The sequence below is a fragment of the Nyctereutes procyonoides genome, unplaced genomic scaffold (assembly GCF_905146905.1).
Source record: "Nyctereutes procyonoides isolate TBG_1078 unplaced genomic scaffold, NYPRO_anot_genome, whole genome shotgun sequence".
In the NCBI taxonomy this organism is placed as follows: domain Eukaryota; kingdom Metazoa; phylum Chordata; class Mammalia; order Carnivora; family Canidae; genus Nyctereutes; species Nyctereutes procyonoides.
The window spans coordinates 111,611,079-111,899,436 of record NW_026575125.1 but is presented as its reverse complement, the minus strand read 5'-3'; the positions used below and the strand labels follow the sequence as shown (position 1 = coordinate 111,899,436).

Here is a 288,358-nt window from a genome sequence, read left to right as displayed (position 1 = left end):
TAACATCTTTTTATATTTTGTTGTTTTAATTTTTTTAATACTTTTATTATTTTATTCATGAGAGATACAGAGAGGCAGAGACACAGGCAGAGGGAGAAGCAGGCTCCCCATGGGGAGCCCGATGCGGAACTCGATCCCGGAACCCGGGATCACGCCCTGAGCCAAAGGCAGACACTTCACCGCTGAGCCACCCAGGTGCCCCTATCTTGTGGATTTTAATCATTGCAAACTGTGTACCCTGTTGGCATAACAGTCGGCCTCTACATGGTTGGCCATTTCCCCACAGGCTCCTCTGGAAACAACAGTTACCGGGCTCCAGGCCTCTGCACACACAGTGCATGACTTGGATCAGCAGAATTCCGGGTCCCTTCATTCTGCTTCCGCTGAAGTTGTGGTCTCTTAATTTAATTCGCTCTCTTCATCAGCTGCTGGTAACAAATACTGCTGGTCTTGTTTCTCTTGTGTGCTTTCCTGAACAGTTGATAGAGTTTTCAAAGGATCTTCTGGCTGCACATGCTTGCAGGGACGTTTCTACGTGCTTGGCTATCTTTTGCACCTGGAAGGGCAACAGGGTAAACACAGAGGGCATTAGTTTGGGGGAAGAGGATGGAGACTGGCTGGGAAGGGGGCTTCCTAGGAGGGGGTCCAGGTTCGGGGGGGGTTTGTGGCATGCAAGGTCAGGGTAGAGGTCTTGGGTGGGACACTGATGAAGAAGAGGAGGAGGAGCATGGGTAGCGTTACCTGACCTTGGCACTATCTCTGCACTTGTGTTGACAGAGGGTCACCCTCTTTCTTTCTTGAGCACCTGTCAATGGCTGTTCCACATTTGTGTTTGGTTGTTTCCCCACTTGTGGTTGGCTGCTCCCTACTTATGGTGGGCTGTTCCATGCTTGAGGATGGTTGATCCCCACTTATGGTTGTTTGTTCTATGCTAACGGCTGGTTGTTCTCTGCTTGTGGTTGATCGTTCCAAATCTTTGCTGGACGCCTACGGTATGCTGGTAATCGCAGCCATGCCAAACTCTCCTGGTGGTCAGCCGCAGAGCTCCTGAGCTCTCTCTATATACCCACCCTCACCTTCTGTTTGATCATCAAGGCACTGTCCCAGCCAGTGGTCTCCAGGGTGGCTTAGACAACACAAAGCATCACTCTTGACATCTTGAGAAAGTGGAAGAGGAAGACGCACAAGGGAATTTCTGTGGGTGGTGGATATAATGACTATCTTGATTGTGCTGATGTATATATAGGTTCAAAACTAGCCAAATGTATACCTTAAATATATACAAATTATTGTAATCCAATTACTGCTCAAGAGAGCTGCTTAAAAATTCTCTTCTCTAGAGGAAAACAAACAACTTTGGAAAGGAAAAAAAACAATTTAGAAGGGGGAGAGTTAATTGATCACTGACTGACATTACTGAGAAATGCTGGGGTAAGAGTGATAATAAAAAAAAAAACCCTGGCTTTACTTGGTTTATTGTCTTAAAAATACTTGCTGTCGGGAGGCCTGGGTGGCTCAGTGGTTGAGCGTCTGCCTTTGGCCCAGGGTGTGATTCCCGGATCCGGGATCAAGTCCCACATCCGGCTCCCTGCATGGAGCTGCTTCTCCCTCAGCCTGTGTCTCTGTCTGTGTCTCTCATGAATAAATAAATAAAATCTTATTTAAAAAAAACCTTTAAAAAATAAAATTATTTACTTTCCTTTATTTCCCACAGGGAATGAAGTACTTCCACTGTCCAGCTCTAGAGAGGCCACAGCACCATCCCAAGCAAGGAAGTGTCCTTGTCAAGGATGGGTTTATGGCCACCAAACACTATTACTCAGACTGGTATAGGTGATTTTCCCCAGGGTGAGTTTTTCTGACCTTTCTGAAGTTCTTTAGTTGCTTACAACATGTACTGCTGAGAGATGAAAGACTGGAAGCAATTACTTTGTGTCCCTTTTTTGGGGTGCTCTGCTACCCCATACACGTCATGCCTCTCATCTGACCCCCCACTCCCCAACACAAGCATTTATCTCAAGCCCTTTCTTCCTCCTTGTCTGTAGGATTAAGTCTTAGGGAGGGAAATTTATCTTCAGGGCTCACTGCTCACCCAGCCCTTATTCCCAATGTCTGGCTAACTGTGGACCTGCCCCTGGCCCTCAACCATGAAAAACCCCACCTCCATTGCTTCTCTCACACCTGCCTCTTCCCCTCCTCCCTCCCCATCATCAGAGAACTTGCAGAGACTCACATTCATTCCCTGGATGGAGCTTTGCACAAACTGTTGATTTTAACTATCCAGTTTATGTAAGATTTGGCCTTTACCTACCTCACTAGGTGGGCTACTGGAGACATGGCAAATGTTTCTGAGGCCTCCAGCTTTGCTCTACAGTTAATGCCTGTCCCAGTCATTACGTGGAATGGTAGATTTCTCCAGGGTCTCTTGGACCTGCTCGAGCTGATTCCAATTGTCTTCTTCAGCTTATAGTAAAAGATTAATATTGTTGGTGTTTTGCTCTTTGGTTTCCTCAGGTCCCCTTGAAGGGGGTCTTTTTATCTTCATGGTTTTCTTCTGCACTTGGATGAGCAACAGGGTGAGCCCAGAATGCCATTGCTTTGGGAAAGAGGATGATGAATGAGTGGGAATGGAGGCTTTCTAAGAAGGGGTGTGGGTTGAGAAGGGGATTTGTGCCAGGTATGGACCAGGTAGGAATATTTTCAGGGAGAATTTAGGGAAAAAATAAGGAGCATGAGTCGGACCAGTTGATACGGTCTTATCTTGGGTTGGCAGGGCATCTTCTTTTCCTTCGTTCCTTGAAGCTTGGCATTGCCTGTTCTGTAGGAGTGAGTCTCTTCTGCTGTGAGGTCTCCTTAGTCATAGCAAAGCCTCACATTGGTCTACCATGGGGAGTCTGCTCTTATACATGCCGCTCTCCTGGAGAATAAGGATCTACTTCTCTTTGCTAGGTCAGCAAGGACTACCCCCACCAATAGAAGCCAAGTGTAAGCCTTAGCCTTCAGAAGTACCACTCCAGACACTTCCATGGTGGCCGCATACTGGGGAGGCCAAGATACTGTGGTGAGAGAAAGGGAGTATTTCTTCATCACCTTCTAAAGATGCATCCACAACTGACCTACCACCCCCATCTCCCCATGGTCAATTATTGTGGTGCACATTGTGGGGAAGTGATTCCCCCAGGCCATTTCCTATGGCCACCCCTCTTCAGTGCTTCATTCTCTTGTCTGACAGTCCTCACCATCACCCAGTATTTTGCATAGCTCACCTAAAACACCTCCAAGCTAATGTGGCCTTAGTTCAGTTCTGATTGAGATTTCAATTATTCTATTTCCCTCCTACGAATCCCTCTTAGGAACACTGCAGACCATTTACTTCTTAGATTCTATGAGACAACACTTTCGTCCCATCTCCTTTTCCTTAATACCCATGTAGATGTCTCTTCAGTTTGCTGTTTGCAAGTCTGAATTCACTGACTTCAGGCCGTCAAGGCTTCAGTGAATAAATTTGTTTCCCGCCTTCACCTCTCCTTGGGGCTCCCCAATAATCAGACCCAGTGGACTCCTGAGAGTCCAGAATGTTATAATCCATAGGAAAGAGCTTCCCTGGACAGGGAGCAGGGTCAAGAAGAGTGGAGAGTGGATCCGGAAGGGCAGAGGGGACATGTCCAACAGAGAGCCAAGATGCACAGCAATGCCACGAGGTGGGTACCAATTATCACTCAGAAGGCAGGTTAGGGGATTGAGATCCTGAAAATAATTTGTACGACCTTGTGAAACAGGATTTCTAACTCCCGTTCTTCAGGCCCCAAATCACACGTTCTTCCTGGGACACTCAGTAAATTGTATATCCTCCCTCAATTCTAATTCCCCATCAATAAAATGAGGAAGTTGGAATAACTGATACTAATTCTTAAAAATATGCTATCGATCCATAATTCTCACTTTTAATAATATTATAATTCCTTTAAGCTTTTAATCACATTATGATTCCAGCCGACCAACTTACGACCCCCACGTATAAAACTCTGTGTGGGGCTACCCTGGCTTGAACTACCCTCCTGCTCTTTCTGAGCCAGGCATCACTGGGAGGGCACCAGACCTAGTTGGCACCTGAGAACAAGATCCCATCTTCCTGCCCCACAACGTGAGCAGCTATTCCTACAATTTGTCTTCTTCACGTAATGATACAACTTCCAACTGTATAGTGATGATAGTGAGAGTTATCGATTCCTGGAATGCCACCTGGGAACCAAGGATGGACATGGAAGGTGGGGCTGGATGACCCTCCCCTCCCACTCACCCCTAGGAAAGGAAAGTCTCTGCCATTTGGCGGGGGGTGGCGTCTGTGTCATTGCTTGTGGGCACCAGTTCTGAGCTTTAGTTTGAGGACTCATTCCTGAGTGTGATTTTTTCCTCCCTCTTCCCTGCCCACGTCACCTCGAGTTTAATGAATATGGTTGTACTTTTCTTATGAAATAAATATCTGTAACTGCCAAAAAAAAGTTCAATCTTGAGGATTAGTTCAACGACAAGGTGGTTTAGACAGAAGTAAACCATAAAACAAAGACCATTAACTCACTCGATTAGCCTTGAAGAAGCACATGTTCTACGTTGAGCGCTGCGCTCAAGCACAGGGATACAGAGACTAAGACGTGGTCCTTGTCACGCTCTTTTTGAAAACCTCTCTGCCCCATGCCTTCCCAGGGGAGACTTCCATATCTGGCATAGTGAAAAGTAATTTCCATCCTATTAGAAAGTAAACCTGAACCCTTAAAATCAAAGCATTCTGAATTTTCAGACATTTTCTACAAGGCTCAACATTTTAAGGTTTTTTCCTCTTAGATGCCCAAGGCTAAGGAGTGTGATCCTTTATTACTCTGCCAAATGTGAAAAATGCTTTAATGGAAATATTAGTTTGCAATAAGAAATACCTTCAATTGTACGTACCAAGGAAAGAGAAAAAAAGCATTTTTATTTATTTATTTATTTTTTTTACCCCACGGCATGACAAGTTGAAAGAATATCTTTTTCTTCTACAAAGGCTATTTGGGGAGCCTCTTCCGGGAAACAATGCTAGGCGTTGAGGTATTTTGAGTGAGAAAAGAAAAGTATGCTAATAAAGGTCTGTTGTATGTCAATTATCTTTCAATAAAGATCACTCTAAGCACAAAAGTTTTTTGTCTATATATAGTTAGCACGTTTTATGTCTATTTTAATCTTGTCATGTTACCAGTGACAATGTAGAACCTAACATAGCACAATTATAAATAATAATTATAATCATAAATAATTATAATATAATTATATATAACATATAATAATATTATAATTATAATTATAAATAATTAGAATTGTAATTTTGCCTCTACATTTTTCTTTGTTATTATTTGTTAATTTTTTAGACATTTTTCTTTACCCCCACACCTATCCCGATGAGGAGAGTTCCCTGTTCTATCCACGTTTTAGATTCGATTATTCTTCCCAGGTCTTCTGAATTCTTAATGGTAAAGCGCTACGTGAAGGTCAGTTCAGATAGAGAACCTGAGACACGTTGTCCATAGTTTCTATCCAGGGTGAACTCCTGAGCTGCTCTGTTCCTTGAACTGATGTGTGTCCAACCAAATAGCTTTTTCTCCTTTTTTTCTTTTTAGCAATAAAGATTAAACTGGCCTTTAAAAAGTCGTTCTATCAATTTCTGTAGCCCTAATTAACTTGTAAATTTCAGGGAATTATAATACCAAGCAAAACTGTCATAAAGCCAATGATGGCCCGGCTGGCTCAGAAGAGGATCCCCACCGCCCCGCGCATAAGCCCCGTCACTCCTGCACTGTCCACATTCAGCCTGAGAGAAAGCGCTTCACAGTGACCAGGGTTCGCTTTCCTCTTTCCCGCTAATGGCCATCGTGGGTGTGTGCCCTCGGCAGGTATCAGCGTGGCGTCAGACCCGCTTTGGGTGAAGATTGTGGAGTTCCCGACCTCAGGAACGTTCGCATTTTAAGATGCATCGAAAATGTTGCTTTAGAACCGCCTTTCCCATCGTCACACAATATGCAACCATTTCCGGCTATTTGTGGGACCCACCGACAAGGACAGAGGAGAACAGGGTTTTCACTAATAAGGGCCCGTCAGAGCCAAAGCCTGCAGTGAGCGTGTTTTGTCCTTCCGCGAGCAGACGCTTGTCCTCCGCCAGCGCCCACACGCTCATCCGAAGGCTGCGGGGGAGGGGCACCCGGGAGGCTCAGCCGGTCCAACCGAGGCCGGGCCCGGGTTTCAGCTCGGCTCGCGATCACAGGGTCGGGAGATCGCGCCCCACATCGGGCTCCGCACTCAGTGTGGGGTCTGCTTGAGAGTCTCTCTCCCTCTCCCTGCCCCCCCCGCTTATATTCACTCTCTCTCTCTCTCTCTCTAAAATAAATAAATATCTATTTTTTAAAAAGTATTTAGAGGGATCCCTGGGTGGTGCAGCGGGTTGGCGCCTGCCTTTGGCCCAGGGCGCGATCCTGGAGTCCCGGGATCGAATCCCACGTCGGGCTCCGGTGCATGGAGCCTGCTTCTCCCTCTGCCTCTCTCTCTCTCTCTCTCTCTGTGATTATCATAAATGAATAAAAAAGAATAAAAAAAACATGTTAAAAAGTATTTAGAAAAATTGTGGGTGCATTTCCAAACACTAAGTAGGATTACGAGTGGCAACAGCCTGCCGTGAGGTCAGCACTAGACACACGTAGCTGGAGCCACGAAGACCTCTGCCTCCCGTTCCTGGGCTCGCAGCCGCACTGACAGCAGGAATCCAGCGAAGCCGCAGCCACCCTGCGCGGAGCGCGCTCGCCAGAGCAGCTCACGGGGACCCCAGGGCCCACCTCACATCACTGTCCCAGCTGACGTTCCGCATCGTCTGCCGAGCCCCCATCCCGGGCCAGGCCTGAGCCGAGGGACACGCCACGCCGATGCAGCGGACACGGAGCCTCCACGGAAAATACGCTGCACGGCGGCCTGTGGATGGCCTAGCACACGAGCGGGGACAGCAGCCAGGGACAGGGCCGGGGGCCCTGGAGGTCACAGGGGCGCCCGGGGGCTCAGTCGCTTAGGCCTCTGCCTCTTGGTCTCATCTCAGGGTCCTGAGTTCAAGCCCGTGCTGGGCTCCACGCTAGGCATGGAAGCTACTTAGGGAGAGAGAGAAGCCAGCACAGAAGACAGAAACGGTCTACGAAGGAGGTGGAAATTGGAAAGGCCTCAGTTTTTTAAGAAAAACGTATTTTACTCATTTACTTGAGAGAGCATGGTGGGGGGGGGAGGGAGGGACAAGCAGACTCTGAGCCCAGCACAGAGCCCAACGGGCTCCACCTCCCGACCCTGAGATCACGGCTTGAGCAGAAACAAGAGACGCGGCTCCGCGGCCCGAGCCCCCCGCCCCTCCCCGCCCCGAGCCCCCACACACCCCCGCCCTGAGCCCCCCGGGCCCCCCCCAGGGGACTCTAGCGGAGGGAGGGGATGTGCTTTAGCGGGGAAGGAGGAAGCCACTCAGGAAGGGGCCGCTTGGGGGAAGGAGCACGTGGACCTGACTCTCCCACAGCCTCGCGGCACTGCGTGCTTCGTGCACTTTCCACGCCGCTGTCGCCTCCCCCGGTGGCCGTGTCCCTCCCAGCGCCGGGCACGCAGGGGCGCAGGGACGGCCGCGGGCTCCTGTCCCCGTCCCCACCAGCAGCAGGAAGCGGCCTGGGCACCTGGCGGACAGCGGGCCTCGATGTCTGCTCCAGCAACGGGCGGCACACAGAGGGGACCCCGAGAGGGCACGCGGGCCGCGAGACGCAGGTGGCACCCGCCCAGGAGGCCGCCGCTGCGAGTGCCCGCGCTCCCGGGGCGCCAGAGCCCGGGGTGAGGGACACGCGTCGAGCTAGACCCCGACGGCGGCGCAGGCGGAGGGAGGGACGCAGGCCGCCTTCCCCTCACGGGTCACGGAGGTCGCACGTGGGTCCCTGGGTCGCCGTCCACCACCTCCTCAGCGGGGGGCGGGGACCGGCAACCGTCCTGGCCGTGAGGGCCCCGGGGCGTCGCGACGCAGCCAAGGGCTTGGGGTCCCGCCTGTGGCCCGGGACTGACCCTGTGGGCCCGGGATCGAGTCCCGCGTGGGCTCCCTGCGTGGAGCCTGCCTCTCCCGCTGCCTGTGTGTGTGTGTGTGTGTGTGTCTCATGAATAAATGAAATAAAGTCTTTAAAAAATAAAAAACCTTTGGGACGCCCGGGTGGCTCATGCATGGGCGCCTGCCTTCGGCCCGGGCATGACCCTGGGGACCCGGGATCGAGTCCTGCGTGGGCTCCCGCGTGGAGCCTGCCTCTCCTGCTGCCTGGGTGTGTGTGTGTGTGCATGTGTGTGTCATGAATAAATAAAATAAAATCTTAAAATAAAGTTGGAACCCCCCCAAAGCCCACCGGCCTGCGGGTCGCCCGGTGCCGCATGGGGGGGGGCGCCGACGCCGGGGCCCTGCACCCAGCCCAGGGGGCAGCCCTGCGGCCCCATCAGGCGTCCATCTGGCCAAGCCGCCGCCTCTGGACCCCGGGCGCTCCCCGGTCCCCGGCGCCCCCCCCGCCCCCCCTCCCGGCCTGGGGTCCCGGCATAGGGGGCCGCCCCCCAAGCCCCGGGCCCCGCGGCCCCATCAGGCGCCCATCCAGCCAAGCCGCCGCCTCTGGACCCCGAGCGCCCCCCCCCCCGTCCTCGGGCCCCGCCCCCCGCCGCCCCCGGCCCCGACAGCCCCTGCCCCTGCGGCACCCACTCACCCCGGCAGATGACAGCCGCTGCCCCGCCTCCCCGCCGGCGACCCGGCCCGACCCCGCAGCCCGCGCTCCGCACCCCGGGGCGCCCTGGGGCTTCCCCACCCCCACACCGACGACGTGGCGGCGGGGGCGCTGCTGCCCGGGAGCCGCGGGAGCCGCAGGAGCCCGACTCGGGCTGTGGCCGCCCCACGACGGGCCGGGGCGACGCGCAGACGCTGCCAGGACGTCCCTCGTGCCCCGGCCCGGCCTGCCTGCCTGCCCGCCCTCGCCACACACGCACAACACGCCGCATCGGGTTCCCTGTTCAGTGGGAGATGAGGGGGTGTCTGCTTCTCCCTCTTCCTCCGCCTCTCTACCCTGCCTGTGTCCTCTCTTTCTCTCTCCATCTCAAATAAATAAATAAAACTTTTTTTTATTTTTTTATTTTTATTTTTTGGTGTTCAATTTACCAACATACAGAATACCACCCAGTGCTCATCCCGTCAAGTGCCCCCCTCAGTGCCCGTCACCCAGTCACCCCCACCCCCCACTCTCCTCCCCTTCCACCACCCCTAGTTCGTTTCCCAGAGTTAGGAGTCTCTCATGTTCTGTCTCCTTTTCTGATATTTCCCACTCATTTCTTCTCCCTTCCCTTATATTCCCTTTCACTATTATTCATATTCCCCAAATGAATGAGAACATACACTGTTTGTCCTTCTCCGATTGATTTACTTCACTCAGCATAATACCCTCCAGTTCCATCCACGTCGAAGCAAATGGTGGGTATTTGTCGTTTCTAATGGCTGAGGAATATTCCATTGTATACATAGACCACAGCTTCTTTATCCATTCATCTTTCGATGGGCACCGAGGCTCCTTCCACAGTTTGGCTATTGTGGACATTGCTGCTAGAAACATCGGGGTGCAGGTGTCCCGGCGTTTCATTGCATCTGAATCTTTGGGGTAAATCCCCAGCAGTGCGATTGCTGGGTCGTAGGGCAGGTCTATTTTTAACTCTCTGAGGAGCCTCCACACTGTTTTCCAGAGTGGCTGCACCAGTTCATTAAAATTAGTATATTCTTAATGAAAGCTTCTCAATTGAACTGATTAATTCCATCAAACATCTGTGCCCTGATGGCAGGATGAAGCAAAGGTACAGCAATGACAGAAATGTGATCAGCTCTCACTGCCACGCCCGCGCTCACCAACTTTATCACTGTCATCACTGCCATCATCTTCTTACTGCACTGTCCTTCCTATGCAACCTTGATTCCCAAGGTGTGAAAGCACCTAAGTACCTTTGCAATTGCAACTGGCATAACTATATTGACATGAGATCAAATAAAATTTATAGCAGTATGAATTACTAGAGATAGAGACTTTAACTTCATGATGATAAAAGGCTTAGACAGGAATCTGTCATTTTGTTTGTGCTAAGAATATGGCCACGATATATAAAAGGTTAATTATAATTAGTAGAGTTATAATGAGAAATTTCAGAATCTGCAAACATAGCATGCTGTTCTTGGTAATGGGTTATTGAAGCAGATAAAAATATTGTAAAGATACTGAAAATTGGAATTAAACCATTAACAATTTAAATATCACAATTGCTGCATAATTATTGAAGAATACAATTTCTAATAACCACACACTGAACATTTGTAAACACAGACTGTATCTTTGGCTACGAAACTAGCCTCAGTAAAAATCAAATGATTTCAATTATGGAATATTCCCTGTTATCACAAAGTAATGTTAGAAATCAATTTCAAAAAAGTCAAATAAGAATTCTCATGTCTTTGCAAAATAAAAAATACACTTTAAAAATCTTTGGGTAACAAAAAAATGAAAAAAATAAAAATCTTTGGGTAAACAAGTCTTAATAGAAATTAGAACTCTTCTGAAGCATAAATTAATACAAATATTATATCTAGATATGTGGCTTGAAGATACAGTCATGCTTAGCTGGAAACTTATTCTTTAAATGCATATATTAGAAAAGAATAAAGGATGAAAATTAATGCACTAATCATCTATTTCAATAAGTTTACGAAAGAAATAGAAAAATAAACCCCAAAGATATAAATGGAAGACAATATTAAAGATGAAAGCCAAATTAATAAATAGGAAACAGGAGTGTCTGGCTGGCTCAGACACTGGTGGAGTGTCTGATCCATTGGTGGAGTATGTGATCTCGGCATTGTAGGTTCGAACCCCACTCTGGGTGCAGAGATTACTTAAAAATAAAATCTTTCTAAAAAACAGCTAACAAATACACAATAACAAGGGCCAAAAAAAAAAAAAAAAAACCACAAAAGCTGATCCTTTGAGATAAACAATTAAATCGATAGATTTTAAAAGTTGCCATTTCCATTTTTTTAAGATTTTATTTTTAAGTAATCTCTACCCCCATTGTGGGGTATCTGGACAAGCCTCCATCCCCAAATCTGTGAAGACTGGCAAATACAGTTAATCATAACAAAGATCCACTAACCTGTAACAGAAGCCACTGGAGCCATAAACTGGTGAGGCTACCTGAATGGTATTTCTAAGTGGTTAATTAGGAGTATTCAATGCAGACATGTTGCTTATCTCTGTAAACAACTCATGCCGTGAACTACCAGGGCTCTCTTTACTACTGGAAATAGAATTATTACTGTCTTTATATCAAGCAAAATTAGAGAATCAATCCAGAAATAATGGAACCAATTCAGAAAGATCATCCTTATAATTCTGTTCCTCTAAGAATCACCTTAGTAAATCTAGAACCAACAGAGCAGGATAGATAGAAGAAATTCATTATATGAATCTGTTCATATGATTATGGAGGCCCCGCAGCCCCTTCATCTGCCATCTGCAAGCTGGACAACCAGGAAAGCTAGTAGTATAATTCAATCCAAGTCCAAATGCCTGAGAACCAGAGTAGCCAATGGTATAAGCTCGTGTCCAAAATCCTGAGAACTGAAAGCACCAATGTTCAGAGCAGGAAGAGATGGATATCTCGGATTAAACAAAGAGAACAAATTTGCCATTTCTCTGCCTTTTTGTTCTATTCAAGCCCTCAACAGATTGGATGATGTCCATTTGCAGTAGGGAGGGAGATCTTCTTAGCTCAATCTACCAATTTAAATGGTTAAGCTTTTCCAGAAACACCCTCACAGACACACCGAGAAATGTTTTACCAGCTATCTGGGTATAGCTCAGCCCAGTCAAGTTGACATGCAAAATTAACCATCACAGGAGTCCTCGCTTATTTTTGCCTAAGGTCTTCAACTGGTTGAGTAGGGCACACCCACGTTATGGAAGATAATATGCTTTACTCAAAATCTGCTGTTTTGTTTTTATTTTTTAAAGACTTTTTATTTATTTATTCATGAGAGACACACAGAGAGAGGTAGAGATGTAGGCAGAGGGAGAAGTAGGCTCCCGGCAGGAAGCCCAATGTGAGACTCAATCCCAGGACCCCAGGATCACAACCTGAGCCAAAGGCAGACGCTCAACCTCTGAGCCACCCCGGTGCCCCAAGTCTACAGTTTTAAATGCTGATCTTACTTACCTTTAAAACACCTTCACTGGGACATTTAGACTGGTGTTTGGCCAAATACCTGGGTACTATGGCTTAGCCAAGTTAACACCTAAGATTAATCATCACAAGGGACATTACATAGTGGTTAAAGAGTTAAATTCTCTAAAAAAGATGTAATGATCCTAAAGGTGTATATTGCTAACAAGATCGTCAAAGCACATGGACAAAACTGGTAAAAATATAAGAAGAAATAGACAAATCATGTACTGGAGTTGGATACTCCTGCCAAATAAAAGCAAGGAGAGATAAGGAGAGACTTCATTCAGAAGAAAGACTATTGCAATAGGGAGATGTACTCCTATTTCAAAATGAAACAAAAATGTAAGTGGAACTGGAGGGTATTATGCTGAATGAAGTAAGTCAATCGGAGAAGGACAAACATTATATGGTCTCATTCATTTGGGGAATATAAAAATAGTGAAAGGGAATAAAGGGGAAAGGAGAAAAAATGAGTGGGAAATGTCAGAAAGGGAGACAGAACATGAGAGACTCCTAACTCTGGGAAACGAACTAGGGGTGGTGGAAGGGGATGTAGGTGGAGGGTGGGGTGACTGGGTGAAGGGCACTGAGGGGGGCAGTTGATGGGATGAGCACTGGGTGTTATTCTATATGTTGGCAAATTGAACACCAATAAAAAATAAATTTATAAAAAGAAAGTAAGTGGCATCTAAAGGGAAGTTGGGCAAACGAGAAGGGATGTCTAGCAAGGCTGACAAGAAAAGTGTCTCCTGTGGTCAGCCAATCCTCAAAATAAACTGATTCTAAGAGGAGACGTGCTGCATCTTCATGCCTACTCAAGCTTGGAGCCAAAGTTCAGAGGCCTGAGGGAGGAGAGAAGCCCGACTAAATTTTGGTCAGGACAAAGCAATGAGTAAGAAATAAGCAACTCTGAATCCCTGGCTACTTCCAAACCCCTATGTTAGCAACTGATAGATCAACCAGAAGGAAAATCTGCAGGGTGTAAACCACCGGAACAGCACCATCAGCCACCTTGATCTAACTGAGATTTGTAAAATAATCCATTCAGCAATGACAGAACCCACCTTCTTCTCAAGTTACCTGGACAATTCACCAAGACAAACCACATTCTGGGCCAAAAAACCCACCCTATCCCCTTTCTAACAGATCATATGGTGTGACCTCACCAAGATGTGAAAGGAGGAAGCCCACAAACACTCATTCAGCAGTAATTCACGGTTGAATTCCCTTTGCGAGAAACCTAGAAATTAACTGAAAGTCTCCTGTACCCGGAACAAAGCAGAATGAGAGGGGGCACTTGGGTGGCTCAGTGGTTGAGCGGCTGCCTTTGGCCCAGGTCGTGACCCCAGGGTCCTGGGATGGAGTCCTGCATCAGGATCCCTGCAGGGAGCCTGCTTCTCCCTCTGCCTATGTCTCTCTCTCTCTCTCTCTCTCTCTCATTAAAAAAAATGTGTTAAAAGGCAGAATGAGGTTCACTGAACCCAGTGAGAAGATTTGGAACACTCATTGGAGTCCCTGGCTCAGTCCCAGCCCCGTACAGCACAAAGAGCTCCCCTAGCTCCCAGCTTCACCCAGAGGAGGAAGGAAGGAATCAGTTCACACATCCAGCAGTCCAGCAGCCCACTCTTTTCAAAGGGGCTCCCTGGAGAGGACTGGTTTGTCTTGCCAGTCCTGCGGTTCTAACACATCCTGCCATTCCTTTTTTTTTTTAATTTTATTTATTTATTTTAGGTAGAGAACATGCGTGTGGTGGGGGAAAAGGGAAGAGCAGGAGGGAAAGAGACAAGCAGACTCTATGCTGAACACAGGAGCCAGAGGTGGGACTTGATCCCAGGACCTCGAGATCATGACCTGAGCCCTGAAACCAACTGGGCCACCCAGGCGCCCCACATCCTGCAGTTCTAAAACAACCAACATAGTCTAGCTACCAGGTGGAGAACTGAGGCAATGGGTTAGGCTGGTAGAAACCATAGATCCTTCCCTCCACTCAGCAGAGTGAAGGGATAAAAAAAAAAAAATCCCAGCTTTCAGCTTCCCTCTGGGGATGGAGAGTTGATCCGGGCATCCAGCTTCCTACCTCCTCCAGGGATGCCCTAAAAACTAGCATCTCTCTTACCAGTCCTGGTGTTCAAACAGGTCCCGCATTTTCTACCCTTCCAGGGGAAAGAGGCTGTGACTTGGGCTGGTCAATGCCATTGAGCCTTTGCCTGCTCAGCAGAGTGAGCAGCTGAAAAATCCCAACTTTTGGCTACCCCTTGGGGGAAGGAAAGAGTTATTAGAGGGCCCCTGGAACCTGTGACAGGTTGACTGATGGGAATCTTGTGCCTAACGTGGCCAGTCTGAAGACTGGGAGAAGTGCCTACTTTGTCTAATGCACAGAACCAACACAGACAGTCAAGGAAATTGAACAATCAAAGATATTCTAAACAAAGGACAAGGTGAATCTCCAGAAATCAATTCTAATAAAAGAAATGCTATAACACACGTTTTCATACCAAAAGGCAATCAAATTAGAAATCAATAATAGGAAGATAGTTCTAAAGTTTCCAAATATTTCCAAATTAAAAAAAAAACACCCATTTTGAAATAATACAATGAAGGAAGAAAAAGTCTCAAGAGATTTTTTTTAATATTTTGAACCTAATGAATATAAAAATACAACTTATCAAGTTTGGTGAGATGCATAGAAAGTAAAGTGTAGAAGGAAACATAAAATACATATATCAGAAATGAACAAAGATCTATTATCTATAATTTAAATTTCCATCTTAAGAAACTAAAGGAAAAAAGAACATTTAAGTCTAAAACTAGCATTAAAATAGAAATAGCACGTATTAGAGCAGAAATCAATGAAATTGAAAATAGAGAAAATAAAGATAAAAAGAAATCTAAAGCAGTTTCTTTAAAATGATAAAAATAGGGGTGCCGGGCTGGGTCAGTCGATAGAGCATGCACCTATTGACCTGAGACCTGAGTTCAAGCCCCACCTCAGGCATAAAGCTTAGTTTTTGTTTTTTAAAAAAAGGAAAGAAAAAAATAAAAATAAAAAAAGGAAAGAAAGTACCCATCACCAAAGCTCATTGACACATACTCACACTTGCACACATGATGATGAGGAATGTCAAGGGACAGAGGAGTCTACTGAAAAAGCTTCCAATGGTCAAAGCTGGGAAGATCTGAGCAATAACATAAAGTAGTACTGGATTATAACCCAAATTATAAAATAAATATCTGTGAGTCCTCCTATAAACAAAAACGACTGAATAAATGCCTAAATGTAGAAGAGACATACATATCTCTACAGGAGAATTCCAAATAACTTATGTAGATTTACCCCCTCAAGGAAGGGGAGCATAGTCTTCCTATTCCCAAGTGTGGTCTGCAAATGGTGACTTCCTTCCAAAGAGTACAATGACAGAAAGATGTAGAGTAACTTTGCATGGAGAAACCTGACGAACCCTACCTTGGCCATGGAATCAAGGTCATCGAAAGTCATAAGTCATATTGATAGTACGTTCACCAACCCAGTCTAGTTACTATAAGGAAAACTCAGACAAATCCCAATTTAAGGATATTCTATAAAATATTTGACCAAAAAAATCCTGACCAATACTCCTAAAGATGTTAATACCAAAACTGCAAAGAAAAGTCTGAAAAATTATCACTGCCTAGAAGATTCTCAGGAGACATGGCAACTAAGTGTAATACAGGATTCTGGATAAGATCCTGGAACAGAAAAAGGACATTATGAGAAAAGTAAGAAAAACTAAGTAACATATGGACTTTAGTTAATAACAGCATATCAATGGGGCACTGGGCTGGCTTAGTCTGTAGAGCATGTGACTCTTAATTTCAGGGTCATGAGTTAAGAGCCCCACATTAGGCATGGAGCCTACTTTAAAAAAAGATAAAAAAATAATAGTACATCAAATATTGGTGTCTTACTTTTACCAAATGTATGACACTTAGATAATATGTAAATAATAAGGGAAACCGCATGCAGGGTCCGCAAGAACTCTGTACAATCTTTGCAATTTTTCTGTAACTACAACTACTCTAAAATTCAGGTTTATTCTAAAAAGTTCAATAAATCTCCATGACAGAACAGTGAGAATATTGTCACAAATCCTTCAGACATTAATAAAATAAGAAAATATTATGAACAAGTTTACACCAATACATTAAATATTTAGATACACTTCTACATTCCTAGAAAAATATGATTTATCAAAAATGACTCAGAAGCAACTTAAAACTGAATAGTTCCATAATTATTAAATAACTTACATTGGTAATAATAACAATCTTCCTACAATGAAAGCAGCAGGTGCAAAGAACTTCACTGGTAGTCCTACCAAATATTCAAGAAAACAATAATTCCAGCATTACACAAACTATTATTCCCAATAATGGAATAAGAAGGTACAATTTGCCTCTCATTCCTTGAGTCTAACACCTTGTTAAGACTCTTTTTTGTTATTGTTAACATACTCTTAACAAGAATCAGATAAGAAAGGAAAATTGCATGTGCATCTCATTCCAAAGTATATAGGTAAAAATCCTAACAAAGTATCAGTGACACAAAAAAAGATGATGCGTCATTAGACTGTGGAGGTATTTCACATATGCTGGTTCTGTTTCATTTAAAAATTTTAGTTAAGGGATCCCTGGGTGGCGCAGCGGTTTGGCGCCTGCCTTTGGCCCAGGGCGTGATCCTGGAGACCCGGATCGAATCCCGCGTCGGGCTCCCTGCATGGAGCCTGCTTCTCCCTCTGCCTGTGTCTCTGACTCTCTCTCTCTCTCTCTCTCTCTATCATAAATAAATAAAAATTAAAAAAAAAGAAAAGATAATGTTTAAAAAAATTTTAGTTAATATAAGGTACCTCATAACCACATTAAAAAAGGAAAATAAAAAAATAAATAAATAAAAATAAATAAAAAATGAAAATCATGACTATTAAAATAGGTCGAATAAAACCACTTGATAAAATTAACGCATTCATGATAAAAACATTTAGCTAAATACCTATAAGAGAACTTCCTTTACTTGAAAACTGACAGTCACAAAAAATACTTTACAGTGACACACGGAACAATTTTCATCGAAATCTGGAAGAAAACGAAGATGTCCAGTACCACCACTTCAATTTACCATTTGTACTGAGGTCTTAGCCAGGATGCCAAAGTTTTATTCATTAGAAAGAAGGGAAAAGATGACATTAGGCATATATTATATGATTATGCCCACAAAATACAAAATAACATATGAATAAATTATTAGAATAAGTTTAGCAAGTTCTCCATAATAAAAGTATAAAAGAGAATGGACTTTATATGTACCATCAGCAAATAAAATATGATATTTAAAAAGACAACATCTACAGGACCATAAGTATATCAATTATCAGGGTGCCTGGCTGGCTTAGTTGGTGGAGCTCACAACTCTTGTTCTCAGGGTCATGAGTTTAAGCCCCAAGATGGGCATAGAGCTTACAAGAAAAAAAAATACATATGTGTGTATATATATGTATTTATATATATATATACAAAAAATACAAAAAATACATATAAATGTATATATATAAAACAAAAACTATATATATAAATATATATATATACCAAAAATTAAATATCTAAAATTAAACATAACAAACACGTGAAGACCTCTGTGCAGAATGCATCATTGAGAGAAATTAAAGACCTAAATCCACATTCAATATATGATATTCATGGTTTAGAAAACTTAATATTCGTAAAATGTCAATTACCCCTAAATTGATCTGTGAATTAGTGAAAACCTAATCAATAGATCTACACAGATTTTTGTGGCAATTGACAAAATGATTTTGAAATGTATACAGAAACACAAAGTAGCAAAAATGATCGAGGCAATTTCGAAAAAGAGGACTAAAGTGCAAGGACTTGAAGTACCAGATACCAAAAGTAATTATAAAAATATAGTAATTAAGACAGTGTGATATTGGTGTAGGGATAGTAAAATGGACAGGACAGAAAAGAGAAAGTAGGAATAGAGTATGAGGGTCAGGTCACCAATTTCCAATGTGTGTGGAGGGGGAGTTCCCACACTAGCAAGCAATTCTGGGGACTCCAGCTGGGAGTCCTACAGACCAACCCAGTTCTGACACTATCCCCCAAGAGAGAACATCAGACCCTCCCGGGTTAAGGGCTCAGGCCTCCAAGACGGCCCCATCCTCACCCTCAGGCCCACCCTCACTCTCACTCTCACTCTCACCCCCACCCTCACCCCCACCCCCACCCTTACCCTCACCCCCATCCTCACTCTCACTCTCACCCCCACCCCCACCCCTACTTCAGGGGCCAGCTGCAAGCCCAGGTGCTGGGGCCTGAGAGGCCATAAATCAGAGGTTCCCACAAGCCCCTCCTCAGGGTCAATGACTTCGCTGGGGCAGTCACAGCACTTAGAGCAACATCCCCCTTACCAGGTCGGTGGCTGATCAAGGACGTGACCCACGAACGTGACCCACGAACGGCCCGGCAGTTAGGTAGGGCGAGGCCTGGAGACGGGCCCCCAGCCTCCCTGCCCTCAGCAGGCCACCGCTCTCCCCAAATCTCCTTGTTACAAGGTTATTTTTAAATGAAAACCCGGAAGCTCTCCCAAACCCTTCCTTGGGAGTTTCTAGGGAGGCTTCCAAACAGGCCTAATTGATTGGACCATTGGCCACTGGCTCATTCAACCTCCAGCTCCTCTCCCCTCCCCTGAGGTGGGGGGGGGGGGCAGAGAGTTTCTCCCCTCTAATCTCAGTTGGTTCCCCTGGCAACCAGGCCCCGTCTTTAGGTTACCCCTGGGCTGTCCAAAAGTGACCTCATTAACATAACAAGACACCTTTATGATACTCACCACTTAGGAAATTCCCAGGGTTTTAGGAGCTGCTAGCCAGAGATGGGAGGGAGATCAAATATATTTCTTATAAATCACAAGATCACATAGAGCCTTGCAAAAATTGATATTTGATTTATGACAAAAGTAGCATTGCAGAGTGGGAGAAAGGTCAATTTTTTTTTCTAGTGGTGCTGAAATAATCGAGATCCACGAAAGAAAAATGTGAAAAAATAAATTTAACCCTAACTTCATACACACACATCCAGTCATACCTTGGAGATGCTGTGGACTCGGTTCCAGACTACCACAATAAAGCAAATATCACCATCAAGTGGGTCAAACAAATTTTTGGTTTCCCAGTGCTTGTAAAAGTTATGTTTGGGGGCGCCGGGCTGGCTCAGTCTGAAGAGCATTCCACCCTTGATCTCAAGTTCCCGAGTTCGAGCCCCACATTGTATGTAGAGATTATGTAAATATACATAAATTAACTTTTAAAAAAGTTATGTTTACACTAGACTGTAGTCTATTCAGCGTGCAATAGCATTGTGTCAAAAAAAAGTACATACCTTAATTTAGAAATGCTTTATTACTAAAAAATGCTGGGGCACTTGGTCTGTTGGGCTCAAGGCTCAGGGGGGAGTCTGCTCCATGAGTCTCCCTCTCCCTTTGCCCCTCCCCCATCCCTCTCTTTCTCTGTCTCTCTAAAATAGATGAATAAATCTTTTAAGTAAAGACATAAAATCGTTTTTAAAAAATAAAAATAATTAAATATGCTAATCATCATCTGAGCTTTCAGAGAGTCATAATCATTGATCACAGATCACCATAGCAAATATAATAATAATGAAAAAGTTTGAAATACTGTGAGAATTACCAAAATGTGGCACACAGACACAACGTGAGCAAATGCTGTTGGAAAAATAGCCCCCACAGACTTGCTCGATGCGGGGTTGCCACAAACCTTCAATTCATGAAAAAAATGCAATTACCTTTGAAGCGCAACGAAGCGAAGCACAATAAAACAAGGTATACTTGTACACCAACGCACAACCCCCTCCTCATCGTTCACAGATTCTGTATTTGCGAATTCATCTGCTCACTAAAATGTATTTATAATCCCAAAATCAATACTTGCAGTACTTTGTGGACATTCATGATCATGAGAAGAGCAGTGGATTTGAGTCACTCAGTACGTACATTGTCAGGTGAGGTTGAACAAGGACATGCTGGCTCTGCCTTATTGTCTCAGCTCTCCTACCATAAACCAGTGTTCTTCTCAAGGTCTATTAAGGGCCTCATTTTTAAATTTGTTGCTTGTTGATGGTGACACTCTGATCTACTTTTCGGTCTTCAGAAAGTCCATAAGCAGACTTGAGAAACAATTGCTGCCTCTGGCCCAGCCAAGAGTCCTTTTGCCCACTTCAAAGGTTCATGAGCCATTTGTTTTAGAAAGGAAAATGGAGCTTTTCTCAAAATGGAATCCCTCATGTCCAGAAGTTTTTTTATAGTTCCATAGGTATATTCAGAAAGAGGGAGAGGAAATCCATCAATCTTTCCATGAGGCAGCTCTAGAAAGTGCTAAAGTAATAGCTACAGTGTGAAGAAGCTATGGTAGAGATGGAAAAGTGGCTGCATTTGTAGATTTATGGATGATAACAAGTTAATGAAAGCATAGAGGACAGTTGTGAGACTGAACACCAAAGAAGTTTACACACCCATTGCCCAGGGTCAGTAAAATATTAAACTCTTCTTGACTAATGCTGGCTGGCTTGCTAGCATGTTTCAGAAGGCAACACGGTCTAAAAAACACTAAACTTGTAGGTGAGACAGATGGGGAGGTTACTGAAGAATTTTAAAAATATCTGTTAAAGAGTTATACAGGAAAAGGGTAATGGGGAGAGCAGATTTCCAACGCTGATGGGTCTTGCTGCTTTATAAGGACATTGCGAATGAACCTATACAACACAAATGGTGTTTCAGTTGATGAACATGTGACCAGCCACTCACAAGAACTTAACCCTGCATTTTTCCTAAGAGCATAGTTCAACATTGGCTAATTCAGTGTTCATGAAGGTACTTATAGGACAAAAATACCATGAATAATGAGAATCAAAATAATGAAAAACACATCAGTAAAAGACAACACCTCTACATAAAAATGGAAAGATTGCACGCAGTTCCTTCAAAACAGGTTTTCCACATATCTGACCATCATAGGCAATGGAGTTCAACCTTATTAGTAATCAGGAAAATATAAATCAAAACCATAACATGAGATCGTTATCCACGTTGCAGATTGGCAAATTTTTACAATCTGATAATACCCAGCAGTGAAGAGGATATGATTCTAATACTCTGTTGGTGGGAGTGCACAATTAATATAGCCACTTCGGAAAACAGTTGAGAATTGTGCGGTAAAACTGAAGACATACATAATCTATAGCCCAGCAATTTCATTCTTAAGTAAATGCCATAGAAAAGTGTATGTACATATGCACCAGAAGACATCGGAAAGAATTTCTAATGGCCTAGAAACCATAATCCTTAGGCACATTATTGGTGAAGCTAAGAATATATGGAGTAGTTTTTCTCCCGGTGAGTATAAGAACTGTTAAATATGGGGGACTGTACCCATGTTATCTGAAACAATTACCATCCTTAAGGCTTATATATATATGTACATATATATAATATTTAATTGTATATATTTAAAATATATTTTATATTTATATTTTTATATATGCATGTAAAATATTTAATTTTATATATGTTTATATATAAAATATTGGAGCCCAGAGAAGGTTCTATGAGAATGGTACTGTGATCTAGTCTAGGAGTAACTCAGATCTTTTCCCAGATTTGCTCTACTTTTTTTAAGATTTACTTTATTTTTTAAGTAATCTCTATACTCAATGTGGGGCTGGAACCTACAACCCTGAAATCAAAAGTCACCTGCTCCTCTGACTGAGCCAGTCATATGCCCCTGCTCTATATTTTATTATTCTTTTTAATTTTAGTTTTTATTTTTTTAAAGATTTTATTTACTTATTCATGAGAGACACAGAGAGAGGCAGAGACATAAGCAGAGGGAGGAAAAGCAGGCTCCATGAAGGAGCCCGATGCTGGACTCGATCCCAGAACTCCAGGATCACGTCCTGAGCCACCCAGGCATCCCTTATTATTCTTTTATAAGTAGGCTCCACCTACAACGCTGAGATCAAGGCCTAAGCTGAAAACAAGAGTTCGATGCTCCACTGACTGAGCCACCCAGGCATCCCGCCCATGCTCTCTTTTTTAAAAGATTTTATTTTATTTATTCATGAGACACACACACACACACACACACAGAGAGAGAGAGAGAGAGAGAGAGAGAGAGAGAGAGAGGCAGAGACACAGGCAGAGGGAGAAGCAGGCTCCACACAAGGAGCCTGATGTGGGACTTGACCCCGGGACTCCAGGATCACGCCCTTAGCTGAAGGCAGGAGCCAAACCGCTGAGCCACCCAGGAATCCCCTCTATTTTTTAAAGAGAAAGAGCCAGAGGGGGCAGGGGGTTGGGAGGTGCAGAGGGAGAGGGAGAGAGAGAATCCCAAGCAGGCTCCATGCCAAGCATGGAGCCTAATGCAGGGCCTGATCCTATGACCCTGAGATCATAACCTGAGCTGAAGTCAAGAGTCAGAGGCTCAACCAACTGAGCCACCCAAGGTTCCCACCCCTGCTACGTTTTTAAAAGCATAAAAATTTTCATTTTCTTAGCTTAAGATTCCATTTAAAATATTTTAAGTGTATCAGCATATTAAAATCCCCACAAAACTAAAGCAACATTCCCCTACTGTCATTATGTTAATGAGCATGCCATTTAGGTATCATTTCTGTCACCTATACAGTGGTGATGAATTCACTCCATTAACTAGGCATTCATTAGCACGTAGAAGAATCCCTGACCAAACAGAAGTTATCCTCTCTCACGACAACAAAATCCAAAAATGAGCAGTTGCCCACATTGTGTCAGTTGCTCAACAATGAATAAAGAGATTCAGGCTCTTTCTAACTTTCCACGTTACCAGCATCCTTGCGGTTGTAAGATGGCTTCTGTACTTCCAGGCATCGCACCTGCGTATTACAGACGGAAGAGGATAAGGAGGGGCACCCTGGTGGCAGTAGGTTAAGTGCTCAACTTGTGATTCCAGCTCCCAGCTCAGGCCACAACCTTATGGATCATGAGATCCAGTCCTGCATTGGGCTCCCCACTCAGGGCCAAGTCGGCTTGAGGTTCTCTCCCTCTGCCCCTCCCCTCACTCACACCCACCTGTGCCTTCTCTCTCCCTAAAAATAAATAATCCTTAAAAAAAAAAGACGAGGATAAAGAAAGAGGTTGTATTTTTCTTTTTTTTTAAACCAAAGGATCTTTTTAAAATTATTTTTAAGGATTTTATTTATTGATTCATTAGAGACACACAGAGAGGCAGGCTCCATGCAGGGAGCCCAATGCAGGACTCGATCACGGGTCTCCAGGATCACCCCCTGGCTCAACAGCTGAGCCACCCAGGCGTCCCTGTATTTTTCATCAGCAATCAATTTTTTTTTTTCTCAGAACACTACTTACCTTTCCCCTTTCATCTTTCTGGCTCGAAGTATGTTACAAGGTCAGCCTCACTTGGAGGGAAGACTAGAAAAACCAAGAATTTATCATTCCAACCTCTGGAGCAGAAGGATGCAACAGCGAAAGGGTTAAGTCATGACCATTGTATAAGCCAATCTAAAGCCGCAGGGTACACTCACCTTACCTACCCCACAGGGTTGTTGTGAGTGTCAACCTTAAAAATTAAGCGGCCTGTTATTTTACCAGCAACGTGAGTTTATTCAGGAGTAGCAGAGGAAATGCAATTCAAAACATGCAAATTATGACAAAATATAGGGAAGTCCAAAAGACATAGGGAAGGTCGGTTTTTATTATAATTTAGGTGGAAATTGGGGAAATTTATTTTGAACAAAAGTTCATTGGAGAACAAGAGTTTGAAGTTGTGGCAACTTCTCATTGGCTGCAAGCCATGGTTAGTGCATCATTGCCGGGGCAGGGAGTAATCTTCCTTCTTCTTAAAAGCAGAAGATAAAATTCCCATGTGAAAAATGTCCTTCCTTGTCAAGATAATTCTTATCTCCCTTCCTCCTGTGGGTTATGCAGGTTGCAGGGAGTGGTACATGCCTGAGAGCTCCCCTTTCAGGGCTTCCAGACTCCATTTTAAATGAGGTTTCCTTTATTTTCATATAAGGATCAAACATGACGCTAGATTTGAAAATCTATAAAACTTACAAAATGCTAAACAAATATCAGAGATTATTATGCTCTTCTCTTGGAACTAACTGAACTCAAATTATGATTCAATCACTGAGAAACGGGTCTTCTATGCAAATATTATACTAGATGATGTAAATCTATCTATTTTTATCTATTTTGAACATCAGCTAGCAACTGCTAGCTTGGGAGTTTTCTCAGGATAGAATATCTCAACTTAATGAACCAATGTGAAAAATCCCTTTCTTTTCTAGGAGATGAATCTGGAAAGCTTGTCATATTATTTATCTCTGACTAAAGTTTCTACTGTGGATAGATGGAAGGCAAAAAGAAAATATTCCCTATAGAAATAGGCAAGGGAAAACTGGTATTGATTTTTGCAAAATAAATTCAGAGTAACTCTCACAGGCTTTGGGTGTATCTAGGTCACCAGGAAAAAAAAAAGACTGTAACATTTTGCTGACAGATAGGAGAAATATAGTTATTTCTTACACATGGTTATTAAATGGATTTAGACCTTTTTATTTTATACCAAGATTATTTCAACCAAGTAGAAATGCATACATATATGAACAGAATGCAGAAAAATAAATTTGACAACACTATGCATTTAGATCAGTTTTCTACAAGAAACTCATAGATAAATTAACTTTAAAATTCCAAATAAAATTGCTTATCAAAAATTCAAATCAGTTAAAAGTGGAAGCTACTTCAAAAATGATTATGTGGCCCCAACAGGGCTTAGTGATTTATTCAGTGGTTATTTCTCTCTTTGAACTCTAAGATCATTCACTGTACCAGAGGGGCATTCTAGGAGCTATCTATCAAAGTTGCTAGCCTTAGTTTTTTACCAAAGACATAATTTAGCAATCTCAACATATGAATCCAATAGACTAGAAAGGAAAATATCTTAATTAGCTAAGATTAAACAATAAAGGTAGCAATAACATCTTTGACTACTTGATCAGTCAATAAAGCTATACTAAGCACTTATTATGTGCCAGGCTCTACGCTAGGACTGGGGATACAATGGTGAACAAAAAGATATGATATTGGGGCTCCTGGGTGGCTCAGTGGTTGAGCATCTGCCTTTGATTCAGGGCGTGATCCCAGGGTCCTGGGATGAAGTCCCACATCAGGCTCCCTGCATGGAGACTGCTTCTCCCTCTGCCTATGCCTCTGCCCCTCTCTCTGTGTCTCTCATGAATAAATAAATAAAATCCTTAAAAAAAGATATTTGCCAAGTCTTTTTATGGTACATACAGTCAAAAGTAAAAGACAACTTTTATGTATTTATTTTAAAGATTTATTTATTTTTAAAGAGAGAGAGATTGTGAGGAGGGGGAGAGGCAGAGGTAGAGAGAGAATCCTCAAGCAGACTCTCCACTGAGCACAGAGCCTGATGTGGCAATTGATCCCAGGACCCTGAGATCATGACTTTAGCCAAAATCAATAGTTGGCTACTCAACAAGCTGAGCCTCACAGGCACTCTGCAAAAGACAATTTTTAAAGATTTTATTTATTTATTTATTTATTTATTTATTTATTTATTTGAGAGAGAGACAGAGCATGAGCAGAGAGGAGGGCAGAGGGAGAGCAAGAAGCAGACTCTGTGATCTATCCCAGGACCCTGAGATCTTGACCTAAGCCAAGGCAGATGCTTAACCAACTAAACTACCCAGGCACCCCTAAAAGACCAGTTTTAAATGTATACTTAAATAAGATCATTCTTAAGTGCTTAACATATACCTGGAATGTAGTAATCATTCAACAAATGTCAGCTACTACTACTGTTAATGATACAAAAATAAATAAATGCATTGATACAAAAATAAATAAACGCATAGATAAACTAAAAAAATAAATACAAAGTTCTATGCAAGCATAAAGCTGGAGGACTAAATCTATTTCAGAGAGGTCAGAAAATGCTTGCTAAAAGATCTGATATTTTAACCAAGTTCTAAAGGGTAAGTTGGTATCAACTCAGCAAAAAGGAGACATATGCCTTATTAGTTTCTAAAATCAACACCATATACAGATTGCTCTATTCACTGTTTGCTAAAAATACCTTACAATTATAAGCTGATACCTTTCCTCAAGTCAGTATCCCCTATTGAAGAGTCTTCTCCCTCCAGTTTTCCACCAGTTATCATATCATTTTTCCAGCTTGAATCTGTCAAATTACTCTGCAAATTTCTGCCCTCTTACAACAGTCACATTTGGTCTTAATCATTCATTATTTAGAGGCTAAGATATCTAGAGAGTATCAATACATGTGGTGCAATATTTAAAAAGTCTTACATATGTACAATTGGACTCCACTGGAGTCCACTGGAAAGTCAGAAAAGGACAGAAAAAAAAATATTTGAAGAAACAATGGTCGAGAATGTTCCAAAATTAGTTATAGCAAACAAGAGATGCAAGAAACTCAGAGAACAAACACACACAAAAACCCCAAACATCGGCATATAATATTTAAAGTGCTGAAAAACAAAGCAACTCCCTATTTCAGCTCCAGCATGTAAAGAGCTTGGAAATCATCACTCCTCTACATTCAAGGGAAAAAAAAGCTGAGGAAACTAAAAGTCAATGACTTTTCTTGGAACCATTAGAGGATAGAAATTGAGTGTTAAACTGTACCCCAAAATCTGGACAGAAAGGTGAATACTGAGAACAAAAAAAGATGATTTTACAAGGATTAGAAGCCAGTAGAGACATAACCTGGTAAGAACACTTAAATAGTAACTTTGAGAAATTATTGGAGGCAGTGTGCAAATGAATGTGAGAGCAAGAAGCTCTTGCATGGCTGCAGTCTTAGGGGGGCCTCCACCCTTTTGTGAATTTTACCTCCAGGAATCCCATCAGGTTCTCATGTTAAAGAGTCAAAAAAATTCCTTCATGTCTCTGGCAAGGGGTGGGGGAAGTAACCAAGATCCTACTCTATGTTGTCTTTAAGGTATCTACTCTAAAGACACAGGTTAAAAGCAAAAATACGGAGTTCTTCCTGTAAGTGGCCTGAAGTGATCTCTGAAAATGATTTGCTATTCACTTGACCCAGAAAACCCTACAAAATCATACAAATCAAGAGGTTCAAATCTTTGTGTTTACTTTGAGGACACATGTGAAACTGTTCAGGCCATCAAGGGTATACATATCTGAAAGGCCACCAAGTATCTAAGGATGTCACTTTGTAGAAGCAGTGAAGGATGTCACTACAATGGTGGAGCTGATAGATGTGTTCAGGCCAAACAGTGGGGCTGGACATAGGGTTGGCGGCCCCAAAAGAGAGCTGAATTTTACTGCACATGCTTAAAAAGGCAGAGAGTAATGCTGAACTTAAAGGTTTAGATGTAAATTCTCTGATTATTGAGCATATCCAGGTGGACAAAGCACCCAAGATGCTGCTCAGAATTTACAGGGTTCATAGTTGAATTAACCCATACATGAGCTCCCCCTGCCACATTGAGATGATCTTTACTGAAAAAGAGCAGGTTGTTCCTAAACCAGAAGAGGAAGTTGTTGCACAGAAGGAAAAGATACTGTGGAAGAAAATGAAGAAACAAAAACTTATGACCCAGGAATAAATTCTGCATAAAATAAATGCAAATAAAAAAGCAAGTATATGGAGAAAGATATAGCATGTTAGCACTAAGCAAAATTAAGCTAGAGTAGATTTGGCAATGCTGACTTCAAAACATGAAAAATTATCAGGGACAAAGAGAGTCAATACATAATCATAAAAAGGTCAATTTCCCAGAGAGACATAAAAATACTTCATGTGTATGTATCTTAACAACAGAGCATCGAAATATAGGAATCAAACTGAAATGAAAAATAGACAAATTAGCTATTATACTTCAGCACTCATCTTTCAGTGAGAATATAGTTGACTTGAACAGCACTATCAATCAAACTGACCTAATTGACATTTATACAATGCTCTACCCAGCAACTGCAAAATACACATTCTTTCCAAGCTCACACAGAACATTCACCAAGACAGAGCACATCCTGGACCATAAAACATACTTTAACAAATTTAATAGAAATTATACAAATTACATTCTCAGATAATAGAATTAAACTAGAAATCAGTAACAGAACGGCACTTGGAAAAGTTCCAAATATTTTGAAGTTGAATAACACAACTACTAATTAAAATATAGGCCAAAGAAAAAGCCTCAAGAGAAATTTTAAAATATTTTGCATCAAATGAATATGAAAGTGCAACCTATCACAATTTGTGAGATACACTGAAAGCAGTGCTCAGAAGGATGTTTACAGCATTGAATGCACATATTAGAAAAGATGAAAGATCTATATTCTTTAAAAAAATATTTTATCTATTTATTTGAAAGAGAGAGAGGGCTTGTATGTACCATTGGGGGTGGGGGGAAGGGCAGATGGAGCTAGATATCATGGACCCTGATATCATGACCTGAGCCAAAGTCAGATGCTTAATAGACTCAGCCACCCAGGTGCCCCAGAAAGATCTAAAATTCATAACTAGGCTTGCATTGTAGGAAGCTAGAGAAAGAAGAGCAAGTAAGACCTAAAACAAGCATAAGAAAGGAAATAATGAAAAATAGAATAAAAATCAATAAATCAAAGACAGCCAGATAATAGAGAAAAATCAAAGCAATCAAGAGCTGGTTCTTTGAAAAACTCAATAAAATTGATAAATATCTTCCATGTTAACCAAGAAGAAAGAGACAGGATGCAAAATACCAAAACCAGAAATTAAAGAGGGTCATCACTATTGATCCCAATTAACATACATAGAACTTTTAACTATGATGGTGGGGAAATCTGCCTTGAGTTTTAACTTTTCAATGCTTTGAACACATAAAAAGATGGGAGAGAACAAAGAAAGATGATGGTAACACTTACCTTTTATATTGGTACTAACCAACTGGGAAATGGGTAAAAGAATCCATTGGAAATAGAAACAAGCAACAAAGAATATTTATAAGGAAAAGTTCAGGTAAAGTATTAAGTAAAATGCAAAAATTTACACTGAAATTAGTTAACTCATTTAACAAACGTGTGTTTAGTACTTACTATATATCTAACAACATCAGAATCGCTTGAGTTATTGCAGAGAATAAAACATTCAAACATCTCTATCCCCACGGACTTCATATTATATTGAAGAAGAGAGGTAATAAACTACAAACATAAAGAGTAAGAAAATTGCATAATACATGAGAATTTCATGACTGTTGTGAAACATGAAAATACTGAGGGAGCTAATAGAGATATGACTACAGGTTGTCATATTATATAAGGTGGTTCTGGTTGACCTCATTGATTGTGAGGTTGAGATTTCAGCAAAAACTAAGTCTTAGGGATAATGTAATACAGATATCTGGGGGATGATCTTTCGCAGCAGAGGAAATATGGCATAGGCCCGTACTATAAGAGCCTTCTGGAACAATCAAGATCAATGCAACTCAAAAACAACAAATACCCACCATTTGCTTTGACATGGATGGAGCTGGAGGGTGTTATGCTGAGTGAAATAAGTCAATCGGAGAAGGACAAACATTATATGGTCTTATTCATTTGGGAAATATAAAAAATAGTGAAAGGGAATAAAGGGGAAAGGAGAGAAAATGAGTGAAAATATCAGTGAGGGTGACAAAACATGAGAGACACCTAACTGTGGGAAAAGAACAAGGGGTAGTGGAAAGGGAGGTTGGGGAGTTGGGGTGACTGGGTGACGGGCACTGAGGGGAACACTTGGTATGAGCACTGGGCGTTATGCTATATGTTGGCAAATTGAACTCCAATTAAAAAAAAGAAAAAAAAGAGTAAATTAAAATAGAGAGTAGGTCAAACTAGTAACAGAGGATCAGATCAAATATGTCTTGTTGGACCTTGTGGGCTTTGACTTTACTTTGAAGGAAAAGTCATCAAAGAATCTTGGGGAAGAACATTAATGCAATATAGTTTTAAAGGGATTATCCTGGCTTTTGTGTTGATTAGAGGCTATATAGGGCCAAGGGTAAGATATAGGGGGAGTCCCATTAGGAGGCAATTTCCAAGCTTTTGGCCTGAGCAACTAAAAGGATATAGTTGCTGGAGTGCCTGGCTGGCTCAGTTAATAGAGCATGCAACTCTTGATCTCAAGGCTGTGAGTTCGAGCCCCACATTGGGGGTAGAGATTGCTTTAAAAAAATCTTAAAAAAATAAAATAAGAAGATGGAGTTGTTAACAGTTGAGATGGAGTAAACTTTAGACGGAGCAGACTCATAAGGGATATATCAAGAGTTCAAGATTTCAATTTAACATGCTGAATTTAAGAAGCCTTTTAGACATCCAAGTAGAGATATAAAGTAAGAAGTTGTATACTAATTTAGAGATGGAGAAAGTGGTCCAGCCAGGATATATACATTGGGGAGTTGTCAGCCTATAAAAGGTATTTTAAAGCCTTTCATCTGGATAAGATAATCAAAGAAGAAAGAGAAGACCAAGGCCTTAGTATATTCAAAATTTAGAAGTCAGAGAGAAGAGGGAAAACTGACAAGAGAGACTTCAAGGGAAAAACCAATACAGTAGGAGGAAAACCAAAGGAGTAGAATGGATTGCCCAAGGATTGAATCCATGAGCACATCTAACACTCTTTGGGAAGACCCAGGGTTGCAAAAATGTTCATTTTTTTCCCAAGAACATCACAGATTTAAGGCAAGAAACTGGGGAGAGATTACAAATTCCAATGTATTTTTCCCCAAACTTTTTATTTTGAAAAATTTCAAAACATACTGCACTGAATACCTGTATTACTTCACTTAGACTCACCAATTGTTAATGACATGCCTCATTTTGTTTCTTTTTCTGATGTGTTTGAAAATAAATTACACATGTCTTGATACTTCACCCTTAAATACTTCAGCCTGTACTTCCTAATGATAAAGACATTTCCCTATTACTGCTCCCTATTAAAGTTACCATAAATTCAATATCATCTAATATGCAATTTATATTAATATATTCTCAATTATCTCTAGAATTTTCATTCACAGCAATTTAATTTTTCAACCCAGGATTGAATCAAGGGGTCATATTTTGCATTTGATTCTTATATCTCTTTAGTATCTTAATCTAGACTAGGACCCCTGACTTTATTTTTCCTATGATTCTGATAATTTTGAAGAACCCATGTCTATTGTCCTTTGAAAGTTCCATATTCTGGATTTGTCTGTTTCCACATTGTTAGATTCAGTTTAAACAAGGCTTGCTTCGGCAGCACATATACTAAGATTCAGTTTAAACATTCTGACAAAGACTTTATATGAGTGATTTTCTGTATTTCCTATATCACATCAGAGGGTCAAATGTCCCATATTAGTGATAATAATTTTGAATCTTGGATTAAAATGGTGACTGCCAATACTCTTCATTTTATTTTATTTTATTTATTTATTTATTTATTTTTTAATACTCTTCATTTTAGTGGTACTTTTGTTTCTTTGTAATTAATAAGTAATCTTTGGGGTGATATTCAAGACCACGTGAATATTTTGTTGCTCAGTAACCTTTCACCCATTTGTAATCTTTCAAATATACTTGACTGAATTATTACATTGGAAATTATACAATGGATATTTTTAAATTCTACTGTAATTTCTTATACATTTATTAGTTGGCATACGTACAAAGAAGATTTCCTTCTTGTCACATTTCTCTCACATTTTTTAAGGTATCATGATGGACTCATGTTTTCTTTTAATCCATATGTTATAATCTATTACCATAATTATTCTTTTTGAAGTCAGTAGAATATAATGAGCATATGAAAATGCATTGCTAGAGTCACACAAAAAAATGAAGTGTCACCACTTTAAACTGAGATAAATTCCAAAAAAAAGAATAATGAAGGCATTTTCAAGAACAATCACTAAAAGATCAAACTTTTATTTAGCATAAGATAAAACACTTACCAGGTATATCAAAAGAAAACACATGTGGTTTGGAGTCTTCGGAGAGAATTAGACATTTGAGGGAAAATTAATATAGAAATGCAACTTACACCACAAACACATAAAAAATTCATGTAGGGAAATATACGTAAGATTTTTAAGATTAAAATAATTTTCAGAATATGGGGGCCTGGCTGGCTCAGTCAGTGGAACATGCGACTCCCGATCTCTGGGTTATAGATTTGAGCCCGAAGTTAGGTGTAGAGATTACTTTGAAAAAGTAATTTGCAGAATAATATATACACATAATGATCCTGTTATAAGCAGAGAATCAACAATAACATTTCTATGTATTTACATGAAAATCAATTATATTCCTGTGTGTATGTTTGCTTAACTGTGCATTAATTTATTTGTGCGAACATGGAGAAGGATGTTCAATGATATGTACCTGGCCATTAACTTTGGGTACACTGGGGTGAGTATAGTGAGTTGTAATAATGGGGAAGTTTTGACCAGAAGCAGAATAGGGAAGCATCATTACTTATCTGCATTTATTTATTTACTTGCTTGAGCTTTTTTAAAGTTTTTTTTTTTTTTTTTTTTTTTTTTTTTTAGAGAGAGAGCCAGAGCAGAGCGGGGGGAGGGACTGAGGGAGAGGGAGAAAAGCAGCCTCCCTGCTTGAACAGGGAACCTGACTTGAGGCTCCATCCCAGGACCCTGAGATCATGATCTGAGCTTAAATCAAAGAGTCGGTCAGTTAACTGAGCCGCCTAGGCGCCCCTGCATTTATTTTTGCAGTTTCTCTAGCAACAATGGTCATGTCTTCCTGTTGAAAGAATGATACTAGATGAAAAAAATACATTTTAAAGTGAGTAAAATATTAGAGTATCACTTTTTGTGATTTTACAAAGGGAAATCTCTTCCACTTCAAGTGTCCTTTTATACAACCAAAAAAAAAAAAAATCCACTAATAATGACAAGAACAGCAGCCTCCATTTATTCATCACTTCCAAGGGCTCAAGTACTATTTTGTGTAGTTACATGGATTGTCAAATTTTATTTACCCCCACAATATTATGTAATAGAAACTACTATTACTATATCATAAAGTTGTTGAAAAGATATATCCTCACATACATGACTTAATTATGTAAATTGATAATCGGTATATAAATTAAGGGAGAATAGTGTCATGAAAATGTTTTACTGTATGACAATACATGATAATATGCAGTATGCTTATGGGGGGGCCTACATATTTACCACTTTAAGATAAGAAATCATCCTACTAACTTTTTGCCTTTAACTCTTGCTTCCTTTTATTCTTCCACAATGAAGGATCATTAGTAAGTTTAGGTTTTATGAATAGGCGTTATAATGTACACTAAGCAGGTTACCTGAGAACCTATTCATAGTTGAGATATATAACCCAGTTATATAAGAAAGGGATTGGCTAGGTGAAGAAGAGGGCATCAGTGCTAAAAGTATGTCTGCTGTGTAATTTGTTTTGTGTGACAAAGTATAGGATTCACTGAATATGGTTTATTGAAATATGAATTATTTCCAATAATACAAAGCTTCAGACACTAGGAGATATTATAACCATCTACCTAGAAAAAGCTAGAGAATCATCTGAAAAAATTGATAAATTACAAGGTAATTCAAAAAAGTATATAGAAAGATAAGAGGTATAAAATATTTGATAGTAATAATTTTCTGTAAAAGATAATAAAAATGCCACTTAACAGAAAGAAAAGGCAAAATACTCAGAAATAGGTGAATCATGAATTGTTCAAATCTATGTAAATTTAGATGGAAATCATCATTTTCCTGGAAAGGATGAATCTTGGTGAAACTGGGTTGATTTCTAAATAACTAATTGATCTTTTGATACTGAAATTAAAATTCTAATTTGCCTGTATTGTTTATTTGAGAAAAGTTATTTGATGAAAGATTACCTATATGAATATGGTTAGGGTTAATCAAGATAAACCACTAAAAAGACAAAAATAAAAATCTCTGATATATTAGGTAGGAAATCACGTGGCAAAATTGTAAGGAGTACAAAGGGGGTGGATCTGGTCCAAAATTCAGAAAAAAAGAAAAAGAGAGAGAGAGAGAGAGAGAGAGAGCTCACTGGGAGAAGACCAACATGTAAAATATTACTGAATGATAGTCACAGGAAGGTTAGCACTGATTAAGGAAGAAGTATATAGCATGAAATGTATGTGTTCCTGAGGGCTGAGGATTATTCTTTTTATTACAAAAGTTTGCATTTTCCATTAAGTAATGTGAGAAAAGATTGCCCTTGCTTTTTATAATACCGAGTTGAAAAACACACACATATAAGTATATGCAATGTATTTGTGCATGAGTGCCTGTTTGTGTGTGTTAACCTTAGAGTAGACTCTGAATGTAGAACTTTAGAACAATCGCTTGTGCATTCTGTAAAAATACAATAATTGCTCTTGAAATTAAACAGTGAAAAAGGGAAAATTATCATTAAGTTTTACTAAATCAAATCATAGCAAGCAAGGTGCTTAGCAACTAGATATAGGTATTATATACATCACTCAAAAAAATCCAAGCAAATCACTAAAAATTGAGGTCTACGAGTAAAACACTTCAGTAAGAAAGGCGGAGAGCAGAAAACATTAATGGCACCCCAAAGGCACCAGTATGCATTTCTGAGAAGAAGAGGGGGAGCTAAGGAGAGACAGAAAATGATGATGTTTTTAGTAAAAATTCACCCCAAATGTTCAGGCTTACCTCTGGGTTTCTGTTGGTTCACAAACTGGGCCATACACACGAAGGGTAAGAAAAGATGAAGAAAGAGCAAGGCCACTCCAGATTGGTAGGTGGCAGGTTTAATCAGTAAGGGAACTTATCTGTAAGGTTTGTCTTGGAAGCAGCAAGACAGATCTCTGGGATCTCTGGAGCACTGGCCAGAATCCTAAAAGTTTATATAAAAGCCTTAACTGCGCTCAGTCATGTCCACCATCCAAGTGATCTCAACAACGCATTGCTCTCTCAATGCTAAATCCACTATGGGAACTGTAGGCAGAGTGTGCATTTCAGGACAAAGGAGGGGGGGAGCCTCCCATTGGCCTGGGCCAGCTCCTAGGTCAATCAGAGGTCATATCTTCCTGCTGACCTACTCCAAGTTTAATTTTGGTTTTGTTTGGCAACATTAGTTTGTTTTCATTAAAAAAGTTGGCCTAAATTACCTAGTCTGTGATTACCCCAATGGAAAGTCTTTATTTAGTGTTTCAGATGGATTATGTTCACTTCATTTTCACAACAAATGTATAATCTAGATATTTTTCTCTATAATTCTCTATTAAATATTTTATTATGACTAAGTACAGCACAAAATGAACAAAGTATTTTGATGCTTTCATTGTGGATCCAATCAGCAAATAAAAAAGTTCTTCTGACTGCACAGATAAGTATAATGTGTATATATAAATAAACATAAGTGGGTTTTTTAAAGCTTGGGGTAGGGGGATCCCTGGGTGGCTCAGTAGTTTAGTACCCGCCTTTGGCCCAGTGTGTGATCCTGGAGACCCAGGATCCAGTCCCGCATTGGGCTCCCTGTGGGGAGCCTGCCTCTCCCTCTGCCTGTGTCTCTGCCTCTCTCTCTGTGTGTCTCTCATAAATAAATAAATAAATAAATAAATAAATAAATAAATAAATAAAATATTTTTTAAAATTTTAAAAATAAAGCATGGAGTAGTGTGTAGAAGGGTATATATCAGGATACTTTCCATAAGTACTTCGGGGTGCTAATTGCAATCAGAAACGCAATGAGGGACATTATTAATTTCTCTGAACCTAATTTTGTCTAATGTCTCTAGCAACAATAACCAGATATTTTTAAGTCAGTAAGTGTAGGGGAAAAAAGCATGTTCAATAAATATCTTAGGACCATTACCTTTTTTCCAAATTGAAAAATAAAAATTGTATATATTTAAGGTATACAATGTAATGTTTTGCATTGTGAAATGATTAGCATCATCAAGCTAATTAACATATCCATTACCTCATAGTTACCGTTTTTCATCTGTGAGAACAATAGTTTTATTCTCAGCAAAATTCAAACTTATAATATAGTATTATTAATCTATAGTCACTGTGCTGTACATTAGAGCTCCAGAATTTAATCATCTTATGACTGAAACTTTCTGCTTTTCGATGAATCCCTCCTCATTTCCTCAACTCCTTAGTTCCTGGCAACCATCATTCTATTCCTGCTTTTATGAGTTCGACTTATTCTAGAGATTGATTCATGTTGTCACAAATGGCAGGATTTTAAAAAGCAACCAAAAAGAAAACAAATGGCAGGATTTTCTTGCTTCTTCTGAATAATATATATCATATATATACACATACATATGATACATGTATACATATATACACATATATACATATATGATATATAATCATAAATATCATATATATCACAATCAAGATTTCAAAATACTGGAGCTAGCAGACATGGATTATAAAACAATTTTTATTACTATGCCCAATTATTACAAGAAAAACAATTCAAGAAAATTAAAATATAAAAAGTGTAAAATGGAAATTTTAGAACTAAAAACACAAACTTAATAGATGGTTTTAACAACAGATCAGAAATGGAAGAAAAGGAAATTAATAAGCTGAAGGAAAATATCCAGACAGAAGCATGCAGACACTTCATTAAAGAGAATTAATGTATGGCAAATAAACAGATGAAAAAGATGTTCAACATCACTAGCCATGAGGAAAATGCAAATTAAGACTACACTGAGATATCATTATGCATTATTAGAACAGCTAACTTAAACAATGATGAAGGGCACCTGGCTGGCTCATTCAGAAGAGCTTGTGACTCTTGATCTCAAGGTCATAAGTTTAAGCCCCACGTTGGGTGCAGAGATTACATAAAGATAAGTAAATAAGTAAATGAATGAAACTAAAAAAAAACAGTGATGATATCAAATGCTGATGAGGATACAGAGAACCTGAATCTCTCATATATTGCTAGAGTGGATGTAAAATGGTACAACTGCTCTGGAAATTAGTTTGGTAGATAATTTAGAAACTAAATATATACTTACCACATGACTCTTCAATTGTACTCCTCAGTGTTTATCCCAGAGTAATAAAAATTTGTCTGCAAAAGGGTGATACATGAATGTTCATAACAGCTGTATTTGTAATAATTAAAAGGTAGAAATGACACAGATGTCCATAGTGAGTGAATGGTTAAGCAAACTGGTACATCCATACTACGGAGTGCTACTCAGCATTAAAAATGAATGAACTGGGTGCTTTGGTGGCTCAGTTGGTTAAGTGTCTGACTTAGGCTTGGGTCATGATCTCAGGGTCCTGGGATCAAGCCCCAGGTCAGGCTCTGCGCTCAGTGGGGAGTCCGCTTCTCACTCTCTCCTTCTGCCCCTCCTCCTACTTGTACTTGTGCTCTTTCTCTCTCTCTCTCTTGCTCTCTCACAAATAAATAAAATCATTAAAAAAATTTTAGGGGGATCCCTGGATGGCTCAGCAGTTTAGTGCCTGCCTTCCGCCCAGGGTGTGATCCTGGAGTCCCGGGATCAGGTCCCATGTCCAGCTTCCTGCATGGGGCCTGCTTCTCCCTCTGCCTGTGTCTCTGTCTCTCTGTCTCTCTGTGTCTCTCATGAATAAATAAAATCTTTAAAATTTTTTTCAATTGAACTACTGATACACACATGTTAGAGCTTAAGGTCATTACACAAGTGAAAAAATAGAGCCTCAAAAGACTATATATTTATGACTCCATTTGTATAACATTATCTACAGGAGAAAACAGTTGAGATAGAAAACAGATTCCCAAGTTTGGGGGACGGACTGAGTAAAAAGAGTGTGTCTATAAAGAGGTGTAGGATGGAGTTCCTTTGTGGAGAAGGAATGGTTATGTATCTTTATTGTGGCAGTGAATAAACAAATCCATACATATGATACTACTTCATGGAACTTACAGAGAGAGAGAGAGAGAGAGAGAGAGAGAGAGAGAGAGAGAGAGAGAGAGGCAGAGACAAGGCAGAGGGAGAAGAGGGTCCACGCAGGGAGCCCGATGTGGGACTCGACCCTGAGTCTCCAGGACCACGCTCTGGGCTGAAGGCGGCGCTAAACGGCCAGGCCACCTGGCCTACCCCAAAACAATTTTTATTTAGTTTTTACATCCTTGACAGGTAGATTGCTTCAAAACTTCATGTAGATTATCTCATGGAACCTTTAAAAAATTTGTCATTGAAATTATTATTCATCTTTTTTTTTAGAGTGGGCTCTAAGCTGGACATGGAGCCCAATGTGAAGCTCTAACTCACAACCCTGAGATCAAGACCTGAGCAGGAATCAAGAGTCAGACTTAACTGACTGAGTCACTGAAGCATCCAGGCATTGAAATTATTGTTAATTCTACCCCACAAATGTGTTGTGAACATTGAATGAGATAATATGAGAAAGTATTTTTGTAAACTACCAAGCAATATCAAAATTGAAGCAATTATATTATTCCAACATTTGATTCCCTAACAAAAAAGTTTTCCTAATACATATTTATTTTCTATTCAGAACTGAATTATCTACCTGGAGGATATATTTTGATAATTAATTTAAGTATTTCAATTAATTAGCTATCATTAAAACCCATCATTATATTATTATTTTAGTATAAATGACTGTGACTTGTTTTCAAGGTGATTTCCAGAGCAAACTTGGATGTGTTGGCAATCAAATCACTCCAAATTTGATACCCAAATAGAGGCTGATATCCAGTATCTAAAAAGCACACATCAGGAATGATGCAAACTGCTAAACTGGTGAATGTAATTGTATTAAAATGAGTGTCTCCATTTCTGAACAGACAGAACACCTCGGAAAAGGCAATAAATAAAAAATAGAGTCACAAAAAATGCCAAAAATTCCTAGGATTAAACTTAGATATTGCTAAAATATTTAAGAGGAAGAGTATTTCGCTGAAGAGTAGAAAAGAAGTAAATTTCATAAAAATGTCCAATTGTACGTATCAAAAAAGGAGACAACTCTGTGTTGGAAAGATCTTACATTTTCTTTAATTAATTTAGTCATCTGAGAATAAAACACTGTAATGAATTTATCAACTTAACACTCGTTAAATGGAGCACATGGTGCCAGATCTCAAGAAAACTTGAAATAGAGAAGTTTATTATTCACAAGTCCTAGAGGAAGTACCCAGCACACCTCAAGGGACCACACAGGGAGGTCAAGGTAGAGTGTAGCCAGAGGGAGAGACAGGACTTAGGGCATATGTCTTTATTAGGGTCCATGGGCAGGATTTCTGTGCTAAGACTGGATTGGTCAATTCAAACTTAAAAAATGGAATTTTAATAATCCCATGGTTGTCTTATCTAAGGTGCACACAAGGGGAAAGCTCTAGGAGACAGGGGAGACTGTTGATCACAAGACTGTTAGGGAGTCACATTAGGAGCTGACATTTACTTATGACTCTGCCTCCGTATGTAGGGCATGTGCGTCTGTGAGTGGCTAGCAAGTATGTGCTATTTATGTCTTAGACGTATGTTAGTGTAAGATCACTGCAAGCCAGTTGGCCAAACAAAATGGGTGCCAAGGCCATGGTGCCAAGCTCAATTAAGCAAAAGCCAAAAGTGACGATTTCATAAGTATGGGAAGCAGATTCCATGTTTATGTTAACATTTAAAAGTAAATGAATAGAATATTTAATGAAATCCTTAAGGAAAGAGGGTATATAGGAGACATATCAAACACCAGATCCTCAATGGTATTTATAATGCTATAGTAATGAAACCTTGGGGCACCTAGCTGGCTCAGTTGGTAGATCATGTGACTCTTGATCTTTGGGAATGTGAGTTCAATGCTCATGCTGGGCGTGGAGATTACTTAAAAAAATAAATAAGTAAAGTAAAATGCTACAGTAATGAAACCTTGTGCTATTGGCCTAATTATTGAGAAAATTCAATAGACTGATTGGAGAGTTCAATTGCTATCACATAAGGTAGGTAGTTAACAGAAATAAACATCCACAGATATATTGTCAATTTATAACATACTCAAACTCCGTCAGCCTATGTTAAAATTTGAATTAAAAAAAAGACATCAATTACTCTCACTTAGATGGAGTTCATGGTGAGTTATTTAATGAAAAAGATGTATTATGTGAGATTAATTCCACTTAATAAAATGCTATTTTGTTCCAAGTTTTCCCATGAGTCACAGAATCAGGATGTAGACATAGTCAAACTCCATAAACTCCCTTGGAAAATCACTCCGAATTGATTACCTGAAAGCTCAGTGCTGAACAGCCCAGCTAAAGGACAAGTGTTGAAGTCAGTGAAAAAAACACACAGCAGAATGTATACAGTATGATCCCTTGTTTCCAGGAGCTGCCAAGGCCAAATCCATGAACTGACTTTAAAGAGAAAGAGAAACATAAATGTCATCACCACAATATTCGATCCTATACAAAGACATGCCTAAATACATGCAATTTTGGAGTATTATATGTTGTTCTAACTGTAGCAAATTTTGAATAAAATGAACTAAAAAATATTGATTAAAGAAGAAATATGAAATGAAGGGTAAATGGCGAAGGTATTACTTTTCTCTTTAATATATCACGTTGCCTGGTATCACTAGTAATGGTGTAAAAGAATTTACAATATTATTAAGAAAAGTATTATAGGGCAGCCCGGGTGGCTCAGCGGTTTAGCACCGCCTTTGGCCCAGGGCATGATCCCAGAGACCTGGGATCGAGTCCTACATCAGGCTCCCTGCATGGAGCCTGCTTCTCCCTCTGCCTCTCTCTCTCTGTGTGTGTGTGCCTCTCATGAATAAATAAATAAAATCTTTTAAAAAAAAGGAAAAGTATTATAGGAAATGATGAAAAAATTGGTACCACAGGCCAGTTACTTGATATAATATTACAAACACGAAAAAATAATGATGAAAATGATAATCATTTACACTGAATGCTTATGTATCTGGCAGAGAGCTTAGTGTTCTTACGTAGATTATCAGGCTTGATCCTCACAACAATCTTATGCTATAAAGATATTATGAATTGTGTAACAATGAATTGTCAAGAAAATTCAATGACACGACGTATGTAAGCAGCCTTTTGGGAACTGAGAAGTAACAACAGAAACATAGATGGTTTTATTATCACAAAATTTAATTTCATAATAAATGCTCATTTGGAGACACCTAGGATGGCTAATTCAGTTAAGCATCTGCCTTCGACTCAGGTCGTGGTCCTGGGGTCCTGGGATCGAGCCCGCATTTGGCTCCCTGCATAGCGGCAAGTCTGCTTCTCCTTCTCCCTCCGTGATCTCTCTCAACTCAAATAAATAAATAAAAATCTTTAAAAAATACACATTTAATAATCATATTAGATTTCTTGTTTAGAATTCATTTTCCCACTTTCCCAGTTGGACGAAGTTGCCAGTTATTGTCCCTACAATAAAAGCACTGTTTAACTTGTTTATATGATTATTCATGAAATATTCTGATTATGATGATGTAACGTTTTTAAATATGTTTTAATGGTTTTAATATCCCAATGCCCCCCAAAACATTATTATTAATCACTAAAAGTCCCAAGAACTTCTGCTGGAAAAAAGTCAGGAATATAATTTGTTAAGAGAAGTAGTATTTAAGGAAGTAAATACAATTAATGGCTTCCCTAAGTACTGGTAAAAACCTTTTGAAAACAATAATCCATAAAAGAAACTATCCACAACAGGAAGAAAAAAGTGAAAAATGCCAATGAGTAAGTTTAAATGTACAGATGTCCTGATTGTATACAATACTATCCTCTGTGTGTGTGTTTACACATGCAATAGATTTGGGATGGAAAGAGAATAAACTGCAAAGTAATTAATCAAATTATAATTTGAAAGTGATTTTGTTTTCTAGGGATAGGACATAATGTTGTTATAGTCCATATGCAAGAAAAACAAGTGGAAATACATATAAGAAACCTAATAAAGAATGCCAATGGACAATATTTGATACATTAAACTATACTATAAAGTTATAATAATTAAAACAAACAATAAAGACAATCAATAGTTAAAGTGGATATAGGAAAATTAGGGGCACCCGGCTGGCTCAGTCAGTGGAGCATGTGACTCTTGATCTGGGGGTTGTGAGTTCAAGCCCCACATTGGTATAGAGGTCACAAAAATAATAAATAAATAAATAAATAAGTAAATATATAAATAAATAAAATGGATATGAGAAAATTCAACAATTGCAACTTACTTTTCACCATTAAATGGATGCATTATACACATTTTTGAAGGTTACATTTGAAAATATCCAAAACCTGAAAATCTACTAACCAACAAATACATTCATAATAATTTTCTTCATTCAAGAAAACAAGGAGCAGATGAGTTTATAAAATATGACTCCCCTTTTAGGAAATAAGCAAAAAGTAAATGCAAAAGAGTGTCCCTATGTTTATGTATTATGGGTGAGTATATATAATTTTATGGGAGAAAAATTATGAGGAGAAATTCTTACATGCTGTCATTGTTAAAGCTAGGCTTCCAATGAGTAAGTTTCATAATTAGGTGAAAAAATCACTATATATTCACCAGTGCAACTCAACCTTTTCATCATGTGTCAGTTGTGTAATGTGAAAACAATAAATAATTTAATGACTTAGAGAAGTTAACTCCAACTCTTTGGCTCTTTATTTTTAAAAATATACATTATTTCTAAATTCCAGAGTTATTTTTAAAAGTTATATGAAATGTCAATTATCTATGTCACATGTAATATTTTTAAAAATTTTCTATTAAAAAAAGCTATTATCAACCAAGTTAATTGTTAATTGGTTACTTGATCCACTAAGTGGGACATTGAAGTAGAACAATTATGGATATTAAGATTTAAAAATGGTGGAAATGTGTAAGAGTAATCCTGTACATTTTTTAAAGACTTTATCTGAGAGAGAGAGAGAGGAGAGAGAGAGCATGAGTGTGAGTAGGGACTGGGGGAAAGGGACAGGCAGACTCTCCACTGAGCACAGAGCCTGATGCGGGGCTCGATTCCAGGACCCAAAGATCATGCCCTGAGCCAAAGTCAGGTGCTTAACTGACTGAGTCACCCAGGTGCCTCAGTAATCTTGTACTTTTAACATCAAAACAGCAATAACATGACAGCAATACATTTGAACATTTGTTAATATATAGTTTTGTTGCTAAAATGCAGTTAAAATTGCAAAATGGATTTCTGGAAAGAGATTATTAATTAAATTTTTATTATATAAATTTGCCTGATTTCACTAATGAGAGTAAGAAAGCATCACTTTAGTTACTCAAAATAAATACAGATAACACATTTAAAAAGAAGAATAAATGGGATGCCTGGACAGTTCAGTGGTTGAGGGTCTGGTCTGCCTTTGGCTTAGGGCATGGTCCAGGAGTCCTGGGATCAAGACCCACATTGGGTTCCTCTCAAGCAGCTGGCTTATCCCTCTGCCTATGTCTCTGCCTCTCTCTCTCTGTCTCTCGTGAATAAATAAATAAAATCTTAAAAAAAAAACTCCAAGAAGAATAAATGTAGACTACCTAATCTCCAACAATCCCAAGTCCTTCTAATGTTGAAAGAATATAATAACACCAATTCCTATCATTAATAACTACATATACATTTTTCATTAAATGTTACTTAGTAAAAAAAATAAAAAAATAAATGTTACTTAGTGTTTACTTACCTGTTAGAGTTCCTGGTGCTTTCAAATAAATTATTTTATTAACCTCTCACAATCAATCAGAGACATGGACACTAATTTTATGCTACAAGTTTGTCATGAGGATGAGTAAGGAAACATACAAAAATAGTTTTGTGAGCTTTTAAACAACACACACACGTAAGCAACTGTATTGTCTTATTCAATTCACTAACAAAGTACTTTTAAGAAATGCTGAGTTTATACCTAAAACTTACTAGCATGTACATAACTTGATTAAGTCTATTCGATAGCTAATATTAAGTTCCAATATTAAATTCATTTATTGCAATTGTTTGGCGTTCAGGTGACTGCCAGGCAACCCTAGATGAGTTGGCATCAAAGTCATTACAAACATGTTTTGTGAGAGCCTGGATGCCAAAATACAGAAGCCTATCAACAGTCTAAGAGGCATATTTCAAGCATAATCCCTAAATAAATACTACCTGAATTGGTTGAAAAAACAGAAGGCACATATTTTTTGCGATAATGTGTATGAAAGATTTTTTAAAATTGTAATCCATGAAAGAGAGCTATTATTATCACCTTGGGGAATCTAGCAATCCATGCTGAAAGGATTGAGAACTTACAATTTGTTCAGGAAAGAAACATGACGACAGAAATTATATAATAACCAATAGCTTTCCCAATTACCAAAATTCATATGTCAGAAATGAAAGTGGGAAAAAACCCACAAAAAACAAAATGAAGAGATACAATCTAAAATTGTAGGAGTTGAATTTATCACATATTTTCAAGGGCGTTTATGGTGAAACAAAAAAAAAAAGAAATCTGGGAAAAAGTAATAAACACATACGGAGAGAAAAGGCTTACTATTGTAAAGTTGTTAATATTTCATTAATTAACTTATAGTCATTTTAGAGTTAAAAGTTCTAATATAAGCTAATGTAATTTTGGTGAGTTTGATAAAATGAGATAATGGTAATGTCACAAAATAAATTGGTGACATATGACATAAAAACAATGGAAAAGTAGAATAGGAAAAGCAATTGAATAGCAGGATCCTTATTACTATAATGCTATAATAATTTAGACAAACTGCTGGTGGCTCAATCATTGGTAAATGCAACTTATTTGAGAAGTAGCCATAGCACAAAGTTGATATTTGGGAGAAAACACACATAAATTCTCAATTTAAAGCATATACCTCAATTCAGCCCACATGAGTTAAAACTAATATTTAAACATTTCAAACATTAATCCATAAAGCAACTTGACTTAGACGCGTGTGATGTACTTCATTTTTGTAGTGTGATGAAAAATGAAAAAAAAAACATTTATACAATAATCCCCATTACAAAAAAAAAAAAAGATTCTCCAAAACAGTACCTAACAGTGTGTGTATGTGTGTGTATGTATGCATATATTGGGATTCTTCTGAGCATAAAAGTGTGGAGGAGATACACTAAACAATTTACATTGTTTGTAAAAGGACTGGAGAAATATATAGGACTGATGGGAGATCATCAGAGTCTCATTTGTGTCTTTATACTGTTGACTAAAATTAGCAAATATTCCTCTTTCAATAAGACACAATTTAAAAAGAAAATACATGCTGTTAAAAATGAGAGGAAACTTTGCTTAATTGTTCTGTAACTAACAAGCAATATATTAGGGTTTTTATGTGGATTACCTTGTTTAATCTTCCCACACAAAAAACATAGTGTAGTTGTTAAGTATACATCACAGATTTGTCAGGGTGACTTAAAGAAATTAATATATGAGAAAATTATGACTGAAAGGGTTTATAATGCTCAGGTCCATCCTTAAAAATAAAATGACTATCAAATAAAAATAAAAACATTTTACATGGGGCACCCAGGTGGCACAGTCGAACTCTTGGTTTCAGCTCAGGCATGGTCTCAGGGTCGTGAGACTGAGCCCCGCATTGAGTTCCCCACTGAGCACAGAGTCTGCTTGAGAGTTTTCTTCTCCCTCTGCCCCCTCCCTCTCAGAATAAACAAATAAATGTTAAAAAAAAACATTTTTTGGGATGCCTTGATGGCTCAGTGGTTGAGCACCTGCCTTCTGCTCAGGGTGTGATCCTGGGGTCCTAGGATCGAGTCCTGTATCAGGCTCCCCGCAGGGAGCCTGCTTCTCCTTCTGCCTATGTCTCTGCCTCTCTCTCTGTGTCTCTCATGAATAAATAAATAAAATCTTTTAAAAAACCATTTTCACTGCTGGCTTTTGATTTATGAATTGTTTCTATGAATCACATTATGAACCTCCAATTTTGCAAAGTCATGTATATACTATCATCCTCAGTTTACAAAAAAAAAGACAATAAAAATCTATCACAATTGTCGATATTTCTTATTTAAAAAGGTGTGGGGAAAAAAAGGTGTGAGATACCAAAGGGTGGTGTAGGTAAGAGGGCAATTACTAGTTTTTAATTACATATCCTTAGCTGGTTCCATTTGAAATGGTGAAAAGGGGCTATTTTGTTATTTAAAATAATCAATAGAGATATAAAGAGATAAAAAAGGGGGCATCTGGCTGGCTCAATTGGAGGAGCATGCCACTCTTGATATTGGGGTTGTGGGTTGAGCCCCACATTGTGTGTAGAGATTACTTAAAAACAAAATCTTTAAAAAATTTAAAGAGATAAAAAGGAAAGAATCTATAGGCAAACCCTTTAATGTAGAAATTTTAAGTCATTTCACTTCTAGAAACCATAATTTTCCTATAAACCAAAGATATTAACTATACTTAATATTAAAATTGGACAAAAGTAACAGCAGTAGTTACAATTATTAAGATTGAAAGACTACTTACATGGTAGGCTGACTGGTATTTGTGGATAATCTCACTTGAACCGTATAAAAGTTATATAATACAGATGGTATTAATTCTGAGGATTAATTTTAATTAATGAGGTACCTGAGTGGCTCGATTGGTTAAGACTCCCACTCTTGATTTCTGCTCAAGTCATCATTTCATTAGGCTCTGTGCTGGGCATCGAGCCTGCTTAAAATTCTCTCTGTCCCCTCCCCACTCCACCCCCCGCCCCGTTCTCTCTCTAAAAATTTTTTTTTAAAAAAGAAAATTTTAATTAAGTACTTCTATGTACCAGGCACTATTTTGGTTGCTTGGATGACAGACCAAATTCCTGTCCTTATAAAGCCTACACTAGAGAAACACACTAGAAAATTAATGATTAAAGAAGTAAGTACACCCCATGTATTTTAGGTGGTGATACATGCTATGGCGAAAAATACAACAGGTAAGAAGAGGGTGTGCAAGAAGAATTGTGTTAGTGTAGTTTTATAATGGAACTAGGAATATGTGGAGAGTCTCTAAACAGTTAAAACAAAGATTGGAATTGGGTCTCACAGTTGGTAGTCTTAAAGGAATGGATTTATAACGGGGGTTATAAAGCATGAGAAAGAATGGTATGGAAGTGGCAATGAGGAGTGAGATCCAGGAGTGAGGAAGAGGGAACAGTCACCCCTTGAGAAGGATTCGAAAGAAACCGTATCCTCAGAGGAGAGTCAGGTTTTAATTAGAGCAAGAAGATAAACCCCAGGGAATAACATAAGGATGTTCACTGTGATTGTTCTGGGACATCTTATTATTTTAAAATGCAGTGATTTTCATAGGTTTGTTGAATTTCTAAAGTTTGGTCATGTTTTTAAAATCAGTTACCGTAAAAAAAAATAAAAAAATAAAAAATAAAATCAGTTATCCTCGGTCGATGTAGAGAAATGGATCATATGAGCTTTTGAGTTTCCTTTTGTCACATTGTGTGTAGATGGCAAATACCATTGTGCACATTTGAAACTATTAAAATTTGAAATAAGGAGAAATTAGTGGGCAGAAATCCTTTCATCATCATGATAGAAATATAATTATATGTGAATTAAGCAGTAGCCAATATGTGCTTTTAATATAATAATAATAATAATAATAATAATAATAATAACCATGGAATATAATAGGAAAACCTGGGGATCCCTGGGTGGCGCAGTGGTTTGGCGCCTGCCTTTGGCCCAGGGCGCGATCCTGGAGACCCGGGATCGAATCCCACGTCGGGCTCCCGGTGCATGGAGCCTGCTTCTCCCTCTGCCTGTGTCTCTGCCTCTCTCTCTCTCTCTGTGTGTGACTATCATAAAAAATTTAAAAAAAAATGAAAAATAAAATTAGAATAAAAGTGTGCCACTATATATGAAAAATTTAGGTAAGTTGTTTAAGGCAGATATTGGTGTTTAAAATTATATATGCCTATAAATATGTTTATTTGCTTAACTTGAGGTCATTTTAAGACTTTAAAATATAACAAAAATGCTTCAGTTATTACATAAATTATTCCTTTTTTACCGCAAACAAGGTTTCAATTGGATTAGTAAAGTTGTAATTAAGTTCCATATTCCCAATGTTTTCATATATATTAAAAGCCTGCACTGAATTAGTAAAGACATTGCATCTATTTAGTTAAGCAAAGCATGCTTACTTTTGAAAAAAATATATGTGGAAATGGCAAGAAAAATTGCCATTGAATAGCACAGTCACATATTTCATAGGATAGTTATGCCAAAATAGTTTCTGTTGTTTATCAAAATTTCCAATGTAACTGGGTATCTGTTATTATTTTTTGCTGTCTATGGCAAAACTACCATGGAATAATACAGATTTAGGAAAACATACATTTATTGTGAAATGTCAGCTACACAAATATTACAATGAACCTGATATTCCCAAATCTCCCTTGCAGTTAGATGGGAGAAACTGTTTCCTACTTGTGTCTCTTTGCTCAGAACATACTAGTTAACATTTAGAGCTATTAACTACTAGGTATTTAGAATGGAAAAAATAGAAATAACATAAATATCTAGTCAACTTAGGTAGAATGTAGACCAGCACAAGTTTTGGGGGCATTGTATGAAGCAGAAAAAATATAGTTTGATTCCTCAGGAAATATTTTTAAATTAGTCAAATCTCTCAAGAACCACATTGAGATAAGAGAACAAATAAAAGACCATAACTAGTGCAAATAGAAAGAGTCATTTCTCATAGGGACTTATGTGCAGAAAAACAATTTGTCTTAGGGAATTAGAGAAGAAGTAGGCAATCCGTACTTTCCCCTTGTGTCTTGCTCAGAGTTAAGAGGATTATAAATTTGCTTTCATCATTTTGGGACTTGAAATGAAATTCTGTAATAGAGGATTTCGAGTACGAGCACATTAGTTTAAAGTCACTTATCTTCCTTCTTCTCTTGGAATTCACAAGGAGAATAAAGCAATGGAAATGCACACCTCATATGAAGCCAGGAGCAGCCAAAACCCCAAATAATGAGAAGATGTTAGGGCTGCCAAATGCAGTGCAGATAGGACACTAGTATGACCTGTAGTAAATAGAGAATACACTGCAAAACTGATCCCAGAGGTAATTGACAATGAACAATTCTTGAATTTAAAGACAGGAGCCTGAACTGAAACGAGTAAATCCCTATGTGCAATAATGGGAATTGTATGCAAATACTGGAGATGTGGTTTTGTTCTGAGAACCATAAAGCAATCACATGGCTAAGAAATTATGGCTGGAGGAAAATCTTTTAGAAGGAGAAAGAAGAAATGGAAGAAGAAAGCAGAAGCAAAGATATATGCATTGATATGTTACTCTGGACAAGAAGAGCCCCAGGAAGATAGAGAAATGACAACACAGAGAAGGTAGTATTTGTAAAGCCAATAGAGGGATGCCTGGGTGGCTCAGTGTTTGAGTGTCTGCCTTTGGCTCAGGATGTGATCCTGGGGTCGTGGGATTGAGTCCTGCATCAGGCTTCTTGTGGGAGGCCTGCTTCTTCCTCTGTCTATGTCTCTGCCTTTATCTCTGTGTCTCTCATGAATAAATAAATAAAATCGTTTTTAAAAAAGCCAATGAAGATAAATTTCTCAAACTTAATGAAAAATAACTGTAAATAAAATATAAGAGATTCAAAGTATATTGAAAAAGGAGAAATAAATTAATACCCCCCCACACACACACACATTGGGCTATATTTTTTTAAATGTCCAAGAAAAGGAGGAAATTCTAGAAATTTACAGAGAGACATAAAGCAAAACCAAGTCATTCCAATATCATATCTTTGAATAGCAGCACATGAGGCAAGAAGTTGAAGAAAAAAAATATAAAATTAAGCATACATTTATCCAAACTGTCATTGAAATACAAGTACAAAATGAAATTATTCTCAGGCAAGCCCTAAAAGTTTTGTTACAAGATATTTATAGCCAAAAAAAGTTAATCGATGAACACTTAAATAAGGGAAGAAAACTTCCCACAAGCACCTGGGCATCTCAGTTGGTTAAGCTCCCACTCTTGATTTTGGCTCAGGTCATGATCTCAGGTTCCTGAGATTGAGCCATGTCGGGTCTGCGCTGGTCATGGAATCTGCTTAAGATTCTCTCTCCCTCGCTCTCTGATGCTCCCTTGTGCATGTTCTCTCTCTCTAAATAAAACAATACTCCAGCAACTGCTTAAGGAAAGATGATACATTCTCAGGGTAAAGTTTGTTGTGGTAAAATAGATGAGAGAGAGCAAGGGAGAGAATGAGAGAGAGAGTAAAAATAACCACAATTACACTAAAATAAAAGTCTATGAAACATCAATATGATGGAATGGGGGAAAAGAGGGGAATATGAATGATATGATAGTGCAACAGGTTGAAATACCTGCATATCCTAGAATTGAGATATATGCAGTTTACAAGAAACAGATCTTAAACACAAGAACACATAATAGTTGAAAGTAAAAGCATGGAAAAAGACATATTAGGCAAAAGTCAGCCAAAAGAAAGCTTATATAGCTATGTAAACAAGACATAAAATAGTTAATTAAAAAAGAGGACAAGGATAGATTGAATCTTGGAAAATAAAAAAAAAAGACTAGTGGAATAAATGTTGAAATCCAAATAAAACTGGAGCTTTATTAATAGTAATGCACTAATGTTAGTTTCTTAGTTTGGAAATATGTACTATGGCAATGTAAGATGTTCACATTAGTAGAAACTAGGTGAAAATATACCACATTGGAAACTTTTCTGTAAATCTAAAATCATTCCCAAATAAAAACTGTGTTAAAAAAACACAAAATATATTCAAAATGGATCCTAGATTTAGAACAAAATGTTTTGTTTCTAAAGGTATAATACAAAAAAAAATAACATAGGCAGGGGCGCCTGGTTGACTCAGTCAGTAGAGTTTGCATCTTTTGAGCTCAGGGTTATGAGTCAAGCCACACATTGGGTATAGAGACTACTTTAAAAAATAACATAGAAGAAAAACTTCAGGACCTAGGCCTTGGTGAAGAATTCTTAAACATGACACCAAAAGTACAATACATAAAAGAAAAAAAAAGACAAATTAGACTTTGTCTAAATTACAAACTTTTGTTGTACGACTTTTTTAAGAGGATAAAATAACAGCCTACAGACTTAGAGATTTGAAAACCATGTATGTGAAATAGGATTCATCTCTAGAATATATAAAGAATTCTCAAAACTCAATAGTAAAAAGAAAATCCATTGATAAAATAAGAAAAGACATGAGACATGTCACTGAAGAGGAGATACAGGCAGCAAAGAAGCTCATGAAAATACAGCCAACATGGATAGACATTAGGGAAATATAAATTAAGGCCACAATTAGATATTACCATATACCTATTAGGAAAGCTAAAGTATAAAATAGTGGGGCACCTGAGTGGCTCAGTGGTTGAGTGTCTGCCTTTGACTCAGGTCATGATCCTGGGATCCTGGGATTGAGTCCTTCACTGGGCTCCCCGCAGGGATCCTGCTTCTCCCTCTGCCTATGTCTCTGCCTCTCTCTCTGGTTGGAGTATTGTTCTCTTCTTTGCTGCCTGTATCTCCTCTTCAGTGACATGTCTCATGTCTTTTCTTATTTTCTCTGTGACTCATGATTAAACAAATAAAATCTTTAAAAAATAAAATAAAATCTAAAATAGTGACAACATCAAATGCTGACAAGGATGCAGAGAAATGATCTTTTATACATTGCTGGTGGAAGCATAAAATGGTGCAGCTGCTCTGGACAAGTTTGGTGATTTCTTAAAAATTAAACATACTTCACTTTGTACTTGCACTCCTGGGTACTTATCCCAGAGAGATGAAAACATGGTTACACAAAATTCTGTACATGATTTCCTATAGCAGTTCTAATTGTAATAGCCCAAACTGGGAAACAAGCAATACATCCTTCAATAGGTAAAAAGCTAGATAAGCTGTGAATTATACTCAGCAATTACATACAAACTTGGTTGGCTCTCAAGAACACTACGGGGAGTGAAACAAAGTCAATCTCAAAAGGTAATATTGCATAATTCCATTTGTATGGCATTTTTAAAAATGTAAGTATAATTCATGTACAATATCCTATTTGTTTCAGGTATACATCACAGTGATTCAATATTTTTTTAAGATTTATTTATTTGGGGGAGAGAAAGTAGAGAGAGAGAATGTGTAGGAAAAGAGGCCAAGAGAGAAAGAGATCTCTCTCTTAATCCTTAAGGAATCCTTAAGCAGATTCCTCCCTGAGCTTGGGGCTGGATCCCAGGACCCTGAGACCATGACCTGAGCCGAAATCAAGAGTTGGCTGCTCAACCCACTGAGCCACCCAGGAGCCCTTCAATATTTTTATATATTACAAAATGATCCCCACAATAAGTCAACTTACCACCTGTCAACATACAAAGTTATTATAATATTATTTGTTATACTCCCTATGCTGCACATTATTATATACCATTCCTGAAAAGATAAAACTATAGGGATTGGAAACATATTAGTGATTTCTATGGGTTAAGTATGATGGGGAATATGAGATGGTTATGACTATAAAGCAATAATCTGAGGGAGATTTTTGGGGGTTATGAAACTGTTATTGTATTGATTGTGATAGTAGGTATGCAAATTAACACATGATAAAATGCCATAAAACAATATACACACATTATGCCAATGTTGGATCCTTTTCTTTCCCCTGGGGAAGGAAGGGAGGAAAAAGTGGCCAATGTTGAATCCTTAATTTTGATATTGTCCTATAACTATGTAAGATATAGCCATTGAGGGAAATTGGGTGATGAGTACATGACACCTTTCTATACTATATTTTCTACTCCCTGTGAATCCATAATTACTTCAAATAAAAAGTTAAAAAACTGTTAGGAAAAAACTTATATATTAAGTTCAAAATTATTGAACTTCTTGTACTAGTCATGATAGAAATTTGTCCATTATTTTTTTTTACTGCAAGGAACCAGAAAGTTAAAGTGATTGATAAATTGGTTTAGAACAAATAACATTTCCATATATTTGTCCAAGCATCCTAATTATGTTGACATAATGGTACACTTATTGTTAAAAATAGAACTACCATATGATTTAAAGATTCTACTTCTGGGTATTTATCTGAAGAAAACAAAAAACACTAATTAAAAAAGATATATGCACCTCCGTGTTTATTGTAGCATAGTTTACAATAGCCAAGATATGAAATCAACCTTGTGTCCATCAATGAATGAATAAAGAAAAAGTGGTAAATATACAATGGAATTTCAAGCCATAAAAAAAGAATACAATCTTGCCATTTGCAACAACTTGGATGGACCCTGAGGGCATTATGGGAAGTGAAATAAGTCAAGCAGAGAAAAACAAATATTGTAAGATCTCACTTACATATAGAATCTAAAAATAAAAGCTGATGGATACCAAAAACAGATTGATGGTTGCCAGAGACAGGGGCCGAGGGATAGGCAAGTAAGTAAAGGTGGTCAAAAGATACAAACTTCCAGTTATAAAATAAGTAAGTCATAAGGATGTAAACGTACAGCATGGTGAATCTAGGTAATAATACTGCATTGCATATTTGAAAGTTGCTTAGAGAGTAAATCTTTCTAAATTAATAATTTTTAAATTGATATAATTGACACATAGCATTATTTTACCTTCAAGTATACAACATAGTTTGATATTTCTATACATAGCAACCTGATCACCACAATAAGTCTGCTTCACATGTCACCATACATAGTTACAGAAATTGTTTTACTTGTTTTTTTATTTTTTTAAAGATTTATTTATTAATGAGAGACACAGAGATAGAGAGAGAGAGAGAGAGAGAGAGAGAGAGAGAGAGGCAGAGACACAGGCAGAAGGAGAACCAGGCTCCTTGCAGGGAGCCCGATGTGGGACTCGATCCCGGATCCCGAGATCATGCCCTACGCCGAGGGCAGCTGCTCAACCGCTGAGCCACCCAGGCATCCCTGTTTGTTTTTTTTTTTTTTTTAAAGCAGGCTCCACAGCCTAACTTGGGACTTGAATTCACAATCCTGAGATCAAGACCTGAGTGGAGGTCAAGATTCAGCCGCTTAGCCCACTGAGCCAAGCAGAAGCCCCAAGAACTTCTCTTTTAATTAAGTATAATTAATATAAAGTGTTATATTAATTTCAAGTGTACAATATAATGATTCAGCAATTATATTTTTAAGATTAATTTATTTGTTAGAGAGAGAGAGAGAGTGAGCATGCAAGGGGAGGGGCAGAGGGCAAGGGAGACTCCCAAAGCAAACTCCCTGCTGAGTGTGGAGCCTACACCTGCCCAATCCCAGGACCCTGAGATCATGACCTGAGCCAAAATCAAGAGTCAGTTGCTCAACTGCATGAACCACCCAGGCACCCCTGATTAAACAATTCTATACATTACTCAGTGCTCATCACAGTAAGTGTACTCTTAATCCCCTTCACCTATTTCACCCATTCCTCCACCCACCTCCCCTCTGGCAACTACCAATTTGTTTTCTGTATTTAATGATCTGTTTAGAAAATAATAATATTTTTGGGTTTGTCTCTTTTTCTTTTGTTTGGTTTCTTAAATTCTACATATAAGTGAACTCGTATGTTATTTGTCTTTCTCTGACTTATTTCACATAGCATTATACTTTATGCTTCATGTTACTGTAAATGGCAAGATTTCATTCTTTTTAATGGCTGAGTAATATTCTATAGTGTATACATATGCATAAATATGATATGTAACATATATATATATTATATCTTCTTTATCCACTCATCTATGGATAGACACTTGGGCTGCTTCCATTTCTTGGCTAATGTAAATAATGCTGCAGTAAACATTGGGTGCATCTATCTTTTTGTTTTTTTTTTATTTTTTTTTATTTTTTATTTTTTTATTTATGATAGTCACACACAGAGAGAGAGAGAGAGAGGCAGAGACACAGGCAGAGGGATAAGCAGGCTCCATGCACCGGGAGCCCGACGTAGGATTCGATCCCGGGTCTCCAGGATCGCGCCCTGGGCCAAAGGCAGGCGCCAAACCACTGCGCCACCCAGGGATCCCCTGCATCTATCTTTTTGAATTAATGTTTTCATTTTGGGGAGTCAACAGACACATGAAAAGATGATCAACATCACCAATCATCAGTGATGAGGGCTTTTAAGATCTGCAAGAGAATAAATCTTAAAAGTCCTCATCACAAGAAAAAAAATTTTGTAACTATGTATGGTAATGGATGTTAACTAGACTTCTTTTGGTGATCATTTTGAAACCCAAAGGTTTGTTTTAATACAAATATATGACTGACTCTAATATTTATATGGAAATGCAAAGGGCCTGGAATAGCAAAATAACTTTTAAAAACAACAAAGTTGGAGGGGTCATACTACTTGATTTCAATAAGTTTTACAAAATAACAATGACCAAGAGAGTGTGGTATTGTTATAATGATAGAAATATATAAATGAAATGTGACAGAAAGTCCAGAAATGGAACCACACATATATGCATATATAGAAAAATGATCATCAACAAAGATTCAAAGGACAATTAGAAGAGAATGGAGTCTTTTTTTCACATTGCTTTAGTTATGTTTATTTACTTTTTAATTTTTTTTATTGGTGTTCAATTTGCCAACATATAGAATAACACCCAGTGCTCATCCCATCAAGTGCCCCCCTCAGTGCCCGTCACCCTGTCACCCCCACTCCCCGCCCACCTCCCTTTCTACCACCCCTTGTTCGTTTCCCAGAGTTAGGAGTCTCTCATGTTCTGTCTCCCTTTCTGATATTTCCCACTCATTTTCTCTCCTTTCCCCTTTATTCCCTTTCACTATTTTTTATATTCCCCAAATGAATGAGACCATATAATGTTTGTCCTTCTCCGATTGACTTACTTCATTCAGCATAATACCCTCCAGTTCCATCCACGTTGAAGCAAATGGTGGGTATTCGTCGTTTCTAATGGCTGAGGAATATTCCATTGTATACATAGACCACAGCTTCTTGATCCATTCATCTTTCGATGGACACCGAGGCTCCTTCCACAGTTTGGCTATTGTGGACATGGCTGCTAGAAACATCGGGGTGCAGGTGTCCCGGCATTTCATTGCATCTGTATCTTTGGGGTAAACCCCCAGCAGTGCAATTGCTGGGTCGTAGGGCAGGTCTATTTTTAACTCTTTGAGGAACCAACCTCCACAGAGTTTTCTAGAGTGGCTGCACCAGTTCACATTCCCACCAACAGTGCAGGAGGGTTCCCCTTTCTCCGCATCCTCTCCAACATTTGTGGTTTCCTGTCTTGTTAATTTTCCCCATTCTCACTGGTGTGAGGTGGGATCTCATTGTGGTTTTGATTTGTATTTCCCTGATGGCAAGTGATGCGGAGCATTTTCTCATGTGCTTGTTGGCCATGTCTATGTCTTCCTCTGTGAGATTTCTGAGAACGGATAGTCTTTTCAAAATTTGAGTATGCAGCAATTGCATATTCACATGCAAAAACATAATTTGATCTACACATCTCACTGTATAAAAACTAACTGGAAATGGATTATAGACCTAAATTAAAAACCTAAAACAATAATGCTTTGATAAGAAAACATAAGGTGAAATATTTGCTACTTTGAAACCATTTCTAAGATTCAAACCACCCCCCACCAACCTGTTGATGAAAAAGAAAAGACAAATTGGACCTCATGCAAATTCTGATCATTGAAAGACACCGTAAAGAGAATGAAAACCTCAGATTGTGAGAAAATGTTTGCTGACCACATATGTGAGAAAGAACTTCTGTAGAGAATAAACAGAGAATCCTCAAAACTCAATAATAAGGAATTAAACAGCCCAATAAACACGGACAAAAGATTTGAATAGACACTTTATTAAAGAAGATATAGGAATGGAAAATAAGCACATGAAAGATGGTTATTCATTAGTCATTAGGGAAATGCAATATCACAATAAGATCCTACTGTGTACCTATTAGAAGGTACTCTAAAATTGAAAATAGTGATGACTCCAAGTGTTTGTGAGGCTGTGAGCACTGAAAGTCTACTATACTGATAGTCGGAATGTAAATGACACAATCACTTTGATAATTTCTGGCAGATTCATAAAAAGTTAAACATGTACCTACCATATGATCTATCCATTCCAATCCTAGGTATTTATTCAAGAAATGCAAAAAAATGTGATGCAAATAATTACATACAAATGCTCATAATGGCAAAGTAACTATAAACAACCCGAGTGTATACCAGCAAGTGTATGGATAGACAAATTTTGGTATGCTCATATAATGGAATACTATTCGGCCATAGAGATGAATAAACCATGGATACCTGCAGCAACATGGATTAATTGCAAAATAATTATGTTGAGTGAAAGAACACAATAAAGAGTGTATATTCTGTGATTCCATCTATGTAAATTTGCAGAAAATTCAAACTGACCTATTGTCACAGAAAGCATATCAGTATTTGTCTTGGTTTGAGGTTGGAGAAAGGCAGCAGGAATTAACAGGAGAGAGATGTTACAAAGCTGCTTCAAGAAACTTTTGGGGATGATGGACACGTTTCATGTGTGTATATATGCCAGAAATTATCATAGTGTGCTTTTAATATGTGCAGTTTCTTGTATATCCATTATGCTTCTCAAATTCTGTGAATATCTTTAAAAGCTCGTTAGCAAAAGCAAAATGCAAAGGGCAAAGTTAAAAATTGTGCTTTGTTCCATATATAAATGGATGATAGAAAATATGATTTCTACCAAAACTAAAAATGTATACCACAGGGTCAGGCACTAAACCGCTGCACCACCCAGGGATCCCTTTTTCTAATTTTATACCAGTGAAATCAGATGCTGAAAGAATTCAAGAGGACTGAGCATTGCTCAGTGTTATATGAGTATGTTCACATGGAGATATTTCCTAATAATCCCATTAATAGATATAATATATTCTTTTGGTAATATGAGGAAGATCTCTAAGAACATTAGAAAAAACCTGTTAACATTAGTATTCTATTTACTACTGTTACGTCAATGAATCTGTAAACTCAAAAACATTTGTATTAGTTCCTGTGAAATCCTCTATAAATATATAAATTTTCTTGGAGAACACTATTGATAATTTCCATTTTCTAAATGAAACTGAATCTAGTGGGATTCCTGGGTGGCGCAGCAGTTTGGCGCCTGCCTTTGGCCCAGGGTGCGATCCTGGAGACCCCGGATCGAATCCCACGTCGGGCTCCTGGTGCATGGAGCCTGCTTCTCCCTCTGCCTGTGTCTCTGCCTCTCTCTCTCTCTCTGTGACTATCATAAAAAATAAATAAAAATTAAAATTTAAAAAAAGAAAAAGAAACTGAATCTAGTAATTTTGAGCTCATATTTTTCCTTAAACTCATTATTCTCATAAATTACTTCATATTATTGTGACTATGATTCTAACTGAAACTCCTAAAAATTCTTATTTCTTCCTCAATAGATTGATTTAAAAAAATCTTATCTTTTGTATTTATTTTGCACAACTTAATCACCACAAACAAGTAAGCTAGTTAAAGCCAATGGGAGTTATGAATTATATTATTTTATTTGAAATGAGTTAATTTTTATATAAATTTGGGCTCAGGTCTTTTTTTCCTGCCTATGGATATCCAATTTGTCTAGCATGATTCACTGAAAGACTATGCTTTTTCCACTGAATTGACTTTTTGCCTATGTCAAAAATCAGTTGTCCATACTTGTGTGGGGGTCCTTCTAGGTTTTCTATTTTGTTCTATTTATTGTTGTGTCTGTCCCTCCACCAGTACCACATTGTCTTGATTAATATGACTATACAATATGCCTTGAAATTAGATAGAATGTTTCCTCCCATTTTTTTCTTTTCCAGAATTTTTTTTTTAGCTATCCTAGTTCCTTTGTCTTTTCATGCATATTTTAGAATAATCCTCTCTGTATCTACAAAATATCTTGCTGGTATTTTAATAAGAATTACCTAAAACAGGCAGGCTCAGTCAGTTAAGCATCTGACTCTTGATCTGGGCGCTCAGGTCTTGATTTCAAGGTTGTAAGTTCAAGCCCCACTTTGGATTCCATGCTGAGTGTGGAGCCTACTTAAAAAAAAAAAAAGGAATTACCTAACACTCATATAGCAAGTTGGAAGGAATTAGCACTTTTATCGTGGTGACTTCCAATTCAAGGTTATAAAATGTCTCTCCATTTATTTAGATCCTCTTTGAGTTTTTTTAATCAGCATTTTGTAGTTTTCTGCATACAAGTCCCTTACATGTTTTGTTAGATTTTCACCTAAGTATTTAATATTAAGTGATTATGATGGTATTGTATTTCAAATGCTAATTTCTACATGTTCACTGCTAGAATATCAAAATAGAATAGATTATTGTATGTTGATCTTGTATCCTGTGACCTAATTAAATTCCTTTATTACTTTCAGAAGATTATTTTGGGATATTCTCTTTGGATAATCTATGTAGAAAACCATACTTTCTGCAAATAAAGGCAATTATATTGCTTCCTTTCTGATTTGTATGATATTTGTTTTTTTCTTATTTTATTGTGCTGGATAGAATTTCCAGTACTATGTTGATAATCAGGTGAGAAATATTCAGCTAGTTCTGGTTAGTAAGTCTTTAAATGAAATGCAAAGAATGCGTGTAGACTACTTGAGAGTATAGAAACCCTAGGATACAGCTCTTGAACATGTACAACGTGATCTCCACAAAAGGCATGAAAAAGACTGAGGTAAGGGTTGGAGGAGGTGAGCAGCCTTGGCTGCAGAAAGTCATGAAGCTTTGCCCCAAATCTTCTCCACTATGGAACAAATGTCTTAAGCTTTTGGGGGAAGTGCAGGAAATCTTGCTGTACCTAGGACACAGAATAAGACTCATTAAAGCTGAGGGAAAGAAAAAGTAAAATCTTCTCTACTTCTGGGTGACAGACAGAACAATGATCTGGGCTCAGATCATTAGGAGTTTCCTATGGATGGGGGAAATGCAACATTGTTGAGAAAGTCTCACCCATTAGAACCTAATATTGGGCCTATTTAAGACAGGTTGTACCAGGAAAATAGAGAAAACTCCCCCATCATCAGGCTGGAATGCAGTAAGTAACAAGCTACAGAAGTCTACTGATAGAGGATGGGCAAGATCATGTATAGCAAGGATTGACATTCACAAAAAAACCCACAGCAACAATATTGTATAGATAATGGTGAAAGAGTAAATGCCTTCCATCTAAGATTAGGAACAAATCAAGACTATCTACTCTTACCACTTTTATTTAACTTTATGTTAGTGGTTCTAACCAGTGCAGTTAGGTAGTTGAAATCAAAGACACCCAGATTGGAAAGAAGGAAATAAAACTTTTTATTTTCAGAGAACATGATCCTATACGAAGAAAATCCTAAAGAATCCACACACACATAAATACTACAACTAATAAGCAAGTTCAGCAAGGTCTCAGCACCAAGAACAACATGCAAACATTAATAGTATGTATAAATACTAGCAATGAACAATCCAGGAAGGAAATGGAGAAATCAATTCCATTCACAGTATCATCAAAAAGATTAAAATACTGAGAAATATGTTTAACAAAAACATCCATGTCTTGTACACTGAAAACTAAAATTGCTGAAAGAAATTGACAGAGATCTAAATAAGTGGAGGAATATCTCATTAATCAGAAGAATCAATAATGTTAACTAAGATGGCAATACTCCTCAGTTGACCTGAAAATGCAACATAATCCCCATCAAAATGTCAGTTGTCTTTTTTCACAGATATTTACAAGGTCATTCTAAAATTCATATAGTGGGGCACCTGGGTAGCTCAGTAGCTTAAGTGTCTACTTTCAGCTCAGGTCATGATCCTGGGGTTCTGGGATCAAGCTCTGTATTGGGCTCCCTGCTCAGTGGGGAGTCTGCTTCCCGTCTGCCTCTGCCCCTCCCTCTGCTCACTCTCTTGATCTCTGTCTTAAATAAGTAAATAAAATCTATTTTAAAAATCTAAAAAATAAAATAAAATTCATACGACATTGGGGTACATGGCTGGTTCAGTCAGAAGAGCATGTGATTCTTGATCTCAGGGTCGTGAGTGGGAGCCTCAAGCTGGGTGTAGAGATTACTAAAAAAAAAAAAAAGAAAAAAAAAAACAACTTTAAAAAGAAAATAAAGTTAACATGGCAAAATAAATGACCTGTAAGAGCCAGAACAATATTTAAAAAGAAGAACACGGGCACCTAGGTGGTTTGTTAAGCAACCTACTCTTTGTTTTGGCACAGGTCATGATCTCAGGGTCATGAGGTCCAGCCATACATAGGGCTCTGTGCTCAGGATGGAGTCTGCTTGAGACTCTCTCCCTCTCCGCTGCCCCTTCCCCCAGCACATGCTCTCTTTCTTGCTCTCAAATAAATAAATCTTTAGAGAGAGGAAAGAAAGAAAGAAAAAGAAAGAAGAAAGAAAGAAAGAAAGAAAGAAAGAAAGAAAGAAAGAAAGGATACAACAAGGTCCAAAGACTTACAATAGCCAATTTTAAAACTTAACTACAAACCTGCAGTAATCAAGACAGATTAGTACTGGCAGAAAGATTGACATATATGGATCAATGGAATAGGATTTATACATTTGATTACATTATATGAAATGTCCAGAAATGACAAATCTATAAAGGAAAAAAAGTAACTTACTAGTTGCCTTGGGCTGGGAGTAGGGAGTAGGAACAGAAGTTGATTGCAGGAACGCCTGGGTGGCTCAGCGGTTGAGTGTCTCCCTTTGGCTCAGGGCATGATCTTAGGGTCCAGGATCTAGTCCCGCATGGGGTTGGTGCATGGAGCCTGCTGCTTCCTCTGCCTGTGTCTCTGTCTCTGTCTCTCTCTCGCTTTCTCTCTGTGTCTTTCATGAATAAATGAATAAAATCTAAAAAAAAAAAAGAAGTTGATTGCAAACAGACATGAGGCATTTTGGGGGGTGATAGAAATGTTCTAAAATTGGATTGTGCTGATACTTGTCCAACTAGATAAATTTCTTTAAAATATTTAAATTATACACTATTAACATAGATGAATTTTATAGTATGAAAATTGTATCTAAATAAAATTGCTTTTGGGGCACCTGGCTGGCTCAGCAGGTGACTCCTGATCTCAGGGTCATGAGTTTGATCTCCACACTGGATGTAGAGTTTACTTACTAAAAAATTATATCATACATAAATAAAAAAATAAAAATGCTTCAACCAAATTATCTTATCAAAGATCATCATTCTGCGTCGTATTTTCTTTGATTTACTAAATGATTAATATTGTCTACACTATATAGTGCATTATCATAATCAGCAAATTACATGTACAATAGTACAGATCAACTTAGGCAGTGTTCATTGGGGTTCCTAACCACTCCTTACCCCATGTTGGGACAAGACTTGGGATCTTCACTTCTATGCTAAAATTCTGGTCTTCATGTGGTCATTTCAGAGTCACATGGCAACCAGTTCATAGAGTTTGCCTGAGGCAGTCTCTTGAACTTCAGTTCCCTCTGAGACTTTGAGGCATAAAATGACAATTAATGGAATAGTAGTGACTAATCATAGCTAATATGAAGGATTATTTCAAATAATCACATCCTGATATATAGATAATTGGCTTCTAAAGAAAATATCCAGAACACAGAATTAGGGATGACTGGGTGGCTCCGTCAGTTAAGCATCTTACTCTTGATTTTGGCTCAGGTCATGATCTCAAGGTCATGCTCAGCAGGGAGTCTGCTTTCTCTCCCTTTCCCTCTTCCGCCCCCTCTGCCCTTCTGACCCTCTCTGCATGTGCACATTCTGAAATAAATAAAATCTTTAAAAAATAATTGTGTATTTTGGCTTTGAAACAAACATGATAATTTAATAGCTTGTTTTTATTTCTTCTCAGTTTCCAAAACAACCTGAATCTTCAGAATTTTTTTTAATGATTTTGTTTATTTATTCATGAGAGACGCAAAGAGAGAGGCAGAGACATAGGCAAAGGGAGAAGCAGGCTCCCTGTGGGGAGCATGATGCGGGACTCAATCCCAGAACCCTGGGATCACAACCTGAGCCAAAGTCAGATGCTCAACCAGTGAGCCACCCAGGCATCCCTAAAATTTTCTAAATAAATGTCACAGAAATAGGTTATATCTAGGAAGTGAAAATATTTACTTATCCTTAATAAATTTCATTTGCTTTGAAATATGAAAAAGTGATTATATTAATAACATTTCCAGAAATAATTCTTGTATTATATAATTCTAGAAAATCCCCTTTAAATGATTCTCCAACATCTATTAAGGGATGAAAAGGTAAAATATTTGAAAAGGAAAAAAACGAATGGGGAAAAGTAAATTAACAGTTAATAAAAGTAAAATAAACTAAAGTCAATTTAATTAGTAATTGATAAAAGTATAAAAAGACTTGAAAGGAAGCATGAATTTTACATTTTCAACTCTTTATTCTGTGCGTAGCTGTTTTATATCCCTACCTTTTTATACTACTCTTAAAACAGTTATCCCTATTTTATATGTCTATATTAGTTTATGAACTTAGGTGGAGGTCTTTACACTTAAGTTTACATAATTAATTTTGGCCTACCATTAATAGAGAAAATGTCTTTTACTTATTTTTTGAGAGAGAGGGAGAAAGAGAGAAAGAGAGAGAGTGAGAGCAAACACCTGGAGCAGAGGGGGAGAGAGAGAGAGAGAATCTCCATGCTGAGCATGGAGCCTGGCTTGGGGCTCAAACTCACAACCCTGATACCATGACCTAGGCTGAAATCAAGAGTCCAACCCTTAATCAACTGTCTTTTAAAGTTATCTGTTTGGCTGTAGTTACTTATGCAAATAAGATGAAGATGTTATTTTTTTACTTGAGATAAAATTGACATACAACGTTGTAATAGTTTTAAATGTACAATATGATCTTACATATGTATATTTTGCAAAATGAATATTGAAATAAGCTTATTTAACATCCGTTAGCATGTTTACAATTTTTTTCTTGTGCTAAGAACTTATAGGGAAACCCCAGGGTTTAGAGGATGGAGGAAATAGAGAAATGCTGGTAAAAGGGTTTAAATTTCCATCTATTAGATAAGTAAGGACTGAAGATCTAGTATAAAACATAGTGACTGTAGCTGATAACACCACATTGTATATTGGAAATTCACTAAGAGAGAAGAACTTAGATGCTCTCACCAAAGGAAAAAAATTCATGAATAAATCGGAGAAGGACAAACATTATATGGTCTCATTCATTTGGGGAATATGCAAAAATAGTGAAAGGGAATAAAGGGGAAAGGAGAAAAATTGAGTGGGAAATATCAGAAAGGGAGACAGAACATGAGAGACTCCTAACTCTGGGAAAGGAACTAGGGGTGGTGGAAAGGGAGGTGGGCGGGGGGTGGGGGTGACTGGATGACGAGCACTGAGGGGGGCACTTGATGGGATGAGCACTGGGTGTTACGGTATATGTTGGCAAATCGAACTCCAATAAAAAATATAGATAAATATTTTTAAAAATATATAAATATATACAAACATTTTAAAAATATAAACATATATAAATATATAAATATATATAAATGTATATAAATATTTTGAAATATATAAATATTATATGTAAAAATATAGATATAATATATATAAAATATATAAATAGAAATATGTATACTTATATATAAATATATTTTTATTTCATTATATATATTATATATTTATATTATATATATTATTATATATATATTATATATATGTTATATACTACATATAAATATATATTTATTATATATATTGCCTACATATAAATATATATTTGTATTTATATGAATTTAATATTTATATAATTATATAAATTATAAGTTTATAATTATATAATTTATATATAAATACATATATAAATATATATGATTCATATTTATATTTATATTCATATAAATATTCATATATATTTCTATATATAAATTTATATATTCATTTATATTTATATATATTTTATATTTTAGATATATTTATATTTTATATATAATTTATATATACTATATTATACATTTATGTATTTTATACATATTTATATATTTAATATTCATAATGAATTCATATATTTATATAATCATATAAATTATCAATTTATAATTTATATTTATATATTTATATATTCATGAATATATATTCATATATTATATATATAAAGACTATCCCAACAGACTTACTTTTCTTGCATTTGCTTTCAAGAGTGTTTCATATATTTTCCACAAGAGTCTGCTAATATTTTGCTAGATCCATACTTGAGAATTTCCGTTTCTGTTGTTTTCCAGGGTCCTGAAAGTGGCATTGTGCCATTCATATTCCAAGAAGTATTTCTTACTGGGATACAGAAAATCAGCTGAGTGTTGTATATTGACTTTGAACCGCTATCCGTGTTCTGCCTATGGATTTCCATCTGGGCACAGAGCAATGGGCTCCAGCTGTGTTCGAACTTCCCGCGTCGTGGCAGCGATTGATCGGAATATTGAATTTCGGCCATTCAGTGTGCCATTCATAGTCCAAGAAGTATTTCTTACTGGGATACAGAAAATCAGCTGAGTGTTGTATATTGACTTTGAACCGCTATCCGTGTTCTGCCTATGGATTTCCATCTGGGCACAGAGCAATGGGCTCCAGCTGTGTTCGAACTTCCCGCGTCGTGGCAGCGATTGATCGGAATATTGAATTTCGGCCATTCAGCGGGCGCCCCGCCAAGGGGGACGCGGACCCTGAAGCAAGCGGGCTCGAGCCTCCTGCGCTGCGTCCCGACGGCCAGCAGGGGGCGCGCGAACCCACCGCGGCTGGCTCGCGTGATGCGCATGCGTGGTCGTCCCGCGGAGCTCGGCGCCTTTTTCCGGGACCCGACCGAAGTTTCCTCGGGCCTAGTGAGGCGCTCCTGCCGCTTCGGGACAACTTGCGCCGCGTCGTCGGCGGCGGGGGGGGGGGGGAGGGGGGGGGAGGGGGCGCAGTTTCCTGCCCAGGCCCTGGCCGGCTGATGAGCGGCCTTGGCTGCACTTCTCCAGGACATGTTTCTGAAGAGTGAGTAGAGACCCTTTCATTTTCTAGAATGTTCCCACCTGCTTTATTCTTTACGTTCTCCTACGAAATTTTAACGAGAAGTGACTAGCAAAAGCGGCCTATTCGCTGAGTGTTCTTGAGGGTCGAACTCAGAGCCTCCTGCGTCAGTTTTACGGACTCAAGACCGTTTCTGGGGAGAAATCGCGGTACAGCCTCAGACAGAGGGAAACACATACATACGAGTGAAATTAAAGAAAAAAAATCAGGGCCAGACGGTCGTTCGTGGAGTTAGATCACAGCCTGAGGCAAAGCACCCCGCTTTGCATTGCCACTTTTTTTTTTTAATCCGGGACTCGAAGAAGGACACTTCTGTGCCTTATCCTTACTCTGTTCCCGAGCTTTGCCTTGGTAGACATTACTCCGAAAGGGGCAGTTTTTATTTATTTTATTTATTTACTTTTATTTGTTTTTTTTTTATTTTTTAAAAGATTTTATTTATTCACTCATGAGAGACACAGAGACAGTGGCAGGCTCCATGCAGGGAGCCCGACGTGGGACTCGATCCGGGGCTACAGGGTCATTCCCTGGGCCTAATGCAGGCGCTAAACCGCCGAGCCACCCAGAGATCCCCCTTTTAAAAGATTATTTATTTATTTTTTTATTTAAGATTCTATTTATTCATGAGAGACACAGAGAGAGAGGCAGAGACACAGGCAGAGGGAGAAGCAGGCTCCATGCAGGGAGCCCGACGTGGGACTCGATCCAGCGTCTCCAGGATCACACCCTGGGCCGAAGGCGGCGCCAAACCGCTGCGTCACCCAGGGATCCCATTTTAAAGATTTTATTTATTTATTCATGAGAGACACAGAGAGAGAGAGAGAGAGAGAGAGAGAGGCAGACACAGGCAGAGGGAGAAGCAGGCTCCATGCAGGGAGCCCGACGTGGGACTCGATCCCAGGACCCCAGGATCACGCCCTGGACTGAAGGTGGCGCTAAAGCGCTGAACCCCCCTACCCGGGCTGCCACCTGCAGATTTTATTATAACGTAGGCAAAGCCACCTTCCTGAGTAGAACAATGAATATGGCATCCCTATTTTTGCTTCTTTAAAAAAAAATAGAGATGTAATTTACATCCCACAACATACATTGGTTTCATGTTATACAATTCAATGAGTTTTAGGGAATCTACAGGTGTGCACCCATTACTATAATTAAATTTACAGCAGTACCTTCAACTCTAAAAGACATTTATTGCTCATTTGTGTTTGGCTTCCTGTTCCCCTAGCTCCAGGCAACCACTGTTCTATGTTCTTCACTTTGGATTTGAATTTCTGGACATACCATGTAAATGGAGTCATATAATATGAGGTATTTTATGCCTGTTTCATTTTTCCGATTATCATATTGTTTTCAAGGCACATAGATGTTGTAGCATGTCCCAGTACCTCATTCCCTTTTTATGTATGAATACTATTCTGTGGTATAGATAGACCACGTTTTGGGTATCTCTTCATCAGTTGATGGACATTTGGGTTGTTTCCGATTTTCAGCTATTGTGAATAATGCTACTAGGAGCATTCATGAGCACCTTCTGGTCTGGATCTATATTTACCTTGAGTATATAACTAGGTGTGCAAGTGCTAGATTATAGGTGAACTCTGTGTTTTGAGGAATAGCTAAGGTGTTTTCCAAAGTGGATTAATTACTTTCCAATCTTCATAGCACTGTATGATTTTTCTAGTTTCTCCCCATCATCACCAATACTTGTTACAGTCTTTTTTTTTTTTTTACTGTGACCTGGTGACTATAAAGTGGTATCTCACGTATTTTAAATTTATATTTCTCTAATGACTAATCATAGTAATCATATTAGGTGCTTATTGACCATTAGCATATATTCTTTGCTTAAGTATCTATTCAAATCCATTTCCCCTACTATTCATTCATTCATTCATTCATTCATTCATTCATTCATGATAGACACACCAAGAGAGGCGGAGAGATAGACAGAGGGAGAAGGGAAAAACAGGCTCCTAGTAGGGAGCCTGATGCGGGACCCGATTCCTGGACCGGGATAATACACCCTGAGCCAAAGGCAGATGCCCAACCACTGAGCCACACAGGCGTCCACTATTTCCCCTACTTTTTAAAAATATTTTACTTTTAGGGCACCTGGGTAGGTCAAGTGTTACAGCATCTGACTCTTGATCTTAGGGTCATGAGTTCAAGACCCATGCTGAGTTTGGAGCCTTCTATAAAAAAATAATTTTATTTTTAAATAATGTCTAACCCAACGTGGACATGAACTTCCAACCCCAGGGTGAGGAGTTGTATACTCTACCGACTGAGCCAGCCAGGCAGCCCTCTCCTACTTTTTAATTAGCTTGTCTTCCATTTCATCAAAGAAGACACATAGATGGCAACAGACACATGAAAAGATGCTTAATATCACTGATCATCAGAGAAATACAAATCAAAACTACAATGAGATATTATCTCACACAGGTCAGAATGGCTGAAATTAACCACACAGGAAACAACAACAGAATAGCTAAAAGTAACAACACAGGAGGGGATGTGGAGAAACAGGAATCCTCTTACACTGTTGATGGGAATGCAAACTGCTGCAGCCACCGTGGAAAACAGTGTGGATGTTCCTCAAAAAGTTAGACATAGAACTACTCTGTGATCCAGCAATTGCACTACTATGTGTTTTTCCAAAAGATACAAAAATACTGATTTGAAAGAATACAAGCATCCTGATGTTTATTGCAGCAATATCAATAATAGCCAAACTATGGAAAGAGCCCAAATGTCCACTGACTGATGAATGGATAAAGAAGATGTGATATCTACATACACAATGGAATACTACTCAACCATCTCATTCATAAAAAAAGAACAAAATCTTGCCATTTGCAATGACATGGATGGATCTAGAGACTATAAGGCTAAGCAAAATAAGTCAAAGAAAAACAAATACTATATGATTTCACTCATATGTGGAATTTAAGAAACAAAACAGATGAACATGGGGGAGGGGGAAGAGGGAGGTCAACCAGAAAAGGTACTCTTCATTATTGAGAACGAATTGAGGGTTACTAGAAGGGAGGTGGGCAGAGGGATGGGTTGAATGGGTGACAGGAATTAAGGAGGGCGCTTGTGATGAACACTGGGTGTTGTATTAAGTGATGAATCATTGACTTCTACATCTGAAACTAATACTACACTAACTACAGTTACTCTGTTAACTAACTGTAATTTAAACAAAAACTTGAAGGGATGCCTGGGTGGCTCAGCGGTTGAGCATCTGCCATTGGCTCAGGGTGTGATCCCGGAATCCTGGGATCGAGTCCCACGTCAGGCTTCCTGCATGGAGCCTGCTTCTCCCTCTGCCTGTGTCTCTGCCTCTCTCTCTCTGTCTCTCATAAATAAATAAATTAATTAATAAATTCTTAAAACTTGAAGAAAAAAAAGAACAACAAAAATAATTAACTTGTTTTATTATTAGGTTGCAGGGATTATTTATATAATATGCATATGACTCGTATCAGATACAAGAACTACAAATATTTTCTACCATAATAAGTTATTTCAGGAATTCTTGATGCAAGCTGAAATTTTCCTTTCCTCCATTCCAAATTCCTCTAATAATTAATGCTTCAAGAAAACCACATGGCTAGGTTGTGTCAGAGATAAGGTGGGAAGGGCAAAAAATGAAATATACAAAAGTTAGAATGTTACTTGTCACAATTAATAACCAGCGAAGACAATGAATGTAGGAAATGAGAAAACATACATATAAAAACTCCAAATATGCAAAACTGTTAGACATAAATTTATCTTACTCTTTCTAGACATATATAAAGAAGACTGCATATCTTTCCAGAACCAAAGCTGTATTTCTTGCCTACTTTTGTACTTACATCAGGGGTTAAGCTCCATCTCTTCTGAGAACCCCGTCCTATAAATTGTGATTAACTTCCACTGGCCTACTGGTTTTAGAGTCTAAACATATATAGAATGCCTGAGAAACACCTTGAGAATGCCTGACATCCAATGGCTTCCAGGGCCCTCCTGAGTTCAGGGAAAGCAGCTGAGGGGCACCTATAGCTCCACCCCCACCACTGGTCCAAAAGCCACTACAAACTTTATTCTTGTTGAGCATCACTCTACTCAGACAAGCTCTCTGGTTAGGGCACTGCTCACTGCAGGGCTGTAATGGAGGAATGCCCGCTCCCCCCCACACACACACACTCTCAGTGTAGCTTTCATTTCTCTCTGCACCACATCATCATGAGCATACCCAACATTTTCCCATAACCCTAGAGAATGCTGACCCTCTGCCCTCCAACTTGCAAACCTCCCTCAGTTGGGATCTCATCACCTGCTCTACATTTACCTGGATGATTATTGGGACTCAGAAGAGTTCCTGTGTTTTCTTCTATTAGGAAGTATCTTTACCTTCTCTAACCTCTGGTGTTCACGTTGTCAGGAATGGAACTTTGAAAATGGTTTGCTTTTCCAAAAAGACAAGAACAATCTCCCACCATACTTCTCTGTGCCCCACAAGCCCCTACAATTCACATTACAGAAAAGCAATGACCACAGCCCTGGCTGGAACCCTAGTAATGAAAGTGGAGAGATGGGTCAAGGGTGTGAGTATAGAAAGGGTAGAAATCTTATTTCCTCCTCTATCCCCTAACCCAGGCCAGCCAAACCAGTCAAGCAGCCAAGGATGGAAGGACAGTGCCCAGCTTTGCCATTCTCCAAGGACCCTTCCCTTGGGCATCTGGGATTGGCCAAACTCCGTAAGAGGAATTGAACTTTTTCAGTGATTTCCTCAAATATTTTGTATGTGCTAGTGTAGGATTAGTCATGAGAGGACCTGAGGTGCTGCAGTGAGGCGATCAGACACAGACACTGGTCAGGGATGAGCTTGATGGCTGTGAGATGTAAAGACAGTTATTAAATTTTTTTCCTTATTTTTTTGTCATCACTAAAAAAAGATATATATATACCAGCTTGTACCTCATAGGTTCTAGTAAGAACTCAATAAATGCATGTGTGTGAAAAACTTCGAAAAATCCTTGGCACATTGTAAGCATTTTGTGTTGACTTGTTTCCGCCATTTATATTGTTAGTATTAATCTATCCTACATCATCCTATTTCCTTGGGCAAGTCCCTTGTCCATCTGTGATATGAAGATTGTGATGCACTGAATACATATGGCCTCTTCCAACACTGACTTTTTAAAAATTAAGATATAACTACCATAACATCTACCCTTTAAAGTTCACAACTCAGTATATTTTAGTTTATTCAGGGGGTTGTGCAATCATTACCACATCTTATGCCAGGATGTTTTCATCACTTCAAAAGGAACTCTATGTCCATTAGCAGTCACTGGGGAATCCCCCTTCTCCAGCACCTGGCAATCATTATTCTACTTTATATCCTTTATGAATTTGCTTATAATGGACATTGCATATAAATGAAATCATTTGATATATGGCCATTTGTATCCATTTTCTTATACCTGGCGTATTTTCAAGGCTTACTAATATATCATTACTTCATTCTTTATTTTATAACTCAACACTATTCCATTGTATGGATATGGAAACTGTGTCCATTCATCTGTACATGGTCATGTGTGTTATTTACATTTTTTAGCTCTTATGAATAACAGTTAAATGAATATTTGTGTGCACATGTTTTTAAAATTTTTTATTTATTTATGATAGTCACACACAGAGAGAGAGAAAGGCAGAGACATAGGCAGAGGGAGAAGCAGGCTCCATGCACTGGGAGCCCGACGTGGGATTCGATCCTGGGTCTCCACGATCGCGCCCTGGGCCAAAGGCAGGCACTCAACTGTTGCGCCACCCAGGGATCCCTGTGTGCACATTTTTGTGTAGACGTGTGTTGACTTCTTTTGGGTAGAATTGACCTAGGTAAAATTGCTGGGTCATACAGTGACTCTATATTTGAACATTTTGAGGGACTGCCAGACATTGTTCCAAAGTAGCTGCCATATTTACATTCTCACCAGCAATGATTTCTCAACCTCGCAAAGAATTGCTATTGTTGGGGTGCCTGGGTGGCTCGGTTGAGCATCTGACTCTTGTTTTGGCTCAGGTCATGATCTCATGGTTACAAGATTGAGCCCCATGTTGGGCTCTGCACTCAGAGTGGACTCTGCTTTAGTTTCTCTCTCCCTCTCCCTCTGGCTCACTCTCTCTCTCAAATAAATAAAATCTTAAAAAAAAAATCATTGCTATTGTCTTTTTTTCTTAATCTTACAGGATGTGAAGTTGTATCTCATTGTGATTTTGATTTGCATCCCCCTAATAACTAATGACATTGAGCATCTTTTAATGTACTTATTGGCCCATTTATCTTTTTGAAAAAAATCTCTAGATCCTTTTCCCATTTTTAAGAAAGATGTATTTCAGAGAGAGAGAGAGTGCACAAGCATAGGGGGGGAAGGCAGAGGAAGAGGGAGAGGGGAAGCAGACTCCTTGCTGAGCAGGGAGCCCAGCATTGGGCTCATTGGGCTCAATCCCAGGACCCTGAGATCATGACCTGAGCTGAAACCAAGAGTCAGCCAATTAACCGACTGAGCCACACAGGCAACCAGATACTTTTATCATTTTTTAAAATTGGATTGTCTTCTTATTAAGTTGTAAGAGTTAGTGATATAACCTGGATAATAAGTTCTTATCAAATATAAAATTTGCAAGTATTTTTTCCCATTCTGTGGGTTGCCTTTTCACTTTTTTTAAAAAGATTTTATTTGTTGATGAGAGAGAGAGAGAGAGAGAGAGAGGGAGATAAAGAGAGACGCAGAGACATTTGCAGAGGGAGAAGCAGGCTCCCTGCAGGGAACCTGATGGAGGACTTGATCCCAGATTCCAGGATAACAACCTGACCCAAAGGCAGACACTCAACCACTGAGCCACCCAGGCACCCTTTTCACTTTTTAATAGTGCCCTTTGAAGCACAATGTTTTTATGTTTTTTATTGAAGTATAATTGACATACAACATTATATTAGTTTCATTTATACAACACAGTAATTTGACATTTGTATACATTGCAAACTGATCATAGTATGTCTAGTTACCTACTGTCTGTCATCATACAAAGTTAATACTAATATTATTGACTGTATTCACTGTGCTATACATATATCTCCATTATTTATTTTATAACTGGAAGTTTGTATCTCTGGATCCTCCCAAATGTTTTATTTTATTTAATTTATTTTATTTAACAATTTTTTATTTATTTGAGAGAGAGGGAGAGAGTGTGAGTGCACTAGAGGGAAGGGTAGAGGGAGTGGGAAAGAGAACAAAAAGCGGACTCTGCACTGAGCACAGGGCCCAGTGTGGGGCTTGATCACATGATCATGGGATCATAGCCCGAGCTGAAACCTGAAGTTGGATGCTTAACCAACTGTGCCACCCAGGTGCCCCTAAATATTTTGTTTTTGGTGAAGTCTATAAATGTGGCTAAATACTACTAGAATTACTACTCCAACATGGTGATATTGGAGTGGTGATTAAGCTTAGCTAATGGATTGGATTGTTCAGAGTGTTTGTATGCTGAGATCCAAGGATATAAGTTCTCAAGGATAAACAAACTAAATTATCAATAAATTTGTTTCATTAGGTGTATGACTGCATATAAAAATGACGTGATTACTTCCGTTTCTAGATTGTGTCTAGTTTATAGCAGTATTTTTATGTGCATTGGCTCATTTAACCCTCTTGACAGATCATTGAGGCAGAAGTAATAATATTTTCTGTCATGAGTTTGATTATGCAGATTAAATGAGTAGAATCACAAAATAGCTCTTAGCATAGTGCCTAAATGTTAGTGAGAACTGGGTAAATGTTAATAATTGTCATTGTTATAATTGTTGTTACTAGTTGTAAGGCCAGGAATATTCCTTTTTACAGATTGGGAAGCTTGAGACTTTAATTTGTTTAATGTGGTAGGAACTAAATTAATAAAAAAATCTGTGTGTAATTATAATTTAAAGGTACTACTTTCTGATTCTAATATTTTAGACACAACTATAGAAAGAAAAAAATTAGTATTCAACCCACATATCCAGCCTCAACCATTACCAAATACCCCGTACTAATCTGTCTACATTTTTTTCTTTGCTGACACAATCATCTACTAACTCATAAATGTGTACAAATAAAGCTTTTTCTTCCACCTCGTTTTGTTTGTGCAAGTATGACCTCATTCTGTTTTTCTGCATCATCTTTCCTTTTCTGACTTCTTTGCTTAACAAAAGATAGTGTATGTCCCTTTCTGGATTGTGATTTTATGGTTCATATTTTATACTCTACCTCTTTAACCCATGTGGAATTTATTTGGGTAAATACTGGGAAGTTGGTCTTTCAGGTTTCTTTTTTTTTCCTGCCAGTATGAAATTGGGTCTCATAACATTTGAGCTTTCAGTTTGTTACATTGATCCTTCAATCACTTCTTGAACCAGATAGTCAGTTGTTTTAATTATAATAGTTAGACACTGCTGTCTGGTATTTGCTCAACAAATATTTATCAGTGACAGTTACATGCTATTTTTAAATAAAAGAATCAAGAATACTTGTCCTCATGGAACTTGCATTCTAGGTGGGAGGAAAGGGCACAGACTTAAGTTATATACCATTAGAGGGTGGTAAAAATAAAGGTCAGGGGACCCTCTTGCACTGTTGGTGTGAATGCAGACTGGTGCAGTCACTATGGAAAACAGTATGGAGATTCGGCAAAACATTAAAAATAGAATCACCATATGGTTCAGTAATTCCACTACTGGGTATTTACTCAAAGAATACAAAAACACTAATTTGAAAAGATAAATGCACCCCTATGTTTATTGCAGCATTATTTACAATAGCCAAAATATGGAAGCACCCCAAGCGCCCATTGATAGATGAATGGATAAAGAAGATGTACTGTATACATACAATGAAGTGTTACTCAGCCATAAAAAATAATGAAATCTTGTCATTTGTGATGATGTGGATGGATCTAGAGACAATAATGCTAAGCAAAATAAGGCAGAGAAAGACAAATACCATATGATTTCACTCACATGGAGTTTAAGAAACAAAACAAATGAACAAAAAAAGATGTGAGAAATTCCAGACTCTTAACTATAGAGAACAAACTTATGGTTACCAGACCGGGGGGGGGAATGGGTGAAATAGATGAAGAGGATTAAGAGTACACTTATCTTGATAAGCACTGAGCAATGTATAGAATTAAGTTGCTATAACACCTGAACCTATTATCGCTTTGTATGTTGACTATAGTGGATTTGAGTAAAAATAAAATAAAGTTCAATGGTTAAAATATACATCCAGGTTAAAAAGGTTCTAGAGTTCCAGTATGGGGACAGGTTGCATAATTAAATAAAGTGATCAAGGAAAGCTTTGAAGGGTAGCAGAATATGCCACTGTAAAATATGCCATTTTGGTATTTTGATTACTTTGAACAGTAGTCTTTTGAAAAATAACAAACTTGACTTTCTCTGAACTCCCCTTATCTACCTAAAGGCAGATCCTTCAAAAAGAACTCAGGTGTCATAAATCCCTTCCAAGAGTTTCATCATCAAGGGAAGATTGACTTTTGTCATAGGAAAGGAGACTAGAAGTCAACGGTACACTCAGACAAATGTCACAAACCATCATATCTCCTACCTATTCTTCTAAGGACCCATTTGTCTTTCCTAAAAATCAGATGTAATCATTATACTGCATTTCTGGTGGAGTAGTCACACAGGTCAAGAATGAAGCTACTTAAAAATACTTTGCTAAACTGCAAATTAGCCAACACACTAAGGTTTTTTTTTTTTTAAAACCAATATGTGGTTCTAATTCTGTAGCCCATATTTATGAATAACATATTGCTTTGCTATCCAAAATCCAGTCATCTTTTGGTATATGAATACAGAGAACAACCTGTCTCTAATACATGTGATTTAAGGCCCACTGAGGGCAGCATTGGCATTGACTATGACCATATGTCTGCCAGAGCATTTGGGGTTTTGTTTGTGGAGGGAGCACCCAAATCAGGGATGCTGCTTGATTCTCCTGTATGGAGACATGTAGCATTTAGTACAAATGAGAATGTGGTGGCTGTTTAAAAAAAAAAAAAAAAAACCTTTACTAATATTAGAGGTACAATTTTCACTTGATTTTCATGATGCAATGCAAACTCACAGAATATATTATCTAGTTAGAAATCTCAAGATAATAAGGTAAAAACTATGAAAACTATTAAGACTGTCAAATAAGGTAAGTAAAAACTAATTATATATAATATATATTAATGTAACAATATATAATGTAATAATATAATTATTGCAGGGGAAGAACATTTTTTCTCTACTCTTCTGGATTCTTTTGCCTGGTCTATTAATTAAATTGACTTAAGACAGATTAGCCGGAGGAAAAAAATGTTTGTTTTGGAGCCCTACAAAGGCTTGAGGGGCTCAGAGGCATTGAGGCTTGGATGCTATCCTGAGCTAAGCAGACAGGGGTAGCGGATCTGGGGCTTCAAAGGGAAGGAAGACAGTTCACAGGAAGACGTGAAGAGCAAATGTTTGGTAAACAAATGTTTGTCCTGCCATGCAAACAGTGGGACACAGGAAGGAATCTGATCGCTAGGCTCTGCGGCGCTCCTTCCAGCTTACCACATCTAGCTCAGACTCTCTGTACTTCTCTCTGGTGGTAGCTCTTTTCCTGACCAGGCCCTCTATCAAAATTCTTAGAGGCATTTAAGGGAGAGGTAAAAGCTTTTCCTGAATCTTTTAAGTCTTGATTATCTTCAGCTGAAATAATCCATGTACCAAAGTGGCACATTTTGGGGAATCTCCTTCTGAACCTCTCTATTATGTGTGTGTGTGTGTGTGTGCGTGTGTGTGTATGTGTGTGTAAAGTCACACATAAAAGGAAAAATAATGCCTTTATATGAATAAATCTATCAAGAATTGTTCTAAAGCTATAAAGAGAAACCACAGTATCTCCTAAGTCATATGAAAGGAGTCTGGAATGAACAGATGTTCATTTTACTGTAAGGGAACATTTGATATTTGTAATGAGGTTTCTTCCCCCTAAATTCAATGTATGCTTTATGATAATTGTACAAAAAAATCACACAATCTTCCCTGAATTTGACAAAGTGGTGTTAAAGTCATCCAGAAATACACTTGGGTACATACATATTCTGATAAAATCTGAAAACGGCAAGACTAATGAAAGATATTTACCACACCAGGCACTCACTGGCATTTTAAAGTTGGAATAATTGGCCCAATGTTATGTGGGCTCACACATTGACTATCAGGTCAATGGAACCATATTAATGAAACAAATGCTGGGGAAACAGCAGAAGACAGTGATAAAGTGTGAAAAGTGTTACTTTGCAACCAAAAGATTCAGTCTGATTTTTTAAAAAGATGTTATTTTTTTAAAGATTTTATTTACCTATTCATGAGAGACAGAGAGAGGCAGAGACACAGGCAGAGGGAGAAGCAGGTTCTGTGTAGGGAGCCTGACATGGGACTTGATCCTGGGACTCCAGGATCACGTCCTGGGTTGAAGGCAGGCGCTAAACCGCTGAGCCACCCAGGGATCCCCAAGATGTTTTTATTTTAAAGTAATCTCTACACACATGGGGCTTGAACTCACAACCCTGAGATCAAGAGTCGCATGCTCTACAGACTGAGCTAGCCAGGCACCACTCAGTCTGACTTTTTAAGTTTTTATTTTAATCACCTGGTGCTCATCACGATAAATGCACTCCTTAATTCCCATCACCTATTTCACCCATCCCACCATCCACCTCTCCTCTGCTGACCATCAGTTTATTGTCTATAGTTAAGTCTGTGTCTTAGTTTCCCTTTCTCTGTCTCTCTCTCTCACCATGCTTGTTTTGCTTATATTCCACATATGAGTGAAGTCATGGTATTTATCTTTCTCTGATTGACTTATTTCACACAGCTTTATACTCTCTAGCTCCATCCATGTCATTGCAAATGGCAAGATCTCATTCTTTTTTTAAAAAAAAAAAAGATTTTATATATTCATGAGAGACGGGGGGGGGGGCTGAGCCATAGGCAGAGGCAGAAGCAGGCTCCCTGCAGGGAGCCCGATGTGGGACTTGATCCCGGGACCCCAGGATCATGCCCTGAGCCAAAGCCACACGCTCAACCACTGAGCCACCCAGGCGTCCCTCATTCTTTTTTTTTTTTTTAATAAAGATTTTATTTATTTATTCATGAGAGACACAGAGACAGAGGCATAGACATAGGTTGAGGGAGAAGCAGGCTCCCCATGGGAACCTGATGTGGGACTTGATCCCAAGACCCCAGGATCACGACCTGAGCCAAAAGCAGATGCTCAAACACTGAGCCACCCAGGTATCCCTATTCTCTTTTATGGCTCAATAATCATCTGTTATGTAAATATATATGTTTTGTTATGTAAATATATATATGTGTATATATATATATATATATATATATATATATATATATGTATATGTTTAAGGTGGTGGCTTGGGCCATTTGGGAAGATACTCAGTTTTCCTGGGTCTTTCTCATGTATACCGGAAGTATACATGTTATTAAACTTCTGTTTCTCTCCTGTTAATCATATATATATAATATTATATAATAAATATAATCTTGTAATGTCTTCTTTATACATTCATCTACCAATGGACACTTTTGCTACTTCCATAATTTGGCTGTTGTAAATGCTGCAATAAACATAGGAGTGCATTTATTTCTTTGAATTAGTTTTTTTTTTTGTATTTTTTAGGTAAATACCCAGTAGTGGAATTATTGGGCCATATGGTAGTTCTATTTTTGAGGGACCTTGTACTGTTTTCCACAGTGGCTGCACCAGTTTATATTCCCACCAAAAGTGTAAGAGGGTTCCCCTTTCTCCACATCCTCATCAATACCCGTTGTTTCTTGTGTTGTTGATTTCAGCCGTCTGACAGATGTGAGGTGATATTATTTTGATTTGCATTTCTGTGATGATAAGTGATGATGAGCATCTTTTTATGTGTCTGTCAGCCATCTGGATGGCTTCCTTAGAAAAATACTCATGTCTTCTGTCCCTTTTTTAATTGGATTACTTATTTCTTTGGGTGTTGAGTTGTATAAGTTCTTTATATATTTTGGATGCTAACCCTTTATGAGATATGTCATTTACAAATATCTTCTCCCATTTCATAGGTTGCGTTTTAATTTTGTCGATGGTTTCCTTTTCTGTGCAGAAGCTTTTTATTTTAATGTAGTCCGGATAGTTTATTTTTGCTTTTGTTTCCCTTAACTCAGGAGACATATCTAGAAGGAAGTGATTGTGGTTGAAGTTAAAGAAGTTACTGCTTATGTTTCCTTCTAGGATTTTTATGGCTTCAGGTCTCATCTTTTGGCCTTTAATCCATTTTGAATTTATTTTTGTTTATGATATAATGAAGTGGTCCAGTTTCACTCTTTCTCATGTTGCTGTCTAGTTTTTCCAACACTATTTGTTGAAGAGACTGTTTTTCCCGTTGCAGATGCTCTCCTGCTTTGTTGAAGATTAATTGACCAATGAATTGTGGAATTGTAGTCTGGTTCTAGTACCATGAACTTGGTGAAATCACTTAATATTCTTGGGTTTCTGGTTCCTTATTTTTTCGAATGATTATGATAATGATAGACACCAATGTGAGAGTTAAAGGATATAGCATATTTGCAAGCATGTGGAAAGTATAATTCCATGTATTTGGTATTCCTCAATCCTTTGCTTTTCCTTTTTTAGCATGTTTAAATGATTTTCATATTTTCTTTCTTTTTTTTAAAGTTTTTATTTATTTGAGAAATCGAGAGAGAGGCAGAGACACAGGCAGAGGGAGAAGAAGGCTCCATGCAGGGAGCCCTACGTGGGACTCGATCCCGGGTCTCCAGGATCATGCCCTGGACCGAAGGCAGTGCCAAACCGCTGAGCCACCCGGGTTGCACGATTTTCATATTTTCTATATTGCATTATCTTTTCATCATTTTTATTAGTTCAAATGGCTACATTGTGCCAACTGATTATTCTTTCATAATATAGAGTATCAGGTCAGTCTTAGTCCGTTTGGGCTCCTATAACAAAATATCCCAGACTGTGTGCCTTATAAACAAGACAGATTTCTTTCTTATAGTTCTGGAAACTGGAAGTCCGAGATCAGGGTGCTAGCATGGTCAGGTGAGGGCTCTCTTCTGGGTTGCAGACTTCTTGCTGTGTCCTCACATGGCAGAAGGGGCTAGAGATTTTTCTGGGGTTTCATAAGGCACTAATTACATCCATGAAGACTACTTTCATGTGTCCACAAAGGATTTTCCTTCTACCATTCTTATTGGCTGAGAACCCCCCTCCCCATAATAAAAGATTAACAGGAGAGAAACAGAAGTTTATTTTTTTAAAGATTTTATTTATTTATTCATGAGAGACACAGAGAATGAGAGAGAGACAGACAGACAGACAGGCAGGCAGGCAGGCAGAGGGAGAAGCAGGCTCCATGCAGGGAGCCAGACCTGGGACTGGATCCTGGGACTCCAGGATCACACCCTGGGCCGAAGGCAGGGGCCAAACCACTGAGCCACCCAGGGATCTCCAAAACAGAAGTTTAATAACATGTATACTCCCTGTATACATGAGAAAGACCCGGGAAAATTGAGTATCTTCCCAAAATCGCCCAAGCCACCTCCTTAAATAGCATCTCCAGCAAAAGGCACAAGACGGATCTGGAAGGTGGAGGGAGCCGGTTAATGTGAGGTAACCAGGAAAAGCACAGTAAACGGGGTAAGGTTGTTATGTAGATTTAAGTCTTTGCCTCTTCCATTACTAAGAGTTTCTGGAGATTAGAGTCATCCATCTCTTCCTAGTATAGAAAGGGAGATACCGACACAAAGAGATGGAAAAATATTCCATGCTCATGGATTGGCAGAATTAATATTGTGAAAATGTCAATGTTACCCAGGGCAATTTACACGTATAATGCAATCCCTATCAAAATACCATGGACTTTCTTCAGAGACTTAGAACAAATTATTTTAAGATTTGTGTGGAATCAGAAAAAACCCCAAACAGCCAGGGGAATTTTAAAAAAGAAAACCGTATCTGGGGGCATCACAATGCCAGATTTCAGGTTGTACTACAAAGCTGTGTTCATCAAGACAGTGTGGTACTGGCACAAAAACAGACACATAGATCAATGGAACAGAATAGAGAACCCAGAAGTGGACCCTGAACTTTATGGTCAACTAATATACGATAAAGGAGGAAAGACGATCCACTGGAAGAAAGACAGTCTCTTCAATAAATGGTGCTGGGAAAATTGGACATCCACATGCAGAAGAATGAAACTGGACCACTCTCTTGCACCATACACAAAGATAAACTCAAAATAGATGAAAGATCTAAATGTGAGACAAGATTCCATCAAAATCCCAGAGGAGAACTCAGGCAACACCCTTTTTGAACTTGGCCACAGTAACCGGAGAAGGACAAACAGTGTATGTTCTCATTCATTTGGGGAATATGAATAATAGTGAAAGGGAATATAAGGGAAGGGAGAAGAAATGTGTGAGAAATATCAGAAAGGGAGACAGAACATAAAGACTTCTAACTCTGGGAAATGAACTAGGGGTGGTAGAGGGGGAGGAGGGCGGGGGGTGGGGGTGAATGGGTGACGGGCACTGAGGGGGACACTTGACGGGATGAGCACTGGGTGTTATTCTGTATGTTGGTAAATTGAACACCAATAAAAATTAATTTATAAAAAAAAAAAGAAAGGGAGATACCCTTAATAAATGGAGATTTTCTTTATAAATATCAATGTTCCTTACAAAAGGATACTTCAGTGTGGTTTTCAGAGCCTCTCCTCTGTCTACTTTTTCTTAAAAATAACTAGCTCAAGATAATCCATATGCCAAAAAGACATATTTTGAAGTGGCATATTCTTCTCTTTCATCCTGATCACTTCCAAAGTCCCCACCTACTAATATAAACACCTCTGGGGGTTAGGATTCCACCATTTGAATTTTGAGAGGACACAAACATTCAGACCCTAGCAAGCTCTCAATGCAAAATTCTAATTTTTGTGGCTGCAACTGTGCAACGACCCATTAAAAATAGGAGTTTATAAAATAAAATAAATATCCGTTTCAAATCAATATCTGGATAGGATAGTGGCATTGTGTGTCTGGCAGTCCACTCAGTCCCAAATATGCAAAACTAGTGGAAAAAATAACTCAGGATATTAAAGTCCATTAGTCATTACCATAAGTATTATAGTTCTTGCTTAATTAACCCTGACTGGAAATTTTCCATATCACATGAGATTAAAAGCCCTTTGAGTTCATGAGCAATGTACATTTTAATAGAGACCAAAGGGAAGAAAAGATGTCATTACCTCACATATACCAAGCTTTATGAATAAAGAGAGAACTATAATAATGTAGCTTTATCACTAAATACATAAACCAAGGCAACTTAAGTGATTATTTACAATGTATTCTTCTCAGATTCTATTTTTAATATTCTGACTATAAAGGTTCTTGCTCATAAAAAACAATCTATTATATTATGTGAGTTACTGAAAGCCAGTAATGGTAGAGGAATGGATTCTAGATGATTGCTTTCTTAGTTTCATTATCTGCAGGGGTAAGCTGATATGATTCTCATCTTTTATAGTGGACCTTATAAGGAGCCTAAAGGAGTTTTGGGGAATATACACCTTAGTTTGAGTCCCCATGCAACCAGTGGTAGCCTTATCACTTTTTTAATTTGAATATACTTGACACACAATATTACAATAGTAGCCTTATCACTTTGATTAAATTAATTTTCTAAGTCCCACTTCTTCCATCTATTAAAATGAGAATACTGATACTTCTCTTACATGGTCTTTAGTAAAATAATATGCATGTAAGGGGCTTAGCATTGTACCTGCTAATAGAAAACACCCCAAATACCAGCTTTTGATATTATTAGGTTACCTATCAAACAAGATGGATTAGAATAGTTTTTCCAATATGCTTAATTAATAAAGGAGTGTTTTTAGATAATTACAAAAACTCACTAGGAAAATTCCTTTTTTATTTTTAATATAATTGACACATAAAATTACATCATTTTCACATATACAGCATAGTGATTGTACAGCTCTGTACATTATGCTTTATTCACCACAAGTGTAGTTACCATGTGTCACCCTGTGGCAGTGTTATACTAGCATTGACTTCATTTCCTTTGTCGTATAGGAAAGTTCCTTTTATTTTTAAAAATATTTTATTTACTAATTTTAAAGAGAGAGCACAAGCAGGAGGAGAGGGAGAGGGACAAGCAGACTGCCTGCAGAACACAGAGCCCAATGTGGGTTTGAAGAAAGTCTGTCTCAGGACCCTCAGATCATGACTTGAGTTGAAGTCAGACAGTTAATCAACTGAGCCACCCAGGTGCCCCAGGAAAGTACCTTTTAAAGTGAGTTTTGAAATGAGGAGGAAGCCAAAACAATGCTTAATCATTTATGTTTTTATCCATTCAACAAATATTTCTTGACTGACATCAATCTGAATATCAGAGATTTGAATGTGAATAAAACAGACAAAATTTTCTGCTCTCATAGATATTTCTAATGGGATTGAGACAGACCATGAAAAAAAAAAAACAGTGTGCATGTGTATCTAGATAGATATCCAATGTAGATCTGTGTGGTTGTGTATATCTATTTAGATACCTAGATATCTTATACCTCATATAGTGATCATAAGCACTATGGAGAAAAAATAAATCAAGGAAAGGGCTTAAGGAGTGTTGGGGAATGTGATTTTGGAAATTTATTAGTGTGATCAAGTGTATCTTCACTGGTAAGGTGATTTTTGAAAGAAGAGATCAAGTACATCTGCACTGATAGGTGATTTTTGAATGAAGATCTAAAGGAAACGAGCAGTAGAGCCCAGAAGATATGGGAAAGAACATCCTAGGAAAAGAAAAGCGATTATAAAGGCCCTGGGGTGGAAACTTTTATGTCATTTCAGAGATAAAGCAAGGTAGCTGGAGCAGAGTGAGCAAAGTGGAAAATCAAAGGGGATAAAGTCAGGTAATGTAAAGCCATGCCATATGGGGGGCCTTTAGGAGATTGTAAAGACTTTGGCTTTATCTCTGAGTGAAATGAGAAAATTTTGCAATATTTTAGAAGAAGTGACAATGTAACTTAAGCTGTGAAATACTCCATCGCCTCATCTAGAAGATTTGAAACTAAAGGTAGTTTTGACTCAGCACATGGGTATAATATTGCACAATGCCAGAACTGCCTAGTGGAAAAGTGCTTTGAAAGTCATCTTGCCTCTAGAAAACCCCTATGGAGCCTGTAGGTAATAAAACTGCCTAGTGGAAAAGTGTTTTTAAAGTCATCTTGACTCTAGAAAACCCCTATGGAGCCTGTAGGTAATAAAACAACTCCTTTTCTCAGCTATGCTAGTCTCATACTTTGGTTAGTTAAAACATGGGCCTAAAATTTTCATTCATCTTACAAAAATCAGTAACCATTAATGGTATTCCTATCATAGCCAACAGTCCCATGTTCTTGATCATAAATGGATCCTGGTAAGACATAGTTGTATCCTATATCTAAATTGAATTTATAATCAGCTGGTTATGGGAGCAGGGATAAATCTCATTCATTCAGCCTATAAGTTTTAATTAAATGTCTACCACATGTCAGACATTGCTGTAGGAGCTAGAAAATTACCAGTGAACAAACAAAATCTCTAGTTTAGTAGACTTTGCATTTTAGTAGTAAGATACAGAAAATAAGGAAATCTATATCAACTGTTGATAAATGCTCTAGAAATATAATGCATGATAAGGGACATAAGGGAGTATTAAGAGGAGAGTGGTTGCTATTTTGTATGCAGTGATCTTTTTCTTACAAGGTGATATTTGACCAGAGACCTGAAGGAAGTGAAGGAACAAGCCATGCAAATATTTGGAAACAGAACAGTGTTCTAGGTAGGGAAAAACCCAAGTGCACCAAAATACCATGCATGACATGTTAGGATTAGGTTAGGATTGGGAATACCAACCAGGAAGCGTGCAATCAGTACAGGAATGAGTATTAGAGTGCAATCAGTACAGGAATGAGTATTAGAAGATGACTTTAGAGAAGTAACCAGAAGGTTGATTGTGGAGGGGCTTGTGTGGTAGAGTGTGGATTTTGAATTTTATTCAGAAAAAAATAAGCCATCTCAATTTTGGATGGAGATCTCTTTCATCCAGAGTGCAATCAGTACAGGAATGAGTATTAGAAGATGACTTTAGAGAAGTAACCAGAAGGTTGATTGTGGAGGGGCTTGTGTGGTAGAGTGTGGATTTTGAATTTTATTCAGAAAAAAATAAGCCATCTCAATTTTGGATGGAGATCTCTTACAGTCTGACTTTTGTTTTAATCATATCTCTGGCTAATGTTTTATGATCAGATTGTCACCTGAGTCAGAGTACAAAAACAGGGGGACCAGTTTGAAGGCTATTGCAATAATCTAGTCAAGAGATAATATTTAGACCATAGTGTTATTTTTGGGATGTGGTGAAAGTCCACTTATTTCTAGAAATCTTTTGAAGTACTAATGGACTAGATTGGTTGCGTGAATGAAATTGAGGAGTCATAGTTAACTCCAAAGTTTTTGCCTGAGCAGTTGGTAGAATGGAGATACCATTAAGGGTGATGGTGATGATGGGTACTCAAGGACATGTTATGGAATGGCAATTCAAGATGCTTATTAGATATCCAAGTGGCAGTGTTAAGTATGTAGTTGGATATTTCATTCTGTAGCTCAAGGGAGTTGTTGGATCTGGCCTGGAACCACGTAGTTGGGATTCATGAGACTATAGATGGATTTAATATAGTGAGAAAAGATGGAATCACTTAGAAGGTAAATGTGTCTATAGTTCATAGATGAATGCAGAGTTGGGGAAGAGCTTCTTAACTTAGTGCTTAACCCCATACCCCAATCCCACACTATCACATCATTATGGAAATATTATCATCTGTGCCCCATTGCTCTTGCAAGGAGAGAAAGCTGCACCTAGCCTAGCACCAGCGAAGTGCCAGCTAGAAGCAGTGGGATACCACCAGAGTGCTTTTGCAACCTGGCTAAAATGCAGAACCAATAACATGTGCAGGCAAACTGGTCCTCTCCTGAACTTTCTCTCTTCATCCTGCCTCTATCCTATTTCACAGGTTAGGCATTTGAACAGTAAATTATATGGTCACCCTATAAATGAAACACATAAAATAAAAGTGTAACATACAATAAAAATAAAGGAATAGCAAATTATATATGAGACACATATAAGCTAAAGGAAAGATATAGCAATTCTATGTCAGGTAAAATAGAGTTTGAAGTAAAAACATCATAAAACAAAAATGAGTTATTATGTAAAGATAACAGGAAAAATGGATCAAGAAGATGTAAAGATCATGAGAATAGAACTATAAAGCTGTAAATGATAGAACCACAGATAAAAGACATTTCAAAATTTTAATTGGTAATAGTAATGAACTCCTATTGGGAATTGATGGACAAGGATACAAAAACCCCTAGTTAATTGGAAGATTAAAAAAAACATCAGTAAGAGAGGTGATATAAAGTAGTAGGTAAAAGCATGGATTCTGAAGACAGACAGCCTGGGTTCAAATGCCATCTCTACTCTGGTAGCTGTGTGACTTTGGGAAAATTATTTAACATTTCTTTGCCTCAGTTTTTTTTTTCTTTTTAAAATAGAAATGATAATACAGTCCTCACATGATTTTGGTGAAGAGTGAATGAGTTCTATTTAAAATGTTTAGGGGTGCCTGGGTGGCTCAGTTGGTTAGGCATCTGCCTTCGGCTTGGGTCATGATCCCTGCTTGGCAGGGAGCCTGCTTCTCTCTCTCTCTCTCTTTCTCTCTCTCTGCTGGTCCCCCTGCTTGTGCTCTCTCTCTCTCTCTCTCCCTCTCTCAAGTAAATAAATAAATAAATCTTTTAAAAATAAAGTGTTTAGATAGTATCATATACACATTAATTATTATTATCAATAAATGTGCATTGTTTTATGCCCAAAAGAGGTTAAACATTATTTTTATATTGAGATATAATTGTCACGTAACATTGCATTAAATTTAGGTGTACAAGAATATATGTTAATTTTAACACAAATGAAGCATTCACAAAGTTTGAGCATGGCACAAAAGAAATCTAAATAAATTCTAAAGAATCAGCATCATAGAGGATATGATCTTAAGTGGGAGTGGTAATAAATACACTACATGTAAAAATGTGTGGATAACAGCAAAAGCAAAACTTGGGGAGATACATATGTGCGTGTGTGTGTGTGTGTGTGTGTGTGTGTGTAATGAACTTCTGTAGATAAGGAATTGATATCTTATTTCAAGGGTTGGGCTTGATGTTACCATATAGCACATTGCCACAATGCCACAGTTGCAAAGCAAGAGAGGTTAGTTTCCTTTTGTTGGAATTCTCACATTTGCTTTCACAGACACAAGTTGCATTGCTTATCTCTATGGTCTGTTCTAATTCGTTATGAGGAGAGCTGTTCCCAGCAATCCAAACGTGAATTGACAAAGTGGGACTTTAGTTACGTATCATGTCTCTTTTGTTATAAGGTCAAGGAATAATATCGATTTAAATTTTCCACTATAAAGATGAACTTTCCTGATACTGTTATCACACTCTTGCTTGCCACCATATCTTACAAAATCTTCAACCATGGCCCTTGTCTCATTTTTCTGTTGGTGTATTAAGATTTTTTTTTGGTGTATTAAGTTTTAATTTGTGTCGCATCTATGTAAAGGTAGCTGAAAGAGGATAAAGAAATAATGTATGTGCTAGCAAGATTGGCTTTTACTGGAAATGTATTTCAAACTAATGTCAAAGATAAAAAAGAAAACTGGACACTAGTTAAAGTTAATGACAGATTTTAACCAGAAACCTACTTTTGTGGTAGGTAAGAAAGTCCAGCGTGAACAGAACTCTCAATTTGTTATAGAGATGATAGGGTGTTTTAAAGGGAGAAGGAGGGAAGAGTGAGGGTAGATGGTGGAGGTTTGAGCTAAGGGAGTGGGAAATTACAAGAAGCCAGAAACTGGGGTTGGTCTTTGTTAAACATCTGGGTTTGTTAACCAGTGCTTATCAAGGTTAGGCTCCTCCTCTCCCACCGAGGCTGGGAAACAGGGGCTCTATCTTCAGGTGTTGGCTGGCACAAACAGTACATTCTTTCGGTAGTCTTGACTTTTCTCAAGCAGGCACTTTTAAGAGGGCTGTATCATCCTAGGGATGTGGCCTTAGGCTATTAGATCCTGTGTTAATATTTGTTCAAGTCTTTTACTGTGTGTGTGGGACACGAACAAAATAATTTGTGTTGAGAGTTCTGTATATTATTATCAAAGTGATCATAAGATAAAATAGTTCAGGAAATTCTGTTCTTTTTTTAATTTATTTTTTATTTATTTATTTTTTTTTTAGGAAATTCTGTTCTAAGGGAGGAAACACAGAGGCCTAATAGATAACCCACCTCCAGTATTTCCCCCTCAATTCCTTTCTCCATACTGTCATTTTAGTAATCTTTCTAAACCTATGACCATGTCACCTCTTTTCTTAATACATGTTATGTGTATACTCAGACCATGAGAATGAGAAACTACCTTTTCTACCTTCAAATGACCGATACCTAACACATAGTAGGTGTTCTCTGCATGTTTATTGCATATTGATCTGGGATAAAAGTTCCTTTGTTTATGCAAAAAGATTGCCATCCAAAACATAAAATGGCTGTGGAGAAAGGAGGGGACACATGAGGTCATAAATCCTTAGAGGTCACATTTACTTGGGAGGAGTTTTCTGTCTCCAAATTCATTTCCTTATAAGCATTTTTACTAAGTTTTCCTTCTTTTTTTTAAAGATTTTATTTTTTTTATTTGAGAGACAGAGACTGAGCATGAGTAGTGGGGGAGGAGCAGAGGGAGACAGAGAGGGAGGAGCAGACTCCCTGCTGAGCAGACAGCCAGACATGGGAGGCTCTAGCCCAGGACTCTGGGATCATGACCTAAGCCGAAGGAAGACACTTAATGGACTGAGCCACTCAGGCACCCCTAGGTTTTCCTTCTTATTCTGAAACTCTCATCTTCACAAAATCTTATTGCTCATCCAAAAGAGGTCATTTATTTTTTTAATTTTTTTTCAAAAGAGGTCATTTAGAGACTAAAGTTGCTAAAGGAAAATGGTGTCCTAATAATTAACCTGGTTTGAGTTTCAACGATCTTGTGCTCTCCTTTGCCTATGTCTTGTTTAGACCACTTAAGTGAAAATGAATAGACAGGTATATGATGATGATTGATAGATAGATAGATAGGTAGGCCAACCAGTAGACATACAAACAGATTGTCCTAAAAATTTGTGTTATGAATAATCCTAAAGAGCGATTCATCCAGAAATTACTTATATATGAGTCATTAAATGATTTTTCCAGTTAAATGATTTCCTTTATCTAATCTTGTTTTTCTTTAGCTCATATTTACATTTTTGCATTCTCTAGCATAAGAGAGAAGCAGCATTGGTAGCCACTCAGTAGCAGAGGAAACTAGTTGACTCTCCAGTCCATAAAATTCACTCAATGAAAGCAAATACTCACAGACCCTAATGAATAGCAGTGGGAATTGCATTGCGGAATTCTAAAAAATCAAAGTATCATAGTGCTTCTTTAAAATGGGAGTAATGGCAAAACAGCACATCTAAGATACCAAACCCAGAGTGGAGCTGTATTTCCATGGGATGTAACAAAATGCATCCTTATGACAGTCATGGTTTGATAAAGGGTCCAACTCTTTTTTATTCAGTTTGGTGTTTTAAACATATCATTTAAAAAAAAACATTCTGTCTACCTTTCTGTCTAAATTTATTTACAGTTTAAAGGCAGGCCTTATTTATTTATGTATTCATATATGTATTTATTTATTTATTGAATGATTGAAAGTGAGCAGGAGTAGGGGGAGAGGGGCAGAAGGAGGGAGAGAATCTTACGCAGGCTCCACGTTCAGCTCTATCTCATGACCCTGAGATTATGACCTGAGCCAAAATCAAGAGTTGGACGCTTAACTGACTGAGCCACCCAGGGACCCCTAGTCTTATTTTAAGAGCTTGCTGTCTTTTAAGCTAAGGACTTAGTAATAATAGGAACAAATATTGGAAAGGTAAGAGATACTAGCACTAGACATGTGTATTAATGTTCACATCACTAGGAAAATATCAACTTCTCTCTGGCATGGATTTGGTGTAAAGAATACATTTCTGGAGACTCAACAACTTGTGTAAATCCATACTAAAGAAAGGGAAAATAACATTTCCTCAATGTCCTATTAACTACCTACCAGGAAATAGTTTCTAAAAATAAGTCCATTCTTTTTGCAAACAACTTCCCAGAAGCATAATACTCCCCAAAGGATGTTGTTGTAACAGGTAAGCTCCCAGATGCCTGATAGTAAAAGGGGGCCCGCTGGTACTTTAACTGTATGCCAGTGTGGAAGGGAGCAGAGCTGCAGTGTATCCCAGGAATAATCATGGTCACACAGCTGACATTCACTGAGCATTGACCATGGGCAAGAAGTCCTTTGTTAAATTCTTTATATGAACTGATGATAGGTGTTGAGGAAATATTTGCTGAATTGTATAAGTATCCTATTTCAGCATTTTTACCACCTGAAAGAGCATATATCTGATAGTTATAACAATATATTGATAAAAAATATTGCTATCAGCATTCTCCAGATTAGCCCACTGATTTTTAGAGATGAAGGCACTTGCCCAAGGCCAAGTAGCTTGTAAAAAAATGATCTGTCTTAAACTTTACAGCTCCATTAGGTTGAGATTATTATCTCCTTTTTATATATGAAGGTACTAGGCTCAGAGAGATTAAGAAACTTGCTTAGTCACTCAGATAACAAGTGGGAGATCTGAGATATAAACCAGATGTTTCTGAGGCTAAAGATTATGCTTAAACTGCAGGATGATTTAGTAAACTAAGCTATTGCCTACATGCCCACAATCTTTCCCCAAGTTCTCTTTCAATAGTCTCCATAGCAGTGGGCATCTCTTCTACCTTTACTGAAATTCCCAGAATTTCTAGCTGATTATAAAATGAATGAAGGTGCATTATCCATAGAATGCTCCAGGTTAATGCTTGAGTATCTAACGGTTAATTTTATGTGTCAACTTGACTGAGATCAAGTATGCCCAGATAGGTGGTAGGTAAAACAGCATTTTTAGGTATGTCTATAAAGGTGTTTCTGGAAGAGATTAGCATTTGAATCAGTAGACTAAATAAAGATCATCACCCTCAGCAATGCAGATGGACATTATCCTGTCCATTCAGGGCCCAAGTAGAACAAAAAGGCAGAGGAAGGATGAATTGTTCTTTCATCCTGAGCTGGGATGTCCATCTTCTGTTGCCATCAGATATCAGAACTTCTGGTTTTCAGGACTTTGGACTTAGACTGAATTCTGAATTATACAACTAGCTTCCTGGTTTTCCAGTTTGCAAGTGGCAGATTGGCCTCTTGACCCTCATAAGTATAGGAGCCAATTCATATAATAAATTACATTATATGATATATAATTATATATATGATACATAAATTATATAGATTGGAGATTATGTGAGTTTTTATACATATATACATTATGTGTGTGTTTATATATGTATATATGTATATATGTATGTATCATTGTATGTATCATCCCTTCAGGTCCAATGTGAAAACTAGCCAGTCTGATGGTATAGCTTGGCTGATGCGTTTTCCCAGGTAATAGGGACCATATGTATACATGTGTACATGTTTATATGCATATATATGTGTATACATATATAAACACTCACATAATCTCCAATCTATATGTTCTGTTTCTCTGGGGAACCCTGAGTAATGTAACTATTACCTGGGAAAACACATCAACCAAGCTATACCATCAGACTGGCTAGTTTTCACATTGGACCTGAAGGGATGATGCATACAATGTTTGCATTTGTGGGTACAATATGGGTCAAAAGGGGTTAAATGTAGAGAGGACAATTGAGAATGCTACTGTAAAAAGAACTGATGACAATCTAAATTGGTGTAGTTTGGAAGGGAAAGAATTCACAGGAAAAACATGATAAAAACTATGTGAAAAGCATTATAATGTAAGTATGTATAATTCTGAATTATCAGACTACTCCATATGCTAAATTGAGGTGTGGATAATGACTGAAACAAAAAAAAATTAAGGGTTTTTCCTTTTTTAAAAAAGTTATTTGCTTGTGCTACCTTTGAGGCTAAATAAATAAAATCAAGTGTGACCTTATCATAAAGTTATTTACATCATTTATCTTAAAGATGGTCTCCATTGGGAGGAAAAAAAGATTGAATCCATAATATTTTAATCTATTGCTGTTGGTGTGCATAAGTCACACATTTCTATATCTAGTGTTTGCATATTGATTGTAGCTTGACCTTAACAATTTATCATTTAGTCTCGTACCATCACCCTCCATGATAGATGTTACAACTAAGGGTCTAGCAGCAATTTCATTATAGACCCCACATTTCAGGGTTTCATAAATAAGCAGTCAAAATCTACTGCAGGCTATGAGATGTTTTAGTTTGCATATCCATATTATCATTTTAGTTCCATATTGTGGCTTCCATCCATCATTTGTAGAATCATTTTTCATTTTCAGAGGCATTTCATATAGGAATCCACTTTAATGACCATCAAGTGTGGAGGAAACCTACAACAAGAAGGGAAAGGTATTAAATCCCATTCCTTCTCACCAATATAAATGAATAAATTGAATTAATGAATATTACAAATTCTGTTCTGATATATGTATATATATTCTGCTGATATATATAAAGTTTACATGTGCTTATAGAATTAAGAAATAAGCATATAAGCTGTTTATTAATGGTCACACAGTAAATGTATGCTTAATGAATAAATGACAAGTAGATTAAATATTGTGGGAGATACAAATTTTAAGAATATGCCCCTGTCCTCAATCAGCTTATCATCTAAGAGGAAAGATAAGATAGAGAAAAAATAGTTCTGGAATGGGATTTAATACTTTTCCCTTCTCTTTCAATGTTAAATGACAAATGAGTAGTACTACAAGAGTTTTGAGAAAAAGAATGTATTTGTTAGTGCTTATAAAAATGACTAGCTACCCTAATGGTTAGCCCAGAGAGGGGTAGGTTGGTCTAAGGCAATCTTTAAGTGTTTATTTGTTTCTTTTGTTTAAGAAAAGAAACATGTGCAACCCGGGGCTTGAACTCATGACCCTGAGATCAAGAGTCACATGCTCTACTAACTGAGCCAGCCAGGTGCCCTGGTCTTAGGCAATCTTTCGAGTCTTCAGGGAAAGTATAGCCTTTCTTGCATCTTAATTTTGCTCTTCTAGCCTCCAGAATTGTGAGACCATAGATTTTTGTTGCTGTAAACCATCTAGTTGTGATAATTTGATAGCACAATCCTGGGAAACTGGTATCATAGGTTTATTTATTTTCGGCAAATATACATTGTTCAGCGGATAAAGAATGTCTTGGAATAACTAACTTAATGGATCTTGTTAAATTATCTGAGGACCAGGCCTGAGCTCTGTTTCAAGTGAGAAGACTGTGCTATTGGTATTGCCAGTCATCCCCAATCACTTCCCACCTAATAGGGTTGGCTGCTAAACCATATATACTCGGTAAACAACACTGCATGCCTGCACTGAGTCCAGCATTAGGTAGTGCTGGGGAGGAAAAATGTCCTCTACCCTTTAAGATACTTCTAGCTGGTCTCAGAATTAATTTTGATGTGAGAGGTTAATGGGGGGAAAAAGCAAAGGTTAATTATGTGTATACAAAGGCCCAGTAATAAACCTGGGACCTGGAGAAATGACCAAGGCAGACAGCTTTTATACATTTTAGACAAAGAAACATAAATCTGTGAGGAACTGACACAGCAGAGAAAACTTCTTTGGAAGATTCAATTAGTAAGGAATTCTCAACAGAATTTGGGAATGTAAATCGGTAAAAGTAACAAAGTTGGCTTACACAGCCTTCTTGGCCCTGAGTTCCTTCCCTATCTCTGGTGATAAGGGTATTTCTTTATCTCCTGGCGCAAGGAAGGTACTTTTTACATGGGAGATTTTATTCCTGCTTTCAGTGGGACAAAAGAGGGTCAGAATGTCCTTTTGGCACCCGCTATTTTTTTCAGTAACTTTAATTCAAAATAACAAATATGCTATTGTGGCGTATTTTTAGGTGGCCTGCCCTGGGCCCTTATGGTAGAACTGGGGGCAACTATGGTGTCATAGAAAAAAACCAGCACTGTATTTATTATATGTCAGAAACAGAACATGATGCCTGTTAGAAATATGAACTGAGGTATGTCATGTATTATTTTGGCCATGTTTTCATCATCTATAAAACAAGAGTAATTTTCGATTTATAAGATGGTTATGGATAAAATGTGAAAGCACAGAGCACAATTCCTGGCCCTGTGCAGTTAGTAAATCTTCCCCTAACTCCCAGTAGGCCTCTCCTTACCTCCTCTTCTGTCTTCCTTTACACACACCCCAGTCTTTCACAATGGGAATGCTACACAGAATTTTTTTTAAAGTAAACTTTATGCCCAACATGGGGCTTGAACTCACAACTTCATGTTCTACCAGCTGAGCCAACCAGGTGCCCCCTGAACACAGAATTTTTAAAAGATGCAGTATTAATTAACTCAGTGACAATTATGGGGATCTAAGTTTTGTTAAAAAGCAGTAAAATAAGTATAGCATCCAAAGGACCATCATTTGTGAAATATTTTTAATTTCAAGTATATGCCAGTGAGATTTAATAAAAGACAGCTGCTCCCCACCCCCAGCCACCATATTTTAGGAAATGTGCTCCCAGAATGGATTCTAATAATATTAATTTACACTATCTAACATGTTTACTAGATATCTGAAAAATACTATGTATGACTTGAGGCAAAAATGGATTGGTTTCAAAATCAGAAAATGAGCCATGAATCTCTATTGAGTAGATAACTGAAAGAAGTAATTAAAGAACATTATAAGGCAATGTAAGCACTGTAGTCCACTGATCTTTTAAATATAACACAGAAGATTTCTTAGAAATATTTGGTGTACTTTTCATTATAGAAGTTTAAATCTCATTTTTAGAAATGTGCCTACCTTAGGTTTTTCCCTTCTCTCATTGTGATTTCCCACAACCATTCCCCACTTGGCATATATAAAAGGTAAATGATTGACACAGAGGACTTTGAGGAATGTATGAACTTATCCCAACAGGAGTAAAAATAAAATAGACTCACCCTACTTTCTTTGCTTCTGTATCTACATCTATATATCACAATTAACTTCTGGAAACTTTAGACATTGTGCAGACTCACTTTCTTGAATTCTTAGTGATTATAACAGACCCTATATCATTTTGTGGGGAAGGAGAGTAAAAGGTAAAAAGCAGTTTGGAGTGCCCTTTTTTCTTTTTTATGTTTGTTTTGCCTGATGTATAGCACAAACTGATCTTATTGAATTTGTCATTTCTGAGGGATAACTTTGAGGAAGTTCCACTGATTGTCTCCTAAAGATATGCATTAGGGAATCTGCTAACTCTTATGCTGAAAAACACACAGAAACAGAGAAAACATCCTTTTAAAGGTACAATGATCTTGGAAAAAAGTAAGTGACATCCCAAGAGGCTAAAGGCAAAAAGAGATGATGGCTGGTATCCTTAAACAAAAAGCTTGGGTTTTAATGGTCTCATATCGGCCCGCATGAGTCTTTGACCTGGAATTTTGGCCTCTGCAGAAGTTAAATAGAGGAACAGCAAAAATCCACTGGTAAAAGTACGGGGAGATGACAAAGAAATGTGTCAGTCTCCTGAGTTTTGTGGGAGGAGGGAGCTTTCCCTGAATATATGTAATGAGGGGCTTACCCTCAGTGGCTTTTCAGGTTAAACTGACACTATATGCAAAGCATAGAAACTCTCAGGATGAGATATTAATGTAAAAACTGTTACCAGCTAGTATGTGCAGAAGCAATCACAAGATCTCTTTGGAGAGACCTGCTATGAACTCCTGAACATCACAACTGTCAAGCATAAAGCCGAGGATGAATTTGCAATCCAAATTTCCAAAACCACAGAGATATAATCCAACATGAGATTCAAATGACATGAAAAGCAGCAGGATTATACTTCCAAGAGCTTCATACGATAAAATACTTAAAAGTCCATAAACTGGGAATGCTTAAAAATAAAGATATCTAAAATATGGAAGAATGAGAGCACCTGACTGGCTCTGTCATTTCAACTATTGATCTTGGTGTTGTGAGGTTGAGCCCCACATAGGGTACACAGATTACATTAAATAAATATAAACTTAAAAAAGAATGAGATATTATAAAAAATGGATAAGCAGAATTTTTAGAAATGAAAAATATAATTATTACAATTAAATCTCGGTTGGTCTCCTGGGAAAATATCAAGGAGAAACTTTTCAGATGTGTGTCAGCCTTTGTTTTATCAACATTTCTCCAAAGACACAAGGGATAAGTTCCAATCTTGCACAGACTCCTCTGTTATGGGAGAAAGCTCATTTAATGAAACTAGCAAAACTTTAAGACCAAAAGGAGAGTATAAAAAGGAAAATGATAGGACAGTCTCATGAACATAGCTGTAATCATCATTAATAAAATGGTAGGGAGGCACCTGGGTGGCTCAGCGGTTGAGCATCTGCCTTTGGCTCAGGTCTTGATACCGGGGTTCTGGGATCGAGTCTCGCATCTGGCTCCCTGCATGGAGCCTGCTTCTCCCTCTGCCTGTGTCTCTGCCTCTCTCTCTCCCTCTCTTTCATGAATAAATAAATAAAATCTTAAGAAAATCAGTTCCTGGTAGATTAAAGTTTTAAATGTGACTAGAAAAACAGATTATTAGAATGGGATAGGAAACTCGTAGTACATAGAAAGCACAGACTACAAAGAAAACGTTATAGATTCAACCATATTAAGATTAAGAACCCTATTCTTAGCCTCATAAATACAACTAAAAGACAAGACACAAGCTAGGAGAAAAGCACTGTAACACATGTACCTGACAACAAATTAGTAGCCACAGTTATGTGGAAAACACGTTTAGGGCAGCCCCGGTGGCGTAGCGGTTTAGCGCCGCCTTCAGCCCAGGGCGTGATCTTGGAGACCCTGGATCGAGTCCCACGTCGGGCTCCCGGCATGGAGCCTTCTTCTCCCTCTACCTGTGTCTCTGCTTCTGCCTCTCTCTCTCTCTCTCTCTCTCTCTCTCTGTCGGTCTCTCATGAATAAATAAAATCTTAAAAAAAATGCACCCCAAAATGCACAAACAACCAAATAATGCCAAATAATTCACAGGAGCTTTACATAAGAGGCCCAAATGGCAAATAAGTATCTTTTCAGAAAATTAGGAAAATGCCCATTACAATAATTGAACATCATTTTGTACCCTTGAACCTAACAATATAAAAATCTAATAATACCAAATTTTAGGATGTGGAGCAACCCAAACTTGTCATTACTACACAAAGGACAGTAATTAGGTTCAAGAAGTCTGAAAGGCAGCTTGGCATTATCTCAAAAAATTGAAGGTGCTTATCCCCCATGACCTAGCAAGTCTTTCAGATTCTCTTCCTAGTTTCTTGTGCCAATCACCAAGGAGATGTATGTAAGAATTTGTAAGAATTTTCTTTTTTTTTTAAAGATTCTATTTATTTATTCATGAGAGACACAGAGAGAGGCAGAGACACAGGCAGAGGGAGAAGCAGGCTCCATGCAGGGAGCCAGATGCAGGACTTGATCCTAGGACTCCAGGATCACAACCTGAGCTGAAGGCAGAGGCTTAACTGCTGAGCCATCCAGGCATCCCTGTATGTAAAGATTTTCTTAATTTCATTGCTTTTGATTGCAGAAACCTGGAACAACCCAAGTATCTGCCAGTAGTAGAATAAATATATTCTTAAATAGTCACAAAATTAAATGTTAAATTATAATGAAAAATTAGTAGATTGCAGCCATGAAACTATAAAGTTTCTACTACAAGAAACTGTAAGAAAATAACACTGAGTTAAGGGGGGAAAACACATTCAGCATGTTTCCATTCATAAAACATTCAAAAACAGGCAAAAGTAAATGATATAATGTTTAGGAATACAAATATAAATAATAAAACTATATGAAGAAAAGTAAGTGGCTGAGAAATGCAAGATTCCTATTATTTGGATGGCTGAGAGGTGGGAACGAGATGAGCTAGGAAATCACAAGAAGCATACATTAATATTTATTAGATTATTATGTCTCATATTCTACACATATTCCTTTGTATCTACTCATGATTTAGGAAAAATAAGCAACAAACAAACAAACGAGTCTCAACCAAACAGACCAAGAACTAACAACAACGCCACCAAACCAAAACAACCGCACTCAAAGGTGTGCATCAGCATCAGCACTAGGGGATGCCAGAATGGGATGATTTTTCTTAGACTCCTCAGAGAGTTAAGGGGAATTGGTGGCCTGCATATCTGAGAAAATCCAGGGTTGGTTGTGCAGACGGGCTGACGGGGAAGGGAAAATAAGGATGGAGCTCTGCAAGCTAATGCTAAGAGAGCTTAAGACTTACGAAAGCAATATTTTAATTATGAGCTCACTTTTCAGCATAAAATCTGTCCCTCACACAAATGTCAAAGGAGTGTATTTCTGCATTAGCAAAGGGCAAATTGGGGTGGTGATGGGGAACCAGGACAAAGGTGGAATATTAAGTGACTATTTCATTGTTATACTTTGCAATGCTTTTGTGATGCTGTAAATCACATTATGTGTTCATGACCAACTTTCTCAGCGCATATTTATTTTGAGCTGAGGAGTAATACAACTTTGAATAAATGGATATTGTTACTGACTGCTAGCATTCACGCTAAGCTTGCTGCCCCAAATCTGATAAGAAGAGACTGGTTAACAGCCTCTTCACCATTTTATAGGTGAGTTAATGAAATCTTGATCTGGAATATTCCTAAGGTCCTTTATCATTCTGAGCCTCTATAGCTCTCTACTTAACAGTACTTAGTAGGAAATGGTCACTTTGACCCCACTCTGCTTGGGAGAGGTGCTGCTTCTGAGATTGGTTCAGGAAGGATACATTTGATTTCTGTAGGTCACCTGGAGATTCTGGGCTCTGGTGTGACAAAAAGACATGTATGTCATCCTAGACCATAGCTGACATGACACTGGCACTGCAGCCAGAGTTGGGCCTCTGAGATCTGGCCCAGAGAGAGGTCATAATTGTTACCCCTTCTAGAGGATGTCTTCAAACTGTCAAACCTTAAGAATTTTCTGATCACCACAGTGATCTGGTTGTTAGGTGATATGCCTTCTAGCCTTGTTTCTGACTTATAACATGTGCCTTTGGGCATGTTATTTTAGAACCTCAGTTTCTCCATCAGTAGCGTGGAAGATTTCGATCAGGTGATCTCTGAAGGCTCCTTGGAGGTCAGACATGCTAGGTTTGTGTGATTCCAGCTGATTTCATCTACCCTCATGGCACCTTTCTGAGATATGTTCATGAAACGCCCATCCCGAAGCCTACTAAATAAAAGGATAAAAAAAAACCTCACAGGTATATCAAAGCTGTGGCTTTCAAAAGTCTAAGAAAAAGCATATGCTATGGATGTATAGCTGATCCTAACCCTCTACTGTGTCATCTATTGTTTCTCCTTTCTTACCAATAGGATAAACATTTTAGAATGAAATGTTAAAAAGTTGGATTAACACATTGTGACATTACAGCTTACGAGTACTGATAATAATAATGCTGTGACTGTTAAAATTAAGCTTCAGAGAAATAATTCTAGGATGAGATTAAAAAAGGAAAAACTAAAAACAAACTTTTGTTCTTCTGCTCCCTTGTGGAAAGTTTGGTGTACTACAGGAATCCAGGTCATGCATCCCTTGTGAAACAGGTTCTGAAGAGGTTTGATTTTTTCTGTAAGAGCCCAAAGCTCATCCTCATGCCTCCCAGGGCCTGCAAAGTCCTTTCTGTTTGTTTGCAGAATATTTTATAATTTTTTATTTTATTACTCTGTTTGAAGCAAATGTTTTTCTTCACAACTTTGAGAATTCTTTAGAGATTTTTAAAATCTTTTTCTAAGAGAGATCCAGTCTGATAGATTGGCTACTACATATCCAAAATGTTTATACTCCTCCACCCTACATAGACATATGTATACTGTGTATAGCTTAAAAATCACTAGTCGAAAAACTTGTTGACTGTCATGTTTTTGAGGAAGTCAGTACATTTTGATTCTAATATACATGTTCATTAGAGAAAAATATAGAAAAGGACAAAGAAGAAAAGCCAGCAGTATTTTCAGTAACCACTACTGATTCTTTGCATTATTTTATTCCAGGTTATTTTCCTAAATACATTTATCATTGTTTTACATTGTAAGGAGTTAGTAAACAGTTGCTAAATATATTTTTTTGAATACAATGTCCTTTGTAAACATCGTTTTAACTACTTAAAATATTCACTCAAGTTTATGTGTAATCACATCTCATTATATTTTTATGATACATGATACATCCTCAGAAGATATTTTCCAGAAGGTTTGTACTATTTTATATCCCTACCACTAGGATATAAAGTTGTCCATCTCACTGAACCCTCACCAAAATTGAATATTATTGTTTATGTTTTTATTAAATTGAAGGATTAAAATGTATCTCACTTTAATTCCCATACTTGTATTCATCCGTATGTGTTTATATATACATACACACATGTGGATGTAACATGTATATACATAATATGTATATATAGAGAAAGGTGAGGTGATTGGCAATTTTTTTCATTTCTTTTTGTATTGAAGCAGAGTTGACATACATTATTAGTTTTAGGTGTACAACATAGTGATTCGACTTTTTTTATGGTTTTATTTATTCATGAGAGAGACAGAGAGAGAGAGAGGCAGAGACACAGGCAGAGGGAGAAGCAGGCCCTGTGAAGGGAACCCGATGTGGGACTCGATCCTGGGACTCCAGGATCACACCCTGGGCCGAAGGCAGATGCCCAACCGCTGAGCCACCAGGCATCCCTTGCTTCTGTTTTCTTGTTTTAAGCTTGCTAATTTTAATGTTTCTTGCTATTTCTTTTCTATTCTGAGTCCTTTTATTTTCCTAATTGTTTTCTCTTCCTCTTTTCTGCAAGGTTGTCTTCTTTCACTAATAAATAACCAGTAATCCAGTAAAGATCATCATAAAATTAAACAAGAATAATTTGTTTTAAAGAAGATAGTTTATTGAATATACTGCAAGGGAACAATAGGTAGGACAGCAAAGGAGAGCCTGTCTGCCAGGAAGCAGTGGTGGGGCGCTGTAGTTAAGGGGAGGAGTGAGGAGTTATGGGAACATGTAGAATTTTCCTTTTTTTGGTACCTATGCCTGGTTGTAAGTAGCCAACTAGGGCCTATGGTTATTTTAAGGTGGGTTGCTATGGAGCCTGCTTGCATTCAGCCTGGTGGTCACTGGGGGCCCTTTTACCTTACTCAGGTTTCCTTGCTCAAGCCTGTTGCCTAAAAGCAGCCTCTACCTTCTCCACTGATAGACTGACAATGACAAATCCTTGGCATTCGGGTGGAAATTTCATCTCCAATAGCTGCTTCATGCTAGGCAGGGTGGGGGTGCTCTGTCCCTACCTAAATTTATTGGTCCACCAGGGTTTCTGTGCAGTTATAGACCAGAGCATGTATTAGATTAACATGTTGATAGGTGATTTGAGTGAAATTCTTAGTGGCCTGGCCCATGAGATTTAGGGAGAGGGGATCCTCTGATGGTATGCACTAGAATTCTTGTTGAATCATTTGTATATGGAATTGTTGGACTCTGGAAGAGAAAATTTAACAAAGAGATTAAAGAGAGGGGGACCAATAATTAGGAGTGTGAGTATTGAGGCCGGGGGTCCTAAGAAAGGAAGGAGCCAGGATAACCACGACCAGGTTTGTTACCAGAAAAACTGTCCTTGTTCGTTTCCTAGAGTTAGGAGTCTCTCATGTTCTGTCTCCCTTTCTGATATTTCCCACTCATTTTTTCTCCTTTCCCCTTTATTCCCTTTCACTATTTTTTATATTCCCCAAATGAATGAGACCATATAACGTTTGTCCTCCGATTGACTTACAAGGGGTGGTAGGGGTGGTAGAAAGGGAGGTGGGTGGGGGGTGGCGATGACTGGGTGATGGGCACTGAGGGAGGCACTTGATGGGAGGGATGAGCACTGGGTGTTATGCTATATGTTGGCAAATTGAACTCCAATAAAAAAATAAAATAAACAAAATAAAGTAAATAAATAAAATAAAATAAAATAAAATAAAATAAATAAAATAGAAAAGCTGTCCTTGTGTTGCGCTGTCCCAGAGGGAGGAAGTCACTCACATGTGTCAGAATGTATTTTGCCTGTAGATCAAGATGATGACTGGATCAACGGGAACAAAGGAAAAGGGGCTAGAGGTGAAAGAAGCAGAGTCAGCCAGAGTCAGGGAAGGGTCCCAACTTAGTCTCTTAAGCGTGCAGATTCACCCTGGACTAGCTTCCATGGCCAATTGTGCCACACACTGGGAACGGAGACCTCACCGAGGATGGAGTAGGAAAGGAAGTCGGGAGTCTAACCTGTTCACCCTCAGACTACACCAGGCCAGAGATCTTCAGTTGTCTGAGAAATACTAGGGTTAGACTGCTGAAGGGCTGGAAAGAGAAAGGAGAGGGAGAGAAGGATCCCTCCAAAGGGCAAGAGGAGAAACCCTTCACCCTTTCAGGCAAGGATGGTCTGGCTGGTTCCCATGGGGCTTTGGTTCCTCACCAAGGAGTAACCTCTGTGAGTTCTCCAAGGGGTTCTAGAGTTGGTCCACAGAGGGAAAGTCCTGAGAAAATTATGGAGAATCTGGGGAAGGTCCTGTCCTGGCAGAGTTTGCCCCTGAGGGCCACCAAATGTGGGGTGACCTGATTGGGTGGAGGCCCACGGCACTGGTGGTGAAAGAATTCACCCAAGACAGAACCAAAAAGGTAGTTTATTTTACTGAATACCCTGCAAGGGAGCAGTGGGCAGGACTGCAATGGAGAGACTGCCCAAACAACAATAATTTTTTTTACAACAATAATTTTTAAGATAAGCTGAGAGCAACAAAACTTAGAAGATTTAAGTCTATGGAAACCTAAAGCAATAGATCTTTTTCAGAAATTGTCTTAACTTTTTTTTATGAAATCCAAATCAATGCAATAGTAGTTAATTTATTGGAGGGAATAGATTTTAAATATGTGAAAAATTATTTTACATATATAAAATGGCAAAAATTATCACCTCAAATATTTTTCAAATGTAAAATCAGAATAATTTACAATTTCTAAAGAGTTCATAAGTAGGAAAATTAATTATTAAAACAATTCATAAGAATCTACACCCTACTGGTAAATTGAGGATAAGGAAGTCAAGAAATATGTTATCTCTTTTGTATGACATTTTTAATAATTATAACATACTATGAAACTTAAAAATTTTGTAATGAGAATACACATGGTTTTACATAGCCTATTTGAAAGAAGCTTTATTATTTTCAGTGACTAGGTTATAGAAAAATCCAACAATAATTTTTCATGACAAAAACAAAGGTCTCAAAGCATTTTGCAGTAGACATTAATTAGGCTGGGTTCTAATCCTCTGATTTTCTCTAGGAAACAGCATGATAAAATTTGCTGTGTGTTTAACCATTATGTGCCCAGTGAGAAGTACAAGTAAAGCAAGATTAACACTTCCAGTTTTTAGGATAGAGAAGTGAGGAATTGGGGCACCTGGGTGGCTCATTCAGTTGATCATCCAACTCTTGGTTTTTGGCTCAGGTCATGATCTTAGGGTTGTGAGCTCTAGCCCTGTGTGAGGCTCTGTGCTCGATGGGGGTGGGGGGAGTCTGCTTGGGATTCTCTCCCTCTTCCTCTGACACTTTTCCCACTCAGGCACAAGAGTTCTCTCTCTCTTTGTCTTTAAAATAAAAAATAAATTAATCTTTTTAAGAAAAGAAGTGAGGAATTATAAAAACAATGTGCTTAGGGACATCACAGTACTAATAAGTGATTATGTAAGAGAATCTTAGGACAAGTGACTCCTTAACCCTTATGCATACAGAATTTACTAGTTTAGCCAAAGGCAAAAGTGTCCATTCTCTTCTCCATAACATTGAGGTATTATTTTTATTGCTTAGACATTAAAGCAACAAACATTTGAATGTAATTTTTTGAGCGAAGTTTAAAAAAATGTCTTTATATATATTGAATTTTCTTAGGTCTGTGGAGAAAATGAAATATTTTAAGTAGTCCAGTTAAATTTTTTTACTAAAAATAGGATTTAGTTACAAAGAAAAGGAGAAAGTTTTCCAAAGTTATGACGAGTTCAGGCAGTTACAGCATCATAATCCTTTGAAGGAAGTTTTTAAGAATGCAACTTGACAAGTCCATGGACTCCTTTATTTTTTACTGTTCTATTTTGCAAAAAGGAATAGATGCTAAGAAATCATACAGTGGGTTCTCCATATGTTCACTCTGACATCATTAGATGCAATACACTTATGCAGATTCAGTAAATACCAATGTAAACCTTCTGTGAATTGTCGTGTAAACTTTAGGGTTTGATATCCTAAAGCATATACTTTCTTATTCTGGGATCCCAACCATGTATTTATGACATGTTTGATACTGAGGCTGCTGGTGTTTCTGTCCTCATGTTGCCTACAAAGTAACTGAAAAATTCCAGCCAATGGAAGGAAGTCCTTCTCTTTTGTGGGGAGGACCCCTTTGCCCCCTGCCTTTTGAAAGGTCCTAGGAATCCCACCTGGCACCATGTCCTATATACCATCAGAGGAGGTAAATGCTTGGTTTGCGAGATTCCTGGCTTCTGTGTTTAATTTTGTCTGAGAATATTTTCATATTTTCCCTGGTTGCTATGTAATTATTAGAATCACATATATATATTTATCTAATTAAAGGTTTCACAAACTTTTTCTATAAGAGGGCACATAGCAGATATTTTAGGATTAGTGGGCTATACAGTCTGTCTATTGCAGCCATAGACAATAAGCAAATGAATAGGTGTAGCTGTGTTCCAATAAATCTTTATTTACAGAAACAGGCAGGTTAGAAAACAATGAATGAGGATGGAATGTAAAGCATCCATGATGTCTCCTTTTCCTATTCTTAATCTTTAGTGGGTTGAAATCAAGCAAAAAAATAAAATAAAATAGATTTGAAAAGAAATTAGAAGTGAAGCCTGGGATTTATAAATTAGAGGCCACACTTACTGCTTTTTGCAGGACTCTGTTTACTAGTGTGATGCTCTATGATCCGAATGCAGAACAGCAAGTCCTTGTCTCCTATAGCTCATCCTCATAATAATTTTATCTGCAGCTGTCACCCTTCTTCCGGTCTATGTATTTCTATTCCCGTTAAAGTACATGGTATACAAGGGAATCTTTCTTCACTAAGGAGTCTGTCATTTTTGTCTCTGCCAGATGACTTTTCACTTACTTATCTGGCTTTTGTGCCAAGTGCTAATGGAATTTGGGCACATGACCATTGCCACATTAAACTTAGAGACATAAACTAATGCTTTTTGCATGTTTATTGCTTCTTTTTGTCTACAGTTTCTTTTCTGCTGCTGTCCATAAATAATAAGACATATTTCAGGAGGGTCCTTTCCCCCACTACTTAATCCTTTCCCCTTTAAATGGCTAATAAACTTGACTACCATTTACCTTGTTCTTTACTTTTATAAAACAGTGTTCTCATTTTCAAAAATGTTTTGAATAATTTAAAAGTTGTTTCAAAAGTATAATACTTTGCAAGTGGCATTTGAAAAATTTGGGTTGGTTTTATAGCTTTTACCACTGATAGCTCTAGTGCCTCAATTAACCTCCATTAATAGGTATATTTTGAACATTTACTGTGGGCAAGGTATTATATTAAACAGTGTAATAAACTAATATCTGTTGTTCATCTGAAACAAGTAGATAGAAATTTGAGACAAATACCAGAGGTACTTTCTCAGCTACCAAGAAAATCAATTCAACATAAGATACTGTCCACGATTATCTGCATACCACAGTCTGTTTTCTGCTTTGCTTTGCTAATGGAGATTTAGATTTAATGTTCTTATTACCAAATATACTGGTGTATTCTGAGAAAAACATCATCCAAACTAGTTACTTGGGTAGTGAAGATAGAAATATAAACTTTTGGGGTGCCCGGGTGGCTCAGAGGTTTAGCTCTGCCTTCAGCCCAGGGCCTGATCCTGGAGACCTGGTATCGATTCCCATGTCGAGCTCCCTGTGTGGAGCCTGCTTCTCCCCCTGCCTGTGTCTCTGCCTCTCTCTCTGTTTCTGTGTCTCTCATGAATAAATAAATAAAATCTTAAAAAAAACAAATATGAACTTTTGGGGCGCCTGGGTGGCTCAGTGGTTGAGTGTCTGCCTTTGGCTCAGGGTGTGATCCTGGAGTCTCCAGATCGAGTCCCACATCGGGCTTCCTGCATGGAGCTTGCTTCTCCCTCCGCCTGTGTCTCTGCCTCTCTCTCTCTCTCTGTGTGTGTCTCTCATTAAAAAATAAATAAAATCTTTAAAAAAAAGAAATATGAACTTTTTTTAGTATAGCATGACACATTCAAAGCCTAATGTTTCCTTAGCCTGGGATTGTGGCTGTGTGGATAATTATTTATTTGGTTGAAATCTCAGGGAATACATAATTTTATATTCTTGATTGTTTTTACTTTAAAGATTTTATTTGTCTATTTATTTTAGAGAGAGAGAGAAAGAGTATGTGCACATGCTTATGGTGGGAGCTTGTGGGAGTGGGGGAAGGGGCTATGACAGGGAGGGAGAGGAGAGGGAGAGAGAATCTCAAGCAGATTCCCTGCTGCGGGAATTGCCTGAGATCACAAGAGTAGGCCACTTAACCAACTGAGCCACCCAGGCACCCCCGATTGTTTTTATTTTAACAATATATAATTACTTCCCCCATTGGATTATAAAATAATTTTGAATCATCTTTTTAATCATTAAATCATTTTTTAAAGATTTTATTTATTTATTCATGAGAGACAGAAAGATAGGCAGAGACACAGGCAGAGGGAGAAGCAGGCTCTGTGCAAGGAGCCCGATGCAGGACTCAATCCTAGATCCTGGGATCATGCCCTGAGCTGAAGGCAGATGCCCAACTGTCCCAATCATTAAATCCTTTATAGCAGTTTTATGTTCACAGCAAAATTGAGAGGAAAGGTAGAGAGATGTCACATAATACCCTGCCCCTACACATGCATAGCCTCCCCCATTATAAACATCATTCATCTGAGTGGTACATTTGCTACAGCTGATGACCCCACATTGACACATAATTATCACCCAATAATGAAATATTGTGTGTCTGTTTTCCACTGTGTACAATAATGAAATATTGTGTGTCTGTTTTCCACTGTGTAAATTATGATATAATAAAATGTCTACCCATATCAAGATTTTCCTAAATTTAGGATTATTTTCTTGAACCAGAGTTATATGCATACTGGCTGAAAAGTATATTATTCAATATTTCATTTTAAAAATTGACTATCTTTGTAAGTATAAAGTAGAACCATATATTATTACTTTGATGACAAAAATATGACTTTTTCTTTTACATTTTTATTTCTTTGATTTCTACTAAGGTTGAACCTTTTTTTCCTCCAAACTTACTAACAATGTTTTTCATCATTTGTGAATTCTCTGTTATATAAATTGCTTAATTGTATATAAAGGGTTTTAACATCTTTATTAAACATTTATATTGAGCTTTTAGAATATGTTTCCATATTTATTATATTTCTAATTTATTGTAGTCCTTTTAGCTTTTCTAGTTATAATTTGAAATTTGGAGACTTTGAGGTTTATTTCAGTCATTTGTATCAACACTGATTTGTAACTTCTTTCTATTATGAAACTGAGGAAGTCCCCTTGCCCATACTTGAAAAAAATATTAATCTCTGTGTTCTTCTAGAATGTTGCCAATTGATTTTACTTTTATTTTTCTAATCCAGCTGGAATTTATTTTGATCCATGAAATAAGATTAATATATAAATTCATTTCCCCAAACTAAAAAATAATAGCAGCATCATTTGTCCTTTCCCCAGCGCTTTATGATGTTGTTCATCATGTATTACATTTTATATATGGTGAGATCTTTTTCTGAATTATGTAGTAGGGAGATCTCCAAACTGTTTTATCACATGCCTTCCAATACAAAGTATTTAGCATGTTCCTGTGGTATATGTAGATGCATTTTATTACATACTTATACTACTTTTGATTCATATGTTAATATTAATATCTTGACATCGAGTCAAAATATACTTTTTAAAATATTTTATCCCACCCCTGATAAGTTTTTTTGCACATTATACACTGCTTATCACATGATTTCTGTTTTTGCTTAGTAGCATGCTTTAATTTCCCTTATATCTCATTTCCCCTCAGGATTATTCTTTTTTCCAAACATTTATTTAATATTTCTTTCTATATAAATATATGTATCATTTTGTAAAGTTTCCCGAAAAATCCCATTTAGACTATAATTGTAGTTTCATTCAACTTACATCTTTTTCTTTTGCCATCTTTAGATAGTCTTCTAATTCTCATTGTGTAATTTTTGTCATCTTTGTCTCTTGGTAGAATTTTGAAAATGACTAGAAAAATGGTTTATGTTACTTCTAGGGACTGTATGCATTTGCTATTATGGTAATTGACATTTTATTTTTTTCCAAGTTATTTTAATATGTTATTGAATTTATAGGGTAACTATATAATTTTACCGTCCAAACCATTTCACTTATTTTTTAAAGATTTATTTATTTATTTGAGAGAGAGCATGAGTGGGGGGAGGAGCAGAGGGAGAGAATCATAAGCAGACTCCCCGCTGAGTGCAGATCCTGACATGGGGCTGGATCCCAGGACCCTGAGATCACGACCTGAGCCAAAATCACAAGTCAGATGCTTAACCTACTGAGCCACCAAGGTGTCCCAAACCATTTCATTTCTGTGAGTGAGAGAGGGCACTATTGCTTATCACACTGAGCATCAGGCATAAATGGACTCTCCTAGGGAAATGAGGCCATCTATTAACTAGGAAACTGGAAAGCCTTCTACATTGGAGAATTCAAGTGCAGACAATTTTCAAAATTACCTTCTGTTAAGAGAGGAATAAGAGAATGGTAGATGTAGGGCAACATAGAATCAAATAATGCTATTTATTTTATTTAAAAAATATTTTACTTATTTGTTTTAGAGAGTGCACGAGCATACAGCAGTGGGTGGAGGCAGAGGGGGAGAGGGAGAGAGAAGCAGACTCCTTGCTGAGCTCAGAGCCCCATGTGGGGCTCCATATCACAATGCTGAGATCGTGACCTGAGCTAAAATCAGGAGTTGGACACTTACCTTACTGTGCCACCTAGATGCCCCATTGCTGTTTATTTTTAATTGAACCTGCTTAAATGTTGATAAGAAGACATCAGTAAAAATAGAGATGTTCAAGTGAAATTAGAAGGTTGAGCAATTAATGACAAAAGGTCTGTGAAGAGGTCATGGGGGTAGGATTTAGACGACAGGAGGAATAATCCTTGTGCTTAGAAGAAAAAGAGGAAAGGTAGCTTTGTATGCAAATAATTTGCAAGTGGAGGCCGGGTCAGTGATGTTTTTCCCATCACCTGTCAAAGCATATAGCATTGTATAATACTGAAAACACTCAAGAAATTTATCAAAACATCATATATATGGCACCTTTATTAGAAATGAGATTTAACATATTTGTTTTTGTTTCAGTCACAATGTCAGTGAAAATCATTGCTCATTAGAATAACCCTGCAATTGTATATGCGTATTTTTGCAATCTCCATCTGTTCATACTGTTATAGTGTCATTTTACCTTTTTTCACCTTTAACTTTTTGGCCCCCACAAGTGTTCCAAAAATACACTGCTAAGAGAAGGTTTACACATAAATAAGCACTCTGGTTTTTATTTCATTTCTATCTCTTTTAAGCCCTCCCCGCTCCATTAATTCCATTACTTAGAACAGGTATGCATGGTTGTTGCTACATTAAGTTGTATTATTTGTGCATTCTGTGTAGCACTTCTGTTTGGCAGAGTACATTGTGTTTAGCCTAGGACTTAGACAAATCCGAGCACATTTGGAGGCCCTATCAGGCAAAACCACCTCCGGGGATCCATTTTTCATAAGGGATTGTGGAGTCTTCTTGGAAGGAATTCATCCTAAGGCAAGATGGATTTCAGATACACAAATCATTTCAGGACCTTGGGTCAGCGGACAATCTGAGTGATAAAAAAACAATACACTGTACACAACCTTCATCCTTTCCAACTGGGGCTGGAAAATCCTGTCATATAGAGCCTCTACCACCTCTAACAGCTCACTTCTTTCTCCCAGCTGTGCTCATCCTTCATTCTAAACCTTGAGCAGAGCTCTATGCTTCAGGTCTTTTTCTCTTCCCACCCCTGCCCCTTCCTTTCTGTCAGCCCAGCAGTTTCTGCCCTAGGCCAGCTTCCTCTAGGGCTTTGGTCACAAAAAAGTGACAGCAGATTCTAAAAGCTTTCTGCTAGTCATAATCCTCATTGCTTTAAAACTTAGATTTACAAAAGGGGCCTACCACACTACCTAGTTTCTAAACCAGAATTTCCCCTAATGCCAGGGATTTGCTTACCATCTTCATGGTTTTACCCATACCTCTCTTATCTCCTATAATATCATTTATTTAATATTTTCCTTTGAATCAACTCATGACTAACATCTCCTCTTACCTTTGTTTTGTTCTAGGCAGTAATACCATGAAATCACAGTTTGGGTGTGCTAGCTACAGTTTTAGAATATGTGTACATATTATATATAATATATACAAAGACATATACCTATGAAAAAGTAGCATAACAAACCAACCTGGAGAAATTTGGGATGGACATGTTTTTTCCTTTCAAATAAGCTGGATGGCATTTCATGTGACAATTTCATTTACTGATTAGAGCAGGGTTTCTCTTTCATTACTTGTTCTACCATCTATCTTAATTGATAAATGACTAGAGTTGATAGAACATTTTATGTTTTGAGGTAAGCCTTTTGTTTTCTTTTGGTGAAGACTTTGAGGTAAGCCATTTTGAAGCATTAACAAATAGGCATTCATCTTTAAAAAGATTTCTTTATTTTTAGAGAGAAAGAGGATGCAAGTGTGAAGAGGGGAGAGGTAGAGGGAGAGGGTCTCTAGCCGACTCCTGGCTGAGTGCAGAGCCAGATGTAGGGCCCTGAGATCATGACCTGAGGACAAACCAAGAGTCAGATGCTCAACTAACTGAGCCACCCAGGTGCCCCCCAAATAGGCATTCATATAAAGAAGAGATCAGTTAGCACCATCTTATTTTATCTGAAAGTCAAAATGATAAGCTATGAAACAGTATCCCAACAGGTATTTTGAAGGATTGTTTCCCAAGGAGAATTCAGATATCAGATTCTTTAAGGTCTTAAAAATAAGCAAAATCTGTATTTGGAATTGAAGAGAGAAAGTGTCATTGCAGAATAGATTTTCTTAGGCAACTCTAATAACAAGGATCAAGACATCCAAGACTGAAAGAAAGTTATTTGGCCGTAAAAAAACAACAAAATCCCTGCTGTTTATCATAGTGCCAACTTTTCAAGAGTGTCCCCAAACATATGAAGGCCATTTCTAGCCATTTTCTCTGAAATATTTAATCATATTAATAGAAATTTAGTAGTAACATGTTTTAGGTATTGGAGTTTACATGGTGACCTTCGAGTTTCAGGACAGATATAGAGATACATCGAGTTACTCTCCTTGCTAGGGAGGCAGCACTATAGAGTATAACAAATCCTTGAATCTCAAACTTAGTAACCATGTTATCTTAAATTACTTCAGCATCATATACCTTAGTTTTCTTGGCTATAAAATGGGAACAATAATGATTCTTCTCTGGGTTTTTTGTAACATAAATGATAGGATATATATGCAACATTTTATAAAGTGCTTTATACATCTATAGGTTTTCAGTGTTGTATTATTAATATTGAGCCTTTCTCTGGATATGGTTATAACACTTGCAGATTTGGGAAAGAAGTTATTTGTTCCCATGCTTCTGATGAAGGCATTTGGAAATCATATTTTTATGAGAAATTATGGTCACATCGATATGTTCCATTTTTTAACTTGGTTCTGTTTTTTTAATAGCTTAAATTTTATTTGCACTATTTTTGGCAGTGGTTTCATTCTTTGGGTACCTGAGGTTGACTTAGACACTTGGAAAGTGTGTTAAAGCTCTGTATCTACTTTGGTGAAAGAAGACACCATAAACTGGTTATTTAAGCAAGAGAGAAGACTTGTTTTCCCATAATATACTTTCATCTGCCATGTCATCAACTCTGAACATTAGAGACTTTTCCTAGGATTAGCTTTGTTAACTTTCCACAGCTATGCACCCAGACCTCCTGACCTATATTCACCAACTCTCACTACTATATAACTTTTGAAGATTACCACTTTTGTTATGGAGTAAAGCCTACATCATTTCATTCATTCAGTAAACATTTCTTGCTTCCCTATGCTGGTAAGGGGCTGTGATAGATTCCAAGGTGAATATATTGACATAATTGACTTCAGAAAGGTCAGGATATAGTCATGGAGTTGAAGTCATAAACAATCATAGTGCATTGTGTTTAAGGAGAGGAGAGTGAAACCCACAACTGTTATGGGGAAGTGAAGGCCTAAGACTCACCCTAGGCCTATTAGGGAAGGCTTCCTAGGTGAGATAAGATCTGAAGTTCATTATTCACTTAGCAAGTGTGCATTGATAACCTACTATAAATGTGCCAAGCTTTGTTCTAGGTACTTGCAGTACATGGTGAGCAAAATTGGGGCTAATTCTTCTCTTAGTACTTATATTGTATTAAAAGAGACAGTTGCTCCAGTAAATACAAAATTACAACCATGGTAATTGATGTAGAAGAGAAGTACCTAGTAGTAGGAGAGCTCATATAGGCATATTTGTTTTAGTTTCTGGTTAGGTTAGGAGCAGGCTTCCCTCAGACTGTAACTGAGAGCTGAAAGATGAATAGGAATTGATGCATTTGGGTTGGGCCATAGACTAATTCTAGGCAGAATGAATAGAATAGCATGTTTAAGAGGGAATGTAGCCCTTGGAGTCTTTGAGAAGCACCCATTGAATAGCAGCCCTTTTAACTGTTTAGGTTTTGAGTAAGTTCAGAGGAAAAAAAAAGAGGAGTAGGACATAAAGATGATACATGAAGATCATACAGATGATTCGTCTATCATCTTTATTTATGACAAAGTTGCTATTGGAGAATGTTGCTTGGGTATGAAAGCCGAATTCACTTTCTATTATTGAATACCAGAATTAGTCATATTTACCTGCCTAGTTACAAAATATTGCAGACTACTTATATTCTGCACTGAGGGAAGAAGCCTTTTGTGAGATTTACCACATGAAGAAACAGAACATGATTTGAATATTGTGTACGGTGAGTAGAAAGACTATGTAGAAAGGAGAGGTTGAAGATCAAAGTGGGGATGAATGATGAATGAGGGTTCTGGAAGAGGTAGGCAGGCAGAGACTAGACATCAGTAGACATGTGATGAGTCCAGGGCACAGAGTTTAAGGAGGCACTCCTCAGGATTCTGCAAGTACAAGGTTGGCCCCCTGAAAGTCAGCACTCCTTAAGTATTGTGTCCTGGGTACCTATCCTGCTTTACCCTAGTCCTGGTCCTGCTGAAGGGCATGGAATTGAAAGCACAGGGGAGGAACTGGCCATGAGGAAGAGCAGGGAGACTGAAGGAATGATGGGGGAATGGAGATGTATGCAAAAAATGGAATAGTGTACAGGAAGACAAGGGAGAACTTATTGGATGGTGTCATGGTTCTTGATGATGAACTAGAAACAAAGTTAACAGCTTAAAATGCGCATGGAGTTTGAGAGTTGTGAATCTTGAGAGTGTGCTGACAAAGGAGGAGGGGTCCTCACAAGCAGTACTGAGGACCTTGTGAAGACGGACCTTCCCACTTGTGTGCAGCTGCCTGGGTTCATGAGTGGCAGAGGCATGACATAGCACCAGCCCAGAGGAGGGGTTTGCTAAGCTCAGTATGACAGTGGGTAGGAATAAGCAGTGCAAGTGAGGGTGGAGTCCAGGTGATAAACCGTGGGAACCAGGCACTGTATAGAGATGCACGGTACGCATGTAGGGTGATAATGGTAAAATCAAGGGAGACAGTAATGGTCTCGGTGAGGCTAAAGAAGACAGATGGTCAGAGTCAGGTTGGTATGTGAGAACTGGGAAGAATACCAGTGATTTATTCCCATTCTTTTGGCAGATGAATCTATTCTAGAGTGTTTCTGAGCCAGGCCCTAGAAGCAGATGGCTGTGGACGTGTAGCAGTGTCAGTGAAATTTAAAAGATGAAGGAACTAAGAGGCTCCGTGGAAGTATGGTAAGTCCACACAAACAGTGAATTGCCCCAGGATGGTGGGTGCAATTGGATTACAAATATTCCCAAATGCCCACTGCTTATTAGTAAGTGCCTCAGGAGCAGGCCTATAGAAAATGGTAATCAGGGGGGTTAGAGCATGGTTTAGTGAGGCGGCATGAGTTTGAAAGGAGCAAAACTTTTCTTTTTTTAAAGATTTTATTTATGTGGTCATGAGAGACACACACAGAGAGAGAGGCAGAGACACAGGCAGAGGGAGAATCAGAGGTAGCCTGATGTGGGACTGGATCCTGGGACTCCAGGATCACACCCTGGGCCAAAGGCAGGCGCTAAACAGCTGAGCCACCCAGGGATCCCCAAACTTTACTTTTTTTTTAACATGAGTTTTAAAATATGTGGCGATGTGGAGTGTTGGATAATAAACAGGTTCTGTTTCAGAAAGCTTCAGAGAACTAGTGTCTTCTGAAGGAAGTCAGGTTTCATTTGGTTTTGGTGACAAATTTGTCTTGAAGGGGATATAGGAGCATATCATTGAATGAGGTTCATGAAGGGCCCAGTGAAAAGATTGTTTGGTTTTTTTTTCTTCTTTTTTGACGGGGAGTGAGGAGTGTTCTTGTATTATCGAGAGACACAGTAGTATGGAGAAAAGAGTAATAGGGACACGTGTGGGCTCTGATATCATATTGACTTGGCTTAAATTCTAATTCTATAAGTTAAAAGCCCTGTAATTGTGAACAAGTTATTAACTTGAGTTCCTTGCTTATAAAATGGAGTTATATGCAGGTCATGGATTATTATGAAGGGTAGTGAATTGATGCATGTTTGTGCTTAGCACATAGTAAGTGCTAAGTAAACGTTATTATGATGATGATGATCAATTATGGTGAGGAGTTGAGCAAAGATAATAGAGACATGAGGCCTAGTGGCATTAACTGACTTTAAATTGTAGAAACCTGGGGGTGTTCCCATCTGTGGTATAGTATGGGATTTTGAGACCAACATGTTGGAACATGGAAATAGGGCATCAGTGAGCATGCCAGAGCTGTTCGTCTGGTTCATTGGCTTTTCTCCTGGTATTGGGAAGGTAATGGGCAAAATTAGGGTGGTTCTTCTACCCACTCCCTTCAACTTTGCTACAGAGAGAAAAGTCCTGTCGAGATGAAGAGTGAGAGACTATGAAGGAAGATGAATTAATTACCACTTTTTTTGGCAGAATCTGAGAAGATTTTATTAACAAAAAGGTCTGTCTTGTCGTAGGAACCATAGCCTTATCAAAAGGAGACTCTTTCCCCAAACTTTGGACATCTTACTGGTTCCATCTTCATTTTTTTTGTTTATTTTTTTTATTTGAGTTTGATTTGCCAACATATAGCATATCACCCAGTGCTCATCCGGTCAAGTGCCCCCCCTCAGTGCCCGTCACCCAGTCACCCCATCCCCCGCCCACCTCCCCTTCCACTACCCCTTGTTCATTTCCCAGAGTTAGGAGTCTCTCATGTCTTGTCACCCTCTCTGATTTTTCCCACTCATTTTCTCTCCTTTCCCCTATAACCCCTTTCACTATTTCTTACATTCCCCATATGAATGAAACCATATGATGTTTGTCCTTCTCCTACTGACTTACTTCACTCAGCATAATACCCTCCAGTTGTATCCACATTGAAGCAAATGGTGGGTATTCGTCATTTCTAATGGCTGAGGAATATTCCATTGTATACATAGACCACATCTTCTTTTTCCATTCATCTTTTGATGGACATCGTGGCTCCTTCCACAGTTTGGCTATTGTGAACATTGCTGCTAGAAACATTGGGGTGCAGGTGTCCTGCAGTTTAACTGCATCTGTATCTTTGAGGTAAATCCCCAGCAGTGCAATTGCTGGGTCGTAGGGTAGCTCTATTTTTTTTTAACTCTTTGAGGAACCTCCACACAGTTTTCCAGAGTGGCTGCACCAGTTCACATTCCCACCAACAGTGCAAGAGGGTTCCCCTTTCTCCACGTCCTCTCCAACATTTGTTGTTTCCTGTCTTGTTAGTTTTCACCATTGTCACTGGTGTGAGGTGGCAATGTGGCAGGATACAAAATCAATGCCCAGAAGTCAGTGACATTTCTATACACTAACAATGAGACTGAAGAAAGAGAAATTAAGGAGTCAGTTTCATTTACAATTGTACCCAAAAGCATAAGATACCTAGGAATAAACCTAACCAAAGAGGTAAAGGATCTATATCTTAAAAACTACAGAACACTTCTGAAAGAAATTGAGGAAGACACAAAGAGATGGAAGAACATTCCATGCTCATGGATTGGAAGAATTAATATTGTGAAAATGTCAGTGCTATCCAGGGCAATTTACACGTTCAGTACAATCTCTATCAAAAATACCATGGACTTTCTTCAGAAAGTTGGAACAAATCATCTTTAGATTTGTGTGGAATCAGAAAAGACCCCAAATAGCCAGGGGAATATTAAAAAAAGAAAACCATAGCTGGGGGCATCACAATGCCAGATTTCAGGTTGTACCACAAAGCTGTGGTCATCAAGACAGTGTGGTACTGGCACAAAAACAGGCACACAGATCAATGGAACAGAATAGAGAATCCAGAAATGGGCCCTCAACTCTATGGTCAACTAATATTTGACCATGCGGGAAAGACTATCCACTGGAAAAAGGACAGTCTCTTTAATAAATGGTGCTGGGAAAATTGGAAAGGCATGTGGAGAAGAATGAACCTGGACCATTCTCTTACACTATACACAAAGATAAACTCAAAATGGATGAAAGATCTAAATGTGAGGCAAGAATCCAACCAAATCCTAGAGGAGAACACAGGCAACACCCTTTTTGACCTTGGCTATAGCAACTTCTTGCAAGATACACCTATGAAGGCAAGAGAAACAAAAGCAAAAAATGAACTATTGGGACTTCATCAAGATAAAAAGCTCCTGCACAGCAAAAGAAACAGTCCACAATACTAAAAGACAACCTACAGAATGGGAGAAGATATTTGCAAATGACCTATCAGATAAAGGGCTAGTATCCAAGATCTATAAAGAACTTATTAAACTCCACAGCAAAGAAACAAACAATCCAATCATGAAATGTGCAAAAGACATGAACAGAAATTTCTCCAAAGAAGACTTAGACATGGCCAACAAGCACATGAGAAAATGCTCCACATCACTTGCCATCAGGGAAATACAAATCAAAACCACAATTAATTACCACTTAAAATATATTCTGTTATTCTGTGCTTATGTAGAGTTGTTTTCCTCTCAAGAAGTCACTGTGGGTCTAAGCCCCACAAGGGAAGAACTTCTGAGAGCTGTCATGTGTTGCTTCCATTTCAGTGAAGTAGTGCAAGCATCTAGGTCCATCAGTCTTGGGAAGTGGAGTCTTCAATTCCAAGAATATTTGTTGAATAATCTGTGTATTTGGTAGCCCTGCTAGATCCTAGGGTTATCAGGAAGTATATCTTACTTTTGTATCCTTCCCCCAAAACCCTGGGTTCTTGCAGAAATCTTATGATTGAGCTACAGTGTCCAATGGAGAATAGGAAGCATCAAATCTACTAATTTTAAAAGATCCTCTCAGCTTAGAATTAGATCAAATAGGTTAGAAAAATCTCTCTCCAATGTAAGGTTTGAACTGTGTGACTTAAACTCCTAAATTCTCAGCCTTATTTACCATCTCCCTCCTCTGTCTTATACATAGTTTAAAAATTATGAAATATATAAATATATCAAAGATACAGAAAGGTGTGGAGGATAATATAGCTAATACTCTATATTCCTCTACATGTTTACTTTGTACCAGGTGCTGTTCTGTGACTTTACGTGTATCAACTCATTTAATCCATATACAATGCTATGAGATAGGCTATTATTATTATTATTATTTTGCAGATAAAAACAGTATCTAAGAATTTATGTAATTTATTCAGAATCATCCAACTAGTAGGCAGTCTTTCTCTTAATCACTTATACTATACTGCTTTTCATGTGTCATTGTTAACACTTGCATATTTGCTTCAGATATTTTTATAAGAAAAATTACAGAATAGGGGTAGCCCTGGTGGCGCAGCGGTTTAGTGCCGCCTGCAGCCCAGGGTGTGATCCTGGAGACCCGGGATCGAGTCCCACATCAGGCTCCCTGCATGGAGCCTGCTTCTCCCTCAGCCTGTCTCTGCCTCTCTCTCTGTCTCTCATGAATAAATAAATAAAAATATTTAAAAAAAGATAAATTACAGAATAGAGTTAAATCTCCTCATCAGATACTCCTAATTTCTCTTCTGTCTTCCCAAAGGTAACAGCTATCCTGAATTCAACATTTATCAATTACATGTATGTTTCTATAATTTTTCTCTCTGTATATTTATACATAGATAATACATAGAAGTTTTTTGTTAACTTTTTATAATTTGTTTTTTACACTTAACAGTTTTTGAGATGTAGTCTTGTTGATATATACAGCTGGAATTTGTTCGTTTTTATGATGTTAGTATTCCAGTGAGCATATATTGCACCTATTCTCTTATTTATGACCCTGTGGTAGATAGCATTCTTGTTCCCAGTTCTTTATCCCTCCCTATATCCACACATTTTCAATGTGCTTTTTAAATTTTGTCCGTTAGAAGCAGAATGTATTTTCCTGCCCAATTAATGTTACTCTTGGCCATATGACTTGCATTAACCCAAGGAATGCTAGCAGGCATGACACAAGAAGGGGCTTGAAATGTGTTTCTACATTTGAGCACGCCCTCTTGCACTTCTGCTAACATCATGGCAGAAAAAAAGCCCCAGCTAGCCCACTTGTCCAAGAAAAAAAGCAGCACATAGAACAAATCTGTACCGAATTCGTGGCTTGGAACCAAAAACAGGTCAGCCCAGCTGAGGTCATTAGAACCTCCTTACGCAGCCTGAATACAAGTGAGCAAGAATAAATGAGAATTGTTTTGAGCCCCTGAATTTGGGGGTAGATACAGCTGAGACAGATTTTATGTTTGTTTCCAATATTTTACTACTAAAAACAATTCTGCTGTAAGTAATGTGCAGTTTCCTTGAATGTGTATGGGTTTCTCTGAGGTACACATCTAAAAGTTGAATTGCTGCATTATAGAGTATGCACATTTTCAGCTTTCCGAGGCACAGTGCTAGTTTTCCCTGCAAAGTGTAATTATAACTAATGAACGGTGTTTTTTTTAAGATTATATTTATTTATCCATGAGAGACACAGAGAGAGAGGCAGAGACACAGGCAGAGGGAGAAGGCAGGCTCCATGCAGGGAGCCTGATGTGGGACTTGCTCCCCGGACTGGGATCATGCCTTGAGCCAAAGGCAGACACTCAACCGCAGAGCTACCCGGGCATCCCATGAACCATGTTTTGTTTCTTCACCTCCTCACTAACAATTCCTATTTTCAGAATTTAATCTGTTTGCCATTCTGACAGGTATTAATATCTCATTTTATTTTACATTTCTATGATTACTAATGAGGTGTAACATATTTTTCATATTTATTGTGTATGTGGGTTTCATTATGTATGTGTTTTCTGTTCCTATACTTTGCCCATTTTCTATTCATTTTATAAGATTTTTAATGTTTTATTTTTTCATATCTATCTGCTCTTGCTCCATTTCAGTAATTTCTTTTTTAAAGCAGATAATTGCTTTATTTATCTCTTTGAACACCCTAAAGTACTTGTTTTAAAATCTTTCTCTAATTCAAGGATCAGTAGACCTTTTCTGTAAAAGGCCAGACATTAAATATTGTAGGATTTGTGGGCCAGACTCTGTGACAACTGCTGAACTCTGCCTGAGTAGTATGAAGGCAGCTTGAGATCATACATATACAAATGGGCATCACTATGTTGCAATAAAACTTGATTTACAAAAACAGGCATTGAGCTTCATTTAGCATGAGGACCATGGAACTGACTGTGGTCTACAACTAATTTCATCTGGAGTCAATTCCAGTTCATGATTGATTTTGTTGATTGTTCTTAGTAATATAGATCTGTGTGCATTTTAGATTTTGGGTTTTCTTTAAGGGGAGCTTTTTTTTTTTTTTAAACAATTGCCTCCACCCAGTCACAGAGTCCTCCATTTCAGTCCAAAGTCACGTAATTTCTGTGAAATCTCACTCTGACAAAAAAGGTGATACTTCTTTCCTATAGAGTATTTATTTGTATTATTAATTGTGCCTTTGAATATGTCGTACTGTGTTTCTGGCAGGGGAGGAAGGTCGGGGAAGGAGGTAAACACATTTTCTCTAGTATGTTTTTCATTCTTGGGAACAGGGTCTATGTATTGTTTCTGATGCCTAGTAACTAGAAAAGTATTTGCTGAATTTCTTGGAACATTTTCATTAGAGTTTTAGAGGAATATAGATTTAAAGAAAACAATCAAATTGAATTAAAGGATTTGATTTGAAAAAGTTTCTTATCTTCCAATATAATACACTGCTAACTGTGAAGTAGAGAAGCTGCAAAGACATTTATAGACTCTTACTTTCTTACTACCCGATTAATAAGAATTGACCTGGAATGAGTTCTTACTATAGTGAGTATTCCGACAACTGATTTAAAGAAGGTTAATACAGACAAGAATCCTCCTTTGGTATAACAATGATTGTAGTTAATTATACATCCATTTTATTTGAATGTAATTTGATTCCATTTACTTGAGAACTCTTGTACACAGGAAAAAAACATAAAGGTGAATGAAAAGTTAGAAGTCTCAGAAGAGTTTCAAATGAAGTGATTAACACTGAGGACATAATTGAGAGGCTGTTGAAGGTATTATTTCAAATGTCTTTCTTTCTTTTCTTTTCTTTTTTTTTTAATCTGAATTCAATTTGCCAACATAAAGCATATCACCCAGTGCTCATCCAGTCAAGTGCCCGCTCAGTGCCCACCACCCAGTTACCCCAACCCCTCACCCACCTCCCTAGAAATGTCTTTCAAATCAATGTGTTATTATATAGTAGTTAATTTTGTTTTCTGACATAAAAAACATCATTGAAGACTTGCTTATATGCAGTTGATTGTCAGTTTGCTTTTTATTCTTTCTTAGTGCCAACATTATATAGCATACCTTGCCTATTTTTAAGTGATTTTCACAGCATAATTTCTCTTTAAAGATATATAACTATTTCCCTTTATCTCTTACTATATATTTTAAGTTATATCTGCACCATTATTTTACATCAATGTGATTACAAGTTGGAGGGTGCAAAATTTTAGGAGACCATTTTACCAAAGAATTTTAAATTGTTACCATTCTGGAGTTTAGGATTTCTCCTTATTTTGTCATTTCTGTTGAGGCTGGCCTGTATTTATCATAGCCAACACATAAGTTATGCATGTGGTCTGTATGTATCTCTGACCAAAGGGTAAAAAACAGAATATTCAGTGTGCATTTTAACCCCCAAATAATCTCCATAAGATTATTTCAGAGAAAAAGCCCAAATTTGTCAGTTTGACTCCAGGGGGCAGTATAAAATAAGAAATAATAAGGTCTTACCTACTCATAGTTTGTACTTAATGTAATTATCAAAGCCAGAGGGAAATGATGGATTTTATGAAGCCAACCAGAATTTCACTGTGTAAGTTGTATCCTTCTGAGATGGCTCTTTAAATGTGGGAGCCAGAGTGTCCATTTGAATTCTCATGGGAAGGCTAATAACTGCTTTCTTGCCGTGTTTTAGTGTTCTCATCTGCAGTCCTTCTATGATTTTAACACAGACAATATGGTTCCTGTAAAGGACTTGTTAAAAATTCCCTATATTTCAAATGGACCTTTCCTTATGTATACACATGCACACGTGAATAGACAGGTTCCCACATATGCATATCACATAGCCAGAGATAGGAAGCTGTTAGCATACCATTATGGCGATACACTTAAGCAGGTGACATACTAAAATGGTGGTGACAAAAGCAATTCATTATTTAACGGCAGGCTCTGTTCTAGGACCTTTATATATTAACTCTCATTTAACCTTATAACAAAATCTCATTTTTACAGATAAGGAAATTGAATCTTCGTAATTTACCCAAATACTGCCAGCTAGCAAATGGCTAATGAGGATTCAAAAACATATGTTCTTTTTATTATGGTAACCTATATGCCTATACCCTAGCATGTATTTTTTTGCAAGAAGAAATAAGTACCATTTGGAAACAGATTTTCTGATCCCATTCTGTGTGTCTGTTTTAGTGCCACAGCAGTTATTTTAAAAGACTCTCAATTTTTGTTTGGGAAGAACAACTTTACCACTTCAATATTTAGTCTGCACTTGCTAAAAATCACATCCTCAGACTAGTGAATTTTAAAGGGCTACCTTGCCCAACTCCTAAAGCAATTATAGCTCCATAGCAGAGGATCTTGTGTTCAGTAGTACATTGGTTCTGGTTGCACAGGCTAGACTTGGTTGAGTCATCATATTAGAAAAATATGTAAAGAGCATTTTTGGCTCAAGACCAAGGAATTGATGTTTGGCTATTACTATACTGTGATTAGTTCATTCTACATCCTGCCCTGTCTACTTCATCAAGCAGTGCTAAGGACATCTACGAGGTTAAGTGCTTGAAGTTCTTTTTATTAAAAAAAATAGCAAACAAACTGAGATCTACCTTCATTTTAATCTTCACATTACCAAAGATCACATATAATGATAATATGAGCAGAATAGATTAAATTAAGAGTGAAAATTCATAAATGGTGATTGTAAATTCCTGAAGAACATGTGGGTTAAGCTGTAAGGTAACCAGTGTTGATAAATATTCTAAAATACTTGTTAGTGCCTAGAATGATATAGATCATTACATGTGGTACAGACCATAAAGTTCACTTACTCCAACTCTCTCCTTTTCCAGATGTGGAAATTGTCCCAGGAACAAACTTTTAATCTCTGATATGTGTGCAATGTGTAGCAAACCCATAAAAGAGCAAACATCATTATGCTATCATTCCATAAGACTCACTTCTTATATGACTGTGACAGTCCAGTCCCCAAATCTGGATTGTTGCTAGTTACATATAACTAATCCAGATTTTTTGAAGGGGCTCTTTCATTTACAGTAAATAATGATAATAAAATAAAATGATTGACAATAAAGCAGTGTTCAGCTATTAGTTTATCATTCCCATTCAACAAGAAGTGCTGAAACCCTGAAGAAGATATGGCTACCTTCTTTCCTCTTGAAATTTTTCTCAGATTCTTCCTCCATGTAGTGTTCTTTTAGATCCCTGCTTCGGGGTCTCACTGGCTATCCTGGAATGATCTCTTTCTTGTAGCAGGATCTTAATTACTAATTGCAGAGGAGACTAGGTCTCTTTGCATCTGGAATTGTTTAAAGTTCAGATTTTTAAATAACAACTCTTCCTCAATTGATTCTAAAGAAGGCTGTTTTCCTCTAAATTGGATCTGCAAGATGACTTCTCATTACCCAGGAAATGGCTTATTTCTCTATTTGTATGGGTCTGCAGATTTCTGCTTCTCTGAACCTCTCCTTCTACTGCTAGTGATTTCCCTGCTGAGACAGTTGATGCGCGAGTGGGGGGATGGTTATATTCCTTTCATTTTTGTGGGTAGCCTAACATCTAGATCGGTATCTGATTTACAAAAGTATCCTCCAGTGGAAAGAGGCATATATGCTATAGTATTTTATACAAATACAATTCCATGTCCTCTAGCTATAGCAGGCCTGAAATTTACTCTCGTAATCATTTCATTTCTAGTTTGCCTAATAAACATTAGGATTTTGGCCATTCGTAACTATGAAGTTTATTTTTAGTATCAGCTGAATAAATTAAAGCATTTAGAAGGGAACTCTTTGGTCTTCTCACCACTTAGTCACCCAGACAACTTGTTTGTATACACATCGTCTCCACCTTTTAAGTACAATAGAAACAGCATCATTCCTATTAAAGGTCGTCTTTTCCACTACACTCTGTATCCCACCTCTTTTTGCATATTCAAGAATGGTAGACCCTCAGTGGACTCCTCTCTGTCCTGCCGTATCAGTTTCTCATTCTCTGCTGGATTGTTCTCAGCAGCAAATAAATATGCTGTCACATCTCCCATTTTAAAATTAAACTCTTCATCTCTTGCTTCTAAATTCTGTCTTTCCATCACATCAAACTTTGCATGTTTATATTCACCTCCATATTCACCATTATCTCTTAGCTTCCACATGTTTAGGCTTGTGTCCCTTCCACTCCACTAAAAGTGCTCTGGTCCAGATCATCAGCAACTTCCAAGGTGCCACGTGCAGTGATTAATGCTCAGTTATTCCACAGACGTGGCCAAGCCCACTGTAAGACTCATCTCCTCTTGCCTTCTGTGACATCACATTCTCCTCACTGACCACTGTTTCTTGGCCTCCTTTATATGTTCTTCTTCCTCTTTCTAACTTTTACAGTGTACAGGGTCTTAGGCTTTATCCTTGACCCTTTTCTCCCCTTCACGGCACTCACTTTTCAGTCTTATGACTGCATTCTATGTATATTGCTATGATTTGCTGGTTCATATATTTAACTTAAATACTTCCTAAGTTCCAGACTTATATTTTCAGCTGCCTACATGCCGTCTTCACTTGGAGAGCCTTCTTAAATTTACCATGGCCAAAAGAGAAGTTTGGATCTCTGCCCTTCCACTTTCACCCCACAACTCCTCCTCTCCTCCTTTTACCTATCTCCGTGATTAGCACCACCACTCATGCACTTGTTCAAACCAAAGTATTAGGTGTCATCCTTCGTTCCTCTCTTTCCCTTATTCCTTATACCCAAGCCATAGTAAGTCTTATAGGTTCTCGGTTTCGGTTGTTGTGTGTGTGTGTGTATACAGTCATTCAAACTTGTCTCTTTCCCTTCATTTATACTGTTGTTACTTTAGTCCAAACCACCATCATTTATATCCTGAGCTTAACTAGTCCTCTTGTTTCTTTTCATAGCCAAAGTGATCTTAGAATATAAAGCAGATCAGGACATAACTCTTAGGATAAAAATCCAATCTCCTTATCATGGCCTGTAAAACCCCATATAATCTAGGTTTTGTCTCTCTCTCTTAAATATTCCCTATTACTTGCTTTGCCACGCTGGCCTTCCTTCTTTTTGTTCACCATACCAAACTACTTTCTATCTCACATTGTTGTACTTCCTGTATTCTGTTCTGCAGGATATTTTTCTTAAGATATTAGTAGGGTTGCTCCTTCCCTCTTATCAAATTAGCCTCAGCACTTTGTGAGGTTGCATCTCCCTTACATGTTACTCTGTATCATATTATGCTATTACTTCAACAACAATCCTCCTAGCATATATCGCTGAAGTTATCTCAGCTATTTGTATATTTTCTAAAATTCTCTTAGGACCGACTAAGCTCCATGAGAAGACCACATTACTAGATCCCTTGATCTCGAACAGTGTCTAGCTTAAAGTAGGTGCACAACTGTTAGATGATTTCATTTTGCATGATTTTCAAGCTATCTGAATTTTTCCATTTTTAATGAAAAGGTATTACTAGATTCCAGATATTTAACAATTTGATGTAAATTTGATGCTACATATTGAAATATATTCCAAAATTTGATGTACATGTGTTCATTTTATCTTCTCAAAAGTACTATTTTTAGTGCTTTGCAGATGGTTTATATTTTTTGAACTAATTTCAAACTGATATAGAAATTGTTCATATTGTTTGATTGCTTTATATTTTGTTTGAAGAACACAGGTTGCTCTATGACTATGCACACACATGTGTGCACACACATGCTATTAAGAACTAGCTATATTTGTTAATTCAGATTTTTAAAAGTTCTGCCCTTTCATTATTGAAATCTTCAAATACATAGGAAAGTTGAAAATATTTTACAGTAAATATCTATATACCCACCACCTAGATTGTAACATTTTACTAGGCTTGATTTTTGTCATAAACCTATCATGTACCCATCCTTCTTTCCAGAGAGATAGTATTTTAAAAGACTATTTTAATTTATTTAAGATAGTAAATATTTCCTAGGGTCTTTAATTTCAATGAGAAATGAAGCAGAGGTACCTGAGTGGCTCAGGTGATTGTCTGATTCTTGGGTTTGGCTCAGGCCATGACCTCAGGGTTGTGGGATTGAGCCCCACATTGGACTTCACACTCAATGCAGAATCTGCTTCAGATTCTCTCTCCCTCTGCTTCTCCCCCTGCTCACGCTCTCTTTCTTTCCAAAATAAATAAATAAAATCTTTAAAAAAATGAAGCAGGTTGCTATTTACTTTGTCTTCCAAATGATTAGAATGAACACTCTGGTATGTTAAACCACTGTATAGTGGACTCAAAATTTACAGAAGCCAACAATCTAATTTGTGCTTTGAAGCTGGTACTCATATACGGTGACAGATAATGTCATGATGAGTGAGGAAGGAACTGGGTTAAAATGAATTCTAACATGTAACAGAGGATGTTTAGTTTCAACTAGAAGCAATGGGAAAACTAAACATTTAAATTAATAAAAGCTGTTAGGAAAATAACCACAGTTAACTTCATCCTTTTCTTGGTGGACTCTAATGTCCATTGTCTCTTTCCTTTATTTTGTCTATTTCACTGCTCATTTACACTTGTGTTAGTGGTTAGCAAGGAGGCAGGGGTATAAATGAGAGTATCCAAATTGATTCAAGCCATATGATGAGACTATGAAAAATTTCAATGCTAATGAAGAAATTCATAGGATCATAGGATACTGATTAATAGACTCCTATATGGAATGTTGGAACCAAAGGTTCCTTACAGATAACTTAGTACAATATCATTTTACTGATGGGAAAACTGAAACCTTGTGAAGAGAAAGCAGCTTTTTTAAGGTCACATTTTCCTGAGTCATGCATAAGTGAAACATGAAGCCAATATGTCTAGAAGCCGCCTTCATTCTCTGAAGAAGGCCATAAAGATTTCATTATCCTGGCCTGTGTGATCACTTGGGTTCTTCTAGTTCTTTTTTTAAAAATATTTTAGTTATTTATTCATGAGAGACACAGAGAGAGAGAGAGGCAGAGAGATATAGGCAGAGGAAGAAGCAGGCTCCTTGTGGAGAACCTGATGTGGGACTTGATTCCAGGACCCCAGGATCATGACCTGAGCCAAAGGCAGATGCTCAACCACTGAGCTACCCAGGTACCCCTGGTTCTTTTAGTTTTGACATTTTGTTCATTGTCTGATTGGACTTCAATTGCAACCTGTCAGTTCTATATTTTTTAAATTGCATTTATAGTATTTTATATGATATGAGTACTTAGGGTTCAATTAGTAATAGACATTACTAATTTAATGGACATTGAGTGTCTATTTAGTTTGAATATTCTTTTGGTTTGTTCCGACTGAAGCTTTTTTCGATGTTCCTGTGTTATCAAGGCTTGACCAAAGAAAAAAGCTTTAAGTACCATCAGAGGCAGATCCAGGTTTTATGGGACTGAAGTTATTACAATTCGGGCATCAAAATACAAAATGAAGGGTGAGAAAGAATATTTTATAGGGCCAATATAAGCGAGAGGCCCTGAAGCTTAAGCTTCATTAACTTTACTGTAACCCACCTGTGAATGCCAGAACTAATATATTAGCTGGGTGAATAAATGTTTTTCATTGCACAGGGAAGGGAAGAGACGAAAGGAAGCTAATATTGTCTAAGTACCTACTGTGTGCCTGGCATTATGCTAGGCACTTTACACATAGTGTCTTATTTAACCCTCACACAACTATGAGACTGATAATATATATGGGCTGTGTTATATAAGTTGGGCATGTCTAGTAAATGGCAAAAATAGGGTTTGAACCTAGATAGTCATGAATCCAAAACTTGTATACCATACCCTTATATGAGAACAGCTATTATCACAAAGCTCTGTTAATCACTTTAAAAAATAGAAATATGATCAAATATAGATATTGACAAGGGCTTACAAATTCATAAATGATACGTACTCAAATAATGATAATTCAAGACAAAACATTTTATTTGCCATGACAAAGGTTTTAAGATAGAACCATTACTATCTTTTTTACCAATGGTGTGAAGATTCTAAGAAATATAAACACAAAACAGCTTTTTTTTTCCAAGCGCTGCTTTTAGCCATGCTCTCTCAGTCCCCCAATTCTGTCCCTTAGCATCTTTAATAGATTCTATTAATTAGCGGCCATTTATATTTCAAATTTTGTTCAATTTAGTGTTTAAAGTCCAAAAGCTGTTCCCACCTTCTGCGGCAAGTGCAGACAGAAGTCATGACCCTGGCTAGGTGGTAGGGAGTGGTGTGGGAGCTCAGTGTCAACTGGTTCTGAGATGCATTTAACTCATTCCTTTTCCCAAACCAATTCATTTGGTGTTGGGGAAAGGGATGGGGGGATAGTGGACACAGAGCTCTTCTTACGTAATTTATTGTTCACTTTCTGTGGCTGGGGATCCTAGTTTGTCCAGTTTGGTAGCTTCTGCTGCTGTGTGGTCTTCTCATATGTGAAGTGTGTGGCTTTCTTGAGGTACTGTTCAACTTCATCCTGGCCCCTTCTATCATTGAAGGTTTCCTCAGCTTTGGGTTTTAGTCACTAACATTCTGTTAAAGGATTATTTGAACTAGTAGAAAGAATTCATATCCACTTTTTGATAAGGGAAACCTAACTAGCATGTCTGATAATTGGAATAGATCTAGGGTTTCTAGGATTTGGAGAAATAATGATAGATCTAGTGTGATTAGATAACTGAAAAATGAATGAAGTATCATTAGTTTATTTATGCATCTGTACATATGGATGCCATAGTGTAATGGGTCAGAGTTTGGGTTCTGGGGTTCAAAAGACTTAGATGCATGTGTCAACCTAGGAATATTAGCACCGAGTTTACATTTAGAATAAATTTTGGCAGATTTTTTTTAAGGCCCGTTTCCTCATAAGCATTTCAATTAGCAACAGAGGCCATAGAATGTGCTATAGACTCCATGTGTTCTCCCAGAATTCATATGCTGAAGCCTAATCCCCAATATAATGATATTTGAAGGTGGGGCCTTTGAGAAAGGATTAGCTCATGAGGATTGGACCCTCATGAATGAGATTAGTGCCTTTATAAAAGAGGCCCTAGATAGCTCCCTTGCCCCTTCTGGCAGTTGAGGACACAGCAAGAACTCTCATCAGATACTGAATCTGTAGGCACTGTGATCTTGACTTTCCAGCCTTCAGATCTGTGAGAAATAAATTTGTACTGTTTATAAACTACCCAATCTATGGTTTTCTGTGATAGCAGCCAAAATAGACTAATACAGAATGTAATCCCTAATATGTTAACATATAACATCAGTGGTTCTCAACCATGGCAGCACATTAAAGTCATCTAGGAAGTTAAAAAAAAAATTCTCATGGGGCTCCTGGGTAGCTGAGTAGGTTAAGCATCCAGTTCTTGATTTTGGCTCAGGTCATGATTTCAGGGTCATGAGATTGAGCCCCACATCAGCCTCCATGCTCAGTGTGCTGAAGATTCTCTCTCTCCCTCTCCCTGTGCCCTTCTCCTCTCATGTGTACACATGCTCTCTCTTTTAAAAAAACATGCTCATGCCAGGGGCTCACTCTAAAACAATGAAGTCAGTATATCTAGAGATTTGACCTATGCTTTGTTTCCAGTGTGCAGCCAAATTTATAAGCCCACTAGATTAGATGAACCCATTTGTAACATTGTGTTCTTTGCGACAGAGAGAGTCTTTATGATAAGGTTACCATGTTGCACAACTCCAAGGAGCATAATTCCCAGCTTGGTCTATGTGATGGCACCTACTGGAGTTGTGCAATAATGCACAGCCTGTGTGACAATAAGTGATAATCCTGATGATAACTCTCTAGAAAATCACAAAGAAGTAAAACATCAGAATACTTAAACACCCATTCAAGTCCAGTGGTTTTCTTTATTATGGGTATCTTCTATAAAAATTTGCCTATGAAAGGAGTGCCTGGGTGGTCCAGTAGGTTGAACATCCAACTCTTGGTTTTTGGCTCAGGTCATGATCCCAGAGTCCTGGGATCGAGCCCTGCATCGAGCTTGCAAACAGTGGATAGTCTACTTGAGGATTCTCTCTCTCCCTCTCAGTCTGCGCCTCCCTCCACTCTCTCTCTCTCTCTCTCTCAAATAAATAAGTAAATCTTAAAAAAAAAGAATTTGCTTCTGGATGCCATAGCATGGTAGTTAAAATGTTTGGTTGTGGAGAATTAAATAATACAAGGAAATGTATTTGAGCTAGGGAATGAGCTCAATCTGTTGGTTGACAGTTCACCAAGTTTAAGATTGGATTGATGAAAAATATACCTTAGCATTTTCTACTAATATTCCTCTACTCCAGGGTCAGTAAACATTTTGTTTTCCTTTTTGGAGGGTGCAAAGTAGTGGTTTTATTTTATATTCTCTTTTAATTAAGTTCAACTAATTAACATATGGCATAATTAGTTTCAGAGGTAGAGTTCAGTGATTCATCAGTTGCATATAAAGTAAACATTTACATTTTCTGTAAAGGCTTGGTAGTCCACAAAAGTTGTTAGTCATCTATTCTTTATTTTTGATAACCTTTAAAATACTGAAAGCTACTCATAGATACAGACTACAAAAATAGGATGTGTGGGCTGTAGTTTGCTGAACTCTGCAAGAATAAGGAGAAACTCTTAGAAACATTAATGCAGAAAGAATAAATTGCCTAGAAAGGAAAAAATAATCAAATCGGAATTGGATTTCTCATTTGCAATACCCAAACTAGAAAGCTCTTAAAATGCATCTACAGACTACTGATCAGAAAGTACCACAGCAAGTAACATCCTTAGATTAAAGCAAAAGGACCTTTTGCCACAAACCTTGATCTTTAAAGGGAACATGATGACCTTCCTCTGGGTATGACTCTCCTCATAGGCCAATGAGTATAGTGAGTAAAGGGGTCATGCCCACCTGGAGCCAGCATTCTAGGAGTCAGCAACTGGCCTTTCCTGTGCCACCACTTCCTGGTACAGAACTGGAATCAAGGGATTTCTTGGGAACTTATCCTTTCAGGCCATTATAAAGGTATGCTTATCAAGGTAGGAGAGTAAAACATGTATAATGGTGTATTAGCTTGGTTTATAGCTTTTAAATATTTAAGTATATGGTACATGGACTTTTTCTGTTCTTGCTCTGAGCCCCATAAGTGTTAGAAGAAGGCTTGACCATAACCCAAGAATCATACTCAGTGATATGTCAAAGATATTACTAACACAAAGATATGTGGAAATATGTGAGAATTTAGAGATTATATCATCCGTGAACCTCATATGAGTAAAACACTTGAAAAAATTAGTAATAACCAAACACTAAAGGAACCAAAAAAGAAACCTCAAGATAGAAAAGAAGAAGAGTAAAAACCATGGTGAGCAAGGTTTTAGAAAAACAAAGGGAATAAGTTAGAAAAGTTGGATTATGTGCCTTATAGGGCAGAATAAGGGCTCTAGAAATAGGATATAATGCAAGGAAAATTTGAATAACGAACTATTTTTTTCCAAATTTTTCTTTAAATTCAAGTTGGTTAATATATAGTGTAGTATTGGTTTCTGATGGAGAATTTAGTGATTCATCACTTACATGTAACACTCATTGCTCATCACAAGTGCACTCCTTAATGCCTGCCACCCATTTAACTGCTAAACTATTTTAACGTGGAAATGAGGAAAGACAAATGTCTTTTTGCAGTTGTAGTGGTGGTACTGCTGTAGCAATAGCTAGAAAAAAAGAAGTTACAAATATTCTAAAGACCTCAGGTGTTGAAAAGGAAGAATTGGGGAGGATGTAGAGCATCTTGGCAGAGGATATAGTGCTGTTTGGTATGGGAAATATGGCAGTGGCTTCAACAACCATGAGTACATTCACATGATAAAATATGCAGTTATTTAAAAAGAACCAATTAGATTTTTACCAGTTGACTTGGAAGGGATATCTTGAGTACGTGTTTGGAAAAAGGCCAATGCAGTAAGGTATATAAGAAATTATCTCACTGTTATAAAACAAGTAATCAAGGGGCTAAACCTCCCCTATATATGTTTGTTACATGTATAGAGTTATATGAGCCCCCAGAATATGGAGTGATACATACATATAAAATTGTTAACACAGGCCAACTGGGGTGTTTTGGATATTGGAAGGGAGGAAGAGAGGGAAACGTTCGAGTCAAGTAAAAAAAGAAATGACAGGGATGCTCCCTTTCTCTTAAAATGGTATTCCATTCACAGGAAAGTATGAGAAATGCTAGATTGTACTAAATTAAATAGGCCTCTTTATTGCAGGTCTTTGCAGAAACCCTGATATGTTAAATATACACTGTAGATTTTTAAGAGATGGATACATTATGTAATACATTCTTGTGACAAACCCTAAAAAAGTATTTTGCAGAACATTTTGGGAAATGATTGCTTTAGCCATTTTTAATGTGAATATATTGATATTGTCCTCTGGTAGATATATTATTATAACTTTCTGGTTCTATGTGTTTATTAAATACATAATTAAAGTACCATGGCATATTACTTACCATTATTTAGCACACCCAGATTGTTTGGAAGTGATTATTTAGGCATTTCACTTTCTTCTCATGTGTATTCTATTGATTTGGTGAATGCTGGATATTGCCATTTTTGATAACATTTCTGTCAAATATTCCTTATACATTCTTGGTGCTAGTAGGTTTTTGAGGTTTAGGTTTATCTTTTCCTTCCTTCATACCACCACCTCCTTCAATTTTCAAGGGTCACCATGACTCTACATTAAACGGACTATACTTTTTCAGACACTGAATGATTCTTTTCCTTTTCTCAACTCGAGCTTGTACAAACTGACAGTTTAATCCAGATACTGTGTAATCCTTTGAATTCAAAGCTTGGACACTGTTGGAAGAAAGAAATACATGTTTTCTATCATCTCAGTCAAAAGACGGAATTGAAAAAGGAAATGTTGAACTATAAGTATTTCCAGTCTTTTGCTGAATACTGTCAGGTTAGGAAAGGTGCACAAGTATTTTGATAACTGACTTAGATGTTTTCAAGGACTCAGAAGATAGGATTGAGAGATTGTACACTTAATAGGCATTGATTGACATAGTTTTACAAGCTAGCTAGTAGTGACAATTCTTGTGAGCAATGATTTCATTTTTACAGTATTTCAGACTCTGCAAAGCTGCAAGTAATGTGGAATCATAGAATCTCAAGAAATGAGAAACAGGACGAGCTAGAGTATGATGCAGTAACAAATTGCCCCCAGATCTCCTAGACTTAAAGCAGCAAATGCCTCACTCACACTACAAACCCTCTATGAGTTGGCTCAGGATTCTGCTCCTACATTGTCCTCCCTCTAGATCCCAGGCTGTTGAAACAGCCACCATGTGAATGTTGCCAAATGCTGTAGCAAAGGGGAAAAGTGACAGTAATAAAGCTCTTGAAACTTCCATTTTGCCCAGCAGTGAAGTGTGTTACTTTTGCTCCACAGCACAGGCCAAAGCATATAACATGGCCATGCCCAACTTATTTTTTTAAGATTTATTTATTTATTTGAGAGAGAGAGAGAGAAAGAGAGAGAGAGAGAGAGAAAGAGAGAGAGAGAAAGAGAGAGAGAGAGAGAGAGAGAGAGAGAGAGAACAGGGAGGGGCAGGGAGAGAGAATCTTAAGCAGATTCTATGCTAAGCTCCGGCCTGATGTGGGGATCAGTCTCACTACCCTCAGATGATCAGCACCTGAGCCAAAACCAAGAGTCATAGGCTTAACCAGTTGCACTGTTCAGGTGCCCCGGCTACATCTAACTTCTAATGGGTGGAGAAGTGCAATTATCCTATGCACAGAGTGTCGTAATCTTTTGAAGAACTAAAACTCACCACATGGACCTTCGAAAGTCCATCTAATAAACCCAAACAAGGTCTTATTTTTGCAATGGCTAGTTTATACACTCATACACATTCTCTGAAATCATATACTTAAAAAGTTGCATTATATCTGTATCATTACTCTCAGTATTAAAATTCTTTACCTATGACTAGGGCCTTAAATTTGAGTATCCAGCCTGACATATTATTGTAGGATTTGTTTGGGCTTAACATTCTTCAGGTTCTTACTAGGATTTGTGTGTGTGTGTGTGTGTGTGCGTGTGTGTGTATGATTTTCTGAATTAAATATGTATTAGAGAATATTTTTAATACAAATGGTACTTAATGTAGAAGGGAATGAAGAAGACCTAGTTTTCAGATATCCTATCAATATTTATTTTTATTTTTATATGTATATTTTTATTGGAGTTCGGTTTGCCAACATATAGTCTAACACCCAGTGCTCATCCCATCAAGTGCCGCCCTCAGTGCCCATCATCCAGTCACCCCATCTCCAACCCACTTCCCCTTCCACTACCCCTTCTTCATTTCCCAGAATTAGGAGTCTCTCATGTTTTGTCAAATGGTATTTAATGTAGAAGGGAATGAAGAAGACCTGGTTTTCAGATATCCTACGAATATTTTTTAATGATATTCCAGGAGCTCTGGTAATGACCAAATATTTGAGGGTGGGAAGGTTGAGTGAAATAAAGGGTAAGGAGAGATTAATTGGAACACATTTCTAGTCTTTATAAATCAGAATTTGTGTGTTTGAAAGATGATTTAATTCGAGATGAATTTAATTCTATTTTATTTTTATTGCATTAGCTTTAAGCTTTATTGCAGCATTAAATATTTACTTAATTTTATATTTGTAAATCACATTAGTAATATTAAAAAATAAACATTTAAAATAGTACCATGCTCAGATATGGAAATGAGTGAACACTTTTTTAAAAAAATTAAAGAATAATTGACATTCAGTATCATATTAGTTTCAGATGTACAACATAGTGATTTGATATTTTGATACATTATGAAATGCTCACCACGATAAGCCTAGTTACCATCTGTTGCTATACAAAGTTATTACAATATTATTGACTATGCTGTACATGATATCCCCATGAATTGTTTATTACTGGAAAATTGTACCTCTTAATCCCCTTCACCTATTTCATCCATCTGCCAAACCTCCTTCCTGCTGGCAGTCATCAGTTTGTTATATAAGTGTACTTCTGTTTTGTTTTGTTTGTTTATTTTGTTTTTTAGAATCCACACATAAGTGCAATAATATGGTATTTTTCTTTGTCTTTCTGACTTATTTCACTTAGCATAATATCCTGTAGGTCTATCTGTGTTGTCACATATGGCAAGATCTCATTCTTTTTAATGGCTGAGTAGTATTCCTGTGTGTGTGTGTGTGTGTGTGTGTGTACACACACCACATCTTCTTTTTTAATTTTTATTTATTTATGATAGTCACACACACACACACACACACACACACACACACACAGAGGCAGAGACACAGGCAGAGGGAGAAGCAGGCTCCATGCACCGGGAGCCCGACGTGGGACTCGATCCCGGGTCTCCAGGATCGTGCCCTGGGCCAAAGGCAGGCGCTAAACCGCTGCGCCACCCAGGGATCCCCCACACCACATCTTCTTTATCCATTCATCTTTTGATGGACACTTAGGTTATTTCCATATCTTGGATACTATAAATAATGCTGCAGTGAGCATCTTTCATAAACCAGTTTTGTGTTATTAAGATAAGAAAGGTAGACTAGAAAATATATTAAGAGGGACGTCTGGGTGGCTCAGTGGTTGAGCGTCTGCCTTTGGCTTAGGTTGTGATCCTGGGGTCCTGGAATCAAGTCCTACATCAGGCTCCCTGCAGGAAGCCTGCTTCTCCTTCTGCCTATGTCTCTGTCTCTCTCTCTCTGTCTCCCTCATGAATAAATAAAAATCTTAAAAAATAGGTTGAGTACAGCCTTTTAAATTCTCATAATTTAAAGCCCAATTTTTCTCAAGATTTATTTTTGGAGATCTCAAACATTACTACTAGGAGGACTTAGGGAATAATTTTCCTTTGGGAGAGTCATATGGGCTAGATAAGGTTGTATAGAGCCAGAAATCAGTTTTCCAGTATTTTCAAGTTGTTTTTTTTTCTTTAGAAAATATATGGTGATTTCTTTATTATAGTCACTATTAACAGTTAAAATGCTCGCTTCCAGGCTCCTCAGTCACCTTGGATTGGAAAATGAAATGACTTTATTTATATTTTTAAGATTTTATTTATTTGAGAGAGAAAGTAGAGAGAGAGAGACAGACAAGCAGACAATGTGCTGAGCACAGAGCTGGACATGGAGCTGGATCTCACAATCCTGAGATCATGACCTGAACGGAAATCAAGAGTCAGATGCTTTGCTGACTGAGCCACCCAGGCACCCTGGGAGACAGAGAAGTCAAGCAGGCTCCACCCCCAGCCCAGCACAGAACCCAATGAAGGCTTGAACTCACAACCCTGAGATCACGACCTGAGCTGAGATCAAGAGTTGGACAGTTAACCCACTGAGCTACCCGGGTGCCCCCAAAATGACTTTAATTAAACAAAAATATACATCTGCAGTATGGGAACATTTTTGAAACTAAAGAAAATCTGAGGGTATTTTTTTTAATAACAGTAATAGGAAAAAGCCACTACCGACCACTTTGTAAATTTTTTTTTCACTTTGTAAATTTTTAAAAAAATTTATTTATTTATTCCTGAGATAGAGGCAGAGACACAGGTAGAGGGAGAAGCAGGCTCCATGCAGGGAGCCTGATGTGGGACTCGATCCCGGGTCTCCAGGCTCAGGCCCTGGGCTGAAGGCAGCACTAAACTGCTGAGCCACCAGGGCTGCCCCACTTTATAAATTTTTAATCCCCATTACAAAGAAGTTACCAAAGCTGCTAAAGGTAGAATAATGATGCTTAATGTGGGGTACATAGTTTTTAAGACCACATATGAACCTCTTCATTTCACCTCCCTGCTTCTAGATAGTAGATTGTATTGGGTTTATACTATTTGCTGCTTCTATACTCTAAAGCTCCTTGGCTTGCTGTGATTCTAAGCTGATCTTGGTCCGGTATTTCCCTGAATGTCTTACTCAGCTTCTCTCATGCTCATTTTGAGAGATTTCTGATTTTTCCTTTTGCAGATATAAATCAACAAATTCTGTGCACACCTATTTTGCAACACGATGCCTAACACTTAAATCATCTCAAAATAAGCTTATTTTATGTAAAAATCATTCCAACAGAATGAGTATTTGTCTCCATTTTGAAAGTGAGAAAACAGTTTCAGATTTAATGACTTGTCCAAAGAGAGTTAATATTTTGTACCAAAGTCTTTTTACTTTCAAAACCCATGGTTTTCCACTGCAGTGAGATGGCTCCCTAAAGACAGAAAAACAGTTTATATAGAGAAAATTAGTATTCCCAGAGCTATAACCACTTTATGAGAAATTTCCCATTAGTCCTCATAACACCTAACCTAGCAAGAATTCTAACCATTTAACAGCTAGAAAAAGTAAGACTCAGATGTGATACTATTATTGTCATGTTAGCAAGAGAAGTCATTGTAATAAGCAAAAGAAGCAGATAAACCACCTTTTAAAAGTATGCTCTTGGGGTGCCTGGGTGGCTCAGTCGATTGAGTGTCCAATTCTCGGTTTTGGCTCAGGTCATGCATAAGCTCAAGGTCCTGGGATCGAGCCCCGTGTTGGGCTCTGTGCTGAGTGTGAAGTATGCTTGGCATTTTCTCTCTCTCTCTCTCCCTCTGACCCTCTTTTCTCTCTCTCTCTTTCTTTCTCAAATAAATCTTAAAAAAATAAAAAGTATGCTCTTTCAACACTTCAGTAATTGATTATTAATACTATGTTTTGGAACAAGTATTCACTAAAATTCATTAATTTTTGTGGTCTAAACCCCTATACTGATAATCCTCTAAAAAAGATTTTTATTTGTCTCTTTGGTATTACTAAGCACACTTCCTTTCTACTAGCCCAGAATTGCATTGAAGAGTAATTAATGGAATGAAGAAAATGCACTCAATAATTCGAAATTTATTGATACTATTTCATTTAAAATGGTGGCATTGAATATAACCTTGATTATCTTTTTTAAAAATTTTAGTTGAGCAGTAAAAAACACAAGACGTGCTTGTTATTCCACTTTTAAACATTTTGGTGAAATATAGCAGTTCAGATAATTGAAAACACAGCACTTCATTACAGTGAGATGAGTTTTGTGGTTTAACTCCTCTCCCTCTTATGCTATAGAGTTAATAGAACTGAATTGTTAAATGAGTATGCTTAAAGTGTTCACACTGACCCACTGTCCCACCTAAATAACACAGAAGGTTAGACCCCTGCTCATAGCTCTCATGCACTTCCTCTCATCTCAGTCAGTCACATTGGACTCATTGGCTGAAAACTGTGATCAGTTTACCCAATGCAGAGAGCCATTGACACCTCTGATTCTAAATTCTGCAAGCAAGTATATTGTTTCAGAGGCAGACCTGCCAGAAAGTCATTGAGTATGGCTTACAATGTAAGGCAACTGTGGAAATGTCAGTTGATTATTTTGCATCCCTTATTTTCATTTATTTTTCTTCTTCCAGGATGTTAATACTGTGTACTTTATGTAGCACTCAAATATATTCTCTATGTGTGCCTACTTTGTCTTTATCAGGCAACATTGGCTTCATTGGGAATAAGTATGGGGATGGGATAGTTCTCCCAGGTGTCATGAAGCCATAACCTCAATGAGACTGAAATGTAAGGAAATAGTGGAAGATGGGGGTTATAAGCAAAGAATTCATAAGGCTACAATTAGTAGAAACTACTTACAGCAGTTTAAACAAATAGCAGTTAGTTTTTCTCATAAAACAAGAAGCCTGGAGACAGGCAGTTCTTGGCATTAGTTTAGTATTGCATCCATGCAAGTATAATTTGGTAGAAATAAGAAGTTGATCGCTTCTTTAATGAACCTACATCCCATTCAGAATTAAGCCTAAAATCATGAACATCTCATATTATGTTCAGTCTTTCCCACATAACCGGTCTCATCTTTTTTCAGTCATATACCATCTATTCCCGTGTATGCACACCAACACTTGAGCCATATCAAACTACTAAAAGGACCAGATTTGCCACAATCTCCCCTGATCTTTTATTCAAGTTCACTCTACTTGCAACACACTCTTCTCTCCCGATCCTTGATGAGACTTCTCTCAACTTCTTTTCAAGGAAAAGGCTTACTTGGCCTCATCACAGTCATTGTAACCTACATTTGCCTCAATGCCAGCCTTTGTTATGGTGTATTACAATTGATCCCTTACATGTCTGTCTCTTCCATTAAACTGAACAAATTGAGAACACAGATTTTGCCTCCTTGTCTTTGTATTTCAAGTGTTTACCATTATGTGAACATATAGTAGGATCACAATAAATGTTGGATGAATGAATGATCACTTTATGAGCCTGATATTGATATCTCCCTGCCAAGAAGGGAATGCACCTTGCTCATAATGCTTAGTGTCTTTTATATAGTGTACCTTCATATATACTGTTCCTTACTCCTTCTCTATAAGCTGAAGTCAGGGTATGGAAGTCACTTCTAAAGCTGTATCAACATCTGTGGCATCTAGGGGATATACTACTAGTCCATAAAGAAAAAATATTTTTTCTTGGTGCCTAGAAGGTATGGATTGTTTCTTTAAAAAAAGAAAAAAAGATTTTATTTATTTGAGACAGAGAGAGTGCATGAGCAGGGGGAGGGGCAGAGGGAGAGGGAGAGGGAAAGGATGAGAAGCAGACTCCCTGCTGAGTGTGAAGCCTGATGCAGGCCTCTATCCCAGGACCTGGAGATCATGATCCAAGCTGAAGTCAGATGGTTAACTGACTGAGCCACCCACATGCCCTGGTATGGGTTGTTTCTACCCTGATAGATAAAAGGAGAAAAATTCTACTTGCTAATAGCAAAATAAAGCACGATCTTGGGTATTTAAAGTGTAATGATTTTAGAAAGCTCTTGCTAAAAAGTTGACACATAATTTTTTTAAAAATAGATGTGTGTCATGGATTGGATCCAGGAATAGAAGAAGAACTTTAAATGAAAAAGGAAAAAAAAACTATCGAAGTGTGAATTAAGTCTAGAGTCAGTGTTGGTGTCTTAGTTTTGACAAATTTTACATCATATTGTAAGATGATAACAATAGGGGAAACTGGATAAGGAATATGTGGGAACTCTGTATTATCTTTGCATTTTTCTGTGAATCTAAAAGTATTCCAATAAAAGAAACATTTAAAAAATAGGGAGGGGTTGCACAGCAGTATAAATATATTTAATGCAACTGAACTGTACACTTAAAAATGGTTAATATGGTAAATTTTACATTATGTGTATTTTGACACAATAAAAAATAGGGAAAGGACTAGGTATGCTAGGGGATGGGATAAAAAGGGAGAGGAGGTATCACTTTTTAAACATTCTTTTCATTTGTAGAGCATTCCAGGCACTGTACTAGAAATAAAAAGGTATTTCAGTCTCCACTGTTCCTGATGAGTCCACCAAGGTTGAGTGAGTTTAGGTAACATCATATCTGGGACCTGCTTTAATCTATACTTAAGAGAGAGACCCTGAGGTATATATTTTTTAATGAGTGATTCAGATGAGTCCAATGATCAGCCAAGTTTGAAAACTACCTCTCTAAGGCTTTTATATCCACTGCCTTTTTAAGAGACTATTTCTCTTATCTTGAAGATGAAAGCTGGCAGTGTAGGATCTTGTTTAATGTGGACCATGAGAACTAGAAAGACTCTTACAGCCCAAGGCCAAAGCCTTGAATGCTACAGTGAAGCTAGCAGAGCAGAGTAGAAGGAGAAATATCATAGAACTGGGTCAAATAGACTCCATGTTAAGGTCCAACTCAAGAAGGTAATTTCCCCTTGAAGATTCTTGGTTCTGTATTACAGACTGAACTTGGCTCCACAATATCAATTGGAATATTTGGCCACTTCTTGTCTTCTCTCTCCATAGATGTTATTGACTGCAGAGACCTCTGGTTACCAGGGAATTTTCAGATAAAGTAAAAAGGCAATTAGAGGCTGGCAGGATGAATGGATTAAGGCAGTGTGCTCAAAAGTTCAGAAAATAGGCAAGCAAACACTTAAAGAAACAAACAACTGTGCTCCCTATTTCACTGAGGAAGTGGAAGCAATTAGAAGAGACCTGGTCAGACTTCCAGTACTGCATCTCCCCACCTACCTGTATCAGTCTCTCCTGCTGTGACTGGCCATGAACTGTGCTCCCGCCTAATGACCAATCCACCCACTTCTTGGATCAGACCCTGAACTCCCTTGCTTTCTAACATGACGATGTTACTCCCGGAATCCTACGCACTCCCTCCCACAACATGCCTTTTCATACCAGATATTTCACTTCAGAAGACAACTATGCTGTTACTCCCCCCCCAAAAAAAAGTCTAACTAAACAAAACAAAATCCCCCAAACTGGATATTAACTGTCTTGACCTCTTGATCACTCTTCTCCCTTAGCCATTTGCTACCACATTTCTCTGCCCTGCTTCACAGCAGTACTCTTTTTTTTTTACTGTTTTATTTATTTATTTTATTTATTTTTATTGGAGTTCAATTTGCCAACATATGGCATAACACCCAGTGCTCATCCCATCAAGTGCCCCCCTCAGTGCCCATCACCCAGTGACCCCCCCCCCTTTCTACCACCCCTTGTTCATTTCCCAGAGTTAGGTGTCTCTCTTGTTCTGTCTCCCTTTCTGGTATTTCCCACTCATTTTTTCTCTCCTTTCCCCAGCAGTGCTCTTGAGGATAGTTGCCTATATAGCTTGTCTTAAATTCCTCTTCTTAAAATCCAGGCCTTTGCTTCTGCCTCTCCAGGAACAATGCTCTAGATGAAGGTCACCAATGACCTCTGCATTGCTAAGTCCAATAGCCATTCCTCATTTCTCAGCTCACTGGACTTAGCAGCATTTGACATAGCTGATTCCTCCTTCGTCTCAGAAATATTTGCTTCACTTGGCTTCCAAGGCCATGTTTTCCTAATCCCTTACTGGTTTCTCCTTCTCATTCTCCTGATTCCTCCTCAAACTTCTGTCTTCTAAATTTTGGAAAGTGCCAGGCTGTTTTGGACCCTCTATTGTTATTTGTACTCATTTTGCTGCAGATCTCTTTCAATACCTTAATTTTAGATTTTATCTATTTGCTAGTGTTTTCCAAATTTATATTGCCAGCCTGGAGCTCTTACCTGAACTCCATATTAATATATCCAGCTGCCTCCTTGACATCTTCACTTAGATATCTAATATGTCCAACTGAACTGCTCATCTCCCCCAAGCAAGCTCCTCCTGCAGTTTTCTCCATCTCAGTTAATTTCTAGTTTCTCAGGCCAAAAACCCTATAGTGACTTTTGAATATGCTCTTTTTTCTCACACCCCACATACTATCTTTTATAAGTCTTCCTGACAAGTCTTACCCTCTCCAATCTAACATTCACATTGTTGCAGAGTAAAGTTTTAGAAAATGTTAATTTTAGCATATTATTTTGTGGTTTAAAATACTAGAAAATATAAATTTCAGCACAGTATTTTGTTATTTAAAATTATGTCAGAAATCTTTAGCATTCCATTCAGTGATCTACATGACCTGCTCTCTTCCTACCTCTGATTTCACTTTTCCCCTACCCCAAAAATCTTGTGCTCCAGCCCTCCTGCCATGCTTGCAATTACCTTAAACCACCAGGTGTTTCAGGACATTATACATTTTTCATACTTTCCCTTCTTCCTGAAATATCCTCCTGCCTGCCCCCAGCACGATTACTTTCCGAGTCCCTGAATGTGTAATTGGAATACTTACCTGCTCATTGGCAGAACCTTCATATTTGTTCCTTACTCTGTGATGTAGGAACATCAGACCAAGGGCCTTATTTTACTCTAAAGAAGGTACAGTAGTGAATACATAATCATGAGATCTACTAGTCCTGTCACATAACACTTGACTGACACGCTGCCAGCCTGAAAGTAAGGAAATAGAGCTGAGGTATCGGCTCAGAGGTGATCTTCTGCTGGGATAGGGCATCATCTTCAAGGATATAGAATGCACTCTAAATTAAGCACCAGTGTCTTGGTCTGTTCCACAGACTGGGTAGCTTATAAACAACAGAATTTTATTTCTCATAGCTCTGGATGTTAGATAGTCCAAGGTCAAGTGCATGGTCACATTTTGGTGAGAGCCCTGTCCTGGTTCATAGCCATTGCCTTCTAGATGTGTCACAATGGAATGGGTTTCAGATATCTCTGCAGTCTCTTTTACAAGAGCACTAATCCCATTCATGGAGGCTTCATGCCTATGAACTAAGTATCTCCCAAAGGCCTCACCTAATACCATCATCTTTGGGCATTAGAATTTCAACATATCAATTTGGGGGAGCATAAACATTTGGATCACAGCAGCCAGTACTTTCTGCTATGTTCTCAGCAGTTAGAATGCATGAGTCCAGGAAACAAGGGGTGTAAGTAGGAGTGGCCTACTCATCATCATCACTCCTAGTGACCCACTTTCAGAGTTTATCCCTCCTGTTCCCAGAGCTCTGGATCCTGTGGGTTCAGGAGTTTTGGTTCCCAGAGGGAAATGCTTCCACCAGGGCACATAGCAAGGCTCTGATCAAACATTAATGGTAAGCAAGCACAGAAAGGAACCCCTAAATGGCAGGAATCACTGACCCTGATCATCAGGACACAATGAGGCTGAGAGGAATTTGTTTGGCACCTAGGTGATCCACTTCCATTTCTCTTCCACTTCTCTGCTCTTGCAAAACCTACCAGTTTTGACAATAGATGAACAGTTGAAGTACCCATTGCCCAATAAGAGCCTTATAATTGGGGTCTCAGGCTGATCAAGGATGATGGTCTGGGTCACCCCACGAGGTAATCCACCAACCTGGAGAGCTGATAGTTGAGGGCAAGGTTTATCTAGAATGGAGAGTGTAAGAGGGAAATGAATTAGAATTAGATGGAGACCAGCTTCAGCACAGGGCAGTGGCTCATTCTGGTAACTTTTCTCTTAGATGCTTCCCTCAGGAAAAGCCCACGAAATTCCTAAAGGTTCTGCCTTCAGAAGATACATGAGGCACATGGATCGGAGTGAAACAAAGGGTAGGTAGTAATGGATACCGTGTTGTATTGCCCAATTCCCTTTCTCCCCGAAGCCTACAAAACTGAAATGCTCATCACCTCAGCTCTTGAGAGTATAAGTAGCTGGCAGTTCTCAGCTGAATTCCTCTCCAGGGGTTCAGGATTTATTTTTCTCTGAGTGGCTGAGGGGAGAGGGAGCCTGTATCCAATGAGTAGCTGATTCAGGGATGCATAGACTCAGACTTACCACAATTTGAAAAAAAACTTTTGAGGGCCATTCCATCCCCAGTGCTCCCCATGAGATGAGCTGAGGCTTTTGCTGTGACTGTATTATCATATACCAACTCCTTCCTCTTCCTAATCCTGCTTCATTTACTCCTCTCTAGGTGCAACTTCTGAGAGCATTCCCAACAAATTTGTTGCATGCTTATTTCCATCTCTAAATCTGCTTCCCAGGGACCCCAACACATGTTAGGTGCCTCTTCCATTCTTTCTTTCTATTTAGAACATTTGCACAATTCTGTGTAGGTCTTCTCTCATTTAGACTCTGTGCCCTTTACAGAGGAGGGAGCATCTGCTTCTTTGATGTGTCATCAGCACCTGGCGGAATGTTTATCAAATGAAAAATGTGCTCCCATGACACCACCAAATGGTTCTGCCCTGGGATGTTGAATTTCAGTCCAGAGAAGAAAAGCATTTAAGTGAATAGGATGTTTAATGGGAGTTAGTATGAATGGTAGCATCATTTGTGTACAGGATTTTTGCTGTTTACTCCAACTGAAGGATTTTTAAGCAAAATTGTTCTAGCTGATTCTAAATCAGTGTAAGTAAAGTAGAAGGCTTGGGTGCCATAAGATTATGAATAGTATTTTCCCAAATTTCTATGTTATCTCAGCAAATTTTCAATTTTCTTCTGAAGACTTGTACTTTGGCTAGTCAGGCACATAGATAAATTTGGGAAATTTGTGATGGGGAAATAGTAATTACAACTGTTTATTTCTTTTTTTAAAAGATTTTATTTATTTATTCATGAGAGACACACAGAGAGAGGCAGACATAGGCAGAGGGAGAAGCAGGCTCCTGGCAGGGAGCCCAATGCAGGACTCAATCCCAGGACCCCAGAATCACAACCTGAGCCAAAGGCAGATGCTCAACCACTGACCCAGGTGCCCCATGACTGTTGATTTTCTAAGATTATTGAGAACTTTTTAGGAAATTTAAAACATTTTATCTAATGAAATTTGCGGATGATTTAATGAAGTCTTACAAATAAATTTTTTAAGCTTCAATTTTTAAAAATTTGGTGAAGCTTAATATGTATCTAAAAAGGAGTAATCCTAAAGTCATTGGTAAAAGCCATGACTTCTTTTTAGGGTAGGTAACATTATTCATCCATTCATCATTCATTTCTTTTTTTTTCCATTGAGGCATTTTATTTGCATGCCTTTATCACATCCCTAGAAAAAGAATCCCAGGATTTTCCCTCCTGTGTCTTTAAATCTTGCTTCTTCATGGTCCACAATGCCAGATGAAGTTGTCAGTACAATGAAACCAAACTGGTGGGACAGGAGCAGATTATTCCACCCTTTTTCTAAATCTTTGAGTTGTACATCAAATCTGGGGCTGATGACTCCACACTCATTTGACCTGCCTTTGAGGTTCACAACGATTTTCCCAGCTCTATGATCTTCAATGATTTCAAATTCACCAATGTAACCATTCGTCATCATCACAGTTAGAAACCGGATGATAACTTTGGAGCATGGCCTAATAGGAACTTGGCGTTTGCCACTCTTTTCAGCATTTTTAATGCTCTTGAGAGTATCTGCCAGGACATTTGTACACACCATGAGGGTGGCCTTGAAAGATGGTGGAAAGAGCATTCATTTCATTTTTAAGCAGATTGTTTTGCACACTGTACTTCCTGTTTTCAAGTGTGTAATATACCAATTTACTCTTCAAATAGTAGTGAAAACCATTTCCTTAGATTTTCTGATATTTTATTTCTCTTTTATAGAGAATATTTGGACAGTTAATAATACTTTGGCATTTATCAATATATTCAGATTCTCAGTGCTACCATTAGTTTGTGATATTGTGCTACCTGAGACACTGTTAATATAGTTCCTTTAATGACACAGAATTTCTTTGTGGGCAGATCTTTCATGTGGGCAGTTCTGTTTTGTTGACATCATATTTGATATTGTAGCAGTAACTCCATAACAAAAAATTCAGAATGATGCCATGAGAACAGTGCCATATATTGGTTGAATGTATCACTGTTATACTGATTGGTTTGGTATTGTGTTAACATGGGATATTTCTAAGAATGTCAAGAAATGAAGAAAATTTAATAAATGTTTAGTTGCCATAGGAAACCAGCAGAGACACATTTTTATTTTTCATTTATTTATTAAGTTTTTTAAATTCATTCAAGAGAGACAGAGAGAGAGAGAGAGAGAGGCAGAGACACAAGCAGAGAGAGAGAGCCCAATGTGGGACTCTATCCCAGGACTCCAGGATCACACCCTAGGCTGAAGGTAGGAGCTCAGCTGCAGCTACCCAGGTGTCCTGAGACACATTTTGAAAATATGAAAGCCCAGCAATAGCTATTTCTGAAAGATCTGATAGTAGAGTCAGGCCTCCTAGTTTCTAGACTGGGTCCTGCTATTAATGTAAACTGAGACAAGTCCCTTTACTTTGCTGAGGCTTGATAATAATAAGTGTGACCATGTGGTGAATTTCTCCTGTCATATCATTTTATACCCCCCAAACAGCTGTTTGAGGGTAGGCATTATTATACCCATTTTACATATTAGGAATACTGAGGTTCAGACAGTTTAGGTGCTCTAGGTTGCTAAGAGCCAGAATTTAAACCCAGGTCTGACTCTGAGGTCTAAGCTTTATTATACCACAATATTTTGCCTTCTCCTTTTTCATCCAAAAGACAGAAACAGTAATACTTGTTCTGCCTCTTTTTAAAAAGATTTTATTTATTTATTCATGAGAGACACACAGAGAAAGAGAGAGATGCAGAGACACAGGAAGAAGGAGAAGCAGGCTCCAAGCAGGAAGCCCAACGTGGGACTCGATTCTGGGTCTCCAGGATCACACCCTGGGCTGAAGGCAGCGCTAAACCGCTGAGCCACCTGGGCTGCCCTTGTTCTGCCTCTTTTTAACTGTATATATGCCACACACACAGGGAGAAATCGTTGAATCACTATTGTACATTTGAAACTAATATAATATTGTGTGTCAACTATACTTACATTTAAGAAAGGGGGAAAAGTGCCCTGCATTTTATTTGGTCATAAATATCTTCACTAAGACTTTAATGGTCCTAGGGTAGGTCTGGCCTTTAGATGCCCTTTGAAGTTGATATTATCATGTCATTTCATGGACAAGAAAAATCAAGTTTGATGAAAATCAAGTTTGATGAGAATAAGTGACTTGCCCCAAAACACATACTAGATAGCATTGCCAGACTATGGACCCAGGTCTGTGTGATTTCAAAGCCTCATTTCTAATCACTAGCTTAAACTGCAGGACTTTCTGCCATTATTGAGTAGTGGTGGGCCCAAGGTGAAGGAAGAAGCTTATCGTGTAATTGTTTGTTGAAGCATTTAGATGTAGAACTGAGGTTTACTTTTGCTCCCTTGACATCCTCATGTCTTTCACATATGCATTTTGCCTTGGGAAACAATATACCTCCCTTCTTTTGTGGAACAAAATCAGGTTTAAAGACTGATATTCGGGGGGGGGGGTGATGCCTGGGTGGCTCAGTGGTTGAGCGTCTGCCTTTGCAGGGCGTGATCCCGGAATCCCAGGATCAAGTCTTGCATTGGGCTTCCTGCCGGGAGCCTGCTTCTCCCTCTGCCTGTATCTACATCTCTCTGTGTGTCTCATGAATAAATAAATAAAATCTTTAAAAAAAAGACTGCTATTCTTCAGGCTGGGCAAAATGAAGCCCTCTGTTCAACAGATATACATTAACTACCTATACCTACCAGGTGCTGCAATATGTATTGGGATCACAAAGATAAGAAGATCATTGGAATATAATGACATTCCTATAATAACAATAATATGTACTAAGTGCAGTAAGATCACAGTCAACTGATTACTTTGAATGTATCTTATTTAAATTTAAGTCTAATAAAATTTCTTTCCTGTCTTTAAAAACCAATACTGCCATATAATCCTGGTGCTTTCCATTTAACTAAAAAACTTACTTATTTAACATCCTTATTTTTTTTAAAGATTTTATTTATTTGACACAAGCAGGGGGAGCTGCAGAGGGAGAGGGAGAAGCAGACTCCCTGCTGAGCAGGGAGCCAGACTCTTGGCTCAATCCCAGGATCCCAGAATCATGACCTGTGCTGAAGACAGATGCCTAAGTGACTGAGCCACCCAGACGCCCCTAACGTCCTTATATTTATATGTGTGTAGAAATAAAAGAATAAGCATCTGTTTCCAGTATTTCAAAATTTTAATGAAGGTTGTACATGTTCCCATCATGAGGCTGAACAAGCTAACCAAAATTTCAAATATCTTTGCTTTTTGTTTGGTTTACATAAAATCAGTATGCAGAGAAAGAACATCTGATTGTCTCTTGGTGACAGCATAGGAATTTCTGGGCAGGTAGTTGGTGCAACAGTTATGGAGAGCAGAGCCCTATGTGAGAATCATGATACTTAAATATGTCCGGTGCGTAACTAAACTTGGACTTGAGCACAGATTGATGGCCACATCAAATGATTGGTATCAGTGAGCAGTACATAAGTTTCTGCAGGCTTGCTTGACTTTATAGCTTATCACAAACATGACAGTGATTTATGTGATTTCATAATATTATTATAAAACCTTCATAATTATGGATTGTTGATTAATTTCTGAATCAACAGTGAACCTGGAAAATAGTAATAATACAGATGGCATGAATTAATTATGGCTTACTAAATGCAGTTTAGTAGGAAAAATAGTTTCAATGTAGGGCCCAGGGAGGAAACAAACCTAAAACAAACCTAAAAACAAACCTAAAACAAACCTAAAACAAACCTAACCTAGTTTGAGGATTAGACACCAAGAAATTGGTTCATTTGCAGTCCCCAACTTCCCTTCTGTTTCTCCTGCTTTTCTTACAAACTCTGAATTTCATTTAAGACTAATCTGAAGGTTTATATGTAGTGGTGGAAATTACTTAGTTCCTCTTCTTCTGAATCATTATTGTAGTTTATGATTCTATGGAAAGATGGTAGACTTTGAAGAGTAATTGATACATTCTCAACAAAAAACAATGTGAAAGTTCAATGTCAATTTATTTTTTAAAGATTTTATTTATTCTTTTTATTATTATTTTTGTTTTTAAGATTTATTTATTTTCTTATTTATGATAGACATAGAGAGAGAGAGAGAGGCAGAGACACAGGAGGAGGGAGAAGCAGGCTCCATGCCGGGAGCCCGACGTGGGACTCGATCCCGGGATTCCAGGATCGCGCCCTGGGCCAAAGGCAGGTGCTAAACTGCTCAGCCACCCAGGGATCCCCTCAATGTCAATTCAAAATCAGAAATTTCTTTTGCTACTCAAAAGTACTATAGTCCCGCTGATTCTTATTGCTTCCTGGATGTCTGATTCCCACATATATTTTTCAAAGGTCAGTCCTGCCGGAATTTTCCTCATGGATCTAGTGTCAAATGTTCTTATGTGTAATGTTTTAACATTAAAAATTTGCTATATTATTTGCATATATTATTTCGTTTCTTTGAAGGACTGCCAAGTAGATGGACCTATCATGGTTATTTGTGCAAATAGAGCTTGAGTGATCTTGATTTCTGACTATTTCATTACTTATGAAGTGTGTACATGTGTTATGTATGCTACCTGTTTTATGTGGTACCATGGATCAGAGCTATGCAATAGTAGATGAAGTCGGCATTTGGAAATTACTTGCTGAATTTGATTTAATTTGGATGGTTCAGTTAGGAAAAGGTATGTTGGGAAATTAAAGAAAAGTAAATTTTTCAGATGAAATGTGTAATCTGTCCATATTGTTTTGCTATATATCCTTCTTAAAAACTTGTTGAGAGGGCGCCTGGCTGGCTCAGTCAGTAGAGCATGCAACTCTTGATCTTGGGGTTATAAGTTCAAACCCCACCCACATTGAGTGTAGAGACTACTTAAAAATAAAGTCTTTAAAACAATTTTAAAAACGTATTGTGTACTAAAAATTAAGAGAGCTTGTTGAATAAAAAAAAAGCACATCACAACATGGCTTTAAGAGAGCACTGAAAAACAGCATAATTTTTGTGGTAAAATAAGTATAAGATTAACCATTTTAAATATTTTTCAAGTATATGCATGCTTCGATGGCTTTTAGAACATTCACATTCTTTTTTTTTAAAGATTATTTATTTATTCATGAGAAACACAAACACACACACACAGGCAGAGGGAGAAGCAGGCTCCATGCAGAAAGCATGATGTGAGACTTGATCCCAGGACTCCAGGATCACGCCCTGGGCCAAAGGCAGGCTCTAAACTACTGAGCCACCCAGGGATCCCTCACATTCCTTTTATAATTGAAGTACAACTAACATACAGTGTTATATTAGTTTCAGGTGTATAGTATAATGATTAAGTAATTTTAAATATTACTCAGTACTCATTAAGACAAGTGTTCTCAGGGCAGCTGGTTGGCTCAGTGGTTGAGCATCTGCCTTTGGCTCAGGTCATGATTCCAGGGTCCTGGGATCAGGTCCTGCATCAGGCTCCCTGCATGGAGCCTGCTTCTCCCTCTGCCTATGTTTCTGCCTCTCTCTGTGTCTCTCATGAATAAATAAATCTTTTTTTTAAAAAAAATTAAGTGTTCTCATAATTCCCTTCACCTATTTAACCCATCCCCCCATCCACCTCCCCTCTGGCAACCACCAGTTTGCTCTCTATAGTTAAGAGTCTGGTTTTTTGGTCTCTTTTTTATTTGTTCATTTATTTTGTTTTTTTTTTTTAAATTACACATCTGCGTAAAATCATATGGTATCTGTCTTTCTCTGATTGACGTATTTCACTTAGCATTATACCTTCTAGGCTCATCCATGCTGTTGCCCAATGGCAAGATCTCATTCTTTTTTTATTTTTTATTTATTTTATTTTTTTAAAGATTTTATTTATTTACTCAGAGACACACAGAGAGAGGCAGTGACATAGGCAGAGGAAGAAGCAGGCTCCATGCAGGGAGCCCGGTGTGGGACTCGATCCCAGGACTCCAGGATCACACCCTGGACTGAAGGCAGCTGCTAAACCACTGAGCCACCCAGGTGTCCCTCATTCTTTTTTTAAGGGCTGAGTAACATTCCTGGAATGTTCACATTTTAAATGTCCATGGGTAGCCACTGTAGTCCAAGTGCCTTATACAAAGGCAAGCATAGAAACCAGTCCCTCAGGGAACCACCAGACCTACCAAAACACACAATCACAAATTTTTGTAGGACAGTCTTCTTACTATCCACCTTGGCACTAACCAGCTACTGTTTTTTTAAAATTTAAATTCTATTTGCCAACATATAGTACATCATTAGTTTCAGATGTAGCTTTCAGTAATTCATCAGTTGCATAGAACACCCAGTGCTCATCACATTACATGCCCTCCTTAATGCCCATCACCCAGTTACCCCATCCCTCCTACTCACCTCCCCTCCAGCATCCCTCAGTTTGTTTCTCGGAGTTAAGAGTCTCATAGTTTGTCTTCCTCTCTGCTTTTTTCCCATTCAGTTTCCCCACTTTCCCTTATGGTCCCTTGCCCTATTTCTTGGTGATACACACACACATATGTGTGTATATGCATATATATGTATATATGTGTATATATATGCATTTATACATATATATATATATATATATATATATATTATATATAATACACACACGGTACACACACACACGGAATATTACTCAGGCATCAGAAGGTATGAATACCTACCATTTATATTGACATGGATGGAACTGGAGGGTATTTTGCTAAGTGAAATAAGTCAATTGGAGAAAGACAATTATCATATGGTTTCACTCATATGTGGAATATAAGAAATAAGTAGCCACTTTGAATAGCAAGAATGGCAAGAATAATTGGAGCCCTAAGTAGAGGGCAGAGGAAAAGGAGATTTTAAGGGATCAGATTGTATTGCAGAGGATAAGTCCTGTGGTAGGGATTCAGACACTGTTTCTGTAGTCATACTATATATAGTATAGTGCATACTATAGCAGAGGTGTAAAGCACCTCTTACAATAGCCACTAATTGTGGAGAACCCTGAAATTGTGTCTTTCCTTTAGGCAAAGAGTAACTAAGGAAAGTCTTGATGTGTTCTGGGGACAAAGTTTTTTTTTTTTCTTAAGGCAGATGTCATGTCTTAGATAATGCACCTGCAGACAGCATTGTTACATTTAGTCTGGAAAATTTGTCTCTTTTGAATCTTATGTATTGGTTATCTGTCAGTAATCTATAGGATGTTCTGGAGCAAAGAAATAAATCATCTACATATTAAATGAGGATTGAATTACAAGGGAAAGCCAAATATTTTAAATTTACATTTAAAGTCTGGAAAAAATAGGTAGGGTCTCCTGTAAATTCCCGAGGCATAATATCCAAGTGTATTGTTGATTTTCCCAGGTGAAGGCAAGTAGGTGCTAGGAATCAAGGTGGAGGGGTCTACTGAAGAAGACAGAACCCAAGTCAGCAACAGAGAAGTAAGTAGTGTCAGATAATATAGAAGTGAGAGGAGTATTAGGATTTGGTACTAAAGGGAACCTAGGTTTCACTATTTTATTTATGGCCAAGAGTTCTTGAATTAATTTATCTTTTCCTGTTAGGCTTTTGTACAGGGGGTATAGGAGGATAGGTTCTTTTTCAAGGAGCCCTTAAATATTTAGATATTCAAATAAATAAAATCAGAAATGAAAGAGAAGGCATTACATTTGGTAACATAGAAATATGTAGAGACTACTTACTAGAACAATTATAGGGCAACAAATTGGATAACCTGGAATAAATAGATAAATTCCTAGAAACAGTCAACCTACCAAGACTGAATTGTAAAGATGTGGAAAATGCGAACAGACCAATAAGGACATTGAAGCAGTGATCAAAAACTTCCCCAAAAATATAAGCCCAGAACCAAATGGTTTTACTGACAAATTCTATCAAACATTTAAACAAAAATTAATGCTGATCCTTCTCTCAAATTCTTTGAAAAAATTGAGGTGAGGAAAATACCCAAACTCATTTTTTAAATCCAGTATTACTTTGATACCAAAGCCAGATGAAAATACTACAAGAAAAGAAAACCAGAGGCCAATATCCTTGAAGATTACAGATGCAGAAACTTTCAACACAATACCAAATTCAGCAACAATTCAGCAACCAAATTCAGCAACACATTAAAAGAATCATACACCATGATCAAGTGTATGGGGATTCAAGGTTGATTCAATATATGGACATCAATAAATGTGATGTATCACATTAATATACAGAAAGATGAAAGCAACATAATTATTTCAATAGATGTGGAAAAAGCATTTGACAAAACTCAACAATCTTTTTTGTAAAAGCTCTCCACAAATTGGGTAAAGAAGGAAAATACCTCAACATGTTATATATGACAAACCCACAACTAACATCATACTCAATGGTGAAAGGTTGAAGGCTTTTCCTGTAAGATCAAGATCAAGAAAGTGTGTTCACTCACCACTCCTATTCAGTATAGTATAGGAAGTACTGCCCAGAGCATACAGAAATCAGTTGTGTTTCAATATAGTAACAATGAAATATCTGAAAATAGATTTAAAAAAAACAATCCCATTTACATTAGCATCAAAACAATAAAATAGGAATTTATTTTTTATTTTTTTAAAGATGTTATTTATTTATTCATGAGAGACACAGAGAGAGAGAGAGAGGCAGAGACATAGGCAGAGGGAGAAGCAGGCTCCATGCAGGGAGCCTGATGTGGGACTCAATCCCAGGTCTCCAGGATCACGCCCTGGGCTGAAGGTGGTGCTAAACTGCTGAGTCACCCGGGCTGCCCTATTTTTTGATTTTTAAAAGATTTTATTTATGAGAGAGAGAGAGAGAGAGAGAGAGAGAGAGAGAGAGAGAGAGAGAGAGAGAAACACAAGCAGAGAGAGAGAGGTAGACTTCATGCAAGGAACCCGATGTGGGACTCAATCCCGGGTCTCCAGGACCATGCCCTGGGCCAAAGGCAGGTGCTTAACCGCTGAGCAACCCAGGCATCCCTAAAATAGGAATTTAAATTTAACCAATGAGTTGGAAGATCTGTACACTGAAAACTGTGAGACTTTGATGAAAGTGATTGAAGGAGATATAAATAAATGGAAAGTTATCCCATGTTCATGTATTGGAAGCTTTAATTTTAGCCATCTATAGATTCAATGCAATCCCTATCAAATTTCCAGTGGCATTTTTCATTGAAATAGAAAAGAAAATTTAAAAATTTTTTTTTCAATAGGATTGATTTTGTACCTTTTGTTTTTTTTTAATAAATTAATTTTTATTGGTGTTCAATTTACCAACATACAGAATAACACCCAGTGCTCATCCCGTCAAGTGTCCCCCTCCGTGCCCGTCACCCATTCACCCCCACCCCCCGCCCTCCTCCCCTTCCACCACCCCTAGTTCATTTCCCAGAGTTAGAAGTCTTTATGTTCTGTGTCCCTTTCTGATATCTCCCACACATTTCTTCTCCCTTCCCTTATATTCCCCTTCACTATTATTCATATTCCCCAAATGAGTGAGAACATACACTGTTTGTCCTTCTCCGATTGACTTACTTCACTCAGCATAATACCCTCCAGTTCCATCCACGTTGAAGCAAATGGTGGGTATTTGTCGTTTCTAATGGCTGAGTAATATTCTAAAATTTTTATGGAACCACAAATACCTCAAATAGACAAAGCCAGCTTGAAAAAGAACAAACCTGGAGGCATTATATTTCCTGATTTAAAACTATAGTACAAAGCTTTAGTAATCAAAACAGTATGGTACTGGCATAAAAATAGACATATGGATGAATGGAACACGATTCAGTGCCCATAAATAAACCCACAAATAGATGGCTAACTAATATTTCACAAGGAGCCAAGAATACTCAATGGAGAAAGGACAGTTTCTTCAATAGATGGTTCTGGGAAGACTGGATAATCACATGCAAAACAATGAAATGAGACTCCTGACACTACTTATATTAACTTAAAGTGGATAAAAACTTAAATGTAATACCTGAAACCATAAAACTTCTGAAAGAAATATTAGCATAAAAGCTAAAGCTAAAGCTCTTTGATGTTGGTCATGGCTGTGATTTTTTGGATATGACACCCAAAGCACAAAGAATAAAAGCAAAATCAACAACTGAAAAAAAAAACAACTGAGACTACATTCATAAAGCTTCTGCACAGCAAAAGAAACAGTCAATAAAATGAAAAGACATCCATCTATCTGATAATGGGTAAATATCCAAATTATATAAAAAAACTCATACAACTCAATAGCAAAAAACAAGTAATCCAATTAAAAAATGATCAGAGGACCTGAATAGACATTTCCCCAAAGAAGACATACAAATAGCCAACATGTACACAAAAAGATGCTCAACATCATTAATCATCAGGAAAATGTAATTCAAAACTATAGTGAGGTATCACCTCATACTGTTAAGATGGCTTTTATTAATTTAAAAAATGAAGAAGATAATACGTTTTGGCAAGGATGTGGAAAAAAGGGAATCCCTATGCACTATTAGTGGGAATGTCAGTTGGCATAACCACTATGGAAAAGTGTTGAAATTCCTCAAAAATTAAAAATAAAACTGCCATATTATCCAGCAATCCCACTTCTGGGTATATATCTTGAAGAAAATGAAATAAGAATCTCCTAGAGATATCTGTGTCCCCATGTTCATTGCAGTAGTATTCATAATAGCCAAGACATAGAAACAACCTAAGTGTCTGTCAGTGGATAAAGAAAATATGGTGTATACACACACCCCTACATACAGTGGAATATTATTCAGCCACGAGAAGGAAGGAAATCATGCTATTTGCTATAACATGGATGAACATTGAGGGTATTATGCTAAGTGAAATAAGTCAGAGAAAGACAGGTAATGTATGATCTCATTTATATGTGAAATCCGAAAAGGTCAAACTACTAAATGGAGAGTAGAATGGTGGTTCCAAGGACTGGGGGGTGGAGGTGTTAGGGGAAATGGATGAGTGTAGGCAAGAGATACAAACTTCCAGTTGTAAGAGGAATAAGTTCTGAGGCTCTGATGTACCACATGGTAACTATAGTTAATATTATATACTTGAAAGTTGCTCAGAGAATAGATCTTTAATGTTATTACACAAAAGTAATAGTAATTATGAGGTGATGTAGGTGTTTACTAACCCTTTATGGGGTGTGTGTATATATATGTATGTGTGTGTGTGTGTGTGTATCAAATCATCATGTTGTACATCTTAAACTAATGCAGTGTTGTATATTAATTATGTCTAAATAAAGCTGGAAAGACATACACAATAATAAAAGTGAATTGGAGTGAAAAAGTTTTGGAAATAGATGGTGATGATGGTTGCACAACACTGTGAGTGCAGTGTGGGTTTCTCTGGCAGCCAGACAATACGAAGGTAGCACCACTGTCCCTGATGCTTATGCTCTGCTATCTTGGTGGTGACTGCAGTCCAGGCACTCTGGAAGAGGGTCTGAAAGAGAGGGCACCACTCTTTTTCACTGACTTTAGTAAGTTTACGTTTCCCAAAGATTTTATGTATTTATTCATGAGGGACAAAGAGAGAGAGGCAAGGACATAGGCAGAGGGAGAAGCAGGCTCCCTGCGGGGAGCCAGATGCGGGTCTTGGGCCTCAATCCCAGGACCCCAGGATCAAGACCTGAGCCAAAGGCATGTGCTCAACCACTGACCACCCAAATGCCCCTAAGGTTATGTTCTTTATCATGGAAGTGAACTAAGTAAGTGTCTAAGGGCTCTTTAGGCTGCTGGGTGAAGTGATTGTTAAGGAAGCTATAATTTTTTTCTCACTGTGACACACAGCATTTATTGGCACCAGAGACCTACTTCAAGTTAACAGTAGTTATTGGGCACAACCCAGCTTCTGGGGCATCTGATGGTCTCTTGTCCCATGGCCAGAAGATCTTGAGCAGTAGCTAGGGAACTAATTCCCTAGCTTGTTTAGAGTCCCTTTGTTGAATTGCTAATTTGAACCATCCACTGGTTGAATTGCTAATTTGACTCGTCCATCAAGGACTAAAGAGCAGGACCTCCTCAGAAGCAAAAAGTTTCTGCAAACAATCCACTAGCTCTTCCCAAGACCCAGAGCTTTACTCTCTAGCAAACAATTCTTAGCACTCCTTAAGAGTATCCCATGGGACCCTAAGGCATTTTTCTTTTTCGGAATAGCATTATGCTCAATTGACCATCCTGCTTACTAGAACAATTTGTAAGCCTGCCCAGTGTTGAGGTTGTCATTGGTCAATCAGGATAACACGCCAAACTGAAAACAACAGGAAAGAAAAGAAAAAGGTGCCAGCTCCTAAGTGTTTAATTTTTCCCCACAGAGTGGCTCAGAACAAGAATTAGGTGCAAACAGGGGTGATTATCTCATTGCTTAGGAGCCCTGAACAAAAGGTTCCTTCCTTTCAATAGATGCAGGTTGTTGGGGCACCTGGCTGGCTCAGTTGGTGGAGCATGCAACTCTTGATCTTGGGGCTGTGGGTTCAAGCCCCAAATTGAGTGTAGCAATTACTTAAAAATAAAATCTTTAAGGCAGCCCGGGTGGCTCAGCAGTTTAGCGCTGCCTTCAGCCCAGGGTGTGATCCTGGAGACCCAGGATCAAGTCCTGCGTCAGGCTTCCTGCATTGGAGCCTGTTTCTCCCTCTGCCTGTGTCTCTGCCCCTCCCTCTCTCTCTCTCTCTCTCTCTCTCTCTCTCTCTCTCTGTCTCTGTCTCTCATGAATAAATAAATAAAATCTTTTAAAAAAATAAAATCTTTAAAAAGATAGAGGTAGGGTGCTGGTGGCAGGGAGAGGGGGGAGGGCAGGAATGGAAGAGAGCTAAGTCAGAGTAGGGCAAAGTGCCTCACTCAAGGCCATCAATAAGGACATCTCGCTGGAGGCACCTGGGAATGCAGATATGTATATGAGCATGCCTGGGCAAGGAGGGCCTGAGTCCTTGACTGCAACTCCCTCCAGTAAGTTGCAGAGTACTGTTAAATAACATAAACTCAATGGAGTTAATTAGAAAGATCTAATTTGCATTATTAATTGACTCGTGAATCAGCCAGCATCCATCTACCAAATGGAGTGGAGGTCCAAAGGGCTACAGAAAAGGAGAGGTTGTTAAAGGTAGAGGGAGTGGAAAAAAGGAAATTAATAGCAAAGAATATATTGTTTTGCAAGGTCACCCTCCTAAGGGGAACAGAAGGGGGCTGGCTATCAGTAAATTTCCTAGTGCTGACCAGGAAATTCCCATGTTGACTGGTTAAAGGTCACATTTCTGGGGGAGTTGAAACTGTAGTTAATTTACGTATTAAGCTTGGTTTACTACTTTGGCCTTTAACCTAAGTGATGCCATTTGAGACCTGTGATTTTCTTTTTAACAGCACTGGCTGTGTACCCAGTGTGGTGTAGGAAGTGCAGGTTTCTCCCTTGTGGCCTGCCAGGTAAAGCTTTGTGATTGCCTGTGGTCAGACCTGAAATATCACACATGGGACTTCGGTCTGGATATGGACTCCTCAACAGTAATGAACAGAAACAATTTACTCTTATTCAGTATATTCCCTCTGCAACTTTCAGGTGATATTGATAGGGATTGGGCATTATAATTTGATTTGCCATTTAGAATAGGCTACACATGACTCTGAAATGCACAGGTTATCTTGTGCGGCAGATAGCTACATGATTTAATAGGAGTTGTTTTACCATTAATCTTAGGTTCTCCTAGGTGACTGAAATTTAATTATCATCCTTATTGCTTTGATTTGTGGCGTGCTGGGGAATATATCTATCCACTGGTCAAGTTTTGTTGGAAATAACTCCAAGAGATTGTCAGTTCTCCTGTCGTGTACTAGGAGCTTGTTATATTCAAAATTGCTTGATATTAGTGTCATGTCAGTGGGAGCTTTGGCATTTGTTTTGTTATAGGGTGATATTATAATACTGTTTGTTATATTAGGATTGTGTGTAGAGTGACTTTTTAAAAAATTTTAAAAATTTATTCATCACACACACACACACACACACACACACACACACACAGGCAGAGACCTAGGCTGAGGGAGAAGCAGGCTCCCTGTGGGGAGCCCGATGTGGGACTCAATCCCAGAACCCTGGGATCATGACCTGAGCCAAAGGGAGATGCTCAACCACTGAGCCACCCAGGTGCCCGAGTCACTTTTTTAAAAAGACTCTATTTTTAAGTAATCTTTATACTCACTTAACCTGGGGCTCAAATTTACATTTAGAGACCAAGAGTCACATGCTCCACTGACTGAGCCAACCAGGCGCCCCTGGAATCACTTTTAAAAGGGGAAATTAAAAGAGAGAGAGGCTATTTCTATTTGCTTTTTAGAATTTTTTCTCACTTTTCATATATAGTGAGTAAAAATACAAAATATTACTATGTCCAATAAAATAATATGCTGTGTAAATATTCTACTCTTCGTACTATTACACATGACATCACTACACATCTCTTATTCTATTTCCAGGAGAGATCCAAGTTTTGGCAGTATAGTGCCATCTATTTTTTTTTTTTTTTTTGGTTTACTAAGCCTTCATTTTTTGAATCCTAGAATTAGAGAGCTGGATGAAACCCAAGAGCATGTTTTAAGATACTCAGGCCTGTGATTGAACTCTATATCTAACACACTTGTATGGTTTGGGGCTGGTTACCTAACCTGTAACTCAGTGTCCTTATCTACAAAATCAAAGCATCAAACTACCTCTGTTTACTCGCCAGCATTGTAAGTAGGTTTCTACATAATAAAAACAGTTTGAAAAGGAAAACCACTAGTAATAATTAGGTGTGATTTCAATGTATATCAGATCATCACATTGTACACTTTATTGTATAATTTTTGTCAAATATACCTCAATAAAGCTGAAAACTAAGTGTGATTTACTTTAAAGGTAAGGAATGTTTAATTAGTTTGCATAAGGTCACACTGTAGTCCTGCAACAGAGTAAGAACTAAAATCCAGGTTTCTTGATTCCCACTGTGGCAGTGTTAGTAACACATTGTTGGTGTTTCTTTTTTAAAGTAAATCCCAGAAAAGAGCTAGATCTCATAGGTGATGTCTTTTTAAAACTGTTGTGGGAACCTTACATATATGGTCCTTATCAGAGGTGGAAGTGTGACCCTCTGGGGGATCACACAGAAGGTGGGAAGAAGTTTCAGAGATAGAAGTCTGAAGAAAGAATAGATTATGCCAATTACAACTAAAAGTCATTAATTTTAAATGTAAGATATTTGAGGATAAGTAAATCATTCAAATAAAAATGTTTAAATGCAAGTTTGTATGACCTAGGCCAATTTGACTATTCAGCAGTTCACAGGTAATTTTTTAAAAAGATTTATTTATTTATTTATTTGAGAGAGGGGTTGGGGTGGAGGGGGAGAGGGATAGAGAATCTCAAGCAGACTTTGCACTGCATCCCCCCTGACATGGGGCTCAATCTCATGACTCTGAGATCATGACCTGGGCAGAAACCAAGAGTCAGATGCTCAACCAACTGAGCCACTCAGGTGCCCCAGTTTGCAGGTTCTTTTAGTAAAGATTTAGGTAGCCTCTAGTCGTTTGGGAGGATGAGGGTTATACATTTCTCCTTATACCATACTCCCCTTCTTAGCAAGTGATATTTTACAAGGAAATCTTTGACAAAATTCTGACAAGTATACAAACACCTGCAAACAAGCAGGCCCAGAGACAGCCACATAACCTGTGTATGTAGCTCAGAGGAAGCCCATTTCTGCCTTTAGGCACTCTGCTTTCTCCTTGCCTAGTGGATATCACTGAGTGGTGGATGCAGTGGTGCTCACATGGCAAGAGTAGCCATCTTTATAGTCAGGCAGGAAATACAGAATCAATAGCTCAGCTAGAGAAAGCTTAGTTGCCAGGTATCGAGGTGGTCGATTAAAACAACAAGCTAGAATGAAAGTAACAATTAGCCTTTATTCACTTACTGTGATAGTGTAAGCAAGAGGCCAGAGAGACAGTGCCATGTGTTCATTTTCTAGGGCTGCTGTAATGAAGTACCACATACTAGACAACAGAAATTTATTTATTGTCTCCCAGGTCCAGAGGCCAGAAGTCCAAGAGCAAGCTGTCAGCACGGTTGGTTCCTTCTGAGGGCCGTGAGGGAAGATTTGTTTCATGCCTCTTCTTCTTGTGGTTTCACGGGAATCTTTGGTATTATTTGGCTTGTACACCCATCAATCTAATCTCTGCATTCATCTTTACATGGCATTCTTTCTCTGTGTCTGTGTCCAAATTTCCATTATTTACAAAGACATCACCACCCTACTGACCTCATTTTAACTTGATTACCTGTTTAAAGACCCTATCTCCAAATAAGGTCCTATTCTCAGGTCCCGAGGGATAAGACTTAAATATATGGGGTTTTGGGGAACACAATTCAATCCGTAACATGCCAGCTCCTCCAGTGTTTCAGTTTTCTCCATGAAACAGCACTGAATGAAGATCAGGTGTATTAGCACAGACAGGAGGAATCATCTCACTACTGGGGGAGCACTGAACAAAAAGCTCCTGCCATTCCATCAACTCAGGACTTAGGAGTGGGGCGCCTGGGTGGCTCAGGTATCTGCCTGAGTTCAGGTCATGATCTCAGGGTCCTGGGATTGAGCCCCACATCATCCGGCTCCCTGCTCAGCGCGGTGGGGGGCCCCACCCCAGCCTCTGCCCCCCCCCCATGTGCACACCTGCACGCGTGCTCTATCAAATAAATCTTTTTTAAAGGCTTAGAAGAGGCAGAAGGAAAAGTCTGGCAGTGGAAAAGTACTGAGTACTGAGACTGAAGAAAAATGTGGTCTCAGCAAAGGTGTCTGAGAGAGGCTTCGACTAGGGACCATTGATAAGGAGGCCCTCAAAGGCATTTAGGCTGGGAATGCAGATATGCATAAAAGAATGATCTGCCAGGAGGCCTGAATCCTTGACAGTGACTCCCTCCAGACTGTACAGCAAGTCTGGCATGGGGAAGGCAGCTTTTTCCCATGAGGACTGCTAGGTAAAGGTTTTTTGTTGTTGTTGTTTTGTTCGTTTTTTTGTTTTTTTTAAGTGAACCTTTTTGAATTGCTGTGGTTGGGCATGAGGATCATATATAGGATTTTGGACTGGAGGATTTTGGAGGTCACCGTGACCTCCATCCTCTATCACATGGAGAGTCAAAGGACTATCAATGTCTAGACTTGAGACAATGCTCTGAAGTTATTAGGCAGTTGGGTTCTTAGAACTAGGTATTTACAAAGCAAGGATAAAAATAACATCAACCTCAGTTCTCACAAACATGCTCTTTGTAACAGGTTCAGTGTGAACTAATACTTATTCCAAATCACAAGTTGCATAGCTTTGCCTCATTCAAAAAAAAAAAAAAAAGAATTTCAACAATGGTTTTTGTGAATGTTTTGACTTGCTGAAAATTCCATGTAATTTGTTCTGTTGATGTCCCATATTTTAAATTTGTTTTGCTGTTTTCTTGTGATTTAAATCATTGTCCTATCATTTATAATTAAACTCAAGTTGAATATCCTTACCAGCATGAGAACACAGGTGATGCTGTGTATTTATATATTATGTTATATAGGGAAACATGATACCTGACTGGCTGCTATTATTTAAGCTACATGATAAAAGCCTAATTTCTTCATTGCTTCTTTAGTTATGGGTAGAAAGCACTCCATGTGCTGTTACCTGGCACCACACAAATGTCCAGTTTGCTAATATCCATTCCCTTAGTATCAGCTGAAAACCCTTGCCGCATAGTTGAAAACTCTTTCCCATAACTTCATTAGGGATTGTATATGGTGATATTACAATATTAGCTGGTTGTCTTCTGTAAAGGGAAACTTTGCTCCCTCAGTTTGGGTTGTTTGGTATGTTAGTTTTCTATTGCTGGGTGACAAATTACCACACTGAGTGGTTTAAAACATGTGTTTATTAGCTCACATTTTTATAGCCCGAAGTCCAAGTGGCCTCAACTGAGTTCTCCGTTTATAAGGCTGAAGTCACAGTGTTGAATGACGCGGACTCTTACATGGGAGCTCTAGAGAAGAATTGGCTTCCAGGGTCACTCATGTTCACAGAATCTAATTCCTTGCAGTTATAGTCTGAAGTCCCATTTGAAGTCTGAAGTCTCGCTGGTGGCCAGCTGGGAGCTAACTCTCTGCTCTAGACCTCCAATCAATTTTGATACCTTTGGGTCATTTTACTATACCTAGAATGCTAATTCAGTTAAGCTACCTATCATTTCAGTTATCTATTAATGTATAAAGCAAGAGCTATTTATTATTTCTCATGATTCTGTAGGTTGACTGGGCAGTTCTTCTGTTCCACATAGTGTCAACTGGGGTCTCTTGGTCTCTCATTCAACTGTTTTTAGCTGGTGCCTGGGCTGAGCTTAGAAGGTCTGAGAAGATTTCTTTCATATATCTGGAATCATGGTGTTGATAATTAGCTGGAGTTCCTTCATTTTTCTTCCATGTGGCTTCTCTCTCCGTAAGGCATTTCATCTTCCAGGCTTTTCCCATGCCTCTCCTGATAGCAAGATTAAACAGTGTTTTCCTAAAATTTATGTCCATCTGGAACCTGTGAATATGGCCTTTTTTGGAGATAGTATCTTTGCAGATGTAATCAAGTTAAGATGAGCTCATACTTGATTAGGGTGGCCCCTAAATCAAAATACTGGTGTCCTTATAAAGAGAAAAAGACACAGAGATACCCAGAGGAACATGCCTTGTGAAGACAGAGACAGAAATTGGACTAGTGCAGCTGTAAGACAAGGAATGCCAATGATTGCAGGGAGCTACAAGAAGCTAGAAAGAGACAAAAAAAGGGTCATGTGGGTGGCTCAGTCAGTTAAGCGTCCAACTCTTGATTTTCACTCAGGTCATGTTCTCAGGATCTTGAGATCTGGTCCTCCATAGGGCTCCATGCTCATCATGGAGCCTACTTGAAATTCTCTGTCTCCGTCTCTCTCTGCTCCTCCCCACCCCACTCCCACTGCTGCTCATGCACTCATTCACTCTCTCTCTCTCAAATAAATAGATTCTTTAAAAAAAGAAAGAGACAAGAAAGGATTTTTCCCTAGAGCTTTCAGAGGGAGCATGGCCCTGTTGATACCTTGTTTCTGTGAGAGACTAAATTTCAGTTTTAGACCAACCAGTTGTGGTACTTTGTTACAGAAACCCTAGGAAACTAATCAAACAAGTTGCATGACCACGTTCCAGAGTCAAGGTGGGAAAAGGCTAGAAAATGGTAGGAGTACCGAGAGGTGTGGTTGATAGGAGACCAACAGTGTAACAGTCTACCAGATTGCTATCTTTTTCCTTGTGATTCATGTACTTCCTGCAAGGCATTTTAGGCAATCTAGGCTTAGGTTTGAGCCTGGAATCTTTTTTATCTAGATCTCATCCCAGTGAAAATGAGGTTTCTTGGTTGCATCTCCTCAAATCGAGAGAACTGTGAACTCTGTAAATAACCTTTCCTCCACAGACCCAACACACAGTGTCAAGACCAGATCATGATAATCACAATAGACACTGTCTTCCCAAAAAGGGATAAGATGGGAGGCAGTAAATACTGAGCATTTACTGGCTCATAGCAGTTCTGAAATCTAGCTGATCAATTGGTACCAATTCCTCTTGCTCTGGAGGCAGGGAATTTTTTTTAACAGCTCTCAAATAAAAAACAAATCTGGACTTCAATAAGGGGAGACTATTTTTGAAAGGATTATTACAAGAGGGTGAAGAAGAGAAGGTTTTGATCATGAGATCTGCAAATGTCTAAGTGGGCAGGCAGAGAAGGACTTTTCTTCTCTTATAGGAAGGAATAAATAAATCTAGAAAGAACCAGGTATAAGGAAGCAGATGAATGTGAATAGCATGATCAGACCATAGATTAGAGAATGTTTTACACTTAGGGGAGCCTGTTCTCAGAAGGGGCTGTTAAGGTTGTATGTTGGTTCAGACTGTGGGTGGGCCAGCATTTAGGGTTCTGGGGAAAGGAGAGAATCTTAACCAAGTTTGGTTAATACGCATTCTGTTCCCCTTGATCATTGGATAGAACAGTTTGATGAATTGCTTATGAGGCAAAGAAGGGAACTTGCAGTATGTGTGTGGCTTTGTCTTAGATAAATAAGGGAGGCCTTAGTAATTACAGGGCTTGGGTTGATTTCAAAATTGTTACAGTCTATAACACCCAAGAAATAGTCCCACTATGCCAGGAAATCATTGCTCTCTGGGAATAATAGTTCTGTTTTGTTTCTTCCTTTTTTTGCCTGTTGTCTTTGGTATTCGCTCTCTTTAATATCTGAAGATGTCTTAATAACTCCTGTTATTTTCTCTCATATATCCCTGTTTCTGCCAGGATATTTCTGTGACATTCCATACCTTAGGTTGTGTTTTGAATACTTCAGTTGTATCATTTATTAAGTGGTCAGTTAGCCATAGCCTAATCCTGATATTCCTTTGCTATGTCCACCCGTTAACACTGGGACTGTGTCCGTCCATTCAGAGAGTTGTGTTGACCTTAGAAATAATTTCAGTGACTGATGTTCATTTCAGAGTTAATACCTAGTGTTTACTACACCTTCTGTGAAATCCTTATTATAGAACTTTATGGGACTCTGAGTAAAACTGCCCTAAATCAGATAATAATAATTTGTCAGTTTAGGTTCCCATCGGTTTATAATTTTATATTGTGCTGGAAACAGGACTAATTTAACATACCAGCTTGAAATATACCATATTTTGACAGGCGGAGTCTGTTTAATAAAGTCAGCATAAGTGGATAGACAGTGTATGAAAGAGGGAGTCTTAAGGAGAAAAAATGAGTGGGAAATATCAGAAAGGGAGACAGAACATGAAAGACTCCTAACTCTGGGAAATGAACTAGGGGTGGTGGAAGGGGAGGTGGGCAGGGGGTGGGTGTGACTGAGTGACAGGCACTGAGGTGGGCACTTGACGGGATGAGCCCTGGGTGTTATTCTATATGTTGGCAAATTGAACAGCAATAAAAAATAAATTTATAAAAAAAAGAAAGAGTGAGTCTTGGATTAATTATATAGTACTTCACAGGAGACTTGGATGTGTACTGGGCCTTTTTAAAAAAGATTTTAGTTTATTTATTCATGAGAGACACAGAGAGAGAGGGGCAGAGACATAGGCAGAGGGAGAAGCAGGCTCCATGCAGAAAGCCCGATGTAGGACTCGATCCCGGGACTCCAGGATCATGCCCTGAGCCAAAGGCTCAACCGCTGAGCCACCCAGGCATCCCTGTACTCGGTCTTGAACACATCATTGCCCTGTTATTTTTGTTATTAAAATCACAATAAATATCCATAAGATATTAGTGTCAAGATCAACTTGGTCATTGTATCAATTGGAGTTGGGTAAAGAAGAAGTATCATGTCTTGAAAGGATACTTATTTATAGTAAAGTTGTATAACTGGGTACCTTAACTATGGAAACAATATATGTATGTTTATTAATAAGTAGTTTGACTAACTAGGAAGTGACCTTCTTGTCTCCCCCTCCCAGAAAGGGTGTTTTCCATGAGCTAAAACCTAGTAACTTTTCTTGCCAGGTGAATAAAGAGTTAGACTTCAGGTTTGATACTTCTTGCTACATTGGGGACTGGTTTCCTTATGCACTTGGGTGCTACAAAATGGTGGTAGCTCACTCTTATCTTAAAATATCCTTACTACAAATGGCATTATATAAATTGAGAGGAATTCTTCTTCTAAAGAGGTCTGCAGCCAAGAATTAAAGGTTACTATGTATTAGTCACTACCAGCTTATTTATTGGTGGTGTACTGAAAACAGAAATAATTTGACATACCAGCTTATGAATAAATGGGCAGGCCTCTGTTTTTTTATTCCATTCATGGGCATAATCTTTACCATAACTCAAGAGGAACTGATCAGCTTTTCCATTATATGTGCCTGGTTCAAATTATCGTAAGTGTTTTGCAGTGATCATGTCTTAAAATGGGGGATAAAATGGACCTGTACAATTGGAATAAGACCAAAACTTTAATTTGGGGACTCAAGTGTCCCATATCATCTTTTTTTTAATGTATTAAGGATGGAAAGCCTCAATTTTCTGGCCCTTGTCTACTCAAGGTTTTGTATGGACTGGTACAGATAATTGTATTTTCTAGGAAGACTTTTTAGTAAAATACCATCAAATCAAGGTAAGGGAGATGGTCCTATTTCCCTTATGTTAATTTGCTAGTATCAGTTATGAAATATCACCACCTGATACATTTAGTGCCCTAGTCCCTGGAATCTTCCAGTGACTCATGTTTATTAGCAATATATGAACATATTATTTATTTTATTCTTCAATAGCTTTATTGAGATATAATTTACACTCCATAAAATTTATCTGTTTTAAGTATACAGTTCATTGGCTTTCAGTAAATTTACAGACCTGTACAACCGTCACCATAAGCCAGTTTTAGAATATTTATATTACTCTAAACGATTCCTCATGCCCATTTGTAGTCACTCCATGCCCCACATACCCTCTTCTTCCCCACAGCCCTAGGCAACCACTAATTATTTTCTGTCCCTATGGATTTGTCATTTTGTACAAATGGAGCAATATAACACGTGGACTTTTGTGATTGGCTTCTTTCTTTACTTAGCATAATGTTTTCAAGGTTCTTCCATAATGTAACATGTATCAGGAGTTATTACTTTTTGTTGCTGAATAATACTTTATTGTATGGACATACTATACTGCATTTTGTTTATTCATTCACCAGGTGATAGACATTAGGATATCTCTACTTTTTGGCTATTATAAATAATCCTATGAACATTCTTTTAGAAGTTCTTATGTTGACATATGTTTTGTGAATTTTTTGATATATGTTTTTATTAAGTATTCTCAAATGTTGGAAAGGCCACATGTTTGGCCATCTGTATTATGTACATATCTTGGGAATCACTGGCTTAGAACATTTGAGACTCACCCCCAATTAATAAGACTATTGAGTATTACTTGATTTATATAAATCATCATCTGGGCTCCTGTTTTCAAGGACCATAGCTGTAGCCATGAGTATGACAGCTTTTTTGAATTCTGTGAGGCCTTGCAAATCGTTGATCCTGAAGGTGATCTTGGGGGAACTCCTGAGACAGGGATCAAATATTATTTCCCAATACCTCACTTAGTTAGCTCATATAAATGAATCAGGATTTTTGAAAAATGGCATAATTTATAGAATAAGGAAGCATCCTCTAACAATCTGTTTTTAATGCCTGTGACTGCTGTTTTGAGGACTTGGCAAACAATATTGCTTTGAAAAAATACAAAACTAAATATTGATGAACATGAGATCATATAACCATCAGTTTACTTAGGTGAGGCACTCATGCAGTGGACCTCAGCCACCACCACACATTAGAATCACTTGGGAAGCTTTTTAAACCAATGATGTCCAAGCTCCACATCCAAAGATTCTGATTTGATTGTTGCAAGGATATAGATAGAATGGGGGTTAATTTTTTACAGGGGTTTGTAATGTGCAGTGAAAATTGAGAACCACTTTAAAGAGAGATACATCATACCGTATGTAGTCCGCATCCCTATGAATGGGTTAATTGTAACATCATAGGACCACTCTCAGTAACCCAGCATCCTGAAGAAAAGTCACATCCTGTCATATTGGCTGAGTACAAGATATCTTTAATATTACTAAGAACCTTCATTTTGCATTGTTGCAGATGATGACTGTCATTTGACTTTGTGGAGATTAAGCCAATTTTTTCTATTCTTTAGCTACTTCTGATAGGGATCTATCTCTCTTGACCTTGCTCTGGGAATCATTATTGTAGCAGCATTAAGTTGTTTCTGAGTATCTCTCTGGAGCTGTAGTGCTCCCCACTTTCATGTAGTCTCTCATTTGATTCCCTAACATGGTGCACTAATATTTTTTGCCCATTTTCTGTTAGTGCTGGGATAGTTGCTTTTATAATTATCTTTTTAAAGAGATCATGTCATCTTTCTCCTATTCCAGATGAAGTCAAATAGAATGGAATTTGAAAACTCTATTGTTTATCCATGTTATTTGCATGTTCCCACAGTATTTTTGTCATATTTTCTGATCTGAATAAAAAGTTTCACAGGCTCATATTTTTTGTGCAGTTTCTCCAAAACTTTAATTTTGGTTCAACTAATCGTCATAAAGGAGCAAATGCAATTCCAAACTCCAAATGCAAGTAAACAGTAGTAAACCCAAACTGTATGTTGGTCCCTTTTTAGAAGTACTGTTGTCAACCTGCCAGTGTTGCCCAGACACCACACCAGTCCTCAGGGTACTCTTCCTTGAGAGTTATTCTTAAATCTGAGTGAGTGTACCTGCAGGACAGGTGATCCTAATTCTCTTTGATGTGCTCCACTCACTTAAAAGGGCAATGGCCACAGATGCAAATATCTTGTGAGCCTACCTTTTAAGCATATCTATGAAAGGATCAGATACTGGAAATTCTATTGTCCCAACTGTGCTCTTTAAAATTGTAAAGGCGATATACCTTTAGCATCTCTACTCTAAGACTGCTCCTTCACCTTTTCAGTAGGCTGACACAGCCGGACACTTAACCAACTGAGTCACCCAGGGGCCCCTGTTCTTGCAATATTAATTGGATGGTCTGAACTCTCCCTGATTTGATTGGACCCATGGCATAACTGGAAACCCTTTCTGTGGTAATAAAAAGGTTTGAGGTTTGAGGACCTGTCCCCAAAACAAGAATTAAGAATTAAGTTCTTAGCTTCAAATAAACTCAAGGAAGTGACAAGTATTTGATTTTCTAGGGTGGTTATAAGTTGCCTTTGCCCCTTGGGATTTCTTTCACCGAAGTCTTGCTGGCTTTTGGATGATACCACAGATGGGTTCGTTCAACATTGATCCTAAACTCCTCCTTACCCCATAGGGACTAGAAAGTCAAAACGTATACTTCCTAGACCCTCTTGTTTTTGATGAGATTTAGGTTTTTTTTATTTTTTAATTTTTATTTATTTATGATAGTCACAGAGAGAGAGAGAGAGAGGCAGAGACACAGGCAGAGGGAGAAGCAGGCTCCATGCACCGGGAGCCTGACGTGGGATTCGATCCCGGGTCTCCAGGATCGTGCCCTGGGCCAAAGGCAGGCACCAAACCGCTGTGCCACCCAGGGATCCCGAGATTTAGGTTTTTCAGATTAGATCTTAATTAGGAATTTTGTTAAATGGGAGAGAAGGTACAGCCAATTATGTTTCCATTTTGCTCATGCAGATGTGGCATGGGTCATAATGACCTTCATTATCCTCCAGTGCACAGTAAAGGCACAACTGAAGACCACGATTGCTTCAGCAGCTTGCTTATTCCTGGATATGGCAAAGGTGGTGTGTGCCTGGATCTTGCAGCTTATACGGTGGCCTCCTATGTCAGCTTCTTGATTCACCACCTTCCTGACTGACCCAGAGATAGCAGTTTCCTTGACAGGTTAGTTTTGTGGTGGTATACTGGGAATTCATTCAAGACTCAGTCTAGAGTCTGCTTTTTTGGCCCTCCCACAGTTCCATAAACACTTAATTTTCTGTAGTAAATACCATTTTGTTTTTTCATAGCTAGATAGATTTCTGTTATCTGCCACTTAATTCTGACTGATACACAGCTGGTCCTTTCTTGAATCTGCAGGGACCACTTCCAGACTTCCTGATGCCTGGTGATTGATATGTCTGAAGTAATGCTTGTCTACTGGGTTGTCACTAATAGTATACTTGACAGCTATCTTAAATAAGTGTACACAGTTGTTTCCTCCTTCCTTTACCTTCTCTCCCTGACAAAATACTTGAATTTTTGGAGGGATGGGGAGGAGCAGTGAGAGAGGAAGAGAGAGAATCATAAGCAGGCTCCATGGCCAGCATGGAGCCCAGTGCGGGGCTTCATCTCACCACCCTGAAATCATGAACCGAAATCAAGAGTCAGACGTTAACCAACTGAGCCACCTAGGTGCCTCAAAGTACTTGCTTTTTAAAGCTGATACAATTCTACTGAGGAAGACAAAAGTATATTGCACTCCTTGAAAATTGGTGGCAGGTTAACTTACATTCTTTTTCACTTGGTATATTGATAAACATAATAGGTGAGTCAATTACATCTAAATATTTTTCAAAGACTTTAATTTATCAGTGATTTGGACAGGATGGTCAGTATACCCACTGCCTTAATGTTTGATATAAGGCTTTAACACTTATCCTATAGAATTTAATGGAGATATGGTTTTGCAAATCACCTCCGTCTTTTTCAAATGTTTTATATTTGGGGAGGTTTTGGCTTGTTTCTCCTCTAAATCATTTTTGTGGATTATTAACTACTGTTTTCTTTTTTTTCCATTGGTGACATTTTATTTCTAGATTTGTGTGGTAAGTATACAAATGTTCAGTTTGTCATTATCCCTTGAGTTTCATTTTAGTTGTAATAAAATATACATAATATAAAACTTAACATTTGAGGCACCTGGGTGGCTCAGTCGCTTAAGTGGTGACTCTTGATTTCCACTCCAGTCATGATCTGAGGGTCCTAGGCCCCCTTGAGTTGGGGCTCGGGGTGGAGGAGAACCATGCTCAGCAGGGAGTCTGCTTGAGGATTCTCTTCCTCTCTCTCTGCCCTCCACCCTTGCACACTCACATGCGCTCCCTCTCTCTCTCAAGTAAATACTTTTTAAAAATCTTACCATCTTAACCATTTATAAGTGCAACAGTTCAACAGTGTTAAGTATATTCATATTGTTGTGCAATAGATCTCCAGAAATATTCTATCTTACATAACTGAAACTCTGTACTTGTTAAACAGCTCCCCATTTTCCCCTACCCCCCAAGCCCTGGCAACTACATTCCCCATTTTGCTTCTATGAATTTGACTCTAGGTAGCTTATAAGGGGAATCATGGTATTTGTCCTTTTGTGAGTGGCTAATTTCACTTAGTATATCCTCAAGGTTCATACATGTAGCATATGTCAAAATTTCCTTCCTTTCTAAGGTTTAATAATATTCCATTGGGTGGATAGACCACATTTTGTTTATCCATTCATTCTTTGATAGTCAATTGGATTGCTTCTACCATTTGGCTGTTGTGAATAATGCTTCTGTGAGCATGGATGTGCAAATATCTCTCTGGGCTCTGCTTTAGATTATTTGGAGGAAATACCCAGAAGTGGGATTTCTGGATCATATAATAATTCTGTTTAATTTTGTTAAGAAAATGCCATACTGTTTTCCACAGCAGCTGCATTAAATATATACTTTGAAATTGGCAGTTTTACACATTGCCATTTGGTTTTCTGACCATAATCATAAAATACTGAATTTGTTTAGGGTAGTGAAAGGTATTTGCTTCTGATAATCTATCTATTTCAAATATTCCTTTGAAGTTCTGGCTACTACCAGTTCAATTTCTTTGATAGCCTGTTTCCAGTTTTAATCTGAGCTTTCATTATCAGTGTGTCTGTATTACCCACACTTTTAAACAGCACTGTCTTTCTCATAGCAGTCCTCACTTTAGAGCTATTAGTTCATACTAATTCCTCCCACTGACCTTTTGAATCTTACAGAATGATCAGGGTCTACTTCACCCTCAGACTAGTTTTGTGGATGCCTTATTAACTCTGTAGTTATAGAGAGCTGCTACTCTTTCAGCCTGAGATATTTAGGGTCAAGCTCAGCTTGGTTTATTTTGGCCTTGAGGGACCTTATCTCCAAGACTCACTGCCCTTTAGGACTGTTTTATCATGAATTGCCCCTGGAACCTAAGGTTGTTTTCTTGGTACTTCTCTAACTACCTGATCTGGCTACCTATAAATTTTATACTTCAAGACCCATTGTTTCACAAAAATTATCCCTGTTCTTTTCTAGCTAACTTACTAATTCCTATAGTTGAGTGACTAAAGTAAACCTACTCTCACATGAACATTCACCTACATCTACTGTCCTTTCTAAGCTCTCTAATATGTCAGAGAACTGTTGGGACACCTGGGTGGCTCAGTTGGTTAAGCATTTGCCTCTAGCTCAGGTCCTCATCTCAGGTCATGATATCAGGGTCCTGGGATCGCTTTCCACATTGGGTTCCCTGCACTGGCAAGTCTGCTTCTCCCTCTCTCTGCCTCTCCTCCCCTGCTCATGCATGCGTGCATGCACGCACTCTCTCTGTCTCTCTCATAAATAAATAAATAATCAATCAATCAATCAATCAAATCATTCTTTTAGAGAGAGAGAGAGAGCAGTCCTCTGGGTGAGAGGTGCTTTGAGTTCCATTTCCTTCGTTATAAACAATTGTTAGCATATACTGACTCTCTAGTTCCAGTGGGGCTGGGTGCATCTTGATAAACACATCTGTTCATGTCCAGCTTCATCTTTGGCTTCAATAATAACTTCTTTCATTTGCCACTAAATGTGTTGTTTTACTTGGGATCCCTCTGCTTTACCAGGCTATAACTATTTATTTCATGGGGAGCAGGACAGGACTTCTTCATCCTTGAAGGGGACTCTAGGCTCTTTTAAGTATGTTCCAAGTCTTCCTGACTAGGGAGACTTCCCAAACTTCTAATTTTATTTTACTAATATATTGTGCTTACTTCTTTAGTTTATAGTAACCAAGCCAGAACTCCTTTTCTTCTCTTTGACAAATTCTTTCTAATGATTAGTAACTTGATCAGGGTGTAAGCCTTTACTTCCTACCCCTCAAAATCTTAAAGTCAAGTCAAAAACCTCCAGCAGAATGATGATAATTGTCCTCTATGTTAAGCTGGCTTTCTGCTTTCCATTTTTCTTCCAACTTTTTTGGAATGTGGTAATGTGGACTTATTTAGAAATATCTTTCATGATTCTTTCCCCCCTTTATATAACATGAAAACTTAGAAAACAAATGGCAGGCAGCCCGGGTGGCTCAGCGGTTTAGCACCTGTCTTCAGCCCAGGGCATGATCCTGGAGACCTGGGATCGAGTCCCACGTCGGGCTCCCTGCATGGAGCCTGCTTCTGTCTCTGCCTCTCTCTCTCTCTCTCTCTCTCTCTCACTCTGTCTCATGAATAAATAAATAAGATCTTAAAAAAAGAAATGGCAAGAAACTCATGCTACCTTAGTAACTTCCAAATTTTTTCTCTTTTAGGAAGTGATTTGTTTCCTCCTTTTGCTTTATACCTAGGTAAAAACTACCCTGTGGGTTGCACCAGGTATTACAAACTGACCTAAGTTAATTTAGCTATTCAGCAATTGTTAGTTCTTCTGGCATTTTTCACTAGCTTTTGGAAATTAGAAATAGCTGCTGCTTCATGTTTGCTTCCCCATAATCTTTCTTTCAGATAATATGAAAGCAAATCTTAGATCCAATTTGCCAAAGATACACTTGTCCACAAAAGTAGGCAGAAACAATTATACTACCTGTTTTTGTAGTTTAGAAAGAGTCTAGTTCTCTGCCCTCAGCTGCTCTACTATTACTTGATGGTTGGATAGTTTAGGGAAGAGTCTTACATGAAATAAAGTGACACAGAACCAATGGGACTTTAGACCTTAAGAACTGCATCAAAAGTATTAGGCTGCTGGGCTTGCCAGATTCTTAAACCTTGTTCATGCAAGGACAGTGGGACCTAAGCAATGTCCTAACCACCTACATATCTTGAACATCATTTATTTCACCAATGAAAAAATTATCCCTAACATCCCCTATGCTGATTAGCATGCCCTCAGGGTATGGATATTTATATCCATATTGGTAGTGCTGAATAACCTCCTCTAGAGTGTGAATTCCTGATTAGGGTACATCATAAGCTAACTAACTACCTTTATTGTGTAGATGACAGTTATATTGGATACATTAAAATTTCTGTTACAGAAAATATAAAGCAAGCCATGTAATTAGATAGTAGTCATATGGAAAGAAGAGAAAACAAAAACACCTGAGTTTTTTCCTGCATTACAAGGCAAACTTGTCATGAGCACATAACCTTTATATTGCCTTAGCCTTTCATCCAGTAACTCTTCTACCACTTGATAGCCCTCCTTCATCCCTGAAGACTTTCAGTGTTCTCTTGATCTTCCTCCCTCATCAAAACAGGTATTTAAAAAAGGATTTGATGAACTACAAAATAATGGGTTAATAATAGAGCAGAGAAGGTGGGAGCAAGATCAGAACTTGGGTGCTAAGCACCAAGAGTATTTACATATTTGAAGATGTCTGGGAAGGATATCCTCTTAGTCTTTTTAGGCTGCTAAACAACAGAAATTTATATCTCACCGTTCTGGAAGCTGGAAGTTCAAGAGCAAGGCACCAACATATTTGGTGATGGCCCACTTCCTTGTTCATAAATGGCTGTCTTTTCCCTCTGTCTTCACACAACAGAAGGAACAAGGGAGCTCTCTGGGGTCTCTTCTATAAGGGTAGTTCTATAACCAAATAATAACTTATATGATCTGATCACCCCCCAAAGGCACCTCCAAATACCAGCACATTGGGGATTAGATTTCAACATGTGAATTTGGGGAGTCTACAGCACGTATGTTTTAGACACATGCACACACGCACACATAACATGAACACATACAGTGTCTCATTTAGTATTCACAACTTCTTGCCAGGCAGGTAGCACAATTTCTGTTTTTTGGTTTAGGAAACTGAGGCTCAGAGGGGTTAAGTAACTTGCCCAAGGTTTTCTTCCTGCCTTCACAGTGAGATTTTCTGGGGCTTGCATTTGAACAGTGAACAAAACCTTAGGTCGTAGGAATTCATTTCTCATTGTGATTTTTTCAGGCTTCAGTGAACTTGTGGGAAAAATGATTGTCAAATTAAACAGCTGGTTTCTTTAGTGGTAGGAGATACCAATAAGGAGTTTGCAAGAAAAATCATCCATGTGTACTGAATCTCTTTTAATAGTTTTATCTGTTGTTCTCTCTCTCCTTACACAATCTTCCATATACATTATACATACACATCATATATATACACACATACACAGACACATTTTTCTTACATGTGTAACTAATATTAGTCTACAAGACTGTGGCTAGAATATTTTGAGAGATTTTCTTTTAATTTTTGCAGGGAATTTGCTAAATGCCCTGTAAAATATAAAGCATATAAGGACTAATATTCCCACTGATATCTTTCAATATCAGGGTATTGTTTGCTCCTTTCCTGTAGTTGAGCCATCTTTAAGGTCTTTATATAAATCTTTGTGTTGAAACTGTCAGCCTTTTATGACCAAAACTGATTGCAAGTAAGTTTTACATTGACTTTTATACAATAATTATCTTGTGTAGGTTATTTATTCACAGCTTTCTATTTCACCTTTTTTCCTCATTTGGTCAATTGGCAAAAATCCTCCTCTCCCGTATTAAAGTGCTCATTGAACACATACTATAAGCTGTTATTTCATGGTGATTATCACTGATGTAATAGTTATTAACAAAATGTCAGCATTTTGTACCTTCATTAGTCTGAGGATTACCGTGTGTTCTCTTATATAAACAGGGCAACCATGAACTTTGCCTATTATCTGTTACTGTCAGATGTTAAAAGATATTATAGATAAAGAATGGAACCTTTATTTACGATGGTATCACATGTTTATGCATTGAAGTGCTCTATTCCTGACACATATACAGAATAAATAAGAGATAAAAGAGAAAAATTAAAACTATATAGATGTGCTCAATAATAAGTATTTCTCTGTAAGTGAAGCTGAACCAAGCATCTGGTTTTGAAGTGGGCTGGGGTGTACAGATTTCTTTTCTCTTGGGGTAAAAAGCTTTAAATTACATGTGTCTTAATTGATGTGGGGGACCAAGTCAAGACTTGTTGCTTTGTGGAAATAACAGAAACCACACAAATGAGAATAAGCAGAGGGCATTTTTGTTCCAGAGCTTACTATAGCTGGAAAGTCAGCCATCATCACTTGCATTTGGCAGAAATCCAAAGGCAGTCAAGGGAGTGGGAAAGCTTTATAGTAGAAAAAAGGGAAGACTTCAGGTATGTTTTGATTAGAGTTTCTTGGCATAGAGAAGCTGGAAGTGGGCTAACTAGAATTAGGACATACTATATAATTGGTTTGGAAAATATATTTGGCTTTTTCTTTTTAGTCCTGTGCATAGACTTTTGATAATGATTTTTTAAAATCCTAGGAAATTAATTCTGCTACCTGAAGTAATCAGGCTCCCATGAATAATTTTAGGTCTCCTATCGTTAATCAATGTGGATTTGGAACTAGGAAATAGACTTCTTTATAACTTTAATTGGTCTATCAGTATTTCTTTCCATTAGTAAAAATAAATGTAGCTTAAAAGCAAGTTTTAGAAAAGGAATACAATGGGGATTCCCCAGTTTTTCTCCAGAATATTAATTTTCATTCTCATGGCATTTTTACTGAAATATGTTTAGAACAGTAAAGAAAATCACTTATAATTTTTATAACTAGTAAGTGGTAACGATTTTGTTTTCTAGAAAATAATCACAAAACACTTACTAAAAATAGCCCCAAGGGTATTTAAAGTTGGGAAGGTTTATTTTAGTGGATAGTGCCACACACTTTCCTGTAAATAACCTGTAAGACTCTCAGGTCTTCATAGGGATTTATCCTACAGAAGAACTGTGTGACACAGAAATGCCAAGAGCTTATTTGGTTGTTTTTTCCCCACCTTCTGCATGCCTGTGATCAGAAGAGGTCAGAGTACTTATTGAAGAGTTGCAGTCATGAATCCAATAGCAAGAATATTAGACACATTACCACAACAATGCTATGATTTTATTGAAATATTATTTTGAAGTAATAAATTTAGTATTAGTAAAGTTTTAAATCCATCTAAAAATGAATGCAGTCCATCCAGTTCTTGGTATTTATCCTGATAAGCCATGTACTTTCTTTCATTTCAAATGGTTCTCAGCTGTTAGGTTTTGTCTTCACTTGACCTATCCAAATGACAAAGTGTTTCTAACCAATTAGCACTTTTAGTTTTCCTCAGATATTCTCTTCATTGTTTTCTACCTTTCATAAGATGATATCAACTATCCATTTTTCTCTTTTATTATTAATGAACCATTTATAAATTTAGATCCTTTTAATACTTGTATTCTTTTTTTTCTTACTTTTACTGGACTAATTCCTCAGTTTTACCTACTCTTTATTAAAGATTGATTTATTTATTTGAGAGAGTGAGAGAGTACATGCATGTGAGCAGGGAGTGGGGACAGAGAGAGAAGAGGAGAGAGTGAATCCCAAGCACACTCCACACTGAGCACAGAGCTGCACGTGCGGCTCAGTCCCCTGACCCTGAGATCATGACTTGAACTGAAATCAAGAGTCGGACGCTTAAGCAACTGAGCCACCCAGGTGTCCCAGTTTTTGCCTACTTTTAGAGACTTTGTGGCATGGAACAATGTTGACCAATCAAATCTCAATCTATAAATTTTAGTCCTACTTAAAATTCATCTTGAATCTTTTGAAAAAAAAAACTTGTGGTACTTAGAATACAATAATGATATGTCATTTTATACCTGTTACCCTTGCAAAAATTATAAAGCAGCATAATACTAATTATTGACAGAAATATATAAATATGGGATCCCTCAAGCATTTCTGATGTGAAGGTCATTTATTGTCATTCTATAAAGCAATCTGGCATAATTTACTAGGGTCCCCCATTCCTCTGCCATCTTCCTCCCCAATATGGCTAATTTGAATTAAGTCTAATCTAATATAGAAATTCAGCTTCTGGTTATGTATCCCAAAGTATTTCTCACACAGGGTATTCAAGACAACTCACCACTATACTTTTTATATCAGTGGGGAATTTGAAGCAATTTGGATATTTATCAGTAGAAGAATGAATAGGGCCTTGTATCTCTGTATCTCCCAGGTATTGTCTGTAGATTGGCCCCTGGAAGGGTGTAACCCTGGGCAAAGTAATTCCATGAAACTGAGGGAAATTTTCTGTAGGGGAAGCAATTATTAGCCTTTAGCAGTTTATATTCCTAGTAACTGGGAAATGAGTGCACTGGCTCTGAAGACGGGATTTGGGTAGAACACTTTAGTATCCATTACACTGTACTTTGAAAACATGACCCAAATGCAACCACTTTTCACCAGGTCCCCTATTACTGTCCTGTCTTAATCCATCATCATATCTCACCTGGCTTATTGCCATAGCCTTCTTAAGTGGTCTTTCAGCTTACATCCTTGTACCTTTGCTATTTTTTCTCCCCACAATATTTTGAAATATCTTTCTAAAATATGTAAGTACATGCCATCTTTCAACCCAGAGATCATCAATAGCTTCCTACTACATCTTGATCTTTGTTGGTCTGGCTTCTATTTATTTCTCTGACCTCATCCCCTATATCTCTTTCTCTTATTTATTCTACTCTAGTTCTTTACTGTTCCTCAAGCATCCTAAGCACACTCACTTATCATGTTTCTGTATGTAGTTTTCTTTTAGCTGAAATGTTCTTCACAGTATCTACTTGGTTCACTTTGTTTTCATCAGACATCTGTCATTCTGCCAGGGACAACTTTAATGACCAACATATATAAAATAGCATTCTATTGGGGGATCCCTGGGTGGCTCAGCGGTTTGGCGCCTGCCCTTGGCCCAGGGCGCGATCCTGGAGTCCCAGGATCGAGTCCCACATCAGGTTCCTGGCATGGAGCCTGCTTCTCCCTCCTCCTGTGTCTCTGCTTCTCCTCCCTCTCTCTCTCTCTCTCTCTCTCTCTCTCTCTCTCTCTATGTCTATCATAATAATAAATAAATAAATAAATAAATAATAAATCTTTAAAAAATAAAATAAAAGCATTTAAAAAATAGCATTCTATCATTCCCCCATCTTTTTAACTTGTTTTTTTCCTACACAGTATTTATCACCATCTGACAATCTATTTTTATTGGTTTATTTTCTCTCCAGTCATTAGAATGTAAAGTCCATGGAGTCAAGAACTTTATCTTGTTCTTGGCTGTGTCTTCATTGCCTAACCAATGGTAGATAGATGCTCAGAAATTCTTTACGAATAGAATGAATCAAACTGCACTATGTTAGTTTGCTCTGGCTGCTATAACAAAGTACTGTAAATTGGTTGGCTTAACCATATAAATTTATTGTCTCACAGTTCTGAAGACTAACGATCTGAGATAAGGGTATCAGCAGGGTTGGTTTCTTCTGAGGGTTGTGAGTGAAAATCTCTTCTCTCCTAGCTTCTGGTAGTTATCTGGCAATCTTTGGTATTCATTGGTTTGTAGATGGTATTCCCTCTGTGTCTTCACATTATCTTTTCTCTATTTGTATCTCTTTCTCTTTACATTTATGTTCTTTTTGTAAGGACACCAGTCATTTTGGATTAGGGCCAATGTACTTCAATAATACCTCATCTTAATTTATTGTTATATCTGCAATAACCCTATTTCAAAATAGGGTTAGATTCTGAGACTCTGGGGTTTAGGACTTCAACATAGACTTTTGTGGAGCACAATTCAACCTATAACACTTACTAACCAAAAGCTTCTTGAAAAACAGCTTGCGAAGGTATGTACACTTCTGGCTATAAAATACTGGATGTGTTTCCTAGGTTGTAAAGCATAGGTTTGCAGCAAGGTGGAGGCTAGGATCAGGTACAGGAAGGATTGATTCTAGAAGGATGAAACCCTCTACTTTTTTACTCTTCTACTTCCAAGTATAAGTCTTTTTGGTATATGCTGCTAAGTCCAGGAACTTTACTACCTACTTCCCTCCCCATAAATATTAAGTTTGCAGATGTGTTTAAATAAAGGCTCTAGAGACAGGAGGATTATCCTGGATTACCCAGGTAGGCCCTTAATACAACCACATGTATCCTTATAAAACATAGGCAGAGGGATATTTGATGACAGACAGAAGAAGAAAAGGAAAGGTAACATGGAAATAGAGATTGAGTGATGTGGGCACAAAGCCAAAGAGTACTGGTAGCCAAGAGAAACTGGAAACGATAAGTAAATTCTCCAGTACATACTTCAAAGGGAACATGGCCCTCCCAACACCTTGATTCCATTCTAGTGATACTGACTTCAGACTTTTGGTCCCCAGAATTGTGAGAGATTAAAGTTTTGTTGTTTTAAGCCACCACTTTTGTGGTAATTTGTTATAAGAGGCACAGGAAACTAATTTACATTGTTTAATAATACCAAATAAGGATGATATCTACCTCAGAGTATCATAGTGAATATTAAATCAGGTAATATATTTATAAGTTTTTAACAGAGCCAGGAATATACTAGATATTTCATATATGGTAACTGTCTTTATAATGGTAAATATCTTTATAATAACTGCTATTATTAAAACTGGCCCTGATGACTTAGGGACTTTTTTTTAAGAAAGGAATTTGGGTTTTAAGGTAAATATCATGATTGGAATTGACTGGTCTGGAGGTGAGGGAAAGGAGAGTGGAGTGAAGAGTTGGACCTGGGATGGACTTGCTCCTGATTTTGACTAGAAAGTGGCATCTGTGGTAGTTCATGGTTTTCCCTACTTCATGATCAGTCCTTTATTCTCAGTCCTGTCCTACTTCAGCTCTGGGCAAGGTAAAGAAGAAAGTGAAAAGTAGAGGAGATAAAGAGTTTTTCTAGGAAATATCCAAGTATATGAAGACATAGAGAATTTTGCCTAAAGGCTGAATACCCCTGGATAGTTAATATATGTAAGGCTGTATAGAATTTAGTCACATGGTAGCCAGGACTTAGGGGAAGCATAGGTTTTTTTTTTCCTTGACAAACAAATGTGTTCAGCTGTTGACTAAAACAATTATTTTTGCTGTGCTACCTTTCTGTGGATTCGATTTATCTGTGTTTCATCTTGGGATTCTATAGTAAACTTACTATATGAATAGTCCACAGGATTTATAATTTTATGGCAAAATTTCTGCTTGTCTATTTTTGTCTGTGGATTAATTGCTATAAAATTATAGCATTCTTCTGTAAAGGCTGGAAATTTGACACCTGTTGTACCACCAAGGGAAAAAAATCATATTTTCCATAATACCTTGTTTTTGGCAAATAAATACTATACCAAAACTTATAAATGATGTAAAATACTGTATAGCAACCTAGTTGCCAAAATTTGAATTGAATAGATAGCTGAATTAGCAGGCTGTAATTGTGTCTTGTGGAGAGAAGGCTTTTCAGTATCCAGTAAGTTGACTCTCTTGTGAATCTTATCCTTCTTCTACCATATTGGAATGGGAGCTCATAGAGCTGTACATATCTGAAACAAAATGAGGAAACTGAATTCAAAATAAGATGACATAATGAGATCCAGTGACATAGAACATTTATGAGACCATTTCTCAAATTCCTTGTCTTTCCATATTTTAGAATGAGGTCATCAAAACAGTGAGCTATAAGTCACGAGACCTAAATTATTCTCTCCAGATATGCAGTTAGATAACTAGGTGACATTAGACAAATTATTTTGCTCTGACAAACCTCAGCTTCCCAATTTTAAAGTGACATGGTAGGCTAAACCATCTCCAGTAGTGCTTTCAAGAGCCAACATTCTATAATTCTGTATTAATTGGATTTTAGGTCTCATTTCAGAAAAGTACTTTGACTTCTGAAGTGTAAATTGGTGCATACTGGGGTGAAACTAGAAGATTTAATGGATTCCAATTTCCCATGATAACTATTTCCATGTTTTCCAAAATTTCATATCCAGCAACCTAATTCCCTGCTGCCTTGTTGTTTCATTTGTACTATAGCATGTGGTCATTAGTTGTCTTAATTCAGGCTGCTATAACAAATTACCATAGACTGGTGACTTAAACAACAAGCGTCTATTTCTTAACAGTTATGGATGCTGAGAAGTCCCAAGATCAGGGTGCTGGCAGATCCAGTTAAGGACGCACCTCCTGGTTTACAGGTGGCTGTCTTCTATTTGTATCCTCATATCTTAGAGAGCAATGAGAGAAATCTTGCATTTCTTCCTCTTGTTTAAGGGCATTCATTTTGAAGGCTCTACCCTCATGACCTAATTACCTCCCAAAGGCCCCACCTCCAAATACCATGACATTAGGAATTAGGCTTCCATACATGAATTTTGTGAGGGCATAGACATTCAGTCTGTAGCAGTTGTACTTGGCAGTCAATTAGAGTCATAGCACAGTCATCATAGGACACTTTCAGCCCATACCAAGGTGTTTATGGTAGAGTCCCTTTCCATACTCTTGGTAATTTCTTACCATAGTAAAATGTATCATAGAACTAAATAAATCTAACTGGTCTCTCCCAGGATAGATCTTTAACTTAATCACATCTGAAAAGACCTTTTTCTGAATAAGATAACACATATAGAACCATGGATAAGGAACTGATATCTTTTGGGATCATTTTCCAGACTACTACAGCAGATACCTGTATTCATTTTTCTTATCTCTTTTTTTTAAAGATCATTTATTTATTTATTCATGAGAAACACACACAGAGAGAGAGAGAGAGGCAGAGACACAGGCAGAGGGAGAAGCAGGCTCCATGCAGGGAGCCCGACATGAGACTCGATCCTGGGCCTCCAGGATCACACCCTGGGCCGAAGGCGGCACCCGGGCTGCCCTCTTATCTCTTTCTTAAGTGGTTCTTCTACTTGATATTTCTCTAAGATCTTCTCAGACATGAAAGTCATATGCCAGGCAATACGGTTTAGCAGAATTTCCCCTTACCTATTTAAGCTTCTTTTTCTATAAAATTAAGTTTGATCTCCAAGTACATCTCTAGCTTCTATATTCTTGGATTTGGTTGTGATATCAACTATACAGCTAGATCTAGATATCTGAAGTTCAGTGAAGAGGTCTAGGCTAGAGATATATATTTGTAGTCTTTGGCACATGGAATAGGATAGGTTAGATACATACAGTCATTTCTAAAAGACTCAGAATCCAGGTGGTGAGCTGTAAGGAAGACTACTGGTGACCTAGTGTTGTGCTTGCCATTGTGAAACAGGAGAGAGAGGCTGTGTAAACTGGCAGCTCTGTGTTGGTAAACATTGATGCTTCTCCCTCTTTCTCTGCCCCTCTACCTCCCCAGGCTATTCTCATTCTCTCTCTCTCTCTCTCTCTCTCTCTCTCTCTCTCCCCATAAATAAATAAATAAATAAATAAATAAATAAATAAATAAATCTTTAAAACAAAAAGAGTTAGAGCTAAAATAAATTTGACTTTATTCATATTTAAGGAGGATAAAATTTGGACACTTGAGTTACATTTTAAGGATGTAATTAAAGACCTTTTTATTGAACAGAAGAATGCATGGGGGTTCTAAAGGGCTAACTATAGATGGGATATCATTAATGAAATACACCCCACATCTAATATATACTTGGTGAAAATTCTGATATTTGAGAATGAAGAAAGACTCCTGCAGGCATCTAAGCAAAAAATCAGGTTACTTGCAGGTTGGAAAAAAGTCAGGATATATGCTTCTTGGAGAAAAATGTTTGAAGAAATAAACTAGCTAAATGAGAAATGATAAATATAGGGGTTTAGATCTAAATTAATATGCAAATATGGTTATAAAACAATGAAAATATAATGCTTGAAAGAGAAAAAAGATAATGGGAAAATAATATAATAATATAATAATACTCTAACTGGGACAGAATTTCCAGATTAGAGCAAGAAAAACTGGGAAGTATAAGATCTTGGTGGGGAGGGGATTGCTGAAAAATGAATGTGCTAATTTCCTCAACTTACCTAGAGAAATCATTAGAAGTACCTTTTTATTAATTTTTATAATTAGAGAAGTAGAGGCTTAAATATGCATTTCAAAGGCTAAAATAAGAGCTAGTTGAACTAAAAGGTTGCTGTCTACCTTCTAAATTAATTGAGGGATATAGAGAACTGTAAAAGAAAACATACCATACAAGCAAAAGGTTGAAGACAAAAGAATGAGCAGGAAAGCACTAAAAAACAGGAAATACTTGATAATACAATATACACTATATACATTCACTAATTAAAATTACAATTTATTAGGCTAGGTCAGGATATAAAATCCAGCTACATGCTATTTACAAAAGCATACTCCCAAATAAAGTGATTAATGAAGATTAAAAGTATAAAGTTGGATATTTAATTCAAAATGAGTTACTGGATTTGCTATATTGATATCAGATACAACAGACTCATCTGACAAGTAGAAAACATCCTTTCTTCTCAAGCAACCATAGAATCTTGGCAAAATTGATCATTTATTAAGCCACAAAACTGGTAAGTTACAAATACGAATAGTATAGACTACATTCTTGTCAGCAAACCAATAAACTATGAAAATGACAAATTTTAAAGGCATTCCTAGGAAAATCAAGACAAGAAAATCAAAAGTCTAATACAGACCATTTATAAAAAATAATGTTGATATCCGTACATATACGAATTATAGGATGTGGTCAAAGCTATATCAGAGGCTGTGTTAGGAGAGTTCACCAAAGTCATTTGACCTCAGAATCTCTATCATCATATTTCAAGAGCCTAACAAGAATTTTCTTGTTACTTTGGCACTTTCTGCTCTTGCACCGGCTAGTGCAGAGATGACCCCGTGTCACATCTTGCCTGACTGCTTGTTGCTGTAATTGCTGTTCTTGGTGTAGGTGCCACTGACGCTAGCGCAATTGCTGCTATAGGCATTACTGGCACTGCTGAATATGGTGGCTGACAGGAAGCAGAGTTCTCCTCTGGCCCTACTCCGTTCATTAGCTGCCACCTGGGGGATGCTCTCTTGTTTATTGGTTGTTTTTGCTACTGTGAACAGCTGCTGTACAGAGAGACAGATTAACCTATGCCGGGAACGTTTTAGCCCCCCTACCAATCTATCTTCCACACTGCTGCCAGGATGATCTCAATCTAAGCATGTCATTTCCTGGTTTAGCACTCTTCCTTGGTCTCTCATCCCCTGCAGAATAAAATCCAAACCTCTGCACTAAGCATACAGGGTTTAACATGTTACAATATTTTGCATAATTTTCTCTATCCATTCTCTATCCAGTGTCTCCATCCCTGCCTCCCAGTCCCCCAACCTACAAAAAACTCTTTGCTTTAGCTCTGCCAAAATACTTTTTTTAAAAAAAACCTCTGCTTGGAATGATTGATGCTTTAATTATTATGCAGAGATTAGCATATTAAGTTACAAGAAATCTGGGGGAAATATTTGTCAGGAACATGACTAAGAGTTAATACCCTAATATAGAAAGAGTTGTTACAAATTAGTAGGGAACACAAGAGAAACCACAGTAGAAAAATGGATAAAAAAAGCATGAAAGATAATTAACAGATGTGACAACAAATTATTGATAAGCAGCCAGGATATAAAGAAAAATAATTTCATGAATAGTTAAATACAAATTAAAATAGCATGTTTCACTTCATTTCAAATAACAATTTAAAAAATAATAAAATGTCTTATTCTAGCAAAATCAGTGTTTCAGAGTACTTTTCTTTCTACTGTCAGAAAATTATCTTGAAGAAGGAGCACCTTTTACTACTGTATGTCAAGGTACTATATTTGCTAGTGGCTGCCATATGCATAGCACTTCCATTATGCCCGGTAATGTTCTTAGGAACTTTACATGTGTTCATTCCTTTAATCTTCAGAACAAACCCTTTGAGGCCAACATCATAATTTTCTGTATTTTATATTTGAAGAACGTGTGCCTGCAGAGAGGTTAAGTGACTTGTAAAAGATCAAACAGCTAATAAAAGGTGGGGCCAAAGTTGAACTCTCAAAGCCTGACTGTAATGTCTTCCCTTTTAACCACTGTGCATACTGCCTCATGTTTGTAGTTTTGAGAATGTGTGTATACGTTTTCATTATATCTCATAGATACAGACAAGTTATATCCATTGCCACCATTTATATAACAATTACATACCAAACATTGGACTAAGCATTTTATAACAATCATATGAGGTAGACATTGTTAATTCCATTATGCATTTGAGGAAAACGAGGCCTAAAGAGTTTATATAGCATGTCCATGGTCATTCATATAGCCAGTGGCAAAGCCAGGATTTGAATAAGGTTGTGTTATACTCCAAGACTTCATGCTTTTCAGTGCTGTGTCACGCTAGTGCAAAAATATTGACATATATATACAAATATTTGTAAATCGGATCACATTGCTTCTCTAATCCAACCCTTTACTTCTTACCATACTTGGAATTAAACCCAAACTTACCTCTATGGCCTGTAGAGCCCTTCATGTCCTGGCTCCTGCCTTCCTCTCCGTCCTCCTCTCTTGCTACTCTTCTCTTAGCTGCACTCCAGCCATACATACCTCTTGCTCCATTCTAAGCACACCAGGTGCACATCACCTTCAGGACAATGCATGTGCTTTCTCCTTTGCCTTGATTGCTTTTGCCCCAGATATTTGCATGACTAACTCCACTTCCTTCAGGCTCCACTCTTTCGCAGACTCCCATATCTAAAATTGTGGCCTTCAGCACACTCTCTGCTCCTATTTGTCTTTATTCACAGTATGTATCACAACCAGATGTTACATTATTAACTTACTTGTTTGTTGTCTATATTCCTCATCGGACTGTAAGTCTGAGGAAGCCAACTGCTTTGTTTTTTTTTGTTTTTGTTTTTTTTTTATAAATTAATTTTTATTGGTGTTCAATTTACCAACATACAGAATAACACCCAGTGCTCATCCCGTCAAGTGTCCCCCTCCGTGCCCGTCACCCATTCACCCCCACCCCCCGCCCTCCTCCCCTTCCACCACCCCTAGTTCATTTCCCAGAGTTAGAAGTCTTTATGTTCTGTGTCCCTTTCTGATATCTCCCACACATTTCTTCTCCCTTCCCTTATATTCCCCTTCACTATTATTCATATTCCCCAAATGAGTGAGAACATACACTGTTTGTCCTTCTCCGATTGACTTACTTCACTCAGCATAATACCAACTTTGTTCACTATTGTGTCCTTGGAGTCTAGATTAGAAGTTAGCCTTTTTCTCATGTGCATGTTGGCCATGTCTATGTCTTCCTCTGTGAGATTTCTCTTCATGTCTTTTGCCCATTTCATGATTGGATTGTTTGTTTCTTTGGTGTTGAGTTTAAGAAGTTCTTTATAGATTTTGGAAACTAGCCCTTTATCTGATATGTTATTTGCAAATATCTTCTCCCATTCTGTAGGTTGTCTTTGAGTTTTGTTGACTGTATCCTTTGCTGTGCAAAAGCTTCTTATCTTGATGAAGTCCCAATAGTTCATTTTTGCTTTTGTTTCTTTTGCTTTCGTGGATGTATCTTGCAAGAAGTTACTGTGGCCAAGTTCAAAAAGGGTGTTGCCTGTGTTCTCCTCTAGGATTTTGATGGAGTCTTGTCTCACATTTAAATCTTTCATCCATTTTGAGTTTATCTTTGTGTATGGTGCAAGAGAGTGGTCTAGTTTCATTCTTCTGCATGTGGATGACCAATTTTCCCAGCACCATTTATTGAAGAGACTGTCTTTCTTCCAGTGGATCGTCTTTCCTCCTTTGTCGAATATTAGTTGACCATAAAGTTCAGGGTCCATTTCTGGGTTCTCTATTCTGTTCCATTGGTCTATGTGTCTGTTTTTGTGCCAGTACCACACTGTCTTGATGACCACAGCTTTGTAGTACAACCTGAAATCTGGCATTGTGATGCCCCCAGCTATGGTTTTCTTTTTTAAAATTCCCTCTGCATCACTTGCCATCAGGGAAATACAAATCAAAACCACAATGAGATACCACCTCACACCAGTGAGAATGGGGAAAATTAACAAGGCAGGAAACAACAAATGTTGGAGAGGATGCGGAGAAAGGGGAACCCTCTTACACTGTTGGTGGGAATGTGAACTGGTGCAGCCACTCTGGAAAACTGTGTGGAGGTTCCTCAAAGAATTAAAAATAGACCTGCCCTACGACCCAGCAATTGCACTGCTGGGGATTTACCCCAAAGATTCAGATGCAATGAAACGCCGGGACACCTGCACCCCGATGTTTCTAGCAGCCATGTCCACAATAGCCAAACTGTGGAAGGAGCCTCGGTGCCCATTGAAAGATGAATGGATAAAGAAGATGTGGTTTATGTATACAATGGAATATTACTCAGCCATTAGAAACGACAAATACCCACCATTTGCTTCAACGTGGATGGAACTGGAGGGTATTATGCTGAGTGAAGTAAGTCAATCGGAGAAGGACAAACAGTGTATGTTCTCATTCATTTGGGGAATATGAATAATAGTGAAGGGGAATATAAGGGAAGGGAGAAGAAATGTGTGGGAGATATCAGAAAGGGACACAGAACATAAAGATTTCTAACTCTGGGAAATGAACTAGGGATGGTGGAAGGGGAGGAGGGCGGGGGGTGGGGGCGAATGGGTGACGGGCACGGAGGGGGACACTTGACGGGATGGGCACTGGGTGTTATTCTGTATGTTGGTAAATTGAACACCAATAAAAATTAATTTATAATAAAAAAAAGAAGTTAGCCTTTTTCTTTAATAGAGCCTGATATTAAATAATTTAAGCTTTGCAAGCCGTACAGTCTCTGCCACAATTACTTTTCCATAGTAGCAAAAACAGTCATGGACAATATATAAATCAATGAGTATGAAAATGAGAAGGTTGTGTTTCAGTAAAACTTTATTTACAAAAATAGGGGACTCCTGGGTGGCTCAGTCAGTTAAGCATCTGCCTTTGGCTCAGATCATGATCCCAAGGTCCTGGGTTTGAGCCCTGAATTAAGCTCCCTGCTCAGTGGGAAGTCTCTTTCTCCCTCTCCTGCTGCCCCTCCCCCTCCTTGTGCTCACTCTCATTCTCTTTCCCCTCTCTCTCTCAAATAAATAATCAAAGTCTTTAGAAAAAGCAAAATAAAACTTTATTTACAAAATAGGTGGCAGGTTGGATTTGACATACAGGCCATAGTTTGCCAACACCTGGTCTAGAACATTAGCTGGTTGGTACTCAATACATACTTCTTGAATGAATTTATATGTCTATAATACATGTGCACACAGACAAATAGATCTCTATACACATTCACACGTGAGTTTGCATGTATGTGTGTGAATCTAAAGGATACTGGAAGGAATCAAATAAAAATATCTTAGTAGTTATCCCTAGTGGCAGGATTATGGCTTTTTAAATTTAAAATTTCTATATATTTTCTTCATTCTCTAAATTTGTAATGAATATGCATTAGTCTTTTAAATTTTTTTCTTGAAGTATGATATAAATACAGAAAAATATACAGTGCATAATTGTACATCTCAAAGAAGTTTTAGAAGTGGAACACATTTGCATAACAAGCACCCAGCTAAAGATTCAGCAGATCATCAGTATCCTAGGACCCCCTTTCAGTCACTTATGCACACTATCCTGACTTCTAACAGTATGGATTAGTTTGCCTGTCTTTTTATTTACATAGCTATAATCGTATAGCATGCAGTCTTTTGTGTTTGACTTCTTTTGCTCAACATTATGTCTCTGAGAGGTATCCAGACTAAGGTGTGTAATTGTGCTTCACTCTTTCCTTATTTCTCTATAGCATTCCATTGTTTGAATTTATACCACGTGTTGCTTATATTTGTGTTTGTCTTTTTCATATTTTACCTTTCTCTCTGTACTATACAGGAATCCAGAATCTCTCCCTTCATAATTATTTTTTTTAAAGATTTATTTATTTATTTATTTATTTATTTATTTATTTATTTATTATAGACAGAGAGAGAGAGAGAGAGAGAGAGAGAGAGGCAGAGACACAGGCAGAGGGAGAAGCAGGCTCCATGCAGGGAGCCTGATGTGGGACTCGATCCTGGGACTCCAGGATCGCACCCTGAGACAAAGGCAGGTGCTAAACCGCTGAGCCACCCAGGGATCCCCTCCCTTCATAATTCTTAAGTTCAAATGTTTGTTTGTTTGTTTTTATTTTAGAGGGACAGAGAGAGAGAGCGCTTCTGTGAGTGTGCATGTGCAGGGGTCAGGGAGGGGAAGAGGGAGAGAGAGAATCTTAAGCAGGCCTGAGGTGGGCTCTATCTCATGACCTGAACCCAAATCAAGAGTCTAATGCTTTAACTGACTGAGCCATCCAAGCACCCCTCAAGTTCAAATGTTTTTTTTTTTTAATTTTTATTTATTTATGATAGGCACACAGTGAGAGAGAGAGAGAGAGAGAGAGAGAGAGAGAGAGAGAGGCAGAGACATAGGCAGAGGGTGAAGCAGGCTCCATGCACCGGGAGCCCGACATGGGATTCGATCCCGGGTCTCCAGGATCGCGCCCCGGGCCAAAGGCAGGCGCTAAACCGCTGCGCCATCCAGGGATCCCTCAAATGTTTTTATAGGACTAAAGACAAATACCCTAAAGTAAGTATCTTTCATAAAAGCCAAAGTGTATTCAAAATAGCAATGAAGAGAGGCAGATGGGGAAGTGGAGAGAGTGTATTTGAGATGAAAACCTCCCCTAAATTTAGGGAGAGGGATTAGCCTGTTAGAGCTGGGGGTTGCACACAACTTAGTTACAGAGCCCTGGGGGAAATAGTTGGAACAATTAGGGAGACTGGACCCAAGGACTATGTTTTTATCTCAGCATGGGAAGGACATAAAAAGGATTTGGACATAAAAAGGACCACTGTGGGCATAAAAATGATGGCAACTGTGGTTTTGCCCATTTTAGAGGCATCACAAAAGAATCCTGTGTTCTGGTTAAGCTCTAAGAAGATAGATGTTCCCAGGAAAGAAGGAAATTAAATTTCTTAGCAGTCTGACAATATGGGAGATCCAAGTGAAGTGAGATCTAATTTGATCTAAAAAAAAATTCTTCTGGTTCCTTTTTCTACAAATTTAAGTACTTCCTAAGTCTTTAGAACAATGAACCCATTTTTATTTTGAAATTATCTGCTTTAAAAACCAAGGTTAGCTGTTTAGTTTTCTGGTAGGTATGAATCTGAGGTTTGGGAATAAGAGTACATAGCATCATGAAGATGTAAAATTCCTTTCTGTCTTCTTTGAGATGTGATGTTCTCCCTTGTTTCCCAAGATAAAATACGAAAGACCAGTGAGATCCCTCCCCATCTCTTTCCAGTCACTCAGTTGGAAATTCTGTAAAGATACTGGTAATGGTGTGTCAGTTGTAGTTTTTCAGGCTGTTAATTTGTACTTGTTCATATTTTTTCCTTGTTACTTTTCTAGATAACTAGGAGAGGCTACCTCTTGATTTGTTTGCCAGACATCATTTTGAACTAAACCTGACCTAGATTTCTTGGCTCCTTGCTTTAAGTCTCTCATGTTACCGTTTCCTTGGAAATAGACCTTTTCTAGCAAAACAGGTGCTCATACCATCCATGTTAGTTTTTTAGGTTCTCTTAGACAGTGATGGATTGGAAAAAAATAAAGAGGTACTCAGAAGGGATCTTATATCCTCAAATGTTTTAATATCAAACACAAAGAATGGAAATAAATTAGCTAATTATTTAACTCAAGAAACTGAAAATGTAGCAAAAAAGATAAATCTAGGGAAGGCACAAAAAAAGATATTAAATGGAGAATAAAATAATAACAGTTCTTCAGCAGATTGGTTAAATGAATACAAGAACTGTTTTTTTGGAAATGACGGACTAAAATCTCTAGTAACTCTAATTCAAAAAAATAAAGTGAGAACAACTCCAGGAATAGAAATTAATAAGGTGTCAGATCTCCCCAAATTAACTACAGATTTTATGTAATTCCAATTAAAATTCCAACAGTATTTTTAAAACTTGACAAAATGATTTCGAAATCCTCTAAAAATATTCATGTGAAATTAGCCAATAAAACCATAAAATTGAACAGTAACAAATGATGACTTATATTAGCAGAAATTTAAAAATAACTTAGTAATAAAACAATCCTGAAGGTTTGGTGCTAGGGTAAGGAAGGCAGAGAATTGACCTGAAAAGAGTAACATAAAGACCCAAGTATGTATGAGGGTTTCATCTAGAAGAAGGTAGCATTTTTTTATTGTTTTGATGGATTATTTCAATGGTCTTGAGGTTATTCTCTAACCATTTGAAATCGCTACATTATGCTAGGATTAGGAGACTCAAATGTCTTCAGGATCTAGGCAGGTAATATGTATGGTGAAATGTGTTAATAAGAAAGGGCAAAATATTAAAAATTATAGAAGGTCTAGACAGAGATGCCTACATGTGAGTAAAATATATATTCATGAAAACTATGCAAATGGAAACTACCTGAGGATGGAAAACACTAGTTTCCAATTAAAGAACATTCTCGGCAAGCACCTCTCACTATAAAATAGGAATAAGAATTCAGCAAAGCAAATACCAAAGATGGTAAATCATCACAATGAGTCGGATAAGGGAAGAGGTAGTAGGTGGACAATATGTCTATATTTATATCTATATCTAGATACATTACTATCATATTAAGATACAGAATAACCATGGCTGAAAATCAGATTACCACCAGAGAACAAAAGCTTGTCATAGTCCTACAATAAGCAAAGGACTTATTGATTATTGGTCAGTCATCATCAGTAACCCTTTACTACTGGTCAGTATCCAGCATATTCCAAATATGCTGTATAACACTCATCAAACATAAACCAAAAAAATCCTCCATTGACCCTTCATTATTTCTAATACTTCTTGGTTCCTTCTCCCCTCATTTCTTCATGAGCACAGTCTTGTCAGGCTTTTGACTCTCTACCACTCTACTGAAACTGCTCTTATCAAGCTCACCAATGACCTCTGCGGTTTGTTTATAGGCCCAGTCTTTCCCCTAAACTCCACATCACGATATCCACCTGACTAGTTGACTTATTTTTTTGGAGTTGTAATAAATATATAAAATCTAACCTGTTCAGAACAATTCTTTGGCCTCCAAACTTGGAATTACCCAACTGTTACCCATCTTGGTAAACTAAACCACCACATTTATCCTCTTAGCAACCACAAAATTTGGAACTTTCCTTGATAATTTCTCTCATATTCTTCATCCAATATATAATTAAATCTATAAGTTCTAATTTAAAATATATTTCCAACTTCATTTCCTATCATTATTAATCTTCAGTTATTCTAACCCATATTTACTTGCTTCCTGGCTTTTCATGGAGTACAACAGGATAACTTCCAGCTTAGGACCTTTGTATTAGCTGTTCACTCTGCCTGAAATGCCCCCTCCTTGTCCCCAATCTATACCTTCTTCAAGTCTCTTTTCAAATATGACCTTCTCTGGCTACTCTGCTATAAATAGGACCCACTCACCATGTTTTATATCCCCTTACTCTGCTTGATATTTTTTATACTGCTTAACACCACAGGACATACTATAATTACTGTCTTTCTTTATATAATAAAGTAAATGGGTGCTGAGATCTTGGTTTTTTAACTATGATTTTGTATCTAGTATATATTGTACCCCTTGGGTTTTTTTTTCTGAGTAGAAGTTTATATCAGATTCAAACTTTTAAGTTATATTTCTTCCCTTCAATTCTTATACCTTTCACTTGTTTTCTTTCCTTATAGAATAGACCAATACTTCAGATGATATGTTAAAAGGTAACACTTTAGAGTGAACATATGCATTGTCCCAGATCTTAATGGGTTACATATAATGTTTCTCTGTTATATATAATGTTTGCTGTAGGCATTTGGCATGTAAATTTTACCAAGCTAGGAAGTTTCTGTGATTTCCCATATTACTAAGAGTTTTGTTTTCTTTTTTTTCTTTTTTTTTAAACTTTTTTTAATTTTTATTTATTTATGAAAGTCAGAGAGAGAGAGAGAGAGAGAGAGGCAGAGACACAGGTAGAGGGAGAAGCAGGCTCCATGCACCGGGAGCCCGATGTGGGATTCGATCCCGGGTCTCCAGGATCGGGCCCTGGGCCAAAGGCAGGCGCCAAACCGCTGCGCCACCCAGGGATCCCAAGAGTTTTGTTTTCATCATAGATTGATATTGAAACTATTTGGGTAGGGATGATTGTATGATTTTTTTCCTTCAGTCTTTTAATGCTCTTAATTGCACTTATTTTTGATATTAAAATCATTATTTTTGGGCAGCCCGGGTGGCTCAGTGGTTTAGCGCTGCCTTCAGCCCAGGGTGTGGTCCTGGAGACCTGGGATTGAGTCCCACATCGGGCTCCCTGCATGGAGCCTGCTTCTCCCTCTGCCTGTGTCTCTGCCTCTGTGTGTGTGTGTGTGTTCTCTCATGAATGAATAATTAAAATCTTTTTAAAGAATCATTATTTTATTCCTGGGGGGAAAATCCTACTTAATCATTTTGTATTGTATTCATCTTATACTGTTGAACTTATTTAGCTCCTATTTTATTTAGGATCTTTGCATCTGCATTTGTATCTGAACAGGACTTAAATTTTCCTTTTATTTAATCATCATCTGATTGTAGAATCAAGAAAACAATGTCTAGTAAAATTTGTTTGGCAGCTTTTTCTTTCTGTTCTCTGTGGGGGAAAATTGTATATGGTTAAAACTTACTCTTCTATACTTTGGTATAATTCACCTGTAAAATTATCCTACTCCTACTCTTAGTCTGCCATTAATTTCAAAGGGGGTTCTTTGACTACCACCATTTCTATTAATTTACTGGCTGTTGATTTATTTAATTTTTCCCCTCTTACATGGACACTGATATCAGTGATTTATAATTTAAATATTTACTCTAGGGTTTAAATATTTTATCATTGTTTTAAAATCCTTGCATATGTAGTTTTATGTTATTTATATTTTATCATTTTTGTAGGAATCAACTTTGCTAGAAATCTGTCCATAATTATTTTTTTCAGAGAACCATCCTTCTCTTTTGTTAGTCTTCTCTATCATTTTTTGTTTATTATCATCACTAATTTCTGTCCTTATTTTTATTATTTTATTTTTTCTTTTTTGGGTTTACTCTGTTGGTATTTCTTCCAATTACTAGGGTTGATTGCTTAATTTTTAAAATCTCTGTTTTATTCTATTTTTTTAAAGATTTATTTACCTATTTAAGAGAGTGAGTGAGGAGAGAGCATGTGTGAGTGGGGGGAGGGGCAGAGGAAAGAGAGAGGAAGAGGGAAAGAATTCCAAGCAGATCTACTCTAAGCATGAAGGGAGGGCCTCCATCCCATGATCCACGAGATACTGATCTGAGCCAAAACCAAGAGTCAGATGCTCATCTGACTGAGCCACCCAGGTGCCCCTGTTTGTTTTATTCCATTTTAAAGTAATACATGCTTATTATAAGACAATATAGAAAAAATAAGAAATTTAATTTAATTTTTTAAAATTTTTATTTATTTATTTATGATAGTCACACACACACACAGAGAGAGAGAGAGAGAGAGGCAGAGGACACAGGCAGAGGGAGAAGCAGGCTCCATGCACCGGGAGCCCGATGTGGGATTTGATCCTGTGTCTCCAGGATCGCGCCCTGGGCCAAAGGCAGGCGCCAAACCACTGCGCCACCCAGGGATCCCAGAAATTTAATTTAATTTAAATGTATTATTTAATTTAATTTAAAGACCATATAGAAAATAATTTAAATTTATTATTAATTTGATTTAAATTTATAAGACAATAAGAAAAAAATTTAACCCATGAACTCTGCCCAGAAGCAAACATTATTTATGATTTGATGTATTTCTATCATATATATGACCATATATGTTCCCATCTGCATATAATTATAAATGTAGATATAATGGGGTATACCATATACATTTTTTTCCTCAAACAGGGAAGTTTTGTTTCCCAACTTATTTTTGAAAGTTTCAAATCCATTGGAAAGCTTAAATAATAACACAATGATCACCTATATTTGGCTTTCCTTAAGATTCAGCAGTCATTGACATGCATTTTGGAACTTTTGAGAGAAGCAAACAAACCAATTAAAATTGTTTTGTCCAAATACTTCAACATATATCTCCTAAGAGCAAGAGCATTCTCTTACACAACCACAGAACATTATCACATCCAAAGAATTTAACATTGATACAATACTATTATCTAGTCTATAGTTATTTTTATATTATTTTTAAAGATTATTTATTTATTTATTCATGAGAGACACAGAGAGAGAGGCAGAGACATACATAGGCAGAGAGAGAAGCAGGCTCTATGCAGGAAGCCTGATGTGGGACTCGATCCTGGGACCCCGGGCTCATGCCCTGAGCCAAAGGCAGACATCAACCACTGAGCCACCCAGGCACCCCTGAATATCTATTTTTTAAAGATTTTATTTATTTGAAAGCAAGAGAGCACATGTGAGTGGGGGGAGGGACAGAGGGAAAAGGAGAGAGAGGGTCTCAAGCAGACTCAGCCCAGAGCCTGGAGCCCATTGCAGGGCTGGATCTCACAACCCTGAGATCATGACCTGAGCCAAAATCAAGAGTCTGACACTTAACCGACTGAACCACCCAGGTGCCCTGGATATCAGTTTTTTTTAAAGTGACAGTCTTTTGCCTGTTTTGTTTGTTTTTGTTTTTTTTCCCCTTTTTTTGTTGAGTTGTGTAGGATTGCCAAATATGGAATAATCAGTTAAATTTGAATTTCAGGTAAATATCAGGTATTTTCAGTATAAGCTTAGCCTAAATGTTGTGTGATACATACTTATACAAAAAAATCATTGTTTATCTGAAATTCAAATTTAACTGGGTGACCTGCATTTTTATTTGCTAAGTTGAAGGGAGTAAGCATGAAGATGAGAAAGGAGGAATAAACCATATTTATGAAATAGGTTTAGAAATGAAATATTAAGATAATTTTATTGTCCAAAACAACCACAATTATTGACAAAGTTTTCTGTAGTTCCAGACTTTAAAAATAATCCTTCAACCTTTAACGTAGCAGAATTGACAAACTTGCTGAGAAGGGTGTGTGGTTCAATTTCAGCATGTTCTCCAACACCAACTTTAGGTGTGGCCAGGCAAAAAAGAGAGAAAATGTAAAAGAATCTCCCAGAAAGTAAATCCACTGAGAATAGTGGACAGGGAAATTCTCCCAGAAAACAGAATCCAGGTCTAACTAAGCAATTGCTTTAGCCCCAAAGTTAGGAGACAGATCTTCCCCATATTTGCCATCAGTCTTTCAGAAGCTGTTTTGACAGCCATTAACTTTTGTGTGTCTCCTATTTCCCCCTTCTTTGAGTGAGTATTATTATTGTAGTCATCTGCTCCTGCTCCGCTGTTGTAAATTGGGTATATAAGGGGTGCAAAGCAGATGATTTGTCTTTTTAGTACATAGGTCCCTAGAATAAGAGAAGCCACATCCTAGACCTTGGACCAAGATGCAATGACTTTTTGGATTGCAGATTGTCTCCCTTGGGAAGGGAATGAGTATTTTCTATGTGTAGGAAGAAAAATTGAAGTTTCATTATCAGAAGGACAGACTGTGACAGTTAATACCATGTGTTCACCCTACCACTTCCACCTCCTAGAAAGTAGAGTTCTACATTCCACCATAGAAAGGCTGTATTTCCTAGTCTTTCCTTCAGATACGATGGGGACTGAGTTTGGCCAAAGGTGTGTAGACACAAATGCTGTCTTAGTCAGTGTTTGTAGTCAGGAAAGCCACTATACATATATCTACCAGAGATTGTAAGTGAGAAATTAGTTACAAAAAGTCTAGGAGGACTGGAAGAGCAAAGGAAATGAGAGGGTTTCCCACATTTCAGGAAGATGCAGCTACCCTTGGACTGGATCCCACAACTCACTCCCCAGTAGCCTGATGGAGATTGTCACTGTCACACCACTGCTGCTTAGCAGGAACTTAGGACCCGCACTCCTATTAATGCTGTTGAAATTGCTGCTGATGTTGCCATCTGTAACCAATGCAATTGTGTTTTTCATAACTTCAGTATTTGTGCTTTCCTTTTTTTGTGCTTTCCTTTTTTTTTTTTTTCTGCTTGATCTCTCAGGGTCTGACAAGGATGTTTAAAATCTCCCTACTGACAAACTCCCTCTGTCAGTTCTTTATAAAAAAGGCAATAACTGTGTTTTGAGATAGTATTGTTAGATCCTTACATGTTATTAATGGTCTTCTTAATTTCCCCTTGTATCAATGTATCATATCTTTATTTCTTATGATGTTTTGGCTCAATTTATATTTATTCCATATTAAGATTTCTATCTTAGCTTTATTTTGGTTCATATGTGGCTAGCACATCTTTTCCCAGTTTAAAAAGTCTTTATGTGTCTTAATTTTAAGGATTTTGGGGGGGTATTTTTGGAATACATTTTTTTATCCAAACTGAGCATTTCTATCTTTTAATTGCTAGAATTAACCAACTTATATTTACTTTTTTACAGTTTTAACAAGGCTTATATTTGCCATCTTATTTCACATTTTCTATCTTAGATACTTTTTTTTAACTTCATAAATTCCACCAAATGTAACACTTTTTATTCTGATTTAATGTTTTACTTTTGTTCATATGGCTCATGTAGCATAAAGCCCACACTCATGTTCATTTTCCTATGTTGATTTCATAAACTTATCAATATCTATATGCTCCTTAATGATATGAATATGCTCTCATACATCTTTAATCCTTCCCCTATTCTTTACCTTATTAATATTGTACTACAATTTAGCCCTAGTGTGCTATAAATATATTTTCTAAATATTTTTTGGTCCTAGCTTTGTTAGGCAGAAAATTTTAAAGTTATCTGATCATCTTTAATTGTCATATATCTTAGAGAGTTCTCCTGAGTTGATTTCTTGCATACCTCCCATCCTCCTCCACTTCTAAGCTCCCAGGGCAGGTAGAAACTGCCCCTTTCCAACACTGCTTTTGTGAACAGAAAAGCTTCCTGACAGAGTGGCAGCAAAGAAGTAGAAAACAACAATTTTAGAGTGCCTTGAATTCTCCTGGGGCATATCCTCGCCTTTCTTTTTAAACTCACCATGTAGGAGCTGAACATATACCAACTGAAATAGAATTATTAAAACAGAAATACCAAATATTTTTATTTATTTATATATATTAATGTACAGATATGCACATTAAAATATTCTTAGATGATGAATGAATGAATTTGCTATTCTTAGCAAATTCTTCTTAAAAGATCCAAGTAGAAATGTTAGGAAAATATAATATTTTTAATCATAAGCACAATGAGTGGAATAAATAGAAGGATGACTATAGCTGAAAAATAATTTGATAATGTGGGAAATCATTCCTGACAAGTTTTTCCAGAAAACAGCAGGAAAATATAAAGAAGTAGATAACACATAAGAAGGGTAAAGAGATATGAAGAATACAGAATTGCTGATAGGTGTACCAAAAGAAGAAAAAAAGAGATGGAGATTGTATTAATCAGGGAAAGTAACAGTATTCTCTTATAACAAACCATCCCAATCCTCAGTGGTCTAACACAGTGAAGGTCACAAAACTATAGGTCAGAGTCATTTGGGGACTCAGGCTCCCACCATTCAGTGGTTCTGTTACTTTCTAGACCTTCAAAGCTGCCACTGGGTTCTTTCTAGCCAAACAGTGAGTGAAGAGAGAGTACAAGGAGATTCATGTGAGATATTTTTGAGGCTAGGCCTGGAGATGGCATATCCCTTCTGCCTGTATTCCATTAGCCAGAACTCAGCAAACCATCAGAGGTCCAGAAGTTGTAGTTTAGCAGTGTGCAAAGAGAAAAGAAACATTTATAGTATAAATACTAATATTCTTTGTCACAGAAAAATATGAAGAAATTATAAAGATAAGCTTCTCAGAAATGAAAATTAAAGCCCATTTAATAGAGTTAATAGAGTACAAAACAGCAAATATAAAGGAAACCCCACTGTATGCATTAAAATAAAACTTAGAATCATCAAAAGCAAAAAGTCTAAAAACTTCTAAAAGGAAAGAGCAGATCAAATACAAATATAATAAAAATCAGATTGATGTGAGATTTCTCACTGCAACTGAATTCAGAAGAATGCAATATTTTTAAAATATTGAGAGAAAATAATATTAGATTTAGAAATGTATATCCAGCCTATTTATCATTTCAATATAAGCATGTAATAAGATTTTTCTCAGGCACACAAGCCTCAGAACATTTGTCACACAAAAACCCACTTTAAAATCATTCTTAGAAGGACCATAAAAATGCCTAACAGACACATAAAATGATGCTCAACATCACTAATCATCAAGGAAATGCAAATCAAAACCACAAGGAGGTATCACCTCACACCTGTCAAAATGGCTGACATCAAGAAAAGACAACAGGTGCTAGCAAGGGTGTGATGAAAAGGGAACCCTTATGCATTTTTTTCTTACACATTTTTGATGAGAATGTAAACTGATCCAGCCACTATGGAAAACAATATGGGGGTTCCTCAAAAAATTAAAACTTGATCTACCATACCAATAAAACAACTCCACTTCTGGGTATATGCCCAAAGAAATGAAAACAGGGTTTTCACCCTGTCATTCACAAGACATCTTCACTCCCATATTTATCACAGCATTCTTTACAATAGGCAAGATGTGGAAACAACCCAAAAGCCCATAAGAGATGAATGAATAAAAAAGATGCAGTATATACACACAATGGAATATTATTCAGCCTTGAGAAAGGAAAAATATCCTTTCATTTGTGACATTGATGGAACTTGAGTGCATTATGGTATGCAAGAGAAAGTCAAGTACCATATGGTATCACTTACATGTGGAATATAAAAAAATGTAAACCTTTAAAAAACAGTAATATGGTAGCTACCAGAGGATAGGGGCAGGATAAATAAGAGTGATGTTGTATAAAGGAACAAATTTGTAATGAATAGTGAATAAGCCATAGAGATGTAAGATATAGTATAATAACTACAATACTATTGTACTGTAATTATACAATCCCATCAATATTGCTACATCAATCATATCAAAAATTTATCAAAGTAATATGTTATGCACTTTTTAAAAGATTTATTTATTTATTTATTTATTTATTTATTTATTTATTTATTTATTTATTTATGATAGACATAGAGAGAGAGGCGGAGACATAGTAGGAGGGAGAAGCAGGCTCCATGCTGGGAGCCCGACTCGGGACTCAATCCCGGGACTCCAGGATCGTGCCCTGGGCCAAAGGCAGGCGCTAAACCACGGAGCCACCCAGGGGATCCCCTGTTATACACCTTAAACTTGAACAATGTTACTTGTAAAATTTCCTCAAAAAAGCCTGTTTAAAAAAAAGAAAGAAAGAAAAATCCTGTTTTGTCTAGAAAACAAAGTAAATAAAATCACTCTTAGAGACAGAACATGAGAGACTCCTAACTCTGGGAAACGAACAAGGGGTGGTAGAAAGGGAGGTGGGTGGGGGATGGGGGTGACTGGGTGACGGGCACTGAAGGGGGCACTTGATGGGATGAGCACTGGGTGTTATGCTATATGTTGGCAAGTTGAACTCCAAAAAAAATCACTCTTAGAAAACACCCTATGTTTCAGCCATTCAACAAATATTTATCAAGTACCAAGTACCTGAGAAGTTCTAGTGATACAACAGCAAAGAAAAGCAGTTAAAATCCCTGCCTTTAAGTAGATTACATTCTAAAAGGTAAGGATCATCGCAAAACAAATGACATATATGCACACACACACACATATATAATATAGTATGTGTGTATATAAGTATGTATTGTGTACATTGCATACATATGTGTGTATATATACATGTTATATGTAAGTATACACATGCACATGAGGTATAGTAAGTTGTCGAGAAAAACAAATCAGAGAAGAGAATAGAAATACCAGAGGTGCAGTTGTAATTTAAAATGAGAAATAAATTCAGGAGAATTCTCTAAGATATATGACAATTAAAGGTGATCAAATAACTTTAAAATTATACAGGTGCAGATTAGATGTAGAAGTTTGGGTATCACCAGCATAGTAGATGATATTTGAAGCCATGACATTGATTGGGTCAACAGAGGGACTGAGATAGGGAAGACAGTCAAATTGAAATGGGAGAAAAAAACCCAGAGGGTATAGTATTCTCAAAGGCAAGTGAAGAAAGGAAGCAGGAAGGAAGTGGCACATATATGGCAATTGCTACTGGTGGGTCCGCTGCACATAGTATTGTGGAGTTCACTGGAAACTATAGGAAGAAGTTTTGGGAAGCCTGGTGAGGGTGAAAGCTACACATTTGAGAATGTTAACTGGCCAATATCCTCTAGTAATCTTGACCTTACTCCTAAAACCTAGATGTCTTATGCCCCCACAGCTCCTAGTTCTTACCATTTTCAATGCAAAGTATTTATATTAAACTGAACACGTTATAGCTGTGTACCTTTCTCCCTTGATAGTGAGCTCCTTGAAACTAGGCTGTTTATTTTAGCTCAGCGTCTTTAACTACTTGTTAGGCCCACAGTAAACAGGCATCGAAAGAAGTAAAAAGTGAATGAAAGGCACTGATCTTTCATATTTTTCATATTCCTTGACAAAATATCTCTTTGCAATTCAAGACAATTGTACCCTTTGAAAAGTGTTAGGTTGATCATTCAGCATTCTGAAGCAGCCCTGAGAATTATAAATGAAACATAGCACTGCCTTAAAAAAATCAGAGAGCCACATATTAAAGATGATTGATTAATCTTATGGCTTGAGGAATGTCCACACAGTAAATGTTGCTGAGTGGGCTGCTTCTGTAATATTGGTCTATGCTAGTGTGATAAACTGTAAGGGGACATGGCAGATGAAGCTAACTCATAATTCTGAGGAGTTATTCTGCAAAGAAACACCATAATATATCCAATCAAATAAAATAAGGTTTTAGGTTCATTTTCCAAATTTCCTTTTCATGATAAAAGGTTGGGAAAATAAGAACAAGGTCTTATTTGCAGAGAAAACTAATGGGAAACTTAGACTCACTTGCAAGTTTCTTAGTGTATCTGTGCTATGTTATGATCACTTCTTATTTTTGTTCAATATGTTAGGCTTGTTTTTGCTATGTCAGAATAAGAATATTAAAATCCTTAGACCAGGGCAGCCTGGGTGGCTCAGCGGTTTAGCGCCACCTTCAGCCCAGGGTATGATCCTGGAGATCCGGGATTGAGTCCCAGGTCAGGCTTCCTGCATGGGGCCTGCTTCTCCCTTTGCCTGTGTCTCTGTCTCTCTCTTTTTCTGTAATGAATAAATAAAGAAAATCTTTTTTTTAAAAATAAAATCCTTAGACCAATAGCATAATGCCCAAAACATCCATGTATAATTCAGGATTACAAGAGAGAAGAATAATTTTTTTTGTAATTCTTACATAGTAGTTAATATGTTATGCATTCCCTTAATGCATATTTAATCCATGGCCTTCAAGAGATTATTCATATGCTTGAATTACTATAATTAATAATAACAATAATAGGCAACAGAAGTTATCATTCACTGAACACCATCAATATGCCAGACATAACATTAACAATGATTAACCAAATTGTATAGATGAAAAAGTTGAGTAGCTCATCAAGGTCACACAGCTCATTAGTAGTGGCTGGGATTTAAACCCAGGCATCTCAGGCCCTAGAACAGACTTCCTCAACTTTGGCAATATCAACATTCTAGACTAGAAAATACATTGTCATGAAGGTTGTTCTGTGCATCCCAGGATGTTGAGTAGCTTCCCTGGCCTCCATGCACTACATGCCAGTAGCATCTCCCAATTGTGACAACTACAAATGTCTCCAGACATTTTCAAATGTTTCCTGGTGAGCAAAATCACTCCCAGTGGAGATCATTGCTCTAGAGTTATTGCCCTAGCCACAGTGCTCCATGGTCTTCAGAGTAAACTCTTTAAATACAAGAGAATAGAAACAGGATCCAGATGTGGACTTGAATCTTAATTATCCTCAGTGACCTAGTCCATTTTTAACATTGTGGCTCTTAGAGGTGAACTCAGTCTTTGCCTCAACAGTCTTCAATTGGCTGGCATTTATTGGCCATCTTTATTGTTTCTGGCACTGGAATAAGAACTAAGATTCTAATTAATGTGTTGTTCCTGAAGGAAGTATAACTTCAGCCCAGTGGTGGAATGTCCTTAACAGAGTCTTAAAGTTTCAGAGCAATGTGTCATTTGATCCCAAGAAAGCATTTCTTTACTTCAGTTTTCCCAGTTTGGAGTATTTGTAGTTGAAAGGTCAGGAAAGGGCATTTAAAATGGTTGGGGAAACAAATTCCAATCAGGCCTATAATAGAATACATATTATTTTCCTAGTTTAAAAGTAGGCAAACCTAGAAAGTCTTTTGTGCTGCTGGCAAGCCCAGACAGTCCAGAATATATGAAGGAGATCCTGTGTTCTCTGCATCATCCAATTTATATATAGCTGGCCAGGGCAGGAATATCTATGTCATAAACTTTTTGGGGTTGAAACATGAAGATAGTAATATAATTGATATCACAATCAGAGATTTATTAATAAGTAGGAATAAAAACAGCAACAACAATAAGAGTCGATAAGGAGTGCTTAGTGACAACTCTATCAAGCATTCCTTTAAACCCATGTAGCCATCCTATCTGCTGATACAGTCACATTTTACAGATGAGGAAACTTAAAAAGAAGAAGAAGAAGTAAGTAATGTCCTAATGGCATACAAGCAGTGATTGGCAGAATGGAAATTTGAATGGGTGCAGTCTGACTCCAGCCCCCCCAACAAGGTTATACTGCTTTTAAAATATTACTTTTAATATGCTGGATGCTTTCATATACATATGGGTACATGAATAACAGACATACTCTATCCAGAGAGGAGGGTGGGAAGAGGAGGTTGCGTATGCTAAAGTATAGGCATTCTAAAATCTGCAATTTGTCAAATTAGGTATACACACCCTTTATACCAGCATTCTCACACATGCTGGTGTGTGTGCGTGTGTGTGTACCCAAACAAATTTCATAAAGAAACATGCATGGATATACATTGTAGTCTTATTTTGGGGGGTGGGGACCTGGAGGCAATCTCAATATTTTTTGCTGGACAAATGGATAGGTAAAATGTGGTACCTACACATCTGTAGTACTATGCAAGTATTCAACTAGATATAAATATAATACATGGATGGTTCAGAAAATATAGCACTTTGTAAAGAAGAAGAAACAAAATGAAACATAGTGAAATACCATCTTCATAAATTCAAAATGCATGTACACATTTGGCAAAATCATACAAAGGATATGTATTAAACAGATTAGAATGGTTCCATATGGAGGAAAGGGAATAGGAAACACAAATGCAAATAAGATGGAAAAATAAATAGAAGAGGGGCCTTGCTGTGTACCATATGGTACTACAAATACCTCAACTCTCTGCACTTAATTCCAAAAACTAAATCAAAAGTATTCTCTAATACCGAGTTCCAAAGTACTTTAATATGAAAATATGAAACATTAAAAAATTATCTCCACAATAAAAATATAATGACTTATCTTTTCTTGACCATAACATCATTCTGGTATTTGTTTTACAAATGCAGGGAACTGTATGGGCCTGCAGAAGAGTGATTCACTACCTGGCTAACTGTCTCTTAAGAGTCTCTTGTTCCACTGCTGGCACTCCAAATCTATCTACCTTACCTATATTGCAAAGAGTTTCAGGTGGGAAGTAGCTTCCATCTGATGAATTTATCTAAGAACTCCTGCTTCTCAGCTCTCCTTTCCCTGGCTTTTTGCTCTAATTTTAATCATTAAATTCTATGCTAGTCATTAGTGCTATTCACCAAGTATTTCTGCTTCTAGCCATTCTGGGTACACAGAATCATTTTCTGGCTTCCTTTGGGTTTAACAGGACTGACTTGAACTGGCCAATGTGTCTGACCCTTCTTTGGAAGTGCAAGACCTCTAAAGCTGCTTTTTCCATCTGACACAATAGTCGCAAGTTTTAATACTTGCTCCTTTTGCCTTAATATCTGAGCAACTAAAATGTACACAGAGCCCAGTTAGTTTATATTGGACACATCATATGCACTTAAATATTTCTTAAATTACTGAGATTTGGTGAGTTTATATTGCTGAAGTATACCCTAATATATCTTGACTATAAAATTTCCAATAGTTAAATCATTGGTGAAAATAATCCCTATGATCCTAGGATTGTTTGTACTGGAATATTGGTTGGTATGGCTAATGAGTTTATATTTGCTGAAAACTCGAAAACCTTGGTATAGGCCACCTGATTGAGTAAACATATTGACCATCTTATATGGTGTAACATAAAAACATGAACTCGAGTCCAGATGAATATTTTCTATATTGCTTCTTACTGATTGAAAAACTTGTTTTTGCCATATACAAAGGGAAGACAGATTGATAGAAAAAGATTGGTTCTCAAATCATCATTAGTCATTTCTGAGATTTTTAAAACAGGCCTATTGATTTATTTGTGGATAATTTCTTTTTAAAGTTTTCCCCCTTAAAAAATATATTTAGCCAACTATCCTGTCCATTTCCTTGGTAAATTTGTCAGAACATGGCACCTGGTTCAACTAATCCACTCTTGCCTTTTTTCGCCATGACTTTTCTATGTAGAAAATTTTCACTGTCATTATGAGATTCCTTTGTTCTCCGTTGAATGAAAAATAATTTGCAATTAATTTGACAGTTACAAATGAACATGTTCTCTTTTGTTTTGTCTAAGAGGTCTGCATAAACACTGCTTTTGAGCAGTATCTTCAGTGAAGGAAAATGAAGCATAGCCTTCTAAATTAATGTGCCAAGAGGGACTGAAAACTTCCCATTACCTAGTTGGCATTTCAAAGACACCAGGTATATGGGTGTACAAGATGTCTTTGTTTATTCTATGACAAGAGTCAGGTAGAGTCAATTGGATGCTTTTTAAATGCATCCTCTTATGTTGATATTTTGTATGTATGATTCCGTGAGGGGTGGTAAATATGCTATTTACTGCTAGATGTGTGCTTGAGTGCTCTTCAGAGAATCTTGTCACTCTATCGCAAGGCAGAAACTATGTCCCTTCTCCTTGAAACTGGGTGGGCTTTTGTGACTGCTGTATTTTAATTGGGTATGGCATAAGTAATACTCTGTGACTTCTGAGACTATCATAAAAGATGATACAACTTCCACCTGGTGCTGGCTCACTTCATATATTCTCTTTCCTTCACTCTCATTCTCTCCTCTCTTTCTCTTCTCACCCTTGGAATCCAGCTGCCAAACTGTGAGGAATTCTAGGCCACGTGGAGAAACACCTGTGGGTGTTCCAGCTAACAGACTCCTCTGTGGTCCCAGCCAGCATCCCATACTAACTGCTAGATGTGTGAGTGAAGAAGCCAGCAAGGCGATTCCAATCCCACTTGTCATCTGATGGCAGGTGTGTGAGAGATCACAGGTGAGAACCCTCTAGCTGAGCACAGTAAATCCCCAGCATTGTGAGAAATAATAAATGACAGTTGTCGTTTGTTATATCACTAAGTTTGAAGGGGTTTGTTTTGAAGCAATAGATAACTAGAGCAAACCAACTGGTAAAGTGACTTGTTACGGTCACATGGAAGTTGGATTGTCAAACCCCAAGGTTTGCTTGTTCCCTTTTTAAAGATTTTTTTTATTTATTTGAGAGAGAGAGAGAGAGAGAGAGAGAGAGAGAGAGAGAGAGAGAGAAGCAGGCTCCATGCAAGGAGTCTGATGCGGGACTCGATCCTGGGTCTCCAGGCATGTATGTATCTATGGGTGGATGCTCATAGGAAATATTGATGGATCTTCATTAACTTTATTCACTGATAATAAATAGCAAGAGTTCTAGAAAAACACTGTTAAGCTCTGCTGTAGTCTATCCTCTTTTTTGTTGGTGGTAGATAGGAAGGAGTTGGGGATAGGGCTTGCACTTAATACGTTTTCTTTTTTTGTGAATTACAAAGAATCCCATAAAACAGCAAGTTTAGAGGAAAAAAAGAGCCCAGATTATGTGTCAGACCTATATGTGGATCGAACACTTGCTAGCTATGTAACTTTGAACAAAGACCAAATGAACCAATACTCATTTTTTGCAGATAAGTGATCGAAAAGCCAAAGAGGTGAACTGACTTGCCCAAGGTCATGTCCTAGTTATAAATTCAAATCAGGTGTTCTCTCCACTATATTATGCTGTCCTATTTATATGGATTTTTTTCACTAAGGAGAGGAAAAGGAAACTTAAAAAGCATTTATCAGTTGCTTACAATGAAGTAAACAAAAGCACCAGGCACATACAAGGATCCTTTGGAGTTGATGCTGGTGTTACTAAACCACAGAACAATGGAGTTAGCTGAGGTTCCTGAAGCTAGCTCAGAGTCACAGCCAGCATGTACAAGAGGCAACATTTAGATTTATACTTGAGTCACTATGAACCTATTTACTCTGCCATCAAATCTCCGTGCCATATTCTTGATTACATTTATTTTCCTTAAAGTTTATTTTAAAAATTGGCATCGCTTTCATTTTTTCCAAGTTTCTCCTTCTCTCTACAACTTAAATTAACATTGGCATTCTTTTCTTTGTATAGTTCTGTTCCCTAATTAAAAATACATCTTAGGTGTCATGTGTCATGTCTTTCTAAAAATCATGAAAAGTTATTTCATTTGAAGTTTCTGAAAAGACAAAATCCTAAATGAAAGATCATTTTCATCCTATTGCTGCTCTGTATTCTTTGCCTTTCTATTTGACTTTGCAGACAGAATCTAGCTCTGCGCAAAGAAAGGGCAAAGTTCCCCTCTGAGGACCACTCCCCAGAGCCTTCATGCCTTAGTACCAGAGAGTCATTCTTGTAGTCTTCAAACACTAATTAACCCAGTAGTGATTTGGGCGGACTTGGCTAGGAATTAAACTATGAATCCTCCTTAGAAGCTTGACTGTTGACTACATATCATGGACATCCAGGAATATGATTTACATCCCATCCATTCTCTTACTTTATGGGAGAAGATATCAAAGACCATCACAAGCAGGACTTATGCACTTAGCAAATTATAATCATGAAAGTACTTCATGAAACTTGGTGAAAGACATAATGGAGGAATAATGGCTTCCAACTCCACTTAAAGGGACTTATAACAGCTCCTGGGTGGTTTAAGCATAAGATGAAATATAACAAGAAAAATTTCACACTGCAACATCTATTTATTAGAACACATGTTTTGAAGACAGATCTGGCTTTGGCAGGTAGGTAGTTGGATCTTTTTTTTTTCAGTTGGATCTTTTTGATAGCTTCCTTATCACATGAGATAATATCTACCTTACATGGGTTTTTATTAGAATTAAGAGATAATGCTCTTAAAAGATTTGACATGCACTTACTAATGTGTAATAGGCACTTAGTAGTTTCTAGAAAATAATATTACAAAGATGGGCTAGATTTGAAAATCCCATGGACTGAAATGTTTTTGGTGGTGAAGTGGATCGAAATAAATGCTTGAACTGGCAGTGTATAATACAGGAGGGAGTTGAGCCTGTGGAGACCTGGGAAAAGATTTCCAATTGAGGGTTTCCCAATACATTTTTAAAGGAAACGCTATACTGACTAAACAAAGCCTGTGCATTTTGTTTGCATCTCACCAGTTTAATACCCATAACATACAGAAATATTAGACAAAATTTCTACTTCTCCCTATTTCTAAGTAGTCTTTTTAACAGGACATGTATTGATTTTCTATCTAACTAAATATAGAGTAAATTAGGGTCCAGCAACATAGTCAGATTCTTATAGAAACATATACATAGATGGGATGAAATATATCAAAATAAACGTTTTGTTATGTAGATAAGCTTTTTAAAAAGTCTCTAGAAATTAAGAGAGAATTTGAAAGTTTGACATTGTATAAGAGCTGATATTGCAATGGCCCATAAAGTTTCGATGTTGCAGGTATGCTTTAGTAGGAAGATCAGTTTCTAACACAAATAGGGACTAGACATGTGACCCAGAATCTACAGGAGGAAGAGAAACTACAGTTCTTACATAAAGCAAAATTCCTTCAAGAGCTGTCTCATCTGACATGAGAGACTACAAAGAGACTACGACATCTTTCAATAATGCCCTGAGGATATTGTGAGGAAGTTTGCCATATGAATCTGACCAAGGCCTTTGGTATGGTTTAGCCTCCAATCTATTTTTTTAATTGACATATAATTAACATACAGTATTATATTAGTTTCAGGTGTATAATATAATGATTCAGCAATTCTATACATTATTCAGTGCTCATCATATTAAGTGTACTCTTAATTCTCATTACCTATTTCACCCATCCCCCTACCCACCTCCCCTCTGCTAACTACCAGTTTGCTCTCTGTGTTTAAGAGTCTTTTCTTTTTTTTAAGATTTTATTTTTGAGAGAGCACACAAGAGAGAGCACAAATCGGGGGAAGTGGCAGAGGGAGAAGCAGACTCCCTGCAGAGAAGAGAGCCCAACATGGGCCACAAGCCCAGGATCACGACCTGAACTGAAGTCAGATGCTTAACTGACTGAACCACCCAGGTGCCCCCTAAGGTCTTTTTTTGGTTTGTATCTTTTTTTTCTTTTATTTTCTGTTCATTGTTTAGTTTCTTAAATTCCACATATGAATGAAATCATGTTATTTGTCTTTCTCTAACTCATTTAACTTAGCATTATATCCTCTAGATCCATCCATGTTGTTGCACATGGCAAGATCTTATTATTTTTCATGACAGAGTAATATTCCACCACCCCCACACACTCCACATATCTTTTTTATCCATTCATCTATAAATAGCATTTGGGGTTGCTTCCATACTTGGTTATTGTAAATAATTCTATGAGTTAGAGGTGCATGCATTTTTTCAAATTCATGTTTTTGTTTTCTTTTTTTTTCATGTTTTTTTGTTTTTTAAAAGATTTATTTATTTATTCATTCAGAGAGAGCGAGAGAGAGAGGCAGAGACACAGGCAGAGGGAGAAGCAGGCTCCACTCAAAGAGCCTGACGTGGGACTCGATCCAGGGTCTCCAGGATCACGCCCTGGGCTGCAGGCGGCACTAAACCGCTGCGCCACCAGGGCTGCCCATGTTTTTGTTTTCTTTAGGTAAATACCCAGTAGTAGAATTACTGGATATTATGGTATTTCTATTTTTAATTTTTTGGGGAACCTTCATACTGTTTTCCATGGTGGCTATAGCAATGTGCATTCCCACCAATAGTGCATGAGTGTTCCTTTTTCCCCCATATCCTTACCAGCACTTATTATTTCTTGTCTTCTTGATTCTAGCCATTCTGATTGGTATAAAGTGATATCTCATTGTAGTTTTGATTTGCATTCCCCTGATGATGAGTGACGTTGAGAGTCTTTTCATGTGTCTGTTGGCCAGCTATGTATCTTTGGAAAAATGTCTACTCAGGTCTTCCTCTGCACGTTTTTTGATCAGATGTTTCTTTTTTTTTTTTTTGGCGTTGTATAAAATGGCGAGCTCATGTGCTGGGGGGAGAGGAACAGAGGGAGAGGGAATGAGAGAACCTTAAGCAGGCTCTGTGCTCAGCATGGAGCTCCTCATGGGGCTCGATCTCACAACCCTGAGATCATGACCTGAGCCAAAATTAAGAGGCAGTGGCTTAACTGACTGAGCCACCCAGGCACCCCAGAGTTGTATAAATTCTTTCTATATTTTGGATATTATCTTCTTATCAGATATGTCATTTGCAAATATCTTCTCCCATTTAGTAGGTTGCCTTTTTATTTTGTTGATGATTTCCTTTGCTGTGAAGGAACTTTTTATTTTGTTGTAGTCCCAATAGTTTATTTTTGCTTTTGTTTTCCTTGCTTCAGGAGACATAACTAGAAAAATGTTTTTATGGCTGATGTCGAAGAAATTGCTGCTTATATATATTTTTTCTAGGAGTTTAATGGTTTCAGGTCTCACATTTAGGTCTTTAATCCATTTTGAGTTTATTATTATGTATGGTGTAAGAAAGTGGTCCAGTTTCATTTTTGTGCATGTAGCTGTACAGTTTCCTGACACCTTTTGTTGAAGAGACTGTATTTTTCCCATCATATATTCTTGACCCCTTTGTCTTAGATTAACTGACTATATAAAACAAAAGCTATAGTTTTAATTTGCTACACTAACAAAGGATTAAGAGAGAAAAAAACACATTATGAAAATATATATAGAAAATGTAGGTAATCAAGCATAATGCCCATTCATGATTTTTAAAAAAGCTCTTAGTATACTGCAGATTTTCTTAGCTTAATAAAAGAATGCTACCAAAATAATCGATTCAATACTGTAATAAAAGGCTCAACCTTTGTAATAAGAGAAGCAAAAGTTTTTAAAATATAAGACAACAGAAAAAAATAAAAAGAAATAAAATTGTCTTATTTGCACATGATGGTTATCTACACAGAAACTTCAATGACCCCTACCAACTAATAGAACTAAGAAAGTGATTATGTTTTGGAGTAAACAATTGCTGTGAAGTAATCTATAACCCTTCTGTATAACAAAGTAGCAATAGCCAACTTGAAATTATAATAAACAGAAAGATCTTATCAGTAATAAACTCTAAGCACCTAGTAAAAAAAAATTAAAGTTGTAGAAAATTTTGTGGAGAAGATGCAAAGATTATTTAAAGTGATGTATTAGGGTTCTCCTGAGAAATAAAAATGATAGTACATATAGAAAGAGATCTAGTATACGCACTTAGCTCACATGATTATGGAGGCTAATTCCTACTATCTGCAGTTTACAAGCTGGATGTCTAGGAAAACTGGTGGTATAGTTCTAGTCCAAAGCTTAGGGCCTGGGAAACAGGGTATGCAATAGTGTAATTCCTTGTATGAGTCCAAAAGCTTGAGAACCAGGAGAAATGATGTCTGAGGGAAGCAGAAGATGGAGGTTCCAGCTCAAGCAGAGAGCAAATTTACCTTTCATTCATCTTTTTGTCCTATTCAGGATCTCAAGGTTCCTGTCCATATCAGTGAGGATATTCTTCTTTACTCAGTGTACTAACTCAAATGCTAATCTTTTCCAGAAACATCTTCACAGACACACTTCGGAATATGTTTTACCAACTATTGGGGCATCGCTTAGCCCAGTGAAGTTGACAGAAAAATTTATCACAGGCCATAAAGAAGACTTTATTGTATCAGACTTCGTGTTCATGTGCTTATTACAGGAAACACTAAAAGTGGACTAATTAAAACATGTTTTACTTCTCTCATGTAAAATGAACCATGGAGGAGGTTAAAGTTAGTACAGTGACTATATAATGCTCTCAGGGACCTAGGTTTTCTTGAACTTTCACTCTACCATCCTTAGCGTGTGACTTTTATCATCTTCATCAAAGGGAGGGCTTGTCCAGCATAGTAGTAAGCATTACAAGCTTGAGGAACGGGAAGGGTGAAGGGCAAAAAAGTTGATGCTGGTCGATTCCACCTCTTTGTAAACAGCTGTCGTGGAAGTTCTGCCCAGCAACTTGCACTTATATTTTATTGGCCAGAAATATGTCACATGGTCCTCCCTACCTGTAAGGAGGCTGTGAAATGTACCTTTCCTCATGAGGATACTGCTACTCTGAAGAAAATTGGAGTTTTTTTACTTAGAAGAAGGCAGTTTGGTTATTATATAGGGAACCAGCAGTCCATTGCCATGCTCAGTAATTGGCAAGCTATTCCTAGTTTATACATGTGAAGATTCACTATCAAAATGATATTGATTCTACCCTAATTAGTATATGGATTCAGTGCAATATCACTTTCATGGATATTGAAAAATTCACATGAGAAGGAACACAGCATAGTGATTAGGATTACAAACTCTGGAGGCAGACTGATTGACTTCAGATCCAGGCTCTGACACTTACAAGCTGTGTAAGTGGGACCTTGGGAAATTAATTAACCACTCTGTACTTTAGTCTCTTCATCCGTAAATTGCAGATGATAATAGTAGTACCTATTGTAGTACCTCATTGTGTTTATTGTAAAGAATAAATGAGTTGTTGTTTTTAAAGGACATTGAATAGAACCTATCATATATTAAGTTCATTGTGTTTGTTAAACATATATTAACATATTAACAGGAACCAATAAGATCCAAGATAATTTTTAAGATGACTATATGGAGTCTTACTACATACCACAGATTATTACAGAATGGTAGTAAGTAAGACCATGTATTATTGATGCAGGAATAGACAGACCAGTGCGATAGAAATAACCCAGCACCTGATGGAAACCCACCAGAGAACTAGGCATATGACAGAGGTTGCAGTAAAACTCAGAGGGGAAAAATCAAGATTGTCAGGAAATGATGCTGGGACAATTGGTTTCCCATTTGGAAAAAAAAATCCTATCTCTGCTTCACAGTATATTCAAAGATAAATCACAACACGCTCAAAGATAAATTTCAGATGTATTAAAGATAGAAAAAAATTTTTAAAGAAGTGAACTTTAAAGTCAATACATAAAAATCTAAGAGAATATCTGTTACCTCCAGGTATGAAAGAATTTCTTAAGCAGAATAAACACAGACTGCCAAGGAAAAGATGGTAATTTGACCACATAAAATTTGAAACCTTCAACCAATTAAATAAAAACACTGTGAGAAAATAAAAAGTTAAACCACAAACTTGGAAAAGAAATGTGCAAAGCACAGTACCAATAAAAATTAGTAACCAGAATTCATAAAGAACTCCTACAAATAAATAAGAAAAAGTCAACTCAAAATAAGATGGGAGAAGAAAAGATAGAACTAGGTACTAGAAAATAAAAGTATTTGTCAGTATTTTTTATTTTATTTATTTTTTTATTGGAGTTCAATTTGCCAACATATAGCATATCACCCAGTGTTCATCTTGTCAAGTGCCCCCTCAGTGCCCATCACCCAGTCACCCCACCACCCCACCCACCTCCCCTTCCACTACCTCTTGTTCATTTTCCAGAGTTAGGAGTCTCTCATGTTCTGTCACCCTCACTGATATTTCCCATTCATTTTCTCTCCTTTCCACTTTAATCCCTTTAACTATTTTTATATTCCCCAAATTAATGAGACCGTATAATATTCGTCCTTCTCCAAGTGACTTACTTCACTCAACATAATACCCTCCAGTTCTATCCACGTTGAAGCAAATGGTGGGTATTTGTTGTTTCTGATGGCTGAAGAATATTCCATCGTATACATAGACCACAGCTTCTTTATCCATTCATCTTTCGATGGACACCGAGGCTCCTTCCACAGTTTGGCTACTGTGGACATTGCTGCTAGAAACATCGGGGTGCAGGTGTCCCGGCGTTTCATTGCATCTGTATCTTTGGGGTAAATCCCCAGCAGTGCAATTGCTGGGTCGTAGGGCAGGTCTATTTTTAACTCTTTGAGGAACCTCCACACAGTTTTCCAGAGTGGCTGCACCAGTTCACATTCCCACCAACAGTGCAAGAGGGTTCCCCTTTCTCCGCATCCTCTCCAACATTTGTGGTTTCCTGCCTTGTTAATTTTCCCCATTCTCACTGGTGTGAGGTGGTATCTCATTGTGGTTTTGATTTGTATTTCCCTGATGGCAAGTGATGCAGAGCATTTCCTCATGTGCGTGTTGGCCATGTCTATGTCTTCCTCTGTGAGATTTCTGTTCATGTTTTTTGTCCATTTCATGATTGGATTGTTTGTTTCTTTGCTGTTGAGTTTAATAAGTTCTTTATAGATCTTGGATACTAGCCCTTGATCTGATAGGTCATTTGCAAATATCTTCTCCCATTCTGTAGGTTGTCTTTTAGTTGTGTTGACTGTTTCTTTTGCTGTGCAGAAGCTTCTTATCTTGATGAAGTCCCAATAGTTCCTTTTTGCTTTTGTCTCCCTTGCCTTCGTAGGTGTATCTTGCAAGAAGTTGCTGTGGCCCAGGTCAAAAAGGGTGTTGCCTGTGTTCTCCTCTAGGATTTTGATGGAATCTTGTCTCACATTTAGATCTTTTATCCATTTTGAGTTTCTCTTTGTGTATAGTGTAAGAGAATGGTCTAGTTTCATTCTTCTGCACATGGGTGTCCAATTTTCCCAGCACCATTTATTGAAGAGACTGTCCTTTTACCAATGGATAGTCTGTCCTGCTTTGTTGAATATTAGTTGACCATAGAGTTAAGGGCCAATTTCTGGCTTCTCTATTCTGTTCCATTGATCTATGTGTCTGTTTTGTGCCAGTAGCACACTGTCTTGACCACAGCTTTGTAGTACAACCTGAAATCTGGCATTGTTATGCCCCCAGCTATGGTTTTCTTTTTTAATATTCCCCTGGCTATTTGGGGTATTTTCTGATTCCACACAAATCTTAAGATGATTCGTTCCAACTCTGAAGAAAGTCCATGGTATTTTGATAGGGATTGCATTAAATGTGTAAATTGCCCTGGGTAGCATTGACATCTCACAATATTCTTCCAATCCATGAGCATGGAATATTTTTCCATCTCTTTGTGTCTTCCTCAATTTCTTTTTTTTAAAGATCTTATTTATTTATTCATGAGAGACACATGGAGAGAAAGAGAGAGAGGCAGAGACACAGGCAGAGGAAGAAGCAGGCCCCATGCAGGGAGCCTGACATGGGACTCGATCCCGGGTCTCAGGATCAGGCCCCGGGCCGAAGGTGGCACTAAACAGCTGAGCCACCCGGGCTGCCCATCTTCCTCAATTTCTATTTGTCAGTATTTATGAGCAATGCTAAGCAAATTAAATCAATGCAGTACCACTTCATATTCATTAGATTGGTAAAATTAGAAGATCTGATAATTCCAGCAGATTGAGAATTGTGTAGAAATGAGCCATCTCATTCACTCCTGGTAGGAAGATAAATTGGTTTGTAACTACTTTGAAGGGCAACATGCCAGTTTCATGTAAAGATGAAGATGTGCATATCATATGCCTCAGCAATTCTACTTCTAGGTATAGAGAATATCTCCTACATGTAAAAATGTATTGAGGAATGATTATGTGTCAAGTGCTTAATGAATTGTCTTACTGAACCTTCAGTGCTAGTGTATGAGATAGACACTGTTATTGTTCTCATTTTATAGACAATGAACCAGGGCAGAAAGAGATTTAATAACTTACCTGGGTATATGTAGGTAATAAGCAAAAGACTTGAGATTGAAACACAGTCCGGCTCCAGAGTCTGCTTTCTTAGCTAGCACTATCATATCTTTCATATATAAAAGTTTGATTCAATTTTGCTGGTAATAACAAAATAATAATTATTATTCATAAAATTACCTAAGAGTTTTTTATTGTAAAATGGCTGAATAAGTTGTTAGTCTTCATATGATAAAATTCCACATGCCAGTTAAAATAAATGATTAAGTGGATCTATATGTATTACAGATCTTAAAACATAAAATTATGTGATAAAAAATGCAGAGGGATTCATACGTTCTTTGTGTAATTTCCAAAACAATACTTGTAGATATGAACATAAGCATATTTAATAAAATATGAATTTATGGACGGAAATGGTATATACTCACTCTGAAATAGTGGTCACTTCGGGATGAGTTTAGGAAGTGAAATTATAGGATTAGGGAGGAATATAAAGGGGACTTCCACTAAATTTGTAACATTTTATTTCTGTAAAAATTGAAGGCAAATTCTTAAAAGCCAACAACAAAAAATAACCTAATTTTAAAAAGGGACAAAGGACTTGAATAGACATTTCTCCATAGAAGATCTATACATAGACAACAAGCACATGAAAAGATGTTCAACATCATGGGTCGTTAGGGAAATGCAAATCAAAGCCACATTCAAATCAATTCCTCTTTTTACCAACTAGAATGACTATCCTAGGATGTTGGTAAGGATGTAGGGAAATCAGAACCCTTGTACATTGCTGATGAGAAGGTAAATAGTGTGGCCACTGTGAAAAACAGTTTGGTGGTTCCTCAAAAACTGAACATATAATTATATGAAGGAAGGAAGTCCACTTCTAATGGAAAACAGAGACTCAAACAGATACTTGTAGGACAATATTTACTGCTACATTACAACAGCCAAAAAGTGGAAATAACACAAGTGTCCATCAACAAATGAATGGGTGATGGGCATTAAGGAGGGCATGTGATGCGATGAGTCCTAGGTGTTATACACTACTGATGAATTATTGAACTCTACATTGAAAACTAATGATGCACTATATGTTGGCTAACTGAATTTAAATTAAAAAATGAGTGGGAAAATGAAATGTGGTATATACATACAGTGGAATATTAAGTCATAAAAAATAAATTCTGATGCATGCAAAAACCGGGATGAACCTTGAATACATTATGCTAATGAAAGAAGCCAGAACAAAAGATCAAATATTGTATGACTCCCCTTACGTGGGGTACCTAGACTAGGTCATAGGGACAGTAAGTAGATAAGATGATACCAAAGGGCAGGGGAATGGGAAGTTATTACTTAGTGGGTACAGAGTTTCTGTTTGGGATAAAAAACATTTTAGAAATAGAGGGTAATAATGATTGCACAACAATGTAATTAATGCCACTGAACTGTACACTTAAAATAGGTTTAAATTGCACATTTTATGTTATATATATTTTACCACAGTATTTTAAATTATGAGACAACTATGGCTAAATATTAATATTTTAATATTTAAATGATAGACACATGGTTCTGTATTATTTGTATTTTTTTGATTCTTGAAATAATTCCATGGTGGATTTATTCAGAAGAAAAGCATATACTATTAAAGAAAGAGAAAAATATCTTGGGAGGGTTTAAGATTTCTGGATATAGGAAGTTCATTAATTCACTTGTCAATGATATCACAGTGTATTGCATTAAATATTAAAATTAATGAATTAGGGGATCCCTGGGTGGCTCAGCGGTTTGGCTCCTGCCTTTGGCCCAGGGCGCGATCCTGGAGTCCTGGGATCAAGTCCTGCATTGGGCTCCCTGCATGGAGCCTGCTTCTCCCTCTGCCTGTGTCTCTGCCCCTCTCTCTCTCTATCATAAATAAATAAATAAATTTTTTAAAAAAATAATGAATTAAAGTAACCCAAATCCACTCAAATGATTTGGAAGCTGAAACAATGCATGCTTTTATGTGTGCAAACATTTTAAATTCATTTGAATGTCAAGCAGACAAAGGGTCATACACCTTGACAATCTCAGCAGTTTGGGGAGAAAGCTGCATTTAAATTTTAAAAGGCCAGCAAAACAGATGTACTACATTTGCACTGTTCCCATTAGAATTTCAGGCTACGAATCAGCAGGAAAGAGTGCTATCCAGGCTACTTCCAAGTCTATGTCTAATTGTGTGAAAATTTCTTCTATTTTATGTCCTATCCATATATTATACAGTAAGGAGACCTTTTTTTGACATGGATTTTGTAAGAGGAGCTTAACTAGTCCATTTTCAAGTTTGATGTTCTTAAAACAATTAAAGTTTATATTTCTTTGGTAAGAAAAGGACAGACTTAACAATAGGTTTTAAATGTGCTATGTTAGTAAGAAATTCAGACCAGGTGATAGAACTGAATTCAGATTGTGTCTCTATCAGTTTTTAACTACCTGTTGTTGAGCTAGTTGCTCAATCTATCCTAGATCTCCATCTAATATAAAAAGGAGTGGGTTGACATCAGATCATCTCTGAGGATCAACCATTCTCTACTAACAAGGTCCCTTCTTTTTTTTTATAAAATAAGGTAAAAATGATTCCAGAATCTTGGCATAAAAGCCATTTTAAATAAGTGTTTTTTATGGACAATTGCTGTTATGCCAAATATTTTTTTTTCATTTTCTTTTGGCTACATTTAGATAGGATGAACACAATTAAGAGGAGGGTCAAACTAACAGCAGGTTCATGATGCGTAAGTATTCTTTATGGTACAAAATATCATGTGCAGGGTTTCAGTTTCCAAAACCACCAGCCTATTTGCTTTCTTGTTCCAAGCTGTTTTGTGTACACTGAGAAAGCAAGGATAAACTTTCGTTTGACTTTGGGATTTTGTTCTTCTAAAAGGAAGTCTATATTTGCCCTTCAAAAGTAATAAACAGAAGCAAGACAATTAAGTACCCATTATTCTAGAGCAACACTGTCCAGTAAAAAGATAATGTGAACTACATATGCAATTTAAAATTTTCTAATAGTCATTAAAATTTAAAAAGACATGAATGAAAGTAATTTTATTTTCTTTAACACAATATATCTAAAACATTACCATTATAACATATAATTAATATTACAAAAAATAGTGAGATATTTTGCATTCTTTTTTCTTAGTCTTTGAAGTCTGGCATAAATTTTGTTTTAAAGATTTAGTTTTTTTGAGAGATGGAGAGAGAGTATAAGCAGGATGAGTGGCAGAAGCAGAGGGAGAGGGAGAAGCAGGTTCCCCACCAAGTGGGGAGCCTGATGCCAGGCTTGATCCCAGGACCCTGGGTTCATGTCAGGTGTAAATTTTATACTTGGAGCACATTTTGGTTTGGATTAGCCTCATTTCAAGAGTCTGTGGCTATCATATTGGATACTGCAGGCTATAAAAAAAAGGTAATATGGCTTTAAAAAGTTATTTAGTAAAAAGTATTTCCAGCCTTGACATGCAAACAGGTCACTAGTGGAGAAGTGCACTCATTCGTATAAATAACCCAGACCAGCTGGTGGAGGAAGATGTTTAGTCCAGTTGCTGCTCTCCAAAATCCAGATGTTAGGGAGATCTCTTAAGGGGGACAACAAGTGGCTAAGTTAGGCCTACTTGCAGGTAATTGCAATGTGGAGTAGTTTTACAAAATTAATTTTTGTCAGAGGTGATTTTATTGCAAACTTCAAGTGAACTCCATTCCAGTGAATTTGATTAGTTATCATTTAAGCACAGTATCACAATATCTGTAAGAGGCTGTTGGCAGAGGATAGAGCATGATTTGTCATTTTCTTCTTATTGCTGGGGTGTCTCCTAGATAAAGGGTGCATGACTGGAATAACTATGTTGTAGGCATACATTGTATATTTGTATGTGGTCTTTCTTAAACTGAGGGGTGGCTTTTAGAGCAGTCTAGATTAAAAAAAAAAAGAATCCAAGAAACTCTGACAGATGTCAGTCCTTTTTCTTTTATTACGTAGTAGAAGCCCTCAGGCTGTCACTCAAGAACTTTTCCTTTTTTAATTTACATACCCACATATAAAAATAATGAGGATGATCTTACCTTCTGCTTCTATCTAATTTTTATTTTCAAAATTCCTTTCACATGTATTATTTTCATTTCTATCAACTTCCTGCAAGTTAAAGATGGTAATCCATCCTTTCTCCTTTGAGACCTTGGTCACTGTGATTAGTACACATCCCTGATCCTTCCTCTTATCGTGTAATGTGAATGCTACCACTTTTCTCATAGAGTTTTGGGGTCTTAAATTTTTTTAAAAGCTTTTTTGTGTTTTTTTTTTTAGTTTAAATTCAATTTGCAACACATAGTACATCATTAGTTTCAGATGTGCCACAGAGAGTGCTCAATAATTTATCAGTTGTGTTCAACACCCAGTGCTCACCACATCAGTTTTGGGTTTAAATAAAATAGCATATTTAGAATGTATTGCATACTGTGTGTGATCACTAGATGTTAGTTACCCTCATTAATAGATATTTAAGTGAAGAATTTAGCAAACTATATTGTCAGTTTTAGACATGACAGTCATAATAGCTAAAGTAAACATTTTGCCGTATAAAAACATTGACTCATAAACGAGAGGGATCTGAGATTCAATTTATTTTTTTAATAATAAATTTATTTTTTATTGGTGTTCAATTTGCCAACATACAGAATAACACCCAGTGCTCATCCCGTCAAGTGACCCCCTCAGTGCCCGTCACCCACTCACCCCCACCTCCCACCCTCCTCCCCTTCCACCACCCCAGTTCGTTTCCCAGAGTTAGGAGTTTTTATGTTCTGTCTCCCTTTCTGATATTTCCTACCCATTCAATTTAATAACATGTTTTGAGGACCTATAACATGACAGGCACTGTGCCAGGCACAGATGATCTACTCTATAAGAGACGGAAGGCAAGGAAGGGAAGTGGTTTGCTTATGGTCATATGGTTAATATATAATGACAGTGACTCAAAGATAAAGGTTTTCTAATAAGTTCAGGCACTTTTCATGACACTACCTCCATCTCTTCTTCCCCGAAACATAACAATATGTTATTTAGCTCATGAGTCCACAGAAACAGCATATTGGAGGTACCTGGACAGTACGTGAGTCAGGCATACTGACAGCAATAGTGACAGTTGACATTCAGGGCTTAAGGGAGGAAGCAGAAACACTACATGATTATAGTTCATGACAGTATCTCATGTTCACAATGATGACCTCCTAAAAATAAAGTAGAACATATTAAAAAAAACCCTCTGAGTCAGAAAGATTTTCATTAAAATGGTTAAAGTGACATGACAGTGGAAAAGATTATTAGAAAACATGTAACAAAGTTGTTTTCAACTGCTCTTTTTACAGAAGTGCCTGAGAGGCCACTGACTACAGCTTCAGCTTCCATACAAAGTTTCCTTTGACAAAAGTTCCATATATGTGTATATACGTGCAATGTATGTATGCCTATATGTCATATATATTATATATGGTATATATGCTACATATCTATCCACCTGTCTACCTACCTATCCATCCATCCATCCATCCATCCATCCATCCATCCATCTCAACAGCAATATGATTCAACTACCTTCTGTTTTCCTGCAAGCCTTTCACCCAGCCCCCCTTTCCCTGGAGTTACTAGACAGGATCATTAGACTAGTTCTTAAGATCCCTAGACTAGGTGTATGACTCAAGATGGACCAAGGAGATTCCCCTATCCCAGGAATTTAAATTCTGCACAGAGATAAACAGAAACTGAAAATGATTGGAAGCAGTACCCGGGAGAGGAAATTCATGAGTTCTTTTTGCACTAATCTCCAGGACTGCTCTGATTCTCATCCTTCCCAAGGTTTGATTAGCTAGCTCTTCCTTTAATTTGGTGAATTATCTCAGTATCTTTTCAGTAAATCATCATTGCTTAAGTTAGTCCGACTTGGTTTCTTTTGTTTGCAACAAAGCTGCTTAAGTGATAGTCTCAGAAAGTGAAAGTGATTTGCTCAATGTCACACAGTGAATTATAGAAACTTGACAAGGTGACAGTCTCCTAATCACCAATCTGGTCTCTAGCTGGATGCATACTCCATTCCTTGCTCCCAAGGTGGAACTCCCCATTCATAATGATTCTGAATGAATGAGGCATCACTGTATCAGGCCAACACAAAACCGAGAGTTAAAATGAAGCAAGGACTTACCAGCTCCTGAGCATAAAACATACCAATGTAATGTAACTATATTCTTTGCATAGTACTTTCTCCTCCAGACTTGCTTGAAGACCAAAATGTCCAGAAAAAGAAAAGATTGGTCTCCTCGTTTTGATGCATTGAACTTGACAGTATCTTTCTACACAAGAAAGTGGTTAACCATGCTTCAGCTCTGTAGCATTCAGGATTGTGTGGACTTTGCTGTGGTAACAAACAAATTTTGGAATCTCAGTGGCTTAATACATAGAAATATTCTCATTTGCACATGAAACAGACCACCACTGCTCTGCTCACTCTGCAGGCTGGTTTCTTTCCAAGGGTGCCTCAGAAAGCCAGGTTGTTTCTTTTTTGTTGTTGTTTTTTAAGATTTATTTATTTGAGAGATAGAGAGAGAGAGAGAGAGAGAGAGAGAAGGAGAGAACATGAGCTTGACAGGTAGAAGGAGAAGAGTAGAGGGAGACAGTATCTTAAGCAGACTCCACACAGATCATGGAGCCCAACGCGGGGCTCAGTCTCACGACTCTGAGTACATGACCTGAGCTGAAACAAAGAGTTGTGCACTTACTTAACCGACTGTGCCACCCAGGTGCCCCAAGCCAGGTTGTTTCCATCTGTTGGCTCTGTCATCACAACAGGAAGCCTCTTTGATCACACTGAAGGTTAAAATTCAGCAAGGGCTTTTCACTTCCTTAACTCAAAGGAGACAGTGCACTTTACTTGTGCTCAGAGTGGTTTACCCAGTGTATTTGATGCCTGCACTGGATAATTTTGTAATGCATTCCTTCTCTATGTAACAAAATTATTTCAGTAATGATCATGGCATGAAGTGAATAATAAAAATGGCCACGCAAAGTCAGTGAAAATTTTCTTTGTGATTTTCGTATCAAGCCAATAAAAGTAAAAAATAAAAAGTAAAATAAATGTTAGTGCAAAAAAGAAAAAAGTAATGGATTAATACTTCATATTTATATAAAGGTGGTTTTTAAAAAGAGGGAGAAATTACAACCACATATTGGCATGACCCACTAATAAATAATAACTAAAAAGTAAGATTACAGTTGCTGACTTTAAGAGTGCTACACATTTGTCAATGATTCATCAAAATCAGTCTCATATTCATGTTCGCTTGTCATTGATCAAAGAATACATTTATTAAGTTCAATTTTACCTTTTAACAATATGCAATGACAGATTTATACATAATTAGAAAACATATTTTTTAAGATTTTATTTATTTATTCATGAGAGACACAGAAAGAGAGAAGCAGACACAGGCAGAGGGAGAAGCAGGCTCCATGCAGGGAGCCTGATGCGGGACTCGATCCTGGGACTCCAAGATCACGCCCTGGGCTGAAGGCAGGTGCTAAACCGTTGAGCCACCCAGGGATCCCCATAATTAGAAAACATCTTAAACATAAGAAAAGTTTGGTAGAGACTTAAAGAATCCAGTTTCACAATAAATTCTAGGAATTAAAATACTATCCATGTATTTGTCTCTTTGGGATTGATTCCAGTGGCCTTTATGTATTTCTGCAGTCAAAAAACTTTTAAAATCACAAATCAAAATGCTAAATATTGAATAGAACAAGATTGGAGGTAACTTAAATTCTAAGTCTTTGTCTTCATAGTCACTGTGTTGTCATGGTTTATTTTGTATTCACTGCTTAAACACAAGGATATGTAGTGCCACAGGGGCTGGAGACAGGAAGTGTGTTCTAAGGGGCTCAAATAACTCCAGATTCTACTGGGTGACAGCCACTGAGGGGGACACTTGACGGGATGAGAACTGGGTGTTATACTATATGTTGGCGAATCGAACTCCGATAAAAAATATACAAAAAAAAAAAAAAACCCAAATGACTCCAGATTCTGACAAACTCTTAAACTTGTCTAGCTGAATCTGTGTCAGGGCTGACTGTATACCTACCATTTCTCCAAATTAACTTCTATGTAGAATATAATCTTTCTTAAAGAATAATAACAAAGTGCTGATTTGAGACTAAGAAACATGCTATTAAGACACAATAATCACTGTTTATTTCCAACTTTAAGAATACTGAAATATTTTTTTTTCAGAGAGGAATGATGTATTACTGACCTTGTTTAGGATTGCCATAATGATGTGAAAGTAGGTTGGTTTTAAATTCTCTACAGACCATGCATCTTTATTATATGCATCCTGGTAGATTGCTTCCACCTCCATAGTTTTGATGCACCACTGGCTCCTAGTCCATTGACCAGAACAGTGATTTTCAGTGCTATGTCTGGGTCAACCAGCACTATGACCCAGATGGCGCAGGATCTTTCCAATCAAGGGGTATGTGTGTACTCAGAAACAGCTCAGGCAGCTGTGGTTTAGACTCTTTCAGGTCTGGCAGATGGTGAGGATAGATACATGTACTTTAATGGACAAGTTTTTCAAATAAGACTAGGATTTTTTTTTCAGAGAGGATTCAGGAAGAACATAACAAAATCATAGCTTTGAATCAGAGGGATTAATTTTCTGATTGCTTTCAGGGCCTCTTTCCATTCTCAGAATTCAGTGCTACCTTTTGGGGATTGGTCATCCTCCAGATAAGCTGCATCCTGTCATCTAGAACAGATAAAAATGGGAAAATTTGCAGTAATGCAGTGTTTTCAAAATGTTCTTGCTAAGAATCACTTGGGACAACTTGTACTACATAAATTACCAGACCTTTCCTCTAAGACATTCTACTTGAATAGTTCTGGGTTGGGGCCCAGGACTCTGAATGGGTACACTAGGTGATTCTTATTTTCAGGCAATTTTGGATAAGAGTTTTAAGAGTAGTTATAAGAGTACACTCAATATAGTCTAATGAACCTGGGTTTGGCTTTCTGTTTGATGTTCAAATTTCCCTGAGTTTAGAGAGAGAACAATTTTCAGCTGTCTAGTCCTGACAAGGCAGGCCCAAGACTTTTTTTAAAGGTTTTATTTATTTATTTGAGAGAGAGCTGAAGAGAGAGCATGAGGTAGGGGGAAGAGACAGAGGGAGAAGGGGAGGGAGAAGCAGGCTCACCGCTAGCAGGGAGCCCGAGGTGGGGGTCTATCCCAGGACCCTGGGATCATGACCTAAGCTGAAGGCAGATGCTTAACTGACTGAGCCACCCAGGTGCCCCCCCGCCTTTTAAAAGATTTTATTTATTTGAGAGAGCAAGAGAGAGAGCATGAGCAGGGAGGAGAGGGATGTGGCAGGCCCAAAACTCTTTAATCAGAAGTGGACATGGTAGGCAAAGTGTAGGAAGTAACAGAACAAACTTTCAGGTTGGTTGTGGGGATAGGAGGATAGAAACTTATAAGGCAATGGTTTTCAACATGACTGAGGACCAGATATATTGTAGTTGAAAGGAATTTCCAGGTGCTTTTAATGTGCATTTCAGTACTTTTAAATCACTGCTTCTCATTTGTTGGTTGCACATGGAATTATCTGGGTAGTTTATTTTTTTATTCATGAGAGACACACACAGAGAGGCAGAGACACAGGCAGAGGGAGAAGCAGGCTCCATGCAGGGAGCCTGACGTGGGACTTGATCCCGGGTCTCCAGGATCACGCCCTTGGCTGAGGGTGGCGCTAAACTGCTGAGCCACCCGGGCCGCCCTTATCTGGGTAGTTTAAAAACTGATGCCTGGGTGCATCTGGCAGCTCAGTTGTTGAGCCTTCAGCTCAGGTTGTGATCCCGGTTTCTGGAATGGAGTCCCTCATTGGGCTCCCTGCAGGGAGCCTGCTTCTCCTTCTGCCTATGTCTATGTCTCTCTCTCTGTATGTCACTCATGAATAAATAAAATATTTTTTAAAAAGCAAAAACTGATGCCTGGGTCCCCCCGCCCCCCAGGGTTTCTAATGTAATTGTTCTTGGGTGTGGCCCAGGCACTGGATAATTTTTAAGTTCCCAGGGTGACCTTAATATTCATCCACAATATAAACCGACTCCCTCACATTGAAATTCTGTGATCTACGCCCTACACCTGGCCAGGTCATAATGTTCTATAAATCGACAGGTATGCCATTGATAGATTGAAGCAGCAGGAAGTATAATCAAGGTTTCACTTGAAACCAGAGTAGACTAGAAGAAAGTTGTGGTGACTTAGGTTTTGCATACAATTTATGTCAGTCTTCAAGACTCTGAAAATTCTTGGAGTAAAGGACTTTGAAAAATGCCTGATACATGGAAGACAATCAATGTGAAATAAATGAAAGACAGTAGAATCTGATGCCTGGAGGAACTGAAATACTTGATAGTGGACAGAAGAGGGCGCTCTGACACAAATCATATTGCATCGCGGTCCCAAAGGAGGTATGAGATGGAGGGGAGTTGGCATGAGAACAAGGCAAAAGCCCACGTTGTAAAATTAGATTTTAATACTTAAGATGATTTGGATGCAGGTGATAGAATACCCAACTAAAAGTCGCTTAATAAGAGGATGTTAATCAATTTCATAACGAGAATTTTGGAGTGGGCAGTTTCAGGTTAATCCAGCTGAATGATATCAGGGCTGAAGATTGGCTCTTCTAGTCTGTGATTCTCTTTGCTTTCCCTTCATGCTCCCAAGATGCCTGCCACAGCTCTCAGCATTCTGTCTTCACACAGTTGCATACAAAAGGAGGAAGAAAGGAGAAATTTAATCTGAACTGGTCTATTCTCAGAAAAATTCAGTAAAAAAGAATAGTTTCTAGAAGCTGCCCCCCTCAGCCCCAGCAGACTTTCCTTATGTTTCACTGGCTGGAACTAAGTTATATGCCAACCTCTGCATTAATCACTGTCAGAGAGGTAGAGGTATGGAGCAATGTTATTGTCTTAGATCATGTTTCATTGCCTGGGACCTGTACATCGCCATTGCATATCTTTGGTAAAGGAAGAGGGGATGAATATCAGAGGGATTTGCCCAACCTGGCTAACTTCAGGTTAAGCTTAAAAAGATAAGGATGTAACTATATTTTTGCTGCGTGGGAACAGTTTGGTCTCAGAATTTGGATTACTTTGTCCAAGAGATGACTGAGGTGGCATTGTCAAGGAGCCAAGCCAGTTATTACAGAGTGTCGGGTACTGAGTTTTGAATAGGTTGGCAAAACTGCTAACTAAATGTTACAACTGCATGTGTATTATGAACAAAGAGTGATAAAAGACATGTCCTCGTATACAGAGAATTCACAGGAAATGGTTCAGCCAGGTGGCAGGTTTATTTTAATGGATACCAGTTGAAGCCTGGTTGGGCTGGAAAGATGCCAAGATGTATTCTCTCTCTCTCTCTCTCTCTCTCTCTCTGTCTGTCTCTCCCCCCCCACACACACACAGTAATATGTTGGGGCCAAATAATTACTTATGTGACCCATTGTTCTTCTCTGTATGAATTTCATATGGCTCTGAGAACCTCATCTGTATGAGTAGTGTGAAGGGAAGACTGTGTCCAGTCTGAAGAAACATGGTACCCAGTCTGAAGTGGATTGTTGTATATATCTGAAGAAAGAAATGGAAATCATGCATTGTGGTATTATACTTCTGAGCTTATTCTCAGTAGCAACATTAACACATTGCATATTTCATTATAAGTATCTTCTGGTGAATTTTTGGGTAAATCTGATAGATGACTACTGTCTGACATTGCTTTTTTGCTGAATTTGTTGAGAGCTATAAAATGGCATCCTCTCAAATGAAATCTGAATTCTGGTGACTTCAAAATCTTAAAGATGGCTGTAGTTTTGTTGAAGCTTATCATTTCACAGAGTAGATTTAAATACATAGGAACTTTGATTCATTTTAGAGAATAAGAAATCACCTCTTCTGTATTTCACCCATGAAACACTAGTTCTACATATTATTTCATTAAAAAAATAGTTTCATGGTTCCATAGTTTTAGTGATTCCATTGTTTATATAGAACATTGTGTGTTCGGTACCCTCTTCTTCATATTATCAATATATGTTAAAATCTTTGAAAGGTTTTACAACAGAGAAAGTTGCTTTCTTTATTTCAGTGTTTCCCAACATATTTAAGAACCAAGTATATTTTTCTTGTCATATACCATGAAACAGGCTTTCTTAGCACATTTTAGAGATGCTACACTCCTTGATGTTTACAAAAATAGGAAAACATATTAAGAAATCATCAATCCAAAAGTCAGTCCTAGAGAGAGGTTAAAGTACCAAAACAAGCAAAGAACCAGAGGCAGGGCACAACAGGAAGTGTTTGAAATAATAGACATTAGTTCAATGAAGGGTTTGACATCTTTGCTATGAAAAGGGAAGTGAGGCAATAAAGGTAAGCAAGGGTCAAGAAGGTCTTAAATGTTAGGTTAAAGAGTTTGGATTTCATAATGAAACATTAGTCGTTGAAGTTTTTGAAATACAAGGATGCTTCTGTATTTCAAGAGACTAACTCTCATCAGTATGATGTCTGGATTGGTGGAATAAGACCCTTTAAGAAGATAATAGCAGTAGACCAGGCAAGTGGGAAGAGGATGGAAGAACAGCAAATGGAATTCTTTTTTTAAATATTTTATTTATTTATTCATGAGAGACAGAGAGAGAGAGGCAGAGACACAGGCAGAGGGAGAAGCAGGCTTCTCACAGGGATCCCAATGTGGGACTTGATCCTGGAACCCCGAAATCACGCCGTGAGCCGAAGGCAGATGCTCAACCACTCTTGAAGGGCATTATAGGGATATGGATCTGCTGTATCTTGGAATCCATCAAGAACCCTCCCTCCCACATTAAAAGCATAGAATGTTGGTTTCCAGGGACTGAAGGTGTAGGGGAAATGGGGAAAGGTTGGTCAAAGGGTACAAACTTTCATTTACAAGATGAATAAGTTCTGGAGATCTAATGTGCAACATGGTGATTATAGTTAACAATACTGTATTATATACTTGAAAGTTGCTAAGAGAATTTGTTTTTAATGGGTATGGAGACTCAGTTTTATAAAATGAAAAAAGTTTTAGAGATCTGTTGCACAACAATGTGAATATACTTAACACCACTGAACTGTACACTTAAAATGTACACTTAATAATAAATACATTTAATATTGTTATATTTTTACCATAATAAACCTGAAAATTTTTCCTAGTGAATTAATTATATTAATAAATTTCAAATATTATATGATCCTTGTTTGCATTTCAGGGATTTAAAAAAAGCATTTTTATTCAAATCAAAACCACAGTGATCGATCACCTCACACCTGTTAGTGTGGTTATTTCTTTTTAAGATTTTGTTTATTTATTTGACAGAGAGAGAGAGAGAGAGAGAGAGAGAGAGAGAGAGAAAGCGTGAGAGAGCCCAAGCAGGAGGAGCAGCAGGCAGAGGGAGAAGCAGGCTACCTGCTGAGTAAGGAGCCTGACATGGGGCTTGAAACCAGGAACCTGGGATCATGACCCAAACCGAAGACGGACACTCAACTGACTGAGCCATCCAGGTGCCCCAGTGTGGTTATTATTAAAAAAAAAAAGTGTTGGTGAGAAATTGGAACAATTTTATGTTACTAGTGAGAATGTAAAATGGTACAACCACTATGGATAAGAGTATAGAACAGTATAGAAAGTAAACCTATACCTACCATATCATCCAGTAATCTCACTTCTGGGTATGTATCCAAAATAATTGAAATCAGGATTTCAAAGAGCTATCTGTACTCCTATGTTCATTGCAGCATTATTCACAATACCTAAGATATGGAAGCAACTTAAATGTTCATTGATGAATGAATTTGCACACAATGGAATATTATTCAGCATTAAAAAAGGAAATCCTGCCATTTGCAATAATATGGATGAACCTGGAGAACATTTTGTTAAGTGAAATAAGCCAGATACTGAAGGACAAATACTACATGATTCTACTTACATGAGGTGTCTAAAGTTGTCACACTCTTAGAAACTAAAGAGAATGGTGGTTTCCAGGGGCTGGGACGAGGGGGAAATGAAGAGTTGCTATTCAATAGGCATAAAGTTTCAGTTAGACAAAATGAATAAGTTCTAGAAATCTACTGTAGGACATTTTGCCTGTAGGTAACAATACTGTATTGTGCACTTAAAAATGTAAGAGGTTAGATCTCATATTAAGCGTTCTTACCACAATTAATAAAATTCATTATTGAATATATTATATATACTGCTAGATTTGTTTGGTCATTTTTTACTTGGTATTTTTGTAGATGGTGCATATATCAGCCTATTGTGTATGATACACACACACAAACATATATAATATTATATATATATATCAGTTTATATCTTTGGTATCATCTTTCTCATCTCTGGGTATCAGAGTAATGCTTGCATTAGAAGCTGCTTTGAGGAGCTTTCCTTTCGTATGTGTTAGAATGTTTTATGTAGCATAGAATTACATTTTCTTTAAAAGTGGTTTCTCAACTATGGCACAATTGACATTTTGGGTTGGATACTTCTTTGTTGTGGTGATCTGTCCTGTGTTCTGTAGTATGTTTAGCAGCATCCCTGGTCTCTACACATGAAATATCAGTAGGTCCCCTGCCCCTCAACTGTGACAAGCCACAGTGTCTCCAGACCTTGCCAAATGTCCTGGGGGGTGGGTGGCAACTCCATATACACACTCACCAGCTGAGAATCGTTGGTATAAAGGAACTCTACCACTGTTTGCGCCTGGAGCCTTTTTAAGGAGCTTTGAGAGTATTTCTTATCTTTTTCATGATTATTAGTCTTCCAAAGTTTTTTACTTCTTGTGCCAATTCTGATATCTTTGATATTCTCACAAAACCATTTATTTAATGAATATAATCTTTCCTCTTCCCATTTTTTGTTTTTGAATATTTTTTGTTTTACCTTTGCCAGAGGTTTGTCTATATATCATTCTTTTTTTAATAATAAATTTATTTTTTATTGGTCTTCAATTTGCCAACATACAGAATAACACCCGGTGCTCATCCCGTCAAGTGCCCCCCTCAGTGCCCGTCACCCATTCACCCTCACCCTCCACCCTCCTCCCCTTCCACCACCCCTAGTTCGTTTCCCAGAGTTAGGAGCCTTCATGTTCTGTCTCCCTTTCTGATACTTCCTACCCATTTCTTCTCCCTTCCCTTATATTCCCTTTCACTATTATTTATATTCCCCAAATGAATGAGAACATATACTGTTTGTCCTTCTCCGATTGACTTACTTCACTCAGCATAATACCCTCCAGTTCCATCCACGTTGAAGCAAATGGTGGGTATTTGTCATTTCTAATGGATAAAGAAGATGTGGTTCATGTATACAATGGAATATTACTCATTCTTTTTTTAATTTCACAAAGTCACTTCCTGTTTCTTACCAAGTATTAATACTATGCCATGTGGATCAAACAAGTTCCTTACCAAAATGAATCTTTGAGCTAATTGCAGGACACAGATTTGCAAACCTCTAGTTACGGTATGAGAACAGCATAGGTTGGATCCTATGAAAAGACAAGAAGGATAACTAAATAATAACTCTAGGGTCAGGAAAGGCTTACCAGAAGCTGGAGCTGAGTCCTGAAAGATTTGAAGCAAAATCATCTTAGATACAACTATGTGGAGCTGGTTAAAAATGTTCTAGAAATTCTATGAAAGGATAGCTCTGAGTATGGGAAGATGTTGGGGATAGGTTAGGTTTTGGACAGATGTGTGAGTGGTGGAGGTAATTTCAGGTGAGGAAAATTGCAGACATAAAGCTTTAAATGAAAACTTAAAAAAATTAAAGTGTCTTTTTATATTTGAAAGAAAAAAGAATGCTTTTGAAAATCTCTAGAATGAGTGACAGGAATATGTGTGTGCTGTATGAAAATCAGGACGCTGAAGTAGTTAGAGGGCAAAAACATCAAAGTCCACTTTCAATCATACTTATTCATTATATGTCTGCACATATCATACACTTCCCAACTCCCCTTGTCCCTTTATAACTTGTCCTTTTTTTGAAGTCCTACATCATTTACATAACTGGAGGGATTTTTCTGGTGCCTGAGGAAACTTGGTCTTAATGTGAAAAAAAGTGTTCCACACCCCTTAGCATTAATGTTACGGTCATTGTACATGCACTTCCCAAATGACTTTTATGAGAAATGGCAGTGTTCCCTTTGGACCCATCTGATTCCTAGCACGATTCATAGTCCTATCAGGCAGTGTGCACCAATGAGAGAGTGAGTTAAGGTCAGGGCCACTGACAAGAAAAAGATTGGAGTGATAATGTCGTAAAATGAACCTGAGCTGAGGGTTTGGCTTTTTACCTCTCTAGAAATTTGAATTACCTGGGTTGTGATCTGGAAACGTGTACATTGCTTTTCAAATCATCATTTGTACTGCTGTTTCCAAAATTGTATTGTGACTTGTTTAGTTCTTTCCTTGTGTTCATGTCACTAAAGAGAATAGCTGAGTGGTATCATGCCTTACCAAGTGACAAGTGTACCAACCTTGGTAGGGAATCCCATGTGGCCTTAAAGAGGTAGGCCATCGACAGTGAATCTAATCAAACTTTTGCCAGGGGAGTCTCTGAGGAGGTTGTCAAAGACCTGTGCCAAGAGCTAAAAGTACTTGTTACACCATTTTGCTATTTATAGAGTGCGATCTACATGCAGTTAGTTCGTGTGGTGTGGAATGGTACTCTCACTGGCTAGCAGTTCTTTGTATTTATGTATGTATACTTACGTTTGCTTTTGAATATCCTTTTCCTCCTGTATGCCTTTTCTCCCACAGTCCTGGCAGTGGGCCCTTACTCATTCTTCAGGCTATCACCCCAGTCATTAATGCTGGGAGGCTGTGATTCTTTTCTCCTAGATAGAGCTTGTCATCCCTTTTTTGTGGCCCAACTATAACATGTACATTCCTATGTCATTGAACTTAGCGTGCTTTCTTGTAACATGTTTCTTTACATCCTCATCTCCCCTTGTAACTAATATACTCTTTGAAGGAAGGAGCTTTGGTGGTAGTCTTTGAAGCTGAGTGCCTAGCATGGTTAGTATGAAATGTTTTGGGAAATGAATTGAGTGTTGCTCTCTCTGTCACATAACTGTGACATGTTCAGTCTTCAATGGTAATAGAAAAGTTTCCTTTGACTTGGGGTAAAGACCCCATCTGTGACCCCAAATACTTCCTAATAGAACCTAATGTATTTTATTATAATTTTCTTTTCTATCTCTGTTTCTTATGATCCTTTTGGTACAGGGATTGTGCCAGATTCATCTCTGTACCCCCGAAAGCCTAGTGTCTACCTGGTTTAGGGTATATACTCAATAAATGTTGGATGGATGGATGGCTGGATGGGGGATGGGTAGATGATTATTGGAAATAACATGATGGAACAGTGACTTGGAATTACAATATCTGGATGTAATTCCCAGTTCTATCTATTATTAACTGCTTGATTTTGAGCAAGTCACTTCACTGTTTGAAGTCTTAGTTTCTCAATTATAAAGTAGAAACAATAATCCTTATTCTGCTTTCCTCAGTGGATTAGTGCAAAGAAAAAGATCAAAATAAAATAATAGCTGTGAGATTTAAAAAATACTTTTAATGGTCTTTGCAAAGTTATGGGTGATTAAAAAAGAAAAGCAAGTCAAAGAATGCCCTAACTTTATCATTTCTATGTAAAGCTAGAATAGTCTTTTTTACAAGATTTAAAAATTCTTTTGATAGTGGGACACAACGCACTGATGCTGGGATAGATGAAAGGCAGACTTCTGTTATGATAGCTCTGAATGAGAAAAGGCTGCCAGGCAGGGCCACACAGCAGGTTATATTTGGGGATAGGGTAACAGCAAGCTTGGAGCTATAGAGGGCAGCTTATGTATCACAAGTAGGATAGGGCTAGCTAGGTTTTGTGGGCTCCCTGTGGATTGACTAATTTGAATAAATTCTTGTATTCCTGGGGGCTTTTCCTAGTTGTCTGGTACCTGGCCCTTGGGGCAGTTAGGGCAGATACATAGTAGCCTAGAGTGTAGAAGCAAAGTAGTTGGGATATGGACTTAATTAGCTGTTCAAGAAGGGGAACTGGCATCTAGCCAGGCCTCATAACTGGGTTAAGACAGCCTTTAAAAAATATATTAAAGTCTAAGGATCTCTAATGCACATATTTTATTTATAACATCTACATGAGAAATGTTTTTCCTTTTTTTTTTGAGAAATGTTTTTTTTTCCCATAGAGACTCCTAGTTTCCATCTAAATCAGTGGATAATATAGATACTGAGGACAGTGGTGGGGGTGCTGTCATCTAAACATGTCTAAATCTCACCTCTGTTTCACTCAAGCTTCCTGATAAAACTGAAGCATTATAGACATACTTCAGACTTTGGATTTTAATCCTCTGCTTTCAAAATTTGTTTATTAGTTTTCTTATCATATAATACCAAAATACAAGGTTGTTGCTAAGATTGAGGATTATATATAAGGTACTTATCCCAGGGATTTTAACTATTTGGTCATCTTTAATGAATAAATGGATCTAGGCAACATTTAACAGTAGGTGCTAAAAAATTACAAAAGAGAAACAACCTGAGAGAATATACCCTCACATAGCAGTACACAAAGCTCCTATAAAATCCTATTGTGAAAGAAATACCAATGAACAGGAAATACAGAAGACAGAAGAACATATTAATGAAAATCAAATAGATGAAATCAGCAAAACCCAGACAGTCGAAAGTTGTTCAGGGAAATTATGCTAGTTTCCTGTGGCTGCTGTAACAAAAGTCTGGATAATTGTAGTATTAAAAAAGCAGAAATTGGGCGTCTGGCTGGTTCAGTGGTTGAGCGTCTTCTTTCAGCTCAGGTCATTAACCCCGGGGTCCTGGGATCGAGTCCCACATCCGGCTCCCTGCATGGAACCTGCTTCTCCCTCTGCCTGTGTCTCTGCCTCTCTCTCTGTGTGTGTCTCTCATGAATAAATAAAATCTTTTTTACAAAGCAGAAATTTATTCTCTTGCAATTCTGAAGGCCAGAATTTTGAAATAAGAATCAGTAGGCTGAAATCAGAGTGTCAGCAGGGCCACCTTCTCCCCAAAGCTTCTAGAAAAGAATCTGTTCCTTGTCTCCTCCATCTTCTGGTGGCTGCCAGCATTCCTTGTTTTGTGGCCCACTTCAGGGGCACTACATATCTGTGCCCCTGATCATATTGGATTCTTTTTATGTATGAGAGGTGTAAACCTCTCTCTGCCTCTCACTTGTTTTTTTTTTATATTTTTTTAAAACTTATTTATTTATGATAGTCACAGAGAGAGAGAGAGAGAGAGACTATCACTTGTAAGGACCTTTGTGATTGCACGTAGGGATTGCCCAGATAATCTAGGATAATCTCCCTTTTGCAGAATCCTTAATTTAACAATATCTACACCCCCTCCTTTTGCCATATAAGCTTACATTCTAGGTTTCCACAGATTAGGATGTACATATCTTTGAGAGGAGGTATTTTTCAGCCTACCACAGAAAATAATCCAGTTTTCTATTAAAAAAGGGAAAGAGGGACGCCTAGGTGGCTCAGCGTTGAGCATCTGCCTTCGGCCCAGGGTATGACCCCAGAGTCCCGGGATTGAGTCCCACATTGGGCCCCCTGCATGGAGCCTGCTTCTCCCTCTGCCTGTGTCTCTGCCTCTCTCTCTCTCTGTGTCTGTCATGAATAAATAAATAAGATCTTTTTTTAAAAAAAAAAAAGAGGGAAAGGGGAAGCCTGGGTGGCTCAGCGGTTGAGCGCCTGCCTTTGGCCCAGGGCATGATCCTGGAGACTGGGGATCAAGTCCCACGTCGCGCTCCCTGCAGGGAGCCTGCTTCTCCCTCTGCCTGTGTCTCTGCCTCTCTCTCTCTCTCTCATGAATAAATAAATACAATCTTTAAAAAAGAGAGGGAAAGGATAGAAAGGCAAACTATAGATTTTAAAGATTTCAGATATATGCAAACCAATCTCAATATATGGAACTTGATCCTGATTCAAACAAATACATTAAAAAATAGAAGACAACTAAGGAGTTTGAAGTGGTATTTCATGATGATAAAGAATTATTACTTTTTTTCTAGGATATAGTGGCACAATGGTAATTTTTAATGACAGAATCCTTATCTTCTGGAAATACAGAATGGAATAGTCAATTACGAATTGAACAATATATTTCCATAAGAGCAAGATTTAATAAAAATTTATTACAAAGGTTGAGAAGTGGTAACAGCTAAATAATAGCTGCTATTGCTTTTTAAATATTTTATTTATTTATTCATGAGAGACACAGAGGCAGAGACATAGACGAGGAGAAGCAGACTGCTCACAGGGAGCCTGATGCGGGACTCAATCCCCAGACCCAGGATCAGGCCCTGGCCAAAGGCAGATGTTCAACCGTTGAGCCACTCAGGTGTCCCAGTAGCTGCTATTATGAGAATTACAATCCATTTTTGAAATTAATGAGACCAATATTTCAGTGGAAAGAGAATTATGTTTTAATAACTCATTGAGCTTTTATATATATTTGATATTTTATTTATATTATATTTTCTCTGATTTACATATTTATTCATCATAAGTAGTCAAATAGCAATTGATCATATTTATATACACACACTTGCATATATGTGTTAAAATATATGTACATATTAGTTATGATTCTCCACAGAAACAGAACCAATAGGATATATGTATATGTATATTTGTACTTGTGTGTTTTGCGTGTGTATAATATTTTATTATAAGGCATTGGATCACATGATTATGGAGGTTGAAAAGCCTCAGGATATGCAGTTGACAGGCTAGAGACCTAGGAGAACTGGTGTTATAGTTAGAGTCTATACCAAAGGAATGAGAATCAGTAGAACCAATGGCATAGTTCTTGTCCAAAGCTCAGCAGGCCTGAGACTCAGGAATAATCAATTTTTCAGTTCACTTTCAAAGGCAGGAAAAAAAGCCAGTGTCCCAGCTCAAACCACTCAGGCAGCAAAATTCCTTCTTACTTAGCCTTTTTGTTCTATTTAGGTCTTCAATTGACTGGATGAGGGCCAATCACATTAGGGAGGACAACATGCTTTACTCAGTCTCCCAATTCAAATGTTAACCTCATCTAAAAAGATCCTCACAGAAATACTCAGAAAGTTTGACCAAATACCTCGGTACCATGTGGTCCACAAATTGACACATAAAATTAACCATCACACATGTATATGTTATAGACTTTGTATATGTGTGTATATATGCATATATTATACACACATAATTTTTCTTACTTGATGTCTATTTTAGGTCAGATTCTTCTGAAAACCAGACTCAGGAGTAAATATTTTATGTCGGATGTTTATTGAATGCTCCCAGGTTCAACATCTATGGAAGACTGCATAAAGCAGAATTGGGCACAGCAAGAAGGTGAAGCACAGAGCAGTCACAACAGAGCCAGCCCCACAGGGAACCATAGAACTTGGATGAATCTTCAGAACAGTCTTTAACTGAGACAAAGGAATTGGACCTTTTTATTCCCACACTGACTACTCATTGTGTAATCTTTGCCCTTAAGAAGGGGCCATAACTGTGAACAAAGTGGTTCTCTTTAGCCAAGGGCTAGTCCCAGATAGGGTCTTACATTGAGCCTGCAGCAGCTAGCCATCCTGGAACCTATGAAAATGAGTGCATTAAAGGGGGGCTATGAGCAGCACATCACTCCATCCACTACAATCCACCCCTTTTCCCATCCAGATCCACTTACTACATGTTCACATGATATTAGAATAGCCTCTCCTAGATTCTAATTGGTCTATTTTCCTGGGAAAACTTACGAAAGGAAGATTAATGGTCTAATAAATAGCCCCTGCTGCTGTAATTTATCTCAGAATACAACTGATATTCATTTTTTCCATCTTCCACTACCCATTCTAGATTTCCTTAGACTAAGCATGTATTCTGGACTAGATGTCTTTCTTGGAGGTGTGATGCAGACACTTATCTTTAAGCCTCGTGGCTGTTCTGCTTGTCTATTTATCATAATTGGGTAAAGTAGCAGCAAAAGACACATCATTGGATTACCGGGTGCTGAACATATTCTTCTCTGCCCCCATTATTTAATAGCAGCCCAATCTCATACTGATTATCAGGTTCAATTACCCCTATTGTGATGCTGAGTTCTTTTTGTACCTGTTGCTCTCTTAGTATGAAAGACTCAAAGAAACTGCAGCATCATAAATTTTAAGTTTAGTAGTAGTGTTACTATTACCTTGGTGAAAGCATTCCTTATATAGAAACCAAGACCCCCTAGAACTAGAATAAAGAAATTTCAGGGATGGGAAGCACAAATTTCTTAGTGGGTCACAGGAAGTAATTATTAGCAGAACCATTCCTAATATCACCCATTGGTTCCTAGACTCATCAATTCTACCTTTTGGTAATACAGCACCATTTAATGGTCAGCGATTTAGAGTGTCAACTCCAAGCTCTAGTTTCAGCTTTACCCTTGGAAAGTCATTCCAGGGCCATAACATACATCCTAACAAATTTAAAAGAGTAGAAATTTTACAATGTCTGCTCTCTGAGCACAATGGAATTAAACTGGCACAATGGAATTGATAACAAGAAGACAACTGGAAAATCCCCAAATATGTGGAGATAAATCAAACACATCTAAAAACATCTAGGTCAAAGAAATCTAAAGAAAAAATTTAAAATATCTTGAATTAAATTAAAATGATGCATTTTTGAAAGATTTATTCACTTATTAGAGAGAGTGGGGGGAGGGGCAGATGGAGAGGGAGAGAGAGAATCTCAAGCAGACTCCCCACTCACTGCAGTGTGCAATGTGGGGCTCAGTCCCACATCCCTGGGATCATGACCTGAGGCAAAACCAAGAGTTGGACGCTCAACCAACTGTGCCACCCAGGTGCCCCCAAAATAAGACACAATTTATCAAAATTTGTGGGATGTAGTGAGAGCAGTTCCTAGAGGGAGATTTCTAGCATTGAATGCATATTTTAAAAAGAAGAAAGGTCCGAAATCAATAATCTAAATTTTCACCTTAGGAAACTAGAAAAAGAGCAAATTAAATCCAAAGTAAGCAGAAGAAAAGTTCTGCAGATCCAAGAGTAAATGACAATTATATAAAGTACACATAAAACTAGATGTTTTATTTTATTTAATTTATTTATTTTAAAAATTTTATTTATTTATTCATAGAGACACACACACAGAGAGAGAGAGAGAGAGAGAGAGAGAGAGAGAGGCAGAGACACGGGCAGAAGGAGAAGCAGGCACCATGCAGAGAGCCTGATGTGGGACTCGATTCAGGGTCTCCAGGATCACACCCTGGACTTCAGGCAGCGCTAAACCACTGCACCACCAGGGCTGCCCAAAACTAGATGTTTTATAATTAAAGTCTCATGTTCTTTTTTTAAAGATTTTATTTATTTATTCATGAGACACACACACACACACACACACACACAGAGGCAGAGACACAGGCAGAGGAAGAAGCAGGCTCCATGCAGGAAGCCCGATGTGGGACTTGATCCCAGCTCCCCAGGATCAGGCCCTGGGCTGAAGGCAGTGCTAAACCACTGAGCCACCTGGGCTGCCCAAGTCTCACGTTCTTATTAGACATGTCTTGAAACTATCGTAAGTGCAATACAAGATTAAGTATAGATAGACAAGGTAGTGAAAATATTACTATAAAGAAAAATTTAAAACCCCTTTATTATTTTAATAAGCACAAGAAGATCGAAGAACAGAAAAGTTTTGTTTATGTAACTGATTTCTTGTCTCCAAACTCAATAGGAGCCTGGTCTGAAGCATTCCTCTACCAAAATGTCAAGTTGAAGTTAATGACAACTATTTACTGAGTTCCTATATATATATCTGGCACTACATCTTGTGCTTTATATGTATTCTATGTTAAACAACAACTTTATTGAGTTGCTATGGCTATTTTCCTCATTGTACGATTATAGGATCTAGAAACTTTTATCTCAGCAGGCCATAGAAACAAGAATATTTCAGCAAAACATCTGCTAGGCTTATGAAAAAGGCACTGCAGATTTTACTGTTGTGTTTAATCATTTGTGAATCTCAGTTTTACTTCTGTCTCTTTCTGGAGAATGAGAGACTGTGGAGTGCTCAGTTTAAAAAATTATAGCAATGACCAATAACATTTGAAACAGACAATTAATAGAGAAAAATCAATGAAACCAAATGCTGTATCTTCGTAAAGATCAATAAAGTCAATAAGCCAGGCCACTTATAAAAAAAAAGAAAAATAATACAGATTACTAATATCAGAAAGAGAAGAAAGACATCATTATAGAAACCATGGAAATTAAAAGGATAATAATGAATACTGTGAACAACTCAGTGCTCACAAATTTGTCAACCAGGTGAAATGGACCAATTCCTTGAATGACGGAATCTTCAGACTCTCACAGTGGAAGAAATAGGCAATCTGAATAGGCCTATGTATGTTAAAGAAATTGAATCAATAATTAATAACCTTCCAAAAGTGAAATCACTGCACCCAGATAATCTTACTGGTGAGTGTTACCAGATAGTTAAGGAAGAAATTATACCACTTATCTATAGTCTCTTTCAGAGGATGGAAGCAGAGGGGATACTTCTTAACTCATTCTATGAGGCCAGTGTTACTCTAACACCAAAGACAGACAAAGACATTACCAGAAAAGAAAACTAGGGGCTAATACCTCCCATGAACATAGATGCAAAAGTCCTCAACAAAACATTAGCAAATCAAAAATTTTAAATTACATAAAAAGAATTATACATGACAAAATGAGATTTATCCCAGGTATGCAAGGCTGGTTCAGTATTTAAAAATTAATTAATGTAATCTATCACATCAACAGGCTAAGAAAGAAAAATCACATGGTTTTTATTAATTAGATGCAGAGAAAGCATTTGACAAAATCCAACACTCATTCATGATAAAAACTCTCAGAAAATTAGAAATAGAGGGGAACTTTCTAAACTTGATAAAGAATATCTACAAAAACCCTACAGCTAACATCATAATTAATAGTGGGAAACTGGAAGTTTTCCCACTAAGATAGGTACAAAGCAAGGGTGTACCCACTTACCACTCCTTTTCAACATCATACTGAAGTCCTTGCTAATTCAATAAGGCAAGAAAAGGAAATATGTGTGTGTGTAAAACTCTTTGTTTTCAGATGATATAATTATGTAGAAAATCCGAAAGAATTGACAAAAAGCTTATGAAATTAGTAAGCAATTATAGCAAGGCTGCAGGATACAAGGTTAATATAGTTTCCTCTTTGCCAACAATGTACAAGTGGAGCTTCAAATTAAAACAATGCTAGCACCGAAAACATTAGCATCCAAATGAATGAAATACTTAAATGTAAATCTAACCAAATATGTACAAGATATAAAGGAGGAAAACTGCAAAACTGCAAAACTCTGATGAATTAAATAGATATACCATATTCATGGGTAGGAATACAGAATATTATCAAGATGTCATTTCTTCCCAATTTGATCTGTAGATTTAATGCAATCCCACTCAAAATCCCAGCAAGTTATTTTATGGATACCAACAAACTGATTATAAACTTTATATGGAGAGACAGCCTCTATCACCTCAGGATGGTCTCTAGTTGATAGTAAGAAGATCTTGCTTTTACAAGAGATGAATTTTTCCAACAACCATGCAAGCTTGGAATAAAATCCTCCAAGGAAAAATGCAAGCTTGGAGAAAATCTTGAGCCCCAGGAAGGAATGCCGCCTGGTTGGCATCTTGATTGTACCCTGTGAGAGGTCCTGAAGCAGAGGACCCATTTGAACCACGTCTTGATTCCTAACCCATGGAAACTGTGGTTGAATAAATGTGTATTGTTTTGAGCACTAAGCTTATGGCTATTTGTTACAGAGAATTATGAAATGAATATAGTCACCCCGTAGGTTTCTCAAAACTGCTAGTTCCATTGCTGCAGATTGTTTTGGTAGATAGATTATCCTTTGGACCTTTCTGCAAAATATAATGAGTTACTGAGTTTTCTGGCCTTATATAGTAAATCTACTCTAGCATGCCTGCTTCTCGAGCTTTTTGATTCCTTCCCCTACCATCTACCATGGCAATCCTGGCATGTATTTTTCAGTTAGAGTGGTCACTTTTTCCATGTTTCCAGAAGCCATCCTAGGGCCATAATTTTGGGCAAGGTGGCTTTTTTAGGTCAAGGTCAAGTCCCAGAGAGGGATGTGGCTGTGAGCCATTAGAAGACCCCACTCCTGCAAATGGGGGAAAGAGTGGCTTGATCCTGATGGGGATATCTGGCTAGAGACTGCACCATGTACTACGATTTCTAAAGCCTGTGATTATGGATTGTATTGCAGTTAAGGAGGTTTTCTTTTCAAGCTTAAATAGTTTTTCAATAGAACACTTAAAACAGAATGAACCGTTTAACTATATTTTTTCAGACAATAAATATTTATGGAATGTTTACTACTCCAGGCACTATGATAGGCACCATGGATACAACCATAAACACTACACAATTGAAAGTATAAAACCATCCCCTTCAGTCCTGCCAGATGGAGACTGTGAATTAGAAACATCCTTGACTTAGAATTTAGTCATTATAAACATTATTTTGAAGGCTTCAGTTGTGTCTTTCTGTAGTTGAGGGAAAGGCCAGAAAGAAGTGTATGGCTCAGCAATCACGTTATTTTCCACTCACAATCAGCTAAAAAAAATCTGAAAGGGAAGAAGGAATTAAGGAGATGAAGAGAAGGAACTAACACTTCTCTGCATAGTATAATGAACTAACAGTGTGGCAGGGGCTATCCTGCAGTTGATAGATTGGACTGTGCTGTCCTTGAGAATTTTTTTTTTCATTTTTTAGTTGGTTTCACTAAGGTATAGCTTACATGCAATAAGTTTCACCAAATTTAAGTGTACAATTTGATGAGCTTCAATAAATTAATATAATTATGTGACTTATACCAAAATCAAGATATAGGACATTTTCATAACCTCCCAAGTTTTCTTGTGCTCTTTTCAATTTATCTCTTCCCTATGGATCAGATTTTTGTCACTGTGATTTTGCCTCTTCCGTAATATCATATAAATAAAATTTTACAGTATCTGAGGTTTTTTCCACTTAGCATAACCCTTTCAAGATTGATCAACAAAGACTTGTATGTAATTATTTATGTCAGCGTTATTCAAAATAGCCCCAAACTGGAAACAATCCAAATGCCCATCAATTGGTTAAAAGATAAAAGAACTGTTACACTCATACAGTGGAATACATCTCAGCAATGAAATGCACAAACAACTGATAAACACAATAAGGGGCTGCTATTTTATATATATACTAAGTTATTGGGTTTTTTTACTGATAAATTTAACTTAACAAAGATAGGGGAAGAAAATTATTCATTGTCTTGGTACAGCTAAGTGTTCAAATGGGCTTGGATGCTGAGCAGCCAAGAAGTGACAAATAACTACTACTCTTGTTTCCCAAGAGTGATGCCTTTAGCTAATCTGTTGTCTCTATCCTCAAGACTTCTCTTTCTTATGACCAACATTTACTCTTTTGTGAGTTGACTTGCCAGGATTAGGGAAGAGCCAGACTGATAAATGTAAAATCTACTGTGAGACTCTAAGATGTCACACTGGTCACTGGTGTGAGCAAACACTTTAGGAAATTGATTCATTTGTAACAAGCATCTTAAATATAACCATACATATTGACTGAGTTTACTTATGGAACTCTATCTTATGAAAATAGAAATGTAATCAGGGCTATTACAGTGATGTTCAATGTACTTTTATTTTATATTAAGATTCACACTTGGTATTCTGCAGGTCTGTGGGTTTTGACAAACTCATAACATCATGTAGCCACCATTGTAGTATCATGCAAAATAGTTTCACTGTTGTAAAAATCCCTGTGCTCCAACTATTTATCCCTTTGCTTCTCACCCCTCAATCCCTGGTGATCACTTATCTTTTTACTGTCTATATAGTTTTGCCATTACAGAATGCCATATAGTGAGAATAATACAGTACCTTTTAAAGATTTGCTTTTTTTCACTTAGCAATATGAATTTAATGCTCCTCCATTTCTTTTTGTGGCTTAATAGCTCATTTCACTCTATTGCTGAATAATATTCTATTATATAGATGTACCTCAGTTTGTTTAGCCGTTCAGCTATTGAAGAACAACTTGGTTCCTGGAAATTTGGGAGCATTTGTTGATAAGGCTGCTATAAATACTTGTGTACAGTTTTTGTCTGCATTTAAGATTTCAAATCAATTGGGTACAAATGATTGTACCCTTTTGGGTACAAAAAGAGTACAAATGTTATATGGTAAGAATATGCTTAGTTTTGTAAGAAACTGCCAAGCTGTCTTCCAAAGTGACTGTACCATTTGCATTCCCACCAGCAGTGAAAGAGAGTTCCTACTGTTCTACATCCTTGTCAGCATTTGTGTTGTCAGTGTTTTGGATTTTAGCCATTCTAATAGGTGTGTAATAGTATCTCATTGTTTTAACTTGCAAATCCCTAACATATGGTGTTGAGCATCTTTACACAGCTTATTTGCCATATGTGTATCTCTTTGTTGAGGTGTCTGTTTAGATATTTCACCCACATCTTAATTGGGTTGTTTGTTTCCATACTGGTGAGTCTCAAGAGTTCTTCAAATATTTTGGATACATGTCTTTTATCAGTTATGTGTTTTGAAAATATTGTATCTCAATTTGTGGATTTTTTTCCATTCTGCTAACATTGTCTTTCCCAGAGCAGGAGGTTTTAGTTTTAATGAAGTCCAACTTATTGATTTTTTTCTTATATGGATTCTGCTTTTAGAATTACATCTAGGGATGCCTGCATGGCTGAGTGGTTTAGCGTCTGCCTTTGGCTCAGGGCGAGATCCCGGGGTCCTGGAATCAAGTCCCACATCAGGCTCCCTGTAGGAAGCCTGCTTCTCCCTCTGCCTATGTCTCTGCTTCTCTCTTTCTCTCTCTCTGCCTCTCATGAATAAATAAATAAAATATTTTTTAAAAAGGAGTTACATCTAAAAATTTATTGCCAAACTCAAGTTCACCTGGATTTTCTCCAACATTGTCTTCTAGAATTTTATTGTTTTGTGTTTTATATTTAGGCCTATGATCCATTTTGTGTTAATTCTTGTGAAAAGTGTAAGAGGTATAAGGTCTGTGTCTAGAATCATTATTTTTTACATGTGGATATCTAATTTTTTGGCACCATTTGTTGAAAAGACTTTATTTTTCCTCCATTGTGTTGCCTTTGCTTCTTTGTCAAAGATCAATTGACTATATTTGTTTGGATCTATTTCTGGACTCTTTAGTATATCCCACTGATCTATGTCTCTGTTATTTCACCAATATCACACTGTCTTGATTATTGTAGTTTTAAAATAAGTCCTGACCTGAGTAGACATTTTTCCAAAGAAGAAATACAGATGGCCAACAGACACATGAAAAGATACTCAACATCACTGAACACCAGGGAAATGCAAATCAAAACCACAATGAGATATCACTTTACAACAGTCAGAATGGTGAAAATTGAAAACACAAGAAATAACAGGTGTTTCCAAGGATGCAGAGAAATAGGAACCCTTGAGCCCTATTGGTAGGAATGCAATTTGGTGTAGCCACTGTGGAAAACAGTATGGAGGTTCTCAAAAAATTAAAAATGGAATTACCGTATGATCCAGTAGTTCCACTACTGGGTATTTACCCAGATAAAACAAAAACACGGATTAAAAAAGATATATGCACCCCTATGCTTATTGCAGCATTATTTATAATATCTAAGATATGGAAAAAACCCAATAAAAGAATGAAATCTTTCCATTTGTAATGACATGGATGGAACTAGGTGGTATTATGCTACGTGAAATAAGTCAATCAGAGAAAGATAAATACCATATGATTTGACTCATATGTTGAATTAAAGAAGCAAAACTTCTCTTTCTGCCAACCTGTGGGAGCCTGCTGGGAATAGGCTCCTGAAACAACATGTCTCAAAGGCCATGTTTGCTGGCTCTAAGCAAGGTCTCCAGAACCAGAGGGAGCACATAGCTCTTCTTAAACTTGTAGATGTTTATGCTCGAGATAAAATTGAATTCTATCTAGGCAAGAGATGTGCTTATGCATACAAAGTAAAGAACAACACAGTGACTCCTGGTGGCAAACCAAATAAAACCAGAGTGATCTGGGGAAAAGTAACTCCTGCTCCTGGAAACAGTGACATGGTTCATGCCAAATTCTGAAGGAGCCTTCCTGTTACAGCCATTGGCCACAGAATCTGTGTGATGCTGTATCCGTCAAGGATTTAAACTTAATATAAAAAATAGTGAAAGGAAATAAAGGGGAAAGGAGAAAAAAATGAGTGGGAAATATCAGAAAGGGAGACAGAACATGAGAGACTCCTAACTCTGGGAAACGAACTATGGGTGGTGGAAGGGGAGGTGGGCGGGGGGTGGGGGTGACTGGGTGACAGGCGCTGAGGGGGGCACTTGAGGGGATGAGCACTGGGTGTTATTCTGTATGTTGGCAAATTGAACACTAATAAAAATTAAATTTATAAAAAAATTACTAACTTATGAAAATTAAAAAAAAGGTAAATAAATACAGGTATAGATTTGTTCTCTTGTTAAAGAAAAGAAACTAACCAACAAAACAAAACAACAACAACAACAAAAAACCCCAGGCATTTAAATACAGAACAAACTGGTGGCTGCCAGAGGAGAGGTCGGCAAAGGGATGGTGAAATATATAAAGTACACACATCAAGATGAGCACCAAGAAATGTATAGAATTGTTGAATCATTATATTGTACACCTGAAACTAATATAACACAGTGTGTTAATTATACTTCAATAAAAGAAATAAACCAAATGAGCCTCGAAGTTGGATTGTTAGTTCTCCAACTTTGATCTTCTTCAATATTATATGGGCTATTCTGGTCCTTTGCTTTTCTATAGAAACTTTAGAATCAGTAAGTATCCACAAGTAGATTGGTGAGATTATTACTGGCATTGCATTAAATCTGTAGATCATTTAGGAAGAACCAACATGTTAATAATATTGAATATTCCTATCTGTGAACATGGAATATCTTCCCATTTATATAAATCTTTAATTTCTTTCATCAGAGTTTTGTACTTTTGCTCATATAGATCTTGTACATATATTGTTAGATTTATACCTAAGTATTTCCTTTTTTCCTACTAATGTAAATGGTGTTATGTTTTAAATTCCAAATTACAATTGTTCGCTGCTGGTATGTAGGAAAGCAATTGATTTATATATATTAACCTGTATCCTGCAACCTTGTTTTAATTGCTTTTGAGTCCCCATTTTTTTGTTATTGCTAATTTTTTGAGATTTTTTTACGAAGACAATAATGCAGTCTGAATAGTTTATTTCTTCCTTCTCAATTTACATATATTTTATTTCCATTCTTTATCTTATTGCATTAGTTAAGATTTCCAGTACAATTTTGAATAGGAGCAGAGAGAAAATGCTTACATTGTTCCTAAAATTAGAGGGAAATCATCTAGTTTTTATAATTAGGTATAATGTTACCTGTAGGTTTTTTGTAGGTGCTTTTTATGAGATTGAGGAATTTCTCCTTTAAGTTGGCTGAGAATTTTTATCACAAATGGGTGTTGGATTTTGTAAATGTTTTTATGCATGTATGGATATATGACTTTATTTAGCCAGTTGATATGAAAAATTGCATTAATTGATTTTGGAGTATTGAACCAGCCTTACATACCTGGGATAAATCCCACTTGGTCGTAGCGTATAACTCTTCTTATACATTGTTGGATTCTATTTACTAATATTCTGTTGAGGATTTTTACATTTATGTTTATGAGAGACATTGGCCTATTGTTTTTCTTTTTTCTAATGTCTTTGTCTTTTTTGGTATTAAGGTAATGCTGGCTTTACAGTATAAGTTGGGAAGTGTGCCCTCTGCTTCTATATTTTTCAGAGCAGATTGGAGAGAATTGATCGCTTCTTTCTCAAATATTTGTTAGAATATACTAGTGAAACTGTCTAAGCCTGCTACTTTTTTTGTAAGATGGCTATTAATTATTGATTCAACTTCTTTAATATACATAGTCTTTTCAGGTTATGTGTTTCTCCTTTTGTGAGGCTCTATAGTTTGTATCTTTCAAAGAATTGGTCTATTTCACCTGGTTGTCAAATATGTGGGCATAGATTTGTCCCTACTATTTCCTTATTTTTCTTTTAGTATTTAAGGGATCAGTAGTGTTAGCCCTTTTCATTCCGATATTAATAATTTGTCTCCTCCCTTTTAAAGGCCTCTCAGGGAAGTGCATCTCCCCCTCCCCCCAAAAAAAGAAAGGAGCAACTCAAACAGATATTTGTGCACCCATGATCATAGCAGAATTATTCACAATAATCAAAAGGTAGAAGGAACCCAAGTGTCCCTCTGTGGATGAAAGGATAAGCAAAATGTGGTATATACATACAATGGGATATCATTCAGCCTTAAAAAAGGAAATTCTGACACATACTACAACATGAATGAACCTTGAGGACATTATGCTAAGTGAAAGAAGCCAGTCACAAAAGAAATATTGTATGATTCTACTTTTATGAGGTACCTATCATACCTCATGATAGGTCAAATTCATAGATACAGAAAATATATTAGAGGTTACTAGGGAATGGGAGGAGAGGAGAAGAAGGAATTATTGTTTAATGGGTACAGTGCTTATATTGGTGATGGTTGCCTTGGGCCAACGGAAGGAGAAATGAGGAGTCACTGTTTTGTGGGTACAGAGTTTCAGTTTTGTAAGGTGAAAAGACTCCTGGAGATAGATGGTTGCACAACAATGTGAATGTATTTAACTGTACACTTAAAAATGGTTAAGATGGTAAATTTTATTATGTGTATTTTACTACAATAAAAAAGTTTAAAAAATAATTTTTATCTCCTCTTTTTTCTTGGTTAGACTGGATAGAGATTTATCAATTTTACTGATCTCTTAAAAACCCAGCTTTTGATTTTGTTGAATTTCTCTATTGTTTTCCTATTTAAAACTTCATTGATTGTTGTCCTAATATTTATTATTTAATTTATTCTGGCTAATTTAGATTGAATTTATCCCTATTTTTCTAGTTTACTGAGGTAGAACCTTATATTGATTTTACACGTTTCTTCCTTATTTTCTGGTATATGCACTTAATGCATTACACTTCACTTTAAGCACAGCTTTTACTGCCGTTACAAATTTGTTAAGTTGTAGTTTCAATTTAATTTCATTCAGAATATTTTAATTTTTCTCCTGAGACTTCTTTGATCCCTGTGCCATTTAGAAGTATGTTTTTAAATCTCCAAATATTTAGGGAAGTCTTACTCTTATTGATTTCTAGTTTAATTCCATTGTTATTTGAGAGCATGCTTTATATGATGTCTATTTTTTAAAAATTTGTTAAGGTGAGTTTTATGGCCCAGAATTTCATCTTCTTGGTAAACGTTCTGTGTAAGTTTGAGACGAATGTGTATTCTTCTGTTGTTGGATGAAGGAAATATTCCATAAATGTCAATTAGATCCAGATGATTGATGGTGTGGTTCAGTTCAACTATATCTTTACTTATTTTCTGCCTACTAGATCTATGAATTACCGATAGAGGGGTATTGAACTCTGCAACTTTAAAAGTGCATCCATGTATTTCTTTTTTGCAGTTCTGTCAGTTTTTGCTGCATATATATTGGTATCTTGACACTTGATAGTTGGTATATATACATTAAGGATTCTTATGTCTTCTTAGGTAATTAACCCTATTATTAGTAATGCCTTTATTTATTTTTCATGATTTACTTTGCTCTGAAGTTTCCTTTGTCTGAAATTAATATAACTATTCCAACCTCTTGGTTAGTGCCCATACAATGGCATATTTTTCTCTATTCTTTTACTTTGATCTATCTGTATTTTTATATTAAAGTGAGTTTCTTGAAGGCAACATATAGCTGGGTTGTGTTTTTCGATTCACTTTGACATCTGTCTTTTAATCAGTGCATCAATACCATTGGTATTTATAGTGAGTATTTATATAGTTTGATTTATGTCTATAATATTTTAATATTTGTTATTATTTTCAATGCATGACCCAATGCTTTGTTTCTTTTTGTATTACTCTCTTTTTCTTTTCTTTTTTTTTTTGTAATCTTTAGGAAAACGTTTTTTAATAGGAAACTTTTAGGTTATTACTATTTTTATTATCAGCTTTTACATTTTTTTCTCTAAGTCTTTGAAATGCAGTTTGTTATCATTTCAAGTTTGCAAGCAATAAGAAAAAATAATTTAAACAATTTTTAGTGTATTACTCTTTTTTTCTTCCTGTCCTTGCTTTAATTGACCATTTTATGATTCCATTGTCTTTCTTAGCATAGTAACAGTTATACTTTTTATATTTTTAGTGCTACCCTTGATTGCAGTATACATTTACAACCAATCTAAGTCCACTTTCCCTTCACATATAGTGTATGTGCCTTATTATAGAGTATTCCCAGTTCCTCCCTCTGTCTCCCATAACTTTGATGTCATTCATTTCATTTATTCATGATCGATCATCCCAAAAGTTGTTTCTATTTTTATTTTGAATAAATTATTTTCTGTTAGATTAAGAATAAGAAAAATAAAGTATTTTTCCTTCACTAATTTCTTCTCTAATACCCTTCCTTTCTTTTCTTTTTTAAAGATTTTATTTATTTATTTATGAGAGAGAGAGAGAGAGAGAGAGAGAGAGAGAGAGGCAGAGACACAGGCAGAGGGAGAAGCAGGCTCCATGCAGGGAGCCTGATGTGGGACTTGATCCCGGGTCTCCAGGATCACACGGATCACACCCTGGGCTGAAGGGGGCACTAGATGGCTGACCCATCTGGGCTGCCCTACCCTTCCTTTCTTTATGCAGGTTCCAGTTTCTGACCTATATAATTTTCTTTCTCTCTGAAGAACTTTCAACATTTCTTGCAAGGCAGGTCTATTGCTTTTTTTAAGATTTTATTTATTTATTCATGTAAAGCACAGAGAGGCAGAGACACAGACAGAGGGAGAAGCAGGTTCCCTGCAGGGAGCCCAACGTGGGATTCGATCCCAGGACCCTGGGATCATGCCCTGAGCCTAAGGCAGACACTTAACCACTGAGCCACTTAGGCATCCCAAGGCAGGTCTACTGTTAACAAATTCTCTCTGTTTAATTATTTTGGAGACCATCTTTATTTTCCTTTACTCTTGAAGGATATTTTCACTGGATACAGAATTCTAGGTTTGTGAGTTTTTTCTTTTCCTTTCAGTGCTTAATATATTTCATTGTACTCTCTTCTTGTTTGCATGGTGTTTGAAAAAAAAAGTGTGATATTTGTTATTTTTATTCCTCTATAGGTAATGTGGGTTTTCTCTCTTCTGGTTTTATTTAAGATTTTCTTTGTCTTTAGTTTTCTTTAGTTTGGGTATAATATGTCTAGTTGTAGATTCTTTTGGAATATCATCCTTGATGTTCTCTGAGTTTCCTGGATTTTTATTTTGGTGTCAATCATTAATTTTGGAAAAATCTCAGCTATTATTACTTTATTCATTTATTCTGTTCCTTTCCTATCTCATCCTTCTGATATTCCCATTATGTATATGTTATTCTTTCATAAGGATATTTGTAGGGATATTCCATCCCATATTTTAAAACTCCTTTTCCCCTTTTCAATTTGGGAAGTTTCAATTGACATATCTTTAAGCTCTCTGATTCTTTTTTTTTTTTTATGATCGTCACACACAGAGAGAGAGAGAGAGAGAGAGGCAGAGACACAGGCAGAGGGAGAAGCAGGCTCCATGCACCGGGAGCCCGACGTGGGACTCGATCCCGGGTCTCCAGGATCGCGCCCTGGGCCAAAGGCAGGCGCCAAACTGCTGCGCCACCCAGGGATCCCCAAGCTCTCTGATTCTTTGGCCATGTCTAGTCTACTGATTGAGCCTATCAAAGACATTTTAAAATATCTGTTACATAGTTTTTGAATTCTAGATTTTCTCTTGAGATTTTTAGAGTTTCAATCTATCAGCTTATATTACACATCTTTTCTTACATATTGTCCATTTTAAAAGTTAGAGCCTGTAGCATATTAATTATAATTATTTTAAATTCCTGGTTTGATAATTCCAAACTCTCTGTCATATCCAAGTTTGATTCTGATGCTTGCTTTTGCTTATCAGAATGTGTTTTTTGCCTTTTAGCATGTCTTGTGATTTTTTTGTTGTTGAATGCCATGCATGATGTATAAGGTAAAGGGAACTATGATAAATAGGCCTTAGTATTAGGTTTTATTTTATCTGAGTAGGAACTAGACTGTGTGTACTAGTTGTTGTAGCTGAGACATTGGAGTCTAAAATTTCCTCTAGTATCCTTGCTTTTGTCTTACCTGTTGTCTTTGGTTTTTCCTAGAGACTCCTTCTTAAATTCAGCCTGAGATTGGTAGTTTTTAAATCTGTATTATTATTATTGTATAGTAACATCTGTATTATTATTGTATAATAACGTGTTATACAATTGATTTTATTTTGAATAACATTTTCTGTTAAATTTTTATATGTTAGTGGTAGGCATTTTGAAAAACTCAAAAATAACTACACACAATTGTTATACTCAAAGATAACAATTATTAACAATTTGGTATTTTAGACTTTACAATTGATAAAATAATTGAATGATCTAAATGTGCAATTATTCTATAATAATTGGGTATATTATAGTGCTCAACTTATTATAGGTGCAACATTATCAGTCACTGAAAAATGTATATGAAGGCTTTCATAACAAAAAAATCATATAGGTGAATAAAAAGGACTATAAATTGTTTATAAAATACAATGATAAATATGTCAAAAATGATTATGTTCAAAAGCGTGAAGAAATAGCCAAGAAATGAGTATATATATTTAAACACTACACATAATAATGAGTGTATTTGGAAGTGACTTTGAGAACAATTTATTTTTCTAAATTTTTCTCTTCCAAATATTGCATGTGTGGGCACACACACACACACACAGAGCAGGTTCTGTATTTTAGTGTAGTAGTTTCTGAAAGTGCTAGGTAGCCTGATACTAACCACACTAACAGAAGCAGCCCAAATTTTATTAATCAGACTTATTTATTTATAGTGTAATAATTCATCATCTACTGTTTCATAAAGCAGAAGGGGACTCATATTGGATGGACCTGAGTATCAATCTGCAGTCTTTGAAAAAGATAAAATTACTTTTAACTTATAGTGAGCAAATAGAGTTTTAATTATTACCTGATAATTTGTCTAAATGATTGTAAGTATAAATGCCTTGAGAACTGAGGAGAGAAAAAATAATCAGTAGTCCTTTGGTTGATACTGCCAGAACCATATCTTGTAGACTTTTTGCATTGGTGTTAATGGTAAAATGTTCCAGTGGGAAAGTTAGAGTGTAGCCAACATGACACAATGCATTGTTAGTCAACCATTAATGTGTGCAAGCATCATCTAAAGAACTAGTCAAGGGATCCCTGGGTGGCGCAGCGGTTTGGCGCCTGCCTTTGGCCCAGGGCGTGATCCTGGAGACCCGGGATCGAATCCCACGTCGGGCTCCCAGTGCATGGAGCCTGCTTCTCCCTCTGCCTGTGTCTCTGCCTCTCTCTCTCTCTCTCTGTGACTATCATAAATAAATAAATAAATAAATAAATAAAAAACAAAGAACTGGTCAAAAAGTAACATTTTTCTCATCAGGGAAATGTGAATCAAAACCACAATGAGATATCACTGTATACTTGTCAGACTGGCTAGTATCAAAAAGATATAAGAAGTGTTGGCAAGAGTTTAGAGAAAACAGACCTCTCCTGCATTGTTGGTGGGAATGCAAACTGGTGCAGCCACTGGAACATAGTATGGAGGTTCCTCAAAAAATTACAAATAGAAGTACAATATGATCTGGTAGTTGCACTACTAGGTAATTGCCTAAAGAATCTTAAAAAAAAACACTAATTCAAAGGGGTATATGCACCCTTATGTTCATTACAGCATTTTTTACAATCGCCAAGATATGGAAGCATCCCAAGTGTCCATTGATCAATGAATGGATAAAGAAGATCTGGTGTAAACACACACACACACACACACACACACACACACACAGGAATATTACTCAACCATAAAAAAAATGTGATGACATTTGTTGCAACAACATGGATGGACCTAGTGAGTATTATGCTAAGTGAAATAAACCAGACAGGGAAAGACAAATACCATATGATTACCCTTTATATGGAATCTAAAAAAAACACAAAAGCGGAAATAGACCCATAAATACCGAAACCAAACTGATGGTTGCCAAAGGAGAAGGGAGTTGGAGGTATGGGCAAAATGCATGAAGAGGAGTGGGAGGTTTGGGCTTCCAGTTGTGGAATGAATACGTTACAAAGATGAAAGGTATAGCATAGGGAATAGATTTAATAGTATTGGAATAGTGTTGTGGTGACAGAGGGTAGCTACACTTGTGGTGAGCATAGCATAACATAGAATTGTCAAATTACTATGTTGTATACCTGAAGCTAATGTAACATGTCAATTATAGTTTAATAAAAAATTAATATCTTGGGAAATAAAAAGTAAAAATAAAGTAGCAATAAGTCTTTTAAATTAAAAAAGGGTCAGAGATTCTGAATCAGTAAGCATTTCATTTTTTTTAAGATTTTATTTATTCATGAGAGACAGAGAGAGAGAGAGAGAGAGAGAGAGAGAGAGAGAGAGAGAGAGGCAGAGACACAGGCAGAGGGAGAAGCAGGCTCCATGCAGGGAGCCCGACAAGGGACTCGATCCCAGGTCTCCAGGATCATGTCCTGGGCTGAAGGTGGCGCTAAACAACTGAGCCACCCGGGCTGCCCTAGTAAGCATTTCATAAAGACTGCAAATTTGCATTTTAACAAGCACCTAGGTGATTTTTTTTTTTTTTACCTAGGTGATTCTAATGAAGATGGTATAGACTATATTTTGAGAAATACTCAATAGGATGAGTGTGGGTTTTTGGTGTTAGGGAAGCATTTGTATAAATCCTTGATTTATTCTCCGACTGACTAACTATGGGGCCACAAACAACTTATTAATAATGTAGGTTTAATATAATAGTAACCTCATCATGGTTGTTATGAAGATTAAGCAAGGTGATGATATTTAGAGCATTTTATACATGATATATGCTCAATAAATGGTATTGCTTCAGGGCAACAATAATAGCTATTATAACCAACAAATACTGAAAGCTTATTGTGTGCTGAAAATTTTTCTAAGCACTTTTATCTCTATTAGCTCATTTTATTTTTACAACTTTATGAGGGAAGTACTGTTATTATCCTTACACATGAGGAAACTGAGGCATGGATATTTTGTCTAAGGTCACCAAGCTAGTAAGTGTTCTAAAAGAAAAAGCAGATTTTAAAGTAGTGTGGCTCCATTTCTGTATTTTTTTAAAAGCTAGTATGCTGCAAATACATATATTTATATCCATTATTAAATGTCTAATATACACAACACAACTAATTGCATATGCAAATTTAAACAGTTGTCTTCAATATGTCTGGATTATTCTTTCTCCTCAATTAGTTTTCAATGCAGTTTCCAATTGCAATATGGTGTTCAAGGATGAGTGTCCAATTGAATATTTTGAATCTGCTTTTAATTGCTTAGGGGCCCACCCAATGTCATCCAAACTCCTTAGATTTATTTTGCAAAATATTTGGCATCGTTCATTTCTGCCTAAGTCTTCTCATTGTAACGGTTCCTAAGATACAAATTTTTCTCTTCCCTGGATATTGCTCTATGCTAAAGAATGTTCTAGCACCACAAAATATTTTTGTGCATTGTTTCCAAACTGCAAAAATATTGGCGTGTACCTTTGTCATACCTGTTCTTAAAAATACTGTGTGGGGGGCCTGGGTGGCTTAGTTGGTTAAGCATCTGCCTTCGGCTCAGGTCATGACCCCAGGATCCTGGGATCCAGCCTGCATCAGCTGTGCTCAGTGGGGAGTTGTTTCTCCCTCTCCCTCTGCCCCTCTCTTCTGCTCATGCTCTCTCTCATGCTCTCCCTCTCTCTCAAATAAATAAATAAAATCTTTAAGAAAATAAACATAAAAATATCTTTTTTGTTTTTTCTGTTTGTGCAGTTTTATTTTTTTATAATAAATTTATTTTTTATTGGTGTTCAATTTACCAACATACATAATAACACCCAGTGCTCATCCCGTCAAGTGCCCCCCTCAGTGCCCGTCACCCATTCACCCCCACCCCCCCGCCCTCCTCCCCTTCCACCACCCCTACTTCGTTTCCCAGAGTTAGGAGTCTTTATGTTCTGTCTCCCTTTCTGATATTTCCCACACATTTCTTCTCCTTTCCCTTATATTCCCTTTCACTATTATTTATATTCCCCAAATGAATGAGAACATATAATGTTTGTCCTTCTCCGATTGACTTACTTCACTCAGCATAATACCCTCCAGTTCCATCCACGTCGAAGCAAATGGTGGGTATTTGTCGTTTCTAATGGCTGAGGAATATTCCATTGTATACATAAACCACATCTTCTTTATCCATTCATCTTTTGATGGACACCGAGGCTCCTTCCACAGTTTGGCTACTGTGGACATTGCTGCTATAAACATCGGGGTGCAGGTGTCCCGGTGTTTCACTGCATCTGTATCTTTGGGGTAAATCCCCAGCAGTGCAGTTGCTGGGTCGTAGGGCAGGTCTATTTTTAACTCTTTGAGGAACCTCCACACAGTTTTCCAGAGTGGCTGCACCATTTCACATTCCCACCAACAGTGTAAGAGGCTTCCCTTTTCTCCACATCCTCTCCAACATTTGTTGTTTCCTGCCTTGTTAATTTTCTCCATTCTCACTGGTGTGAGGTGGTATCTCATTGTGGTTTTGATTTGCATTTCCCTGATGGCAAGTGATGCAGAGCATTTCCTCATGTGCATGTTGGCCATGTCTATGTCTTCCTCTGTGAGATTTCTGTTCTTGTCTTTTGCCCATTTCATGATTGGATTGTTTGTTTCTTTGCTGTTGAGTTTAATAAGTTCTTTATAGATCTTGGAAACTAGCCCTTTATCTGATATGTTATTTGCAAATCTCTTCTCCCATCCTGTAGGTTGTCTTTGAGTTTTGTTGACTGTATCCTTTGCTGTGCAAAAGCTTCTTATCTTGATGAAGTCCCAATAGTTCATTTTTGCTTTTGTTTCTTTTGCCTTCGTGGATGTATCTTGCAAGAAGTTACTGTGGCTGAGTTCAAAAAGGGTGTTGCCTGTGTTCTCCTCTAGGATTTTGATGGAATCTTGTCTCACATGTAGATCTTTCATCCATTTTGAGTTTATCTTTGTGTATGGTGCAAGAGAGTGGTCTAGTTTCCTTCTTCTGCATGTGGATGTCCAATTTTCCCAGCACCATCTATTGAAGAGACTGTCTTTCTTCCAGTGGATAGTCTTTCCTCCTTTATCGAATATTAGTTGACCATAAAGTTGAGGGTCCACTTCTGGATTCTCTATTCTGTTCCATTGATCTATGTGTCTGTTTTTGTGCCAGTACCACACTGTCTTGATGACCACAGCTTTGTAGTACAACCTGAAACCTGGCATTGTGATGCCTCCAGATATGATTTTCTTTTTTAAAATTCCCCTGGCTATTCGGGGTCTTTTCTGATTCCACACAAATCTTAAAATAATTTGTTCTAACTCTCTGAAGAAAGTCCATGGTATTTTGATAGGGATTGCATTAAACGTGTAAATTGCCCTGGGTAACATTGACATTTTCACAATATTAATTCTTCCAATCCATGAGCATGGAATATTTTTCCATCTCTTTGTGTCTTCCTCAATTTCTTTCAGAAGTGTTCTATAGTTTTTAGGGTATAGATCCTTTACCTCTTTGGTTAGGTTTATTCCTAGGTATCTTATGCTTTTGGGTGCAATTGTAAATGGGATTGGCGCCTAAATTTCTCTTTCTTCAGTCTCATTGTTAGTGTATAGAAATGCCACTGACTTCTGGGCATTGATTTTGTATCCTGCCACACTGCCGAATTGCTGTATGAGTTCTAGCAATTTTGGGGTGGATTCTTTTGGGTTTTCTATGTAGAGTATCATGTCATCGGCGAAGAGGGAGAGTTTGACTTCTTCTTTGCCAATTAATGCCTTTTATTTCTTTTTGTTGCCTGATTGCTGAGGCTAGGACTTCTAGTACTATGTTGAATAGCAGTGGTGAGAGTGGACATCCCTGTCTTGTTCCTGATCTTAGGGGAAAGGTTTCCAGTGCTTCCCCATTGAGAATGATATTTGCTGTGGGATTTTCGTAGATGGCTTTTAAGATGTCGAGGAAAGTTCCCTCTATCCCTATACTCTGAAGAGTTTTGATCAGGAATAGATGCTGTATTTTGTCAAATGCTTTCTCTGCATCTAATGAGAGGATCATATGGTTCTCGGTTTTTCTCTTGCTGATATGATGAATCACTTTGATTGTTTTACGAGTGTTGAACCAGCCTTGTGTCCCGGGGATAAATCCTACTTGGTCATGGTGAATAATTTTCATAAAAATATTTGAAATTTTGTTTCATATACAATTATTGTCAGAGTGCATCAACTCACTTGGCAGATATATAGAAATGGTTGATGAAATTTATAATTAATGATCATACATTATTTTTTAAAGATTTTATTTATTATTCACGAGAGACACACACACACACAGAGAGAGAGAGGAACAGACACAGGCAGAGGGAGAAGCAGGCTCCATGCAGGGAGCTTGACGTGGAACTCGATCCCGGGTCTCCAGGATCACACCCTGGGCTGAAGGCGGCGCTAAACCACTGAGCCGCCTGGGCTGCCCCATATATTAATTTTTTACACAAAATTTAAATTTATAAAGTTCATAGAGTGTTCAAATTTATTTAACTGTAATTTGAATTTCCTAGATGTGTATGTGTATTTGTGTGCATGTATATACATATATTAACCCCCAAAGTGAAATATGCTTAATATCAGTTGCTCCAAGGGGAACAATATAGGCTGATGAGTTTCCCAAACCAGGGCTTATTTAGAGGCTGTGGAATTATCTACACCTGCACATTTCTTTCTCATTCTACTCAAGGCTTTAGTAATGGCTGTAAGCAGATTCTAAAATTCAGATGAATGGGGTGGGAAGGGCAGATATATATACAGATAACCAACCAGCATAATACTATGGTTGAAAGCAACTGGTATAACACTGGTCTAATTATGTGTTGGTAGATGTTTAACAACTGGCTTTATAGGGGGAAAATCCTGATTGATAGCATTTTCTGATTTCTGTGGTGTTAACACTCCTACATTGTCCAATTTAGAGCTAACAAACTGATGTCACTGAATATATAGGCAGGAAAGGATGCATAGTAGCATGCTGTCAATTAGTATTTCTACCAGACAGAGCAAAAGATGTAAATAATGTCAAAAGCATAGATAATAGTAAAATATCTAAGATATTATGAGTTTAAATATTTATTATTTTGCCTTTAATATAGTTCATTTAATTGTAATTTTATTATAATCTTTAATAATGACTGCAGGAACCAGCCTGCAAAATCTCTGAAAATGTAACGTAAGTTAAGCACTTGTGAGTTGAATAGGATGGTTCTAGCACAACACTGCATTGACTCCTCTAGAAGTAGTAAAATTTTGCTGTACTTCACACAGATACCCATTCAAAGAACTACTGGGCACTAAAGTAAGGTTGGTTTCCTCGCCATTTGAGTGCACATCCTCACTGCTACTCATAATAGTAAAAGTACTATTAACAGTAATTAAGTTATTGAGGGCTTAGTATATGCTATGTGCAATTCTAACAAGTATTATGGATTTTAATATTTCATTTAAAACAGTGAGGCTTCTGAGGCTCACAGTAGTCTGTGATCCTGCCCTTATTCACACAACTTACATGAAAGAGCTGGGCTGTAGGTCCAACATTTGCCCAGTAGCAAAACCTACCCTCTTCAACAGGATCCTCTAGTGCATATATGTAACCATGTTGAACCATATGAAATTGCTAGCCAGGTTTGACTTCTAAAAGGCAATTGTCATTGTGTTTAATTTAATGTAGATATGGATACAGATACAGACACAGGCATAGACATAGTATTGAAATAAAGTGCTTTCTTTCACCTGCCTGCTCAAGTTGACATGCTTGTTTAGCATTGTTAGGAGTTAGCAGAATGGAATGGGTAGATATCTAGGGATCAGAAGCATTGCGTGCTGTAGCAGGAGCACTGTGCATCGTGTCAGAAGATTGTGGCCCCATCCCTTACTAGCTGTGTTTAACAGGGACAGAAAACTTGCTTTACTTAACTCCTATGTTTTTTTTTTGGGGGGGGTAATGTAAAAGTACTTTAGGCATTACTGATCTAAGAAATTATTTTTATGAGAATGATAATATTTTTGGCATAGGTAACAAAGTTCATCCTGCATGCCTATGGATGAAAAAATAGCAATAGCACTCACTACCAAAAGTGTGCCCCATTATTTTTCAATAATTGCATTTTATATTGTTTGCACTCCCTAGCCTTTAATAATACTGACAGCAAAAATAGAAATGGGTTTAACTTTTGTACACCGACTATGTATCAGACTGTCTAGACCCTTTACTTATGTTAACCCATGCAATCCTCACAACAGTCTTGTGAAGTATACATCATTATTTTCAGTTTAATGTGAGTCTCGTAAGTAGTTAATAAATGGTGGATCCAGGACTAGGAGTACAGTCTGCTTTTCTTGCTGGAGCTTTTGTCTTCCAGCTCTAACTCCTTCCACCTAAAGGACAGAATTATGTCTCATAACTTCCTGTATTCATCTGCATGGTGAATGGTATTGTAGTTGAGATCTCAACAACCATTTGAAATGAATAGTTGAAACAATATTTTTTTAAACTTTGTAAAATTTAAATTCCATGTGGAGTTCTACATAGAACTTAAATATGTTGGATTGGATCAGTGTTAAACAGCTAGTTGAGTCTGGAATTATTTTCTTTTTCTTTTTTTATTTTATAAATTTGTTTTTTATTGGTGTTCAATTTGCCAACATATAGAATAACACCCAGTGCTCATCTCGTCAAGTGCTTACCTCAGTGCCCGTCACCCAGTCACCCCCACCTCCCGCCCACCTCCCCTTCCACCACCCCTAGTTCGTTTCCCAGAGTTAGGAGTCTTTCATGTTCTGTCTCCCTTTCTGATATTTCCCACTTATTCTTTTCTCCTTTCCCCTTTATTCCCTTTCACTACTTTTTATATTCCCCAAATGAATGAGACCATATAATGTTTGTCCTCCGATTGACTTATTTCACTCAGCGTAATACCCTCCAGTTCCATCCACGTCGAAGCAAATGGTGGGTATTTGTCGTTTCTAATGGCTGAGGAATAGTCTGGAATTATTTTCAACTTTACTACCTGAATCAGAAAAGGAAGGGCATATTTCCTATATTTCTGGGCTTGAAAGCAGATTCCCGTGTGGTAGAGAACTCTGAAAGGCCCTTTGGAAATCTTAAATTTCATTAATAATACTTTAGATGAATTCCTTTACTACAAGCACCCTAAGCATTCATAAAAGGGGAGTGTAATTAATACCACTGGCTATATTAATTGATATCTTTTTCAGCAGAATTTGTTAAGATACTCCATTCGGGATCTGGACATGTGCTCAGGATTTGTTACTGGGTTATGTAGAATGTATAACTGATCATAAAATGGACTGAAGTGATTCTAATTCATAATTCTCTGATGCTGTTAACATCCTCAGGAGGAAATATTAATGATGAAATGACAATGTGATAGAGAAATCAATGGCCTCTGTGTTGAAGACCAGATTTATAACATGAATGCCACTTCCTGGTTGGGTGACTTTATTGAGTTACCTCACTTCGGTAAACCTCAGGTGTTGTCATCTATAAAGTGGAGATTATAATACCTTCATCATAGTGCTGTTGTGAGGGTGAATTGGGTTAACATGTATACAAAAGTGCCTAGCACACAAATATTTGCCATATATATATATATACTGACTGCCTCTAGTCTAAGATATTTTGTCATATTTGGTTTTTAATCATGCTCATATCTTGTCAGAGTCGAAGCAGGTGCAGCACAATGTGGATTTTAAACTTCTTCGGGTTGTCTCTTTAGTGTGCTTTGTTCAATAACAAATTGTCACCTTGTACTTTCTTTGTTAAGATAAGTCAGTTCTGTGCCAATACAAACAGTCAAATTTCTAAACTCTTCAATCACCTTTGCTGTTAGTCCTGTAGGGCTACAGTACTTGCCAAATCTGAAATGCAAAGTTAATTCATAATACTAATGTCCTGTCACCCATAACTTTCTAAGCCTTTCAATGTATGCCAGTTATATTCCTAATTCCTGGGTTGAAAGCTCTTTAAATATTAATGTGGTATAGTATAAAATAGACTTAATTATAGTGCAAGTTAATTATCTATCCCTAAATTGTATTCCAGATGTATTCATTCCACAAGTATTTTTTGAGTACCTGTTATATGCTAGGCCCTGTTCTAGACACTGAGAATTCAGCAGAAAACAAGAAAGATCAAGTTTCTGCTTCTACCAAGCTGACATTCTAGTGGAAATAGTCAGATAGCAAACAAAAAATAAGTAAATTTATGCCATATGTTAGATGATAGGTACTGTGGAGAACAGTAAACAAGTGCTGTATAAAGAAATGCTGGCATGAAGAGTAGAGAGTTAAGATTTTCTAGAGAATGGTCATTTAAGACCTCATTAAGCACGTGTGATTTTAGCAAAGAGTAGAAGGAGACAATGTGAAGGGAGTTAATGTTAACTGATCAATTACTTCATCAGGTTCTGTGCTAAATTAACTAGATCGATTCTCTTATTTAGTCTTCACAACCACCAATAAAGTAAATCTTTTTGTAAACATTTTACAGTTGAAGGAACAGAAGGTCAAAGAAATTATGTAACTTTTAAAGGCCACACTATTAATCGCTGTTTCTCAAATTTCAAGAGAGATACTTTAGGTTTTTAAATTGGTCTCCTTGAAGCTTCTTTTTCTAGGCTTGAAGTAAAAGGAATAGTGCCCCTTCAACATTTTTCTCCTTCTGAGTACAGCAGCAATCTCTTATAGCCAGCAAAAATCATTCACGAGTCCTTCCCTTATCTCTCTTCACTTGCACTTTTAATATCTCTCTTTGGGCTTTCAAACTTTCTAGTAGGTAGTGTGTTGATCTACTCAGATCCCCTCGTCAGTGCCGGTGCTGGAAATATCTTCAGCCGATGGCTCACAACTGGGACCCTCAAAGGGCATTGCTTTCTCATCCAAGATTACCAGGTGGTCTGTGGACAATGACTGGCTGATGTGAGGGTTCAAAGAGCCAACCCCATTTCTTTAATTTGGTACAACTTTGAAAAGCTGGCATTCCAAGCTCTAGAGATTTCTGGAATATTCTCTAAGGCCTTATTTACAAAGAAGTGGAGATAAGCTTCCCTGTCTGTTCAGCCCTGCCTCCTTACTGTCCGACAAGGACATCCCCCTAGAATACTCCCAATGAACCCTGTGCATATAACCACCCATCTCACAGTCTATTTCCAGGAAATCTGACCTAAAATTAATCTCTAACTGGTTCTAAAGATTTTACATTGTGAAAGTCTGCTTTTTATTCTGGCACCTGGCTTTGAAATTCCATGTCTATTGTACTGTGGCAACTCAGTTCAAACTTCCAATTTAAAATACTGTTATAGGTGAAGTGTGATCTGAACAAATTTAACATGGATCAAAGTAGTTCAGTACAGTTCGAGTGAAGTGTATCAATGGGCTCTGATGAAAAATAAATCTGAAGAAGTAGGCACTGACCAGATCATGACATTCCTTCTGGATTTTTTTCTTTAGGAAACAAGGAGCCTTTGAATAGGTTTTAAGCAGGAGAATAACAATATCAGATACACACTTTAAACAGACGTCTCTGGTATAGCAATGTAAAGAAAGGATTGGGGGCATGTCGATAAGACTAGAGGCAAAGGGACCAATTAGAAGACTAATTTAGATAACACTTGGTAAAGAGATTGAAGGGGAGCAGAATTTGTCACCACAAAATATACTTCTTGGCATAAATAATATCTTGAGCTGGCTATTAGAAAAAAACAGAAGAAATGGGAAAAGCTCTGAAAACCTAGTAGAAATTACCTTTCTGTAAGGCACTTGTGCATTTATGAGGAAAACCTCCATGTGTACGAGTGTCTCCCTCCTTGTACAAGGAAAGGGAGGATGACTCTATACTCTCTAGAAACTTATCCGCAGAGGAGGTAGGGACCTAAATCTGCATAACAACCTCACCCTTATTGTGCTTTTTTCAGTCACCTCTCATAACCTCTTCCACAGCCCTAGTATCTTTCACTTGTCTTCAGCTGCAGATGGTATTTTAGGTGTTGGCTTGGGCTGTTTCAAGGAATTACTCAGTTTTCCTGGGTCTCCCCATTGATACAGAAGATACACCTATTACTAAATTTGTGTTTGTTTTTCTCTTGTCAATCTGCCTTTTATTACAGGAAGTTTCACCTAAGAACCTAGAGGGGTAGAGAGAAAATTATTTTTCTTCCTCTGCAACATGAAATGGTGCTCCTTCAGTCTCTCTCCCCTTCCTTCCTTCTTTCCTTCTTTCTTTCCTTCCTTCCTTCTTTTTATAAATTGTAAATGTATATCACTATATTAATATTTATGTGAATCCTAAAACAAATGAAACACAGAAAACAAAAGACATAAGATAAAAAATAAATAGAAATAGAATTTCTATTATTTTCTTCCAACAACTCGACGAATGATATTTATTTAACTTATCTTGGAATGCTCCTTTAGTTAAAAATCTTGGATGAGGAATTAGTGGAATGATTTTCTTTTTCTATTACTGCAAAGAGATTTTTATTATCATTTCCTGCCATTATCATCCCATTTAACCTATAACATAATAGATTTCATCAATTCTTAAAATGGGTGTTATTCTCTACAGTTACATTATATGTTGTCACTGCATTGAAAGGGCACGCAATGAGGGATGCCTGGGTGGCTCAGTGGTTGAGTGTCTGCATTTGGCTCAGGTCATGATCCCAGGTTCCTGGGATCGAGTCCTGCATCAGGCTCCCTGCTAGGAGCCTGGTTCTCCCTCTGCCTATGTCTCTGCCTCTCTCTCTCTCTGTGTCTCTCAGGAATACATAAACAAAATCTTAAAAAAAGAAAGGGCATGCAATGAAGTATATTTTAGATTGATAAGGTACATAAATATACTACTGTTGGTGAGATGCTTGAGTTGTTTTCAAGTGATCACAGGTACCTACGATTTGCAATGAATGAAAACCAAGAACTTTTTCTCTTATCATCTTGGCATTCCCTCTGTTTTAAATTCTTTAGTTTTAATGTGTAAACTTTCTCAAGATCATAAACTGAAAAATGGCCTTTGAGCAGTATTTGAAAATTTATAATGAATCCAGCAGTAGCTAATTATCTTCTTAGTCTCACAGTGAAAATGAACAGCAGTAATGATATTTCCCCATTTTGAACTAGCAGCAAATCTTGGAAATCCACACCCCCAAGTGCCCTAAATCTTAACCTAGTGCTTGTTGAAAATCTGTGTTAATTATTCTAAATTTCAGGTGAAAAATGGTATTTCCTCCTCTACATGTAGCTATAGATAATTTGTTAATTAACATTTCATTATTTTCAAGTAACTCCAGGGTAGTAATAGGAAATAATACTATGTGGAATATCAGTCCCTTTGAATCACACATTTTGAACACCTTTTTTTGCACTTTATTAGAAAAATAACGAACAATTGTTGGAAGTATTCTGTAGAAACAGTGTGGTATTTATCTAGGCTGAAGATGCGGAGTCATTTGCTTCTTTTGTTTCTTTTTGCAAAAGAGATATGATAGCAATAAATTCATCCCAACTCATAACAAAATTATCCATTGTAATATTTTTTTAGGCAGAAAGAAATGTGCCCTTCCTGAAAATGCTACCCTATATATGAACTATCTGATATAGTGAATAATGTTTGTGAAAAATATATCCAAACTGCTAAACTCTGTGATTCTTAGGATAGAAAAGTGGCAGACGGGATGTAGAAGGGTCTGTCTTACATCCTTTCCTACGGGAGGGCATCAAGGAAATGAAGGAATTCAGGAATGAAGGCCTCTATTGTGTTTTGCTTTTGTTTTTGAAGCAGGTAGAGGAGGGTGCTTACCTAAGTCACGTCAGCTCCTAATTCCCATCAGAGAGATTTTCCTAAGGGATGACTTTTTGTCACCTACTACTTCAGAAATGCTGTTTTACCCCCAGTAGGCAATTAGATAAAGAAAAGATTCATCTGTGACTTCATGATCCTCCCTATTACTCAATTTTATCATTCTGTTCTTTTCAAGCACTACGTGAATCTTGCTTAATGTCCATGGTACCTTCTACTACTCTCCCCTCAGTCAACTTACCATATTCTATCCCAGCTGAGACACCCTCTTTCTTCCTTTCTGTATTTCCCATTCTCTCTCTCTCTCTCTCTCTCTCTCTCTCTCTCCATCTCTACAAAATCTCTTGATTCTTTTATTGCTGATTAACTCAATTCATCCTTAGTCTAGAATTAGCTCCCCAATGTAAATCCTATTTTGTTAATAGATTTTAACATTGGGTCATTTTTTAAAAGATTTTATTTACTCATTTGAGAAAGAGAGAGCACTCACACAAGTGGAGGGGTTGGGGAGAGGGAGAAGCAGGACCCCAGGATCATGACTTGAGCCAAACTCAGATGCCTAACCTTCTGAGCCGCCCAGATGCCCGATTAATATTTTTAAATGAAATAAAAATATTGTAGGTAGAGCTGATCTCCTCTTTGCATCTCTCCACAGTCCATTTTCCCTTTTCCCTAACCTGCTGCAATTGTCAGCAGGAATTTCTTAAATCCTTCTAGTACTCAATTTTATTCACATAACAGGAGGTGCTTCTATTTAAGATGTAAATTTTTAGCACTGGCCAGCTCTTGTTGAGTTGCTCTTCTTTACATTTCTACATTCCTTCTCACAGACATTTATGAGGTTTATTTTTAAAAATCTGAGAGATGATTGTTTTGTTTTTCTTCAGTTTACTAGTAAGGTTGAGCATTTTATCTTTTGTTTATTCTTGGACATTCCAATTCCCTCTTCTGCAAGATAGCCATTTTTCTGTTGTGTCCCATGTATTTGATTTTCTTTAAATGAATGTCACAAATAGTTTCTCCAAGTCTACAATTTGTGTTTTAACTCTCTTTGTGCTAGTTTTTGTATAGAACTTTAAATTTTTGAAATAATCAGTTCCATCAGTTTTTTTCTTTATTTCTGCATGCTGTGTCATGCTTAAGAGATCCTTTCCTATCATAAGATCACAAAGATATCATTTACATTTTCTCTTGTTATAGTCATATAATTTATTTCAGGCATTTACATAGTTAAGCATTTTTATTTATTTTAGGTATGGCAAGGTACAGTCTCATATTTTTAATATATGGAAAGCCAATTTCCCCACTTAGTTGGAATGCCAACCATATCGTGTACCGGTGTGTACAGATCTTTCCTGGGTCATCTATTCTGATCCATTTATCAGCATAAACACTATTAAGATAACTTTGTCCTAAATCCTGATATATGGAAGAATAAGTCTTTCTCCTGGTATTGTTTTTTTAACAAGGATAATTTTAAAGTTTCTTGGATTTTTAGTCCTCAATATGAATCTTAGAATCTAGTGCAAAAAATTTCTTTATAAGATTTTGATTGAAACAGCATTGAATTTATAGATTAATTTGCAGGAGAATTTTCACTTTATGATACTAGGCTCGCCCATTCTTGAATAGGGTTTATTCTCCATTTGTTCAGGATTTTTATGTTCTTTGAAAATGTTATATACTTTTCTCTTTGAAAGTATGTCTTTTTTAAGATTGTATTTATTTGAGAGGGAGAGAGAGCTTGGGCATGGGGAGGGGCAGAGGGAGAAGCTGACCCCCTGCTGAGCAAGCAGGGCTCCATCCCAGGACCCTGGGATCATGACCTGAGCAGAAGGCAGACACTTAACCGACTGAACCACCCAGGTGCCCCTAAGGGTATATCTTAACATGTTTTTAGTTTAACTCCAAGGAAGTTACACTAGTACAACACCGGATGTTTCTTTTCCATTGCATTTTTGAGTTGGTTATTGCTGAGGTATAGAAACACTATATTGTGTTTGTTGACTTGTGTTTAGTAATCTTGCTGGACTTTCTTGTCAGTTTATTCTTGAAAACCAACTTCTATTCTTTGGAGCCAAAATATAATGTGAAGGACGAGTTTGGAATAAAGAGAGAGAATAGCCTTATTGCTTTGCTGGATGAAGGAGGCTGTAGCAGCCCTCGTGGAGGAAGGGGCTTGGAGGTTTTATAGTTAAATACGAGCTCTAGCCTGTTTCTCCAGGAATGGTGTATGTGCTGCCTGCCTCGTTCATCATGTTTTCAGGGTGGTACTGGGTTCCTAAAATCAAAGGCTAAGAAGGGAGGAAGAGAGATTTGCAGAAGAGAGGAAAAGGTTACTTTAAAATAGAGATTCACGGGGCACCTTGGTGGTGCAGTCAGTTTAAGCATCTAACTCCTGGTTTCAGCTCAGGCGGTGATCTCAGGGTCCTGAGGTCAAACCCTATGTCTGGTTCCAGGCCCAGCAGAGTCCGCTTCAGACTCTCTCTCCCTTTCTCTTCCCCCCCCCCTTATCTATCTCTAAAATAAATAAATAAATCTTTAATAAAAAAATAAGTCACTGAAGCATTAGTGCAGCTATTTTTTGTTCAAGTTTGTGCTTTTAAGCAGTTTCAGTTTCATTTGGCTGTGACTCCTGGTTTCTCACAGGAAATCCTATCATCAACAAACAAGTACAGTTTTGTCTCTCTCTTTGTTCTTTTGATTTTAATGTATCTCCTTTTTCTTAGAATGTGTCATTTAGAACTTACAGCACAATGTTAAATAGTAGGAGTGATAGCAGGAATGCTTGTTTTGTTCCTGAATATAATAGACATGATTTTAATGTTTAACTATTAAATATGTTTTGTCTTAGGTTTTTAAATAGATATCATTTATCAGATTAAGAAAGTACTAATTGATTCCTAGTTTGTTAATTTCAGTCATGAATGATTAAATCTTATTGAATTGGGTTTTTTGCCATCTGTTGATATTGTTTTCTTTTATAACAGTGTGATAAATTATATAGATTTTCTTCTTTTTCCTTTTTTTCCAACTTCTAAGATTTGATTAATGTGAGTTTTTTAAAACAGGTATCTATACCAGTGTGAGGGTGAGGGTGGGAGAAGAAGGGACTGGAGAGGAGGAGGGGAGAGGAGGGGAGCAGGGCAGAGGGGAGGGCAAGGCAGGGCAGGACAGGGAGAAAAAATTCTGCTCTATTGGTAATAAAGCACCAGGTTCATCCCATCATGGATCTCATAGTTCACCAGACATACATGGTCCTTAAAACCACTTGTGCCGCTTCTTCAGGATGATCTTGTTCCAATTGGTGCCAGTTTGGGCTGTGATCTTGGGGAGCTTCTTAAGGTTCCTGATGGTGTCATCACTGTTGCACTTAATGTGGTCCTTCTTCCCTAGATGGTTGTTGCAAACAACCTCTATCATCTTGTCTGGAGCTCAAAATGCCTGGAACCCACCAATGCCACAACCTCCTCACTTGAGGGTGGAGCCCGGGTCAGCACATAGATTTTCTGATATTGATGCATCCTTATATTCCTAAGATAAAACATCCTTGATCATTATGTTTATGTACATGTGTGCATGCATGTGCACACATAGCTGGATTAAATATGATAATATATTTAGGATTTTTATTTTATGCTATATACTTATGTTGATGATGAAAAAAAAAGTCCTCTTCCCTTCAAGGTTCTTCTAGCTAGTCTAAGAGTAAAGTTGATATGAGACAGATTAATAGGAAGAAATTAAACAAAAGCTTAATTACATGTATACCACCTATATACATTGGAGAGACCCAGGAAAACTGTAACTCCTCAAAATGGTTGAAGCCATTGCTTTAAATACCCTCTCCAGGCAAAGATAAATGGTGATGGCAGGGGTGGGGAATCAGTTATAGAAGGTTACCAGGAAGAGCACAGTAAACAAAAGTAAGGTGGTTATGCAGATTTAAGTCCATGCCTTCTCCACTAGTAACAGTGTCTACAGGGTTATAGTCATTCTCCATTTCCTAGCACTGAGGGAGACACTCTTAGAAATGAAAAATTTCCTCATATGTGTAAATGTCTTTTATAAAAGGGTAACTAGGGGTGCCGGGTGACTCAGTTGGTTAAGCATCCAACTTTTGATCTCAGCTCAGGTCATGATCTCAGTGTTGTGGGATTGAACCCTGCATCGGGCTCAGCACAAGAGTCTGCTTGAGACTCTCTTTCCCTCTGCCCCTCCCACTGCTCTCTCTTTCTCTGTCTCTCAAATAAATAAATAAATAAATAAATAAATAAATAAATAAATCTTTTTTTTAAAAAAAAAGGTGGCTAATGTCTACTTGGTTTTCAAAGTTTCTATTGTGTCCACAGTTTCTTAAAAATAACCATCTTAGAATAATCGATATCCCAAAGAGGCATATTTTGGGGTGGCAAAATTTGCTCCTCTACATTTATTTTTATACTTCTCTTATTTGGTACAAAGGTTATACTCGTTTCATCAAATTTGTTGAATAGCTTTCTCTCTTTTTTGTTCCTGGAAATAATTTGTATTATACAAAGGCTATCAGTTGTTTAAATATTTGGTGAAATTTGTCTGTAAAGTTTCTTGGCATTCATATCTTTTTTATTGGGATGGAGTTAGAAATTGACTACCAGTTCAATTTTATTAGTGAGTGTAGATTTGTTTGTTTAAATATATTTTAATCATTAATAACTCTCAAAAATTTTGTCAAAATACTATTGTTTCTATTCTCTTATTACTTAAAAAATTTGTAATTATGTGCATTTTCCCCTAATTCAGTTTTGCATTTTCCTATTATTTTTCTTGATCTGTTTTGTTAGTTTTTAATTTTTTGTTGGTCTTTTCAGAGAACTTGTCTTTGGATTTATTGACCTTCTCTATTTTCCTTTGTGTATGTCTTCTGGCATCTAGTTTTGCTGATATAATTCAGCCTAATAATGGTCATTTTGTTTAAGTTATACTCTTTTTTGTTTTTTAAGACTTATTTATTCTGGAGTATGTGAGCAGAGGGAAGGGCAGAGGAAGAGAGAAAGAGAAAGGGAGAGAAGCAGACTCCCCACTGAGCATGGAACCTGACACAGGGCTCCATTTCATCACTCCTGAGATCATGACCTGAGCCAAAATCAGGAGTCAGAAGCTTAACCAACTGAGCCACCCAGGCACTCCTAATCTGTCTCTTTTCTTTGGTGACTTTTCAGATTGGTGTTTGTCCTTTATGTTTTTAAATTTTTCTACAGTGTACCTTACGTATATGTGCCCTCGATTCTGGGAACAAAATGTTGAATATCATCTCTTACTCATTTTGTCTAACATTAAGGTACAGAGCAGGATAGTTGACTTATAAATCAATCATTCATCCAGTTACCCAACATCTATCATTTGGTAACTAGCTGTTCATGCTCTTTCTCCCCCACTACTTGGTCTCTGTTGTCTGACCCAAGGGAAGATATAGGAGCTGACTGAGGCTACACTGTTGTGGAACTAGTGTGTCCTTTCTAGATGTCCCCAAATTCCCCCAGTTAGCCTTGTCTTCTACATCACTACCTGTGTGTTCTCTTAATCAGCATAGTCTACTATGAAATGTCTGGCTTTCTACAAGTGAGGCAAAAAAAGAGATATTTTCATTTTTCTAAACTTTTAATGACCCACCAGTGCCATTATTAATAATTTTTCTGCCAGTGCCCTAGGCTATCATCTTGATGGCAAAAGTCAAGGGTGTGTCTACTTGCTGGTAAAATCCAGGATGTGTCCATATGATGAGGAACCAAGTTCCCTTCGACTTGGCGACTTGTACTTAGTGAGAATACACAGGCATGCTACCACCTGGCTTCCGAAAAGTCTGCAAAGTGGCTATGAGGACTTCTGCCAAAATCTGTGCTAAATGGTGTCTGAGTTTAAATTTCCTGGGCCAGTCTCCTCTGTTACAGGATCTCTAGCATCTGTGTAAATGCAGATGACTTTTTCACCAGCACTCTGATGTGTATTTAAGAAGCCTGCCTAGTATGCACCCTGGTTCTCAGCAAGAAGAAAACCATCTCCTAAAGCATGCAAAGATTCAGCCAAAGTCACTTGTGTGCTTTCAGAACCCAAGTGCCTTTAGGTATTCCATCAGGTTTTGTACTTTCTTGGCCTCAGATGCCTACAATTGCTACAGCGTTTTCTGTGTCTACCCCGAGCAAGATCCAAAAATCCTTTTCTCCCTGGATAGAATTTACATTGTTGCAAATATCATCAAGTTTGGGCAGGTTATCACTACCATAGCAAGCAAAATATTCTGTCTAAATTAAATAGTATGTGTCTTGAGCAGCACATCCAGGCAAGGGGCAATTAGGGATCTTTTATAACTCAGGACCTGCCAACATCAGCTGTGATATACTACTCCCTCTCAGGAAAGAATTTCCTATTATGTTTTGATTCTGGTTTTAAAGTTTAAGATCTAATGTAGGGCCTTAAACATGAAAATTCATACCCTTCCCCTTTCTACCTATTCTCCTGGGAACTGCACAGAAGCTAAGATTAAGTATGAAGGTATACATTTTCTTCTCCTCCTTAGGATCCCTTCTAAAGATCAACCTGCTGGGGGAGTGGTGTTTCATCCTTAAATGTCAGGCTTCATGCTCTCTCAGACCACTATCATAGACAGAAGTAGCAGCGACTTCTGAGGGGCCACATTCATTTCTTTTCTTTTCTTTCTTTCTTTTTTTTTTGCTACATTCATTTCTGCATACCAGCTCACCAACAATCATAGCCATGGTCTCAAATTTACCTTCCTCAATTCTATGGGTCATAATGAGGTAGGCGGTGATGAAGATGGACACACATTCTTTGAAGTCCAAGGAGAGACTCTCTCCATGAGGCAAGTTTAAATTTCAATAGAAAAGCTCAGTTGTGGAAGGTATACCACATTCTTTGTTTCTTTCAATTAATGTTTGCTTAATTTACAGCCTCCATCCTGCCAGCCAGGAAGGGAAGCCCATTTCAGTCATTCCTGGGGCCCACACCAATCAGGGTAGTTCAGAGGTCCTGAGGTCTTATATTAAAGCACCAATCCCTCCGATCATTAATCGTTATCTGGGTATCTGAAATCTCTACACTCATAATTGCTGCTACTAATGATCAGTCTACAGATCATTAGTAGCATGATCTAAGAGTGGAACTAAGAGTATGTGGATGGGCAGGAAGGAGTCTTTGGGTGTACAAACACTCTTTAGAGATTAGTTATGTTATGGTTCCTTTCTTGATCTTAATCTAGGTAAAGAATGTAGTTCTAAACTAGATAAAGAATAATAGAAATCTGGGTGATGACTTGCTGTGTGTGCAACTGCTTTCTAGTGGACTTGAAGTCGAGGGTGGGTGATGGTCCAGTGAGGCCAAAGAAAAGACCCAGAGACAGTCATTGAGACATAAGTTTATTGGGGAAATTTACATACAAGGAGTCCAGGAGCAGCAGACTGGAGAGAGCCTCCCCAGCTGAGTTCTCTGTGCAGCAAGCTTCTATAGCATAGCAACTTAACCTAGCAACTGTCAGTGGCCCTTCCCCTCCTTCCATGGCTAGTGTTTCCAAGGATATCAAGGCCTGTCACCTAGACACTCTTTGTTATAAGGAAGACAGTCCAGGTTGGCCACCCCAGGGTCCCTGACCTTGAACACTGAGCTACATGTTTTTCTGCACATTCTGCTTAATGGGAGTATAGATGAAGGAAGGGATTTCTAGATTCTCAAGATAGTAATTAACAGAGGCATTCGGAGTATGGTAGCTGTCCAGCATGTAGCATACACTGTGGCATGCCCATGTGCAGCCTCAACAATATAAAGGCCCAAATACTCAGTTGTAAAAAGTTTGGAATGAGCACCCATAAACTGTAGAGATGTATTTGAAGCTCAAATGTTCCAGATAGAAATCTGACATCTGGAAAGGGCCTATCAGAACATTCCAAAAATGGAAGGATTTAAAGTACAGTTAAAATAGAGAAGCTTAAATATCGAAAGTACTAATGCCATACTTATTTTCCTCAAACTATTACAGAATAATGCTTCTAAAAATATCTACATTTTAATTCAGGGAAATGCTTCCACAGAATAATTGAAATCATTCTTACAGCTCCTAAAATGGATATAAGCAGCCAAACAAGAATTGGGCAGAGATGGCATATTGGAAATACAGTGTGATTTAGGGAACACAGACCATAAATATTTGATTTTTATTCTGCAGTTTAAGCCTTTTCCTGGTTGTTTGTTTTTGCAATAATCATATTGCTTAAATCAGGAGGGGTTGGTAAATGTTTTCTGTCAATGGCCAGATAGTAAATATTTTACCCTTTGTAGGACACAAATAAGTGTGTCACATATTCTTCTTTGTGTGTTGTTAACATCCTATAGAAATGCAAAAAAAAATTTCTTAGATCATGAGCTGTATAAAAAGAGGCTAGGAGTTGATTGGCCAACTGGCTGTAATTTGTTGACCCCTGGTTCAAAATAATGCTCACTGGCTCTCCAAGTGTGATTCCCAAAGGAGTCTCTTTAGTGTCCTTTGGGAATTTGAGAGAAATGCACGTTCATGCCCCAGACTGACATGACCAAAACTCAGGCATTCTGTAGTTTAACCAATGTCCAGGTAATCCTGATGTTCCCTCGATTTTCAAACCGCTGACTTAGATTCAAGCAACAGCCCTTTAGCCAGGTATTCTGTTAGACTTTAGAGATAGGAAGATAAATAAAATCAATGTTTATCTGCTAATAACAATTTATCAAGGAATAATTTCCTGCCTAAGGAATGTAGCAGATTCAAGATTCACACTGAAAACATTTGGCACAAATCTTGATTCACTCCATGTTACCACTCAATGTTACCATACTGCCTGTCTGAGAACAGATATTTCCCTGAAGGTAACTTTCCTCAGTGGTGATCATTTTCCTAATTTCTTGTTGTATTAGGGTTATGGGCTAGAGAGATAGCAACAAAAACCTGAAAGGACAGGTTTCTTCTCCCATGTCTTCCCCTTGTCTTCCCACTTGCCTTTCTCACATTTGGGGTGCTGTGACACCAGTCTACCTTAAGATCCCTCCAGGTTCAGGGACCAATTCTGACTTCTGTGCCTGGAACTTAAAGAGCTGAGCTAAATATCTGAGTGGTTTTGCTTCAGCTGTAGTTCCTTCTTCCACCAACAAGCTATAGTTCTAACAACCATGTGTTTCCTCTCATGCTGAATTTCTGATACCTGAGTATTTTTGCTTCCCATGTTACTCCCTGAATTATTTACTTCTTCATGGCCTATGGCACCCATGTGCCCTTATCACTGTAGCTTTTCTTTTTCTTTTTCCTTTTTCTCAGTTCCCTTATTATCCCTGGCCAGTCATATCAAGAAGTCTGAACATGAGATTTTTAGCTGAAATATTTGCTGAAGCTAAGGAAACAACCCTCAGCACCTGTGATACCTGGAGAATGAAAACTGTACAGTCATGAAAAGTTGCAGCATTACTAGAGCGGCCTGGGTTCACTGGAGTTTTATTACCCCAGGTATATAAAAGATTTATTTTTTTATTTTAGATAAATTCAGTTAATTAACATATAGTGTATTATTGGTTTCAAAGGTAGAGGTCAGTGATTCATCAGTTGCATATTAAAATCTAGTGCCCATTACATCACATGCCGTCCTTAATGCCCATCACCCAGTTACCCCATCCCCTCACCCATCTCCCCTACAGCCACCCTCAGCTTGTTTCCTGATTAAGAGCCTCTTATGGTTTGTCTCCCTCTCTAATTTCAACTTGTTTTATTTTTCCCTCCCTTTCTCTATGCTCCTCTGTTTTGTTTCTTAAATTCCACGTATGAGTGAAATCATATGATCATAGTCTTTCTCTGATTTATTTCACTTAGCATAATACCCTCTAGTTCCATTCATGCTGTTGTAAATGGCAAGATTTTATTCTTATTGACGGATGAGTAACATTCCATTGTATATATATATATATATATATATATATATATATATATATATATATACTGCATCTTCTTTATCCATTCATCTGTCGATAGACATCTGGACTCTTTCCATAGTTTGGGTATTTTGGACATTGCTGCTCTAAACATTGGGGTGCAGGTGCCCCTTCAGATCACTATGTTTGGATCCTTTGGATAAATACCCAGTAGTGCAATTGCTGGGTCATAGAGTAGTTCTATTTTTAACTTCTTGAGGCACCTCCATACTGTTTTTCACACTAGCTGCATTCCCACCAGCAGTGTAAGAGAATTCCCCTTTCTCCATATCCTTGCCAATATCCTTGTTTCCTTTTTTTTAATATCCTTGTTTCCTGACTTGTTATTTTTGGTATGTAAAAGATTTAAATCTGCTATAATAGGAAGCTCTAGCTCCCTTATCTCCCAACATTGCTTTCTTTCCTTATTTTGTCCTTTCAGGTTTTTGTTGCTATCTCTCTAGCCCATAACCCTAATACAACCAATGCAGGACTTTCAAGCAACAGTTCTTGATAGTTAGCAATATAAGATTGTACAAACATTCTTGAGTACGAGGCATGAATACTGGAACAATCTCCAACTGTTCCAAACTTAAGTCTTAGATATGAAAACTGTTACCTGAGCCAAAACACAAGAACATCTCTCTCTCTCTCTCACCCTATAAAAATATAATCCTGTTTTGACAGGTGTGTTAGATGAGTTACCTGATTTTCAGGTACTTCCTGATGTAAATCAGCTCAGTTATGCCTTTTACTTCTATTTGAGTCACTTGAACTTTTTTCCCCTCAGCAGGCATTTACCAGTGCTACGTAAGGAAAAAAATCAGTAATTTCCAAAATTAATGTAAATACTTTGTTATTAATCTAATGTTAAATAATAAAATTAGTAATGCATTAAACAATTAACATTTTGTTATATATTTGAGAGATATTTCCTAAATGATATTGGCGTGAAATAATCACATTTATGTTCCCTTTTACTAGCACCGCTGATTCACAGAACTATGTACACTCAGTATGAAGTGTGAGAGAGGGCAAAATGACATCCACTTCAAAATGCTTATTTCCTTGAGTCAGCATGACATAATAGATGTCACTTACTGTGTTTTAGAACCCTCTCATTTCCTACATGCCTCTTAAGGTGTAATCAGCTCGCCATGCTGAGTGTGAGTCAAGGATTTAAAAATAGGCATGTTGTATAATATTGCCCCTAAATGCAAGGCAACTCCTCCATCAGGTATTCAGCCAAAGAAATAGGGAACTGTTTCAGTAAGGGAGAAAGAGATGGCTGTGATTTGGGCCTTATTAGCTTGCTTTAGAACTTAACTTCTGCCATAAGATGAAGTCTACTGTCTATCTGGTACTGAATGCTAATTCATGTTCTCATTGTGGAATGATGCCTAGCAAATCCACTATTCAGCCTATGATGAACTTTTCCATTTAGAAACCTATATTCATACTGACTAAGTAAAGTCAGGCTTTACTTAGGTCTAGAACTTAGCATATGAATATGTCCAAACATGGTTTCTAGATAGGAAATGCAGGGTCTGTAAAATCTAAAACTATTTGCCTTTTCTTAGTGATGATTACAACCATGGAATGAAGGAAAATCTCTTTTGTAAAAAAGCAGTTTACACAGAATATCAGTCAACTATTTTTTTTTACCTAGTTGGTTATCAAGTTAAGAAAACAAAACAATAATATCCAATACTGAATATCCAGTACTCTTATATACTGTTGCTGGAAATACAGATTGACACAACCTTTCTTTGAGAACTGTTTGGTAGTATCAGCAATTCACATATAGAAACCCTTTGATGTACCATTTCTATTTCTCTAATTTTTTCCTATAGAAACACTGATTCATGTGCTCAAAAATGTATGGACAGAGATTTCTATTGCAGTAATGTTTATAATAGTAAAAATTTTGGAAACAAAAATGCTCAGATAGAAGAATGACTAAGTTATATCCATTCTATAACATTCAATGTATAATGAAAAAACAAAATGAAGTAGATCAATGTATACTGATATAGAGAGATGCACAGGATCATGGTTAAATGCAAAAACAAGCTTCAGAATCCTGTGGAGTGCTGTACAATTTCCTCCCCAAACTGTTTGCTTTCTATTATCTTCTCAAGTTATTACTTTATTCTTAGGTTTTATACAATTCACATTTGGATCACTTTTATGTTATAATTCTATCTCTCAGGAGAATTAAAACAGCTGTTACAGAAAAACACTAAACCCTGGCAAATTATCTCAATGAAAAGGAAAAAATCCGTAAGTTTTCTTTTTGGGGAATATAATTTTAAAAGTGAACTTTTTGAAATAAAATCAATAAATAGCAAAAGTAACACAATGAAACCCTCAAATGAAGTAGGTCAGCAATATAGAGAGTTATAAGGGAAAATACCCTTGACCTTATCTAAAATCCAAACTCTCTCCATAGAGACCCTTAAAACATACTGGTTTGGAGTATTACAGATTTCTTCTGAGGCATCCACTTACACATACCTACATCTGATAACTACAGTTCTCTAGGACTAAGTATTCTTTTTTCCCATTTTAAACAAAAATGACTGTATGACACACGAATTCTGAGGGATTAGTAGATATTCTCCTCAGAGAGGTCCAAAGGTTTTCACCTCGCATCACTACTCCATATTCAAATTCTTGGGAAAAGACAGATCAATGGGGCACATGTTCTCCCCTTCTAGGAGATAGCAGACCACCTTTATTGATCATTCCACCAAGACTTTCTGAAATGATAGAGGGGTACTTCTCCAAAAGAAAATTGAAATGTCAAAAGGTGATAAACATCAGAGGGGCAACAACAACAGAAGGCTACATCTCTGTACTAGACTGGCTCAATGGAATGGGGAGAATATACAAGGAATGAAATATAGACTATAAGGGAAAAGCGGGTGCCTGGGTGGCTCAGTTGGTCAAGCATCAGACTCTTAATCTCAGGGTCGTGAGTTCAAGCCCCTCATAGGGCTCCATGCTGGGTGTGGAGCCTACTTAAAAAAGAGAGAGAGGAGGATATGAAGTATTGTGGTACAAACATGAGGGGGCAACTAACTTTACCTGGAAATTTAGAGAAATCTTAATGTGGCTTAAGGGATGAGTAAGACTTTTCCAGTCAGTGAATGGAATTCCAGTTACTGAAGCATGAAAATAAAGTAAAATGGGGGTTATGCAGAACTTACCCTTTCTTCAAAGTCCAAATCAATCCCCATAAATTGCTTGATGTTATCTTATTTTCTAACTACTTATCATATGACTTCCTTATTTAGAATTTCATCAAATAACATGTTACATTTATCCTAAAGCCTTTCATGTGCATGTGCCATGTTTTGGTATTAAACATAAATAGATGTTTCATTTGTTATAAAAACTAAGATAATTTAAGAGATGGAATATTCCAGTCTATAAATGATCTAATACGTGTAAGACTTGAATTGCCACTGGTGTTATGAATTTGACCTCTTCCTTTTATGGATAACATTACTTTGAGGTTAAGAACAGGGACCTCTCTGACTAATTTTGTAGCCCTTCAATTAATATTTCACTGTTTTATGACCTGATTTTGTGGAAATGTTAAATTGTTGATACAGTTGGTTAGTTTGTAGCTTTTTCCAGAATTGCCAGGGGAGAAGGACTTGGTTGATGAAAGTATCAGTGTCTCAACTACATTATGATGAATTTTATTTCAATCATCTTTCCATCTCTGACCTAAGAAAATAATATTGTGTCACCTCTGATGTCCTTGAGGCTTTTGAACAACTGTACGTTGCTTGTGGAGAGAAATTTGACATCTGAGATTAGGGCAGGTAAATGGAAAGGAAACAATATATACAGAAGCCCAATTTAGTCTGTATCCCTTGACCTAATCACAGAAAGAGGGGTAATGAGGTTAAAAACAGACACTAATAAATCCTATAGCTAATGGTAACATTTTGCAAGGCATTTTGCTGATTTTTGACAGGTTTTTAATATTTTTTTGGATTTTTAAAGACTTTATTTATTTATTTGAGAGAAAGCGTGCACAAGCAGGGGTAGGGGCAGAGGGAGAAGCAGGCTCTCTGCATACCAGGAAGCCCCATGTGGGGATGGGAGTGGGTTTGATCCCAGGACTCTGGGATCATGACTTGAGCCGAAGGCAGACTCTTAACCTGCTTAACTGCCTGAGCCACTCAGGTGCCCCTTGACAGAAGTTTTAAAGGGAAAAATAATAGTATCAATTATATGTTTATAATTTTTAGAGTAATTTAATCTTTCTAATAGAAGGATAGTATATGTCAGGGACTAAATGTTCGTTTTCTTCAAATTCATATGTGATGGCATTTACAGAGAGGTCTCTGAGAGGTAATTAAGTTTAGATAAGGCCATGTGAGTGAAACCCTTGAGTGCCTTTATAATAAGAGGAAAAGAGAGGAGAACTTTCTCTCTCCCCTGTGTGAAGATACAGCAGGAAAGCAGCCATCTGTGATCCAGGAAAAGGGCCCTCATCAGAATCCGACCATCCTATCACCAGCGCTGTGCATTGTGATCAGGGACTTCCAGCCTCCAGAGCTATGAGAAATAGATATCTGTTATGTAAGCCACCTAGTTTGTGGTATTTTGTTATAGGAACCTGAAATGACTAAGATGTCATATCAGGGTATAAAATGTAAACTTTTCTCATAAAAAGTTTATTTCAAATATTTGCAAATAGGGTTTGAGTAAAAATATCAGGACTTTGATTTCAGCTCCAACATGTAAAGAACATCAAGTTGCCATTCCATCCTTATAATAATAATAATAATAATAATAATAATAATAAAGCTGAACATACTTAAAATCAATAAAATTTCTTGGAACTATCACAGAACTGAGATATCTAGGCAAACTGCTGTCCTGAAATCTGGAGGGACAAGATGAATCCAAAGAGTCATAGCTAATGTTTTCTTATACTGGAGCCATAACTGGTAACAATTAAATAATCAGTTTGACAAGTTTCTGGAGGCTGAGTGTGGACTAGTTTGAGAATGAGAAACTCCTATGGGCCACAGTCTTAGGGTACCCCCCTCAACTTTTGTGGTTTTAATTCTCACCATGTTCTCATGATCTATTAGTTTGCTCAGGCTGCCATAACGAAAGACCACAGCCTGGGGTAGCTTACACAACAGAAATTCATTTTCGCATGGTTCTGGAGTCTAGGAGTCCAAGATCAAGGTGGTAGCATGTGTGATTCTCTTAAGGTCTCTCTCTTTGGTTTGTAGATGGCTGTCTTCTTGCTGTATCCTTACATTGCCTTTCCTCTGTGTACATGTACCCCTGCTATATCTTTGTGTGTCCCAACCACTTCTTATAAACCACTTCTTTGACACCAGTCAGATTGGATTAGGGCCCACCCTAATGGCTTCATTTGAACTTAATAAACTTTTTAAAGGCCCTATCTCCAAATACAGTCACATTGTGAAGTACTGTGTTAGGGATTCAACATAGGAATTTCGGAGGGGACACAGTTCAGCCCATAACACATGGTAAACAGCCAAGAAAGATAACCTTAAGCCCTGGCAGGAAGAGGGGGGAAAGTAACTGTTTTGAGATAGATCTATAACAGAAGTCAATTATGCAGGGGCAAATGTTACCTGTCCCATATCCCACCTTAGAAAGGGAATTTTCTCCACTCTAGCCCTCTCTAGCCTTCTGGTATCTGAAGGGATTAAGGCGGGGATGGTAGCTAAGAAATATTTGCAGAAATTATAGCCCAGGGACACAGGATCTCTCAATGACTGGGATTTAATCATAAGATTATAGAATGCTTCCCCTCCTCAACATCTTAACACTATGCCAACAGGGTTCCAGCATAATAACTGTGATTTTAATGGCGAAAGAGCTGCAAAATGCAGACACTTTTTTGAGGAGTACTTAAGGAAGTCAAAAGTCAACAGAGGAGACAAAAACAAGGACAATAGAAGAATTTGAAGACCTGGAATCTACATCTATAGGAAACTTTAAGCATAGCCTAACTCCTGGCCAGAATAACATAAAGGCCTTTTTACCTCAGTTCCTATTCCCAATACATCATGGCCACCTTTCAACATAAAAATTAAAAGATACACTGGAAGGAAAAACACCACAGTCTGAAGAGACAAAACAAACATCAGAATCAGATATAGTTAGGAATTATCATATAAGAAACTTAAATTAATTGTGATCCATATGATAAGGGTTCTAATGGCAAAAGTAAATAACATGCAAAAACAGATGCTTAATATATATACACACAGAGATGGAAATTCTAAGAATCAAAAGGAAATGCTAGAAATCACAAACACTTTAAGAGAAATGAAGAATGCCTTTGATGCTTTATCAGTAGACTGGACATAGCCAAGGAAAGAATCAGTTAAAAGAAAAAAGAAAGAGTCAGTGAGCTTGAAAATGTGTCAATAGAATCTCCCCCAAACTGTAATTCAGTGATAAGAATAAAAGGAGAGAACAGAGAACCAAAAACCATAGGACATTTTCAAAGGTGTAATGTACATTTAATTGGAATACTGGGAGAAAGGAACATGTGGAAATGCAAAATGGTAGAGCCACTTTGAAAGAAATTTTGGTGGTTTCTTACAAATCTAAGCATACTCTTTCATATGATTTGGCAATCATATTTATTTGCTCGAATGAGTTGAAAACTTAAGTCCACACAAAAACCTGTGTACAAATATTTATAGAAGCTTTACTCATAATTGCCAAAACGTAGATATAACCAAGATGTTCTTCAATAGGTGAATGGATTTAAAAACCTGTGGTACATTCATTAAATAGGATATTATTCAGCAATAAATTAAATGAAATATGAAGCCATGAAAAAACGTGGAACAACCTTAAATGCATATTACCAAGAGAAAAAAGACAATCTTAAAAAGCTACATGCTGTATCATAGGATCATAGACCTAATGCAAAATTTGAACTTATAAAACTTTTAGAAGAAAATTAGGAGAAAAATCTAGGTAAAATTGGTATAAAATTAGTATAAAGGGACGCCTGGGTGGCTCAGCAGTTGCACGCCTGCCTTTGGCTCAGGGCATGATCCTGGGGTCCCAGGACCGAGTCCCACATTGGGCTCCCTGCATGGAGCAGCCTGCTTCTCTTTCCGCCTGTGTCTCTGCCTCTCTCTCTCTCTCTCTCTTTCATGAATAAATAAATGTAATCTTTAAAAAATTAGTATAAAAATTGGACTTTATTAAAATTGAAAAGTTCTCCTCTGCAAAATACACTGTTAAGAGTATGATAGACCAGTCACAGACAGGGAGAAAATATTTGTAAAACACATATCTGATAAAGGACTTCTTTCCAAAATATAAAAATAATTTTTAAATCTTAGCATTAAGAAAGTAAATACCCCAGTTAAAATATGGGCCAATATCTGAACATATATCTCACCATTGAAGAAAAACTGATGGTAAATAAGCATATGAAAAGGTGCTCAAATCCTTTTTATTAGGGTATTGGCACTTAAAATAGCAATTAGATAAAAGTTCTATTATGGTTTAAATTATGTCTCCTCAAAGATCTATTGAAGTTGTATCCCTCACCACTTGTGATTGTGATCTTATTTGCAAATAGGGTCTTTGCAGACTTAATCAAGTTGAGGTCATTAGGGTTGACCCTAATCCAATACGACTTGGTGTCCTTGTTAGAAAGGAAATGTTAGGTAATGACAAAGACACCCAGGGAGAATGTGAGGCTGCGGTGGCAGAGACTGGAGTGATGGAGCTGCAAGCCAACGAATACCACAGATAGAAGCTACGAAGAGGCTAGAAAGGATTCTTCTCCTAGACTCAGAGTGCTCACAGCCAGCAGACACCTTGATTTCACACCTCCAGCCTTCAGAACTCTGAGAGAATAAATTTATGCAAACTATCCTGTTAGTGATGATTTGTTACAACCACCACAGGAAGCTAATATGACTATAAACCTATTAGAATGGCTAAAATCCAGAAGACTGACAATACCAGTTTTTTTATTTCAAGTTTTTATTTAAATTCCAGTTAACATAGAATCTAATATTACACTATATGTTAACCAACTAGAATTAAAATAAAAACTTAAAAAATT

At 37.6% G+C, this 288,358-nt stretch overlaps 1 protein-coding gene and 2 pseudogenes across 1 annotated transcript; 1 reads left to right on the top strand and 2 right to left on the bottom strand.

Moving 5' to 3' along the window:
- Window positions 1-146,893: 146,893 nt before the first annotated feature.
- LOC129518313 (40S ribosomal protein S15a-like) lies at window positions 146,894-147,286 on the bottom strand. Its single transcript, XM_055338407.1, has one exon. It carries the CDS (start codon window positions 147,284-147,286, stop codon window positions 146,894-146,896), a length of 393 nt encoding a protein of 130 aa, XP_055194382.1.
- A 4,048-nt stretch (window positions 147,287-151,334) lies between these two features.
- Window positions 151,335-250,292, top strand: LOC129518118 (60S ribosomal protein L35a-like; annotated as a pseudogene).
- A 23,172-nt stretch (window positions 250,293-273,464) lies between these two features.
- LOC129518315 (ubiquitin-like protein 5) lies at window positions 273,465-273,693 on the bottom strand (annotated as a pseudogene).
- Window positions 273,694-288,358: the final 14,665 nt, after the last annotated feature.

What these genes read in the sequence shown, in the direction of transcription:
- LOC129518313 (XM_055338407.1), bottom strand. Translation starts at nt 147,286, where the DNA reads ATGGTGTGTACAAATGTCCTGGCAGATACTCTCAAGAGCATTAAAAAT.